This window comes from Puntigrus tetrazona, chromosome 2 (genome assembly GCF_018831695.1).
Source record: "Puntigrus tetrazona isolate hp1 chromosome 2, ASM1883169v1, whole genome shotgun sequence".
Lineage (NCBI taxonomy): Eukaryota > Metazoa > Chordata > Actinopteri > Cypriniformes > Cyprinidae > Puntigrus > Puntigrus tetrazona.
Genome location: NC_056700.1, coordinates 15,691,152 through 15,944,890, shown reverse-complemented (window position 1 = coordinate 15,944,890; position 253,739 = coordinate 15,691,152). Strand labels below are relative to the sequence as shown.

Sequence of the window (253,739 nt, the reverse complement as noted above, 5' to 3'; positions counted from 1 at the left end):
TGACCTCAGTGACACTTTCCTACCGACTCCATATGTCCCTGCCGGAACAGAAATCCTGTGAGGAAACAGGAAGATAAGCGAGTCAGGGAGTTCAAAATATAATCTGACTTCAACACACCACACCGCAGAGCAAATAAATTCTTCCTGATTCTTCTCCAGTGTACGTTTGAGGATTCAAAGGCAGATAAAGAGACACCACAAACAGGTTTAGCACAACAGAGAACAGGAAGAAAGTTAACAAGACAGGTTTCCATGGGCATTGAGGGTGGATACACCGGCCTAGTTTATTTGTTCCATCTAAAACGGAGGTTTTAAAGAAATGAAAAGGTCGACGCTGGTAGAGGAACAGAAGGAATTGGCACGCCAGCTTTCTTAGCTTCAGCAGAGATGTGTGAATCGATAAGATGGTTGGGGGTTGACAGAATGACAGCCACCGGGAGTCCTGAAGGACATCCTGTGAGGGAGAAGAGAAGAGTAGGGTAGAAGAGAATCTGACAGGCCACTTTAATGAATAGTAATTATTTTTCAAAGGAAACCGCTCTGTGGGTTGTAACAGTGAAATCCGTTTCCCACTCGAGGAATGAAGATGTGATTTGTTACTCAGGCCAACAGCAGGTTGACAAAGAGGCACACAATCTTGACAAAGAGGGTTAAAGTCCAGTCATTTTGAAGTAAATCTCTTTTATTGTCAGTGAAATTCTAAATGATCAGAATTTCTAATAGATCTGGTCATTAAAGGGACAGTCCCCAAAAAAAAAAAAAAGAAGAAAGTATTCTGTCATTGAAGGCTTACTTACCCTAAAATTAAAATTGTGTCATTTACCCCCATGTCGTTCCAAATCAGTAAAAGCTTTGTTGGTCTTTGAATAACAATTTATATTTTTGAAGAAAACTGGGAGGCTTGTGATTATCCCAATGAAAACTTTTAGCTTCATAATTTTACAGTTGAACATGATCTCAAGAAAATTCGTATGCATTTGACATAAAATGTGGTTCTATAAAACGTACATTTACTTCAGTTTTTACAGCCACTAAAATCACAATACATAATTACAAAATGAATACATTTTATTAGTACACTATAATGCAAATCTTGCGAATCCGTAAGACTGCGAATAGACCCAGTTCCAGCAAGAATCTGGATTGATGATCAAGGTCCAGAACCATAACAAGGGAAATAATCCATGTGACATCAGGGGTTCAAACTGCATTTTATGAAGTTACGAGAATACATTTTGAGCACAAGTGGATTATTTTACCAATGTTCTTGCTACGTTTTGCATTAAAAATTTCTTAATTTGCATTACAAAGATAAACAGAGGTCTTATGGATTCAGTAATTCATGAAAGAATTTTCATTTTTGGGTGAATTAACCCTTTATCTGTCTTATTACGTTAAAGAAACAATAAAAAAATGAAAACTGTCATCATTTACCTTTTTTGTGCTTAGCCAATCACAGACAATATATATATCTTTTTTTACGCATTTAATACACTATACATTATTATTATTTGACTAAATACATTGACACAATGCTACTCAGCTGTAAAATAAAAATCAACACAATCATGATAATAATAATAAAAGTAAAATTACAAAATTATTTTTTTCATTTATTTGGGTATATAAATTAATTTATTTGGGCGAAAAACTACAAGATACGTTGAAAATTCTTTTTTGACGAAAAGCTTATAAACAATTCTCCTTTTTATTCCACAGAACAAAAAGTCATACAGGTCTGGTGTGACATGAAGATGATTAAATGAAGACCACACTTTTTTATTCCTAAGTTCGGTCTGTCCATTTAATGAGCTTAGCTGTGCTGGTATTATAATTAAGGTTCTCTTACTTGTCTTTGTCCCCTCTTACTTGATAACAAAAGTTATGCAAGATCTACTAGGAGACGACGCTGTAAAAAAACTGTCTAATGTAATCCTAAGGCCAGCAGAAAGTACAAGAACTGTGGATCCCCTCCCAAAAATAATGAAATAAAGGGTCTTTCTTGCAAGAGTCTTTCTTGATCTTCTTCTTTGCGCTCCAGGCTATGTTCAGCTGAGAAAGTGAGCGAGTAGCTCCTTAATGGCTTTGGCTCATTTGAAGCTGTGCAGAAAGACAGCGAAAGCAGCATTGGGGGAAACTCTCATGTGTGTCTGGCCTTGAAATATGTTGTCTTTCACGCATCCAAGTGTTTAATGATGGAACAGAAAACAGAATAATTGCATTTGCTGGTGTGCCATATTGTTTAATAGATGCGTGGTTTGGAATTCAGGGTGTATAGGTAGCGTTTACAGGCATAGGTACGTTTATTTTGACTTTTTCTCACCATAAGTTGACTTTCTGTCCTGCTATGCATTACACACGCATTTTTTTAAATGTACAGAGAATTACAATGTATTTGATCTATACCATAGTTTGGTTGTTTTCTTATTATTGCGCACGACCAGCAGAAAGCTAGACTACACCAAACAGAAAAGCTTTACACAAGCTTTTCAATCAAGCATCTACAACTACAATAGAAATTTTGCATACTTTGAATATACTATTTCTCCCAACATGGGAATGGCACGTTTTCAGCTGTAAATAAATACTTCATGGCACTGTACTGGTTATTATTTTTTGCAGTATAGTCTGCATAATGTTGCTATTAATTTTTTTTTACCTAATGGTACTCTAATAGAACATGTGACCCATAATCCCTAATACAGGTTTTATAAGGAGCTGTATGATACCGTAGTTCATTGTACTGGTTATTAATATTATTTTATTTATTAATATTGAATATTTGTTAGTTCTAATTAGTTAATTTTTCCTAATACATTCAGATTATCTAACAATCAGTTAATATTTGAAAAATCATATCCTTTATTAAAAGTAATGTAATATATAACAAATCAAATATTCAAAAAAAATGTTTTTATATGCTATATCTTGTATCATTCAATGACAGTCATGGGTATTTTTATTCACACACACCAGAATTATTTATTTTATTTATACTGAATACTAAAGCATTTTAATATTTATGGTTAATGTGAACAAATATTGCCAACAACCGGAATTTTAGTATTATGCACAGGCAGTCCTGTGCATATTGTTGGTCACATAAAAATGTAAAGTAACAAATGTAAAGTGTTATTACTTACAAGTAGATCGATAACCAAAAATTAGCATGTTTCTTTACGAATCCGCATATCAAAACACCAAACCTAACATGCGGCATCGAGTTAATGTGTCAATAAATTAATAAGAATAAAATAAAAAGTACTAAAAATAACAACAGTAATGCATGATTCAGTAACATTCCAGATTTGCATTTATTTAAATGAAATAAATAAATAAAATACCCTCTATTAAGGGGACAACTGAAATTCGGATCATTGTGGTCACCATGTGGAGACAGGAAGCATATGATGAACTGGAAGCAGTGAAATAAAGGACATGATCAGCAGTGTGTGAAAACAAATTCTGCTTTTGTTAGTAAGCCTCACACATGCCTGGAGAGACAGCATGTGCTGGAGAGAAGCTCTCACCATCAAGGGCAGGGTGGCCTGTGTGTCGGCCCCAGAATGAAGCGTCCCTGAAGATGTCCAAAGACTGTCTCCCTCTCCAGAGTTGACATGAGAGGGTTCCTCTAATCCAGACTGTCAGAAGGAGAAGCAAGGACACCCAAAATGAGCAGTAGTCAACCGATCCATATCGCTGCTGTCAAAATCCCTGGAGAGGAAGAAGAACAGAATCGAGTGGATCGAGTCAAGCAGAATGTAAATTCAGAAGATGAGGCAGCATGCGTGTGCCGTTATATGTGATCTTATGCATGCGATTCAGGACCTGCTGGAAGAAGAGAACTGCACAAGTGATGGGACGATGTACGTGCTGGTTGTAAATAATACATGTATCTAGAACATACAAATTATGTTTGGTCATTTACTACTGATCATTTATGGCCTCAGAATGCAAATTAAATGGTGACAGTCAAAACATTAGAAAGCACAGGATGTCTCTTCTAGCAGCGAGAGAGCCGTCAGTTTATGTGAGCCGCTGGTACGGTAGAATAATTCACAGTACTGCGGAAAGCATATTGTATAATTGTGAAATCTCGTAGCACTTCGCTCTGCACCGTAGATAACTGTCATTACCATCAGCGTTTCTCGTTTCTCACACTTACATACTTATGAAATATAACCTTCACACAGTTTTGACAAGTTGGTAGTTTTCTCTAGGCATGCGTCTGGTTTCCACAGTAATCTACAATGTAGCACTGCCATCGTAAAAACAACTTCAGCCCGCTCTGATCAGATCACAACACAAGAACTACACAGAGTGACAGAGTTTCCCCCACAAGATCAACAGTATTCACTCTGTTAGATTTCTCCAATAAAGCAGTGCAAAAAAACAAAAAAAAAAAAACAAGTCACACATATCAAAACTTCTGCAGTTCTTAGGTTTCTCCTCCGAGTTTAGAAAATGGATCAAAGGCTTGTTTGTGTTATTTATCTGAAGTTTATGTTTTATTTTGTGTAGTCCCATTTAGACCCACAGTAATATAACTCTTTCAAATTCTTAAAATGAATAATAAATGAAAAAAGATAATTGAGGCGTAAAATATTCCGTTGTCAAAAAATACGATTTTCTAGGTAGATCATTTAATGTTTGGGAAACAGGAGCCAAACCCTTCTATTGGTTAACTAATAGGCTTTTCTAAACTTGGCAACCGCAAGTGCACAAAGTAAGAAACATTAGGAAGTTGGTTTTGTTTAGTGGCAATCTCTTTTCAGATGTTTCAGAAAAACTTTGAAAAAGTGGTCCCTATAAGGACAACCATTTTATAGGACTGTTCTCAGCGTATAATTAGTGTTTATTTCAGCGAATGGTACAATGCGCTCCAGAATCTGATTTCCAAATCGTTTTATCTATCTACTTTCTACCCAGAAGAACATTACATTTTACTGAGCTGATTTTGTGCAGTTCAAGAGTTCTCAATTATGCTTTGTTTATGTATCAGCTTTGTAAGAGAAACTAATAATAATACATACATACATACATACATACATATAAAAATGTATATTTATATATATACACATACACACACACACACACACACAAATATATATATATATATATATATATATATATATATATATATATATATATATATATATATATATATATATATATATATATGCATGGGTGGTTGTGTTTTTTTTTTGTAATTTGTAAGTGTTACTATTTGTTTAAGAACATTCAAATATAACATTCCCATACTTGCTAATTTCTTCTTCACCATTGATGAAGATAATGCGAAGATTGTGGGTAGTTAAACAGTTGTTGGTCCCCACTGACTGAAACAAAATGCTGTGAAAGTAGGGACTAGGGCATTTCCCAAATAAACCTAAAGTACATCGTTGACTCATTAAAACCAATGGAACTATGATCAACTTTAGCTTACAATGCTGTTGGGAAAAGCAGCCCAGAGCCCATTTGGTTACCCCTATTTTTCTGTTTGCAGCAGAAGAAAGAAATTTGTACAGATTTGGAAGAACATGAAGGTGAGTAAATGATAACAGATTTTTATTTTGCCGGCTAATTACCGTCCATGATATTACAGAGATTTTTCACTGGTATCCATTTGCTCTTCATTTAATCCAACTGCTATCTAGAAGAAACAACTGAGATATTTACAGGTAAACCTGTCAAAATTCATGGCTTTCCAAACTGATTCACTTATTGTCATCACACATAAACTGTCTTCATAGCCCATTTTTTAAATGATTTTTAAACCACTTTTTCAGATTGTCAGAACTCTGGTGCACTAACAAGTGAGCAATTATTTGAGGCAATTGTTTATTGGTCACCTTCTTCCCATACAACTGAGAATATCAGATCTCCAACAGAAGAAGGCCAGGCTACAGCAAAAGAGACACCCTGACCAAAAACCGTTGCTGCTAATGCGATGCTGACTCAAGGTGGTGTTGATCTGTGGCTGTGATCAGAATAACGAGGAATCATGTGTTTTAAATCTTCTAGAAGTTTGCTTTATGACATTTGCTTTATGTGGGTGTAAGTTTCCCGAGCTGCAAATCCCACAACGCTTCTCACAGAACAGGAGCAGCTGCTCTGAGTGCATAAACACTGGCCAAACTGCAGAAAGCCACTGAGTAATGTTCTATATTTTTTCACTCGACACCAAGCATCAGTTTCTGGCATTTTTTTCAAGTAGTTGTTTGATGATAGTGGATGGTTTTGCACCGCCCTGTTGTTTTGTGCTTTCCATGCTTTTCTCCCCTGTTAAAATTCTGCACAATGCCTCCACACAGAGCGACAAATGAAAGGCCTGTGCTCTCCCTAACTCTTCTACTAACCTGTTCTTACCTTCCTCTGGCATTTGAGAGAGGGAAAATAATTAAACGTGTCCCTTTGAACTAAGTGAATTAATATGCCTGAAGTCACAAGTATTTAGTGAGATTATTAATTAATGTGCACCTGTTGCTAAGTGGGCTGGAGTCACGGCAGCAATGCCTTCGGCACGTATATGTGATCAATCATTTAATGACTTGCTTGTAATTCCTGTTTTAAAGTAGACCTCTGCTCCAAGAACAAACATCCTCGTGCCCGAGAAATTAAAGGCCATCAGACTGGACCCCTGAATGGCAATTAGATTCATCACATATGTAAGCACTGAAAGGGCACAGCTGCAACCACACTGTGCAATGAATTTCTGAACTTTTCAGAGAAAAAACTACATAAATGTAATGTTAGTGGCCACACTGTCCAAGAGAAAAAAAGGCCTGAAATGACATGAAATCTACTAAAGAAAAAGTGTGTTGCAGAATATGTATATATATATATATATATATATATATATATATATATATATATATATATATATATATATATATATATATATGATCATTAAAATGAACATTTTGTTTAATCTTTAAATACAAAAAATAAATCTTAAAAATAAATCGTTAAGTAATTATTTTTACATTTTATTTTAACACTAAAAAGGCTGCATTTCTTTGTAAACACAATAATATTATGAATATTACGTTTTAACATAGCTTTTCGATTTTTCTATTTAAATTTATTCCCGCACTCTCAGAAATAAAGGTAGAAAAGCTGTCACTGGGGTGGTACCTTTTAAAAAGAAACACTTTTATAACTATTAGGTTCCTATACCGGTTCCTACAGGTTCCTGTACCTTTTATACAAACATGCACAAAAATGTACCATCCCAGTGAGAGTTTAAGTACTTTCTTTCTGAGAGTATATAATGTGGCAAGCTAATATGCTTAAGAAACATTTCTTATTATTATCAAGTAAGCCGTTTTATTATTTATTTATTTATTTGTTTATTTGTTTGTGAAAACTGTGGCACACTTTTTTTGGAATTCTAGAAAATATACAGTATTTATTTGAAATAGAAATATTCAAAAATGCATCCTTGCAGAATAAAAAGTACTAATTTATTAGTTTAAAAAAATATATATTATTATTGCCCATACCAGTTCAACTCAGTCAAACATAAAACTGCAGTTGAGTTATTTTGATTAAATTAACAAAAAAAAAAAACACAACAAAATCATGATAACATAATACAAAACATAAAGTTAGAAATGTTGTGTTTTTGCAAACTGACTCATGTATTTAATTCATATATTCATGCACGTATGTATATAATAAGGATAAGTAAAATAGCCTCCTAATTTGTGGTATTCCTATGCATACTGGGCTGAAATTGGTCATGAATTAACATGAGAGCCTCTGCACGTTCTCTCTTTTACTGCTTCAGCTTATCATCCGAGCTTTCTTTCTAGTGTTAGACACAGATAGAAGTAAAAGAGATAGATCCTGTGGAATTTTTGGCACATGTGTGACAGTGTGAAATCCAAAATCCCTGGAGATCAGATTAAAGATGGAAGGGAAATAAAGCTCCTGCACACTGCGACAGCTCCGTGCCAATGTGGGAGGTCAGAAAGGTGGATATCTGAGAACAGAGTGATATAGTAGTTTTGCGAAGAGAGTGTTGCGGTATTGCTGCCAAACTGACTCCAGGCTGTCACATCATTTAAGAGACAAAAACAAACAGCACCAGGTGAATCTTTAAAAAAATGTATCTGGAGACATTGGTAATAATATTTATTGTTCTCAAAATCTCTTGTCATCTCTATAGATATTAAGAGCTATCTTTTTAATCAAAGCCTAGTTTAGCACGCTGCTAAAATCAACGATGTATAATTCATGCGCCATGTATAAACAAATATTGTAATATTAAAACATAAAAATTATTTACAAACATCTGTAAATTGGAACAAACATTTAATGGCAAAATTATTCTTTCAGTTTTAAATTAACAATGTTCACTAATTAGTCTTCGATATGGGGATGGAAGCAGGCTGTTTATAATACATTATTAAAAATTGCCTTTGAATTAACCTTTCAAGATGCTCTCTTAGACACAAATAGCTTAAATTAACTCAAATGGAAAGGTCATGACTGCACAGCCAGCAAGATGATAAACCCTTTTAGGGTCTGCACTGATGAAGAATGTAATTATGTGGGAGCTGTAAGCTATTGCAATTCAAGTACAGTTGGTTCTAGCAACCTCTTCCCACACAGTCTCACCTCTCACACAAACAGTGACACAGGCGTGATCCTTTCCTCACTGAAACCCACTCAATTGTAAAATAAAATACATAACACACCATTAGATGCACTGAAAAAAAAAAAAACATTGCAGCTATTTCTTAGTAAAAGTTTGAGACTGCAGCATAATTTAAAATGGCATTAGGGCATGTTATGTACACCTGGTTGCAGTTTTTTTCTTTGCACTTTAACCAATACGTGCTGTGACACTTGATGCCCATATCTAAATAATGCTCTGTCATTTTTATATGAGGGAAAACTACTTGACCAGAGGCCTTCAGTTGGTATGGTTTTTAATAATGTTTAATCTATCAACATTCAATATACTAACATGGGCCTATATTATACAAAGTAAAACAGTGGCGTGCGCAGAACTTCTGTGGGGCAGGGACGGAGGGACCGAAAAGAGCACAAAAAATATGTTTTTGTACAGATTTTAAACTTAATTACCAAAGTAATACAATCTTCGTCTTGGTACTGTCTTTTTAAATATTTGAATGACTTTTTCAACCAAAAAGGAGATGATAAAGATATTACTAAATATTATTAACTTGTAAACAAAACGGTGAGAATCGAGAAGTTAATCATCTTGAATTCGTGTTTAGTTTTATTACTGCGAGGTTTATGTTTGTATTGAATGTATGAAAGAGTTAGGTATTATTAAATCAAAGACATGAATGCCTTGCACATTAGAGTTATATGTGGAATTAGATTTAATTTCGGTTCGGTTCCTTGTTTGAACAAATCATTTTAATAAATGAGTCAATGACTCACTCAAAAGACTTGTCGCCACCTATCATGTAACTATGTAACTTGCAGAAAGAATCGCTGATAAATTCCCACAGAGCTGCTGGACTCAAATCAAAATATAACCTCGAACTGTTATATAATTCAAACTTAAGTGAATCCACCAAAAGAAACAAACAGTGGCAAGACAGCTGCAAATACAGTAAAATAAATAAATAAATAAACTTAGCATATTGATCTACATCCTAGTCTCCGCTGAGCATCTGGGTTTCCATCGATAAACAGTTCCGGTGGAATGCCTTGCAACGGTGAACGCCCTGAACCCGGGGGCACACGCTGACAGGAAGTTACTGAGGGGAAGCTGCTGTCTGCCTGGTAAGGACTGAAAAAGGTTATTGGAGTTGCAGGGCCCCAAGGGTAATTATCATTGGCCCACGAGATGGTTTGCAGTGCAGCGTGTGAGGACATGTACCTTAATTGGATCATGCTGCAATCTCTCAAAGCTTTACAGAGACCTGGTTGTCGAGGTAACAGAGCTCAGGAGAATGTAAAAAAGGGCGGATAACACATCCACTAGCCGATCTTTTCTACGGCTGTGACTTTCATAGTATAGAAACTGTTTACTCATTTTTTTTTTTTTTTTTCCTTTTTTTCAAGCAGTATAACTCAGAAATGATGAGAGCTCGGCTATTTCAAGTCAGAAGTGGACTAATTTATTCTGGATCTTTTGCAGTTTGCTGATTTTTAAAAAATCCAATTATTCCAGATATTGGCATGGCATCCGCATATTGTGCACGGTCAGCTATGTGAAATAATAAGCACTGCCACGGATTTCTTCAAGTTTTAAAACGTTGATTCTTGTAAAACTCCGGTTTTGAGAAAACATATCAAGCCAACAACGAGGACAGCCTGAGAATTACATAAGAATGTGTGACAGTTAATCTATAAACACTTGGCTTTTGAGGACGCCTAACAAGCAAAAGAAAATAGAGCATATACGACTGGCAAGTTCGTGAACTTTTTACATAGTCAACAGTTTAGAGATTAGCCAAGAATTGCATTATAAAAATCAGCAGAGCAGCAGCACAGATTTTTAGCCTTGAATTCTACATCCAGAAAGAGTGTTATGAAATTAACATTATAATTTGATTTTTACCCATACATATTTGTATTTTAGATGCATAATGCTTATGCCATAGAGTGCCGTCTTGATAAGAAATTCCAAGGTGAACCCTCAATATATTAAACTTCAGCTTTTTTTTCTCTCCACTTTTTTTCATGTTATGGAAGCGTCCTACATTGCCGAGGTTGCAGGAAGGATTTTTCGGTGCTTTGAATACCAAAGAGCATAGCTCAGAAAAAAAATCTGATATAGGAAGGTAACCAGTGCTTATGAAGTGCTCTAACTGCCTGAGCCATGCAGTCTGAGGGGTAAAATTGTCAAAGACGTGGAGATCAATAAAGTAATCTCACTCATCGCTACAGCTCTGGCCCACGATAACACAGCATGAGGCTGTAGTACAACAGCAAGGAAAGCAATTATAACTCTTCGAGGAAATTGACAAGTCCCATGTGGAGAAATGATGGCCGTTAAAAGAATGAAAAGGGCAAAAGTGTGAGGAGACCGATACCTAGCCACCATTTCCTCCCTCCTCTGCCTACTCTAGTAAGCACTCTTTTCTTTGATGTAAGCCTATTACTGGGATCACAACACTAGGCTCTGTAAGTTTTATTACTTGGACTCCGCTTATGTGCATTAAGGTCTAGAGCTGCATCCATTGACTCTCATTTATAGCAGCCCGTTCCGATCAAATTGGATAGTTTTATTTATCATTCAGAAGAACCCTTTCTGAAGTACACTTCTTAAGACTTAAAAGCTCAAGAAATGCATTCTTTTTTTGTTTTGAGATAATGAATAGAATTCGATAGCGCATGAATTAATGATTTTCAAGAGGCTAAGCTTTTAAGAATGTCTTTTGATTAGAATTTTTTTCATTTATATTTACTTTTGCAATATTATCATGAAAAGACAGTACTTAGTTATATCAGTGTTGGATACAGGAAGCAAATGGAGGAATCTTCTGTTAGTTGTGTACGGTGAATGGGACGTAGTGTGCAATGTAGGCAATAGGGACCTATTCAGGCAGTTTTCGACTGAGGCAAATGGTCTGGTTTTGCGTTGTGTCACGCAAACCCGTAGCAGCGCTCATAGTCATAATGACCGGACTTTGTCTCCTGTCCAGAGATGCAATCGCACGGAGCTAAACATATGTGTCAGCATATATTAGACAATTTTAAAACTACACAGCCTCAACATGATTATGATCACTATTTTTTTTTTCATATTGAAGTAATCTAGGGTGTAATCTATTGTGACTGTGGCTGTGTCAAATGCGGCTTTATGGAGCTCAAAACCTCTAGCCAGAGCAGAATTCAATAAAACGCTACTGGTTATTTTTAAAAGGAGAGGGGCTGCTCGATATGTCCCACCCTGTCTTTGTGTTTCAGTTGAAATTATGTCACCAAATAGAGAAACGCTGCATGTTTCAAGGCACTTCAGGTGACCTTTAACACATTAAACTCTATGGTATTTTGTTGGAAATTAATTTGGTAAAAAGTGAATTTGTAGCCTGAATGTGACTAAAAAGACTGAATTGCAATAATAACAAGAAAAATAAATGTTTTAACTCCATCGATATACCATGTTCTATCATAAAACTTTAGATGGAGCAAGCTGATGGGTTTTTAACGCAAATTGGCACAGGCATTAAAACTGATTGGTTCATGTTGCATATGCAGACGATGAACTTGTTGCTTGCTGGTTAGCATTCACTGGAGCATTTCATAGCGCACTTTCAGAGTTACTTTGAAACCCTTCACCTGTATATATAAACTACAGGTACTTGTGCTGCAGCAGCATGTCTTAAATACTCACAGCAGCGCATCAGCATATACATTTGGAATAACAAATACTTGTACCATCAGCAATAATCTACAACAACAGCAATAACCAGCAGCAATTTTGCAGCAGAGTAGCAAATTTATTCCTCCAAGACCAAATACATTAACAATGCCATATCCATTACCATGAGTTGTCAGAAATATGAATATCTACTGACACGCAAATACAAACATAAGTCATAACCTCATTCACAAGAAAATGAGCTGTTTTCTTTTAATGAAACACTAAAACCATCCAAAAACTCAAGAGTGCCATTTTGAATAATTTTGATAAATCTTTTACAGAATGAATTCACTAAATAAGTTGAGTGGTTAATAAATCATGACGTGACTCACTTACTGAACAACCAGGTTGTCATTGCTTAGTCATGTGTCGCCATTGTAAAATGTGGTTCCTGAAGCAAAAGTATTTACATAAGTACAATATCAATCATTTACATTAAACAGACCCAAAAATAAAAAAGGAAGTTACAATGTAGAAGAATCAAATGTTACAAGAGTACACCCCTTATTGGGAAATCACTACAAAAGAGAAACTTTTCACTCTTTTTTTTTTCTTCTGAAATAGTAGAAAACTACAAAGACTCTTCACTTTGAGTTGACTGGAACTCAATTTTATCTGTTCGATAGATCGGCCTAAACCACATCGTCATGCCTTCAATGGCATTTAGTGCTAACTGTAAGTGGGTTATTATTTAAGCTGTACGCAGAGAGGTACTAACGGAATTCATACCTCATGAATAATACAATACAGGGTTTTCCTCTTATTGAGAAATTGGAAAGAACAAAATGAATACACCGTGACTGATTTGGGTGAGAGTCGGAGCTGAGAACCAGGAGCCCCTGCAGCAGAAGAAGAGAGAGCCAGGCAGCCACAAAACATGTCAATCTGTGAATTATTGATTAACCTGGGGAGTTATGACAAGGCAGCAAACAGAAGTTTTGAGCAACTGAGGTATCAGATGACATCCCCTTTACCTGCCACCCCCACCCATCCACACACAACACAACACCACAAACAAAATTCCACTTATGCAGCTGCGCTATTCGCCTGAATTACCAGCTCTTCAGCACCTACACTGCATTAGCATTTGAATGAGTACATCAGAAATGGCAGCAGAACAGAGCATTCACTGACACGGGACAAAAGAACTCATTCATAACAAACACATTTCCAGTTGGAGTCATGCCAGCTGACCTGTTCTCTACTTCTTTTGATCTTTTGGTCACTAAGGAGAGCCAAGATGTGTCTCTCATGCAAAGTCGGAAGTTCTTGGTCTGAGGTCTGAAGAAACACCTAGACTTCTGAAAGTGTATTAAAATGAAGTATCTTACAGTTCTTCATAGCAACATATGGCAAATAGAATGGAAATAGTCGCCTTGGAATTATAAGGTTCTATCTAACATTTTTGTCAAAATTGAGTTTTTCACATACATTCTTTGACAACTTATTTACATTATATGATGTTTTTTTTGTTGTTATTTACATTTTAGGACTTTTTATTTAGAAAACAAAAAGGTTCTATCTACAAAATGGATCTCAAACTTGGTTTTTGAGATGTCTTTACTGCAGAGCAATTACTTTTGTTTTTGAAGATGCTAAAAACGATAGTTATGAGAATATATTGAATAGTTCCCTATTGCAGAAGTTCCATCCATGTTGGATATAAGTCTGGCACTACATACCTGAATAATGATTTACGAAATATTCAAGCAGTTTAAATTTTTAAACATTAAGCCTTAATCAACAATTTAGTAGTCAACAACTTAAATGATAGGTTTTAATTACAATAATAAATGTCGGCATACTGATCTATATGCCAAAGTGATCTAAAGAGAATGACATTTTCCCTGTCTCGCTTTTTGAGACATATGGATGGATTAGAGTAATGTTAGCTGCAACTGTTCCTGCAATTACCTAAAATTAACATTAGCACTGGACGAAATATTTAAATTGCCTTTTGTGTCTAACTTAACCAAGAAAAAATCATTTGTCTTAAATATGGAATAAATGTAGTAAAGAAAGCATTAAATTGACCTTTTTCATATGTTGACACATTGTTACAATACCAATATTAATGTTTTAAAACAAATTATCAAGATATAACCTTGTAGTTTCAAGCAGAAAATGACTTTTAAGAATTAGAAGGTTCTATCTGCATTTGACCTGTTTCAAAAATCCCTATTTAAATTTGATTTTAGAATACATTTAGGTCTCTGTGATTTTAATGTAGGAAAGAGACTTGTTCCCTGTATCACTTTTGCTATGCAAAATGCAAAAACTTTGAAGCTCAATATCTCAAAACCACTCAGAACGCAGATAGAACCTCATAATTCCAAGGCGATGAAATATTATGATGATTTTCAGGAAATGTATTTTGATGGAATTTCTGCACTTTACACTTTAAATGTCTGCAAAGTCAGCATGAAATGAACATTTTCTATATGCATGTTCTTGATTCCTATTTGACCGTTTTTAATAAAGATGTCTTTTTAATAACTTGTTTCACCATAATTTTGCATACAAAATAAAATGTTTTTTAGTATGTAAACTTAAAATAGCTCTAAATAAAATGGTGCATTATTCGTCATGCCTTACCAACATTTTTCTTTTTTTTCTTTTTTTCATTTTTCTTCACAGGTGCTCCAAACGATATTTCAAAAAAACACTATGAATTTCTTTTGTTCTGTAGAATAAAAAGGAGATATTTATAGCACGTACAAAATCCTGCTGTTATCCAAAAAAAAAAAAAAAAAAAAAAAAGGCATTTCATTCACTTTTCTCTGTCAGCATTCACTTTCGATGTATGAAAAAGAACAGATGTCAGGCAAGTTTTTCATTGAATCACACATTTCATTCTGTTCGTCACATAATAATTGTATGACTTTAGATTACTTGGAGTACAATGTATAAATAGTACATGACTTCACAAAGTTGTCTTACTCCTTGTAGCTGACTTTGGTACCCATTTACTTTTATTTAAAGACACAGAGTGGTTGAACATTTTCAAACAAAACCTCTCCTTTTGTGTTACTCAGAGGAAAGTTCATCATGGGTTTGAAACTACGTGAGGGTGAACAATTGCTTAATGTACAAGTTTCAATATTATGGGTGTAGATACCAATAAACTTTAAACTACGTTTGATAGGAACTCTACTAAAGTCAGCATTTGTCTCATTAGACAGCCACATATAAGCACGTCTAAACTGATACCGAAGAAGAAGAAAAGTGTGCATGCAAAGTAATCTATTGGGAATAATGGAGGCATTTTCTATCACTTAGTGCATTCAAAAGCACCTCTAGTCTTCAATTTCCCTCCGTTCATTGCTAAAGACATGGCTAAGCAAGACAGATATATCGGGGAGTTTGAGTGTATTACATTAACACATCACACCAGAAATATTCCTGATGCACTCCATCCCTCCCTAGTCACCATCAAAAATTTATCATGGACGGTCTCTTCTTCTCTCTTTCAGGCTCATCTACAGTAGTTTTTCATTTTCGTCAAAAAAAGAACATGGCAGCACCCAAGGTGCACCACAGTATGTTGGACCTCTATAAGCCTGCAGTGATTTCAGCTCGATGACAGAATCATAAATGGAAGAGAAATCTGCCTGAATACACTAATCAATTATACTGCTCTAAGAGAGAGCAGTTTATTACTTTATTGGACTAGGATTTCTAAGTGTGCTCCACAAAAGCTTTGATTCAAGAAGAAATGGGACAGAATAATAAACAGGAAAAAAAATGAACAAGCTATTAAAAAAACATGAATTTGGGGTTGTTGAAAATACAGTTTTTGAGAGAAACACCAAGTTGAGCATTACCAAATTTTACAACAGCTTTCCTGGTTTCAACATCATTTTAATCTATTAGGTTACAGAATGACCTAATGAATAAAGTGCATTTTCCCCATTGATGCATATGGCAAGTCCAACCTTTACTTTTTACTTTGTATCCAAATTCGATTTACAGGAACAGTGCACATTAATAAACATTCCTGTAAACGTGCCAGATTGGCAATTACAGCTAATTCACAACAACTGCAGTTAAAGCTAAACTGTAGACCTTGGGCAGGTTTTACAGACACAATGTATTCATTTAGCAGCTGCTTTTATTCAGAGCATCCAACATATTACCAAAATCATAAGCAAAACACAGTGGAATACAACAGTGGAATAAACAGTATTGAAGGTGATTAAAAACAAGCTTGTCCCATACTGATGTGCACGTTACTTGCAATAGTTTTGCATTTGTTAATGGTGTAGTATTGGATTCGGTGTAGGGCATATTTTCAACAATGATAGAACATCAACTTTTAGCAGCAGTCCACGGATATTTCAATTCTGAATGTGACAGGGTTCACGTATTAAACCTGTGTTTTAGCAACCAATAAGGTATGTATAAATGGTGTTACACAAGAAAGAGTGTGTTATCGGTTATTCTGTGCACTGTATGCAAACAAACACGTAAAAATGGACAAAAGTTTGTGGGGCCCTGGTTTTTCCCAGTGTTATGTTAATCAGTCTGTCCCTTATTAGCTCTTGTCTGCTCTATTATGTGCCTATGTGTGCTCCTTCCTGTTTGTGAATTACCCTGTGTGGATTATATTAAGTATTATTTGACTTCATCTTCTTCTTTGTGCTCTCATTATTGATATACTACAACAGTAGTGTTTCTTAATAATAAATGTGGGGTTCACTTATGACTAGATTAATGTTGTCCATGCTGTATAAAAGTTCCTTTAGAAAAAAAATGCTTACCCCAAACTTTTGAATGCTATAATGTATATGAACAGACAGCAAATTATATTTCACTGGACTATGAATATTGTACTAACGGACTTAATATGGATTCGGGACTGAACACAATTACATCAAATTCACACGGCTACAATTTCAGCCTCAAGATATGACATCTTTCAATATTGAAAAATCTGAGCAGAAATGAATGTAGCCATTCAATTGAAATTCAGTCAGAATGATAAAAGCAGTCAGAACATGTAGAGGACGTGTTCCGATTAGCTTTCTAATTAGTTGTATAATTGACCATAACATATTAAAATTGAACATCAGCAAAATAATTGGATTTCCACTCTAACAATTACTGTTCCATGTTTAGAGCAGAGATCCCGTTTTCTGGAATATAACTGAATAGGACTCTTGCATTTGCAGCAATACTTGTGTTATCCAGTGTTATCAGTGATTCTTCCAGTCCGGTAATAAATCTTATCATTCATCAATATAGCTAAAACATAAACATTTGCATTTACTGCCGATCAAAGGTCCAATCAAACGGCTTTCTAAATGCATGTGCACTGCAAATACCAGAAGATACAGATTGCAAAAGTCCTGGCATTCATTTCCATTATACCGTTCAGTCCATTGATTTAGAGCATTTCGTTGCAATTATAATTAAGATCGTATCGTACATTTCCAGTCTGATTAATTTCATTGCATGTCTCTGCAGTGCTTCACATCTTCAGACTTGATCCCTCTTATTATCCCACAGTACTATGGGCTTTGTCAGGCCTTTTTAAGAACATAAGCCTTTTTTGTGTCTGGTCAAAGTAAAAGACTGTTTAAATCAAATTGCCTCACAGTTCTCTCTCTCTCTCTCTCTCTTTCTCTTCCATACATCAAATGGATGTGGCAAGCTTGGCTCCCCCTTCTTTGAGGTGTTAATAGTAAGCAGCCTCTGGCGAGAAGGAGAGAAATGAGCATTCACAGATGATGTGGAGAATGAAAACACCCAAGGTCACGCCAAAACATGTTGATTCGAACAGCATCGACAAGCAAATAGTGAACAGGATGTTGTACTGACTGAATCTCTATGCAGACGGTTTGCCTTCCAGGGAGATATATGACATATGACAAAATACTTTAAGGAGCTGATTACACACGATTACAGCACTGCATGTTCACTGTCCTGATGTGCCTGATGTTTTTTAGTACATCTGTCTGTAGTAGCCTACTTGAGAAACTGGCTCTGGATTCAATTTTAAAATATGTAACTTTCAGAATCACCCTTGTATTATGCTAACCATATAGCTGCCAGAATATGATATCTATTAGCTATTGCTGCTGAAATACTTTTGGTGTTGCTCTGTGCAAGTAGCTACCAGTGTTGGGGAGCAGCTAACTAAAAATAGCTATGTGACTAATTTAAAGAAATAGTTCACCCAAAAATGAAAAGAATTATTCATATTCATGCCGAGGATACTGCACTGGAAGTCACTTTGCATAATAGTGTGTGTCACAATGATGCTTATATCTCTGTGACTAGTAGTCTGTAGTACACTGCTAATGAAAACCAATAATTCATGCTTAGACAGTGTATGCTTTTCTGATAATATGCACAGTTGCACTATTAAGAACAATGGGTGTTTTCTTCCTCATCGACAAAGACAAATTAGCATGATTTTACCCTGGAGGACAAAATGGCAAATGAATCTACATAAACTTGCAGAATGCTTGTTAGGCAAGTATTAAAGATATTTAGGACATAAAATTGCAAATTTAGGCTGCACAATTCATTTTTATACAACCATGAAAGTTTACAATAGTATTCACTCAGCTGATTCATAAAAAATGCTGATTCGTTCAGGAACGAAACACCTACTACAAGAAAAACTACCTCTGCGTGTTGCACAGAGATGCAATAATAATCCTGCTGATGTAATAATTGTGTTGTAGCTTTTATTTTTTTACTTATACTTTGATTAAAGTCCTACATGCTCAAATGAAAATAATTCACAGCAGTTTATCCTCCACCATTACAGTAAAGTGCACCATGCATTTTTCTACAGCAACACTTTGACATCCTTATTAGACTTATTAATAAAACATTTTTTTTTAATTCAAACCAAGCAGGTCTGTGAGCATACTCTAGTCACATTTGTATAAATGCCTTCCTTTAATAGCACTAACATTTAAGGCTCGCATTCTGATTTAATCACTTAGCCCTGAGGATCAAGGTTCCTTTTGGCTGTATGGTTAAATTGTAACGTTTTCTCCAAAACTATCAAATATACAATATTTAAAAAACATCAAGCCTCCACACCGCCGGCTGTTTTCTCCTATTTCCATAATGCTATAAAGATAATGAAATCTGCTTTTGCAACATAGCCTATTTCATTCATTGCATCAGGCTCTCATCTGCTTGGAGATGCTTCAAGGTCATTTCAAGACTGAATAAAAGAGCATTCAAAAAAGGCAAACAGTTGCCCATTACGTTAATCAGTTTGAGGAGATGTGGCGTGAGGCTTTGCCAGATCTCCATCCATTTTCTGTAGTGTCCACTCAGAGCATATGCTCATGCTCAGCACATCGAACAAACACTGTGTGTCAATAAAGGGGTAAGAGGCCCCCTTAAGCAATGAATTAAGCTGTAAATTACTCCGGCCGAGAAAGCGGCCGATTCTGTTACACTTAAATGTGCACTGTCAGATGTACTTAAATACTGCTCAGTGTTGATGACCTCTCTCACACACAGAGACACACCACTTGAATGATTTTTGTCACATTATTTAACTCGGGCTGATGTAGAACAGACTAGCGATATAAGATTTGCTAGACCCTATTTTATTTATCTCCTCTAAAAATGTGCAATTATGCTGTCATCCACTTTAAAAACACATAATTATGTGATTTCTCTTCATATTTGTTTCCCGAAAATAGCAGCTGACATATGATGAATAGCAGTGTCATTATCATTATAGAAAACTAAAAAGGAAAATGAATGAATTTTTTTTGATAAATTAAAATTAAATGTAAAGGAAATAATGTACCATTACCACGAGAAACTGAAATAAAAAAATTATATATATATATATATATATATATATATATATATATATATATATATATATATATATATATATATATATATATATATATATATATATATATATACACACACACACATTATAATTTTGGGGTTTTTTTTACATTTTTTATTAAAAGCTAAGAAGCTTTAATACAAAATATTATATTTTGTTACAAAGTAAGGTTTTCCTAAGGTTTTAAGAATCACTAAATAAAAGCATAATTGTAATTTTTAATGAAATAAGTAAAAGTCTCACTAGCAAAACATAAGAATTTTAAATTATAAAACATACATTACAAAACAAAATTATTCAAAAGAAATTAAAAAAAAAAAAAAATGAAAGAATGACATAAAGGGGGAAAAAAGCATGCAAATGCCTTCTAAAACATTAAGTTAAGCAGCATTCAAACTCTTGACTTCTCACTCCTGTTCCTCAGAGCCACAGCAGCTCTTATTTAACCCTGTTATGGCTTATCATCACTTCGGCTATAGTGACATGTACATGATAAACATGTTGTCACTTTTCACACTTAAAAACTGGCTTCTAATTGGTGATAGAAAGTAGATAGAGAGATAACTACAGACAGGTCACAGGGCAGACGGCACAGAGCAAAACCCTGGGGAGAGCACAGCTTGTTGGGGGCAGGTGGCCGTTTGCAGGCAGATGGAACACATGAAGATGCTGCGTTTCCACAGGATGCACAGAACATGTAAACAAACACCAGATCCAAGAAAACTCCTATACGCACGTCATCTGGTTTTTCCCTAGCAGATAAATTTACACTGCTTTTTGGGGGTGTCATCATTTGAGATGTATGTATCAATTACCGAAGTTGCGGGTGTTGTATTTGGCAAGAAAGAGAACAGAGAGACTGTCTGACATGGACCATAGAACTCGGGTTCCCCATTTCTCTCTTTTACTGTCTCTGTCTGTCATTTCCTCTTGCTCGGAGGCAGCCAATTTCAGAAGCTGAAGTCAGCCATGCAATACAGTAAATATCACAATCGCAGTGTATACGGATTCAAGCATAATTTCCTATCTGAAATCCATTAGCCACTCTCTCTGGTTAAATTAATCTTTCCCTCAAGCATGAAAAAAAAAGGAAAACAGAGAAGGAAAGAAGTAAGCCCGGGCTGCAAAGTCTCATTCATAACAGGACCGGCTGGCTGATAAAGAAAGTCGGGCTGATTTGGAGAATACGGACTGTTTTTGCTAGCGGATATTTTTGTGGAACGTTACAATTCCATTAGAGATTCCTGTCTGAGGGGATGGATGAAATTCCAGGGCCACATATCCACACGGTAATAACCGGACTGAGGAAACATTAGTCTTGAATCAGTCGGCTCTGATTCTCTGTACACAGGAATGCAGGGCTGGGTGACGGAGTGTAACGTGACAGAGCAAAGAATGATAGACTGTCAAAGTCACGCTGAGCCCTTCTGCGGTAAAGCAATGAAGCAAAGTGTAGATTGATTAGAAAACAGAGCTGACGGATGGGTTTGTTGAGCGTTGTTCAGACAATCCACAGACATGCTAAATTAAACTTGTCATAGTCGAGTGAACGAATCTTATTGAACGGGGCTAAGTAAACAAAAGACATTGATTCCTCGATTTTCATCGATTCTCATTTTTACAGAACCATATTGATTCTTAAGTCCCAAGAATCAATTAGAATAGCCAGTTAATTTCAGTTAATGGATGTAACGTGTAGGGCGCTTCTCATCCAATAAAATCGCAAAAAGCTTTGTTTACGTCCGATATGAAACGAAGTCTCAGATTCTGTCCATTTAATTACGATATTCAAACAATGAAATTAAGTTAAAGTTACATTTTTATTATTAATTTTATTTTATTTTTTTCTAGAAATATATAATTGTGTAATTTAAAGCAAAATTTAGTAACTTTAACGTTATAAAAACATTATAAAAAATATTGTTTTGAAAACATGCAATATTATAGAAATGCAGTACCGACCAACTACAGCTTATATATTTTACAGCATTAGTTGAAAGATTTGTTTTGCCTTGAGAAAAACAATCAATACTGAATCAAATTAAATTAAAATGAAAGAGCGTGAAGCAAAATCTAATTAAATCAAAACCCAGCCCTTGTATTGAACTTAAAGGGACAGTTCGTATGTCATTAATTAATCACCTTCATATTGTGTGTTTTTTTCACTAACGTCCAGCGTTACTCTCATCTATAATGACATTCATTTAATGGACGAAAACAGTTCAAACATTCTTTAAAATAAATGATTTATTTTCCCTTTAAAATGTAAGAACTTCTTCTGCAAATGATTTAGCTTTTTGTCATTTTGGAAATTATATCTATGGATAATAATGATATGCATCTATATAATGACACGAAAAAGCAATGAGATCATAAATTAATATCAAATTGAGCTAATAGAGTAGAAATTACCCATTAGCAGTTTCTGGCTCGTATGAACCCTGTGTTCAAATCATTTGACGTAAATAAACATTATTATAAACAAAGAGTTGGTCGACAATGTACAGTGGATGGAAAACAACATGCACATGGTTGCCATGACAACAGAGGGCCACTTCTGAGCCACTTCTTATTTTTTTCTCAATTTACAATAAACATTACTGAAATATACATTTCTTGGTCATATTTACCTGTGTAAGGAACGGACCTCTTGGAATATTAATTGCACGTCCCTGTAATAAAGCCAGCGTCAGCCCTGAATTAAATGATAAGCATCACCAGTTGCATTGGCACCTTTTAGAAAGTAGTCATGAACATAAATAAAGTTTAATTGATATTACAACTTGAATGAGAAGCTACAGACACATAATGATACAGCATTAGGGAGCAGAAACGTGCATTACTAAAGGTCGCTGTGACAATAGCAGTGATTAAACTCATCTGCGTCACCAGATGGCTTGCTGAAATAGCCTCTATAATTGCTCACATGATGATGATTACAATTTCACTGAAATGATAACTTCTATATTCTATTACCTGATCCAAGAACTGGATCATATTTGCGTTTAATTGTAGCATCCAGTGTCATTGAAACCAGGCTACCTGCTAAATACTTTTGAACGCATATGTTAGCCCGTATTGAAATATTAAACCTCAGTGTGGTCAAACCAATCAAATTTTTGTGTATTTTTGCGTTGGCCAGTTGTATCTTAACTGTAGAAATTGTATAATGCAAAACACGGCACAAAATGTGTGTGTGTGTGTTAGAAATATATATATATATACATACATTTTATAACTTTTCTTTGATCCACTGGGATATCCTCCTCTCCACTAAAGTTTAACAAAAATATGTTTGACTATTTTGACTATATAATATTATGTTTTATTTTTTATTATTTTAATAATAACAATAGGAGATTATAAAGAAACTATCCAACATGTATCCAAATATCTGCAAAAGCATGATACTGTAGATGACAAAGGATTTTGGTCTTTTGAAGGTCTCTTATTCGGTACATTTTTACTAAAATAAGCCAGCAGTGAAAAAAAAAAATATTGTGAAGTTAGAATTGTGCCAGAACTCTACCCTCCTAATTCTATATATCTGCATGGTAAAACACAAACATATCACAGTGACCTGATGTTTTGTTTTTGTTAGTTTGGTTTTGTTTTTAGTTACTACAACATTACGGTTGTAAAACCATGCTTTAGTGCATTTATACATGATAAGCTCTATTCAGAAAGTCTACTTGTGCCATAACCAAAACCAGGATGAAATCAAGATATAAATAAATAACGATAAATATCATATCATTTCACCTTAAAAATGAAAAAATAAAAGATTTTGAAATGTGACTCATTTTCAAGAGAACGGTGACAACCATATATGCCACATGCATCACAGAATTGTGGGTGGCAAGTGTTTCTGACATGTTACATCCTCATAATTAATTCCACCTGAATTATGATTCCTGCTATGAGTAATCAGCACTGATCGCAGAGCTCACTGCACAAACACATTTCAGCCCATTACTACATTAAATAGGCTGTGTGGGCTGAAATTCAGTTTAATGTAACCTGCCCACTTTACAGAGATGTGATGAGGAAGGACGGAAGCTTGATGTTGTCACATGGGGAATGTGTCACAAGGGTTATATGACAGTAACTAGTCCAATTACACTAATGTGTGTTTTCTCTAGCAGTGTTTGATTTTTTATGTTGGCTTCAAACATTATTCAGAACTCTCTTCATATTTTTGAATGAAAAATTGGAATATCAACTAAAACCTATAAGCATGCCAAAATGTCTCAACGCTGGGTCAATGTGCGCTGTAAAAATTAAGGTAAAAATTTATAGAGAGAATTTGATTGTAAAAATTACAGTAACAACATTTTAGTTTTAGCAGTTTTAAGATAAATCTACAGTTAAATACTGTAATTTTATTAACTGATATAAATGTTAATATACCAAACTATTAAATTGCTGAAATCTGTTTTGTACCTTTGAAACACACTGATAGCCACCAAATGGTGGTGATGAGAAAGTCACGTTATGAACCAAAGCCCAATCGCAAACAGGTTTTAAACATGACCATATATAGAAGGCGCTCGGTGTCGGTTACAGAAACACTAAACACCATCATGGTAAGAATATGCAATAAACATTAACTTAACAACATTGCATGTAACATACAACCGTAAGAAACAAAACTGATAATAAAAACTTATTTCAAAGAAGAAAAACATCAAATTTAAATAAAATGCAATGCAGGGAATTCTGGGAATGTCAGTTTATGATTTTTCCCATGTACATTTAAATGAACTGTATAATTTTTTACAAAGGCCTTGATATATCTGCCAATAAAGATATAAGAATTTACCATCCAAAAGTTCATGCACAGTTTATTTAAAAATGTTTACTGCATCCTTGCTGAACAAGAGTATTAAAGGGTTTTTTTTATTTCAAATAAATTCTGTACTTTTGAACTTTTATCAAATAATTCTAAACAAACACACACACACACACTTTTTAACACTGATGATAATATGAAATGTTCTTGAGAACCAAATATTACAATAATTTCTAAAAGGTTCATGTGACACTGAATACTGGAATAAAAACTGCACAAATAGGAGGAAAACAAATATCATTGATTAATAAATGCTTTAGAAGTATTTTAGAAGAAATTTAGTTCAACTAATGCAGTTAACTAATGTTTACAATTAAATTCTTATTAGAAATTGTAACAAGACTTCTTTCAAAAATGAATGTAGAACATGTGACAACCAGCCCCATGACTCCTCTATATAATGCTGCATTAGCAATAACAAATATGCTTTCCCCAAGACAGGAGGAATTAATAAACATTGGCTTTTATGGTGTGATCTCGGCTCAGTGTGACTTCAGCGCTTCCCTCTCCGCAGGATGCTTTCCAGCATACCCTTACTACCATCCAGGACCCCTGTAAGCACTGGGATCCAGCCAGCAATTCAGAGACGCAAAACCAAGTCAAAATAAGTGAGGCATCATTCTGTGTTGTGGACGGTCTCCCAAGAGGACAACATGTGGAGGAAAATCAATATGCACTGGTTAATATGCATAAATATGTTTTTTTTTTACCAGCTGTGGAGGTGTTTTCACATTATTATGATTGAAAAAAATATATTTTTTTTAAATAATTTGCTGTTTTTTGTTTGCAAGAAGTTCATGCAAAAAGCACAGGTCAACCGGCCAGCCAGTCAGAAACACTAAATCAATTTTGTTACTTAGATTTGGTTCCCAGCAAGTGTTTTTGGCATTTTGAACCCTGCACACACACATCAGCGCAAAACGATAGCTGTATCACAGCTGTTAAAACACTTGAAATGGATATAAAAATCACACTTGACCTACTGTGTAGGCGGGGGGGATGACATCTTATTAACGGATGATCCGTTATTAAGCATTCAGTCTGCTAAGTTGCAAATAAGACTGAGATTGTAGAGCTCTTAAGGCCTGGGGTCAATAAACAGACACTAATAAAGGACGAAGGTTCTCCCCAGTATGCAGATCAGCTGGCATGTATATTTCAAGCAGGATTGCACATCCTGAAATTGGCCCAAAAGTAAGAAGGAAGACTTTAATCAAGGTCCTAAACTCGGAACAGTGTGTGTCAAGATCTAAGAGTGAAATCCCGCTCGCACCATCACCCCGGAGCGTGTCAAAAATCTTCTTCTCCAAAAGCTCTGAAAACAAGTAATAAGGTCTGTGATTGAGTCATTCATCCCTTTCAAAAAGAAATATTCAAACCCTTAAATAAAAAAAGAGCCCCGTTTCAACACAGTAGTAAAGAAAGATGGAGAAATGCAATGCCTTTGGGCAATTTCAATTAATCTCTTGATTTAAAGAAGAGGCTGGAGGGAAGGAATAAAACTCTTTAGAGCTTTTCAGCCTGGCCTCTTATCAAAGTGCAGTTTGAATATTCCTGCAAAAAAGAGACAGACATGGACAGCTACACAGTCTCTTCTTAATAAGTAGTTACATTATGATCTTCAGTTAAATAATGTCCTGGTTTGATTCTTCTGATTTCCTCAAGCAATCAGAATGTATAATGGGTCCACTTTGTTGTTGTAGTTTTAGGAGAAAGGATAACGTTTAGTTCAGCATTTTGTTGTCAGACAGCATTGTTTCCCTTCATACCAAACACAGTGCAAATCAGTGTTTTGTTTTGTTTTTAATTTGCTTTACTAAGACATATTCAATTGTTTTTGTTGTTGTTTTTTTTTCTTGACCATTCAGATTTAAGGATTTTAACAAATTGAAAATTCTGATTGTAAGGGAAAAAAAAAAAGAGTTGAACTGGCTGTAATTAAGGATTGGAACCGCAATCAAAACAACATTTAACTTTTTTCTTCAAAGAGGCAGAATTATTCTTACAGAACCAACTGATATTTATGTATCATTAAATTAAATTAGAACAAACTCAAGCCAATCACAACTATAAAAAGCAAAAACGACTTTCAATATTTCCCACTTTTGTGCACCGTGGTGAAGCAAAGATGGCAGATGTGAAATCTCATACTTCTGAGGTGGTCTTGCACCAGCTGAGCAACTGCCATTGAGATGAATGGGAATCAGCCCAGTCTGGGCCGTCCGCCTCTCTGGGGGATTTATAGAGGCTTCAGGGCACTTGACCACAAGCCCCATCTTAACTGCCTTCTGACTCAGGTCATTCTTTTCCTTCCAGTGTGCAGTTCAGTTGATGGGTTCCAGTCCATGCGATCATGATCCTTAAATGGATCTGGAGAAGATGAAAAAGTGTATGTCAAATGCTCACTCCTCTCCTCAGGCAATGTCTTTTTTTATTCACTGAGGAACTTGGACGCACAAAATCGCAGATGGGCTTCCTTACAAAAAAAAAAGAACTGCGTCTGATAGTGTAGGACGTAAATACTTTCGAAATGTTAACACTTTTGAAATGTCACATTGATCTAGAGAGTTATTATTTTAGGTTTAGAAAAAGAAAGAAGCAATAGACATACTAGATCAATATAGAAAGAATCAAATGAACAATAATACATAAGGATCAAAATAATATGATCTTCCTGTCATCTGCAAACACAATGTTTAAAACAAACTGACACATCATCCTGCTAGAATAAAAAAGTGCTGGCCTTCAGTTTCTTTAGAAGTTGTTTTTTTTTTTTTTTTCTCCAATGACAGTGGCATATGGTGAGTCATTTTTATCCATATGTTGCATTTCAGATCAGCTATTGGTTTTGAGAGCAAGTGGTGTTCACAGTCGGTGGTGATATCATTCGTCCTTTGATCTTGCAACCCACCTCACCTGGATACTACTGTACCTCAGTATAGTGTGCCATCAAAGCTCCCTCTCATTTCATCAAAGCAAAACTCCTCCAAAACCAGGTGATACTCAATAAAGGTTTATGTGACACTTATGAGGGACATTTATTACAAAATCTCAGACTTAAAATGTCTATCATACCCAACTAATCAAACTAATGGATTTAGAGACCTTCATAAGGATGTATGAAATCATCAAATTAGATTTCTGTCCGTGCGGAGCACCAATCATATTAAGACTTTATAAGTTGCTAAATAAGTCCTTAATTTTATGCAAAAATGGTGCAGTTTAAGCATTTAACATTTATGATGTTCTATACAGTACGCATGTAATCTGGACTTACTATTAGCCATGTTGCTGGCCGCATGAGATCGTATGCACACACTTCAGAATCATTCAGAAAGTATATCACAGGTCATCTGGGTACTCTTTTGTGAATACTGTGAATTCAGACTTGTCACATACTGTTGTTCGCCTACTACAGAGAAGTATGCAATATTACACGGAGCCAATGTCACTATACTCCAGGCTTGGATCCTAAAACAAATAGAACAATGTTTTAAAAAGAACAGGATGTAAAAAGTATTCTAAAAATGACACTTATTCGGTAGTCTTATATTACAGCTATCGCTTTATTATTCAGATATATTTTCAAAGTATATACTGATTAACCCTATAATATCTAAATTATTTAAAAGTTATATTTGTAGCTTTTCTATATCAAAATACATTTTCTTAATGCATTTTGACCTCAAGCGTGTCATTTTGATGAATTCAGAAATATATAGCAGCGCACATTCATCTTTAAAGGCAATTTGATGCGATGATGACTTATTTCGAACCTTATTTGGTTGGAGGCTTTCAGCTTGTATTGTAGCTATAGAGTTAAATGATCTCAGAGGTATATCTCAAAATGATGTTGTGTTTCTGCGTGAGAGCGAGTGCAAATTCAAACTCATTAAAAGTTAAGAATACCTACACACCTCCTCTTTTATCTCCACCAAAGCACTCCCTAGTGGGATTAAGTGTGGATAGCAAAACAGCAGACTTAATAAAGATATGGGTTTTATAATACGTTTATCATATATTCGAATAATATAATTTGTAAATTAAACGGAAACTGCTTGAATGCATCGCTAAACTGTGTCCAATAGTCATGCTCTGTCAAACACATTCAAAAAGTTTGACAGGCAGCAGATTTTGTGAGAGTGACAGACTTTATTTCAGCAGGTCCAGCTGGATATGTCGATGAACAATGCAGAATATGAGAATAAAGCAGCTGTAAAAAAATATATATATATTTTAGGCATTGCTCCTATGGAGTATCACGATAAAATGAAAACAGCACAGCTTTGAGAACATAATATCTATTCTGTTTTACTTAAAAGGCAATTTCTTTGTATATTGTCAAACTGTTTGAAATGTGGAAATTAGGTACAAAAATGGTGCAATTTCATGATAGTTTGCAATCGTTTTATTGTTATGGTTATACAAATATGTATCATTATTTTTTATTGATAGTCTGCTTTTAACTTGGAGGGTTTATACTTTTGCTGGTTTATAATGGTTATATAGTAAAACATAAACATGGTAATATTGTAAACCTACATCTAATAAAAGAGAACGCTGTTTAAACGGTGGTTTTCCACTGAGAACATTTGAACAAATTGCAAAACGAATAGGTTTTTGGTAATGTTATTTGGTGTTTGCCATTTGGCGGAACAGTGCAATCATTTCAGTGACTTTTAAGAAATAATTCAAGGTCAATGTGAACAAAATTGAGAATGACATTTAATATCGCAGGATAACCAGCTCTCAATATGACTGTCACAGTTTCAGGCTGAGGATGCTGAGGAAGTAACCAAAGCAATATGAACTTGAAACCTGTGTAAATGCAATATTTGTGAGCTCGGGAGGAGCGACAGGCTGACCATGACACGGGTGCCACATTCTTTATGGGTTTGCAATGCTTAAGAAACATGTTTCACAAAAGCATTTTGCACAATTGTAAACAAACACTGGTCGATTAAACCAGGGGAATCACACAGAATCAAAAAATTCAATTAAAATGAAATGAAAAGATATTACGTTTTCATTAATTTCTTCACCACTTTGTGATTGAGAGCTAGCCAGAAAGAATATCATTATTATATTATAAACTCCTTCGAATGCACATTTAAATAAGCAGAGAGAGAGTGAGGGATTAGCAAGAAATCTCTTCAAAGGAGGTAAACAAAAAGTAGTTTTTGCAGAAAATTACAGCACTGTCCAGACCCCTCGCAGAGCTGAAGGGATGGAGGTTAATTGACTCCTAGAATAGCCACTGAGAGCTTGTGTATAGGTAGGCTCTGGTCCAGGCTCCATCTGGACTCAGCCAGCTTTAGCAACGCTGCCTGTTACCAGCCTTCATTTGCTACTTAAATGGGCCCTAGATGATGCTTCAGTATAGAAGTGGCCATGTTGGAGTCTAATGTTGAAGTATCAGCTGTGCTATCAAACAGAAACAAAGAACAACCAAATAGTGCCCGCATCAAAAGGAAATCAGGCACTTACGAATATTACCATTTCCTCACGTCGTCTATACCCACGAGAAAGAGAACATCTTGATCCCATCACATTTGGAATGAGGAACACAGAATGCAGATCAGAGCTTTCTGGCTGCATGTTTACTTTAGTTGTGAGCAGCAAGGGTTTTTAATCCAATCCAATTCAATTCTATTGAAGGACGTTCGATCCCTCGTGGAGAATGTGATGACAACTTCATCTCAATATAATCGTGTCACGTCATCCATCATAACAGGGTCACCGAAGAACAATGCAAGAAGCACTTCTGACATGTGAAATCTTCTTTCTATTAGGATATTTCGCACTGCCAAAAGGCCCATGTGTATCAGCTCTTTAAAAAACATTCAATGGGATTTAATAATGTCAGATGGACAGCAGTCATAAAAACAGGCTGCATGCCAAAGCTAAAGAAAAAAATGCAGGTTGAATTCCAGGTGCTAGTGGAATGCAGATTAATAAAGTTATTGGTATTCCACATGCAAATTTGCACATGCTTTACATTCCTTACAAACAAACAAACAAACAAACAGAGGATGAACAAAGTTATACAGATGAATCCATGAACACATGGATCTCTTATCAAAGTTAAATTTTTTATACTGTGACCTGCCCTTTAATTCACATGTTTGACTCAAATATTCTTAGGTTGAGAGATTAAAAAAGTCATATCAAATCAATGAAAATTCAACTCAGGAGCCATTTTCTTAGCTGAAATGTTAGTGTAGTTACTGTCTTTCACCTTTCTAGAGCAGTGTTTTAGGTTTCTTGTTAACGGAGTGAAAATGGGTCATTAATTATATGGAAATTCCCATCCAAAACTAATTCCTATTAGAAAGTAAAAATAATCCAAGACGTGAATTTCTAAACAGATTCACTGATGAAAAGAAAAGCACCTGATGAAACCTATTTTAATGAATTTTGCAAAGCTCAGATTAGAATGTCTGGTGAGTTATACTGAATGAATTTCCCTTGGTGAATTAAATTAAAGTTTAATCTTACTCATCTTATTTCACTTTTATTTTTAAAACCACACACGCACAGTAACTACATTGCAACAAACAGAAGAAAACAAATCTTTTAGTTTATGTATAGAATAGAACTTTTCTATTAATAATAATAATAATATAGTGTCTGCCAGTTCAATTATTCAAGTGCAAAAGGTATGGGTATTCCATCAGTCTAGGACCTCATAATGCAGTATAATGTAGCTAGCTATTTGTTTTTACACGTAGCTAGCTATTTATTTTTTGACGATTTTCTGAAGATATCACACCACATCCGGCACCTGCAGAGAAAAGCCCTCAGATTTGCATATTGTCTACTAATGGAACTGTTTGATTAATTTGCATCTCATTTACATTCTGCTTCTTGCCATTAAAGCTTCTCAAGAGCCTGTCTGTGTCGGATTGTCCTTGAATGACTTGAAAATGATGTCAGTTCTTTTCTTAGGATCTAAACGGAAGGAGTAGGATGTAATTAATTATAAAGTGGTTCGCTTATCCTCAGCACATCTAAATGCAACAAAATAAACAAGTTTACCATTTAAACAAATGTTTACTGTACATGCATGCATGTCTGGGGACCAGAGGCCAACGTAATGAATGCAAAAAGTGATAACGGTTAAAAAAAATAAATAAAATTTAGATATCCCATAGGCAGACATAGTTAAAGATTTAAGTCTGTTGTATGTGTTATGAGCTATTAAAGTTTTGGAGCCTCTCAGCCTCTTAAAACCAGACAGCTGCACTTATTCATATACATTGCAGTGAAGATCCGGAGGAGGATCGTACGAAATTCATAAATACAGGAAAGACCCCTGCAGTCAAATCTAACATGAGTGAGCTCAGGACAGTCACAAATTTTTTTGCTGAATCTATGCACTGAATCTTGTCAGAATGAATTACGTCTGAATATACCGATGGCATTCTTTGTGTCTGAAGATTGCTCGAGTGCGAAACAGTAATAAACTTGAGAATATTTTCTGCAACATCCTGAAGTGCCTCTCACAGTCTTGATGTGCTGCAAGTTCTCAAAGTCTTTCTCCACATCATAAGTGTGCTTTCACCGCAGACAGTAGATTTCATCATCTACTCTATCTTGCTTTTCATGAAAGCGCCACGCTCATCAAATCTGAATGATGCCAACATGGTTTGAAGAGTCCAAACATCACTGTATAAGGTCTGCCTGACACCAAAATAAACTAAAGAAAAAGAAACGGTAACTCTAGAGGAGCTGAACTCTATTTTCCCACTTTGTTCTCATGATAATTCGTAGGCAAATGTTGTTTTATAAAACATTTACTTATGTTTTTACAGGCACTAAAAACATACAAAACTGATGTATTGACTACAACTAAAAATGGATCCTTATGAATATTAATATGAAGTGATACATCTGTGCTGCGAAAAAAAGACCTTTATAAATGTTAAACAAGACTTACGTTTTAAACCCTTAAAATAACATTTCTGCACTAGTTTAACCATTACTTGTCACTTAACGTCTAACTTACGGGCTACAAATGTGTTTTCTGTAACATACTGTCAACAGAACTATAAAATACACCAAAACCACAACAATTTTCAAACCGCAACATGCACTGTATTTCAAATCCTCTAGGTTCATACGACTGAAGGCACACCTTTATTCTGAGATCCTCATCTCTGACAATTAAGCAGATATACTTTAACCATATATTCCTTATGGGCAATTTTTTTTTTTTTATTAAAATACTAATAAAACGTGAGACACCGGAGACAACTCGGACTTCAAGAGAAACACAAGAGGTGAGCCATTTCCCCAATACTTCATAGAAACAAGGCAGAGCGTCCACTTCATTCATACAAGGCCAGACACTGACTGAACTGTCATGTGTGCTTATATAGTGCTCTTGATGAACGTGCTGATGAGGTGCAGGTGTGGCTAATTAGAACTCAGGTGATTGGGTGAACCTGGCAGATCTGTGACACCCTCATGTCGGTCCAACCCTGTAAAAGTTTTTTTTTTTTTTTTTTTTTAGAACACAAATTAAGATATTTTCGATGGAATCCAAGACCTTTCTCACCCTACATATACAGCAAGGGAACTACCCTAAAGAGTTGCTCCACCCCAAAATCAAGTTATATAAAATCCAAATATAAATATTTTATTCTTCAATTTCTTGTCAGACTTCAATGCACATTTTGTTTTCTGGTTTGAACCAGTGAATGAAGAGAACAGGAGTGAACTGGGGTAAGGAGTGCAGGGTCAGAGTAGCTGTAGAGATCTGGAGGGGTGAAGACTAAGTCTGCTGAGGAAACACAGAGAATAGGTTAGTCAGGCTTGATCCAACCAAGGTTAGTTTCATAAACGATAACTAAAACTAAGACGAAAATTGATATTTTTTTAAATAAAAATAAAATAAAAATAACTAAATATTTGGAAAACTAAAATGAAATGAAACTAACAACAATTACTGAAAAATGAATTTAAATGAAATGATAATTATCAAAAATAAATCGTAATCATTACGTTCTCACCCCTTTGTGGAAGCTGTGCTCATCACGCACATGGTGTCCTGCACGGGTCCTGTTTGGTAAATATCTTCTTAAATGTCTTCTTAAAATAAAAACTAAACTAAAACTAACAAACATATTAATGAAACAAAAAATATATATATTGTGTGAATTTGGGTGCATGGTAATTGTGTTGCTGTCTATAGAGAATCAGAAAGAGCTCAGATTTCATCAGAACTTTCATAATTTGTGCTCTGAATAAGAAATAAGATCTTACAGGTTCGGAAGGACATGGGGGTGAGTAATTAATGACAGAATATTAATTTTTAGATGAACTATCCCTTTAACTTTTTAGGCTTTTTAGACAAATTTCTTGACTTTTTACATGCTGTATTTATTTATTTCAGATTAACGAAACACGTCAGGTTACAAGCTCAAGCTGTTTGTACAGTATCCCTTGGGAACATCCGGTTCTATTGAGATGTCGAGCTAACACACAAATTTGACAGCCTCATTCCTGTATGTAAATTTAGTACAGGGCACCCTGAGACCTGTGATCTTGTTGTTCTTGTAACAGTGGTAGTGATTTCAGAAGAAGCAATCATTACTACAAAAGGTGCTCTAGCATGCATGTCAAGTGAAGAGCTACTTGTGTTCCTGTATCATTATTATTGAAAGGTTTTCATTGACATTTCAGGTGCCAGCACTGCAAGAGTTGCCATCTTGTCAGTCCGTCACAGAATGCAAATTGTTTCTGACAGACACGCTCTAACACAGCACCACTAGATCGACAGCAAGCCGGGGCCAAATGCTATAGTGCACAGCATGGGCGCTCACACAGCACAGGCACACGGTTTCAAGAAAACCAAAGCCGGAAAATAGATTCGAAAACAGCTTGGTCCTTCTTTCTAGGGCAGATGGTTTCTCTTTTAAGTGTCGTAATCACATTAGACCACTTGTGGACTGCATCGTCTGTCATACTGCATGTGAAAACAACACACTTTCATAAAGAAACGTTGCTTGAGCTACTTTTACACTATACTGCAGGAAGTGCACCGCCAAATCTTCGCTCTGTTTCTTTAATGTGTGCTTTCAGAGGATTCCGTTACTTCAAGATCAATTTTTTTTTTTTATTTTCATGATTTCTATGATTTCATAACCTTAAATTAACAACGTTGTTATTATTGTTGCTTTTGTTGTTTCAGGATATCAAAAAGTATCAGTAATCATAGTAATCATTTTAACAATTTTTTAATAATATGACTACTAATAAGAATAATGAACTATAATAATATTTGTTATTTTATAGTATGAAATAATAATTAAAAAAATAATAATAATTCTTATTTATAGTAGTAGTAGTAGTAGTACTAGAAGTGGTAGTAATAATTTATACTTTCATGTTTCATCATTACATAATCAATTTATCAATATAATAATAATATTTTACATTATTCTTGGCATTTTTGTTTTGTTTTACAATATAAATACAATACTACAATATAATCACTTTATAGTAAAGTTCCAATTGTTAACTTGTTTGCTTAAAACTTTTCACATTTATGAAATGCATTTAAGTATATGCTGTTAAAATACTGTTAAAACAAAAGGTACATGTTAATATTATTTAATATACTTGAACTAACATAGACTAACAAATAGCTGTTTTATATTGACTAATGTTAAAGGTCAATAAACTAAAGATAAATACTGTAATAATGTAATACATTTAACTCACGTAATCTAATGAGACCGTATGCAAAGTCTACATAACAGAAAATACAATCCAGACTGTATAATAAATACAATATAAAATATATAATAATATATTTGTACTACAATAATGATATCTAATATAATATAATATAATATATCTTTTTTTTTTGGTTTGTTTTACCAGTTTTTTTGTGGTCATTAAAAGTCAAGGTATTTGTTCTGACAATCTTGTTTTTTTAAAAAATACAATGTTTACACATATTGTATGCATTACTCTTCTTATATGCACAAAAAATGCATGCGTGCTGGATCCTCTAACTTAACTTACATGGAAACAACTGAAGTTTCATTAAAATATACGTCACAGAGCAGATGTTATTTAAGGAAGATAAACAAAATGCAAGCTGGTAATTACACTGAGATGAAAGATTATGCTGTTTTAAATTATTAATTATATATCGTCTTTCCAACCCATCCATTCCTTCATCACATCACAGCTCCTGTAATTATAACTCATAAATGAGACATGGGGATGTTTGTACTCTACACAAGATAGACCACAGATCACCACCGATGCATCTGCTTAGCTTGTGAAATCATCAGTTCTCTCTCCGTCAGAAATCTTTGAACTCAGACTCCAGGAAAAGATAAGTCACTATCAATGCATGCATGGCTGACTCCTTCTTTTAAGGGAAGAAAACATCAGTCTACTGTGGAGAATGAAATACTTCCAGACTTAGATAGTGAGAATGATGTGTGATCCTGACAGAACTTGCACAGTGAGCTCTGATCCTGCCTTTTGATTTTGTAGGGCACAGCTTTCCATGTATGAGAAACAGTTAGAAAAATAAACTATTTATCTTTCCTTTTATGAATCATGTATATGCATGACTGAACAGCACTCAAAGAAGTGTTCATAGCGTGGCAAGAACAAAAGATAGGAGCTATTTTTGTCAATCCAAATGACTCAGCAGGAAACTGTACATGAAGTACAGTAACCTCTCTCTTATTCTAACAAATCCATTAACTTCTGAATGCATGCATTAAAACAATTACAGGTCATGTTATTATGCTTTCTGTGGCATTGCGAGCTGTGCTAAATAATCGGAAACTTTCCAGTGTTATGAACAGGTACTTGTCAAGAACTTGTCAGCTATATGGCAGGATATAGTATAATCAGATCTCCTACATGAACACTGGAGGACAGATAATTCCCATTAGTAGAGTCATTTTTCATGGCCAATGTCATTACAGTGTAAAAAAAATGTTACCTGAATCATTGTGAAGAATACGTTGAATCACATTTAATATGCTACATAATAACATACATAATCATATAATTCAATAATAAATGTACTGACAATGTCAGAATTAATGTAATATGTTGATTTTATTGAAATAATGATACTGTTTTAACACACATTTTAAATTTGTATACAATATATGGATAAAAGTACTGGGACACCTACACCAAGAAGGACTTAAATGATTATAATTAAATGACATAAATGATGATAATATAAATGCATAGACATCAAGGCCTTCCCCAAAAGTTAGAGACATAGCATTGCCTAAATTGTCTTGATATGCTGAACCATTAAAATTTACTTTACTATCCCTCCTTCACCAAACCTTATGCCTGACATTTGTTTTTATACCAGTCCATCTGATGCTAGGTGTTGTGAGGCTTGCATGTAGCTGCCCACAGGAAGTTTGGTTTGCTTCACTTTATTCTGCAGCAGAAAGATCTGTTTTGATTGGTAACAGTCCTATAGAGTCTCATTATATTAACTGTAATTATTAGTAAAATCTGAGAGCTATTTCACATGAAAAATGATGCATACATTTAATAAAGTTAGTAGAAAAAGAAAAAGAAAGACTGCTTTTTACAGGAATGACAAAAATGACCTGGAAGTCGAATCCTAAAATGCTAATAATTTTGGAAAACCACTACATCCTATCTATCACAATATAATGCCTAAATTCATTGAGCTCTTCAGAACAACCCATGTTTTTTCACAAATGTTCATCAAGTGTGTACATCTAATCTACATCTAATATGATTCAATATGATTCATTCATTTTTGCTTTTGCGCATCATGCATCAACATTAACAGTGTTTCACAAGTATTTCATACCTTGTTGGAGTTTAATGATAATTTAATTCAGTCATACAAGTGCAAATTACTGTTATTAGTGCCATCTGGATTTCATTTCCATTTCTAAATAAATTTGCAGTTCAAGCAGGTCTTTCTCAATCAAAGTTTCAAGATAAATGAAAAATGCAAATGTCTTGTCTATATAGCACATACACTATTGTATTGTATAGTTTTTTTTATTTAATCCATTTTTTTTTTCCTTGCATTTAATTGATCAAATGTTACCTAAATTCCATAAATACATCATCTCTAAGTTTTGACCTATTTTATATTCTTTAAGAATCCCTAAAATGTATCGCAGCTTTATTAAACAGATGTTTTCAACAGTGTTAATATCTTGGTGCTTTTTCTGAGCACCCAATTTTGCTAATTTGCCATTCTTGGCATGCTCCTGAGTGCTACACGAACATCTGACTTGAAAATCTATATTCATATCTCCATATTCACATTTTTATACCAATTTCTCACCCTCATAAAAATGAACTGCAAATCCCCACTGAGTAACAGATTCAATTAAACGCTTTATTTCCAGCCTGTTCATTTTCCCGCCACTGTGTAAATAATCTAGCTAAAGTGCATATGTCTGAAAATCTGCTAAATCCTTTTTACGGAAATACTCCTTTAAATGACAAAAGTACACTCGTCTTTAAAGGGTATAGCGTTTACAGGAATGACCCATATGTAGGCTTCTGCTAAATTACATCTAGCAGCTCGGATTAATTAAGCCACCGATATTCCAATGAAAGTTTTGCTAAAGAATCCATCCGGTGGATCTTCGAGACTGTAGTGGCCGAGGCTTGCCAGCGTGACTGGCTCAGATATAAAGGAGGCCGAGTGGAAAGGGTCCATCAGTGGTCTCCTGTCTCTGTAGGTTGGCTTTCCTGCTGAGGAGACAGCACAGCATGAGGCATCACAGGCTTGGGAAGGATCGATGGAGCAACGTGAGAAAAGCTTTAAATAAAAGTTTCTTCAGGCGGCTGTAACGTCGAGCCAGCTGCTTGATCTTCGACCCAGTGGAAACTGCAGTGTTGGATACAACAGCTTCTCCATATGGCCGTGAGGGCGTACGTTGCATCAGGGAGAAAACAAATGTCTGGTTTGTTCGCTATTGTTCTGACAGCTGATTGCTGGTACAGTAGAGTTTACTGTATTTATCATCTAGGCTTCTGTGTCGTATCGGGTTTCTGCGGTAATAATAATAATAATACACTTTTTAAAATGAATGAAAAGACAAGATTAAACTATTGTAAAATATATACTTTTAAATGTGTAACATGTAATTTTGTGACACTATAAGTAGAATATTATACAATATTTTTTTCCGCACATAATGAGCCATTTATAACACAGTTGCTGATATACAATACTATGAGTAAGATTTTTTATGTTTTTTTAAAGAAGCCTTTTCTGCTCACCAAGCCTGCATTTATTTATTTACCATTTAAAATATTTCCTATTTGAATAGATTTTAAAATGGAATTTATTGTTGTGATTTTAAAGTTGGAGTTAGCAATATTATTACAGTCTCATGATCCTTGAGAAAAATAATTATAGTATTCTGTTTCGCTGCTCAAAAAACATGTATTATTATTATTATTATACATTTGAAAACAGCTGTATAGAATGTTTTCAGGTTTCTTGCTTTGAGTGGCGTATAGTCTATAATATTACAAAGGCTTTTGATTTCAGATAAATGCCGATCTTTGGTTCTTTCTTCTCATCAAAAAAATCCTGACAAAAAAAAATGTACTCAACTGTTATAAATATATTGCAGTGTTACTGCTTTTTCTGTTTGGATCAAATAAATGCAGGCTTGGTGAGCAGAACATAATAAAATATAAATCAATCAAACAAAAGAATAACAAGTTAAATATTTTTTGTATATATTTTCACTTATAATATTTGAAAATGTTTAAATATTATTATAATATTAAGGTTATTGTTGTACATTTTATTATATTTTTACAAATCTTTCAATTTTGGCAAGAGAACTGACTAAAAATCATCCTCGGTCTTCCACCTAAATCCCTCACAATCCTCTAAAATGGCCCCTTCTCTATGCTTCAGTATTTCTGCTTCATGTTTGTTTGTTTTTTTTTATCAGGGTCTCCACACTCTTGCTGGCCTGGGGCGTGATGGCGTTTGACTTGAACGGCCGGCTGATAGTATACCAGAACCCTCTGCTCCTCCGGATGACCAGCCCTCTGTCCTGGCTGAGCTCTGCGCTGCTCACAAATGTCACTCGTACACAGAGCCTGCCAACTCTTTCATTAGCAAACATGACCTGGCTTCCATCACATGACAAACAACCCTGCGGGTCAGCGACCCCTTGCTAAAGATCTCCCACCTGCTCTGCCGTAAACAGGCCTGCTGTGTGCACAAGTAATGACTATATGAATCAAGCTGTTGTGTACGTCTACGTCATCTTTATACTGTCATTTTTGTTCTTTGTAAACAACTGATGTGAAATCACATTACAGTGTCCAGATTTAAAGACTTCACATAATTCTATAAAATATTTTGAGAGTGTAGTTTTCTTTAAGTTAATGTATTACCCCAAGAAACAGGAAGGTTGAGACATATTGTTTATTTAAAAAATAAAGAAAACATTATGTACAATCGTTTTGCATCAAGAGTTACTTCCAGAATTTATGGGAGAAGCCTTTTATTTTTATATTCAGAATCAGAGCATGAGTCAGCAATATTATGTCAACTGCTTTTTGCAAATGCATTTATATATATATATATATATATATATATACACACACACACACACACGCACACACACCTACAGGTGCATCTTAATAAATTAAAATGTCGTGGAAAGGTTCGTTTATTTAGTAATTCAGCTCAGATTGTGAAACTCGCGTACCAAATAAATTCAATGCACACAGACTGAAGCAGTTGGTTCTTTGAATGATGATGATTTTGGCTCACATTTAAAAAAAATTAATTTAACAAATAATTCATAAGTCTAATAAAAAACATTTAAGTGAATTGTTGGCCTAATTTACTTTATTCGATTCTCTGTGGGGTTTGCTGGCTAGTTAAGCACACCAACACCATGATCATTTAACTTTCAGTGCTTTTGGCAGTGTGGGCAGGTGCTAAATACTGCTGGAAAATGAAATCAGCATCTTCAAAAAGCTGGTCAGCAGAAGGAAGCATGAGGTGCTCCAAAATGTATTGGTAAACAGGGACAGTGACGTTGGTTTTCAAAAAAAAACACAATGCACACCAGCAGATGACATTGCAGCCCAAATCATCACAGACTGTGGAAACTTAACACTGGACTTTAAGCAACTTGGGCTATAAGTCTCTGCACACACTTCCTCCAGGACCTTGGATTCCAAATGTAATACAAAACTTGTTCTCATCTGAAAAGAGGACTTTGGACCACTGGGCAACAGTCCATTTCTTCTTCTCCCTAGCCCAAGTAAGACGCCTCTGACGTTGTCTGTGGTTCAGGAGTGGCTTAACAAGCCTTGACCACAGCCTTAGTCCATTCCTTCTAAAGTTCACTCAAATTCTTGAATCAATATTTGCTGGACAATCCTCATAAGGTTGCGGTTCTTTCGATTGGTTGTGCATCTTTTGCTTCCACACTTTTTCCTTCTACTCAACTTTCTGTTAACATGCTTGGATAGAGCACTCAGTGAACAGCCAGCTTCTTTGGCAATGAACGTTTGTGGCTTACCCTCCCTTCTGAAGGGTGTCAATGAGTGTCTTCTGGACAACTGTCAGATCGGCAGTTTTCCCCATGATTGTGTAGCCTTGTGAACCAAACTGAGAGACCATTTTGAAAGCTCAGGAAACCCTTTCAGGTGTTATGGGTTTGATTAGCTTATTGGCATGCCACCATATTCTAATTTGTTGAGATAACAAAATACGCACTTTGCACCATATTCTAAAACGACCATCTAAAACTCACACAAACATTTTTAACAAGCGATTCAAGGACAAATTATCTACTAAACATTTTCATGCACTTTCCAGTCACAATTCATCAGATATCTGAGGTTGAGGTTCAATGAGGTTCATGTTAGTTCATGATTTCGTTTCAAAAATATTTTTTTATGCGCAAATTTGCGAGATACATAAAAATACATAGGCCGCGCATAGGCCTTAAAAGCTAGGCCTATATAGAAAAGCAGTATTTTATGTAGCACTCGGTATGCCAGAGATTTAAATGATTTTAAAATCAACAACAAAACACTTTCTATAGCTACAAGCTTTTACTTTTTTCTCCAATTACAAACATCTGCTAAAATCTCTGTGAATTTATGACTGTTTTTGCCTTCACTCCCATAATAAACAGTAAACGTGTGAAAGGATCATTCATTTTAATTAGCGAAAGTTTACATGCAGCATGATTTATGTTTCGGAGTTTAACATCACCATCAACTGCACTCTTGACTGTTTGCTGTTTCAAATTACCAGAGCTGGCAGGCAGTTCAGAGCAGCTGTGTGTGTGTCTATGACTAATACCACAGATACAAACAGCGGTGCGGCGGAAGCATTTTTCTTCCGCGCTCCCCGCATTATGAGGCCTCTTCACCAATTCAAGAGTCTAATCTAATTTCCCTCAGACTTGTAGAGCGTGAACAAGCCGCTGTGAAGCTTGGCATCTGAAGACGGTCTGCGACAAAGGCTCTGAGAATAAACATGAACGAGCGTGTCTGCATGTCTTGTGATCAGCGGCCATTGATCTATGTGTTCCTGGTACGAAAGCGGCTGAAAGTTTCCTTGAAAAGTTTTCTTCTAGTGGAGATCAATACACAGGAGGAGTCTAGCGGCCTCTAGAGGTCAAGCAAATCACTACAACATTCAGAAGAAACCACCAAATATACCTATTTCTCTATGCTGCGTTTTAAATCGTGGGAGGCACATCCGGTTTTGGGAAAAAAGAATGCGCTACTAATAATCCCTATCCATCATTTTAATAAAATGGCCTGTATTTTCAGAAATATGTGATATAACAATATCTATAGAATAGCTGCATTATTTTCCTCCTGATTTTTTATTTTGTTGTAGGTAAATGAAAAAAGACAAAATATACTGTAAATGTGTGGTCTGCTCTCCCTAATTAAATTAACGATATAAACCATAAATAATTCCCTAATAATATTTCATTTTTCTATCCAAATCCTCATGTAGCCTATCCAGAGTATTTTTCGCACGGATGCTGTAAAATTTAATTGTCATGAAATATAGATATGCATTAGCCTGATCTGTTAAAAGCATTTTGTTCGTGCTTTTGCACTTTTATTTTAATGATCAGTAGTAAAATAATGTCACCTCATGTGCCTAGTTTTTAAAAATGCTTATTATCATATTCATCGATCGAACCTTTGCTGATTGTTTACAGTTACTTCCATAATTTGCTCAAAGCATCATGGAGGGTAGGAAAAAGGTGGATAGAAAAGAAATGTTTTTTGGGGGGGGTGACCAGATATGCACATTTTTATTCTTTGCATTCAATTTACCCGAAATTCGTTTCCAACATGGATTCTGTATAGATGCTGCAAGACCATATAAATACAACAGCAGGATGAAAGAATACTCTGATCAATTTCTCAGATGCCCACAAGCTGTTTTCCTTGTTTTATCGTGATAGATCCGTGTACAAGCGCACCTGAGACCCTGGCAGATGATATTCCATGCCACAGCATCCAATATTCCCTTTTAAGTTAAAAAGGAATATAGTTTTTCTCATATGACACGATTTGATATTTGCTCGGAACATGCAACTTAGCCCTGAACTTCTTGTGCCGGGTCTCCACAGGCTGGAGATTTAACAGAGATCCCTTCTGCACCCATTGCCATAGTAACAAAATCTACCCCAATTACAGCTCAAACACTCCCCCGCTTAGAAAGGGTTTACACTTAGATATCCTCTAATAAGGTCGGATGTGGAGAATAAGAATATTTGCTTTCATATTTCTCATATTTCTCTACGGCAGGGCCCCCGTTTTGTAAGTGCGACAGGCCTGTGACTGGGGACCGAATCAGTCCAGTAATAGATGAAGTGCAGCTGGAAAAAAAGATCCTTTAGGGCCCGGTATGTTTCATCACTGCTAATGGCTTCTGCCCTGATGGCAAACGAAATTAAGAGTACATTAATTAGGTGCATTCATTAAATGAACTGTAGTCTGCTCAAAGAAGTACAATTCGACCAGTCATTAATTCAGACGCAGTCACTTTAATGTCTAAATCATGTATTTAATCAGTGTTCCTATCACAAGTCTGAACATACATGAATTTCTTTATTACAAAATCAAAATCAAATTTGCGTGGAGACAAACCTCAGGTACTTGAGTCCCAAAAGAATGAATTTTAATGACTCATTAAATGCCGTGTTTGCATAAGAACCGTGACTCCTGGCTCAAAAACACTGAGGATTCAGAGTATTACTGCAAACAAAAATAAGAAGATAAAGCTACAAAAGCAAACAATGCCTCTGCATGCAGAGCAAATCTTTTCCTAGTAAAATATTTATATATTTAATAACAAAAGAAATGTACATCAGTGGAAGCGATTAAAGATTACATGCAGAATATCAAAGAACTTTGTTTTTTAACTCATTTTACATGAGGCTATTATGCAAAACAATACAGAGTCGCAAATCTTTCTACATCTCTAGGGGCTGACAACACCAGGCAAGCATCCCAAGTTTTGTCCTAACTGCCAAAGTATTATTAAGTATTCGGAAATGTATGCAGAGAGTACATGCAGAAGCTTTCCTGAATAGCAGGGTAGCAGTTGAGTATCTGGATAAAAATGCAAAGGGTTTGCAACTAAGGATAAATCTTAGACTTTGTGAACATAGCATGTTAAAAAGATGAGGGAGCTCTGGGACTTTTCACTGTTCACTGCATTAGTGGTTGGGATTTTTCACTGGTGTTTTATATGTTACATACGAAGGCCAGTAAGTGGTGACGAGCTACTTTGCGAGCAAATCTTTGAATCATTCATGCATTGGATATGTCAAAACATTGATCCAGGAAAGAAACAAGAGACTGAGTCAGTGAATCGTTCACTCATTCGACTCAGTCCCAGATGAAAGCATCATTAAATTATTCAGTCAAGTGTTTTGCTCGTAACAGATTTATTCAAGTACGAAATTTTAAACTTTTATGTATAATTTATTGTTAAGGGACTTTAAAGGGTGTAATGAATTATGAATATTCATAATATGAATTGTAATACATTATAACTTGTAAATAATTGTAACCAAATTTAAAATGCATTTATTTCAAAGTTACTTTAAAGTGTTTTTGTCATTAGCTTTTTTAGGATTTGTGTGGGGGGGTTTATATTATTTTTTATTTTAGTGCTATTTCAGTACGTCAAGTTAAACTAAAGTGATACATGTTTCCTTGGCCATTATAGCTGAAAATAAACTGAAGAGTTTTTATATTGTATTATAGTTCAAATAATTCAAATTCAAGTAATGCTAATTTCATTTGACAGCCAACTGTCCAAATGCTGTCTTTATTTTTTAATTGACTTTTAATCTACTGTAAAAACAACCTTTCCCTTTTCTTGCAAAGTTTGTGCTGTGTTTCTTTATAATAAATGACACTTCATAGACAACAATATTTTCATATGTTTTTAAGTGTGGCTTAAGTGCGGAAAGGCTTCATAATGCTTATTTGTGAAAACTATTCATTATGCATTATCTTTACTTGAAAAGGGTACTTTTCCATTACAATACTGACATTTGTTTTGGTATTTCTACAACAATAGAATTTCAAGTGTGGCATAAGTGTTCGAATTCTTATTGGCGTTGCTGTATATCGGAAATGGGGATAAATAGATTAACAGCACTCAACAACAGCTTAATTATTGAGGTTAGAAAGGTTGAAAGAAAGGATATGGATGGCATCTGTTTGGTTAAATGATTTGTCCTCCCAATCACGCTCATCTTAAGCGATGAGCGCAGGAATATTCATGGCAGGGAGGCAATGAAGGGCCCTTCTGTCTTTCATTACATGCACAACAATGAATTTATTGGAATTATCATGGAAGCATGACCTTCGCTTTCACCCCTGTGTTCATTACTGGCAGCGGCAGGGCCCATGCTCTGAGATTATTTCACACTGTATAAGAGAGTAAGCCAGAGTGGAGCGCACAGACCCCATCAAGAGGTGGCGGGCTGGGGAAAATGAATATGAAATGCAAAGGCAATTTCTTTTTGGCCAGATGGGTGACTTGGTATTCCTGACGAACGTTAGGAGATCAAGAAGTCCTATTAGCGCACTCTGATAACAGCCTGGTTCATGAGAAGGAGTGGTTGACATTCTGCCGAAGTTCATTTTACAAAGAAGAGCCTTGCAACGGTATACATTTGCTCTAAATGTTTGTTTATCAGTTTCCTCGTGGAAAGGTACAACCAGCATTTTAGCGAAAAAAGAGAGCTTTTTCCAGGATATTGACAATAAAATTCTTGTCTGAAAAAAGACTGACTTGAGAGTCGATATTCATTTAGTACGGCATTGGTTGGTTGCTTGAGTTGGGCTTCTTTGAGCCAAGGTGATATCTATCAAATGCCAAAAAGAGTATAAATTGTAGGAAGGGAGGGGGCAGAATGAGGGACATGGGCAACAGAGGACCTTTCATGGACAGACTCCCAGACGGAAGCTATTCCCCATCTCTTTAGAAAGTGTAATGAAGGGAGACTGAATCAAAGAGGTCCAATATTATGCCTGACCAAATGGATTGCCTTTGCAATGAACAAACTGGGGACGAAGACAGGGTGTGCTTGGAAATACTGCGTTTTCTCTTTTGTCTTCTCAAGATTTTGGCAGCACTGCTTCTCAGATTTTGGCCCTGGGCCCCTCAGTGAATAATCATAATCATTGCCTGTCCACCTAATTGTTGCTGAAGCTTAATTTAACATTGATCTGTTCTTACTGTTGAGAGTATACCGTAATATGTGCTACAATGGAAGCAGAATAATAAGACCAAATTCACACTACTAGACAAAAATTCTGTTGAAATTTATGTGACTTGTCATAATGTGCACACACTGTAAGCTCACTGCGATCTGTTTTTGTTGGTGTTGTTGTTGCAGACTTAAAGGGATAGTTCATACAAAAATGAGTCAATAATCACTCACCCTCATGACATTCCAAACCTGTAAGATAGAACCCAATTAAGATATTTTTTGATGGAATCTGAGAGCTTTCTGACCCTGCAGCAACAGAACTGCCACATTGTTCAAGGTCTAGAGAGGTAGCAGTTACATAGTAGTCCGTTATTAAGGTTGAACTAGATGTCATATGGACTATTTTAATGATGTCCTTTTTGTATTGAACATTTTCATTTCTATCTAATTTTTATCTTACAGTTCCACATTTTTTATTTTATTTTTAAAAATTGTTTACATACTGGGGGTACTTGGAAAAATTGTGAGATATAAACTTAAAATTGCAAAAAAAAACAATAATAAATATTATGGCATGCTATGATGTTTAGGTGAAGTCTTGACATATGTCGTCCTTTATATATACTCGCTGAGAAACAAAGAATTGTCATACTGATGAAACAGATAGCTGAAACATTTCGTAAATTTTATCTCCCGGTTTAACTAATAAAAAAATGATAGTGCAGACAAATCTTTGTAATGTTAATCGTATGGCAAAAACAAGTTTACATATTGAATCAACATTCTATATTCTTCAAAATTCTTCTTGTGTGTTAAATGGGCTAAATGATGACTGGATTTTCATTTAAACTCTTTCTTTAAATTATAAAAGTCAAACCAGCGTTAGTCTTTGTAGTGTGTGCTTGGTATAATAAAACAAGAGGATGTGTTTTAGGGTGGGTGTGGCCACCTTAGTGAACCTGCTAATAAACTAACATCCATAATGACATTAATTGGTAATATATTGTGCTCTACAGGCTGATAGCAGCAGTATATACTTCTCTCATAGACACATATTGATTCTCACAGAGGAGAGGATGCGTCACTGCAGGAGAGAAGGAGGCTGATGAAGTTGTCCTGGATTATCCCGGTCTGCCCCTGTCGTCTGGTGAAGACAAAGTGCACAGACATACTGGCAAGTGATAAACAGCATGGCTGTTTGCAAAAGTCTCAAGTAGTGTGATCATCTGCATTACCAGATAAACTAAGGCAGCAAGCTGTGAATGCCTCCAGGCAAACAGTGGCAGTGCTAGACTGAAAGACAATTCAGATTCGTTTTGTGCACATAATCAATGCTCTTATGCAACTGACTGATATGGGTCATTTTATACAACGGTCCTTCTGCATGCTTGATAAGATGCTATTAAAGTACATTTTAAAAAGATGACACTTGTCCTCGAGTTTAATTATCTTCTCATTATTTATTTATTTATTTATTCATTATCAATGCGTGGTAAAAGCAAGTAATTATAAATGCAACTTTTAATTCACATTGATTTTATTTATTTATTTTTAATAAACAATGAACACCCGTGTGATAAAAGAAATAGAAAATTCAGCTTTGTCATCACAGATATTGAATTTTAAAATATATGTTTAAAATTAAAATCTAATTTATGGCACCTTTTTGTTGAGTGGTCCTGTACTTATTTAGGTAATGTAATCTGCTGGATTATGTGGATTCTTTGCTTGAAACCATATGGGTGCAAAGGTACATTCTACTCATACCAAACATTTTCAGTATTTTAAAAAAACCCACGTTTAACCCAACCACGACTTCATTTATAAGGTACATACCAAACTGTCAGTTTACTGTACCGTTACACCACTAAATTATATGCAATTAAATTTCTTCATATCCCTAAAGTATTACAGCAATATGAGTTTAAGACTGATACTGTGCATTGATTTAGTCCCTCTAACAGTCTCTTTGTGAGAAACAAACACTTCCCTTGTTGGAGGTGGTAATGAAAGTGCTAACGACAAACTTTTATAACATGACATGTAAGCGAAGCCGCTGAGGAGTACACGTTGCCGTCAGTATTTTTAGGTGTTTTAGGCATTTCCTAGTGCTAATTGCAATTTTTGCAACTCCGCGTGCAGTAAAATTTCCCTCAAGACCCACAGAGTTACCGCTTTAAAGATACAGTAAATGGCATCCAATTAAAACTCCAGCACAATAAGGCAGACATTACAGAACCGTTTTAAAAGGAAGTCATTAAATTAAATCTGGTAAATGTCACTTTATGTACGCTAAAGCGTAAATCTCTGAATCAGTCATATTCTAATGGCATTGTGGTGAAGTGCTCTGAGGCAAAACGAGATTTTAAAAACATGTAAATCAGGATTATGAGATAACCGTGTTTTCTCATTTTCTGTGGAAAGGAATAAGAGTTACAGTCAACAATGTCATATGACGTGGTGATTCAATGAAAATCTGCCGAATTACCATAAAGTGTCAAAGCGATCCCAATCACATTATCTCCCTCATATTACATTCATGACATACAAAAGCGGTGAACCCAGGGGCAGTCATTAACCATTATGCGCCCATTCATCACTCTGATTTTGCATTGACCAAACCGGTTACAAATGTTCTCTCTCTGTATGCATGCAAAGCGTTAACCTTCTCCTTGGCTCCTTCCTCATCCTCAACGGCCTTAGTAAAATGGCAACTTCACAAGTCGTAATGATGTCACTGAAGTATCACTTGTCATCTGTAAGTGACGGGAAGCAGAGTCCCCACACAGTTCAAAAAAGAGTGATGATTTCAGAGCTACTGTAGCAATGCTAAAGGTCACAACGAAACTGTCTGCACCGTGAGACTGGCACCTCAACAGCTCTGTGTGCCACTTTCCACAAATAAAGCACTGCAAAATAAACAGGTTCATTTTCAGCAAGTTGGGATTGGTGCTTCTAATGCTGTTTTAAAAAAGGAACAACTAACTTATTAAGTAAATATCTAACTTAAAGTAATGCATATGTGTGTGTACTGTATGAGTGTGTGTGTGTAAATTTTTACCTGCTGTATGCAGATTATGTCACTGTGGACCAATCTCTTTGAGATTTATATATCATCTGAAAGCTGAATAACTAAGCTTTCCATTGATGTATGTATTGTTAGGATATGAGATAGAAGTTATTCAAATAAAGTTCTTATCAATGCATATTACTAGTCATTACTCCAGTCTTCAGGGCCATATGATCCTTAAGATATTCTTCTCATTTTTTTAGGTGCTCAAGAAACATTTGTTATTGCAATTAATATATATGCGCCCTGTTTATGGAAAGAAGCATATTGATTTAATCCATGATGAAATGCATAAAGAATGAGTTTTCGAAAGAGTGCTATTTTGTCTCAAAGATATCAGACACTTATCTGAGGTCGACAGAATCAAGTATTTGCATTTTGTTGAAAAAAAAAATTAATGCAGCTAGAACTAACTCTGAAAAAGCACTTAAAGCACAGATAGCCAAAGAGAGCAGCTCATGGCTCTTTCTTGTCTTAGTAAGAAGTGTCTCTTCACCCTCTACAGAGGTTTAAAGCAGTAACCTTAATCCATGTGTGCTGTCTGGGACTCATAATGGTTAAAGCACATGTCTTCCAGCCATTGGTCCATCTGTCCTTGCTTCATTACCTCTGTCTAAGCCGCATTTCATCTCAAATATCTCCATTTTGACACTGCATTGCAAAAATAGCCAGGGCTCGAAGAGTTGGGACACTTTCAGCTCTAATCGGAAGCGAGACACCAAACACAATCCAAGGCAGATGGTAATGTCACGTTAACCATCTGGCTAACACTTGCCTTCATGATTTTTATTATATGATATGTTGCATAGTTCAGGAACAAAATAAAAAGGTGTCTTGTTAACCTCATGTAAGCAATGAAAAAGTTAATATACTGTGCCACTAAAAAAAAAATACTGTTTAAAACCGACTAATGATATTCGAATGACATCACTGGTAAATAGTAAAGAAATTAATTAAAATGCATTACAAAAATTGTACTCGTCAGTAAGCATCAAAGATATCTTAGTTACCATGAGCATGTGAGTAACTGTACTAGAGTCATGGGAATTATTTCTATCAGCTTCATATAAATTCTATCAGGTACAATAAATGAGAAGGTGCAGTCAATCAATGGAGGGAATCTCATCAGATATAAAAAGCAATTAAAAGTACCTGAGTCGTTTCGAGTGAGTGAATGTTCCTGAATTTTAATGCCTCTTCTTTATCATCATGGATACCCCTAATAATATCTGCACAATACAACAAAAGCGGGGTGCAATCATCTTTCTTTTCCCCCCAATATAATTTAGCTTTGTCATCCCTTCCCTGACACAGATTGTGCCATTTATGTTTACTCAGTGGCTTTCATTCTAAAACTTAATCTGCGTGAACTCTATCCAAATGTACAGTTCATATTAAGAAATTTATCTTCCGCCTTTGTTGTTGGTCCCAATGCTCCTTGGCTTTTCAATTCAGAATTAATTGTGTGGGCTCAGAGGAATTACACGTCTCTAAAACTGTTTCATTCTTCCAGAGAAATGTGTTAACACCATTTGCAAACACAGCAATAAACTTCCTCGCTGCAATAATATTGTATCCACAAAGCATAGTAAAGACGGATTACACCAGGATAAAGCCACCCTGAAGTTTTGAAGACTGCTGTTATACTTTCCCTCAAATCGGTACATAAAACAGAAAACGAGCACTCAAATCATCCAACAAGGACCACGGTTGCCTGATTGGAATGCGGTTGAATTGAGCAAATAAAAGAAACCTGATGCGCATTATTTGCGGTAGAATGAAAAGGCGCCACACAGACACAGATGAGGTTTATGTGAACGCTCAAGGGTTTTATGAGGTTAAAAAACAATTACACCCTCGGTGATCCTGATGATAGTCTGCGCTGCCTGAGACAAATATATTTGGATGTCATTTTAAGCTAAAAGAGTCATCATTCGTAGCAATAGCATCACAAAGGTTTTCCTCCCTGCACAATATGCAAAAAGCAGCTTGTCAAATGAATACGATATTTATTATTCATTGATTTTTAAAAGTTAAATCTCATCAATTTTCCCAGGTTATAGACTTATTGGACTTATTCGCCTATGCAGTATATTAATTGTGACTAATTATATTCCAAGAAGATGCTTTTTTTGCGTATTACAGGAAAAGGAAAATACATAAGTTGAGGTGTCTGAGCAGCATTAAAGAATATCAACAAGGCCAAATTTCAACTGGAGTCAGACTGTATTTCTTTGTATTGGATTTATTTATATATTTTCTGTGCAGGAAACATGCCGTTTAATGGTCAGGATTTTGGACCGTCGAAATTTCACACAGGGGCAGGGCACACAAAATATTATCACAATCATTTTATCTTCTGTGAGCAGAAACAGAATTTTTGTATTGCATAAAAAATGAGGAAAACACATAATCTGGGGTGTTTATGAGCTTTAAAGAATATCAACGAGGTCTATATTTAGTCTGTGTTTCTTTTAGTCTGAAATGACAAAACAAATTCATCTGGAACTCTCTCTGCCCTCATTATTTACCTCAGCATGAAAATCAGCATTGCTAGAGGCTATTCTCATGAAGCTCAGTCATAGCAAAGAAACCATTTCAGCATTTCTTGACTGCAGTTCTTGTCTGAGTGATGTAACTCTTTTTTATCAACCCAAGTTCTCCCTACTTTTGTTTTTTTATTATTACTTTCCACAGGCATTGAGGTAAAAATCTACCAATAAGCCTGAAAACGTACCAACGTAAGGCAGAAACTTATTCTAGGTGTTGGTTTAAAGCTATCTGTTGATGTCACGCAATTCTTCTCTTTATGCAGTAGCTGTTGATGTGTAGATAAGCATGAAAAATGAATCTTCACTTTACCAAAAGTGTTTTGAAAAATATGTTTGCGAACAATTTTATCCTCCTGACTATTTAAGCAACGCACGTTTTCAAAACTCATTATTACAGCACTCTTGAAAACCTGATACTGATTTGTGAGACTCTGCATTCTGAGGTTAATACTGGACCATGATGCTAAACTCTAGTTTAACAGTCTGCTGTTGTTTAACTTTTAAAACTTTTAACACCAGTAATTCCTGCACTGATTTTCACCAACAATTCTGAAGAATCCCATTTTACCTCAGCTACAAATATATCAAAAATGCAAATTTATGGTAAGAAACATTTTTTTTTCTCGCGAAAACAATGGTATTCCAGTTCATGAACAAAATCATCAACGTAAGGTCGTTCTTTAAATGACGTTAGAATGGCAAAGCGCAAATAAATATAGACTTGTACATGTGCATATCTAACTGTGTCCTCCTGTCCGGTTCATACCACTTTCTTACTTGCTAAATAGATAAATAAACACACATTATCCTTTCATATAATACTGGTACATGAAAAACTGTCAACATTCATGAAATGTCCACAAAATTATATCCAGTCATCACAAGCTATCAGTTGACCGCCATCCAATAAACACGCTGTTTATACAAGATTTGTTTTCAAGGAAGGATTACTGTAGATGTTTGCTCGTCAGCATCATTTGCACATTCCTTACACATTGAAATTCAGACACTGAGCACAGATAAGCCCAGTCAGTCTATTAGTGAAACCTCAATACTAGTCAATCCGACGGATGCGTATGTAATCCATTACGCAGATAATAAAGGAAGTGCCATGGCATATTTGCTAGGGTCTAGCTAAGAACCCAGAGTCTAATGTCCAACATTTCAGTAGCAGGACCTCTATTTAAATTCAGAGAAATGGAAGCAAATGCAACCAGCGGGATTATTAATGATGTCAGTTTACCCCTGGTGCAGCAGTGCACAATAAATGATATCCCTCCTTCCTAATTTATTCAGCCTAGGCTCCACAGCGGCCCGCTGTTTAACACAACATGGATGGATCTCCCCTGGCTTACTTACAGCCCTCTAATAAAGGTCATTTTTACCTGCTGTACGCGGATTGAATTTGACTTGCCATTTTCCGCTCGCAACTCTCTGTGTCGGCGCGCTACTGGGGGCACTAAGTGAAAATCGATAGCGCAGGCTAAATAAGGTTTAAATCAAGCCGTAATATCTGTAATAATTCACCACACCAGTCCAAATTATCCAGCAGAGATTGTAACAGGGTGAAATATGCTGAGAGTCGGATTTGAAATGGTCTCCCAGTCAGCAAGTGATTGGAATAAAATGGCATGGGAAGATGTTCGCACTGTTCAAACACTATGTGAGATGAGAGCAGACTTCTCTGAGTGAATGCTGCCTCAAAGTCAGGGGACAGTATGCTTCAAAGCTCTTTATTTCGAAATTGCATCCTATCCGCTCTACGGTATAGAAAAATTCTGAATCTTGGCACCCACAATTACCCAGAAAGTGAATTATGCAACGTTTGATGGAGGTAGAATAGACGTGTCTCCGAAGTAATAATGGCTGGGTGGTGTTTTATATTCAAAATTATCGCTCTTGCAGATGTCTGTCCAAATCTTTAAAAGTATTTTCGTGAACTACAGCGTAAGAAAAACGAGTCATGTGCGAACTAGTATTTCATACATGAAAATGCTGTGAAATAAATCTGAATCGATTGAAAGACTTTTGACGTTTAATGAGGCAAAGGACTTGATGATATGGCCCAAAAAATAACAAAATAAATAATTACCACTGTGTTTTTTTCCATAAACTCAACATTGATATTTATTCATACAATTAATGGGGCAGAAAACGCGTGTTTACACCCCAAGAATGAAATGTAAACCTAAATGGTCATTGTTTGCTTTCTGTTCAGTTCAGGGTGCTCTGTTTGATCATTTAATACAAATTAAAATGGTGTCTAATGAAATTAATTAATAAAACGTAATAATTTGTTTTAAATGTAATGAAACATATTTATTTGATGACAAAACGCTGAATTTGGATGAATATTGGATGAATTGAAATATGGATGAAAAATATATTGTTTTATAATTATCGTTAATCTCTTAACTGCCACCCCCATTTCTGAACACGTCTCAACTTTAATTGGTAAAACATTCATGAATGGATAAATACTATAATTTGATTTTGAGATACCATTTCCATTGTAATGCAATGTCTGTGATTTTAAAATGGGTTTCACAGCATGGATTGTGAGGTTTTAAACTTTCTAAAACTTGGAAAAAGCTTTCTAAAACTTTCTCTATAACTAAAACATGAAAAAAGGCATTGAAATGAAAAAGGTCAGAACTCCCGATGTGATATAGATAACAAGACAAAAAATGCTGTAAAGTATCTATTTAGGAGAGTTAGACCTTTCCAGTGATATATAGTTGGTCATGAATAGATTAGGATTTAATTTTAGCATGGTGAAGTAAACTTAGGCATCCCTCCGAGGGGACTGTGGCAGTTAAGAGGATATATAATAAGAAGAAAAGAAAGAAGAAGAAACTTTTTTGTGTGTCAAAAGTTTTTTTGTCTGTTTATGTGTGTGTGTGTGTGTGTGTGTGTGTGTGTGTGTGTGTGTGTGTGTGTGTGTCAGAACTTTTTAAAATAATTATCATTTAACACCCAGCCATAAAAAGCAGTACAACAAAACTATAGAGACTGACTAAATGTCCTTGTCGCTTCTGATTAGGACCTGGTGAAAAAGGCCAGCTGCGGTTCCATCAACACTGAAAGCAACACCGTGTGTGTTCATTCTTGTAAGGTCTGACATGGCCATTTTACACTTTACTAAACCTATAAAATGCAGTCTGCTTAAAATGAGCTGCACTCCGACTCTCCATTATATACCCCACAGAGCCAATTAAAATGCTCGGACTCTGATGGAAAGAGAAATGACGAGAAAAGAAAGAGTGTTAGCACACCTCAGGTTTTCATCGTCAAGAAAATACGTGACTAATTTTCACAAACAGGCCACATCTTTTTGCTCCATCAAACACTGGCCAGACCTCAATAGGAAAGAACAGCCATGATGGATGGTTGCGTCTCGTGTTGAGACGGAGGGCAAAAAAAAAAAACAGAAATCCTTCTGAAAACAAGTTTGTCAACAATAGCGCAGGCCTTCGCGGCTAACCAGTCCTCACCTCATAGGCCCACTGAGATCCCTAAACCCTCTCCGATCTGATCCCTAAGCAGTCAAAGAAAAAGCAGACGTCGTCTTTGATATTCAGTCTTGGAAGGCTCCTACTCCCCTTCGCTCATACCTGTCTGTCTCGGGTTGGACTGAAGGGATGTGAAGTTGATGGGAGGGGAAGCGAGCTCTGAAGTAAATGCCTAATGAGTTTAAAGCTCACTTTGTAGTGCTTTTTTTTTTGCTTAAAGCCTCGCTAACAGATGCCAGCGGGAACCGCAGTCGCTCTGCAACGGACTCCTGCGTAAATAACAGCTTAAACAGAGGAATGTGACTCAACCGAGCAGAATAAACACTCGCGATTATAAAAGATAACGATAATGAGTTCGTTATAAGCCTTCCAATAAACTGCGCTGCTGAAAAAACGTCAAGTGAAGAGAGGGACATCGTTTGTAAGATTTGTTAGATGTCATTGAAGGCATTGCAACGGGAAAGGTTGATTAAGCTTATCGGTACACATCTAAATATTGAAACAGTTGTCATGAAATGTGTTTGAGCAGCTTAGCGATGCTTGAGTGATTGTAGGAAAAAGGACTCGGAGTGAAAAGGAAAAAAAGAAGGAGATTTAATTGGCTACAAACCCATTGCACAATTTACGGCTACTTCAATTGGACGAAACGACTCTGCTTTTGTAATTTTGATGTGTTCTGAATGTGCTTAGGAATGGTTGCAAAGTCTTTTACATTGTATAGATTTTCGTATTACAGGGTTTCCTCTGAGTCTCAAATTGCCAAAGCTCTAATGAATGCTTTCTTTAAGCCGCAGCTCATTTAAAATGAGTAACCTCACCTTTACAGCATCCAATTAATGCAGTGATGTCAGGGAATTATTTACAGCGTTGATATAGTTTTAATGTAAGCAGAATTAACCTATTAGAAATCCCTAAATGAGAGATTTGTCTATGCAGCCAGATAATTATCTCAGTCATGAGGAGATATAAGGCCTTTGGACCTCATTACTCTCTCTGCTCTTACTGTTTGCCCTTTTACTCTCTAGACTTTATTCCCATATCGGTCTTCCTTGTATCTGCAACAATAAATTCAGCTTTAATTCTTTTGGAATGACAGAACGTATAAAACAAAATGTTCGCGTTTGATCTGAAAACTTTACATTCATAAACACTTTTTTAATATTATTATTATTAAAAGTCACTTTCTGCAAACAAACAAAATAATAACAAAGGTACTGAAATATACAAATAACGCTAATATAAAAATCTAAATTATTGAGCCTGTTGTCTGTGAAAACAGTATTTCAATGTATATGCTAATGCTTGTATCATTTCATTTCGAGCTCTCTCTCTCTCTCTCCCTCTCTTTAGCCTTAAGCCTAGTATATGACTTGTTTTCATATCTACCTGTCCTGGATTTGTCACTTACGCAAGCTGTTTTGGTGATAAAGCCTTTGCTAACAATATAAATATTAACATAAAAATGAGTGGAATAATAATAAACAAAAACTATAACCAATGCGTTGTTTACAACAGGAAACCATTGATATTTAGCTGTCAATAACCACTAACAGGATGTGGATGTGTGGTGCTTTAGATGGCGTAGGGAAGGCTTTGTTGGAGGTCATTGAAAGCTCCCAAGATACCCATCAGTGGACCACATGGCCTTGAAATGCGTCTGACAGTACCCAAGCTCTCTATTAGCAGTCCAAGCACCTGTCATCACAAACTAGAAAAGCACTCCTCTACATTGTTATCCACAGCACTGTTAAGTCACTGCAAAAAGAAAAAAAAATCTCTTTTTTGTTGTTGTTGCTTTCCAGTTAGAGAAATTTTTTGAGAAGCAAAACCGCATAAAGGAATAGACTTGTTTTCAGAGGTTTTTTTTGTTTGGTTATGTTTATATTTGTATTTATAAATATACACATTACTTTTCAAAACATTCGTATCAGCAATATTATTTAATGTTTTTTGATAAGAAGCCAAGAAGGTTCTTGTCTAGCCTGCATTTGTTTGATCAAAAATGCAGTAAAAAAGTAATATTATTGCTGTTGTTATTCCAATGCAAAATAACATATTTGTATTTTAGATTAATGTATTTAAAAATATTTTATTAATTTAATAAAATGTATTTATTTGATGGAAAGATATTACTCTTTACTTACAATTTTTAGTTTAATTTGATACTTAAAAAAATTATAATTCTGATCAATGTTAAAAAAAACTATTGTGCTGCTTAAATTTTTTGTGGAGAGGATGGTACATTTTTGCAGTTTTTTTGAAAAATGAAAAGAAAAACATTTAATTGAAACACGTACATTTTTTTAAAGATCATAAATCTTAATAAACATAGACATTTCATGTACAATTACAAATGCATTTAGACTACATTAATTATGTTTTATTATTGCAACTTCCTTCACTTTAAGCTTTCCATGGCAGCACTGGATCATATAGTAAGATATAGGCTACAACGGCTTGTGACAATTCATTACACGTGACCTTACCGAATAACACCAACAGACTGCATGCTTAATGACAAAAGCTGTCTCACTGTCTCAACTACTGCGCAATGTGTCAGTGATTGATTAGCTCAATTAGCACTTCGGACATTGTCACTGGGAGTTGTGGTGGTTCTGCTTTATGATGCAAGTCCATGCATTATTGAAAGCCCATTAAGTCGCAGATTCCCCCGTAAGATCTTAAACCGTATAAGGTAAAAAAAGAATAAGCCACTAAGGGAACCACTGAATGGCGGAAAACCTATTGCTTTGTGCTTGGTTAGCCTAAGACCATACGACTGACTGAACGTCATTATTTGTGGTGTCAGTTCTGTTTCCATTACTATCTGATTCTGTTATTTTACTATAGCGCTGTCACCGTAATTTCAGTCCTTTCATTGCTGACAATGCGCAGAGTACAAATTTCATTGCTCATTGCGCCACTTACAATCCTTCTTTCAATGGTTGTCACCAGGTCAATACTGCCCTCTATAGATAACAAATCGCTCCCCTGAGACCTCCATCTCCGGCTCATCTGGTAAATGTGAACACTTGAATACTGTGTTCCACAGGTCAGGGTTCACTGTCTGACAAAATGCAGTTAAAAGAGAGAGTTTATCAGGCTGGGCTCAGGACTATTAATGAGGAAAGGAAAAGCAGGTGGTCCCTTTATCTGTGATAGAGGTCAACTCTACCAGAGAAAATGGCAGGAGGATTAGATATGGGGATTAGGTTGTCTAGTAATTGCAGCTCATTGGAAGAAAAAAATATGCATATGCAAAATCCCTATTAAACAATATATGAGGTGCAAATAATTAACTGTGGGTTGCATGATACTGAAAATTATTCTATATTCATTTTAAAATAGTAATGACCACGGTTTAGGTCTCTAAAGAAAGATGATGAGTCATTATACATATGTAAAGAATTTTAGGCAATTTTCTTTTTACTCTCTATAAAAAAAAGGGTGATAAAGAAAGCATTTTTGTAAATTATGAATAAAAAATTATGTAAAATAAAAAAATATTTTATATATGAAATATAGTATACACTTACTTAAAGATTTTAAGTTATAGTATATATATTATGTATATGTGTGTGTGTGCGTGTGTGTGTTATTTTGAATGCGATTCATTGAAATATATAATATATTGCTACATATTAAAATGTTTAATAACTGTTTTGATGTATTTTTTACACAAACTGTTAAAAATGATAAAGAAATACATGTAAATTAGAAACAGAATGAATGTGACAAATGTGACAAATGTGACAATGTGGCACGTTCACAATTTAGCCCTCAGTTGAACAGTTTTCATTAACGGCAACCAGAACGATGAAGAAGATGACACAAGCTCAAGGTTAACCTAGATAAGGTGTGACGGCTTCAGCAGTGTTTTAATATCGTCTGCCACACCATTCCCTCCACCAGATTTATAGTGCAAATAGAAATCCAGCATGTCCCTGGGACCATCGCTCTTTCTTTTTTTCTTTTTTTTTTTATGTAGATTGTCATTCTATTGTAAATCTCAATGAATTAATGCGTCTTCCACAAACAAATCAGACCAATGTGAAAAATGTCCACTTATTACAGTGAAATAGAAGAGGATGGAATCTCATTGAACTCTGTATAACGGATGTCTGGGGTGTTTTCAAGTCTCTGGATGAATCAGTCATCCATCATCCGGAGACGGAGAGTGTTGCGTATGGTGGTAAAGGACTTTAGTAATAATTCTAGTTAATCACTGTCAGTGAATGGCAGAAATATTAACTATTCATTACCCCTCTTCACACCTCAGAAATGAAGTATTGATGTATCTTAAAACAAAAACATTGCTGCAGGACATGGTCTTGATGGTGGCAGAGCAGTGGAGCTGTATTCGACTCTTCTAGATGCACATCTTTTGGCCTCGTCACGCCACGCGACTCTCGCACAGAAATACAGCGCCTGATGAAAATGCATTGGATGTATTATTTATGCAACTTCTCACAGTAGCACAAGAGCCGTCGAGATTGAAAATGCATGTTGTCAGCTTCTGGCTTGCCTAGGTTGAAATCAATAGAGAGAAGCACTAACCTGCCACCAGCCCTGATGACTGATTGAATTCAGAGAGGCTGTGAGGCTTAACGCACTTCAGAAAGGAAACTGCAGTCTATTGGAGGCATGCAGCGGAATAATATTCCAATTCTGGTGTGGATGGTTTTCCTTCCCAGAGTGCACTGCTCTTACCCTTCACTGCTCAGGGACCGCTATCGATGAATAGTCATCGGGATTCTGAAGCAGGGCCCACTTCAGTGAAGGCACCCTTCGCAATCTCCGTCTCTTCCCTGGAGCGCTTTACTTGCTCATTCTGTTCGTGAGCGAGCAATCGCGCAAAAGACTAATTAAATTACCTCAAACTGTTGTAGCTCTATGAAGCCTGTTACATTTATAATAATTCGTGAGGGAATACACACATCATGGAACATGGAGCTATTTACCATTTTTCAGAAACTTCATTGATCTGGAATGCTCTTCGCAGATTGATCGCACTATATGAAAACTCTCCTCAACATCAAAGCAACTTGTTGGGAAAATTGTTTTCAAAAGACTTCACATGATATCTTTATGGCTATGTTTGCACTTGAGATGTTCGGTTCGATTAAAGCAAACCGATGTGATTGTTCCGTTATAGCGGTTTATTTGAATGAACGGATGCTGCTGCCATTTGAACCTTGGGGAGCACCACCAAGCGACTTAGAACAGCTTTTTTAGAGACGTCTCAGTCCTAGAACGAACTCTACTGTATTTTGGCTAATATATGAAGGCAGCATAACCCAAAAACATCTAAACGAACCACAAGATGTGACCCTATAAAGGACAGAATGATTCTACATGACTTTCAGAACAAAGTCATCCTTTTTGATTTAGTCACCCAGTCGGACTCTTGGCACAAATTAAAGTGGTTTTACTCTAGGCGTAATTGTGCATGCAAAACCATACCAGCCAGAGCTTATAGCCTCTAATCAAATATCCAGTAGATGTCCATGATAAGCCTGTGTTACCTTAGGCTGGAAACGCTCTCACATATTTAATGCCGGATAACCCATCTGACCTGAATTTACTGCAAACAGCGTTTGATCATTTTGTCATGTGCTGCATTATAAGACATGGATGTTGATGGGGTGTCAAGCGTGATTGACAGTGCCTGATTCTCTCAGGGGTTCATTTAGAGCTAGTAGATGACTAAAGTTGACTGAAAGTACATTTGATATGTCAGTTACGGTGACATAAAAGCAGTGGATCATGGATTCCTATCATCACTGTAAAAGGGTCAGCCACACATTTGCAAAAGGTCAAATGTAAATAATGTCAATATATAATAGTGAGTAAATGTAGGCTACCACTACTACGCTATACTCGAGTGACATATAAAATTATGGCAGTACTATTCAGTTACATGTGATACGTGGATTTTAAAATACTTTTGACCTTCAAAACACAAAGGACATATTCACAGGTCATCATGACGAAAGCACTTCTTTTAATGTCCATGCGTTACCGAGCTTGTTTAATTCACATTGTTACTATTTGACCATCACGAGAAAGAAAAACTGGGGTCTATAAACAAATTTCACTGTTGAAACAAATCCCGTTGCCATTTTAAATTGCCAAATTAACAATGTTTACAATAATAACATATTGGTGCCTGTATATTGCGCAAATTAAAAGCGTATGCTACATTAAGTGATATGATGCTAATAAATGTCAAATTGTAAACTGAAAGATTTACAATTTTTCATTGGTCTGACGATCCGATAGTCCAGAACCCAAACACACACCATTACTTAAAAGAACAATTCATAAAAAATGTATTCAACCTCAGGCCATCCAAGAAGTAGGTGGCTTTGTTTCTTTATGAGATTTAAAGAAATGTTGAATTTTGCCTCTTCTTCAGCAATGCAGTGAATTGGTACCATCAGAATGAGAGTACAACCAGCTGAAAAAAGCATCACAATAATCCAATCGACATGACTCAAGCTGGTCGATTAAGTGAAAAGTGAAGTGAAAGTGTGAAGTGAAAAGCTGCTTGTTTTCAAGAAAAAATCCATCATTAAACAATGCTTAACTTCAAATCTTTGCTTTCAGTCACTTCAGAGTACATATTGATTTCTCCCTTGAAACAGATATTTGTCTCAGTCAGAAGAGAAATATCATTTGCAAGAAGCAAATTTTCACAACATTTTTATTTTAGGGTGAACATTTGATGTTGTTTTGTCCGGATGGTGATAGCAGTACGGTATTTACAGTTCAGGGGAAATCAAACTAGGACAGGAGAGCAGAAAGTTTTTAATATCATAAAAAATTCACACCGTAGCTTTAAGGGCACCATCAAAACCTAAGCTTGTATATGGCTTGAAAATAACAACAGCCGCAGTTCCTCACCTAAGAGACAACATCTAGTAGTTACAGCTCCATCTCATCACAAAGTTTGACTTTTAAGATGAATGCCTTTGGTTGCTGACTCAATGCCCAAAAAAAATCTTTTTCTAAAATTAAACGTAGCATGACGAGACCACCAGCTGTGAATGGAGTAACTGATAGCAGCGAGCTTGTTCTCTGATTCTTGGGAACTACTGCGGGTGGGTGGGGACACTGCAGTCCCTAAAGCTTTTAACAAATAACTCAAATGTCTTTTGTCACCAGGTCTAGCACTGAAATGAATGACACACCGGAGGACTATTAAATGTTCTGCACTCTCATTTTTCACAGTTCAGTGTGGCCTTTACTCAGTTTCATATTTCAATTGCTTCCTGAGAACTTTCATAGTTCCTTTCTACCCGAGTTATATTTGGCCTATAGGAGACATACTAAATTAGAAATTATAAAGCTTTTATTGATCATTTAAAATGATTATTTTAAAAGAGTAACTTCATTTACAGTTTTGAGCGACTTAAAATAAATACAAAATTAAATGTTCCATTTATTTCAATCTTCCATTTTTTTTAAAATCGATTTTAACAATATGAGATGAGTAAAAAAACACATTGAGGATTCTACAAGGGGTAAAATTAAGTGTGGAACTGACAGAGCTCTAAAATGTTCCTCCTTGCTAGTTTCAGCGCACTAGACTTTTGGGACTGTGACTGAGAAAAACGACAAAACAGCTGTAGGTGTTATCAGTTTAAATTTACAAGCAAAATTTCACATATAGCAGGAGGGAATAAACTTAACATGCACTTAAAATGGATGTTGCCCATGAGGTTAGGTTTTCAGTCTCTCTCGGTTTTTTTTTCTCCTTACATTTTGTACAAATGGAAAGTGGCTGGTTTCTGTCTGGTATGGCTAGAGAACAAGCTCTTAAGCTAGAGTACTTGTTTACAAGCATTCAAGGTCTTGTGACCTTCACCATGCGCATCAATCAAATGAAAATCATCAAGAAATACAAGGCAAACGTCTATTTGTCTCTTTTTGATATATTCAAACTGTACCAGAAAACTGCGCGGCTTCAGTAAGCAAACATTGCTTGCTTTATTGATCCCTTTTCTATTTTAGTAAAACAGCTCCCATTGATCAACATTCATGCTTCCTTACAAAATCAGCCAGCATGCCTCCAAATTAGACATTTTGGATGTGTTTATCTTTGTGCTCAGAATAATTCAGCAGGCATGCACTGAGCAGCAAGTCCCATAGCGTACCACGACACACAAGCTACTTCAATATTGACAAAAAAATGACATCAGGAGGCTTGACAGACAATATATTATTCAAGTCACAATACAATTTGATGGATTTAAGGACAGAGGACAAATACTCAATCTCTTTTGCCAGAAAGAAACGCAGCTGACATCCCTGACTCCATGTCAACAACAGAGCGGCTAGACTTGTTACAGTGTCAAGTATCGCTTGGAAAACCCAATTATAAATGCAGATATTCATGCCTATATTTTTAAGGGTACATTTCCATATGTGCTTCTTAATCAACCAATTGTATGGTTCACCTCAAAATTCTAGTGGACTAAAGCTAATTCGGTTGTGCAAGACCGTACAGACTACAGTTTGCTTCCTGAGACATCATTAAAGCAATCTTCTTCAAACCTTAGGGAATTTACCAGCAAGCCTTTCTTAATGAGTTTTAATAAATACTGGATGGCTTGACACTGCGATGTACCTTTAAATAATTCTCTCCTATTGCCTTTTTGAACCCTCCTGATTCACTTTCTTTTCCCAAAGGATATAAACAATACAAGATCTTCTATAGCATCGTAGCATCATAAAGCATACCATTCAATACAAAATCTTACTGAATATTCCCTGTACTTCCATAATGCAGCGTAGCACTAGAAAGCTTTTTATGCTTTTGGAGATTAAATCGTGTGATTTTTTTTTTTTTTGTGTGTGTGTGTGTGATTGTCAGGCACTTGATTACAGCCTGATATATCAGTAGTACACTTCCCCTGCTCTGAAATACTAAAGTGATTTCAGCTACAAGTCACTATGTACTGTAAAAACTCTGAATCAATATTCAGAGCCACTGAGAAATATAAATTTATTTCATCTTCTTGGTTTTTAATGTTTATATAAATATCCATAGGGATGCTGTTTTGAAGTAGCGAGGAGCCTCAAGTCTTCACAAGATCACATTTTGAGTTAAAAAAATATGATGTTTCATTATGTTTTGTAGTTGCAATATCATAAATCGATATGGTAACACTATATATATATATATATATATATATATATATATATATATATATATATATATATATATATATATTTCTTATCTTCACAAGATATGCTTTTGAAATACATTAGGAATTATACCGATCAGATTTTATTGTGTTACCTGGCACAACACTGTACTTCATCTTGGTTGGTCGGTCACAGTTACATATTAGTTGAACTAGTAATTTATTGTTTTTATTCCATAACAATGCCTATGAACAATTCCATTTATAGTGCAAACCAAAACATGAAAATCACTAAATGTTTTTTGATTAAAAAGCGAACAAAAACAGCTAAAAACACCAATAAGATCTGTGAGTCACACCTTTAAAGAAATAAACTCAATGTTGAATCACACTGGCAATGCAACACTAAATTCCTTTATTGATGAAGAGAAACAAGAACTAGCCAATTATTTCCTTAGTGTGAGTGCTTTAAAAAAGCAGTTTAAAACAAAAGGTATAAAGCCAGTGAGCTCATTATCCCCCACTATGTTTGCAAGTTACCTAAAGGGTCTTCCCGTCAAATCGCTCGGTTTATTCTCCACAGAGCGTGGTCCCACGAGATTACAAAATAGGCAGAATTAAAAAGAAACAAATTAGGGAGGCCTAAAAGTGTCTCATGGTGGAATACATTATAATTACCTTTCCGTCACTGAAAGTCATGTACTGCAAAACAACACGGTTTATCCAGAGGAAATTTTCATTGTCCTTTATGTGACTTTTATGTTTGCTGTGAAAAACCATGGGCCATTTTGAATATGTAGGCCAATTAGAGACAAAGCAGACAAGTGGATGTGTTACACAGCAGAAAGAATGATGAGAATGGAGGTGACCGGAGATGCCCGGTCAATCCTGTTGATAGTTATCTTATCGGGCAGGTTTCTTTAAATTCCCTGCAGCATAGCTTAGGCCGGCCACCAAAAGAGCAGGGCTGAAGTACAGGTCTGCTTGAACCCAAGAGGATGCTGATGGGAAAACTATCCTTTCAGATTCAGACATCGTAAACGCAAAATATATGGTTACTACTCACCAGGTGGTGGACAGTTGAAAAGTTACAATAAAAATGTGTTTTTATGACTATATGGATTTTAACGCAACTTGGTCTCATAAAAATAGTCCTTCCATTTTTTTACGTGCCTTACTGCACATTTCGCAGCAGTTTCCAAAAAAAAATTAATTCCACTCAGTGGCACTACTTTCATCACACAGGACCCTCGCAGCTGTTTTTCCACTTAGCATCCATGAAATACAACTTCTGCTATCTCTAATGTAATCAAGGCCACATTAAAAAAAAAAAAAAACAACTGAAAATTATTATTATTTTCTGATTTTCAATATTGGACTCCGCCTGCTCGCTCCACTTGTGCACGTCTGCGAAGAAGAGAAAAAAATATTGGGCGCTGAGTTGAGAGCGTGGCCGATTTCGTAGACATAAGTCGGGGGGTAAGAAAAGGAAATTCATTAAAAACAAAGAAGAATTTCAGAAGTCACTGCAAGGATGGCTGGATAAATCTATTAGAACTAGCGGTTGTGAAAATGCCAATATTGCGAATGCAGCACAGCCACTATCACAGCAAGTCAGGTTACTGGGTCGCAGCAAGCGTGGGGGCTGACTTTTTGATTTGGGAGCCCTAAGTAAATTTCAGGTATGGGGCCCAACACAGCTACCTACTTAATTTACCCTTCACAACTTAAAAATATTGGGGCATAGCGCCTTGGTATGCAGGTGCATGTAGGCCTGGGCAGATTGGGTGAACTTTCAATTGAAACAAGCGAAAAAATATAGAGGCCTGCATGGGCCCGGACCTTGTCTGACAGCTTATCAGAATTTTCCACTCAAGCCCATGACTTTTTTTCTTTCTCTCTCTCTTCCCCATTACACAGCTGCTGCCTCGCACCCCTCTTGCAAAAGCCCCGTCAGCCCTGGCACATTTTTATTACATTGATATAGGTACGTATTGATGTGTTTTATGACGTTAAATATCCAGGGACCGTCGCTAAAAGTTAATGCTCTATCATGTTGGAAATGCCCTACACCAAATTAAACCCTGACCCTTCCCAATAGTGTTAACGAATGAAAAACTGATATTAAAAGGCATTTGTTGGTGCCATTTACGCAGATTTTTGTTGAACCATATTACCCAGGATTCAAACCGGAGCTCCTCGAGTACTCCATGAGCTACAGAACAAATGGAATATTGTAATATTCTTCAAGCAATTGTTTGAAAATAAGGCTTTATTAATCGAAACTCTGTAAATTTGTGTGAAAGGAATAAAATGCGTCAGTTTAACTGCCTCTGGTGTTCATTTCTTTTTATAAACTGCAGTGATATGTACGTCTCGGTACGAATTTTGTGCATCGCTAAAAATTGCACCCAGGTACGTTTATGTCATGAGACCAGGTAGCTTTAACTATATACAGTTAATGACGCGTGGTTAGACGTTTTCGGAGTTGAGCAGCTCATCTCAGCCTCGACTGCACTGCATGCTGAGAGGAATAATGACACCTAAGATTGTATTCCCTGAGAACTGCAATTTTCTTCTTACTGATCATGTAGGCAGCATCTCCATTAAGAGAACAGAAAACATCACGCTTGCTTCGACGTAACGGTCAGACGTTATTTAAACATAAAAGGACTAAAACACACAGCAATCAATTCACACATGATATTTGTAAATCATTTTATTTCAAACGGCAAAATAAAACGGCTAGCTGCAGGGTTGTGGAAAACAGAAATAGGCTGGCAGTCAATTTAACCAAAAAAGACTGCAGCTTTATGCTTATATTATGCACTTATTATGTAAAAATATAAAATGAAAAGATATCAAACTAACGTTAAAAAAGTGAAACCCATTTAAAAATACAGACCTTCCAAAGGTGCTTGCTATTATGTTGCTCCAAACCTGAATATTAGCGAAGCAATTCAATTATTTTATTTCAAAACCCAAAACTCAAATGAAAGATTTCATTTATCAAAAAAACCCTGAAAATAACCTTTCAGTAATTAAACTTCCATAACTGCACTCAACCTTGGTAAAGTTCTTCTGCAGTTCTATCCAAGCTAACAGGGAACATTCTTAGAAACTCACTTTCTGATATTATTCCAGCAACATGATTAGAATGTTTGCTCGATTATATGATCTCTATTAACGTTCTCAAAATAATCACTTATGCACAATGTACTTTAGAAGTTTTTAACATTAAAGGGTCACTCCACCCCAAAATTAACATTTTGTTATTAGTCAGTTACATCCAAGACTCGTTCATCTTCGGAACACAGTTTAAATAAAGAAAGCTAGGGGGCTTGTGGGTTGTGCCTCTGACCACTGTCAAGGTCCAGAAAAGTATGAAAGACACCATCAAAAATAGTCAGTGGAAACATATTTTATTTGTACAAAAACAAAATAAAAATAATGACTTTATTCAACAGTTCGTCTCTTCTGTGTCTCTCTTCATCGCAGCAGAGAGACACAGAGGAGACAAACTGCTAAATAGTTGTTTTTATTTTCGTTGTGTATTCTTGTCGCTTCATAACATTCAGATTGAACCACTGATGGCAGATGGACTATTTTTGACTATGTCTTTTCTGGTCCTTGGCAGGGTAATTCTCTTGGCAGTCAATGGGACAGTCACAAGCCTCCCGAATTTCATCCAAAAATATATTCAATTGTGTTCTGAAGACAAACAAAGTTTTTATAGGATTGGAAAGAATAGGGCGGGTAAGCGATCAATGCAAACATTTTTATTTTGGATTTAAAAAATCTTTAATACTAGTTACATGTTTTTACATGTAACTTTCCTATAAATGTTATCAAAATGTTATTTCACCCAAACAATCTTTTGGCCCTAGCCTCGCATTTAGGCACAGCTAGTACACACTTCTGACACGTACCTATCCTAAGTAAGGCACAGTGTGTATATAAAACGCTGACGCTGTCAGAACATGCAACCGTAAATGTGATAAATAAACGTTATGGTTTTGGTCAATGATTTCAACCATCTGAAACTGGAAAAAAAATCTTTATTGTGGATTTTCAGTGTTTTTTGCATATATATAAATAAGAGGGTACAATTCTCTTGACAAAAAGAGAAAATGTTATTTTGTGCTCCACCTGAAGAAAATAATGGCAGTCTGGAATTTAATTTCATGTTTAGATGAACTATGCCTTTTTTAAGATGCATAAGAACATTCTAAAGCCCAAACCAGAATTAGAAAATTGACTTTTTATAAACTATTTATAAACTATTAATGAAAAGCTCTATATCAATCAGCCATGGTTCAGTTCTGCAATTGTCCCTAAAGCACTAGTGGAAACATCTACCAAATGTAGGCAGGTACTTCTTAGTAGACACAGTCATGTAAATAAGCAATGAGTGGGTACTTAAGGAAAAGTCATTGGAAGAACAGCAAAAACAGCATGTCTTACAAAAAACTGTGTTCACAGCTTGGCGGCCAACTCGCAGGTCTGCTTTAAAACAACACTGGCTGTAATGAGTAGCTGTACCTGGGCATGAAAAATGAGCATCTGCTTTTGCAGATAAGGCATCGCTGAGAAAAACTGAAATGTAGCTTTATTTGGTATGTCTGGTGGTGGAAAAAAAAAAAAAAAAAAAAAAAGTAGGATATGGTGCATGCTGACTTCACCGCAGGGCATGTGAGGAGTGGGGCGGGGGTGGGAAAGCGACGTAAACAGCTGCAGTGGAACAACGCTGCCCCCTAATGGAATAATCGGCTACGCTCTCAATCCAACGCAGTTTTTCACTGAAACTAATGTAATTGAAAATTTGCCATTGAAAAACACTGATTACAGATCATGCGCATGATGAGATGGTACATAACTGGTCTGTTGAAACAGGCAGAAGAACGTGTTTGTTAATGTGGGAGACGCAGACGTCGCCATCAGACGGAGTTCAATTCTCCCAGGACGGTAAGTGATCCTGCTGCTTCTGCTCTGAAGTCCATCACAAGGCGTGGACACAGATGGCGACCGTACGGTGCCGATGGAAATCACAGACTGTCTTGCATGCAAACGGAACGTCATACGCATATTAACACAGATTCTAAAGTTTACATTGAGCTGTCCGGCTTACTCTCTGTATCTGCGCCAGGCCAGACTACAGAAATATGGTACGGCTTGAGGTCTTCTTCCGAGACGAAGTCTGGAGCGCGGCTCATGAGGTCGTGACCTCTGAAGGATTTTGGAAAAGCTATTACATCTCTGATACTGGGAGCTCCTACAATGATGGACACTAGTCGATCTAGTCCTGTCGAGGGGGAGGGGAAAGCAATTCAATAATAATTAGGAATTCAGAATAAACTGTTTCCATATTTATTATGTGGAATCACTTTTTATCTGTAATGATTCTTTTTTTTTTTTTGAAAGCGGTGCATTTTGGAAAATATTTTTTTGGAAAGCATGGTAATTTTCAGATTTCTTTGATGAAAGTTTTTTTCTTTTTTGAACAGTTTGTTAAATTACCAAGGCCACTTTTGATCAGTTTAATATATCCGTGCCATAGTAGTATTTTTTTTTCGATGAATTCATTGAAAAACAATCAAGCTTTTGAACTGCAGTGTACTTAAATTGAAATATATATTCATATACATCCAAAATATTTAATCATGCATGCCTATTTAAATTGCCTGTCATGGTCAAGTTAATTCTCAAGTTAAATATCAAAATGAATACGTTTTTCATATTATAATGTTGTGGTGATTTAAAACAACTATTATACGTTTTTAGTTTATGATTTTTCATTATATATAGAAAATGATATAGAATCAGGCGTCAAATTTGAATAAAACGGTGCATCCCTGATCAAAACACACATTTAAGTTGAATTTGTTTACTCTTTAGCTGTTGTAATGTAAACAAGAACATGGCAAATTTGAATATCACAGTTTAAGCAAGCTGTAAAAACAGCTCTAGTGCTGCCACACACAAAAAATAAACCCAAACAGAGGTTCTCGAATGATCAAGGGCACTTCATGCTTCAGTTTACAGTCTAAAAACTGAAACAAAGCTGCCAAAAATTCTTGGCTAGCAAGCAATTTGAGTTTTTGAGCATGACCGTTCCACTTTAGCCAACAGGAGAATGTAATCAACAGGGCCTTTCGTCACAGTGGTACCCCAACAACCTTGCAAAAGTACAAGGTAGCATGTGTTGAATGCTCACTCACCTAGTGCAATTCCACCATGAGGAGGGGCCCCGGAGTCCAGAGCCTCCAATAAATGAGAAAGAAGCGACGGGTCCTCCTACAAACACAAGCAAGATGGAGAAAAATGACAAAGTGGACCTTGTAATTCACAGCCTTTTCAGCTTGAAAGAGAATTGCTCATAGTCTCGGCATGTATAAATCATACAGATCCGTGCAACTGCTTTAGTGTCAACAGAGTAAATAGACCTTCAAAAAGATTTCCTTTGTAGACACAAATCTCAAGATCGACCTGAGTAAAAACCCCCTAATGTGGTGTTTCTTCTCCCTGGCTCTTAAGATCCAAAGCATTTGTTTTCTTTAAAGGCAGTTAAATATAGCTTAATGGGTTGCCACAGCGACCGGTAGTGGGTAGTTGGTGCGGGGGTGTTAAGTAAGAGTCGCAAATAAGAAAATGGTGCAGTCGGGTATCTGGACACGTCCATTACAAGTGCTTTAACTCGCTGTCAGAGTAGCATTAAATGATGCTCTTTGCGCGCCGTGTAATTTTTCACTCTTGTTCCATTACCTTGAGAATTGTGTCCAGGACGTACAGCTGCTGAGAGGCATTGTGGATGCGAATCGAACCTCCTCCAATCTCGCAGCCATTCAGTACCAAGTCATAATGCTGGCCACGCACCTGAGAGAGCAGATAAACAGGTGGGGGAAATGTGTGGAATTTAAAGCAAGATCATAAATTTCCTCTATGAAATACTCAGATCATGACTGTAGACTTACAAAGTGATAAAACCACAGACTGTGTCTGGGTATCACCAAATATCTCAAGGTATGCGAATGTTTAAATACATAGTGGGGTCAAAATGCTTGAGACCACCAGTGATCTTGCATTCCTATCAAAGATTACATATACATATACATATATATACATATATATATATATATATATATATATATATATATATATATATATATATATATATATATATATATGTGTGTGTGTGTGTGTGTGTGTGTGTGTGTGTGTGTGTGTGTGTGTGTGTGTGTGCGTGTAAAAGCTCAATAAAATGACTCCAAAGAACAATTTACTGATAAATCATTAGGACAAAATATTACAGCAAAAATATACATTATTGTTCCACAGTTCTGGGGTCAGAAATGATTTTATTTTAAGCAAGAATGCTTTATGTTTATTGACCTTTTACATTGTAACAAACAAATTCATATAAATGTCAAACAAAAGAATTATATATAAAAATAATTTAAAATTATTAATATAAAAACTATATAAATGCTGTTCCTTTTTTTAATTAATTTAGCAGCAAAGCTATTTTCAACATTAATAATAATAACAAGAAGAAATAATAATTTAGCACCAAATTACCATTAGAATAATTTATAATGAATCAAGTGAGATAAGTCTGGGGTAATAGCTGCTAAAAAAAAAAATCATCTTTTCCATCACAAAATAGTTATTTTATTGTGAAATATTTTTTCTGTTTATTACAGATTTTACTTTTTTAATCAACTAAATGCAGCCTTGGTGATTGTCAAAAACAAAGGAAAAGAAGCCTATCCTGTAAGATTTTCCATTAAATTGCAAAACTATGACTGTAAGGTTAAAATAGATCATTTGTGTTGTACCTGTACCTGTTGTACCATTAGTGTATGTACCTTGTGGGGTTGCGTATAGAGCAGATGGGCATCCTCGGGGACCGGGCAGTGAAAGGATGGTGGGCAGACTCAAGCATTTCTGGATCATCCTCTTTGGGTAAGAAAAGGGGAAAGTCCACCACCCACAAGAAGTGAAAGACAGATGGGTCACGGACAGGCACACCATAGCGCTCAAGCAGCTCAGCGCACTGCAGTCTCAGCTTCCCCAACAGAGGGCACTAAAACATGACACACACTATAATTATATTGAGAAATAATGAAGCACTACAAGAACTCATTAGGACAGAAAGAGTAAATGGCTCAAATAGCTGAATTGGCTTAAATGAACCTCTATCTTTTGAAGAGAATTTTATGTGATTATCATTTTTTTAAATATATTTTTAGAACTTATTTATAACATATTATTTATTATATTTTTTAACTTACATTTAATTTAAAATGTATCTAATTTTATTTTAGCGCTTCAACTTATACTTATTTCATTGCCACGGCAACATTTCACATTTGGTTGTTTTATCTATAAAATCACCTATATCTATTGTTTTCCATCTGTATATTTCAGATAAATTTTTTGGCTAAAACATCTTTAGGTAATGACAGCATTTTATTTTCTTTTTGTATATTAGTACTTCTAAAGCATACATTAATGCAGTATTCTGTAGGACCATATTTGAAATCCCTTAAACCAACCCCTTACCTAAACTTCACAACTACCTCACTAATAAGCAGCAAACTAGGAGTTTATTGAAAAAGTTGCACTTAATGTATTAATTCGGTCACCAAACTAAAGTTTGTTTTTTGTCAAAGGGATTCAATGTTTTTTTGCTGACTTTCATTGCAAGTACAAAAACAGTTGGTGCATTCTACAAAATATCGTCCTTTTTGTTCCCCATAAGAAAAAAAGTGATACAGGTTTGGAACAACATGAGGAAATGATGAAAGACGAGGAAAAGATGAAAGAATTTTCCTTTTTGTTTGAACTATCCCTTTAGCACCATGTTTCAGGATGTTCAGGACTGCAGAAAGGACACATTCTGAGAATCTACAGATCACTGGAGAATGGCTACTAACCTCAGATTAGTCATTTCAAAAATTATAAAAATCTGAACTGCAACTCTGTTTTTTGTTAATGCATGAAACGGCTAAGAATGAGGCCACGAGAGGCCTTTATTTGAGGGCAGGAACATGCAAACGAATTCCTAAGTATCTAAAACTATATTTGAGGAGAAAGATCTCCCCCAGCTCTCATTTCTCCCACTTTCTGCACTAGCAACATCACCATTCATCCCACAACTTCAGCTTACAAAGCTCGCCAGTTATCCCTAGCCATCTCCCACATCTCTGCTTTGTGACTAAACAGCCGTCTCACTTTGTGCCAAGCTCACCATCTGCACCAGCCCCGAGCGAGAGCTGAGGCACGGAAAAGATGAATATTCTTTTAAAAGTGATTAGATCACGTCAGCATTCTTCTGAAGCCACATTTTCCAAAAACCCTTAGTTATCAATCACTGCAGTGCATAAAAACGGATGGGAAGGTACTTGAGGACTTTAAAGAGGGACGCCGGGCACTGAATTATTTACTCAAACTCAAAAATGGCATAATGTACCTGTGGTCTAACTGTAGTTTTATGTAGATGTTTGTTCGCTGAGCTCTCATGATGCGTTTATGAGATTGAATCAGCGTGGCTCTGCGAATCTGCGAGGATGCGGAACAAAATGCAGGAGGATACGCACCACGTTCTCCCGGGGTCCGGCTGTGATGAAGATCAGGTCTCCAGCATTGGCCTGGGCCATCTGGAGCAGCTGCTGTTTGGCCGTGTCCGAAAGCAGCCGGCTGAGAGGGGATTTCAGTGAACCATCTGCCCTTACTGGAGCCACGCTCACCTCCTGTACGACACACGGTGCAAACACAGCAATGATCATCCATTTCCTCCACCGGCCCGTATTCAATTTCCATTGACAGCATAGGGCACAAACTCTTGAGCAATCATCAGTCTCGAGAACACTGCGGGCTGGTTTCCCAGACGCAAACGAAGCCAAGACAGGACTTAAAATGGATAGCAATGGAGAATCACCTTTGACGGTTCCATTTAGTTCAAGCCAAAAACCTTAGCTCAAAGTTCACTTTCCATTTATAAATACTACTGATAGAAGACAAAATAAAGTGTTTGGAGAGGGGAAAACTAAGCAGAACAGTCAGAAGTGTTGAAGAGCGTTTGTAGAGACTTAACAGAATGGAATGAGATGGACACCAGAACTTAAATTTGGGTTGCCCAATGCAGGCTACAGGCACAGACAAAAGTATTTAGGATTATGTTCTTGACATTTAGAAGAAACTACTATTAAAACAATGTTTCCCTTTTGAAATGAATAAGTACAAAATAGCAAAATAAGCTGTGATTTTATTAACTAAAAAGAACCAGCTCATAAGGGTCATTCTTTATGAGGTTTGACTACACTGGTCATGCCATCTGTTTTTTTTTTTTTTTTGATTTACCAAAAACAAACAATGCATAATAATCAGTTGTTTAGGAGTTGGACTACACTGATCCATCAATATCCATCAAGTTTTTATTCATGACAAAGAAATGATTCCTAAGAGTTACTTGTTGGGGAATCAACTGGACTATACTGGTTATGTTACATGTTACATGCACTCAAAAAATTATTTTAGTTCTTTGCTCAGTTTACTTGAACAAAATATGCTAAAACAACACAAATCTTAATTTTTACTCAGTTGTCATTTGCACTCAATTTTGTTATGTTGAATGAAATCAAATTAGTAAAATATGAAGTTGACTTAAACCATTTGTGTTGGGCGTGCACAAATCATTTATGTTGCACTGATTGAAACTGGGCAATGGATTTATAGTTCCCAGCATGCTTTGCATATGAATAGATCAGGAGAATAAATGTTGAAATTAAATGCTGTTAATGCATTTTTAGTAAAGGTAAAGACCCTTTAATGTTTGTTGTTCATTTATATTGACATTTAAAAGAGTTTATGTTTATGTTGTTACCCCTATGGTGAAGTGTAGACCTTGCTGTTAAGCTATGGCTACATTAGCTGTAAATGTGCAAATGCCAGTGAATCAGGCGAGTATGTGACTGTGACAGTCTACATGGTCAGCATTTCTACCCTTCACAGTCAAACAATCGTGTGTGTGTGTGCATGACAGCTACTGACATCCCAAGCACAAGCTCAACTCTTCACCACAAAAAGCCAAACAAAAATGATGTTATATGGAATAAACTCTTTTTTAAAATGTTCAAAATAAACATTAAAAGCTTTGACTCTACCAGGCCTTTCCTTTTTCATAAAAATGCAAAAACTGTAACCAGTGTTTTATTAAGTTAGATCAAGAAGGTATTTTTTTTGAGCGTGGTTCTGATTCACCTAAAAGATTTAAAATATTTTTTTTTCAGGAACCAGGCCACACTGCTTATAGTGCATGGCAAACAAATTACTTAAAAGAGCCATTCATTTTGGGAGTTGAGCTACACGGGTGATGCTACAAGTTTCAAAAATGAAATCTCAACTTACAGACTTACCGTATTGAGTAAAACACAAAGGAAGATATTTTCTGGTAGGATTATCAGTTTTTTGTCCATATATGGAAAGCCAACTTTTTCAAAATATGTTCCATAACAGAAAGTAAGTCATACAAATTTTAAATGACATTAAACGACAACAATTACAATTTTGGGGTAAACCGTCCCAATATTTAGGAATAGTTCCCTCGTATAATAGTAACGTGCATATTTTTGACCTTAGCAGCACAACTAACAAGAGCATAATGAGACAAGATGCTAATTAGTATTAGTATCTCAGGACCGAGCAACTAACGTGAATTAACATGAAAAATGAGTAAAACTATTTTATATGACATGAATCATTACAATTTATAAATTAGAAATCTACTTTATATGGTGTGGCGAAAAAACACATATAACATTCCCTTTAGAAGACTCTATGGATGGTCTACAACACAAATAGGGAGCTGTGTCCCTCCAGTGAGGTTGATCTTGCCTCAGGGTAAGTATGCTGTGTGTTACATTTGACTGTTTTACCACCAAATCATCCTGACTTATTGATCACTTTTCAGATGAATATTTCAGGAGACTTCCAGTGATGTTCACACACTGACTGCTGGTAGCGATTCATCAGCAAACAGAGGGAGAAAGTCACACAACTCACCTGACCATATTGCGTCTTGGCAGTTTGTTTCAGGAACTCCAAGTCTTTGCCCTTCAGGTGTTTCTGTGAAAGAAACGCCACACACAGTTACCCTTAACTGCTCCAGGGACAGTAAAAAAGGGAGATGTATGAATGGGAGAAATTGTAATGCTGAGCACATTAACTTACTTTTATTAAAAAGTGACTAATAGAATGAAGATCACACGAATTATAGCTTTGATTGCCTTCTCGAAAGACAAGAACATGAATTGTAAGGAATATAAAAAGTATTTTATTCCTCTAATCAATACTATTTTGTTCTTGTTCTTGTATTTAACACTGAATTTACTGAAATTATTTAACTGATTGATACATTAATTCAGATTATAATTAATACGTGTTTGAAAACCAAGCTACATTGATTGTGTTGTCAGTGTTAAATTGCTTACAAGAACTGACTGAAAAGATTAATTCATTTGTTAAATCTGACTACACCGATTAAGCTGTAGATTCAGCCGTGGTGTCGGGATGTAAGAATCAAAACCTATAGATTCTGTCCTTACCGTTCCTTCTGGGACGCAGATGGCCTGAATGCAGCCACGTGGTTTAAGAAGGGCATCTTTGATAAACTCAATCTGTGTTCCCTGGAATGCTGTGGTGACATCAACAAGCTAAAAAGGAAAAAAAAACACATCAAACCACAAAAGAAATACGATATAACTAATTATTACAATTATTATTGCAATTTTAACTATTTTCTATTTTCAAGTAATGTATTCCTGTGATAATTTCATATATTGCAAAACGTCTGAATTTTCAGCAATCATTATTCTAGTTTTCAGTGTGACACGAGCAAATGTTTTTATATACTGTATATTTGGGTGTTTCCTTGGAAACCGGTACTTTTTTTGGAAACTTTTTTTCAGGATTGATGAATAGGAAATTCAAAAGAACAGCATTTATTTGAAATACACAATTATTTGTGCCATTATAAATGTTTTCCTATAAGAATTAAATTTACCGATGTAATTTTACAAATTATGAATTCCTTTAAAAACAAAATCTTACTGACCCCAAAGTTGTGTATTTAACATTTATCTATTACTTATCTAAATGCCAAAATATCCCAGATTCGGGAAAAAGGTTCGGTAAATCCACGGACAAAACTGTATGCATTCAGGACAAACAACGGTGCAAGAAAAAGTATCGCAAGAGATTCCTTTTTAATTGTTGAGCACCGCATGAAAATCTGTGATGTGTAGAGAAACAGGATGCCAGCACAGCGTGACGCCAAGGACGGCCAGCATGCAAACAACCTCATTGATGTCTTACGTCCAATCTAGGATGATCTGTGCAAAGAAAGAACGTGCGGTCACCTTCATCCCAAATCTAGTGTCTGGTTTGTCAACTCCGTAGTCTCTCATGGCTTCCTCATAAGTCATGGAGGGAAAAGGAACATTAATCTGTCCTTTGTCCTCTGGCCAGGAGTAATGGACCAAGCCTTCAATCAAACTCATGACTCCCGCCTGGTCTACAAAAGATATTTCAATATCCACCTAGGAGATGTGTCAACAAAAAAGAGAGAGAGAGAGAAATGAGCGAGACTGTTTTGTTCACGTTGCACATTTGTTTTTCAAATCTGATCCTTTTGCTCAGATGGTGCATAAAATGTGATTTTAATTGGATTTCAAATGACTTGAATGCAATTTGGATCAGGTTTCAGAAACTTGGTGTGTTTTGTTTGCAAATCAGGACATCGAGGACGCAAATCAGGACTCAAAAGCACAAAAAAAGCCGCTCGTCTGAACAAAAGCATAATGGTCTTTTGGGGTTCGTGATTTTTAGTCTGACGGAGAAGCCGGCAAAGCCTATTAGCAGCTCTCACCCTCGTGAGTGGAAGTTGGAGCTAGCCACATCATTAAAACACTCAATATTCATCTGCATCAGAACTGAGCCCCAGTTTCGCAGATATTGTTAGACGTGCTACGGCATGTTCCCCCTCAACCTTTAGCACATCATTACCTGTGTGAATTCAGGCTGTCTGTCAGGCTTGGAGCCCTCATCCCTGTAGCAGCGAGCGAGCTGAAAATACCTGAGATTGTGGGAGATAACCAGCAAGTAAGTGACTGTGGGCCAATACTGACTGACATTTTTAAATCATGCATAGCATATCATTTTCTTTTGACAGACTTTTCATAAAACTAGCCTGCAGTCCTGGCTTAGAGCAGCTACTAATTCAAAGAGACTTGCTGCCAAAATTGAAATGAAAATGAGACTATTGTGGTCATTATCATTTTTCAAAATCTAATAGAAACTAGACTTTTGCGCTTTCTGAACTGAAATGAGAGAGGTGCTGCCTGTGCAAAAACGTCAACATAATACTAGTGTGTTCTGGGTGGTTGCCCACACTTTCTCTCGCACTTCTGTTCAGCTGCTTTTGCTTCACAAAAAAAAAAAAAAAAAAAAAAACTAATTTTAAGTATTTAAAGGTGCAGTCAGAAAAATACTATAATATTTATAATAAATAAATAAATAATATGCGGTACCATTCAAACATATGGGCTCAGTAAGATTCTTCATGAATTTTAAAAGACAACTCTTATGCTCAACTTTCATTCATTAAAGAAAACATTTAAAGCATAAATACTGTGAATGTTTATGTTATTACAACTGAAAATACCTTTCTATTTCAGTAGAATATAATGTATAGCATTCTAATATGCAATTGATCACATTCAAAATACATTTTTATTCACATAACTGGAGAACCATAATGATTTTTGGTCTATATATATTGATTTTGAATATTTAATTGTGCATGTTTATTCAATCTACGTGTACATGTATTTTCATATTAGATCTGCCATCATTTCAAACTCACATAAAAATTATAATTTACTCTTATTATATACTCTTTAGTATATCAGATGCATTGTAACATTTCAAATGACTGATTTTAGTTTTTAACATTTTATCTTATTTAGTATTGTTTATCGCATAGGACAGAATCACTGCAGATTGATTCCAAAAATGCTTAGATGCTCAAATATTTTAGTAAAATTCTAGAGCTCCAATATTTTTTTATAGTGTCATTCTATTGAGACCTAAGTGTCTTCATCATTTTAGACTGAAACAATCTTATATTGGGTCCTGTGAAATCTTACAATTCTTTAATGTTAATTGCTATTATTATTATTATAACTATTAATGTTTACTACCTACATGAGCCCTAGACCCCTTCAGTACACAAACGTTGTAAACAAAGCTAAACGTGTCGGCAGTAACCCACACAGTGACCGATGAGTTAATACCACCTCAACATTTTTTGCTTTGAATTCCAAATTAGAAAAAAAAATCTTCAGAAAGCAGTTAGAATTCAAAGCAGCATTCTAATCCGTACCGGCAGTACACTCCACATACATGTCACTGTTTTGGCATTTCACACTGCATTGGAATGAATGCGGTTCTGCATAATTCAGAGCTGCTAACAGCTAAGAATAAGACTCCAAAAGCATGTTGGCCAACAAGATGTAGTTTTGTTGTCAAGGTGCTGTCAGTCAGTGAAGGCAGAGTTTAGTGAACGTGCCAAGCATCTGACAACAATCTGTGAATAAGAAGGAAACAGAAAATGCGAGAAAATATGACTTTTACCGGTCTATGCCAGCCACCATGAGAAGCTGTTTGAACTGCTGTGGGCTCTGTGGAAGAGAGTAGAACTTCCCAGGGTCTCCAGATGGCACCACAAACTCTTTGGCACCCTGAGAAACACAGTTACACTTGAATAAACGCTGTGTATCCCTGCCTCTCACTGAGAACCGAATCCGTCAGCATATCTCAAGCCAATCTGATAAATGAAAGTCACATTATTAAATAAAAAAAGAAAACCAAAATAAATTAGCACAGTGCAAGTAGAAAAATAGAGTGGAAAAATTTGCTAAATATAAAAGAATAGACTGACTTCTAATGATCTATCTATCTATCTACCCACACATCTATCCATCTTTCTTTTGAAACATAGAGGGGTTTTGTATACAGAGAAGTCCTCCTACATAGGAAAGAAAGGTTATTCAACACATCCAACTGTACAAATGTGGTTTTACATATGTAAGCTATTTAGAAGACACTGTAACATTCTAGATGAACATCTGCCCCCTACAGACCACTTTGTCGCAACTGCCCGGCCTCGTTGTGTAATGTCACAAAGTAGACTCTTCCTCAACTGTACTTTTACTATTTATAAGGCTCTAGCGATGCACCAAAATGAATTTATTTAGCCAAAACTACTGAATTGTTTAGGAAATAAATGGCAAATAGTATAATTCTGAAGTGATTTCAAAAACGTTTTAATTTGTGTGACTTCACAAAAACTTGTTTAAATAAAGTGACAATGGTATAGGAAAACACCGTAGGTATGAATACATCAAATGCAATTTTTTTAAAAGTGACAATCACACATTGTGAATGACTGCAAAAGAGAAATAAATAAATAAAAAGCTTTCAGTTATCAATACCATTACATACATTCGCTGTTCTCACTCAGCCTTGATTAATTTCTTTTGGAAACTGAAGTGTCCAGTGGGGTTATCGAGATAAAAATGAGTAGCATTCAGACGCTCTGACTTCTGTTTCAAAGCTTTAAAAGCTTTAAAAGTCCATTCGCTAAAAACAGATGTAAAAGTTCTTACAACAACAAAGCAAGAGGGAAGAAAACAGAGGGATGTTTTCACACATATTTTTGGGTAATGATCTGGCAATGTTTTGCACCAGCTGTATTTTGTTGATGTTTGGGCAAGCCTTACAGGGGTGTCTTGCAAGAGACAAGAAAGAGAAGCTCTCGTAAATTCAACTTTTCCGCAATTATAAAATGTTTTTATGCTTATTAATGTCGAGTTACATTCTGCATTCGCATTCTTTGGATTTGGCTCAGTAGGTATTATCTTTGCATTATCTTTGCGTTTTATGAATGCAATTTACAATGTTGGACATTTAATTACATTAACAAATAAATAAATGCTCATGGCAAATTCATTTGGAGTGAATTTAAATTGCAAGCACATATTATGCATGCATATATTTTTCTTAACAATTCCATATTGATTAAAGGGGTGATTGATAGCGATATCCCTTTTTTATGTTAATTAGAGTGCGATATTGCTGTTTGAGCATAAACTATATCTATATAAACTATATAGATTCACAAGTTTAACATCAATGTTCTAAACCAGTGGTTCTCATCCTGTTCCTCGCATCTCTCCCTCTCTCTCTCTCATTCAGGTCAACTCAGCTGTCCCATTTATACACTTATTTTCACATAGCTCTGAGAAATGTTATACTTGCCATACTGTATAACCACCCCTTTAAATGTGCAGAGTTTTCTCTGGAACAAAAGTAGCGTGTATCTGAATTAGCGCCTTGCCTTATACTGCACTTATAAAAATGACACGAGTTATACAGAAAAAACATTTAAAAATATATTTACCCCTGGTGTTCTTTTAAACAGTGTTGGTGTTTCCACATCCACAAATCCTTGGGAAAAGACAGGTAATGTACAGTAAGTATTTTAGTATGTGTAATTATGAAAATACCACTTTAAATCCTCACCATGCAAACTGCAAAGGTACTCCCTCATTTTCATCACCATTTGTGACCTCAGTCTTAAATTGTACTGCATGGTGGGCGACCGAAGATCAAGATACCGATACTGCATCCGGAGGGCTTCGGATTTCTTCAAGGCAATAATAAGAATTATAATTAAACATATCAGGAAACAACATCCATCCGGAATGAAACTCATTGGCTATTCCACAGTAAATGACATAGGATGAATAACACAAACACTAGTGAAAACCACTTCAAGGTCAGTTTTTACAATTATTCATTGTGATATAATTTCCATGACACTGAAACAAAGGTCTTGTCCTTGTCCTTGTTCATTCAAGATAACTGATAAGTTACAGCAAATAGTTAAAAAGTTTTACATTTATAAAATAATGAATAAATACTGTTCTTTTGAAAATTTCTTCCCTTTTGATGTTGTAGGGAAATATGGCCTTGTTATGTTCTTTGTAAGATTCACTCCAGATCTACTGTATGCAAAACTAGTACTACTTCATAACGCATTTCAAAATTTCATGCATGCAACATGCTAAATATTTTTACTCACTTTGACAAATTCTTTCATTTCAAACGGCAGCTTTCGGCAGGCACTGAACACTTCCATGCTCTCAGCACAGACCTCAATATCTCCTGTGGACATTTTCTGATATTGAATAAAATGTTTAATTATATACACGGCACACTGAGCAGAGTGTCATACTTTTCTCTTTATTTTGCATATAAACAGACCTTATTCTCCTGTCCCTCTGGTCTACGCCTGACCCTTCCTTTAACCGTGATGACAGACTCCACAGTGAGGCCAAGAAAAGCATTCTTCAAGTCAGATTTGGACTAAAGAAATAAATTGTTAAATAAAAAATATACAGTAATGGTAAAACATGCAGCAATTGAACCAACATATGTCGGCAGCAGCACCGAAATTAAATGATCAGACACAAAATAAGCAATAAAAGCGTATTGCTACCTCATCCTGTGGGATAAGAATTTGCACCAATCCACTGAAGTCTCTTAAGATCACGAAAAGATCTTGCCTGAAAAGCCAAGTACACATGTCTGTCTGATATAGTGATGTGGATCAGTACATTTTTGAAAGAATAAGCATTGCATCTCATACCTCAAATACTGAACCCATCCACATAGAGTAACCTCTTCATCTATATGACCGGAACACAATTCTCCACATGTGTGGCTTCTCAATGAAAAACTACTTTGACCTACAAGACATAAAACGTATTAGAAATGCTACACTAAAAATACTGAAAAAAGGCTATTAAAAATACACTGTCTAGTTTAACGAAGGTCACATTACCCGAGTAAGAAGAGCAGTTTCTGGAGAAGTTATGAGCCCGTGCTAACGAATTTGGAGGCAGAGATGGTTTTGTGAAATAAATATAATTAATGGGAGGTATTGATCTTCTGCTGTATAGACATCTTGACACCTGCTGAGTGGATCTAGGAAAAAATAACCTGCATCTGTTTGCCATCGTCCTGTGTGCGAGGTCGTTTTGTCTCTGGCTGAATTTATTCGGTATTGTTTTTATCAAATGAAAAGATACATGTCAGAGCATAAATAATTAGTTTGTGTCTTCTTTGTGTACACGAGTTTATATCTATAAATGCAGTTACATCATTGCAATGAATGTATCACTGACGGTCACCTTTGTTTTCCTTTCATTTCCTTAATCTTAAGTCGGTTTATAGGATACAAACACCTATAGCGCTTGCCTCACATAGCGTAGAAAATATCTGAAAAGAAATTAAAATCTTAATCCATATGACTTTTCACTGACTTTCCGAAGCATGACAGTTGTGAACTGTATCCGTGTGCTACAACCCGGCGAATGTAATGCTTTGACATAACTAATCAAATTTGAACTAATCGATGTATGCTTTTGTAACGTGGCAATGAATACCTTTTATTGCAAGAATGTACAATAATTTTAAGTATATAAACACAATTTATGTATTCTGGTAAATATGATATACAGCTGACTAAATGTAGAAATATTTAATGCATATTACTCTTAGTAGCAGCAATCGATTAGTATTCCTGTTTTACCCCGTTGCATGATGGGAAAGCGGGATGTTCAAATCCTCTTCCTGCTTTTTTTTTTGGCTCGGTGTGTTTTTGGTCATCATGGAGGGGAGAGGCAGGTATGACAGATATGAGATTTTAAACTTATTTCAAAACATTTTGTAGCGCAGAATGTTGATTTGAAACACAACACGTACGCGCGTCTCCCTTAATACAACGAAAACGGATCGCTCAGTGGTTTAGCGAAATGCTAATAGAAACTTAGCGGTTTTCTGAACTGTTGCCTTTTGTTTTCTGTTGTTTGATAAGCTGTTTAAAAACCATAGCGTATTTTAAACGTGCACTTACAACAAATAACACGTTTTTGTCATTAAAGCAGAAGTTGTTCATTGTATGTTTCAGTAGTAGTAGAGTCGTTAATAATAATCACATCTGTTTCTTGTATTACCCGTGCAGTGCCTTCAATACTCCCACCAGCAGACCTGTAACTCGTAGAAGCAAAAGTTATGGTCGGAGCTGTGTAGAAGCACCCTCATATTTCTGGCAAACGCCAGGGCATTTAACAGTCTTGAAGATCCCAACCAGTAGAGGAGCTGCCAAATCACAACTCATCACCGTAAGAGATGATCACGGACGGTATCTCAATATGCTACAGAGGGGCTTGAGTGTCAAATGTCTTTATTTGTTTCTACAGGATAAGGTTGACCCCGAGCACATCGCTCTTCTGGTGAAACATGAGTGGAAGCTGTCCTACGTCACCCCTTTGCATCACTTCAGACATACACAGCTGAAAGCATATTCCAAACATCTCGCAGCCTTCATCGTAGCAGAGAAACAGCAAGGAGTTGCGGTTGAAGTCGGGCTAGAAGCGGGATTTAAGGTCACATTTACTGCAGTTCTTGGACTGGCCGAAACCGATGAGGATGCTGAGACTGTTTTCATTCAGGTAAGCCTGCCTGATAAATGAGTTCATTTTTGTTTCACGTGTTTATTCAGCAAGGTAGCATTAAATTGATCAAAAGTAACAAATTTATGATATAACAAGATATTAAATAGACACTTTCAAAATAATAATATTAAGCAGCAAACCGGTTTTAAACGATAATGAATATTTATCACCAAATGAGCATGTTAGAAAAATTAGCAAAGGGTCATGTAAAAAAAAAGTTGGGGTTCAAAAACATATTTCAATCCCTACAGTGCATTACATTGATGTCACAACAGATACATTGACATTGTTACAAAAACTTTTAATTCAAAAAAGAGTCTTGAAAAAACATGAATAATTTTTACTATAAATACTATTAGGCAACTGTTTTTAACATTAAAAATAATAAGAATTGTTTCTTGAGCACTAATGCAACATATTAGAATAATTTCTGAAAGATCATGTGACATTGCTACATAAACTTTTGATTCAAAGAATTCTGAAAAAGTAGCAGTTTCTACACTACTATCAGGAGCACAACCGTTTTTAACATTTTATAATAATTCTTGTGCACCAAATCAGCATATTAGAGTTATTTCTGAAAAAACACTGGAGTAATGGCTTCTGAAAATTAAGCTTTGCCATCGCAGGATTAAATTAGAATTAAAAAAAAAAAAAACATTAAAATAAAGATATTCTTAATACAAATATTTCACTCTATTTACTGTATTTTGTATTAAATAAATGCAGCCTTGGCAAACATAAAAGACTTTTTCATATGAGACCACTTTCTGTATAATAATAGCATATAAATATGCCACATTCATGTAAATGTTTCCCTTACTACCTCAGATCCAGTCCAAACCGGTATTTGCTGCAGCTGCGGACGCTTCTAAAGTGGTGTGGCGCGGTTGGCTCACGTGCGTGAACGGTGATCCGGAGTACCTGAGGTCACTGCCTTCTGATTTTGTCAGCTTACCTCTGTTTTGCACAAGCGGACCGGAATCTCTCACAATGCTTGTCAAATCCTGGTTCGAGAGGGCTTTTGATTGCAACTTCGGTTGCTTGGCTTTAAACTCCACCACTCTGAACTGGCTGGCTGCTCTCTGGACTGGTTGCCATCCCACCTGCAATATCAGGCATCTGAAACTGGCCTGGAGCCTTCCCACGCAGCCGCCCCTGGATGTCTCGTATACAGTCAACCCACAGGACGCGTGGGAGCTCTGGAACAGCATTCACCCAGAGGAGAGTCCAGACGACAAGATTGATATTAAAGAGGTCCGGTCTTTCATCAACGGGCTGGAGACTCATTTTTTCAGACACTTTAAGATCTACCTGTCTGCTGGTACACTGGTAAAAGTATCTACCGCTCTGGGATCAGCACATCTTGACGGAAAAATCAAGGTAATTGTCGTATTTATTCACTGTATATACAGCGCGAGTTGCGTTCATATTTGTTACAATCTGATTTTTCTTTCTTTCAGATCGGAAACAGTGACTACATCACCACCTTACTTACCCTTCTGACAGAATCCGCTCTTTCCAAAATGCCAACCTAAAATATGCTTTTTATTCAGACTTGTAAATACACTTTTTTTTTTCTATACTTTTTCGTGTTTTAAAGCTCATTGTCTCGTATTTATTTTTTTGTGCTGTAAAATGTCTGTTTGTTTTTCAGCTTTTGAAACTGAACTTTTTATTCTGCTTTTTTTTTTAATAGTAGTTTTATAAAGACAAATAACATCTGTCTTAGGCTTATGTTATTGTGATACAACTCATTTATCACAAATAAACCTGATTATCAACTATGTGTAAATTTATCACTACTATATGTATAATTCAATAGTTCACACAAATAGGCATTATTGTGTCTATTTGTATATTGTAACGTCTATATTTTATACAAACATATTTTAAATTGTGTAAATAACTTTAGGGGTGTTTGTTATATTTGCATAATGAATAGTGGCTTAATTTTGGTTGTTAAGATGCGTTTTGACTCAAGGCCTCTGTAATCATACGATTTCGTTTTGCTAGCAGCGCAATGTCAGAATCGAACGATCTAAATGTATTACTTTACAAAGCCTACATGTAGCAAAAGTTTGTTCTATTAGTAGTTCTGAAACAAGTTTGGAACTGATTTAACTGTGTTGTTGCATATTACTTTGATTCGTTCTTTAATTTGCACTCAAAGCAGCCATCATTTAAGCATTTACATCACAAAAGCACCTAAGATGTGAATAACAAAATGTATTCGAACAGAGTACCAGTACCATTTGTCTCAATAAAGCAAAAAACTAAATTGAATTCCGTTTTTTCCAAGATCTCCAAATTCATGTCAGGACATTTAAATTTAAGCAGTCTAAATCAGTGGTTCTCACCAGTTTATCAACAATTAACAATTTCAATGACTGCAAACATTTGCATTATTTTGCTTTGGATATTTTATTTCCACTTTCAAAGATCTGAAATGTATAGACAGTTGTACATCTTTAAAATTAAATAAGATCATGGAAGATATACTTTATGTAACCGTATTTCAACACCAAGATTAGAACACATAACTGTCCTGTGGGAAAACAAGTGTTGATTTAAAAAAGAAAAAAAAGGGCAGTTGTAACAATTCAAAGAGATTCATCTCATATTCAGTAACAAGCTATACATTAAGTTTTTTGAGCATACGTGCAGGCTACTACTGCAAACCTGTTTGTTCTAAAAATGTCAGATTATGAAATCTTTTTTTTTTTTTTTTTTTCTTTTTTTTTTTTTTTTTTTTACCTTGGGTCCTTATACTTGCATAAAACAATACATCCAACAATCTTTAAAAAAAAAAAAAAAAAAAACAAACTTTAATAGAAAAACTCTTAGTGGATTAAAGTGCATGGACTGGTTCAATGATGCATTCGGTTGTATAAAAGTAAACAAATTGATAATACATCAAACCTGTTTTTGACTGCTTCAAAAATAACTTATTTTTCTTCTTTTACAGCCTTCATTAGATTGCAATGTTTCAGGAGGGACTGCATTTTCAGCACACCAAAGAAACAGAAAGAAGAGAGAACAAATCTTCTTACATCTGGTAAAATGCAGAGGAACAGTTAATGCTCAGTGTAGAACTCATTAAAACCTAAACTTAAAGAAATAGTAAAGATATCACAGTGCATCCAATTCAGACTAGAACATTATTCAGGGAAACATCTGCTTCCAAGAACGAGCGTCATTCACACCAATCCCTAGCGACGTGCGTTTCAGGTTACTGTAGTTATTCTTCAATGCAGTCAAATAGACCGGCGGAAGGCTGGTTCCTTCCAGAAAAACATACGCTCTGGCTTGATGCTTTTTCCGGCTGCTGCTTCTCTCTTCAAAACATTGCCTTTGGCTATTCTCAAGTACGACCAAATGTAAAAACGAAATGGAGTGATGCTCTATGGCCAGGTGAGTCTCCTCAGAGCAGCTTCAGGAGATGGTACGTTTGCCATCTCAGTAACTGGAGACAATACTCAGTTTTGTTTTGTTTTTTCCTCTTGCATGATGTACAATGTCTCTATGAGGCACGAGCTATGGTGAGGCATCTGAGAGATGGATACTGTAGGTGTTACCATATATGTGATTCACAGTGAGTCATTTTTATTACACCGACGCCACCTCCCAACCTCCTGTAGTTCATTCCTCCATAGAGCCTTTGGGAAAAGAAAAATCAGCGATTACCTATGATTTCAAAAGCTTGAGGTAATAGGATTTTTTTTTTTTTTTTTTTTTTATAATTACCAAGGCTGCATTTATTTGATCGAAATACACTAAAAACAGTACAATTTAAGGCATTTTAAAATGTAAAATGCAAACGTTATTTCCCAGTATTTTTCAAACATTTCATATTATATTTTTTGGTGGAAACCATGATGCAAAAAGCGGTGTACATACCTCCATGTGTTGGCATCAGGATCATAGACTTCTATAGTTTTTAAGTATGTGGTACCGTCAAATCCTCCAACTGCCATCAACTGGCCGTTTACTACTGCTAAACCCACCTAGGACAAAAGAGAGAATTGACTTGCTGGGCAGTTCTTTTCTTTTTAAGAGGCTGAAACAAGTTTAAAGATTTGCATACCCCGCTTCTTCTGGACGTCATCGCAACTACAGGTGACCACTGATTGGTTCTGGGATTGTACCGCTCTGCGCTGCTCAGTTCCGTGGTGTCGTCTCTGCCGCCCACAGAGTAGATCATATCCTGGTATACTGCACAGCCCAGGTGTTTCCGACGGGTACCCATGGGTGCCACTGTGTGCCAGCGGTTCTCTTGAGGGTTATACCGCTCCACTGCCAACAAAAATCACGGTATTTAAAATTCAGCATTTTCCGCATAATATCTGAAATACAGCAATTAGCACTACATGAAAACATTTGTCAGTTAGATTTTGTAAATGTTTTTGTGCGTCTTATGATCTCCAAGGCTGATATGATTAAAAATGCTATAAAAACAGCAACATTACTATTTATTTATATATATTTTTTTATTGATCTGACTCGAGGCATTTCTTATGTTGAACATTTATCTTATATTTTTGTGGAAAAATACGTGATTATTAAAATTATTATTTAATAAACAGAAGGTTCAAAAGAAAAAAATCTTTTGTAACGTAACTAATTTCACAGTCACTTTTGATTAATTTGATGCATACCTGCTCAAAAAAAAAAATATATATATATATATATTTCTGACTTTTGAACAGTCTTGAATAAAGCTTTAGGTATGTTAAAAATACTAATACTTTGAAACCAATTTGACAAAAAAATAAATTAAAAATAGTTCCACATAAGTGCTCGCATACAAATTGTGTATTGGCAAGCTATTAAAATGTAAATACTGTCAGTTATGAATCTGTTCATTGACTAAAACTAATAAAACTCTTAATTTCTTGGACAATGAGAATTTTAAATGAGCCTTTTAAATTGATTCAGTTCAAAAATTAACTTACGGAAGCAAACAAAGCTTTTTTTGCTGTAGCACGGAGAAATTCTACAAAAGGTTCCAACATTTGTTTGTATTTACTACAACCGACGATTTCAAAGCTCCAATGCCAATACGTGTTCTTTTATTGAATAATATCATCAACACTTCAATCATAAAACACTTCTCAGCCGCATTTATTCTTGGAAAAACAGAAGAAGCTCTGCCTCTACATCTTCCAGTATTTACCTGTGTTTAGTGGGGATGTTCCATCTGAACCTCCTACTGCGTAAAGAAAACCTCCTAATACAGCTACAGCTACACCCAACCTCCTGGTACTCATCGAGGCAACACGGGTCCACTTATTCTCTTTCGGATCATACCTACAGAATAGCAAATATCTCATTAAACGCCCTCTTAAAGGAAACTTCAAGCCATGCCCATTTAGATGTTTAGATAACCACTGTGTGATCATCTTAATACTAACCTTTCTACAATGTTGAGACAGGAAACACCATCCTGACCTCCCACAGCATACAGATACCCTCCTAATACAGCAACACCCACACTGGTCCTGCAGGTGCTCGTAGGGGCGACGTCACTGCTCCACTGGTTAGTCTTAGGATCATACCTGACACAGCCAGCAGAGGGCAGACACGTTGAGTTACATTACCCATCCGTTATTCATTTCATTTCAAGAATGCGGGGATTCGTTCGATTCTGCAAGCATGCTAAACACGGCTAATTCATCTGTATTAATCGAGCGGCACCTCTCCACACTGTTGAGATAAGACGAGCCGTCGTGTCCGCCGACCGCATACAACAGATCATCCAGAACACTGACACCAACTCCACAGCGGCGTTTGCTCATGGACGCCACCATCCTCCACTCATTGGTCTGAGGGTCGTAGCGCTCAACGCTTGAGATAGCGTCACCACTGCACCAACCTCCCACTGAGTCACACAAACACACAAATCAGATGGGCAAAAGGAGAAAAAAAAACTAGACAACAGAACTAAGATATGGCTGCTAAAACACCCACCAGCAAACAGTACTTCTCCACATCGGATTGGCTTTCTGGGCCGGGTTCGAGGTCCTTGCATCAGGGGGCGCTCTTGGGGTAGCAGGAGGTAGTTTTTGGCTTCATCAACCAAGTCTCTATAGGAGAGGGGAGAAAAAAAATAAAAATAAAATAAAAGTATTGATTCATCCGTCACAGTTTAGAGATTGAAATTTATTCATATTTAAATTTAGATGTCAATAGAGAAATAAAAACATTTTAATCATACAGAATGATTGATTGTAAATGGCAGCCAAGTAGGGCAAGACAAAAATTAAGGTGACATAAATATGAATCGAAGCACAAATATGTCAAAATACACTACTGTATAGCACTTAGTCAGCTGTTATAGTAGATTCAAAACAGGAGACAAATGAAAAAATAAATAATAATAATAATAATAATAATAATAATAATAATAATAAAAAAATGCATACAATTTTTTTTTTTTTTTTTCATAAACTAAGTTTGGACTCACTGTAAAAATGTAAATTCACAAAAAATATCTGAAAGTAAAGAGACCTACAGTAGCTATACACATCAGAGTCTATTAAAATGTGCTTCAGGGATACTGGACTCTGGAAAAGGGGCATAGGAAGGAGATCTTCACCCCCCCCTTAACAAAAACTTAAGTTTTTACAAAATTAGACACTTTTAAAAGTGACTGTAAACAACGTACCTACACTCCTCATCGCTCTTGATCAGAGGATCTGAACCCACCGTCCCAACCAGAAACTTGGGGCTCAAAAGGGGAAGACGCACATGTTGCAGAACCTGTTGCCATGACAAAACAGATGAGCGGGCTTATGAATTATTCATCTCATTCGACTCTTTGAAGCAAGTCTGATAATAACATTATTTACATGTCATTTATAAAAGAGCTCTTTTTAATCCTGCTGACACACACCACCATTTAAAGCCTGTCAGCTAGTCATAATTAAAAAGATATATTATAAAAATATAATGTGGAAAGCTACATTTATTCGGCAGGAAAGCTATAAATGTATCAAAAGTGACAGTAAAGATATGCAAAACGTTATTTCAAATAAATGCTGTTCTTTTGAACTATTCATTAACTGATGTATCCTCTGTTTTGATACACTGCATTTTGTTTTATTAAACATTATGAGCATCTACCACAAGCCGTATGTTTTTAGTGTGTTATACGCTTATATCTGACCTGCGGCAGCTGAGGCCTGCGCTCCTGGATGCTGTATTTAACCCAGGCCATTACAGCGTTAAACACCTGTTCCTCACTTCGAACATTGAGCTCATCACTGGAGATGATGTCTATCAGCTGGTTGGCTGGCAGCAGCATGAACTCTTCACTCTCCATCACCTAAAAAGCAGAAATCATCAAATAAAATGTTAAAAATAATGCGATATCTATACATTTTTCACTTCACCAAACACAGTCAAAGCCACGGTGCTACATATGACCCTTTTAAAAGTAAATAAAGAAATACGGGATTGTTCATTTGATACCAGGAGTGGGGGTTCTTCCATGAGTCAAAAATAACAGGGTTGCACGGTCATCAGGGAAACCCTAAACTAGCTGACGGAAAAGTTGAGTGCACGGCTAAAATTAGACACAGAGAAGTCACAACCGAGTCTTCTACAGGGTTCCCACACTTTGCGTAGAGTCTTTTTTTTTTTTTTTTCAGAGTAATACTGCATTTAACACAACTACAAACATTTATATTGACTATATGAATTGTCTGAAATGTACAGGATTTCCAGGAATCAGTCCTGAATTTAATATTAAGATATTAAGCATACCCTTTTGTTTAAAGATTTGTCATCATTAACATTCTGTAATGTCTCAAACATCTCTTGAAGCACTAAAGCTGTATTTATTTGGTCAAACCTTCTGTAAAAAAAAGAATTGTGAAGTACTATTACAATTGCATTTTGTTAATAAATGTTAAAATGCAATTTTTGGTAGTTTTTTCTGATAGTTCAGAATGATCTAAAATACTGTTTTGGTGTTCAATAGCAATATCTTTTATCCTTACAGTTGAAAACAGTTTAGTAAAAAAATGCTTACTATTTTGTAGGACCTTTATAAAAATAAAAAAATAAAAAAGCATTTAAGAAAAAAATTCTTATAAATGTCTTTAATTTTGGACAAAATAGTTCTTAATTCTTGTTATGTTGTTCAATGCAATTCTTTGTTCATTTTGCCTAACCTATTAACAAATTACTTGCTGTAAAATGTTACCTAATTTGTAGACTAACAAGAATAAAGAGAATATATTATGACCTGTGCAACACAAAGACAAGCAAAACGAGTAAGGAATGGAAACAAAAGTTCAAGTTCAAAGTCATGGTACATTCTTTGTCGACACAATAGAGGGTGTGTGGAGGTCAGCTATTACCTCCTGAAAGTTATGCTGGGTGAACTTATCAGCGATACGCAGCAGCTCTCTGCAGGAGTGAGTGTCGGCGAAGGCCCTGATGCCTAAGCAGTTCGAGGGGTCCAATTGCCGCTTCAGGAATTCACAGCAAGCTTCCTGAATCTCGGCCAGTTGCAACAAGCAGGCAGCAGGCAGCAGAGTCTGCACATTTCCCTCCTCCACAGTCACCTGCAGGCCACCACACAACTTATATCAGCCGGTTCGAAGTTTAATACTGAACTTCAAAACAAACCATCAACATTCACAGCAGTCCAACATTCAATGCGACTTTAATATTGAGCATAAAGCAATGGGAATGCACACCTGCGAGGTATAAGCGAAGTCGATGAGCAGCTCCATGGCTCGTTCATCAATATCACGGATCACAACTTCTGTCTGTCGGCTCTCTGCCAGTTCCCCCGTGAACATGGCTCTGAAATAGGGGCTGCAGGCGGACAAGATCACACGGTGTGCATAAATCTTCTTGGCTCCCACCACCAAAACCACGTCGCACAGCTCTCGGTGCTTGCGGAGCAGGTTGATGACCTCCAGGGTCTGCCGAGGGTGCTTGTCTGAGATGTAGGGCATCCTGGCAGGCTGAGGAACTCCCTCTGGGAGCTTGTTGGGGTCACCAAGGGTGCAGCGACTTGTGATATCCATTCCTGTGGTATCCGGGCGTGCACTGGTACCCCTTAGGAAAAAAATAAATAAAAATCAAGTAGTCAAAAATCAATAGCTTATGCAGTGTTTATAACTGAACTCATTTCATTATTAATAAACTTTACAGTAAATGAACTGAATTATCAACTTACTTGACCTCAGTAACACCACTACTGTCTTTGACTGTCTTCTGAACAATGTGCAAATGGTGACTTAAAAAATAATAATAATTACCTAGAGATCAAGCAGTTTAAACTCTATGCAAACTAGATTGAAAAACAGCATGACTAGCAAATATGAGATGAACACACGCCCATAGCAAACATCACAAATGACTTCACTCACTCTATTAGAATGTGAAGTACGTTACAAATATATACGCCTAGACTTATATACTGATATCCAACTCCATTACGTTCTACTTAATACATGTTTAGTGAAGGTTAGTATTAATATAACTTGTACTCCTGTGCGGTAAGTCATGTGGTTGTCCGGCGAATTGAAATATGGCAATGCAGCGAAACAGAAATGCGAGACAAATATATACGTTACACAAATCAGCAAAATAATGTTACGGACGCTGGAAATGTATTGAAGATTGGACGTGCGACGTTAATCAGTTTGACGGGGCCCAGAGTATTCTTAATGCAAACCTTACGCGCTGGCAAAAGCGATATCCTTTAGGCAGAGCTATTAAAATAACCGCGTGATTTTAATACACATTAGAAGAAGGTTTATACTATATCCATGAGCGAGACTTGCTGGTTACACACTGGCTAACGGAGTGTCAATTAGCCCAAGCTTAGCTTGAACGAAGTATCGGATTTGTTCTGTTTTAGCAGTTTCTCAAAGGTGGCGTTACGCTTGGTAAAGACTATGAGAGAAGAGGTGTGAATTCCTCACCTTATTTGTCCATTAAATCGGTCCAGATTGAATTTTAAGTCGTCGAGATTTAGCCAGATAATATCAAGACAACCGCTGGGTTTACGGGACACCGTCAACTTTTATTTTTAATTTTTTATATTAGTTTCCTGACGGTCACAGGAAATAGGCATTTTAGAATAAAAGTCCTGCGTCTTTTTACGCGCCGTAATGACAGAAAAGGTGCATTTGGAGACAATAAATTTGTCATCTATATGATCAAGGGAGCATCAAATGCAAAAGTAGTTACCAATAATGATTAAATGAACTTAATAAAATTTAATCAATAAAAGCATTCCTTAATAATGAAACAAATTAACAAACAAACAGGTTTTCACATGTTACATCTGAACATAACATATTGTTTTATTACTTTTAATTTATTTTATTTGTCATGTTGGGGTTTTTTAAGGGTTTTTTCCAGCTTGCTCTTTATCCTAATATACTTTTTTTGCCTTGTGGGCGCACCTGTCTCTCTTTAAAGGTGTGTTTTTTTCTAACAAAGACTCCAAATGAGACTTAAATAAGCCTACATTCTTCTACTGTTTATTGGAATGCTTTCAGACAGGTTTACAAGTCTCTCTCTCTCTCTCTCTCTCTCTCATTTGCTCACTCAGTACTCCCCCTCCCCTTCCCTTTCTCTCTCTCTCTCTCTCTCTCTCTCTCTCTCTCTCTCTTTCTCTCCCATTTCTGTTCTGTGGCGTGTTTTATTATACTCTTTTGAAGAGTGTTTTACTTTGTGCATTGGTGGCCTCCAAATTGAACCATAGGAGGCAGTGCTTTGGAGCCTGATGTGGGGGGAAACAACACCCCTAATAGAGGTAAACAAGACCTTCTCAATAGACACTGATTAATCAGCCTGAACTCCTCGAATACCATAAATGATCAGAACAGATTTAGCGCTTATTGTGCATGCAAATGAGGTAGCATTATCAAATCTTGTAAACTCTTTACTATACAGATATTCTCGGCAGTATTAAAGTTTATAAAACAAACAAAGTATTACAATACAATACTTTTAATGTAATCACTTTAAATTTTTGTATTGCAAAAGAGGTTTAACCTTCTAAGGGCCTTTAGTTTCTACTGCTAAAAAGAAAAAAATACAAAGAGAAGCTTTTATATCAGTGTTATTTTCTTACACAGTTTAAACACCATTTTGGATGCAAAAGGGAACCTCCCCTTCCCCAGAGATCCAAACTTACTTTGCTCCCAGCACCCAATACCTGGATGTTAGTTCTGAGGAGAGAGGAAGGCAGAAAGGACCAGGAGCCGTGTACAAAATCAGGTGAATAACAGAATCAACTAGCCAAAGACGAATCTGATAGCAATGACTTCACTTCTGCTTTTGTCCCGGCTTTTTTTTTTTTTTTTTTTTGTCGTACAACCACACACATAAAACATGTGTCATTCCACATAGGCAAAACACTGGACGTCAAGCACATCAGAAAAAGAGCTCTCAGCTACTCTGAGATTGATATCACAGGGTCTGTTTCTCCCTAAATGTGTCCCCCCTCCTTTCCCCCCCTCCTGGGAAAACAGCGACAACAAATTAGCCTTCTTTTATGTCAGAGCCTAAGGACGACACTTGGACAGCCCTGAGATTGTCCGCCCGAGTTCCCATGAACCTCACTAACCTTCTCTTTCAGTGCAGAAGGAAGCAGCCATTGTGCCAGCACCTGTTTCTGTGGAAATTGGTGAAATGATGGCTTTGTTAGGCATTGCCCAGGCAACCAGGAGAAAAGAGCATGAGGGTGAGAGGGAGGAGGAGGTGGGGCAGCTGAGGGTTGGGTGGGGGGGAGGGGCCAATGGACCTGGAGGGCCCGCTCTTGAGGAGAGGACTGGAGGGGACGGAAGGGCTGAGTTGTAATTAGGCATTGGGCTCATTCTTACCGGGTTGTTCCTCTGTGCTCCGGCCCTAACTACATTATAACAAGTGGAGCATAAGAGGTATCAAAGAAATCAGAGATTTACTATTCAAAAGATTGGGGTTAGTAAGATTTTAAAAAACAATATTGCTTTTATCTAGAGAGGACGCATTCATTTCTTTCTAAGGTTGCATGAAAATATTTTTAGAATGTAACAAAAGGTTTCAATTTCAAATAAATGCCCTCCTTTTTAACTTTACATTCAGGAAAGAATCCTAAAAACTGCATTACAGTTTCCGGAAAAATATTAAGCAGCACAACTGTTTTTAGCAATGATAATGAAGACAAATTAAAGCGTTTATTTAAGACACACATCTGCATATTAGAGTAAGCATCATGTGACACAGAAGATTGGTGTAATGGCTGCTGAAAATTCAGTTTGCCATAAAAGGAATAAATGACATTTTAAAATAGAAAACCATGTTAAAATATTAAGAATATATTCAAATATTCAAATATTACAGTTTTTATTTTATTGTTTTATGCCTTCCTTCCATCAAAAACACGAAAAAACATCTTACAGATCTCCAAAATTTGAACAGATATGTGTGTTTATAAATTATTTATTGTTAAAACACATTTTGGTGCAATCAATCAAACAATACTGTTGGGAAAACTTCATTTCTGCTGGCTAGGTTTTACATCAAAGTCACAGTTCAAATAAATACTAATTAATAAATTATTTAAAATAAATAATAATAGTAGATAAAATAATAATAATATTATTAATAGGTAATAATATATCTGAATTATATATATATATATATATATATATATATATATATATATATATATATATATATATATATATATATATATATATATATATATATATATATATATATACACCTTAGTCCACATTTGAAGTGGATAGAACAATACGAACACATTTTGGTTTTAGGACAAATTTGATGAAAGATTTTCATTAACTTCAAATGCTGACTAGTATAAAGGCATATATATATATATATATATATATATATATATATATATATATATATATATATATATAGAGAGAGAGAGAGAGAGAGAGAGAGAGAGAGAGAGAGAGAGAGAGAGAGAGAGAGAGAGAGAGATCACTTTATCAACGTTACAAGGTCAACTAACAAAGCACAGTTCACAGAGAAAGAGCTGTAGAGTAATATTCAGAGAAAGAGAATCACAGAAGTGAGAAGACACCCTATGAGTGGAGTTATGGAGGCATCGCCTGAGTCTCCCACCAGAGGGCAATCATTAATCAGGAGTCATTGCAACAAATGGAGAAGTTGCTGGAGTTCAAAACAAGTGTCCATTGATATGAAACCAGACACATGTATTCATATGCTGAATGCCAAAGAAGTTTCATAGCTGCTTTAGTGTCAGAACAGAAACCATCAACCAAAAAATATTCAGCTTATAATACATATAGACACGCACGCATATATGCGTATACACAAAGAAAGGCAATGACTGTTACCAGTAAACACTGTTCACATATTTTAAAACAAAAAATTATGTGTAATATGGCCTCACGTGATTAACTGGGTTGTAGAAACACAGCAAAATAACTTTCAAAACGTTTAATTCTGCATAAAATGATGTTCAATAAGCCAAAGACATGGTCAGGTCTGGAAAGTGCAGTGTACAGTCAGGTCTGGAAAGTCCCGGCCGCTTCACTCCATCAGAGCAAATCCACCTTCCTGAACTGACCGCATTTGAGCCATTGATTGGTTGACCATTTCCACTAATGATAGCCTTCAGTCTGAGCTTAATCAGCAAAAGCTCTATCTGTTGCGCCAGTTTGAAAAGGGAAACTGGTCATGATTCGTTTGATTTTCAGGATCCGTTTAGTAAACCACAAAAAGTATATTTGACTTGTACAAAAATATAAACACAGTCCTAGGTGGATAGTAACAGACATATATAATGCCTCCTATCTCTCTCATGGGGACGATTTGTGAATCGTAAATGTGGTCAGTTAAAGCAAATAATATATTTTACAGACTTACTCTGGTGTTTATACTGCCTAAAACTTGGCATTTCTCAACTGAGCAAATATTCAAATAAAAGTCCTTGAGGTCTGTACGCTAATCAAAGAAAGAAAGAGGAAGCTGAAGAGCAACTAATGCAATGATTTACGGTCACTTGTTTACTTATTAATAAGCTATGATCCCAATTTTAGTTTTCTTTTATTGTTGTAAGAAGTTATTTCCATTCCTCACAACCCCTGTCTATATCAGTAATTTCAGTTTCATTCTTTTTTTGTACATTGTGTTTTATTTGAATGCATTTTAAAATGTTTTCATTATTAATATCTTCAGTGTTACCTGTCCTTTAAAACATATTAGCACATATTTTTCCATTTATTTAATCGTGCATTGTTAATATATTTTAAAACGTGTTTTCATTACTCCAATCTTCCGTGTTACGTGTGCTTTAAAACATATTTGCAGGTCTTTTTCAGTTGAATTATTTAATTGTACTTTTTTTTTATTTTATTTGAATATATTTGAAAATATTGTTTCATTACTCCAGTCTTCAGTGTTACGTGTCCTTCAGAAATATTCTAAAATGCTAATTTGGTATTATTGTGTGTTGATGAGCATGGCACGGGGGGCTGATACACTGCATTGGGGTGGTCTTTGTGTCGCTCCCACTGGCTTTAAGTCAGAGAGGTGATGGGAGTGCTGTTGGCATGCCAGCTGCCAAGCAAACCCACTGCACCCTGCTCTTTTCTCATTCCCATGCATCCGTTCAAGAAAGAGAGAGAGAAACAGAGCAAGGCAGGGAAGGACATATGCAGTGGCCTGCAATTCCGTTGCATTTATGTTCTTGTTATTATGTTTTTGTAATTATACAAATAACACAAAAGAAATGAAACCGTTCATCATTCATTTTGGACTACGACAGGATGCTGTTGTTTAAACAGACGGTAAGATCGTAACAAGCTAAAAGATTAAAGAGATAGTTTACTTAAAAATGAAAGTTCTGTCATCATTTCTGATCCAAACCTTTTTGATATTATTTTATCTAGCAATAGCCAAAAGTACATTGTATGGGTCAAAATGATAGATTTTAATAGGATATTAAGCAAAGATAATGCTCCATGGAGATATTTTGGAGAACTTCTGAAAGCTTATTTATTCAGCTATCAGATTCTGCTTAAATCTCAGTTTCGGATTTCTGACACTTAGGCTTAAGGTCACAAATGTTTTAAGAAATGTCTCACTGCTTTTTTTTCTCCATACAATGAAAGTAAATGATAACCAGAACTCTTTGGTCACTTACTCGTTCAAAATGTCTTCTTTTTATGTTTGTCAGAAGAAAGTCATGCAGATATGGAAAGATATGAGGGCGAGTAAATATTTTGGAAGAACTATCCATTTTGCTAACCTTAGGTACATCGGTTATAATATCGTACAATCTTAAAGTCACATGAGGCCCTACATGTCTATGTGTGTTTCTCATTGACTGAATGACTTTTAAATACTACTCTGCAGGAACTTTGTGAATGGCCACATGCTTATGAAAGCTATTAAAAGTGTCCTCACCACTTGTCATGCATGTGTTATTTATAAAGTATGGTGCTCTACCTTCTTTTAAGCCCAAGACAGATGGAAAAAGACAGTATGGGGTAGACACTGTAAGACATACAGTAGACTGTCGTTTGCACAGAGTCTTTATTCAGAGACAGCGTAAAGCACCCCATGCGTAGGAGAGGAACATTATTCCAGGGAGTGGAATAAAAGACAGATCCAGCTGCGTACACACACCTACACTCACAGACACTGCTAGACCCAACACATATGTGCACACACACACCAAGAGGGCTGAAACACATGCCTAAATTTTGTGCCTCAGTATGGTGTGTGAGGGGGCTAGTTAAGAATGATTTATTTCCGCGTGGGGATTCACAGGATGACTTCAGTTCAACCGATTTCCCAGAGAGAGCGGAAGCTGCTACCAGCCATAGCAAGCAGGAATTCTCATCCACGGACCCCCCCTCTCTCCGGGCCGGAGGACCCCTCGCCCCTGTGCGAGCAGACCCTTGAACCTGGGTGGAAATCACAACCCGTTTGCTTCTCACGCGATGCTCAAACCGGCCACCAAGCGGCGCTGTGCAAACAGAAAACCATCAAAATCCCCACAGAAGCGGAGCAGTACAAGATGCTTCATTGGAACTTGGCAGTTTTTCTTCTTTCTATAATAAAAGTCTCCTAATTCACACAATTGCTTCCACACATTTTATGGTGCTGCTTTTACGGCCTCGGTGGAACCTTCTTACTTTTCCATACATGCAAGCAATCTGTTTATATAAACAGCCACAATGTTGAAAATGTATTCTTGCGAAGATTAAACATAACAAGGTTCTCAATTATTAAGCAGTGTGTATGCGACCCTTCGGTTTTTGCTTTCTTTCTTGTAAAACCGAACATTTACAATAAAAGAATGCAAGTGTGCACAATTGTACAGTAAGTGCTAAAACAGATGTTTTGTCCCCCTTTTTTTTAATTGCTTGTGCGTGTGTGTGTGTGTGTGTGTGTGTGTGTGTGTGTGTGTCTGTGTATAAACTTTGGTTACAAAGTTATGGGACTCACACATGTGCAGACATCCTCCCACACACATAGACTCAGACATAGTTCTCTCTCTCCCAAATACACACGCGTAACCACACACAGGTAAAACAAGCAGGCGCACAGAAACACACCTTTACAAGACATCACCTCTCACTAGGTGCCGACAGGACCACACATACTGTCTCTCACGCAAAATGTTTGGAATGCTGTAAACATTTATTTCAACAGAAACTTAAATGGTTCCATCTCAAATAGTCTTCCGGGGACATCGCACTGCACCTGAACACAATAATAAACATGAAGGTGAACGACCACAGTGAAAACATGAAAACATTGCTTGGGTGGCTTTACTACAGTTTGGGGATGATTATTTTAAGATGAGCTTCATCCTGAGATGCTTTTCAAACATCACTCTGTGCGTTTACACTCAAGAAGTCTCATAAAAATAGGCTCTAATATTTGCTCAGGTATATGTATAGTAAAGAGCTGTAAACTATAAAAAATGTAAGTTTATGGACTGCATTGCTCTTTCGAATAGTACTACTTTGCATGAAGCTGATGTGAAACATCATTCAAAACTCATTTTACCTAGACTTTTTAATCGGAATTATTGACAAACCATAGAGGACTGCAGTGCCTACGATGAATTACTGTAATACCTGACTAATTAGAAAAGAATCAGTAAGCTTATTGGGAAAATAATTGTTAAATTAATCGACTGATCAAAACATAAACAAAACATTGATTCATTGTACAGTGACACATTAGAATTACTTTGGAGAACAGAGACAGAAATTAATAAACAGCTATTTGGCTCATCAACATTTCATATCATAAAGTCATTTCAGTTTATTAATATAAGCAGTAGCAATAGCAAGAAGAAGAAAGGAAGAGCAAGTTACATTTTGACTAATGATTACAAAGACTTTTTGATTGGGCTTGGTGCTAACTGCTAACAACACTGAAGTCACTTGTTTTGATTCGCAAGGAATGCAAAAAAAAAAAAAAAAAAGATCAAATATATACTTTAAATGTTTGATAAATAGGAATCTAAATGACCGGTTTCAATAAATTAGGGATTATGCCTTAATCATTTTTAGTTAATTCATTATTATTATCTGACTTATGTTTAAACATGATCCTTATGTAACCATATGTAACCATAAAATGCATAATCCATAACTAATGGAAGGGTTGAACACACGTTCCATAGAAGAGTGTTTGGTTCACGGCAGAGCATAGACAGTTTAGCTATGACTCAGTCAGAGCCCTGGCCTCATTAGCCTAGTAAATGAAATCCTAAAGTGCGATTTGAGAAAGCCTCTGTGTGTGTGTGTGTGTGTGTGTGTGTGTGTGTGTGTGTGTGTGGCAAGAAGTCCCACCCATATTTGTTCTGCCAGCAGACTGCTCGCACAGTGAAGGTGGACCTCACACAGCGCTCAGCCAAAGCCGCAGCGTTTCCGACAGCGTTCCGAGCCTGGCAGCCGCTGCAGGGAGAATGAGGAATTCTCTGAGAATGAAGGAGATGCTGCCAGATATCAGCCCAGAGGCCGCCGAGTAAATTTCTCAGGACAGCCAGCTGGGTGTCTGAGTCTGACAGCTCGCTCACAGTGCCCGCACAAGAAATCTCCATCAAACCACAATGAGACACAGAGGACTTGTCTGACACTCATCGGTCTAATTACGACGAGAGAGAATCAAAAGCCCTTCAGTGAGCTTGGGACAAAATACCAGCTTTTTGCCCGGAGGCCCTAGACATTCAAAAATACAGAACGGCAAATCCATAATTATTGTCGATGAGGGGCGTCATTATACCTGTCATCATTACATAGTGTCTTCCTCATTCATCTTCCACGTTCAGATCCAAGCATGTTGAGTAATTCATTACAGACGCATTAGAGTATTATCCGGGCAGGTGAAAGATGCTCTATTGATGCAACAAAACTCAAACCACACACAGAAAATTCATCACAAAACCACACTAGTATTAAGTCCGTTGTGTTTGGCGTCGCAATCTGCAAGCTATTCCCTGTCTTGTCATCCACGGATAAATCAAACCTTTATAAATCTATACTCAAAGCTTTCTTTTTTCTCCCAGATTTAGCTCTGTCTAAAAGATGGACCGAGTCCAGCTGGATAAAAAGGGGCACGTTAGACACCACTGAACGGCGACTGCCTCCTCAGCCGCTGCGGGAGGAAGATATCGCAGGATGCCTCAACTATGACAAGTTGGCCATAAAATAGCGATTAAACACCACTTAGATGTGCCTCGATCATAATTAACAGAAAATTCCCCCCACAGTAACGAGCCACTGCGAGATATACAACGCTCGTTTTTCTCAAGAAAGTCCCGGTGTTCGGTGCCTGGAGGCAGGCTCCCCACGCGCAGGGAGATAGTGCGGGCACGGAGCTGGAGACAGCGGGGACGTTTGAAGCGGCGTGGGGAGCACGTGTGGTCACGGACCTCACAGACCGATGGGTTTGGGGTGGACACAGGCAGAGCAGACTCACACAGAGATCACAGGAACCGGGCGGACTGATGTGTGCAGTCAGAGAGGGGTTTTAGATCAAGCGAATCGCGGTGAAAAAAGTAAAAACGATCTTTTTGTATTTGGGATTTTTATTTCCGCCTCACGTGGGATTTAGAACTTTAGGTGACGTAGCATAACTGGCCCGATTCAAACTGCGTTTTCGCGCGTCTGCTTGTCATATTATCACAACTGCATAATGCATATTTTAAGTTTTAATCATTTAAATACAGAGGCGTACTAGTAACACAATACATTTAGAGCTTGTAAAATAAACACAGGCGTCTATGGAAGCAACGATTTATTCAAATTTAATTTGCTGATGTGTTTTATATGCATCAGATACACATAAAGTTAGCTAAAATAACTATAAAATCACTTGCCTACATGTATTTTGGAAGAAACCGGCGGGTTTATGTGCTGTAAATCTCACTGACAGGATGACAGAACACACTCATTTACACATATTTGTGAATCGGAATATCGGATTGTTCATGACATGGTAAGCAAGAAATAATATTTTAAATAAAAAATGAAAAGAAAAGCGATCCATCTGTCATACAGCGTCATTGTGATCGCGGTGTGTCACGTGACAATACTTATTACATATTAATTAGGGTATCTTTGTAATCTGTAACCTATTAGGCTACACTTCCAAAGTAACCTTCCCAACAGAAGTGCAGTATAATGTAAAATAAACTGTTTTGGCCTCGTGAAGTTTCATGTGATGTTTTTAAGCATAAGGAAAAAATACGAAAGACAATATTGAACAATTTAAAGTAAAGAAAAATTATTGATAAAATACTAATATAATTTTTTATATATGCAATAATGAAGTAAACAAAGGGTATTCATTTATTATTTATTAATGCTGTCAAACGATGAATAACATCAAACATAAAGTTTTTTGTTTACATAATATATGTATATACTGTGTATATTTATTATTTATACATAAATCCAGATGCATGCATTGTTAAATTAAATACATTTTGTTAAATTTATATATATATTTTTTTGATGAATATAAATATATACATGTAAATATTTCTAAACTATATATATATGTATGATATATATATATATATATATATATATATATATATATATATATATATATATATATATATATATATGACAAATAGACATAGTACATACACACATATTATTTAAACAAAAACATGTTAATTAAAAAAAAAAGATTAATTTGTACAAAATTGCAGTTAATTATTAATAATACAGTATATCGTAGTTTAAATGTGTATATTATATCTACAGATCTGATAATATTATGTTGTATAGGAGCCCTGTATGCCTGTTTGATGTTAATTCCATGGTTTGTTCTCTCCCCAAAAAACAGCCACAAAGCAACGGAAAAATGGGAACGATAGGAACCATTTTAAAATGGATTACAACCCAATTAGTCTTTACAAAAGTAAAACTCATAACATTATTCTAATTTGCATTATTTACAGCAACCTGAAGATTAAGTACCCATAATCTGTTTTTTAATTTTATCTCTTTTTTTCCTTCCATTTCTCCCTATGCCCTCCTCCCTTTCATTTTCCAGGGCTGGCCTGTTACTTTCAGCCTGAATGTTGGCCACAATTAGGAGTTATAGCAACCATTAACCAAATATATGAGGCAAACCAAGCCCAGACAGCATGTAAAACAGTCAAAACCCTGCCACAGACACTCACCTAGCGAAGGGAGCATGGCATTGAAGGGGCCCCAGCTCCGGAAAGGAGCGGCCCTCCAGACCGACCTACAGCTTGGGACAAATAGGATGTGCCTCACCTCTACCACCCTACAGCCTGGACCTATGTCAGAGCGGAGAATGGCCTGCATGAGCTTTACAAGGAATCTGAAGGTTTTTATGAAGTGTCACCCTGCAAATCCTGTGTTTAAAGCCAGCGAGTTAATGATGACTGTCGGTGCAGTTATCACAAATTACAAATCTCTGGGGAGCACAGTCTTTCAGGATGCGTTACCAGCATTAATGAAGTCATTTAAGAGCAATATAACCACTATACAGAGCTACTGGACTCAGTTAAACAAATAAACCGTTTAAAATCCTGGAGTACAGTTTCGACACTCACAACTGAGCATTTGCAAGTCTCACAACCATATTTTCTGGGATGTTTAGATCCAGATCCACTGTCTTTCACCGGAGCTGATCCCACCAGTTTAAAGTGCGGTCACATTTGTAAAATTTTGCTGGCAAAAAAGGCTCATTATCTACAGTAAATAGCAATGAATGAAGCATAGCTCACAGAGAAATCACTTTTATAAACCAAACAGCCTTCTGTGGCAATTGCGCGTGAGACTGGCATCGGTTATTCCTTCTTTCAACTCAAACAGCTAATAGAATACCGCATGTAAAACTGGAGATGCTTACGCTGACAAACATATAGTGTATGTATTTGCTGACACTAAAATAAAATATCAGAATCAGAATAAAATGATGACCGAAGAATCCATCTCCACTGACAAAAAATATTAACCTGGTGCCAATTTCCATTATTTAAGCAATATGCGCACATGTATGCCTACTCTTAGTGCTTTAAAGGTGAAAAAAACTATTATAGATGACCACTGCAAAAAAATATTATCTTGGTTATGTGTTTGTTCTCCCAAATTCAACACAGGAATTATTTCCCTCATGATGTAATCATTTGTTCTCTGATTTTATATAAATCATGGCTGTGATTTTACTAAAACAATGGAACAAATGAATAAGACGTAGGAACAAAATTGTTGCCACAACATTAACCATTTTTTTCCCCCGTGCATGTCATGTGTAAAACACTCCAGAACAGTTTACAAACATTGTGTTTGAAGAGGTGTTGAATCTTTCACGAGCTTCGCTGGCTCATTTAATCGCAAGGTAGATCTTTAATTCCAACGGCCGCCATATAAAGCACTACCCATTCATTTCCAGCTCTTGTTATCACCATCGGTCATCGTAAAATATGTAAATATTGCACTGTTGTGATCAAAACAGCTAGAATTTAGTAGACGTTTTTTAAAAAGCTTTTTTTTGATACCTTCAGGCAACAATAAAAAAACTCCCAACAATGAAAGATTAGATCATGCCTTTTAAAACGGTTTCTTAATCATTTTGGAGCTGGGAGGAAAGCTGTTATGTGAAACATATACACACACAAACACCAATGAGCACATGATAATATAATGAACACATTTTTGCACTTAAAATAAAAGTACCAAAGGAGTATTCTCTGAAAAGCTCATTTCCCAAAGAGATTTTCAGAGAACGCTTTTTAAAACAACCATTTTTTTTTCCTTTCCGAAAAACATCTATTGTAAATATATCTTTTCTGCGATCAGGAACCTGTTATGCAATAGAAAGATTCCATAGACGTACTTCATGGAACCATAGACGCGAATAAATATCTATTTTGTTTGATGTTTTTACGCATTTTGTGCTTGCATCCAAACCGGATTTGTAATATCACAAACACATCAACGTCATTTAGACCTATAAGCCTTTTTGCTCATCATCATTTAAAAACAAGCAACCATGAATACCTTCACCACTAGACAGTGCTGCAGTTCGGCGCGAAGCTGACCGAACGGTTGTGTGGTCGTGATTTATGCGCCATTATCAGTTGCTAATGGGACTGTGAATGTGTATTCTCACAGTTCAACCTCCATGTCAACTAGCACTCACTGGGAGACCTGCTACAGCAGAGTCCAATTGTGCATTAATGAAAACCATGTGCCCAGACTCTGTCAAACTCTAGGCTAATTCCTCAGGTCTTTTAACCCAATACTTTGAGTGGAGCAATGCCTCACTTGGACACCATACTCGAGACCACACCATAGTAATCCTTAATCTCTCAAGTAAACAACACAAAATGTTTTTCTGTTCCTTCACTTGTCATAACAAGAATCCTTTTCTGTTTCCACATGCATTATTATGTCTGTGAAGCCATCCTGTAAAGCCTTGTGAATGGCAGATCTCTCTCTTTTTTTTTTTTCACAGGAGCAGTGAATGAAAAAGGGCTTTCTGAGACGCACAGGACAGAGGAGTGTGGAGCCCGTGGAGCCCAGTGTGTTTATCTATGTCACAGTCTATCGGTGGCTGACCGTGAATAAGTTGGTGATGGGGGTGTTTTGTTTCCTGGGCAGATGGGGCCCTCTCTCTCTCTCTCTCTCTCTCTCTCTCTCTCTCTCTCTCTCTCTCTCTCTCTCTCTCTCTCTCTCTCTCTCTCTCTCTCTCTCTCTCTCTCTCTCTCTCTCTCTCCTCTCTCTCTCTCTCTCTCCCTCTCTCTCTCCCTCTCTCTCTCTCTGTCCAGGAAGTGCCGCAAACACAAACCACACTGAGCGTGTTGTGCTTTCGGCCTGGCCGTGGCTTGCAGCGAGGCAGCGGTCAGGCCTGAGTCTCACTCCCTGGGTGGTCTGGCCCTGCAAATGTTTATGATCTAAACCAACCTAATCCAACTGGCTTGTTTAAGGGAATTGAGAATGATTTACAAGAGCTGCGATGGCCAGGAATAGGAAATCAGAGGAAATCGAGGCAGAGCTTCAAGTCTGTGGTAGCCTCATGACTCTGCTTTGCTTCTATCTATCTGGACTCATTATCTTGTGCTGGAAAGTCTTTATGTTGACTGCTCCGATGGCAAATTGTCAGGATCAGTTATCTTAATAACATAAGACTCAGAGGATTTGTCACAATTTTTTACAATTTTACACCTCAATGCATACTGAAATCATATAATCAACAGGACATCTAGTTTTATTAGATGCATTTTAGCCATAGAAAATATATAATATATATAATATATATATATATATATATATATATATATATATATATATTATATATATATATATATATATATACTCACATATATATATAGGTATAGGTATGTTTTGTAATTTGAAATGTATATGTTACTATTTGAACGTTTTAAAATATTATATGTGTGGTGTGTTATTCATATTATTTTGGATTAGATAGCATCTTAAAGGTTTTATGAAAGTTTTTGTCCTTGTTCATCTCAAATATCACTCATCAAGGACTGTGCTTTAATGCAACACCTGTGCCACATTTCCTCTCTGCGTTCCATCCCTCCATGCCATCATTAGCACAATCATGTCTGCCTTTAGTCTTAAGCCCTCCGGAGTTTGTCATGGTCACAGGTTAGTGCTGTAAAAGAGCAGATAATTTACTAGAGAAGTGTCAGTGGTCTGGATTGACTTTTATTACCGTCTTTTCTTGAACCAGAGCCTGCTGCTGTAATGACAAAAATATTGCCATCTGCATGTAGTGAACAGCTTGTAAATAAAGATGAATCAGAAGTATCAGAAGTGAACATTAAAACCCTTATGGGCTGGATTTCAGAGATGATGGTTGCCAGATTGCATGGATGTTAAAAAGGTCCTCCTGACCTTCATTTTAAAATGTAACAGTAAAATCTGAAACAAAACAAGCAAAAAAAAAAAAAACAACTGTCTTTTTTAGCCTTAATCTGAATATATTTAATAGTTCAATGTTAAACCAATATTGCATTTGCATGACTAATTTAAGATGCTTGTAAAGTCTTACCTATCTTTAACTGTTTTATTTGTTCTTCTTCACATTATTGCTGCCATAACAGAGATAATCCATTTAAGGTTTTATTGACTCCACAAAACAGCATGTGGACATGTTTCAGCCGAATTCAATGTATGAGCTTAATTTGTATTGTGCGCATCTGTTTTAACCAATTTACTTTCAATGATGCACATCACCAACATTTAGCATCATTTGCCTCACGCAGACCAAACCAAAAGCAGATTTGCTTGCTTAGCTGGACATAAAAATGTAAATGAGAATGCTTGTTTTTGCTCTCTGTTTGTGATCATTTAACATGACCCCCACAGAAATTGCAGCGGTCCGTTCAGGCATCACACCAGATGTTAAACTTGGGTCATGTAATCCATATGAGATTTCTCGGGTTATCCTTTAAAAACGTTGCTTCACTTTACTAAAGAAGAAAAGATAAGGTGGCCAAAGTTTTTGGAGAGGTTTGGCGTTAGGAAACATAGCAGAGGTGTGAATTCAGCACGCAAACAGTTAGAGCTTTAGCATCAATATTTCCTTTGCTTTAACTTTTCTTTCTGCTTTTTTTTTTATGGAGGCAGCCTGCCCTGTTATTCCAATGTTTCTTCTGCAGGCAGCGACCAATGAAGCTCATCTCCTGTCCAGAGAAAACAAAGCTAAGCCACATTCCCAGAGTTCAATTTGCTGTTACATCGGAGGTCTGTGAATTGGGGTTTGGGCCATGCCTGTTGACTGAGGGGATATGGGTGGAGGGAACTGGGCTTGAGAGAAGACTTGAAACTGGACGTATTCTTAATACACTCAGCTTCCAAGTGAACTTTACAAAAAGATAGAATTGTTGACACGGGAAGGAAAAATCAAGTGCAATATTGTAACTTGGTAACTACTCTGCCAAAATAGTTACAGACTACAGTTGTTGGTGATTTGAAACCATAATATATTAATATTGGACATTCAAACACTTTGAGAAACATTCAATATTTTCTGTCAGTTTAGGTCATTTATTTCTTGATGACAGCGGTGAGTAATACCACATTACAGCAATTTATTATGGGTATTATATTTTTTAAGGGATGTTGGGCGCTATGGGACTGGAAAATAAATTGGTCAATGTAATGTAAACTATATTAAAGATTTCATAAAGTGTAAAATTATTGGCTATGCTGTATTGTTATGAACCATATTTTTTTAAGCTTCAGTAGAACACTTAGCATGTCATATTCGTATTACTTTTAATTAATGTAATAATTAAAATAATAACGAAGAAAAAAATCGCAAATTATACAAACAATGAAATGAAATTAAAAATCTATTTGTACATTTGCACATTTTAAACATATAGTATATGTAATAATGAAAAAGAAAATCGACGCGTTCTCATTCTGCTTCAAATATGGGAACAGATTTTCTGTGCGGAACCAAAGTTACTGGTCATGATTTCCGCACGAATCATTTACAAGTAGCGGTCTTATGTCATCTCGAAATATCTGGTCAGTTATTGTAGACTACTCCAGATAAAGCATTTCGATGGGTTTTATTTGTTTGTATTCTTTGTGTTTAAATAGATTGTACAGGTTTTAGCAGTAATAGTTAAAGATAGCGAGTCTAGTGACAGACTCACATGAGCGTCTGCTACAGTGCTGCGGATTTTCACGTGCACGTACTCAATACTTTACAAATCAGAAACATTTGGATTAGCAATACAGGTAAGACGAGTGTGTGTTTCTTTACTTCTAAAAACGAGTCAGATGCGGTTATGTTTCACAGTGCGTCTCGGGAGACGCTGTGTAGATGATGTAATAAAGGTCCTGTCGGGAGTAATGTTTTGAAAAGCAAGCTAAGTCAAGGAGTATTCAACGTAAGGTTCTGTTTGACAGTCTAGTGCTATATTGTGATGTGAGAGTTGTTGTAGTTCGACTGAATGTGTTGTTTGTTTTGTCCTGCAGGTGTTAGGGATGGAGCTGCAGGCGGTGCTGATGGCAGCAGGTGGAGGTTCCAGGATGATGGATCTCACCTATAACACCCCCAAACCTCTGCTGCCTGTGGGCAACAGACCCCTCATCTGGTACCCCCTCAACCTCCTGGAGAGAGTGGGCTTTGAAGGTAAGCATACTGTCATGTGAGAAAACAAATGGTCTTTAAACGTAACATTGTGTCACGTGAGAAATGTTGGTGTTTTTGTTTTCAGATGTTTAGTGTTTTCTGATATAAAGGAATATGGGTAACTTATTGTTCTTTTATTTACTACAAATCACTTAAGTGTTTGGCTGTTTCTAACATTGCTTAGCTTTGTGGTAATATTTGGTAATAGTTATATTTTTTTAATATTAGCAGAGTGCCAAAGAGGATTAGGAATTGGCTCTTCCTGTTTAGAACACAAAAAGTGATTTAATTAAAAATGCAATTCAATAGCATACATACCTGCTAGTGTGTGTGTGTGTGTGTGTGTGTGTGTGTGTGTGTATATGTGTATGTGTGTATGTGTATGTATAACTTTCTCATTTAAATGTATTTTGTACTTGATATACTTAACTAAAATGTAAATAAAGATTAAAACTACAGATATATAAAAAAAATCCAGTGTTATTATTGTATTTATTATTATTATTATTATTATTATTATTTACATTTCTTCTTATAGATTGCATGTGTATATATATTTTTTAAACGTTGTTTATATTATTTTATTTGCATTTAAAATGGATTTTATGTGTGATCTTTTTTTATAGTATGGTATTTTACTAGGGGTTTTGTACTTATTGTAATGTTTCTGTAAATATCGTAAAGCACTTTAAGCTGCTTTTCTTGTGAGATTTTATTTTAAAATAATCTTTAAATTAATAATTATGACTGGTATACTGTTAAAGAATTGCATGCTTCCTGTAATATACTTGTATGCTTACCATAGTTGAATCAAGATAATAAGGAAAAGAACTGATGCAGTAACTAGGAGAAAATCACTGAAATGGCTGACCAGGAAACATTTCTCTCTGGCAGTCTTGGTCTGTAAACAACAAACCGAAAACAGTTGAGGCCAAACTCATGATTTTAGAGCCAATCAGAAACTGTCTGTCTGTGAATCATTTTGCATGGTTTTGGATGACATGTCTTTTGGGAGTGGGTTTTGGAAAGTGGGTGTGCGTGGTGGAAGTTAACAAAACAGCTGAAATTGCTTACAGCACATTTAAGCTGCAGGTGGTAATCATTTGCGCAGGCTGCTTAAATTGTACTAATAAAGTCCTTATTTCCTAAATAGGAAAGGTAGAGCCGTTTTTACAACTGACATACTCTAATGCCATGGTTTCCATGTTAAAAGCCACCCGCACAGACCAGCAGTTATGTTGCTTCTCGTTTTTTAGTGTCAGGACTCTTTTAGTCAGGGAGTAGGAGCTGGATAAAAACAACTAGATTTTGCTGTTTGGATATTTTGACAGCGTATTATGCTTTATAAGGCTGTACATCATCAGTACATATAAATAAAGATGAGGGATGACTAAGTGTCCTAAATTTATACATTCAAATTGCAGAGGTGAATGTATTGCCTGGTTGACAGACTGGACTGGTAAAAGACAAATGTAATAAAGCCAAGATACAATTACATAGAGTCAAATGCACCCCAGACAACTAATTTTGGATCGTTTCAACTCCGTAATAAATCAACTGCAGTCTAGTACTTGGGGATAAATGGCGGAGTGCCTTATGTGTTAGGCCAGCTTTCCTCCACATAGCTCAGAAGTAGGAGACCTTCATCAGGGCCACTCTTAAAAACTAGCATAGCATGGAACAATATGCAATTTTATATATAAATGTGCATCTAAAATGACTAATTGACTGTATTTAAATAATAAATTATTAGACATATTAAATGTCTTAATGTCTACATATAAAAATAATTTTACATGTCAGTCCTAATCCTAGGCTAAATATATTTATATTTATATAGATTTAATCCTAGAATACAGAAAATACATCCATACCTTTTAAAAAAAATTAATCCAAACCGTTCAATTAGAGCCCTGTGTTCACTTCGTTGCTTTACCACATTTAAGAGCCAGTAGGGCACGTGTACCTTTTTGAGTATTTGTGTTTAATGCCTTCACGATAATGAAATGTTTATTGTTCACACCTAGCTGTATTGACTAACCATGCGATCCAGCTGGTGTGGAGTTTGTGGGTATGGCCCTTTGCCTGCCTAGCAGTACAGTATGCACCTTTATGTGTGGCACAGTCTGTCCTGTTAACAGCCAGAGTGCCAGCCAGCAAGACCCTGCAATTAGCTTTTACAAGTCTTAGCACAAACTATGGTAGGTAAGCTGCTTCGTTAGAAAATATTTACGCAGTGAAGCAGAATTCTGGGGCAAACTTCTTCCAGTTGGCTGAAAGTTTCTGACATTGGGCACATGACAAATAACTCACAAAGACTCAATTGAAGGTGTTTTGTCTAATATATATATATTTTTACAAGTCTGAGGTATCACAGGTAAAGAGTGTGCTGTGCTTAACTAGTGGTGTAGTGAAACAAAACCACCTCCTGTTTTCCCACAAAAAAACAAATCTTATCTAAACTGCCTCACTGCATAATTTTATAAATTACCATTAAAAAATGTTGGGCAGTGCGATTTTTATTTAGTAAGGGTGCGTTAAATTGATTAAACATGATGGTAAAGATATTGATAATGTTACAAATTAATTCTATTACAAATAATAATCTTCTCTATTTTGTATTAATCAAAGAATCCTGAAAAAAATAAGTTTCACAGTTTCCACAAAAAATTATTCCTCAGTGAATGACTGAAAAGTATTCAGCTTTGCCATCACAGGAATAGATACCTTAATTTTTTAAGTCAAAAGCACTTCTTTTAAAATGTAATAATGTTTTACAGATATTTTTGATCAAATACATGCTGCTTTGGTAAGCACAGGGTATTATGCTTTTGGTTAAATCCTTGATTCATCTTGATGTTATCATTATGTTCTTTTTCCAGAGGTGATTGTCATAACCACTAAAGAGGTTCAGAAGGCCCTGAGCACTGATCAGCGCCTGAAGTCAGATGTAAAGATGAGGTTGGATGTTGTATGTATTCAGGAGGAAGCTGACATGGGCACCGCAGATGCCCTTCGACACATACAGCAGAAGATCAAGGTGCGTCAGGTGTCCGTATCATAGGAGAAATTACAAAAACCAGACTTGTTTATAGTTGAATGGTCAAGAAGACCTCTTGCTTTTTTTAATAAGGGAGGGCGATGCAAATTTTATGTTTGAAACAAGCTGATTTCATGCTTTAATATTAATAATATTATGAAACCGAATATTTTCATATACAGTTGTTGTAGCAACAAAAATATTTTTTTACCTCTACTGCTAGCAATGTGTAAGACTTTTTTAAGCTTTACAGTAACATGTGAAGTGCTTCAATGCAAAATTCCAAAATTGTGACTGATTTTGAATAGGATCAAAATCTTGGTCGTGAAACAACATTCCTCTTAAAGGAAATATCCTTGACCACAACCCAAACCATAAACTTCCTAAAATGAGAGGGAAATCTGAAAGATTCTGAAAGATTATTCTACCATCCCAGAACAGTTTGTGTTAAAGTTCCAGGAGGCTAATTCATGCTTTGTTGGAATCACAAAGTCGACCTTATTCACCTTTTTTAACACAAAAATGCCATGGAATTATTTTAAATGGCATAATGGTATTATCTAATGATGGATTTCAGCATTTTGCCGTTTCATAAATATTTCCTAAATAATGTTTGTGGACTGGTGTGTAGCCAGTAATGATGTATTAACTGATTTGACATGTAAGGAGTGCTCAGTGATGAAGGAGGGTCATAAAAGAGTTAGTAACACAATGATGTGATGAATTTTCGTCACTCTAAATCATTCCTCTTGGAGTTAACCATAGCATGGTGACTAAATGGAAGAAATATAATAACAGCGTGAGCATGCACGTCCATGTAAGCGTGAGCGTGTGCCCAGAGGCGTGTAAAAGCCTGGCAGGCATACACAGCCTCACCTGTCTCCCATGTGAGCTGGCCTGGGGTCAGTGGAATGATGTGAGGGGCAGATCCTGTGTGCCACAGGGGGATCTTTGATCCGTGCAGCCCCCGCGCCGATGGGTCCAACTCCACAGAGTGCCTCATTTCACCTGTTGAAAGCCCAGCAGCCAGAGACGGCTAACTCCACAAACACATGATGTCAGAACCCTTCCTCAAGCCTTGCTGGCGTTCATGGGCCTGCAGGACATGTGTAAGAGTTGTTGTGTAGATGGAATTGGGCAGTAAGGAAACGTCCCGGTGGGCTTTTAGGGTCACTGTTGGATTCAAGGTTGTTTAAAACTAGTCACAGAAACAGTATTTTTCTGTTCCTTGGGTGTGGTGTAATTTAGTGGTTAAAGATCTGGGCTAGTAACCAAAGGGTTGTAGGTTCAAATCCCACAAGCGATGATCCATGAGCTTTCAGCATCGTATCCTTGAGCAAGACATGTCTGTTTAAATAGTACAGTGGGGAATGAAAATGTCTGAAACCACATTGAAAATCTTACATTTCTGGGGAAAAAAAAAACCTTTTTGGAATTTGAGTCATTTTGGACAAAGAAGCACAAATGCCAAATAAAGATGTTTTTATTTTATTTTTTACAATTACCCCCAATCTTTCCATGAATAAAATGTCTAGAAAGACAGTCTTTCTTTCTATATATATATATATATATATATATATATATATATATATATATATATATATATATATATATATATATATATATATATATATATATATATATATATATATATATATATATATATATATCAATATAGCAGCTGCGAGAAGGTGAAATAGTTTCTTCCAGAAAGGTGAAAATATTTTGTCTATCAGACGCATTAGTGCATTTGTTCATGTGTATCATACCTTTGCACACAACACTTATGAAAGTGTAAAATCTCTGAGAGAGGGATGTCTTGAACATGTGCGAACGCTTATCACAAGAGATTAACTGACAAGAAATATCAATGCAGTGGAAAGGGAATGTTGAGGAGGAGGGCTTGCTGGAGCACGCTAACAGCACAGATGCGTTTATTTCTAATCCTAGAGAGAAATGAGAGATTAAAAGCATTGAGTTGCAGAGCCCTCCAGTGCACGAACAGCCCCACTACGTGTTGAGAGATGAGCGCTGGCAATAGGGGCCCTAAATCCCCATTTATTGTATGGTCTAAACACATAGTCTACTCCCTTGCTTCAGCAAACAACATGGACATAATGGAAGCATCTGACAGAGTGCCTGACTCTTAAAACTCTCTTTCATTAACCTGTGTTTGAGTTCATACTGATGCATTGAGTCAATGTTTGTACAGAAACTGAATAATGTTCGTGTTGTGTAGCGTTCTGCTGGCTTTTGTTAGTAATAAGGCTCCGAGTTCACTGGGATCAAGTCGTTCTCGGATCAACTTGTGTACTTATTTTTCCTGAAAAATGCACTTATACAGTACATCTTTGTTTGCACTAGCGTTTTTCTTCAGCAGTTTTCAGAATGCAGTTTCTTTTCCTTTCTTTTTTGCTTTATTTTTGGCTTCTATTGTCACATACGTGTGTGTGTGTGTGTGTGTGTGTATGTTTATATGTTTGTATGTATATATGTATATGTGTATGTGTGTGTGTGTATATATATATATATATATATATATATATATATATATATATATATATATATATATATATATATATATATATATATATATATATATATATATATTATATTTATTTATTTCAAAATTAATATAATGTGTATACTTTCATATTTTTTTATTTGTTTATATATTTTAGATTTCATTTTTTTTCTAACTCTGTAATTTCTAAATTTCATAATGTAATTTTTAAAAGAAATTAATACATTTCTTTTTATGCAGTGTTAAACAAGTGTTAAATATTGTTTAGAGGTTTGTTGTCTAAAAAAATACAATTGTCTGAGTATACTTTAGTTTTTTGTGAAATTAACACACACACAGATATAAAAAAAGTTTATTTGAAAAGTTTTAATTGCCACCAGTTTCTCAAAACTATCTAGAATTTTTTTTTTTTTCTAGCACCCATATTTCAATTTTACTTTCAGGACAGCCGTCTTTTTTGTTCTTTTTTGTTTTCCTGTTCACATTCAAAAATTTGAGTTAAATGTGTGTATTGTTTTTTTTAATACAACCTAGCACAGTCATGACAGGCATATCTGCAGTGGCATACTAGTGTGAGCACCATTTCTACTTCCCTTCCTTTTTTATTCCCTCTTATCCTGTCCTCCTCTCTCCACCCTCTTTTTCCCGTCTCTTCCTCTGCTCTGCTCTTGGGTGGTCTCACCTGGCTGGCCCAGGGGGCAGCCAAGCAGAACTGGAAGTGTCTGTGGGTGGCCTGACCTCCCTGTGCCTCTCCTCCAGTGCAGCGCAACACCAAGGCCTACTGAAAGACCCAGCGTCAGCGGCGCTCAGATGATCCAACAGCTGACGCCCACTCCAGACCTTCAGAGGCTCTGTGACTAAGGCAGGCCGCTGATCCAGCCTTCCTAACTCCCTCCCCTCCCAGCGGCCAAGAGGGCACTGCCGTTGTCAGGCCTCAGGCATTTGGCCACTTGTTGGGTCCCCTCAAAAATAGAAACCCCAGCTATGAAATGTTAAGTGGTTAGAGCTGTAGCGACAGATCGATTTACTTGGGTGGTTTACGATGGGTGGGCTGGCATTGGTCGCATTTTTTACGTTTCATCAGTGGACATTCTTGGTCGACTGTGAAGTCATGGTAAATGTTTCAATGTTCAACATTAGCCGTTATGTGGTTGCTTTTCCTTCGCTCTGTTCTTTTTGTGTACTCTCCGACTGAAGTACACCATTCCAGACATTGCCTGTGTATTGGCAGCAGTGACCTGATCAGTCTCAAAGAAATAGTTCACCCAAGAATAAAAAAAGGTTTGTTGAATCATTCCAAATCCGAATGCCTTTCTTATTCTTTTTGCATGACAAATATCACATTTTCAAAAATGACTCAAAAACTAAATATTTGTTTGAACTACCCTTTTAATTCAACGAATGGCAGAACCGTAAAATGTGTGTACAACTAAAGTGTTTTCATTTTCAACTTCTCTATTTTTGGAAGATGGATTTTGGCTTTTTAGGGTCAACAAAATCTACCATTTGCCACCAAAGGGTCTTCACTTCAGTTGGACAGGTGGTTTATTCCCCTTACCAAACACTTCCTATTATGACGCTTTCAACTTGCTAGAGTTGCACAAAATGTGTACCCACAGAAAAGAGGGATTTGCAGAATTCATAGACAAAATAAAGCAAGAAGTCATGACAGACTAGTGGCTCTCAAGCTGGGGACCCAAACCTCCAAGGGGGTCTCAAGATGACTTTGATCCCCTAAGAAACAAAAACATGTTTTGATGAGCCAAGATTTTCATGGTGTTGGAAAGTAGGTAAAATATGTAGCCTACGTTTAAAAGAGTGAAACACTAAACATTAGCTCATTTTATTAGGTAGATATTGTATTGTGGCATTCCTATAATTCATTATCATGAAAATCTGAAAAAATAGTCCTGAAAACCTGAAAAAGAGGCTTAAACATATTTCAACTTTCCTTTATTTCATGGCGATATTTCTACATATTCGATATCTCAGTACCCTCAACATATTCATGGCAAAATTATATTTTTAATTAAGTTTACTACTTGCTGATCTGAAATAACAAACTGAAAAAAGTTCTAAAACTAATACAATATTAATAAAACCAAAAATTGGATGATAAAACCATTCAAAGTCTTGAGAACCTCTGGGATAGACATTGCTGAAAGGCACAGCCCCTTGGGTCTGATTACTTTAATTGAACACTGGCAACTGTATTATGATATGCTCAATATAAATAATTAGAATAAACAATTCTGCTGCCAAGTAATGTAGTTCATTAGTCTAACTCTAGACAGTTTACGCTTGGCAAGCAATGTAGTAATTTAAGTAGATGTGTGATCAGAGGACCGCGTGTGTATCAGCTATCGTACAACTGCTTTGAACACGGCTCATCAGGTTTTTACAATCTAATGTTATATTAATCTTTGTTTATTATATTAATTGCATTATGAGCATTTAAAATAAGTTATTCTAAAATTCAGGTGTCCCTTTTGTTTTTCAAGTAATTATTTTTTAAATAAAATTTTGAGCATTTCGAATAATAATAAATGCAGACCCCTCCCCCCCAATTCGGTATAGAATATGTTCACTATAGGCTCTGACTTTGCTGTCAGGTTTCATATGTGCATTAGCTCCAAGTCGTCCTTTCTGAGTTTGCAGTGGTCAGTAGGAAGGGATTGTTCTCCTTCCTTTTAGTAGCACATTTAGCTCATTCTAAACAGACAGCGCTGTGCACCCTGTTATCTTTTGAGCATGTGTGCTCCGGTGGCTCCTGGGCCTTCTGCTCCAGGACCAGTACAAGAGAACCGGAACTGTATCGGAGCAGAGCACAGCGTCACGGCAGGGCCTCTCCCTGGGCCTCCCCAATGAGGCATGCAGCTCTCCCTGAGCCAGGCACGCTCTAACGGGCTGTTCACCACTCCTGCTCCCATGTTTATTTATCCACAGGCCTGAGATGGACAGACCAGATGGGAACCAGACAACTCAAACAGAAACAATGGCAAAGGAGAGCAGGATTTATCGCTGGGTTCCCCTCCATGCCTGCGCTCACTCATAGACGCACTCACGCAAACTGTGGCAGATAACAGTGCTTTTTTTTTTTTAAAGATTGGGTCTCTCGTGTTCTTACACTGCTCTCATTTCTTTTATCTATCGTCAAGAGTTTTCATACGTGAAGTGGAGAACCTTAGGCCATTGACATGTCATCAGGCATTGTTGCATTGTTTTGTGAGCCAAAACCCCCTTTTCTTCAGGATATGTGAAAACCAGGTTGTTGTTGGTTTTATTTAATGAACCAGCCAGTTTTAGGAGATCATTGTGCTAGTAGCTAGTTTGTACATGGGGTTTAAATAATAGCCTAATAACAAGCTGGGGTAATATGTCTGAGGTGTGAAATATTGACCTTAGCCATAGCAAGATAGCCCAACGTGATGGTTATGTGCTATTCTAATTGTATCAGATAAAACAGATCCATAAATATAACCATACCAAGCTTAATTTGACCATTCAGCACAAGTTGTGCTCCAGGAACGCTGGAATTTGTTGGATGTTGTCCTATTTTATTTTTTTATTTATTTTTTTTTGGCTTTTTTGGTTTCCAAGCTTGGTACGCATCTTCCATTTCCTAGAACAATGCTAACTTATTTAATATGAAAAGTTTGGTTCCAGAGTGCTATAAATCCATTTTGATTAATTTGAGTAAAAATGTGTTTTCTTTGGCAGGAAAGTGGCAAGATGAAAACAGCTATTTTCTTTTTCAAAATTTCACATAGCTTGTTTAGGTTATAATAACATTAAAATTTCAAATCCTTATTTTGTTTTTCAAAGATTTATTATTTTCTAAAATGAAATAAATCCATTTTGTTTTCTTCAATCTCTCGCTCTCTCTCTCTCGCTCTCTCTCTCTCTCTCTCTCTCTCTCTCTCTCTCTCTCTCTCTCTCTCTCTCTGTGTAATAAATTAAGGAATATTTCTGTATAGCATTTCTGACTTCTATTCCACAAGAACAAAGAAGATGCTAAATGTCTGTAGCGAATACTTGAAAAACATTCCCATTGGCACAAAAGAAAAATGTTTATTTAAGTGTTTCAACCAAAGTGGTGATTTGAAAACCTGAAAGTAATCATTCTAATTATGTGTAGGGAACACATCGCCTTTCCAGTGGATATTATAATCAAATTGTGGGTGGAAAAGCTGGATTGTTCTGTCTTGATGCTGGTTTAAATAGGATTTGTTGTCTTTTTTTCTCTCCCACAGACAGACATCTTGGTGGTGAGCTGTGATTTGATAACCGATGTGGCTCTACATGAGGTTGTGGACCTCTTTCGTGCACACAACGCCACCCTGTCGATGCTCATGAGCAAAGTGCATGAATTCACAGAGACTGTCCCTGGCCAAAAGGGCAAGAAGAAAGCAGGTACTATTACTCACACAAACGTGATTGAGCAGGAAAAAGATGTTGTGGTTTCGAACGGAGTGCTGCTGTTGCCCCGTCTCCAAAAACAATTTATTGACCATTTTCTCTCTTCCCAATATAAACAACAAAAAAAAAAACGCATCCCAGCTGACTGTATTATTTTGCATTCTTGTGGATCATCAAGGTTGTTGACTGACCATCTGTCTTAAGCCAAAATACAGTTTGACTGTACAATATCTCACTGTCATATTTTACGAGTTTGCTGTGACAGAATGGAATTGTGCCTTGTGGCAGGAGAGCAGCGGGACTTCGTAGGCGTGGATGTCACGGGAAAGAGGCTTCTGTTCATGGCCAATGAGGCAGACCTGGAGGAAGGCCTTATTCTCCGGAAGTCAATCATGCGCAAGTAAGTGTCTAGCCAGGACTATTTTATTTCATTTATTTATTGTTATTTTGAAAACCCAAATATGTTGATCTGGCCTTTTTTTTTTTTTTTTTTTAATTAAAGCAGATATGTCATTGTTGTACAATACTTTGGACTTAGAGTTGAGGGGATGTGCATTGGTCTAAATAGAATTTAAACACTTCCTTCAGTGTGGTGCTGTTTTCTCAGAACAATGGTGGCCTCACGGGGCGATGACCTGCTGTTTATGTGGGCTGGCTAATAAAACTGGGGCCTCGTCCGCACAGGCCTGTTATAAGTGCTGCCTGTCAAATCTGTTTTAGCGGGCTGCCGTCTTTCCTAACTGTTGATCCTAACTCTTTTTCAGCTTTCTTTCCTTTCCGTCCCACTTCTACGTTTCTGCTCTGTCTTTCTTTTACCGTTTTCTCATTTATTTTCTCTTTTCTTTGGATTTTCTCTGTGTCTGAGGTTTTGGATCTGTGTGTATTCTTTCCCAGAACTATGAGAAAATACATTTTATTAGACTGTTTTATCTGATGAGTGTTTAATGTACGAGTACTTAATTTCAGAAGCCATTTTCTCCTCATCTGTGGACGGTTTACCCATGCTTAAGTGCAGATGTATTTTTTTTTTTTAAACAGCATAATTTAATAGTTTATACTTTGCTAATGATGCATAATACACTGCTGACTAGATTGCATGATATCTACACATTGGGGAATGTTGAGGTATTTGAAAGAAGTCTGTTATGCTCATGAAGGCTGCGTTGATTTGATCAAATTTAGTAATAATTATAATAATGATGTTGTCAAATATTAATATAACTGATATAATGTAACTGTTTTTATTTTAATATATTTTATGTAAATTTACGAGACGTATGTGCTTACGTGATTTATTTTTTTTTTCCCAAGATTCTCTAACTGTAAGAATCTTTTGATGACTAGAATTCAAATGCAACAGCTTTTAATAATGCATGAATAAAAGTATTATTTGCCAAACTGTTGTTAATGAAATATGCATTTTGTAACCAAAATGGAAACTTAGATCAGGGTAAACTCCATATTTAAAAAAAAAAATAAATAAATGGTTTAGCTCAAACTGCCCTAGAAACTCCTTCTGTCTTTCCTCTCAGCACTTTTAATTTTATCTGAAGCTGTCATTTTTGTGTTTAAGGCCTGATGTTGGAAATGCAGCTCAGATTGTCAGCACCTTGCGTGGGGCCTGTGCTTTGGGCCCTAGGGGCAAAAGGTCCTGCCTTTTCTGGTTGCGTGGGGGTGATCAGGGTCTGGGTGTAGGAGAAATGTGTGATAGGGCTCCATATGCGGCTGTGTTGGGAGCTCATAAATAATTCGGGGAGTCGTTGCCACTGTAAATCCTCCTCAGTAATAGAAGGGTTGCAGCAGCTGTTAGCATGCTGTCTGGTGAGTGGGAGAATGAACACACACTGCCTAATCTGATGTTTGGTAATGTACTGCACTAGCCTAATGCAAATATATTCTCACAATATAAACATGCATTCAAAGTATAAACAGTTTTGAAAAAGTAATAATGATTTTGAGTCAAATCTCAAATCCAAAATAAAAAGTAAATTACTTTATATAAAATAAAGCCAGACGCTTTTGTTTTTTTTTTACTGTAGCAAAAATGAATGGCGTTTAAATATGACAAACGAATGAAAAAGTTTTGAAAATAATCTTTTTCCAGATATAAACTAGATAAAAAGATAAAATGTAAAAATTTTGAAATGGCTTTCTAATTTTATTTTATCGCAAAAAAGAGGCTTCTATAATAATGTCAACAAAAAATGTTGTTTTTGATGTTGTATGTGACCTGGCCATTTCTTTCTAGGGCTGTTCTGAAGGACAAAGGAATTCTCGGTGCAGTTTGAGAGATGTCTGCTAATGTTTAACAGTACTTCAGATACTGCTCTGTTTGTCTGAGTTGTCTCTGAGCCTTGGCATTGTCTGGATGTGTGTTTATACAGGCACAGCGGAGCCTATATGTGCAGTCCACATGTGTTAAGCCAGTCCTCATTATTTATAAGACCTGTAAAAACACTGTCTTCTGTCTGTTATTATGGCTTAACAGGATAGTTCACCCAAAATTTAGTGCTGTTACACCTATATTTTTCTTTCTTTCTGTGGAATACAAGATACTTGCAGTGACAGTCAATGGGGTCCAATTTTATTTGGCCCTAGTGTTCTTTATTTTTATTTGTGTGTGTGTCATGACATTTCGAAATAATGTGAAGGTAAATGATGTAAATTTATGCATAAATTATGACAGATTTATCCTTTTCTTTTATGTTTACCTAATGCATATTTTAATCGAATATGTTGTTAATTTCTATGTCTGTTTGGCAAACATGCACACACGTTTTGAAGTTAGACATGTAGTTTTGTTCAGAATTGTTTCGATATGAAAATGTACGCTTAGGGGTTGTTTAAATAACAATGTTTTCAGCCACAAATGGGAAGCTTTTTGTTTGTTTTGCTTGTCCGTTTTTCATCACAATGGCATTTTGGGGACCGAAAACGCATAGTTTTTGAAAACGGCACCATTTACTGTTTCGGTGTAAACACCAGATAAGGGAATCTTTGAAAAGGGTGAAGTCATGTGCGTACATAATTCATGTTAAGTATGTTAGTGTTGCTGCTGTTCAAGAGTTAGCTAAAGCTGCTATCGCTATGAATGAGCAGAGCAGCAGTTGGTGTGGTGTTTTTAGCGACACAGTTCCCGCCCACAAAAAGCTAATCATCACTTTCCTACAGGTACTGTTTCCTAACAAGGTGACGGTGCCTGCTGCTGGCCTGGCATGCATTATACAATGTTTTTGATAGTTTTCGCGAATGTGTGCAAACATGAATGGTCTTGAAAACATTGTACGCATGAAACCTTTTAAAAATGCAAGGGTAAAAACTTTTTGTAAACGTAGCCCAGGTTATGCATTGGTGAAAGCATTTCTTAATTGCTTTAAAATGTAGACAGCCCTACGCTATAAGTTGCTCAAATTTGCTCAAAAGTGGCTCTATTAATGTCTCTTTTAGAAGCTCATTTCTCAGTGTTTTTTATTTTATGGCCACTGCCATTTTTTCAATTCATATTTTATCATATAAAATATACACATTCCCCTAATACACAACAAAACGATCTCCTGCCTGGTCTGTGACTCTGCAAAATTCACCAGCTGAATAGAAAGCTTCGTTAACACAAACACTCTTCATGTTCTCCATCCGGCTGTTGACAGCTAGCTATGTAATAGTCACTTTGCCAGCCTTGGAAGAGATTTGATTTATGCAGAATCCTTACTCTTTAGACCAGTCCAATTTATAATATCTGGGTTAGACAAAACATGTCCTGCACTGGTCGGAAAATCCTTCAAGCAGATTTAGCAATTTACTTTGCGCCGTCTTGTAATTTGGCATAAGATTTAGTTGGATGGTGTGATAGCTTGTAATGCTAGAAATGTCATTGCAGAGGTGCCAACTCTGCCAGCTCGCTTTCATCATCAAAAAAGAAGCACTAGCAGTGTTGAAGTACATCTTACTGATGGCCCTTTTGTGTTTCTAGGGTTGCTGTAACGTTGATCTTTTATTTTTTTTCACTTAAAATTGTCTCTCAAATTGTGCTAGTGATTTAGTAATATTTATATTCTATTATAGCATTTTTACCATTTATAAATGAACATTTTATTTTTCAGTTTAGTATAAGTTACATTTAATTCCGTTTGTTTTTGTCATTAATTTCAATACTATAAAACTTTTTGGTAACACTTTATTTTACTGTGTCTATAATACCTAGTAATTACCTAGTTATGGAACAGTTTGTACATACAGTTTATTATTATATAGACATAATAGACTGCCACTGTTACATATTTGTAACAGCTACTTGTGTAACCAAATATTGTCACATATGTGCTTAAATACATGAAATACCTTTCTAATTATATAAAAATTACATAATATTACACGGGCATAAGGTACTAAAATAAATTGTATCAAGTTTGTACTTGTATAACAGATCAACAGATGTAACAGTATCTGCATAATTACATAATCTACATAATTGCAAACTGAAAATACAGGCCGTTTATTTAAGTACAATGGCTACTACTAAGTACCTAATTAGGTAATTACTCTGTATTATGTCACCTTAAAATAAAGCGTTACCAATTAGTTTTTTACTAAAACTTTTTAAACGTTTTAGTTGTGATGGCAGGATTTCTTCATCAGATTATTTGCAGATTATATAATAATTGAACTTTGGTTACCAACGTTTTTCCAAATATCCTCTTTTGTTTTCAGCTGAAAGAAAGAAACTCTCTTAAATTTAAGTGATAACACTTTTAAATGTTTATTTTTTTGAGCTATCTATTCTTGTAAAGTGCGACACATACTTTCTGAAGTATTTGGACAGCAAATAATATTCATCGACTCCTGGTTCACAATTTTCCAGCACTTACGCACTATAACACACTAGATTTAAAAGACACAAATCCAGAAAGACTAGATAGGACAGGAAGCATGCATGTATCTCAGTCTGACAGCCATGGAAGCAGTAAACTTTCTCAGACAGCTCAGAGAAAAGGCATGTTAACACTGTTAAACACTCGCAGCTTTAACAAAGCGAACGAGGAGCAGTGTTTAACATTGCGCGTGATCCAGCTCCCCCTCTTAAACACGCTGCTCAAACTTTACACTCTCCAGATCGACTGAGGATGTTTGAGGAGAAGGTGTGAGCCATATGTCCTGTGCTAAGATTTACTAACCCATCAGATCCAAAGTCAGCTCCTGTCTTTCTCTTCCACTGTCAGTCTTGTTAGTTATTTACTCCGCCGATTCAGATGCGCGAGCGCAGAACAAAAGGCCTCGCGTCTTGCAGGGCACCCGGGTTTAAAGAGGCCTGGATAAATTTGCTTGGGGAGATTCGATGGCGCACTTTGTAACATATGACCTCACTGCGCTGTAATGCTGCTCTTTGTGCTGGGCTTTATAGTAGTAAGCCATTAAAACTAATAGTGTGAGTCACTCACAACCCTGGAGGCCTTTTCCAGATTTTTGTCATCCTTGTCAGCTTGAGTAGGAAGCAGACAGCGAGGGAATGTGATTGATGGAAACTGTTGCAGACATTTGGTTTTACAGCAGAGTTTTAACTTGGAGCACTGCAGTAAATGGCATTTCATGACAGTTGCTTCAAGATTACAATAATTTAAGCAAAGTCTGTTTTTTTTTTTTTTTTTTTTGTGTCCATGTTGTCACGCAGACTAGAGACCTTAAGTATTGGAAAGTGGGGGAAACTGGATTGCACAGTGTTCATTTTGTTTCTTTTTATCTGTTTTTTTTTTTTTTATTATTTATTTAGAGTATTCAGAACAGTTTTTCAATAAAAACTGTAGGTTAAGAAAATGAAAAGGAAAAAAAAGTTATATTCCATATTCCAGAACTGTATGTTTAAAAAAAAAAAAAAAAAAGGCAAAATCAAAAGAAATATGATATTCAAATATTCAGATTAGAATTAGGATATTTTAATATCAAGTTATGTTCCGTATTCCAGAAATGTGTGTTGTTGTTGTTTTTTTCAAAGGAAAGAAACAAACAAAATCAAAACAAATAACTTAATTTTTTTCTTTCAATTTAAAATGCTAGAAAAAAGTATTTTAATATAAGTATTTTAATATAATTATTATTTTTTGAATTCCTGAATAGGTCCTTCAATAAAAGCATTAGTTGAGGTAAAGAAAAATTTAAATAAAAATAAAGTTTTCATCTTCATTATAGCTTGTTCATTTACATTAAAGTTAGATTGAATGATAATAATAATTAATAATAAAAAATTCAAATACTTTTAAATTATTCTGTTTCCTACTTTGAAAGTTTTCTCAGGCCCACAGATTAAGAACCACTACCCCACTACATTTTCGTTTAAGGAGTATCTTGAGCTATTTCAGGGGTTTTAAATCTCAATACATAGCAATATATTTTTTTTAACCCCTCACTTAATTTTTATAACTTCCAATACAAGTGAGTAGTTTGACCGAGAAGTTGATTCGTAGTAATGTTTTCCACTGTGATCCTTGTAGTGTCTGCACTTCATAAACGGCACCTGTTCCTCATTGTTTGGCAGTCTGATCTTTCTCCTGACCTTCTATTCCCCGGTCTTTAACACTCATTCCTTCTCCAAAACCGCAAGGATCTGTATCTGTTACTCATCACTCCTTCATTCGACTCATCGTTCTCTCTGATTCACTCATTCTCCTGCCCGCAGGTGCCAGACCATGATGTCACATGTTGGGTGTTCCCATAAATCAGTGTGTCATGCCTTTGTTCGTTCCTCACCTCCTCTGGATCTCTCCCTGCAGTCTGCGTGTGTGAGCCGAGCACATTGGTGCCATATGTAGTAGAAAACATCTGAACGTTCCTCTGTCTCCGCACGCACTTTTCCTGCTTTTCAGGAATCCAGCCACCGCTGGCTAACGGAAAAGCCTAGTGTCATCGTAATTTATTTCTAATGTATCCACACGCACACACACTCTGATTTACACACATCCAGTCTGTTTTTGAGATTTGGGTGAACTGCAGCGTTTCAGGCTCTCTGTGCGTTATCCGCTGGAGGGAAACGGTAAAGCTCTAGGGATGAGAGATGGTTCTCTTACCTTCTCGCTTCGTAAATGTCACCGGGGGTGGATGGAGGGGGGGTCCTCCTGTTCTGTGTTTACAACAGGTCGTCCGGCATGAAGCCTGCATGCGGTGCGTTACTATAGGTGGGAGTGTACAGTGAGCTTCAAAAGTCTGAGTAGTCAGTAATCAGAAGTCTATATAAATTTATATGTGCTGTCAAACGCATCCAAAATAAAAGATTTGGTTTATATTATACATGTGTGCTCTAAATATTTATTATGTGAATATACAATTACACACACATACAGTATATAACGATTATTTATCAAATATATACATGCATGTGTTTGTATTTATAATGTCTTATTTAAAAAAAACGATTATTTTGTATGCGATTAATCATTTGACAGCAAAAACACACACACACACACACACACATCATTCCTTTGTATATCTTTTTTTACCTTTTGTAACTTTTTTTTTTATCCATTTCTTAAAATGCTTTTCAATTTATGTTTTGCGTTCTAGCAATTGTGCCGCTTGATAGCCTTGAATCATTATGAATTGAGGCCACTGAGCAAAACCTTGACCCGGTAATCTTGATGTAAAGACTATTCTCCCCAAACATGTGACTGGAAGTCCTCACATACATCTGACAGCTTAACTTGCGTTTCTGTCTAGTCTGCTTTACCTTTAGTAACACTTTGTGTAGTTCGTCAGGATGCACTGGACTCTTTCTCCATGTGAATCACTCTGGCCCCCGGGGGCAGCCATTTTGTGGGCCTCTCGTGACACTGTGGAGGGGCTCTGGGAGCATTTTCATGTCAAAGGCAGGCTATAAAACAGTCTGGGGGGTCCGATGGTGCTTCTGACATCTCACTACTCACAAGCTGTGGCAGCAAACGTAATCCGGCTGAGATTGCCGCGGCCGTGATGTAAATGTATGTTTAAAAAAAAAATGGAAACGGTTCTATTTATTTCAATGTTATCCAAGATTAAATGGATATACAACTTCAATTTCTTCTCTTTCGTGTCACTTCACTTGTGTTTCACTTGTTATTCTTATTTTGGGGGTCATTATAGTTCTCAGTGCCTCAAAGAGACCAATTAGAGTGGGAGTGAGACAGGAAAATGAAAGACTGCATGGGACGTAAAGGCAAGCTATATAGTCTAATTATAAAACATCTGAGGAAACCAGGGTAGCAGGGTGCCTTACAGTGTTTTTGTCAGAGCTGTTATGTATTTACTTTGTTTCACCATCAAGCATGTTCCCCGTTTACCCTGCGTTTTGTTCTGGAGCAGCCGCAGCCTCCTTACTCACATTTACTGTCATTATTTTTTATTTGCACTCCAAAGATTCCCGTCTTCACTGCCTTCCCTTTCTCTAACTTTTTTTTTTTTTTTTTTTTTATATGTATATCACACTTCTAGACATCCCAGAATGCTCATCAAGACCGGCCTGCTGGATGCCCACCTGTACTGCCTGAAGAGATCTGTGGTCGATTTCCTAGTACATAACAAGTAAGTCAAGATTTCCCAATGAAGGAAGAATTTCACAGCTTTCTGTGTCCGTTCCTGCCAGTTGTATGTTGCGCCAAAAAATTCACATGCACTTTATTGGGATTATTTTGATAAGCCAAAAAAAGAAGAAAGTTGTAGAATTTAGAACAAAGAATAGTTACTACCTAAAAAGAAGAAATAATAAGGTCTGTAAATTTATGACACTGACCGCATGAGCTCCTTTTGAACGCAAGGTCAAATGCTGCATTCATTGAATCAATTTGCCGAAATCGTGCTGGATAACATCCAGATCATCAGGTTTTACACAAACTTGTGGAGGCCATTCTGCTTGAGAGCTGCTTTTATTAAAGCTAAACACTTAAACAAAATGTTTATTTTTCAATTTTACTTTCTTTTAAAACCGTTATGAGTTTAAGTTTTAAGCTTGTATTCAATCAAAGAAAAATCTGTAAAAAAAATCTGTAAAAGTTGTTTTAAAATGTACAATTTAAAAGCACAATCTGCGTTTGAACCGCATGTGAATTTTGAACTCATCACCTACTATTAAAAATAGTTTCAGTATCTGACAAACTGAAGGTCATTAAAATCTTTTCCAATTTCATTTTCTTTTCCCCACATAAAGACAACATGATGGCATTCGCATTGGCAATCACATCCATAAAGTCTATGAACACAATAACGCATTTGTCAGGCCGTCTAGACTGTCAGGAGGTTAAAAAGATGTGTGTTTTTATTTTTTTATTTTTTTACTCTAAAGCACGAAATGTTATTTTTGCAGAAAACAAACTTTCAGTGAACTTTAATTTTGTAATTTAAGTTATTATTACTTAATCAAAAATGATCCAAATGTAATTTGATTGATATTTGCGGGGGAAAAAGTGCTTTCTGAGAGAAAAAAGTTATCAGTTTTGCAAATTAACTCTTCACTTCAATTTGATTAGTTAATATGTGAAAGTTGATGTTGTTTTACTCGAAAAGCCTAAATTAAAAAAGAAAAATTGCTCTTTGCACTTCATGGCAAGCATCTTATCAGCACCCCTTTCACATAACTAGTCGTTTCGCAGTGTCTCTAATCCTGGAGTGGGCCTGTGTCCTCTACAGTCCACCCCTCCATTCCTCCCTCAGCTCTCCATTCATCCTCTCCAATAGCCCTCCGTTCCCCTGCCCCTCCAGTCCCCTTTGTGCTCCTGTAACTGACATTGTGAGGCCAGGCAGCCCGCTGTAAAGTGGTGCGGTGCATGGCCTCTCTTAGGTCCTCTCCCTCTCACAGACTTCAAAAAAAGCGTGAGGCTTCTCTCCGCTTTGACATTTTAATTCACTCTCCCCCTGATATAAATATCATTTCATCTAATCTGCCCCCCCAGCTCTCACCAACTCCCCACTTTCCCTCATCAAAGTAGTTTGACTTTTTTATGCTGCCTTTTCTCTCTCTCGTTCGCATTCTTTTTTCCCCATCCATCCCTCCCTCCCTCCCTCCGTCTCGCTCGCTCGCTCTCTCTCTCTCTCTCTCTCTCTCTCTCCATCGCCCTTGAGCCTGCAGTGCCATGGAGTACTGAAGGAGAAAATGGACATAGTAACTGTTGTTTCTCTCTCTGCATTCAGATGGAAATTCTAATCTTGCCTAAAAGAAAATAAAGAGAGAGAGAAAGAGGGACAGAGTGTGTGAGAGAGAGAGAGAGAGAGAGAGAGAGAGAGAGAGAGAGAGAGAGAGAGAGAGAGAGAGAGAGAGAGAGAGAGAGAGAGAGAGAGAGAGAGAGAGAGAGAGAGAGAGAGAGAGAGAGAGAGAGAGAGAGAGAGAGAGAGAGAGAGAGAGAGAGAGAGAGAGAGAGAGAGAGACTGAGAAAGAGTGATGTAGATTTTAAATTGCTCCAAGTATTCATGATTTTTTTTTTTTTTTTTTTTTTCTCCAAACCGTGATTCAACACTTTATATCTTCTCTATATAAGACACCATACATTCAAGAATCTTCCTCTTGATTTTACTTCTCTTGCATTGATTTTAAATTAAAAAAAAATTTTCAACCCACATGCACATATTCTATTATGAATGTCTTGACATGCTGATGAAGCAATTGTAATGTGTCATTATGGAATCAATGGGATTTATGAATAGTGCTGCTACATTTGTTATTACTATTATTACATTTATGCAGCTATTCCTCCATTTTCCCAAAGCATATTTATCCTTATTTTGTCATACACTTCCATTTGAAAGTATGCAGATAAAATGAAATGCCATTATTACAGCTTTAACAGAGGGTGCTATTGATTTAATTAGCACTATCTAGCACCCCCGTAGAACTCTGCCTGATTTTAACCAAACCAATGTAGTATAAAATAAAAAAAATGACCAGATCTTGAAATTGTGTTGATTGACAACCTTTTATGTCATTTCTATTCATTACTTTATGCTCCTCTGCCATAATAATCCCTTTGAATTAGTTAAATGATTAATCAGTTTGATAGAATAATAACAGATACACTAGAAAATATTTTTTGTCTTAAATGAATGACATCCCTGTTTTAAGTACAAGCTCAAACCTGTGTTGTTACCATATGCTTTTATTTACAGGTCTGTCACCTCAATCAGGGGGGAATTAGTGCCGTATTTAGTGCGCAAGCAATTCTCCAAGTCTTTAAACTCCAAAGACGCAACAGAGGATACAGAAAAGAATCAAAAACAACAGGATGCTCACCACAATTTGGGTAAGCTTCCTCTTGTAATGACTCGCATTTGCACAGTTCATATTTGTCATCCTTTGAAGAGAATGTTTGCTGCACATAATAAATGGTGACCTTTCAAAAACCGCATGCATGCCTTCACAGAGCTCCTCAGCACTAGCAAAGATGAGGCGCTGCTCCAGCTTGCCCGGGAGAGGTCATGTTGGAACGATCATCGTGGAGACATGAGCGAGGCCTACCATGGTGGAAAGCTACGTTGCTATGTTCACATCATGGAAGATGGCATGTGTTACCGCGTCAACACGCTTGCCGCTTATATAGAGGCCAATCGTGTGGTGAGAACAAACCGAAATAACCGTTTCCGTTGGCTTTTTTTCTTTACAGTGAACTGCAATGGATGCAATAAATTCTGGGATGTTTCCTTTGTCCCCTTAGGTTCCAAAGCTGTTTGAGGACCCTCCAATACATCCGAGCGCTGCTGTCTCAGAACGCTCTTTGGTGAGTCCCATACATGTCACAAATACGATGCTGTATGTGATTAAAAATGCATATCGTCAATGTATATTGAAATATATCAATCCTCAAATAAAGTAATGCTGTCTTTTTTGTTTAGATTGGAAGTGACAGCATTATTGGGCCATCTTGTCAGATATCAGACAAGACATCCATCAAGCGTTCAAATGTTGGCACATCATCCGTAATCAAGGAGAAGGTGAAGATCACCAACTCCATCATCATGAATGGAGTCACTATTGAAGAAGGGTAAGTGATCTTACTGAATGTTTTTGTGGGTAATTAAGATGTTTGACCAAAATAACGTCATTTGCATCCTTTAAATGGTTAAATTGAATAATATTTAAAAACTGTTACTAATTAACAGCAGTGTTTAACTAAAAGGTTTAAATGAATAACTATAACAGGTTGCTGCAATAGATCAAATAAATCCAAATGCTTTGCAGACGTTTGGGATCACTTTTCAGCATAGATTGTCAGAAAAATATTGTAGCAGCTTTCAAGTGGTCACAGACAACCTAGAAATATTTTGGAAATTTAAAATGGTGATTTTCAGAGCTATAGAAGTCTTTCAAAATGTCATGCAAATGCCAATATTGATTCTAATATTCTATATTATTATATTCATTATATAATAATATATAAATATTAGAATATATTATATTTATATTCAATTTGATCAAATACATCTGATCTTGTAAAATGTCATGTATTCTTGTGATCTAGATTTTTAGCAGCCATTACTCTTCAGTGTCACAAATCATTGTTATTTGTTAGTTTCTTACTGCTATATGCGCTGCTTAACATTCTTGTGCAAACCATGAACATTTAAGGATTATTTCATAAAAGCATCTTTGAAATATTAAAACGTTTACTTTTTAAAGAATCAAGTGTACAACATAGTGTACAAAGCCTTTGCAATTTCATTATGTCATCCTGTACCGTCATTTTTCTTCAGAGTATTAGATTAGATGTTCAGCATGTAGAAACAAAAGTTCAGATTTTTGCTTGTTAGGTTAAAAGTGGGCCTGAAGCAAACATAATGCACAGAGAGACTGACCTGCTTCTGCCTGCGGGTGGTGTTGGGGTGGATGCTGCTGCTTTTTGTTGTGTTGAGAAAAAGCAGAAACTTGCGTTGTCAGTCCCCTAAAGGTGTTCGCTGACCCTGAACAGGCCCCCAGTGCAACAAATTAACAGAAAAGTGATGAATGTAGATGTAATGATTCCCAAAGAAACAAGTGTCTCACTACAAGTGTTACACGCACGAGTAAAAGAAGCCTCAGCAAACATTCACATCTCTCTAAACTTACATTCTTCTTTTCTGAGATCATAGACTTGTGAATGAACAAAGTTTTTGTTTTTTCTTCTTCTTTTTTCCCACCCAAAACGGTTTAGATTTAAGCTGATTTGGGTTAATAGCAACCTTGCTTGCCATTGAACACAAACTGTCCCAAATCAGCTCTGGGTGGTAAAGAAAAAGGACCCTGTTAGGTGGAGACGGCTTTGGTTTAAACCAGTTTTTCCCTTCAAGAAAACAAGCTTGGAGCCAACGTGGCGACCCTCGTGTACGAATTAGCCTGTGCATGAAGAGCGGAGTGAAAGAAAGGATAGAGGAAGGAAAGAAAGGAACAGCTACTCTTTCAAAACATAAAAAAGTAAGAAGGGATTAGGAAATCCCTGGCATTTAAAAGCGCCACTTGCATTTTTCGGCCCTTTGTTTGCATGTAGGAGTGGTTGTTTACAAAGCTCTGGAGGTTCGGGGTTGATGGGAAGACGGGGGCATGATGGTGGCTTGTGGGGTGGAGGGTGAGGAGGGGGTCACAGCGAGGAGGAGCATAGTGTCAGTAATTAGTGGTATTTCAGCAACTGCATCTTTGGTGGTCTCTCTGTTTAAAACTCCAATCCTTGTAATCTCCCATCTAACCCCCTCTGTCTTACCCGCTCCCTCTCTTTCTTCAAACCTCGCTCGCTCGCTCTCTCTCTTGTACACACCCGTGCACCTGAATAGAGCGCCCTGTGTAGCTGCCAATAGAAACCTGCCTCCGTCAGCTACAACACGGGCCGCGTTGGCCGACGCTGCTTGATCTTGAAGACGGAAAGCCCAGTCCGCTGTCCCTGTTCCGTGAGCTGAAAAACGTTCATTAAAAATTGTGGGTTTTAAAATTTGCATCGCTATATGGCAGGGGAAAGTGTGAAATGGTACTTCCTGTAAGTCCGGTGACATCCGGACACTAAACCGCAGCAAAAGCGCTCCTGTACGTCATAAGGCGATGTTGTTTTTAATATATATGCTAATGTCGCCAATAGGAAAATAAAACAAGCCTGGGGAAAACATTGAGATATCGGGTTTCAGATTGGCGTGGTGGTGACGGGAAGGAGGGGGTTGGGGGTTTTGGGTAATAGGGTCGGGTGAGGAAAGGACAAGACCCTCAGCTGTGCAATTAGCAAAAAGACATGAAAGCCGAACACTCGTGGTAAATATGTTTCACCGCAAGAGAGTGCAGAAAAAGTTAAGAGTTGGCCCAGGCAAACCAAGTAAACATTAAACTGTGCAAATAAAGTTTTATGGTGCCAAAGCGATCCCAGGAAAATATTATTCTTTGTATGGTGTAAACAGACATCAGCACAGGGGTGTGTGTGTGCGCATGTGTGTGTGTGTGTGTGTGTGTGTGTGTCAAGTGCACACAGTTCAAAGCCAGGCTCCCGAGCACTTCACTGCAACTCGCATACACGCATATCAGCCTTTCATTATGCTAATAGGCTCAAAGGTTCCAGACGTAAACTACTTTTTTCGAAAAGAAGTCATGTTGCATATAAGCACTGTCAGTGGTTCTTTACTTATATACTGTATTTTTTTATGTAGCAAGGTATTTACTGCTTGATATCTAGTGTTCAGGATAGAGTGCTAGTTCAAAAACTGCTGGTTGGGGGGCAGTGCAATTGATTCTGTTTGAAATACTTTTGAAACAATGTCTTATAAGACATCTGGTATGATGAGTGTATGCAGAAACCAACGGTTAAATGCAGGGTTGACTATTTGCTTTCTATGTCTGATTTGATTTAATGGTCTGTGTTATTCCAAAGAAATCATTGTAATATTCAATCATGTTGCAATAGCTTCCTCTGAGATGACATTCATTTTGATCAGTTAGCTATCTGAGCATTGTTTTAGGAAATTCTCACGAAGCTTGGCTTTACTCTGTTATGTTTCTTGCTGAATATTCTTTTTCACACAGACATGACAGATTATGAAAGTAAAGTGGGTTATTAATAGTCAAGTGCTGGAGATCAAATTGTGTGAACAGAGCTATAAAAATGGTTTGCTTAGGACTAGTGGTCAAACAATACGGCCCTTGCAAAATCCCCAAAAAACTCTGAATATTAAATTATAGCCAAAGAGTTATTTAAAACAATACGTGATCCTGGATCACAAAAACATGAGGGTTAGTTCTTAGAAATGTAAGATTTATACATCATCTAATAGCTGAATATGAATTAGCCTTTCATCTATGTATGGTTTGTTAGGATAAGATAATATTTGGCCAAGATACAGCTGTTTGAAAATATGGAAACTGAGGGGGCTAGATAAATAAATATGGAGAATATCACTTTTAAAATTAAGTTCCCAAATGAAGTTCTTACCAATGCATATTCCTTTTAAAAATATTGATTGAGCTAAGATATAGTCAAGATTTTTGTTGCCAGCACTACTAGCTAAATAGACATAAGTGTCTCAAAATGTCTTTAAAATACTGAAACAACTCAGTATTTTGGGCATAACAAGTGTTGTTTACACTGCCGTTCAAAAATTTGTGGTCAATATGATTTTTGTTTTTAAAGGAAATGAAAACGGTTAATCAAGATTGCAGTAAATGAATCAAAAGTCACAGCAAATACATGTATAATGCTACAAATAATTTTGCTATGAAATAAATGCTGCTGTTCTTTGAACTTTATATTCATCCTGAAATAGTTTTTTTTTTAAATATTAAACAGCACAAAGGAATTATTTGCATTTTAAAACCTATTAAAACAGAACATGTATTTTAAAATGAAATAATATTTTATATTATTACTATATTTAGTGTATTTTCATTCAAATAAATGCATCGTTGGCGAGACTGCTTACAGACCCCGAATTTTTGATTCCATCTGTTTGTTTTATGCGCTTTGTAAACAACGCTTCTGTCTTCCTCCAGGTGTAACATTCAAGGCAGCGTGATCTGCAACAACGCAGTGATTGGACGTGGAGCCGACATGAAGTACTGTCTCGTGGGGAGCGGCCAGCGCGTAGAGCCAGAGGGTGAGAACGCTGCAGGTTACACTACACACACACACACACACACACACACACAAAAACACACACTCTACACTTCTGTAGTTCCGCAGTGTTCGTATTAAATCCAGCCTTTTGTGTTTGTGTTTATGTGTGCACCCTCACGCCCATGTCTGCCTTTTCGTGTGTGTGATCTTGTGTGTGTATGTGCGTTTTAATCTGTTTTAATAGCGTATTAAAACCTAAGCTTGTGTGTACAATTGAGCTTTATTATTTAATATGCTTAATCCTTGCGGTCTTAGATCACCGCGAGGTTTGTGTGCGTCTATTTGCGTGTGTGTGGCTTCAGGCTCTTGTATTCCGGGTGGTCCGCGCCTGGTCTCTAACCTCTCCATCAATGACAGTGCCTTAAGGCGGCCCTAAGATGTCCAGAGGCTGCACAGTCTAATTGACTGAACAACAGGGTGTTGCTGCCTCGACTGACCCACCAGACCCCCCCACCCCACCGTAACTTTTCTCCGTCTCCACCCCCCACCTCTCCATCATCACTCTCGAGCTGGACTCGATTAGTTGGCCATAACCTCTAAAAATGCTTAGGCTTATTGAAGTGCTCCCAGAAATCCCAAATTACAAGCTAGACCCCCTGTACTTCCCCCGACGCACACCCGCCCTCCGGCTTCGGCGCTTTAAGCGCAGCGCGAAACCACGATTCAGAGTTATCCCAGAAAAACCCGGAGCAGAGGTTAATGTAACCTATTATTTAAAAAGCATTGCTTATAATAACTGCAATAAATCCCCTTCGGTAGCCTTGAGGTTGACACTCGCTCCTTTGTACGCAGATGCACAAATTTAATGTCAAGTCAAAGAGAGAAATTAAGTTCATTAAAGAGTCGCTGCTCGGTTTTGATGTGTCTACCCTCCTGAAATAAAAAGGCTGATTTTTCCTTTGAGGTTGTGCTAGAAAATTGAAAGATTCCCTCTGATGGTTATGTAGCTGAGTGTAGCTTAAATGTAATGGTGGATAAGAATTTGTGCACCATTATAGAGGGTAATGTGACTTGAGAGACTAAAGAGAGTAAGAGAGATGATGTTTTTATGGATGCATGATTTATTGGTCACAACATATCAGACGGTATCTGGCTGACTAGGCCAATACTGGAAGCAGACAGTTATGCTTTTCATTCAATTTAAACAATGGGATAAAAAAGTGCTAACTGTCAAGAAACATCTGTCACATGGAAAATGCTTGTATACTAATAGTGTAACAATCAAAAAAGTCTTGAATTATATATATTATGACTATTTTATTTCCTTGGGTTTTATTAACATCTTATATGATTTTATTCATTTTACACTTAGTCAAGTTACTCATATATTTGACAAAATATATATATGATGAAAGAGTAAACAGCTGCTTAACATTTTTGCAGAAACATCTGTTTGAAGTTAAAATCTTTATTGTAGACGTTTTTGCTGTTACTTTTTATCTATCTATCTATCTATCTATCTATCTATCTATCTATCTATCTATCGTTTCTTGGGAGAAATTTTTCCATTTTTGTCGCATCAATTTGACACTATTTGAAGATGTATGAATTAGACGTATGAAATACACTACAAACTGCTATATGCTGTCAGAGTTGGATTCGTCTATTTCTTTGGCCTAATCAAAACAAAGCAAAAAAGATAACAATTGGTCAGCATCCGGACATATTTTCCATTTTCTTCTGCTAGTTTCCTTTTGATGCCTGGTTTTTGAGTAAAACGTGTATACATTTAATTTAAAATATAAGCGTGTATTGTCGGCTGTAGCATAGAATATATGGGAAAAATGTCAATATTGGCCCCAATCGGCGCATGCCAAGATTAGTGTTCATTTGCAGTTTATATATTACCCCACGTTGCACTGTGGTACACTTGTAATCTCTTTAAACAGCTGCTGAGTGATTAGACAACTCTTAGTAGACTTTATAGCCGTTCCACTATGGTGGTCTAATACAGTCAACTCCACACACACTCTCTTTCTCCGTCGTCTCAGTGTCTTTCTCTCATTCACTCTCACTCTTTCTATTCCCAGCTTGTTTACTGCTACTGGCTGTTGGCGTGTGTTGGCCACAAAGGAGTGATAGACATCTCATAAACTCTAGCCGAATGCTTTCTCTATAAGGTTCTGTGTTCCCAGCATCCTTGTCCTCAGGGGATTGAGTGTGTTGGGTTATGGCTGCTAAAAGCGTCCCAGGCCCTGGAGACGGGGTTGTACGTCCAGGACCACCCGGCCTGCCGCTCGGCACGCTGTTGTAAGGTGCAGTAGTTTTGCAGGTGTTTCGGGAGGCTGATGACATGTACCTTTCCTCAGACTGTTTAGACTCTTGTTCCAGCCTTCTCTCTTTGTGTTCGTCCCTCTCGCTCTCTTTCTCTCTCTCTCTCTCTCTCTCTCTCTCTCTCTCTCTCTCTCTGGCATAGCACGCTCTATTTGTCTTTCCCCAAACTCAGAACACAAAAACAGTCTTTTGTGCGGATTCCTTCACACTAAAATATGTCTTTATGTGGATCATTAATCTCGCTCTCAAACGTTTAGTTTGGAGTGGTCACATTCGGCAAGAGGATATCATCCTTCCTAAGCGAGTGTGTATAAGCCTGACACGTTTGTAAACTGTTTGCTTGTCACTGCGTGATGGAACGGCCCACAAAGGTAAACTCCAGATTTAATAAATAAAAGGGCTTTCCTGTCTTTGAGTTCTAGAAACGGTCATTTCCACTTAAGTGACTCATTTGAGTGTTGAATGCTAACAGAACGCACAGCTCACGTCCTTTGAGGCACGACAGATGCCTGACAGCTCTTTCTGAGAGTCTTGTTTTCTCTCCTCACAGCTGAAAGAACCAATGAGGTCATCGTTGGATCAGACCAACTCATGGAGATCTAGAACCGTGTTGGAGATGGATCGCAGACCCCGAGACGCCCGCATCAACCTGCTTCCATGTGCATAACCCTGCACAGGATCCATTTTTTATGTGTCCAAATAAAAATGGATTTATTTATCTCGAGACTTCTGTGGGGGTTTTTTTGCATTTCATCAGTTTGGTGGATTTTGTAGTACACAGAAAGAAATGCTACTAAATAAGTGTTTATTTAAATAAATGTACTTATTTATTTTATAATAAATTAACTGCAATTAACTGTTACCTTTAAAAAATATTTTTTTTCAGTGTACAGTGGTGTTTTTACCTTTAAAGTGTTGAAATAAATACAGGTAGTTCAATCAGTTAAATGTGTTCTTTAAACAAATTATTATTATTATTAATATTGACTATTAATATTAAGGTTGTTGTTGTTTATTAGTAATAGTAGTAGTAGTTATGAGTATTTATAATATTAAAATAGTTCATATGGTTATTATGCTTAATATTAAAATGTGTATATGTAATTATTAGCATGAATGTAAAGAATATTCAATATTATTCATGCAAATAATTAAACTTAATTTAGTAGTTTTGTTACTATGTAATTTTAATAATGTTCATTTTAATGAATAATGTTTACACTTAATTTAGTATTATTAAAATATTAACATATTATAAAAAAAGTGTATGAATATAAATGTATGGATATGCCCTTTTAAAAAAAATATTTAGCACTAGAATTTATTTATTCGATAATTCTAATATTAATATGAAAGATCCATACTTTATCAATCTTAAACTTTAAATAAAATGTTTAAAATTTATATAAATGTAAATAACTTAATTGTGAATTGATTTTCAGGCCTAAAAGTATACCTATAAAAGCGTTGAACGGATTGTGACACTGCATGCACATTGATGCATCACTTCCTCATTTATATTAGGCGCTATCGTGTGGCATACATGGGTATAAAGCGTTTGATGCATTGAGGCCGAGATCATAAAGTGTGTTTGGTTGGAGGTGTTGATCTTGGTGGGTGTCTGTGTAGTTTGCAGTTTGGTTGTTTGTCCAGTGGATATCCTATCACCCATCTGCGTGACCACCGTGACTGGGACTGCATGCTCTGCTGCTGAAAGGAACAGATAACCACAATGGGGATAAGTTTATTTGTACACAAAAAGACTGAAAGAAACGGACCACCCAGTCAGACAGCGACTACTAACAGTCTCTTTTTCTCTCCCATACTTGCAGGCTTTCAAAAAAAAATGCCTAAAAGGAATACTTCCTAAAGATTTTCCTCTTCGCTGTCAACGATTTATAGCATTCCAGCACTTGTGCGTCTCTTAAATTACAGGTCCCCGGTTCCCTGGTGACGATGGATTCAGAGCCTGAGGAAGATGCTCTGTGTGATTTATGACTATTCTAACTTCTTGTTTTTAGGGCCAATCCAAGTCATTTAGTGTCAGAGGTGGAATGATTGCGCGTTCAGTGTCTTCAAACGCAAGCTTAGTTTTTTGGGCGTGATGAAATATTTTACAGTGACATCTCTTTCGTGTTTCCTCTCGTTGTCTTTGAATCCATAAAATAATTTGTGTATTTATGGGATTGTCACAGCTCCATTCGGCCTCCCTTTTTTCTTTATTATGATTCAAGAGTTTTGGCAGATTGAGCTCCGCAGTAGTTCTGGGATTTCTCCCCGAATGCCTTAATAATAACTTTTTAAAATAATGAATTGTTCCCACGAGATGGATAATGTTTGTTAAATAGTTTGGTGCTATGATGCATTGCGCACGTTAAGTAAAAAAAATGAAATAATTAAAATCCCCGAATGCCTCGGGACCTTACTAAATGGCCGTCGCGTACTAATGCGAAACACGTGTCCTCCATTTTGTCAGTGTGATAACTAATCAGATGTCGTGGCCTTTGCCCCCTCTCGCCGCAGTGTCCGTGCTCGGACCACCAGACCTGGCTCAGGAGATGTGGCAGCCGTTGTTTTTCAAAGGATTGTATATTTAGACAAAGCCTCTCGGAGTTGGAGTCCCCATGGCTGTGTTGGTTTGGAGCTGTGCGGAGCTGTGTTCAGTGTCATTCCCCAGCCTTTGGGCCAAATGTGACAGATGCTTGTGTTTTCCTGGGCCTGGGATCAGATGTCAACTGGCAGATCGTATATCAGGCCCACCTCGCTGTCTCTGTGTAGCTTCCAGCCCGGTTTTCTAGGCCTTGCTCGTAAGTGAGATGTGCCAACCAACCTGATTATTAAACAGATATTCTAATAATATCTATTTAGCAAAGATGCTGCTTTTAAACTTTCTGTTCATCAAGCTAATCCTTTAAAACACTTGATTAGAATTGATTTTACTATTAGAATGATTTTTGAAGGATCATGTGACACTGAGGACTGGAGTAATGGCTGCTGAAAATTCAGCTTCGCCATCACATAAATCAATAACATTTTAAAATATATTATAGATAAATAGATTTCAATAAATGTATTACTTTTTCTGTATTTATGATCAAGTAAATGCAAACTTGTGCAGTATAAGGATTTACAGACCCCAAACTTTATATAGCACATATATATATATATATATATATATATATATATATATATATATATATATATATATATATATATATATATATATATTAAACCTATTCATAAATTAATCATGCTGTTGTTGTTTTTTTTTTTTTTTTACTTTTTCACATTTTCTTCAAAAACATGATGTTATAAAAACTTTTTTTAATATAAATATTAAGCAATTGTTTTTAATATTGAAATTTAGCATATTACACTGATTTCTGAAGAATCATGTGACACTGAAGACTGGAGTAATGGCTGCTGGAAATTCAGTTTGCATCATAATATTAAATTACATTCAAAAGTTTTTTACAGTAGTGTATATTTTAAAACATTTCCAAAAAAAGTAACATGCATTTTGACTAATGTTTATATATATATGTGTGTGTGTGTGTGTGTGTGTGTGTGTGTGTGTATATGTGACGGACAGATAGATAGACCGTTAGATGGATGGATGGAAAATAAGCTGGACAGGTCTATTGGCTTAAGTTGCATGAGATAACAATAGTGTTGAAGTTCTCAGGAAATATATTGACACTATGCCAGAGATATGCGAAAAGATGGACATATCAAATATTACAGTTAAAAGTGGATAAAAACAGTAGGACTCACTTTCTTTTGCTCATGAACATTATGAAATCAAATCATGTTTTGGAGGCAAAAAGGGCTTTGAAAATGTAAGGTATTCTAACAATTTTGGCCACTACCGTAAATGGATGGATGTAAGGATGCAGTTACAGCGATGCTTGTGAGTCATCATGAATCATATGCAGCTTGTTACAGTCTTCAGTTAGAATAGTGTAGAGACGAGAGAGCCGGTGACCTGATTGACCAAATGACAGGCACGGTCTGAAGGACTGTATGAATGTATGTGTGTGTGTGTGTGTGTGTGTGTGTGTGTGTGTGTGGTTTGGGTTTTGAGGGTGGGCGGGGTGTGTGTGTGTGTGTGTGTGTGTAGTTGGTGGGGAGGGGTGGAGAGATGCGAGGTTGAAGTCCTAAGCATGGTGGAGGGTGGTGAGAGGCTCGCTGGCCACCCAAGTGGCAGAAAACCTGCGTGTTTTCTGCTGACCCCTACACATTAACAGAACACTTCCTCAATTTGTCTTCAGTGTTCTTGAGGCACAAACGAAATTTCCTCTCTTTTTCGCCTCCTTTTAAGACGCCGCATCCCCCACAAGCCTCCTGCAAACCCTCACGCCCACCTTCAGTGCACACACACTTAACAATTAGTACTTTCTTACTGCTGAACAAAGACAGTATGGAAGCTGTGTGGCCTGTAAAGGCCAATAACCTCTATGACATGTGAGGGACTGCGCACTCTTTGAAACAAACATGCTGGCTGCTTTACAACACTCCCCGGGACACTCGCTAAATAACGTCCGAGCTTGTTTATCTCGCACGACCCCGGCGAAGTTACAGCCCTTTGACTGGTGGCTCTGTTCCTTATGTGAGAAATAAGGCCAAGCACTTATCAGATTCTCAAAGATCTGTACAAGCGAGAGAAGATGGATGGGTGGTATCAGAACCATTGCACGTGTTGAATCAATATGATTGTTGTTATGTCGTGCACCTGTGCTCAACATTTTGTGCGCAATTTCTTCTTTGAATTCATCCGTCAAGTGCGTAGTTTTAGACCAGGCTCGACGAATGATATCAGATACATACAGAATATATACATACACTCCAACAGGGATTAAAAAAGTAGAGAGAGATAAGTAAGAAAACAAAGGGGTCTGATTTCATCTTGCCACCTGCTAGTTTTGTCCCAACAATACCCCTGTTAAAGGGCCACAAACAAAGACGGCTGAAAAAGTTTTTTAAGCGAGCCATTCATTACGGTGACAAAGGCCAAAGAAATACATTATCATAATTAATCTTATCTGTGGCTGTGGGTGGCGGGTCCTTCCCTTTTGAGACTGACGGACCCTTACAATGCCAACATGTACACATCAGTGTGTCACAAAGCACTTTGGGGGCTAAGAATATTTTAAGCTTTGTAAACATTCGCTAAACAAGTCCTGAATGTTAGCTGGAAGCTAGTGTCTCCCCATGCCTTTATCCACATCAAAACAGTCAGCCACTGCCAATTTGAATACAAATTTTGACTTCCTTTCTTAAGGATATTTCTATGGCACAATGACACAGGTTTCTAGTTTGTGAAAATTCCACATTGATGATTTTATGTTAATGGCTGGGCCAGAAAAGCATTGTTGTCAAACATTAATATTCATGCTTTACAATTATATATATATATATATATATATATATATATATATATATATATATATATATATATATATATATATATATATATATTATATTCTTTTTCTTTTTACTTTTAAATTTTAATTAATTTAATTAATTTTTCTATGTAATACAAATTAATGATATATTTATATAGTGCTGTCAAATGAATAATCGCGATCAATCTCATCACATATTTTTATATTATATTTATATTTAATATAAATTATATAAAGATATACATACAAATACTTTCAGTCTATATATTGTATGAATATGTATTTATTTATATAAAATATTGTGTATTATATTGTATGTGTATATATATATATATATATATATATATATATATATATATATATATATATATATATATATATATATATATATATATATATATATATATATATATATATATATATATATATATATATATATATATATATATATATATATATATATATATATATATATATATATATATATATATATATATATATATATATATATATATATATATATATATATATATATATATATATATATATATATATATATATATATATATATATATATATATATATATATATATATATATATATTGTGTGTATATATATATATATATATATATATATATATATATATATATATATATATATATATATATATATATATATATATATATATATATATATATATATATATATATATATATATATACACACAAAGCATATGTTGTATTGGCAGTAATATATTTAACCCTGTTACATATTAATAGAATAATAATAAATATTTACCTGCCAATACATATATGTGTGTGTGTAGCATATATCACTATATAGTGTGATGTGTGGACCAGGGATGGTATAAGATGTAATAAACACCCAAGTACATGCTTACTGATGCACTCAGTCGTGAGGTACCATTAAAGCTTACTTGGCTGGTGATTTCAAAGCAATTCGTTCATGGTGCCGATGCCTTCAGAAGATAAATAAATTCTGCCCTGAAGCTTTTGGGGAAAATAAACACGTCTTCGTCTGCGGAGCCTCTCAGCTGTCGTTTGATATCCGTGCTTCGTTCTTTTGGAGCTTACCTTTACATAAGCAGTGACGGGCTGTGGCCGTTTATGTTTAGGGGCTGTGTGATGGCAGATTTCTGGACAGCGCATGGTCATCTCCCTAGTTTATTTATCCAAGGCCTCTAGACCTCGGCTCGGACCTCCCTCAGTTTGTTAGGCTTAAAGGGGCCCCCTACTGCATGGAGCAATTCCTCAGATTCCACATTAGCTCCCATTCCCAGCTGCCCATACCCTCATCAAATTAAACAATTTCGAGAAATGCGCTCAGTGTTACCGTAGTATACAGACATGCATGCCCTTGTGCTCTCCCAATAGTTCTATAAGCTGAGAAACCTGTATTTGTGTATTAAAGTTAATAATCATCGAATGGAAGGTGGAATGGTTTGATCAATGTTATATGTAGAGTTTGAACTCTACTGTACTGTACTGTAACTTCATATCGAACTCTGTAAAACATGTTTGAATTCTCTGTATATAATGTACATTTTGAGCTTTTGTATGTTTACTTTTATGTAAATTTTTTTAATAGAACTGAAATGCAATGAATTGCGTCGGTGTGTTTAGGTCAACAACATCTATGAATTGCTGTACAATGACTGAATTAAATTAATAGCATCTGACCCATTTATAACCGGAACAATCATCACGGACAATCTTGACAAGTATATCACTAGGAGTAGCCTTGAAATGGACTTGACCCTGCCATTATGGGATATCTAAAACCCATTGCCCTAAACCTGGGGTTATCTACTAATTTTAGATGTATCAAGGAGTAACAAGTTTAATTTTTGAGGTAGCACTTTATTTTGCGTTGTCCTTATGTTACGTTACATGCACTATTATACTATTATAATACAATAACTTATGCATAATTACATGCAAACCCTAAACATAACCATATAGTAAGCAATGTAGTTAATTCATACAAATCGGTATTTAAATGTGTAATTACGTTGTAACAAGGACATCTTAAAATAAAGTCATAAACCATAAGATGTGTTAAGTAAAATAAAAGCGGTTCCCATGCAAATCACATGCTATGTTTTTGATAAGCCCAACAAAGCATAACTATTTATACACAAAGCTTTTTAATCCATTTTGTTGGTTTGAAATCATGAAATCAGCACACTTTTTTATCACTGTGTATTTATTGTTGCTGTTTTTAAAAAAAAAAGTATGCTTTTTTTGTCATTTGTAATTATTTTATTGTTTTTATTAAGTTTTTATGAGGCCAGAGCAGATTAATTTGTGAAGTCTCCCTCCGCATCCGACTGTCAGCATAAAAGAAATGTGTGGCTGTAGTATCAATAGATGGCCTGTGTGATAGCGTGTTAAAATACGAGCCGAGGCTATTGGGAATGTGCAGAGCGGAGCAGCAGTGCAGTGAAAGAGCTCCTCTAGCACTTCCCCCTCCCGGCGCTGATGTGAGGGGCTGCCTGCCTGGGTGGTCTCCCTCTCTCTCCACTTTGGTGAGCTGTTGCTTAGCAGCTAATAATAGGAGATGTTTGCAAAGTAATTTGCCTCTTCCTCGGCCAATGAGAACTAGAGCACTTTTCCATCAAACCACCCTTTTCAGGGTTTGCAAAGGGGCTACCTCTCCAAATGTTACTGCAACAGGATCAGAGGTAGACTGGCGGAATCCGCTCGCCACTTTCTTCTGCTTTAAAACGAGTTACGCGCTATAGCTGGACGAATGAAGACCGAGGGATCTATACGGATTCGAGCACATAATGTTGGGATGGAGTTGGAAGACTTTGGCTCAAGGAAAGACTAGAGAATATTTCTTAAAGTTGAACCCGGTGGATGCGCGTGTCGCGAATCTTGGATTATTACTATTATCGCCTCTGCCTAACGCGCCGCGTTTGCGTTTAACTTTCTTCAGCGCTTCTTCTGCCTCCCGTTTGGACTATGGCCTCGGATCCCAGAGACCCGGGACCGGCCGGTGGTGTTTTTGGAGATTTACCCCCAAGTTACACGCGCTCTCCGCCGCCTGTGAACTCAGATCTTCTCCGGAGACCCAGTTACTGCCACGCCGCTTTTGCGTTAAAACAGATTTCTAAGGTGACAAACGCTTTTCCGCTGGAATACACACACACACACACACACACACACACACACACACACACACACTAGGCTACGTTGTTGTTCTCCGCGTTCGTGGTAACTTATTTCAGGGAGCCAGGGAACTGTTAAGGGCTTTCTTTAGCCTAGTTTTAGAAGTGTTGGAGGGAATTTGCTATTTTAAAGTTAGTGCGAAGGAGCCGTTCAACGGGCTACACGTACATCTCAAAACCTAGTCGTTGGAAATTTGGAAATGGAGAGTTAACTTCGCTAAATATAAAAGTAGAAGCGCGGACAGCGACTTCTATGAATGAAAGCTCGGTCTTCATTCATCTGGCTCTTCTGTCCGCGCGTTTTGAGTCTTTTTCACGTTTAATTCGGCCCTAATGCCGCCTCGGTGTTCAATCTGGTCGGTCTAGATACAATATAGCGTGTTTGTTTGACAATGCGCGCGTCCTGCTGAGGAATTCACTGATTAAGTTTGATCTGACAAAGCATCAGTGAAGCGCATGAACGCTTGGCTATGTGTCAAAACTCCCATGAGTGAAACCAAAACATGTCCAGTTATACTGCAGCTAGGACTGCCAGTTACAGGGAACTTGTGAGGTAGTTGCTAAGCCGTGAATCTACATTTTTGATCAAATTGCTCATGAAAGTGTTTGCTTTTCTGTTTTAGCTTGTCAGAACCGCTTACAAACGCATTTTCTTGTAACACGCTGCTGTGTGATAACAGACTAACCAAGTATCTCGAAAGATATGTTGACAGCGTTTATTCGAGGGTACGTGATTCAATGTTTTAACGTTCTACAAGCTTATAAGGAGTTTTTGTCAAGCTACAAGATAGATTGTTAACTTTTATCATTTGAATTAACCATCTTCAGCAAATCCAGATAAGGTGAAAATCCTCAGGCCCGTGAGATGTTTGGAGCAAGTCCTTTAGTACAGATGAAACCAAAACTTTAAAACAACAAATCCTTTGAATCTCTGTTTAAACCCGAGTTTAATTAAATTTACAAAAATCTGCAACTATTTAAATGGATGTAGACAAACATATATCAAAATAAAAACAGTTTAACAGGCATTTTAAATTCTCTAAGTAATAACAAGTTAACTACATTAACTATGTTAACCCGCATGGAATTGGTTGGATTTTAGAGTTTAGAGGTGGATTAATAAGGAAACAGTTCTGAAATTGTCACAGTGATATTTGAACGAAATCTTTAAAATGGTTATCATATTATTTTCATCTGGTTTGCTGAGCTTTTGTTTTCAAACGCCTTTAACATTCTCAGCTTTGCAACAAGCAGACAGTGTCACGTTTAGAAATGAAAATAACCAGACCTGTAAATGTTGATTCATGTGTTGTCAGGACAGTTCACTATCCTGGCAGGGCACCGTGTGTTACAACTGATCTGAAATAGCATCACTGTACATGTGAATAAGTGTTCCTCTCTTGTGTCTCAGGGGAAAGCTGTGGGACAGAAAGCACCACTGTGGATTCGGGCGAGGTTCCAGGCTTTTCTCTTTTCTCTGGGCTGTCACATCCAGCGACACTGTGGAAAAGTCCTTTTCATTGGACTTCTTGTGTTCGGAGCCCTGTCTGTTGGTTTGCGGGTCGCTGCCATTGAAACGGACATTGAAAAACTATGGGTGGAAGGTGAGTCCGAGCTTTCATGTTTTGCTTACGTGCTGAGTGGGTTTATTTGTGGGGCTGATGTGAAGGAACGAGTAATTTGTGAGCTGTATGCTGTGACGTAACTTTGGATAGGTTCAGAATAGACATGGACCTTTTTATTGCGACTCAATAAAGAACTCTCTCCCAAGCAGTATGACTTTCTTTGCATAGCTTAACTAAGCTTAGCTACCTAAACTGATTGAAAATGTGATTGCGGTGCAGTTGTTGGGCGATATAGACCCAGACCTTGTGTGGGCTTCTGATATGAAGTCTCAGGATCTTTGAGCGGACATAGACCGTGGCCTCTGGAATTCCATATCTCCTGTCACGCACACGTAGCATTCTTTTTCCCAGCGCGTGCAAGCCTTCTCTTGTTCTCTCCCCATCAGCCTATATTGTTTGTGGTGGGTGCTGCGCTTGATGTTTTTCTTTTTCTCCCTTTCCCGTTTGACGTCCTTTCCATGCACCTCACTTATCTGTGCATTTTCAGGCAGCTTTATTTGGTTTTCACACTGCCAAATTCCTTCTAAGCCCCCTAGGCTTTCGCCACACTGCTGATCCCCTGCACAGATGGGCTGTGTGTGAATCGTTAGCCATCTTTGAGGTGCTGACCCTCCCCCTCGTGCTCGCTGTGTGGTCCTTCACTATTCTTGGATTCCATTCAACAATAAAGGCACCCCCCTTTACCAAAAAAAGTGAATACAGCTGAAGTTTACCCACCTGTTTCACACACACAACGTGCACACGTTCATGCGCAAGTATATTAGGCATCGGTATTTTGTGCTTTTCTAGTTTTGTACTTAAAAATTAAACACGCTATTCACGGTAGCTTAGCATTGGTTTGTTTCAGGAAAACAAAATGCAGAGACATCTTAGATGTAATTGCATATGCTTTTTTCACAATATCATAGTCAAAAAATACACTTTTTGACTTGCGTAAAAGCATTTTTTTTGGCTATGGTATTGAAACAAGTTTATAATTCTGAAATATTTAGTGCTTCAAAAGAGGTGATAGATGAACAAATGCTCACTGGTGGGAACGTTAGCTGGAGTTAAGCAAAGGGAGTTGTCAGATGTTGTCAGTGAAATTTGTGTTTTAATGTAAAGCAGGCATAAAGCATGGGGCTCCTGGAGTGAAACGCCAAAGTGCTGAAAAGGAACGCTGTGCCTTTAAGAGGCAGTGCCTGTGTTTCTAAAGTTTCTGCCTGCGTTGTTTCCCCCAATAGCCCATTGACAAAGCTGCTCTGGGCTGAATGGGGAGTAAGTGGTATGGTAACAAGGAGAGGTTAGTTCTCACACACAGGCACACACATTCACTTCTGCACACATACACATAAAAAGTCACAGGGACAAACAAAAGAGTTTTATAATGGGTCTTGTGATTTGGAATTGAATTTAAAAAGATCCCTGGTGCTGTTAGCAATTACTAAATAGTTGCATATATTTAGAGGGCTTTCCAAAACTTGTTATTACAAAATGAATGTGGCATAAACATTACTCAATTTCCGTGAATTTTAATGACAGGTCAGCTAGGCTACATTTTAAATGTTGCAACCTATTTGTCACAAAAATTCAAATCTGTTGTGTGCGGGGGAGCTGTAAAGAATAACAAAACAGTCAAGGCCTGTGGATCTCACACTTGCCCAGCTGTGCATTTTGAAGCATATGCCTCCTCATTACCCCTGAGGCGGTGACTATCCCTTCTTCACCTCTGCTCTAGCCCCCACCCAAATGTCACCCAGGCCACCAAGTGTCCATGTCCTCAAGGACCACCCGGGCCACCCGTAATTGCTTCCGCCATCCATGAAATGATGTGCGAAAATCAGCAACCTTGTGTTTAGATGCCTTATAAAAACGAACCAACAGTTTAGTAATCGGATTTAGGCACCCTGTCAGGAATACTGTGTGTTTTGTGATAAACAGTAGGATCCATCACAGATATTTATCTGACATGGCCTAAATTAATCAGCATGTTTATATCAGAATGTGTAAGTTGTATGTTATGTTTTCTAGAGATTCTAGAATGTGATGATTTGCTGTTTAAAAAGTATAGTTGAAGTATTAAGTGTTAGTTTATTCAAACATTTAAAATTGCCATTTTGACATTCCAAACCTGCATGACTTGTGTTCTGAATATTTTGTCCATACAATGAAAGTCAGTGGGGTCCAATTTTGTTTTAGACTAGACTCAAATTTCATTGACTAGACACAGTTGAAACATTTTTCAAAATATCTTATTTTGTGTTGCAATTAAGAATGTCACAGGTTTAAGACAGCACAAGGTCAAGTAGAGATGGCAAAATATTCATTTTTAGCTGAACTACGTCTTTAAGTCTTAAGGGTTAATTTTCAGGAAAGTGTGATTTTTAGCAGGAGAAAGAGGTGATAAAATGAAATGTAGGATGACGGGCTGGTGAGCGAAAAAACATTCTAACATCTACACCTTTAAATTGCTTTGGATTTCATGTTTGCTCCTTATGTGCAGTGTCGGATTGCAGAGGGGAATTTGTTTGGAGAATTAAGAGAGGGGGAGAAAAGATTGAGAAAGTGTTTTCAAAGGAGCTCAAGTTATTTCATCTGGTTTCTGACACCAAACCGAGCAGTACCACATCTTGTTTTAATTGCGTGGATTTTAATATTTGATTGAGCTTCTTTAGAGTGAAGGATGAGGAAAGATTTGTCAGTGACGAGTTGCCTATCTGTGTGGGGCAAAAAAGCAGACTTTGATATGTGATTATATGCTTGAGTAATGCTGGCCTCCCAAAAGGATTGTTGGCATTTAACGGTCATTGCAAAAATGTGTGCCGGGCTAAACAAACGGCAAACTTTTTCAAACAGACGGACATGTTTATGTACTCATATACAGTCGTAACTTAATTTTTCTCATCCGTTTTGACACGATTTTGGTGTGCCTGACAGACTTGTACACACAGACAAGCTGTACAAACATTACTCAAATGTGTGCGGGGATATCTGGGTAGCAGACCCGCTTGAGTTGTATGAAGCCACCAGGCAGCAGAAGAGTGGAATAAAGAACATATACACATTGCATGACTGACCATGTCCACATGCATGTAGACTGAGTGAACCTGTACAAGTCCAGGATTTACACAGACACATGTGGACCTTTCAGTGTTAGGAGCAGTTATCTAAACAAAAATGAAATGCAAGGTAAATGCAATAATTCATTAGAAAATACACAGTCTTCCAGTCCTGGTGCTGGATTCGAGAGAAAGCAAGCTCTATGAAGCATTATTGGAGGTGAATGGCAAGCCGCAGTACCCCAGCTACATAAATAAACTCTTAACTGCTGGGACTTAGACCTCACCAGTAGAAAGTACAAACAAGGCCAGAGTCAACCTGGGTCAGTTGAAAATGTTTATTTCAACCCCCCGTTTCCACCCCCCACCCCACACACGCTGGCCTTCCAGCCCCCATTACTCAAGAACGGCCATATGAACTGAAAGCATCCCTTCTCAAAGTTTAGCAACTTTCTAATCCAAATCAGAGCATTGCCAATTAAGGCCAGGGTTTTCATTCTCTATACCTAATCAGTTTGTTTGGCATTGAACTTGGCTTTTGGTTAAGAGCATGATGCAGTTCCAGAGGTTGTCGAGTGCAGCAACAGAACATGTTTTATATCTAGGTTGTAAATGCTTCTCATTGACAGTGGTGACAAACTGAGGTCTAACTCCATGGCAGAAGTGCTAGGGTACACCTTTCTGTTTATATTTTTAAGCTAATGTTACTAGAACAACGCCAGCGGAGGCAAGAGGAGACCAGACCCCCAAGAAGCTGCCCCTCTTGCTGCCCAATTCAGACAGTATTTCTTACATTCAGTCCAATGAGGGTCATTTTCTTTGATCCATGCTTTAAAAAAAAAAAACTGAAACCGGTCACTTTTTTTTAAAAAAAAAAGAGTCTCCTTTTTGTCCTTCTCAACAGTTTGTCCTTTTGGTCAGGGTAAAAAAAAACATTTTCTTGGTACGTGGTGGAAAAGAAATGGTTTCTGGGCTCAATAAATTCATTTCCAGTTTGAATGAAACCAGCAACGTGGAAAAATTTTGCCTTTCACCATGGGATGAATGTATGTTTCAACCACACATTAAGCTGCATTAGCAGCCAGTGGAGTGCCTAATGTGGGTATTTTTCACAGCAGCCAACACTAGGGCTGATTAGCATAATTAGTACAGGGAAGGCTATACATATGGAAATGGCCAGGACCTAAATGCCAGAACCGGTGGAAATTTATGTCAATGCTGACAGAAGTATCAGGTCTGAATAGGTGCTAGCTGAAGCATAGTTTTAGCCATCTTGATTTGTTTTTAATTTGATTTATTTTATTTTACCTGCCACCATGAGTGTTACAATGCATGATACATATGTTTAGTTTTTTCAACAAGGCTGTCAGTTACCTCAGAAAGATGTACAGGAGGACATGCATGTGTGTGCATGCATTTCAGACACAAAGATAAGCTAGCCCTTCCTCCCTCTCACATTGTTTTATCCGCTGGGAAAAAATCCAAATCCAATTGCTTTTGTAGTGAGTTTCTCTCTTTATTTTTTTTCCTGTTTGTTGGGAAACAACTGAAAGTGACTGAAAATGAGGGTGACAAAGACCTGCATTGAGTCTCTTGGTGGCCTTGAGTTAGCGCTCATAGAGGCAGAGGTGGAGCAGTCTCCATCTGCCACTGTATTCGTGGGAGATGGGGTGGTTCTCTCAGTCATGGTCAAGCCATTGAGACTACTTGTGATTGAGAGTTGCAGTGAAGCTGAAATGTTTAAAAAGATTTGCACTTGAGCCAAATCTATCCTTCTTGTCTACATAATGTGTCTGGAAAGAAGAGGAAGAAAAAATCAAACAAAGAACTTGGAATGGACATTATGGGGTCTTGACGGACCCAAGGCAAAAGAGCTGGACCAGCTTGTTTTGTTCTTGGTGGTTTCATATACTAATGTGTGTGGGAGAAAAAGGGAAACAGAAAAAGAGAGTGAAAGCTCATATGGGAGAGTGTGTGCGTGGGCACGCACTGGCACCCGACTGTGCATCTGAGCTCTTGGGTTTACTTGGGTGGTGAAAACAGGTAAAAATGTCTCTTTCAGCACTCTTCCTTGTGGGACTTCCTCCAGAACAGCGTGAGTCCTTTCAGAAGCCTCTTAATCCCTCTAATCTGGCCCACAACACTTTGAAGGTGGCCTGTCCTAATGGAGAAAGCACTGGGTTTCAGAATTTGTTGCTCATTGCTACTGCGCCACATGCAAATGCTAAATTCATAGACAGCGGTGGCGTTTTTTTTCCATAATCTTTAAATTAGGTTAATTTAGCATGATCCTTGTTGTAATTAGTTCTTATTACCTTTATTGTGCAATTTTTTCCCCCCTTCACATTCAAATTTTCCTTGCTTCCCTTCGTGCATCAAAATGGTAATCGTATATATTTTTCAGGTCAGGAAGTTATGGCCAGTGTGTTGTGAAGCATTGCAAAGGCCAAGCCAGGGTGGACATGAGCGAGATTGGAGCTGACAGGGTCCACTGGCGGGGTGACACTGGGGAGCAGGGGGCTTCTTCTTCATAGTTAATTACATGTCACTTTCCATACTGCCTACTGGGAGGGAACCCCCTCACACCAGCTCATTTTGCTGGTCTGCTCCTGGGTGGGACCTTGAGACAGGCTTGCTACCATTGTGTTCTAGCCAGTGAGAGCAGACTGTAGATTAGCTTCAGCTTTTACCATTTGATGTGCTTTACAGTTGCAGAACTATCTAATCTGTGAGACACTGAGGCTGGATCTCTTTCCTGCTATGTTGGGGAACATTGGTCAGACCCTCCTCGTGGATAATTGGCCCGTGATGGTGATGTCACCCCCAAGGCTGTGAAAAATGAAGCACAACAAAGGAAGGGGGGTCTCCACTTGGGAGAGAGTAAGATCTGTATGGCAGTATTGCTGGATCGATATCACAAAACACCTTTAGGCTGCCCTAGTTTTGAGTTTTTTTAAAAAACATAATCACAAACCCCTCTACCCTGTTCCAGTCTCAGCAACTCAAAGCAAAGATTAGTGCTTTGGAAATCCCCCTAGGCCTCTGTGTTTGACAGTTCTAGCTGTTTGAATCTAAAATGTACATCCCAGATCACTCTTGTGCATCACAGACCCCCAACCCCTTCTGTGGTGCGTTTCTGGCTGTGAAAGTATTTGCGTGCCTGTCTCTTTAAGTGTACGGCAGCAGCGAGCTGAGAGAACAGAGCAAAGCTCCCATCTGGAGGGTGGCTGAGTGGAGCGGTGACTGAGCGGCGGGGCCCACTCGGGCCTCTAGCTGGGTGGTCCAGATGGGAGGAACCAGACACAAATAGCTATAATTTACTTCAGGAGCCCCTGTAATTACAGGCCCAAGGATTGGAGCTCAATTCCTGCAGATGCCTGAATGCATTAAATATGAACATGCTGTCTGTAGATCGACACAAATACGTGTTTGCATTTGCAAATGGAAACGGCCTTCAGATTCAGCCCGCCACATTTTTTGAAGTAATGTGTTTACGTAACCTGCATGTCAGATAGCTGTGTGAATGGAAGCAGGAGGTTGAATGTTTGCATGCATCAAGTTGTAAGCTTCAGGGCAAGTCACATGGCATTTATATTTGCGGTGCATTTTTTGTGTGTTTCTGCTCAGCTTTTTCTTTCATTAAACAAAACCTTTCATGTGTGTTAAAGGATTCTTCTTAAAGGATCTCTAAGCCACTTACAAAGCTGTGGGCTACCCCTGACAGAAACAGTACCCCTCTCTCTTTCTGTATTTCTCTCTTTCTGTTTCTCTGTGTCTCTTTCTCTTCCACTCCCTCTCTCAATTAACTGAGGCAGGCAGCGAGATGTGCCGGGGAGAAAAAGTGGCTCGGTGGGCTCAGCCAGCCACTACAGGCTTGTCATCATGTATTGGGATGTGGAGGGGCAGACGGGCAGGCTCTGATCTGGGCCGGTGCGTTTCATGTGCATTTGGCATGGCCGCAGATACCCCGCGTTCTCTTTTCACCACTGCCTCCGTTAATTAGGGGGCTGGACTACGGAGTTTCCTCTGTGCTCTTTGATGCTTTTCATCCCGACTCAACATACCACATGAACAGCATTTCTGCCTCTGCTCTTCTGCTTTGCTATCTTCTTCAATTTACTGCTCACATCTTTGGTCAGACATAGTGACCTGTAGATCGAGACCCAACGTCTAGAGTGACCTTACTTTCAGGAACCAGAGTCTGTCATAAACTGGTGGTGTCAAGATTAGGCTGGGAAAGTGCTTCTGTCAGTTTTAAGTCAAACACACTGGAGAATTTATGGAGGATTTTGTGCAAAAGCCTGTTTGTTAGCCTTGTGTGGAAGTGTGGGTCATGTCATGGTTATTTTTACTCTCCAGTGTGTTAAAGACACAAATGTGATCCACACATCTGTTTCTGGGCTTAGCTGGAATATACACAGGGGAATGAGAACTATAGTGCATTTAATTTGGGTTTAATTACAACATTAACCTCTCAGTGAGGACCGTGATTTTTGTTTTGTTGCAGTGTGACAATTAGCGCAAAAAACATATTGTTCCTCTGACTTCTTGTGTCTTTGACATATAAATAATCCTTTCTGAACATTTGAAAATAATAAATCACAATGTCTCTCTTTCTCAGCTGGCAGTCGGGTGAGCAAGGAGCTACGCTACACAAAAGAGAAGCAGGGAGAGGAGTCAGTGTTCACCTCACAGATGCTCATACAGACACCCAAACAGGAAGGAAACAATATTCTTACCCAGGAGGCTTTGCTGCTCCACCTGGAGGCTGCTTTGTCAGCCAGCAAAGTTCAAGTGTCTCTTTATGGAAAGTGAGTACAACCCCCAGAAGGATTACAGGGAATTTCAAACACTTATAAACACGAGGGCCTGCCTTCTAATATGTGGTTGTACAATTTCTACCCACAGATCTTGGGATCTTAATAAAATTTGCTTCAAATCCGGAGTCCCAATTATAGAAAATGTCATGATTGAGAGGGTAAGCATGTTTTTATTATGCAATTTTTGGCCTGCTTCATAATAATTTTCTTATTACCATTTACTTAGTGCTTTACACAACTAGTATAGTGTTTATTCAACTTAGCTATTTTTGTTCTGTGCCATGAAGTCTGTCTTACTGAAGATTATACTCTATTTCTTTGCAGATGATTGACAAGCTTTTCCCCTGTATGATCGTGACTCCTTTGGACTGCTTTTGGGAAGGCTCTAAGCTGCAGGGAGGCTCTGCCTATTTACCGTAAGCATTCTGCTTATTCTTATGTAATATATAACTACCAATCTCTGATGAAGCCACATATAGCTTCACTGGACTATTTTAAATCTATCTAAACTAAAAAGACCAGAATTAAACAAAGTACTATGCCTGAACTACAGCTCTGAAACTTTTGACCCCCCTCCTTGTTATAACACACGCTCCTATAACAATTGGCCTTTACCTTCAACCAAAACGGTGCTGGCTGCGACAAACTCTGACATCAAGCCCCTAGCAAAAGCTCTATTTAGTCTGTTGATAAGCTGAAGCCTGGTTCCGTCGTCAGTGTGGCTTGAGCTGTCAACAGTGTGTTGAGGGGGCTTTACAGGACAATCTCTAATCCTGCACCCCTGTCCCACCACCCAATCCCCCAGCCAGAAGAAGCCCTTACGGAAAGGGGACAGAGAGAGAGAGGGAGGGAGAGAGATGACTGCTACTGGGTGGGTAGGAGGGAAGGGTGGGGGGGGCAGGGGAGCCTTTGGGTCAGACAATGGTAAGCATTCTTTCAGTTTACGAGTGAGTGTCCATCAGTGAGGGGGCCCTAGAGGGGGCCCGGCTTTGTCAGCACTGGGTAACACTGTGCATTCTCATGGTAATCGCCCAGGCTTGGAGCTGTAAGTTGTCCAACAAATAAAATGGGCATTATTCAAGTCGTGGGCCCAGAGAGAGAAAGAGGGAGGAAAAAGTAGGGAAAATTAACTGTGGATGTTGAACAATGTAGTTTACACTATCATCCCTAATATTTTGTTGGGGGAAAATTGACAGCCATGTTGTATTCTTTACCATGTAAGACTGACTCAGTCAATTCTCATTGGCTTTTTTTCTCTTTCATCAGCCTAGTTTGATCATCATCAGTTTGACTAATTCCCAAGTTTTCTGAGAAGCATGAGTTGCATTTAAAATTTCTGTTACTTATTCTCTGTTTGGACATGTATGATGAGGGCCTGCGTTAGCCACTGAGGCTAATGTCCTCTCAGGCTTCCGCTTCAGTTCAGCTGTTTTTTTTTTCATCTAAAGGGAAGAGAGCGAAAGAGAGACAGAGAGAGAAAGGGAGGGAGAGAGTGAGTGAGGGAGAAAAAAACTTGAGGGAACAAAGAGCAGCAATCTATGGAAAAACAAAAGGGCCCAGGCCGGTTCACTCAAGCAAAAAATAGGAGATAAAGGAGACTCTCTTTGCAAGCAGGAGCAAAGGCGCTTGGTATGTGGGAATGGGAGAGGACCAGCTTTATTTGAAGCTGCTCTTCATGAGTTATTAGAGTGAGATTGGGCCTGGAGTTAGGACACTATTCACTTTTATTCTTCTTTACCCACAAATACTCATCACGGTGAAAGGCCCCTCTTTCACTCAGGGGGTATGGGTTCTTTGGCATTACAACTTGGGGAATTTTTTTAGCTACATAGGTGTTGATTTGGAATGTTTTTCCCTTGTGATATATAATCATTTTCAGTGCCATAATAATGAAATAATGTTACAATTTAGAGGTTGTTTGTGTTCTCAGAATCACCCTTCCATTGTAAATCAGAATGTTAAAAATAATCCAACTGAAACTACACTACACCTAGAGAATTAATCTTGGGCTTTAATAACCAACAGTCCACTTTCTCAATGATCATTGAGTGAGAGAAGATAGATTAAAACCTGCAGGCTAAGGCATTGAGAACACTGGGCTCAAAGCAACATTCAAGACAGTCGGCACAGCCCTTCCCAGCATTACCCCTGCCCGCCTTCATCCTTATCAAGATGTTTTAGAGGCAGAGGTAATCGTTATGACTCGATGCACAAAGTTAAGAGACAGCAGCCTGTAGACCGCCAGCACATTATGCCCCTCCGTGTAACAGGATAATAAACGCTACTTTATGCGGCATCTGTAGTCCGCCACCACCAGGGAGGGACTGGTGCCGGTAAGCTTGGAGAAGCAGCAGCAGGAAAGGGGTTTGTTTAAAAAAAGTGTGCCATTGTTTGAAAAAAGTCATACAACTGACACATTTGGTCTGCTAACTTAATTGAAATGTCTCAATTGTGTTTATTGTGTTTCTTCTTGTAGGGGAATGCCTGATATTCAGTGGATGAATCTAGACCCCCTCAAGCTAATGGAGGAGTTGAGCCAGTTTACATCTCTAGAGGGTTTTCGAGAGATGCTAGATAAGGCTCAGGTGGGCCATGCCTATATGAACCGCCCATGCTTGGATCCCAATGACACAGATTGCCCTCACAGTGCCCCTAATAATGACCCACGGCAGGTGGGTACAGTTTTGTAATGCAGATGGCTGTGTCTTATTAATATAAGTCTGTAGAATTGATAAGTTTGCATCAATTGTGTGGTCTGTGTTTTATTTAGGTCCCTGACATTGCTGCTGAACTTCAGGGTGGTTGCCATGGTTTCTCCAAGAAGTTCATGCACTGGCAGGAGGAGTTGATCCTGGGTGAAAGAGTAAAGGACTCCCAGAATGCCTTGCAGAGGTGAGAAAGAAGGGGAAAGAAAGAAGGAGAGGCAAGAGGAGGGGGTATGTGGGTGGGCCTCTCTTAGGAGGCCCTGACAAGAGAAAGTAAGAGAGAAAACCAGAAAGAGACAGAGATGGAGAGAGGGAGGAATCTTTCTGACTCCTAATAACCTCACACATCCAAGGAATTCCTTACATGAAGAGGGATCAGTTTCCACCTCTGACCCCAGTATAGGAAAGACCAATTAAACATGATGGACAGCCACATAACCTATGAGCAGATCTGAAATGCAGAGTGGAGGAAAATGAAAACACACTGAACAGAAAAAAAGAACATATGATACAAAGTAAACAAACTATAGGTAAACTTAAAGCAAGAGCTCAAGTATTTGACACCTGTAATTTAATCTCATATGTGTGTATTTTCATTGCAGAGTTTAATCTGCAATAAATGAAAGCCTCTGCAGAGAGCTGTATATTGGCCTTATCCGCAGTACTTGAACATTGTTCTAATCTCACTGGAAATGTTAGAGTGATTTATAGAAGCCCAAGAGGGACCATGCGCATCATTTTCATTATTTATTATAATGTGTCTCCCTATTAACATCTTCTTATTATCACTTTGCAACACAGTGTGTTTGAATGTTCTGGTCTCACTCAGCCTTCTGTATTTTCCTGTATAGTGCGGAGGCTCTTCAGACCATGTTCCTCCTTATGAGTCCCAAACAGCTCTATGAGCACTTTAAAGATGACTATGAGATCCATGACATCAACTGGAACGAGGACAAGGCCACTGCCATCTTGGAGTCCTGGCAGAGGAAATTTGTTGAGGTAATTTCCTGTTTTCAAACACACCCACACATCAGTTTGTGAGGTCTAAATGGTTTCAGCCCAGCTGGGGTGGAAAGGTAAAAAGAGCACAGGAGGTCACAAGTGGTGCAAGAGGGTTGTTTTCCTTAGACCAGAGGATGGCAATGTCTGCCTGAATTCCATCAATCCTCAGCTGCCTAGTAAACGGAGTCCTCCTAGGAGGCCACTGACAGACTCCCAGTTATAGGAACAAGCTGTTTTTGTGATAACTGACACCCAGCATGCTCACTAAAAGAGAGAAAGGGAATTACAGAGTGAGAAGAGCATCCAATAATGTCTGCTGCCTCAAAGAGAGAGCAAGAGTGAGGGAAGTGGAGTCAGGGGTGGTTGGGGGGATAGGGCACTGTAAAAACAAAGTGCAGAGGTATTCCTTTCCCCTTAAGGTTGTCGGCCATTCATGGTGCTGATGGAGTAGCCTGAGAGACCATGTGATCTCATCTGATCCATCTGACCTCTGCCCTCTGGCATCTGTGCTCATTATTTCTTGCTTGTCAAGCTTCATAGGGTCTCGTGCTATCTTGTTTGTGTGTTATTAGGATAAAATCTGAGGTTGATGAGGGTACGGCTCCCAGAAGAATGAATGTTTGTGTGGCTTGTCAGAAAAAATAATTCAAGATTTGTTCTGTTCCGCAATGAGTGCACAAGTTCATTCAAAACACACAATGTTAGGTTAAGCAACTTTGCTCATAACGAAATTTATTAAATTGCAGCCAGTCATAAGCCTTTTTATTTTGACCTATGGACATATGCTCTTTCCAATCCAAATACTACATTCTCTGGTTTGCTGTTTAAAACTGTGATTTTGTGTCTAGGTTGTCCATGGGAGCATTCCTCAGAACTCTTCCTCCAACGTTTATGCCTTCTCTACCACTACTCTTAATGACATAATGAAGTCCTTCTCGGACGTCAGTGTAATCAGGGTGGCAGGTGGTTATCTGCTCATGGTAAGACATCCATTACTGTGGCAACTCTAGTTAAGGCTAATGGAAATGTGATGAGCTTGTCTCCATATGTGTGGAGCTATTCCATTACATGTGTTTCTCTCTGTACACAGCTGGCATACGCATGCGTGACCATGCTGCGCTGGGACTGTGCTAAGTCTCAGGGTGCTGTAGGGCTAGCCGGAGTGCTTCTAGTTGCTCTCTCTGTGGCTGCAGGACTTGGTCTGTGCTCGCTGCTGGGGCTGTCCTTCAATGCTGCCACCACACAGGTAAATACACACCTAAATGTCTTAAATTCATACTCAGCCTCAGGGCTTGGCTGTAACTCAGAGTTGTGTGTTCCTCCACAGGTGCTGCCATTCCTGGCCCTGGGCATTGGAGTGGATGACATGTTTTTGCTAGCTCATTCCTTCACTGAGACCAGATCCAACATCCCGTTCAAGGCACGTATCTCATAAATATGCTTCTGGGGGATGAAAATGTTGCTTCTGTTTTTTAAAGATCACAGCTCATTATTTGCCATATTTCTCCATAGGAGAGGACAGGCGACTGCCTAAGAAGAACTGGCACCAGTGTGGCTCTCACCTCCATCAATAACATGATTGCTTTTTTCATGGCTGCCCTAGTGCCTATTCCTGCACTCCGGGCCTTCTCACTTCAGGTAGGAGTTTGTATTTTGTGTGTCAGTACATGTCATCAACCACTGCACCCTGTGATGCCCATTGAGAAAGACTGGCAGGGGCGTTGACTATCTGAAAAGGGCAGTGAAAGTTGGCTTTAAAAAACGAGCTGTCAAAGTTAATTCAAAGTGAGGATGGCCTTTGTTGTTGCTCTTTCTTGCATTCTCTCTTTATTTTATGGCCAAACCCCCTCATTCAACTAAAGTCACGGCCTGGTTTTCAGGTGGGGAGTGGATACCAAGAGAGAGAGAGGTAATGAGATGAGTGAATATATCAGTATATCACCCAGCCATCAGACTGTGCTTCTCTGATCTCCCCAGGCTAACCCTGGGTGGTCTGCACTGTAATGATACAGAATATAATGTCTGTCTGAGGCTGGCGGAGTTAAGGGGTTCTGCTCAGACTCGCTGTGACCTTGGGAGTCCCCTTTCCTTGGATTGTTGACTATTTGTGGAGTGATGGGGAAGGGGGTTGCTGGTTGATTTAGGGTGCATATTTTACTTTCTGGGATTCAATCCGAGGCACTAAAACAGCGAGGGATCCTGAATGCAGAGTGTTTTTTCTCAAGTTCAGACAGCAGCTGTGGAGTCGGGTGGCAGCGTAGAACTCATGAACGAAAAGACTTGGACTTTATCCTGAAGTCTCTCTTTCTCTCTTACTCTTTATTTCAGGCAGCTATTGTGGTTGTCTTTAACTTTGCCATGGTTCTGCTGATCTTCCCTGCCATTCTGAGCTTGGACCTGCACCGGAGGGAAGACAAAAGACTGGACATCCTGTGCTGTTTCTACAGGTAACTAAGATGCGCTGCCCTTACTTAATATCAGCCATTTTTATTATGACATAGCCTTTGGTACTTAAAATGCTGATTTATGTTTCTTTTCTTCCAGCCCCTGTTCATCCCGGGTGATCCAGATCCAGCCTCAGGAGTTCTCAGATGCTAACGACAACCTCCAGCATGCTCCGGCCACCCCCACCTACACTGGCTCCACTATAACCACCAGCACCCACATCACCACTACGGTGCAGGCATTCACCCAGTGTGATGCAGCTGGTCAGCATATTGTCACCATTCTGCCACCCACTTCCCAGATCTCCACAAGTCCTCCATCCATGGTCTTGTCCACACCCACTCCGACAGCTGACCCTTATGGCTCCCAGCTGTTCACCACCTCCAGCTCCACCCGAGACCTTCTAGCCCAGGTGGAGGAGCCTAAAGAGGGCCGCGAGTGTGTGCCTTTGCCGTTCTGCCGCTGGAATCTGTCAAACTTTGCACGGGAAAAGTATGCCCCTCTGTTGTTAAAGCCAGAAACTAAGACTGTAGTGGTTGTCGTTTTTGTGGCTCTTCTTAGCCTCAGCCTCTATGGTACCACAATGGTCCATGATGGACTCTACTTGACTGATATTGTCCCCAGAGACACAAAGGAGTATGACTTCATCACTGCCCAGTTTAAATACTTCTCTTTCTATAACATGTACCTGGTTACCATGGACGGTTTTGACTATGCCCGCTCTCAGAGACAGCTTCTTCAGCTTCACAATGCCTTCAACTCTGTAAAATATGTAGTTAAGGATAGCGATCACAAACTTCCCAGAATGTGGCTGCACTACTTCCAGGACTGGCTCAAAGGTAAGTTATTTTTTTATCAGTTCTTGCTAAGGCTACCATTTTTACTATTATGACTATTTTCACTATGTCTGCAAAAATCAGCCCATAACTTGTCTTGTACCATATTGCTGTTTATTGATACGGATATATAAGTATCTACAAAATATCAGTAAATATGAAACTATGGTAAGAAAATGTCACAAACTATTTTAGCAGTGCACATTTATTGTGTAGAAAATGCTCTTATCTCTAAAGGTGAGACTGACAGTTCAGTGTAAGTTCACTTCTGTCATCTGCTTTTGTGTTTTACCCACCTGGGCATAGAGAAGATTACGAGAGGGTCAGGGGTTATCTCGGACTGTTTGTGACCTCTCTGCTCACATTAGTTTCTATTGAGAGCTTAACTATGAGGTGAATCCACAATAACTAAAAGCCAGCGAATTGAAAAGAAGCTATTTATTTTGAAAGGCTGTGGAAACTGGAGGTAGTTGAAAGACTCTCTTTCTCCCCTATGCTATTTCCTTTTCTTGTGAGGAGATCTCTGTAATTACAGAATGGTTGTGGAAACTGTTTTTCAGCTGTTGCCAGACTTTGTAATTTGGAGAGCACGAAAGGCTTTCTCTGGTTAGTTTATTCAGCCCACACACATTTATTCAGCACCAGGCAAAAAGATGGAGAATCCAGCAAGGGAAGGGGGACTTTTGGTTTATATGTCTGTTTGTGTGTGTGGATTGGCATTAAATCTGACCCACGTTTTTACCCCCCTTTCTTAAGGGAGGAGCGATTTTAACAATCCTCTGTCATAGCTTACTGGATTGTGAAAAGTAGAAAGGTTTGAACAGCTTTTTTCACAGAAGGTCTAATTGTACGCATCCATGCACTATGTAGGTCTGCAGGCTACATTTGATGCTGACTGGGAAGCTGGCAGAATCACCTATGACAGCTATCGCAATGGCACAGAGGATGGAGCGCTGGCTTACAAGCTCCTCATTCAAACTGGCTCTAAAAAAGAACCTTTTAACTACAGCCAGGTGTGTGGTCAACTACTGGAGCATTCAGTTAAATACAAATCCAAAACTTTGCATCTATCCCAAAATTTACATTTGTTTCTTTTAAAGCTCACTTCCCGTCGCCTGGTAGACGAGGATGGTCTCATTCCACCAGAGGTTTTTTACATCTACCTGACAGTATGGGTCAGTAATGATCCATTAGGATATGCTGCCTCCCAAGCCAACTTTTACCCCCATCCTCGGGAGTGGATCCATGATAAGTACGACACCACTGGGGAAAACCTTCGCAGTAAGTAAACCAAAGACAATGACATTAGAAAAGTTGTCATACTTATGGATGCATGTTTCAAAAGCAGTACCTCTTCTCTATTTCAGTCCCTGCGGCAGAACCTCTAGAGTTCGCTCAGTTTCCTTTTTACCTAAATGGCCTCAGACAAGCTTCAGACTTCATTGAAGCCATTGAGAGTGTGCGCACAGTTTGCGAGGAATTTATGCGTCAGGGAATTCAGAACTATCCCAATGGCTACCCCTTTTTGTTCTGGGAACAGTACATTGGTCTGCGTCACTGGTTCTTGCTGTCCATCAGCGTAGTCCTTGCCTGCACTTTCCTGGTGTGCGCCATCCTCCTGCTCAACCCCTGGACCGCAGGCGTCATTGTAAGTCTGCCTTCTTCTCACCCTAATCCATTTCTAACTCCTTTTTTTCTAGCTCCTTCCCCTGTTCTCTTATTTCTCTTGCTCCCCCTGATCCCCTCAACACAGCTCAATAACTTTGCCACCAGGGCAGTTTTCTGGGGAGGGCCTTTGCGGGTTGTCTAGAGGGTGCTGCTTGCATACACACATATATACACACAGTCACACACATACGGACTCTCCCCCTCATCTCTTTTGTCATTCAAATGGGTGTAGCAAAACTTTCTAAAGAAGAAATGCAAAGCTCTCCTGAAGGCTTTTACCTCCAACTGCCTTTGTCCAGAAATTTGGGGACAGGACAGATCTGCCCAGTCACGACCTTGGCCTGCTAAACCCATCCATCAGCGACTGGGTGTAGTGGGGGTAGTGGGTGGTTGAGTTAGTTCATGGACTAGGAGGTGCTGGCTGGTGGGGTCCATAGCTTACCATGAAAAAGCAAGGAACTAGAAGTGGCCATTGGCCTTAGTTGACATTTAGCTATAATATGGTGCATTTGTTTGTGTGTAAAAGCCTTTTATTAAAAAAAAAATAATAATAAAATATAATTTCTTTAAATGATAAAGTAAAGTTTACTGCACTTGCTTTTTTTAAACTTAAAACCAGCTCTGTCCTCTTCAGTTTCACAGCCTATATGTGGCCGCAGTAAAATGGGTTTTACCATCTCCAATTTAAGCATGACCAAATTGGAACCCCTGCCAACATCAAAGGTTTTCAAGGCAAAGACTTAACCAAGTGCTCTATTTAATTTATAGAAAAACTGATTCTCCTGAGTAGGAAAGCACTACACTGCACCAGGAAAGTGGGAGCAGAATGATCTTTATGCTCTTTTATCGTATTCTCACTCATTTCCCTTTCCCTGAAATTGACGAAACATGGGGAGGGGTCAGGATATAGTCATTATGTAATCTGATATTCAGGGTAGATGACCTGAAATGTAGAGGATATTGGTCCAGTGAGGCCTTTTTGCAGTGTGATTCTTATAGTGCTATTTCCATATACACAATTCATTGTGATGTAACTGGTAACATGCTTTTGTCTTCTGCATGACAGGTTTTTATTTTGGCCATGATGACAGTGGAACTTTTTGGCATCATGGGCCTAATTGGTATCAAACTGAGTGCCATTCCTGTCGTCATCCTTATAGCCTCCGTTGGTATTGGAGTGGAGTTTACTGTGCATATTGCACTGGTAAGGCCATCTTGCACAGTAATTCATCAGTATTTGTATTTCTGCCAATAAAATCAGATAGACCAGTTTCATTCTCTCTATTTTCCACATTGTAGGGTTTCCTGACTGCCATTGGGGACAGGAACACTCGTTCAGCCGTGGCTATGGAGCATATGTTCGCTCCTGTGATTGACGGCGCCATCTCTACTCTGCTGGGAGTGCTCATGCTTGCCGGCTCAGAGTTTGACTTCATCATGAGGTGAGTGATTGACACTTCTCCAGGCGGGTCTCTGAGGTCAGCCCATATGCTGACTTTCAAACTGGTGGTGGGCCTTAGGCAGGGAGACAGTTGTCCATGTAGCTGTAGGTTACAGGTGGTAATGTTTGCCTCCCCATCACCTGGTGTTGTCAGTCTGGATGTTAACTCCCCTTAGACCACCACAACACTCTTACAAACATCCTTGAACCGCTTGAATGCACAACAAATGGAGGAAACATCAAGGGACTGCAGCAGCTGCTTGTAAACATGTAAATATACAACCCACTGCGCAGTGACTCAACATGAACACACTTGCTCACAGTTTTTCCCACCCTGATTGCAGGGAGGATGTCAACTGTCCAATCATTTGGTTGTGAACTCCATCTATCTGCTGCATTTGAGCAGCTTTTCTGCTTGGTTTAATGCCTGCTTCACCAAAAAGAAAATATCAAAAAGCTTCTTTTTTTTTTCTTTTTTTTACTAGGCTCTGCTGAAAGCAAACCACAACCTTGAGATCCGCCTCAAACAGACCCATGCCGAAAAAATGGCTTAGAGATTCCAGTATAACATAGCTGCATGTTGAAAATGAAAAATATGCTTTTAACCTTTTTTCAAGCACCCACATTTGCACCAAAGAATAATTTGGAAATGAGGATGAGCAGTGTGGTTTGGGTCTCCAGGAAACTGCAGGGGGTTGTTATAGCAGATTGGGGATTGGAGCAAACCATTTGGTGCAAGCGGTGTGCCAGCATTGGGGCATTCATGGTGGGAGGTCCTGTTTAGAAGTAGAGAGAAAGAGAGAGAGGTCTGGCCCTCTAGCTGGGGAGTAGCATAAATACATTGCTGTAAACATCTCCTGGCTGTGGGACACTGAATAAACAGGAGAACAAGCTCAGCGGCCCCTCTTAGAACGAGCCACCCTTTCCAACCCCTGACTTGGAATGGAAAAGATTACAGTTTATATAAACAACAGAATTCCTAACACTAGGTCTACTCTGGAGGTCTAACCCAGGCGGGGCCCATGGATGGTTTAGTCTTTTTTTTCCCCCCTTTTTTCTTCTTTTTTTTTTTTTTTACTCCTTAAATAAATCACGCTCCACTTTCGGAATGTTGACTTAGTAAAATAAACATGCGCCCTTTTTCCAATCTTTTCATGTATACAGGACCGTCAGACAGAAAGAGCGCTTTTAACTAACAAAAGGTGGACATAAGTGCAGCCAGAGATGGTTGGCTCCTTTGTCTTTGTTTTTTTCCCATTCTTAAATAGCCTTCATGTTTTCACTGAACATTACAAACTGTGTTGAAAAGCATGATTGTGCCTTTCTTGAACACCTATCAAAGAGTCACTCAAACTATGTTATTCTTCTAAATGTTTCTAGCCATTGCTATAGAGAGATGATTGAAAATGAAAATGGTTCACACTTAAGCTGTCTGATTCATCTATGTTAATGAAATAGACATGAGATAAGTGGAAGGCAGGAGTGGAGGGAATGCTTGTCTCCGTCTGAGAAACCCATAGCATAGTCTCTGGTCTAAATGTGGCATATAATTCTCACCAGAGTCTCCAGTAGTGCTGCGTTTTATGCACAGACCCCGAAAGGCCACCTTGGAAATTTGGGTTTTAGAGGTCAATTTAAATATTACCTCTCCCTGACTGTGCATAATGACTGAAATAGGTAATTATAGTGTTTTAAAACCAGAGGTTCTGTGATACAGTACAGGTCTTGGTTCCTCAGGGAGCTGCGATAGAGACGAAACCAAAATAGATCCAAAATGGAGGCTCAGTGGTGCGATGACCGACAGACCTGTAATCTTTTTAACAGGGTTTTTTGATTCATTTGTTTGATGGTTCTCAGAGAGCCAAAGTAAACACATGGCCTCATTGGAGGAGACGGGTCAATGGACAGCAGTTTCCACTGTACGTTCTAAGCAGATATGCTAAAGATGAACCTTTTACCCTCTGTCTTTGTTTCTTAAACCCAAGGTTCTTGTAGATGTGACAGAAGCAAAAATGGTCAGAGGGTGGGAGGTTAAAAGAACATTCCAGACTTTTTTTTTCCAGATTCTGTTCCTTTTTCTTACCTCCAGAAGTCTGAACCACAGCTGAATTGTCTCTTTTTAGTGTAACCATTTAACTAGAGTGCTCTCTAATTTTCTCATGCACTGTCTTTCTTGTGGTGAATCAGAGCCCTCCCTCAATGCTCTGAGCTAAAGCACAGAGGCGCAGACACCCTCATAGCCCTGCAGCCTATTAGCGTGCACTGCATGTTAACACGCAAGTCAGTATACAGGGCAAAACTACTACAGCTCTTCTACGCCTTATATCTCTAGCCTTTACTGTTAGTGCTCACCCGTGAGCTAAAGCCTGGGAAACCTCATTCACCACTCTTTCCCTTGGCCCCTTCATTCAAACATACGTTTTCGGCGCTGCTTCCAGCCTTAAGCAACTCTGCACCACTTCACACTGCTCCACCAGACCCGCTAGCGCCTTTGCCAACCAGACCTCCATGTTCTTGGCAATGAGGGTGGAGGGCGGTGTTTCCTGCTAGTCTTCAGCACTGGATTGAGGTTCCTGCTTTAGTCACCTCCACTGAGAAAATAGCTGGTCTTAGTCTGGTTTTAATCAGACTGGTTTCAGAGATTTTTATCAGAAATTTTTTTTGTATATTCTATACTTGTTGACCTTAGAAAGTGTTGTTGATGTAGTTTTAAGGTTTTGTAAATACAAGTTTTTTTGCACCTTTCAGCAGATCTCCACACTACTGATTTGTTCTTGAGCCAGTATGGCTGTTGAGGGCCAGGAGGAGGGAGAGAGAATAGAAGGAAGAAAAAGATAGAAAGCAAAGGTCTGGCATGACCTGCTCTGCGTAAACATAAAGGTGCCATGCCCTCGCCAGGGTGAAACAGGATCTCAATAAGAGGGGGTATAAAGTTTCTGAAGAGAAAATTACATTAACAGAAGTGGCAGCTTTTAGGAGAGAGGGAGGGAAGAAAGCAGAGGGAAAAAAGAGCAATGGAGAGGGGTGAGTGTTTCTGACGCATAGAATCTGTTCACTAATGTAAACACATCTCCTCAGGAAGTGGCAGGGCAGTGGTGATAGATGAGGACTCCCAGAGGGAGCTAGTACTCACTACGAAGATGGAACCCAGGAATTTCTCTCCAGATTTGTTAGGTCAGCAGGAGAGAGGAAATGTAGGGAAAGAAATGATGGATAAGAGGGGAAGCAACATCCTACAGGAACTCTTGAATATTACCTTCCTCTCAGATGATGAGCCTATTGTCTCATATCTTGTTTGAACATGCTGTGGAAGTTTGGTGGCTGCTTTATCTTTAACATTTTGTTCATTTGTGCTCTTCCCTGCAGATACTTCTTTGCAGTTTTGGCCATACTGACACTACTGGGGATCCTTAATGGTTTGGTGCTACTTCCAGTACTGCTTTCACTCATAGGCCCCCCAGCTGAGGTTGTACCCGCTAATAATGGCAATCATTTGCAAAGTCCCTCTCCTGAGCCCATGCCTCCTCCTATGAACCACCATGGGTATTATGCTGGGCACATCCCCAAGGGACCACGTCACGCATTCTCTGAGACCTCTGACTCTGAATACTATTCTGAAACCACAACCACCTCTGGCATCGGCGAGGAGGAGTATAAGTACTGTGACAGGAGCACATACATCACGTCTCCAGCTCAAGGACCAACCTCTCATATCCTGCTTGAAGCCAGCAAGAACCCCAGTTTCCCTAAGCTCACGGTGAGTCGACCTGACAGGAAAAATATTAATTGAAATGTCTGCGATGTAGTGCTTGAACTCTTTTGTAATGTGTTTGTGCTTGTTCTTGCTTCCAAGGTGGTGAAACCTTTTAATGAAAGCTCTAAAGGACAGAACAGTGAGTCCAAGCAGAATGCAGTCAACTCGGTCAGTTCACAGATCACACGGTGGGACAACAAACAGGAGTACCAAGGGCAGAGAAGACAACATTTACCTAGCGACAGGACCCACTGTCCTCGGAGGACTACTCAGTGTGGCCAAGGGCCACAACCAGGCAGAGGGCAGCAGCAAAACAGGACTACAGCCCCAGCTCACAGCCCTGGGGCATTGCAGAGCCCTAACAATGCAATCACCATGGTTACAGCAACAGCCTCTGTTACAGTGGCATTGCACCCCAGTTTGCCGGGGTCGTACCAGGGTTACATGCATGAGGGGTTTGAGGATAACGAGTCAGACTCTTTTGACGACTCTAAGAGGACTTCTCAAATGTATGGGAAAGCTACACATTATAAGAGGAACTCTTTGGAACTTCAAGACCTGGAATCCACAGAGAAAAACCAGCATCAAGCTAACCAGGCGCTAGGTAAAGACTCTTAACTTTTCATAGCTTTCAAATCCCAATACTAGAGAGTTACGTAGTATAGATTGCTATGAGAATCCAGACAGCTGTCTGTACCGATCATAATGATGTTCTATCTTTTGCATGTGTTACAGGTGGTGCATGGATCCAAGCAGCCAAAGATTGCTAGACTGCTCCCAGCCCCCACATCCCTTTTGTCTGGAATCTCTGGCTGTTTTGGGAACTTCCCAACCCCAGCCCGGTGTCTTTTATCTCTTTGAACTGTACATAGACCTCACACAGACAAGAGGATTTATTTTAAAATTATTAAAAAGGTCTTTCTTAGACATTTATAAATATATATATTTTAATACTAAAAAGAGGGAAACTATTTTAAAATGTGTTGTATAACTTGTGTATTCTCTTGTGTAAAAGTAAGATGTATAAGAGGATTTGGAGGCCTTGTTCCCTCCATTGTATAGATTATAAAATGTGCTATATGTAAAATAAGTGAAATGATATTAGGTTATTGAAATGCAAGGTCAGTGTTCTCTTTTTTTTTCCTTTTTTTTTTTGCTGCTACACTTCAAATTTGAGATGACGTGTCTTGAAAATATGCAGTACCCCTTTCCCCAACATAAGCCAAGATTTAACTTTATATTAACAAGTTCTTAAACTGCAGCCAATAAGAAGCTTATCTGTATTGTTCAAAGATGTAGACTTTATCTTTGATTGCACTGTACAAAATCAAGACCTGTATAGATAGGTTTTTCTCAGTTAAAATTTCCTCAGTTTTTTTTTCCTTTAGCCTATTTATTTTACTTTTTACTGACAGCAACCATTGTGCCTTCTTAATTTTTATTTTCTTAAAAATTAATTTGTCAAACTGTAGTACATCACTATAATGTTATGGGGTCAACATTGTCACTGACATGGACTATCAGTGTAATATTATCATCTGTTTTATGACTTCTCATAGTTATACACACCCTTGTAAGTGTGTGATGGTCTAAGTCTAGTACGATTTGCAGTGAACAGCAAGAATATGGGTCTAGTGTTTCCTGTTACATTGTTACATTATATATTCATTTGCAGTCTACATTTATATACTTGAAGGGGTGGTTAAATGACACTTTTTTAATTATCTTTTATGGTTATTTTAGCCATACACGAGTAAGCTTCAGTTTGTCACTATTTATGTCCCAGCTAAAATTTGGGAGACATCAGGCAAACATGTTGTTTACCCAAATACCATTCAGAAAGGGAATTTTGCATGAGTGCAAAAGGAGATTTTTGTTTGCTTGTTTGTATTCTCCTTTATTGCCATCTCGCTGGCTGCTTTGTAAATAACAAAAGCCCTGCGCAATTGTTTACCTGGTAGTTGCCCTCTGGGCTTCTCCCACAAGGCCAGTGTAGGGACAGATAAACAGCTCTGGTGCTAGTCTTCCTAGTATTCTGTCTGCAATTCAATTCTCTTTCTTAGGTCCAATTTCTGCTGAAAGCTCACTCATTCAGTATTGGTCATGTCACTGCCAGATAAAATGCAGGGAAAAAAGTGTTAATGTAAGTGGCAGCTTCTCTCACTCTCCTTTTCTTTCTTTCTTTCTCTCTCTTTTTTTTAACAAACTGTTTTTTTAAACGAAAACAAACCAAGTAGCTACTGTATCTGGAAAACAAAGCAACACAAAATAAGCAATCTAAAGCACATGTACAGCTTAAGGACAGAAGTAGCTTGGGCAGACAGGAGTCAAGGGTAGGGGATGGGGGTCCTGCATAGGGGTTTTGTTTCAAATGTATGTCATGCCATATAAATTATTTATATTAAATTTTTATTTTTGTAGTTTGTACAGATGTTAGTCACTAGACTGAAGTTATATTTTTAAAGAGTAAATATATTATAAATATAAATATATAATTATATCTATTTGTCTCTGAGATTTTGTTTTGTTTTATTTTGGGGGTGGGGGGAGATTGGGTGGAGAGGGCTTTGAAATCTTCATTTTGCTGTTGGAAATAATGAAGGAAAGGGGTGGCTACGATTGTCCGCCTTGTGTAGACTCTTTGCCTTTCCTTCTTTGTGTAAAGATATGAAGAGTTTCTGCTTTTGTTGTTGTCTAAAACACTGTGACTTCAGAAAACCTTGAGGAAAAAAGAAAAGAAAAACCATTTGTGACCATCATTTCCTTCACCCTTTATAGGAATTCAACTAACAAAATAAAATTGAAAAAAAAAAAAATCTTCTCGACTCTTATCGTTTTTCTTTGATGGCTGCTTTTTGTTTGAAACATTATCATATTATGATGTTTGTATTGGTTATCCCAAACAATTTTTGTCACTTAAAACAAAAACCCACTCTATTTTTGGGTGACTAAATACTAAAAAGATGTGAGAGGTGATTAGGTGAGGGGAGGGAAGGTAGTTTAGATGTATCAGCTCCACACTTCCTGTTTTATTGTTGTGACTCCCCAGGCTAGTGTCCTCAGTACAATAAGCCCACCAATGAAGATGAAAGGCGTGTGCTGTAAATTCCTCGGCTTCCCACAACACAGGCTCATCTGTCAGCTACCTCGGGCCTGTCTGAATCTGATACACCTCTGGCTTTTGAAGTTACTGTCGAGGCCCCTTAGTATCAGGAAAGACAGAGAGCGGGTCAAGGGTTTTGCCTCGTGGAGCCGGAGAGCAGCTATTGAGGCTGTGGGGCACGATCACGTTCTGCTTGTTAGAGTTTCAGTTTCTCAAAAGGAACAAGCTGAAAGCTGTCAAAACTGCTGATGTAAAACTACAATACCTTGCACTTGCAATGCATTTACGATAGCAACCAAATGGCAAACCTACAATAGCAGGTTTCACCACCTTGGAAGCGAGCACCCAAAAAATCGTAATGAAGGCGCAGTCACGAATAAAAAAGCCTTCACGTAAACATCTAAATGATCGGATTTCATCACAAGTGCATTGCAGTTATGTTTATGTTTATCTATAAGATCTTTGATGTTCACATACATTTTACTTATTTCTGTGTTTATTTTTAATGACTGTAAACTCTTCCGACATATTTTTGCAGTTCTGGTGAGAAATGCTTTTACAATAGAAGTTTATGGGCCAACAAGCAAATCAAAGTTTAAAGACACTATTAGTTATTATTCAAACGTTAGGTTTAGGCAGCATCTGCATTAATAACAGGATTTAGTGAACAGATTTAATGTGACTTTAAACTGTATCCTCTGGCATTTAACAGGTTATAAACACCAAAGCAAGGTAGGAAAATTCTTGATGTGCGTGCCAAGATGCAAGAACATCTTGTGACTATAAAAAAATGCAACGTTTTAAAAAAAGAGCAGCATGTAGATAATCTCCTAAAAATATGCTAAATATCTTCACTGGAGGTCCGGAGCTTTCAACAGCTTCCGTTGGGAAGCACTGAGATTAGGAGAGCTGACGTAGTTTAACTACATCTTCCTGAGGAGCTCTGTGACGTACTGAACATGCACCGATTGAGGAAACTAGAGAGAGAGAGAGCTGATCGCAGGACAGATAGGGCTGTCTCTCATTCATGTCTGGTTTTGGCAGCGTATCGTGAGCTGCGGAGCCAAACGGCACTCGCACCGTGTGATTCAAAATGGGGGGTCCGACTCTCTCTCCCTCCCATTCCGTTCTATAAACTCTATCAGAGCAGATTGAGACTAAGATTTGAGTGTGTGTGTGTGTGTGTGTGTGAGAGAAAACAACTGTTTGAGCGCTTTCGAGAGAGCCGTGCTGCAGCAATGGAGGGCAGCAGCTGGCACAAACTGAAAGAATCTTTTAAATAGTCTGTAATGTACGGGTGAGATAACAGCTGACACCTTTAACAACAGATTGCTGGGTCTGGATGGCAACAATCGGAGCAAAGCTGCGTCTATATGGGGCAGGCAAAAAGGGGAGGAAAAAAATTGGGTGAGAACAAAAGAAGGAACACATGATCTGCTGTGCTGCTTGGGTGGCCAGAGGATGAGCGCCCATTGTTGGTTGAATTCAATAGGGCTGATTAGTTAGAAGTGTGTGTGTGTGTGTGTGTGTGCGCTTTACATTTATGGTGACTGGCACGGGTCTCTCTCTCTCTCAGCATGACTGAAAATGGGTAAAAACATTACATTTATATTCACTGTTTATCTGCTTTAACCAGTATTATGGTTTTTGGATGGCTGGAATGGGGTGGTGGTGCTGACAATTTCACAAAAAGGCTGTGCTTTTTATTTATATATGAGATGAACATTGAAATTAGAGATGATCAAAATACTGTTTAAAAGTTTTGAGTAATGAAATGTTTTTTTGAACTTGTTATTTAAGCACCAAAGCACCAACCAAGCATGTTATTGACGACTGAATAATCGCATGAATGAGTTACATTTTAAAATGTATTAAAATAGGAAAACGTAATGTATCTGTAATGTATATAACGCAGTAGTATTTTTTTTAATAATTAAATATTTTTGGCATTCATAATCACACGTCATTATGATCACACTAATCAATGTTTTAAGATATTTTCATCACATTTATGAAAGCATATAGAACGAGGCAATATCCCAGACGGCCCTCATCCTGAAGGTGCTCATTTCTTATTTTACCTCATGCATCAGTTAGACAACATTTACGTATCCGTTAAGTAACACTGGTAGTGGTGAGTTTCAACATTTTTTCTGCTCTTAATTTCTCTCTTTAATTTCACTCTTAAAATAACTCTTATAGTAGCTAGTGAGACCAGAAAACCAACATGGCAATTGTAGTTATAACATATTCATAATGACAGTAAACTAATATTGTCAACACTGCCATTTGTTTTGTTCTGGTACTACTCAAGAAGCATTTCAATATTATTATGTCTAAACAAGTCAAAAGAATTTCTGGGTATTAAAGAACCTAAACCAAAGCCCTTCATATAATGATGCCACAGGAAGTGCTCTGAAGTTTTTCAGCCTGTGTCCATCTATAGGTCTTGTTTATAGGTCTTGATAGTCTATCATCATTAGTTCACTGACCTCATTATACAGAACACAGATCAATATTTACAGAAATTGCTTCAAACTAACAAATGTGTTTGCAATTTCTAGGTCCTGTTCCAACACAGGAACAATATGAATTTTCAAGTCGGCCCCTGCAGTGTAAACATGTTTTAAATAAACAGGAACTAACGTAATGCTCTTTTAATTGATTCATTCTGCCCAGCAATGTTTACAGAAGGGCCTAAATATGAACTTGTAATGCAAATCCAGCGTTTAGAAGTGGTTTGTTTGGTTAAAACAATAACAGTTTGAATGCCAGCCATGTTAGAGTTGCATTGTGTGCTTCAAGGGCTTTATTTGGGGATGTAAATCTTTCTAGACTGCTCTCTACAAATTGTACTGCTATTCGCAGGGCAGAGCTGTCTACGTTCGAAATAGGAGAGGGAATAATCATAAAGCGGTTGTGCGCACTATGGCACTCTGGGTAAAAGACCATCAGATTATAATTAAACACATGTGAGAGGCAATAAAACGTAATGAACGTAGTGAGGAGACTGGCAGAGCCATTTTATGTGGCCAGCGCAACATGTTGTGTAGCGCTGAAAGCCGCGCCATATGTGTCCTCGGGTGCTCTGGGTTTAAACGTCTGTCCATATATGGTAGCTGTAGCACTTTTTTGAAACGCATTCACAGTACTGACATGGAAGTGGCCTTGTGGGTAATGAAGACAATCCAAAGAAGTGTGCTCAAGCTTTTTCGCAGGGCAAGTTGCAAAAAATAATATGAAATATTAGGGTTACGCGTCATGTTTGCAACATTGAGAGAGCGACCGTTCATATATTACCAAGATTTACATGTAAAAAGTTTACTTTAAATGACAGGCTTGGACTTTTTTAAAAAATACGATCGCAAAACGGACGGTTTTGGCAAATTTGACATTCCTTGTAGCCGCTTACAGCTTGACTCGAGGTCAAGCAAAAACCAAAAAGCTTCATTCAAAAGCATTTTTTTTTTTTTACCAGTAAACAGAATGAGTATTAGTAATTGCAGTAAAGCTTTGAAGTGTAATGTTTATGAGAGTTAAAAATAGTTCATGTTTTAGTGCAAAAGCTGCAAGAATTTACAAGCACATGCATCGACTTGGAAGTAGAAGTTTCGAATCTCGAGTTATGAAGGTGTTTAATCACTAGGAGGTGCTGTTCAGACTATAATAAAGACTAAAATATGAAAAACAGCAAGCCACAACAGTCCAATTCAGCTTTCGTGCCATTTAAAAAAGTGAACTGTCTGTTTTAAACTTTAATTATAGACGTAGACACTTGTAAATGAACATAGTAAGACACTTTAAATGGTGTTCTCGTAGGCTACAAGGGAGCTTTCGCCCTCATTGCTATGTATTCAGTCTGGCATGTTCGGCCCAAAGGGACGGGCCAAGGCACAAGGAGGCCCAATATTCCAAACAAAATGCCTCTCATCGCCTAAATCCATCACTGCAGCGGAGACAGGCGAGTCCCTCTTTCTCTGGATGTTTAAATGAGAGAGTGTAAGTATGTATGTGTTGACTGGTCCTGAGCGGGCTTTCTGGCCTCTGGGACGATCCACAGAGAACCAGTTAGTTTTTCGTTAACGATATAATTAGAATGAAGTATTTCAGAGAGAATGTGTATTATTACACACTGACCACAGAACTACAAAACTGTAAAGCGGGAAGCATATGTCCCATCCAGATTACAGAACCCCCCCGTTTCACAAGCAAAATCTAATAACAATGTTACAATTTCTATTCATCGCAGAGAGTATTTATATAAAGGTCTAAAAAAAATGAACGTCTGCATGAATTTTAATAATACACCCTCTTTGTTAGACTCTGTGGTTAGCACACCTGTGTTGACGCGCAACGCTGTCCTCTAGCCGCCTTGAAATGGAAGCATAAACAAGCATATCCAGCTGGGGAAACCCAGACTCACCACAACCCCGCAGACAGGCCTGCCGCCAGGGCCTGTATCTTTTCACAGACGCGCGCATTTGATCATTCCATCTGGAAGAGAATAGCATAAGGATCTCAAAAGACATAGGAAACATTCTGAATTAGCATTAGGAATATTCAACAATTCCTAGAAAACAGTGAGGCATTCATGAACAAAATCAAATATTAAAACACCTCTGTGAATACATTAAATTCTGATGCCCAGTGCTGGTGCCAACGAGCGTGCCAGGCGATGCCAAACTGCATGAAACATAAGCAAGCTGACTCTGAAACTATCCTGATGCTTTTGGGCCAAATAAGATGCTGGGAATTTCCTAGTGTGCCACGTTGATTTTTAAACGAGTAAACACGCTAAAGCAAATAAATAAAAATGCAAATGAACGCCACGGCGTTATTACAACAGCAGGAAATTAGATTTTTAATGCAATATTCATGGGTGAGTTCTGTGTGCATAGTTTGACTGCCCTCTATTGGTAACTACATCTTATGTGCCTGACAAGGGGGTTAGCATCGAAACACTGCACCCTTGTGACATCCATGAATGGAGCTAAATCCAGAAGAGTTCATGATAATAACCATAACATCTGTTTATACAATTTATCAACTTTTGAAGCTGACTAAAAAAATACGGTCTTTAAACACAAGTTTTCCAGTCAATTTAATTGCACGTGGGTCAATGAAAATGAAGGACGTTCAAGAAAAAAAAAAAACGATTCTTATTTCAATACCTCATATCGTGACAAACCCACATACTCTTAATTTTATTTTATTTTTGAAGAATCATCGTGCAGGTCTTTTATTCTGCCCGTGTGGCATAAACTGCAAATAAAGAAATGAATAAATTGTGTCTATTTATTATTTTAAGCAGTCGTTAAACCATTATTCACTGATTATTTTAAGGTAGCTGAAAAATCATCGCCTGAACTAAAACCGAGAACTGTGTTCGTGGATGAAATGAATCACTTCAGAACCGCTTCTTTGTATTAAACCTAATGTAATCTGAACGATTCACGAATCAGTATCAACTGAAGCATTGTTCAGACTGCAAATGTTTTCAAATAAATGGCTATGACCAATTTATCAGTAGTGTTAAAAGAAATTGAAAATTGTATGCTGTTTAAACGAATGCTAATAGCAACGCTTTGAACCGTTCAGCATTAAACGTTGTAGCAACATAGTTTCAACGTTGAAACAATACTTGTTTTAACCACATTCGTGTTGAAGGTGGTCATATGCCAACTAGGTACTGTATGTATTTAAAACCGCATGTCTCTATATGTGTGACTGTTATTTTTTTTCTTTTGTTTTCTCTCCACAGCTCCCATGGTATTAACGCGTATATGGCTGTGATGCTTTTCGTTTAAAGCATAATACAACTTCATCCTCTAATCCATCGTTTTACAAAGAAAGCTTTTTAATGTTTAGAGAAACTGATATATATGCATTGTAAAATACAGTAAATCACATAGACTGCGTATTTGAAAAAAAGCAACAAAGCAATAATAATTGGAGTGATGTGTGGCATGTGTTTATAGAAAGGCTCTTTTCCAAATACCATTTAGGCAGGCCTGCCACAGGTTTGGCATTGACGGACACTTTCCCCTTCCAGATACATTCACAGACAATCCAGAGCCGCAGAATGACAGAGAAGAAAGAAAGGGGTCAGAAGGAAAAGAAAAACAGAGGTTGTTCTGCATGCTCCTCCGATGGGCTCTCTGGGTGGTTTGTCTGTTTATTTAGTCTGTGAAGGTGATGGGAACTGAGCATCGGCCACTGCCAATTTTCTCCACACTGAGAAAATATTCATGCGGACAGCTGGAATCTAGAGAGCGGAGTCAAACAGACTCGGGGCCAACAGATACAAGACCCGGCTCGCGTGAAACACATTTCCAAATCAAAAAGCCCAGCAAAAGCTCCTTCAGCTCTCGCCTTCTTTAAAATGCATGGAGGATAACTGAACTGAAGAAACCATGTCTGTAACAAGCCAGCAGTCCTTTTTAGCCATTCTAAGGCCGTTGTTTCCAAAGCGAAGCTGGGTAGTTACGTCACAAGAAGATACCGAAAGCACAATGCGACACTGAACCAAAATGATTTCAGTCACTTAAAACCACTGATAGATTCAATTTAAAATCAACACTTGAGGTCACAGGAAGTTTATTAACGTTTGTTTGAGGTGAACCTCCAAATCCCTAATCATACGAGCGAGGATCATTTTAAATCAGACTAAATAAAGTTTCAACAAACCGTTTATTTAACAGAAAATGTTAATCAGTTCACCACAACATGATTGCATGTTAAAACATACACGGCAAACAATTATTTTACATTGAAACATGTTTAACGACGCGTGAACACAACCGACTATACACTGAATTATATTTCACAAATGGCAATTTACCAAGGATTAAACAAAGTTTTATAAAAAGAATAGAGCAGTATGAAATGTAGTGATAGAACAAGATACATGTTCCCAATTTTAGTGCAATATATGTAGCACAGCTATATGCATTTAGAGTAGGGGTGAATAGCTGGAGGGGGTGGGAAATGCCACCCAAAGAGCTCAGAGGAAGCAGTTAGGCCTCACACGGAGATGTGGGGCCACCCACTCACAGCCCGATTTTGTTTATTTTCATCCTTTGAGGTAAACTGTTCAGTGTGAGCTGTTTATTAGGCCTTTGATTTGTCATGTGTCAGCTTGTGCTTGCAGGGCAAGTGTATACACTGGTTGTGGCTTGTATATAGTGGCGGTTTGGAGGTCAAGGCTGGGGGGGGGTGATGGGAAGGGTGGGTGATTTGAAGCGGTGGGCTCAAACCGCCTCTCATTTTGGAGTCATCAGGATTAAAAAAAAAAAAAAAAAAAAAAAAACAATGCAGTTCCAATGAGATATGAAAGGAGTAATGCATGTAAATTAAGCATGATTCATGAAAACGGCCTTGAATAACCAGGACACAGCACTCAAAATGTGATTTACAAAAGATTCAAGATGAGGGAACCTTTATTCAGTAAACAAAAACAATTAAAACAGACACAAAAAAAAACAGACACAAACAAACACTTGATATATCTCTAGCCAGATAGGAGATAAGATTATTAAAAGAACAAATTGAAATTGCATTAGCTTTTGTAAGAGGTTTCTTTGCGGTTGTTCGCAGCTGAATCTCATCTTAGATTAGTTGGGTGACATCCTGACCCTCTGTTCTGCTTCAATAGCCGATCTCAAAGCCTGGTAAGACTCTACAACAAGGAGTAGAAAAACAATTTCAATGCTCAGCAGGAAATAGCAAGGTTTTCCTGAGCAACCTCTCAAACCACACAATTTGTCTCACTTCAACGTGTACTGAAACTCAACCAAGTTATTACATAAACAGAGGTGTATGAGGAGAGGGAGTAGTAATATTGAGGCAAATATGTCGGTTACATATTCTGTGAGAAGGTGGAAAATGCTCTGCGGACTTTCAGAGCAAATCCATTTTTCCTAAATAAAATGCACATTTCCGTCCTTAAGTCTTTTTTTATATTATGAATGAGTGGTATGAATACTACTCAGCAAAGATTCATTATTCTGATTTAAAATAAATAAATAAATAAATAAAACATACAACATTTTTGACCCCATACTTTTGAATGGTGATGTATGTGTCTATTTGTATTACACTGAAATACCTTGCAGTTTCCTCATGAATGTGTCGATCTCTGGTAAATTGGCTACAATATCAAACGAGGGAAATTCCATAGATCTTGCAAACTCACTGCAACCCTGGAAAAAGGAATGAGATACAAAGATGAACATAAAATCCATTTATCCTTTGACTCAAACCGAAGTCTCTTAAGCAGGGTGAAAAAAAAAAAAAAAGCTTGTCTGAAGAAATGCATTTAGGGGTAAACAAATAGCAAAAAGCGTTTTGTAACTTGATTGCTACAGGGAGTTTTGTAACTTTGAGTAATAGAGAGGTTTAAAACAAAGCCACCCACTCAGAGCAGGTGTGTTTACACAAACCTCAGGAAAGGCAGAATACTACAAACCTTCAGTTCTTCATAAAACCTCTCCTCCATCTCAGACACTTGGGATATAGCCTCAAATGCTGGGAGAACAGACTCCTTAAAAAAAAAAAATCCCCCCCCAAAAAAAATACATTTTAGCGGTTTTGTACCATATTTCTGTACATAAATGAAAACGTACACAATCTCAATAATGCCATTTAAATTGATTTCTTTTATAAACACATTGACATTATAATATGTGACATTACATATGTGATATAATAAGTGACATTACATTATAATAAATTGCTATACATTCATAACTCATTTCATTCAGAAATAAAAAGAAACAGGTTCAAATTTGTCTAATTCAGTAATTGCCATTCAAATCAAAGCTCTATTTAACCACGTATAAATAATACAAAAACATTAATTTATTTACTTGTTTTCACATGAGACCTTAATCTAGTCCCAGACTAAAACTTATTTCTGAGGTGTTTCAACAGAAAAATTAGCACTGACAGATTTTAGAACGGTGCCTTTGTTTCGTCTTTATTTTGCAGAACCTGATTCACTCACCTCTTCTGAAGAGTTTCCTTCCTCAGAAAGCTCTAGTTGTGCACCATTCTCCGCTGAAGCTCCCTTAGACAATCCATTCAGTTCTTTTACCCTGCCACACAAATGATTACAATACCTAAATAGCACCACCAGAGGGCCTTCTCAGCTAAGCAGAGCGACATTAGTTTAAATCGAGGAAGATAAAAAGCACCTGTTTGCATAACGTAGTGTATTCAGAGTGTATTCACAAGAGTTCATACCCGGCGAGATCATTGCGATCTGAAAAAGTCATAACGCAGATGGACATTAATTATACAATGAATATTATTATTTAATTCAAGCCCTAAAATAGCTTATTGAAATACACAGGTGAAAATTTATAATTCGCCCTAGCTCTCTCTTACCATACAGGTCCTAGAGTTCTCTCCAATGAAGGAATCCCGAAGCACCTGGGTGAGTTTGCTCATCCTGAACGGGATGTGCTCGCTGTTCTGACCCAGAGACCGGATACATTCCTGAGGAATCAGGACAGACGTTAAACATCCAATTAGCTTGTTGCTGACTATTAGAGGGTCAGAGAGCTCTCAGAATGCAACGAAAATATCTTAATGTGTGTTCCAAAGATGAACGGAGGTCTTACAATTTTGGAACGACATAAGGGTGAGTAATTAATGACAATTTACACTTTTAGGTAAACAATCCCTTAAAGCTAAATTTAAACATCACTTTATAGAATTTGGAAAAACAAATGTGCATTTAAAACAACAACAACTATATGAGCTATTTTGTGCAGTAGACAGTAGACAAATAACCTTCAAAGCCAGCAGGCTGCGGTTGATCTCTGCGGTCTCCACTATGGTGTGCCGATCGTTACTGCTGACATCAGTGCCACGCTCATTCCCAGCAAGGTCCACCAGAGAGAACTTCCCATGGAGGAAATTCCGACGCCTTAGAATCACTTGCAAAACCGCATGTGAACGAGACGAGCTGGCATTGGCAAATGTTTGTCCAGACGTTCTGTTACAAGGTGAAATACAGTTGTTATTTTTAATTAAAACCATTTGAAATGTTTTGGCTAAACGAACTGAGGTTAAAATAAAACTTATATAAATATTATTACTTGTATATAATTTTTATTTACCTGCACGCACTTCCCCTCTCAATCATCCTGATGACATCATCAACCGATGACACCGGCACTTCCTGCAGGCCAACAACATTGACCTGCTGCTTTTCATCCTCCAAAACACGCAGCTTTGCTTTCTTATTCAGCAAGTCAAACACCTGCAGCACACAAACAGTTCACCATCGTGCCTGAACAAGCACTTAACGCTTGCAACCACAATTTAACAAAAATCAAAACCAAAAAAAAAAAAAAAAAAAAAGCATGAATACTAATACCACAGATGTTTAATTGAGCATAATACACTAAGCTAAGCATTTGGAAATTTGAGGTTTATTTGAATTTCAAAAACTCATCCGTTCAAGACACAAAATCGTTTTGGAAACATGCAATACAATATTTGCAAACCTTGCCATTGTAGATCTCAAAAAAAGTTACATAAGGGCAAAGGTCCATATCGGCATATCTCTTTTGCCTTAGGAGGGTAAATACATCCTGTGCTGTGAGGTATGGAGAGAGATGAATGCATAAGTGAACGCATAAACATAACAGACCACTATTTAAAGTACATTTGACAGTTACAATCACCTGCCAGGGCGTAAATCCCTTTAGAGCTGTTTTGGCTCTTCCCAGAAAAGTCTCCACCCATAGTCTGCAAATAACGCCTCAGATGAACAACATAGAACATAATATGGAATTTTGTTTTGGAGGCACAAACGAAACGACTTACATGGGTCTTTCCACTGCCTGTTTGGCCATATGCGAAACACGTTGCCATACCACCTTCGAAAATGGTCTTAACCAAAGGTTTAGCCGTGAACCTAAAAATTCAATTCATAACCATTTGAACATACTGTGTATAAAACAAATACTGAATGAACTGCCATGTTTATAACAAATAAAGATCACCCAAAAATGTAATTTGCATTATCAGTTACTATTCCACGCAAATAATAAAGCATATTGTTTACCGTTTTGACAGTGAACTCACCCTTATATAAACAACACTTGCCAAGTTCATGCACGGTAATTAATATTATAAAATCATAATAAATGCCTAACAGAAACTAGAAATAAGCAGCTACCTGTAAACCAAGTCATTAGTGGCGTCTTCATCAAATGAGTAATCAAAATGGAAGGTCTGATTCTCTAGGTACTTGGTTAGATCCACTTTCTGCTTGGGCTCATGCAACAGTAGGGTTCCATTACCAGGAATTGTTACCACATCAATCTCTTTCTTCGCCAACTCTAAACACAAATAAATGAGAACTGCGTTAGAAACTCACAAAGAATCAATTTGATTAAAGTAGATGAGCAACCTACCTTTTTTATTCAGCGGACGTTTACGAACACAGACACATATTCGGTGAGGTTTGACCTAAAAGACACAGCTTGTGTCAAAATCTGAAATTAATACATGATGATATTATTATTATGCACATTAACTCACAGGATCAGACAAGGACATGGGTACTTTCTCCAGGGTCTCTCTGTATTCCTCAATCATCTGGTAAAACTGCTTATTAGGTCGACTTGCATCTCCAAACTAGGAATAAAAATAGAATTGGACAGAAAAAGGTTTTTTATACATATTTACATACACTTCAAGACTGTAAGAACAAACATGACCATACAGAAAAAAAGTAAATAATTATTCATTATAAAATAATACAGACATTTTTGTAATACAATCATTGTTGTGTAAATGTGCTTGATTGGTTCAGTTATCGAACAGTAAAAACAAATTTAAATAATTTTACCTTTCCTTTTTTTTGTGCTTCAGGATTTTTTGCTAGCGACAACCGTTTGTTTGCCATCTTGTTTGTTTCTGAGACCTGAGACATGCGATGGCCTATAAGCAAAAAAACACAAGTCAAGTCAAGTGTTGTAGATGTTACTAACCACCACATCAATAAATGTTAAACCATGCGTAACAAAACCAAAACAGTACATACTTGTTGGGCCCATGGGGGCACATTTGGAAGCTTCACTCTCACAAATAGCCTCAATAGTTGGCAGCAGAGGAGAAGCTGGCTTCGAAACAAGTCTCTTCTGGTAACCTAGAAATCCAGATAGCAACTTTATGAAATATGTAAGATGTTTTGACAATGACTTTCCAAAGTCTCCAAGCTGACAGTCCATTCACTTCAAACAGGTTACCAATCAGTTAGTTAATTCCAATACAAAACATCATGCTGATGTACAAACAGACCTGAAGCTTTGGGGATTGTAGATGATGGAAGATTGTGAGAGAGAACTTCCTCTGCAGCTACTGCCGAGACCACAGGTGGAGGGGCAGGCTGACGGAACAAGCAAGTCTGACGTGTGGTCATCCTTCTAGAAGCTGAAAGGGGATGAAACGTGAACTCTGCAATACGGTGTCTATAGACATGACAGTAATCTCCGAAAAGACTATTTCAATCAGCAATATAATTGGATGACAGTTATGATCTCCTCATCCTTATAATATCTGACAGTGTGCAGAAACATAGTACAGAAAGTAACATCTAAATAGATGAAAAGAACAATTATTGCTACATACAACCAAAAGTGAGAAACCATCATCTATAGTGATTTGATCAGTGCTAGAACTAATGACCATCTCTGTCATACGAAAACTCTCTTGGCTGACAGAAATGGTAGTGTGACTACTTTGATTTCTACAAGCAGATAATTTGTAGAAAAGATCATGTGGACAGAAGTGGGAACACAAGACAGCCTGATTAAGTGTTATAATTCAACCATAATATCTGTGATTGGAGAACATGAAGAAAGCATGCACTTCATGCAAACCTGGCTCTTCAGAAGAACAATGTAGAGGAGCAGCTTCAAATGAGAGACACAATGTAAGTTTATACAGGCGCATGTCAGGAGACCAACTATGAACTGGTACAACAAATATAACTTACGTTCTGAAGTAGTAGGTATTCTTGACGACCTTAAAGGAAGCACTGATGCTCTGACGTTCTGAAACAAAGAACTTTATGAATGACTAAGTAGTCATAATTACAAAACATTATTGGAGGAGTGTTGTACGTTATATGATAATAAACAAGGGAGTGATTTCAGACACAAAATGCTTGGAAAAAAGTGCTACTTGATTTTTCATATGCTTTTGGCATTCAGCACAACTGGTCTTCCTCTTTCCATATTGACAGCCTCACTCAATTTTTGTAGAAGAATGTGTCTAGACATTGTGCTGATGCCTATAGCATTACCATGGTAACTGACATGCACGTACCAGATATTGACAACACTGTCTGAACAAATAGATCCAACTAAATCCTTTACAAAACGACAGTGTGGTTAGTCAATACTTGAATCAAATTTTAAAAAACAAATGTGAAAGGTAACAAATCTAAATTTTAGGGGGAAAAAAAACAACCCAAACAGCTCACTTTTGCTGGTTTTGACACAGGTGCGGCGAAATGGCCAGGGGAGGACTCAGAATCCTCTTGACGGCTTGGTTGAACGTGTTGCATAAGGTCAGAATTGAGTTGCTTAAGCTCATCCATGTCGACCTAGGGGAGAATAGTTTAATTTATCTAGTTAAACATAACACTCAAGAGCTCTGGCTGTACAACTTGAAATACCAACAAAACCTGCAGTGAACATCTAGTAACTGCTTTATGTAAAGGGGGAAAAAGTCATATTACAACAAATTTAATACCAACCTCTTTTCCTTTCGTGATGTCCTTCTCAGACCATTCCACATTCACTGTACCTTTAGTGACATTGACAGTTTTCACAGTGGCACTGTGGATCCTTCCTGCATTGACAAGAAACGGTGGCATGAACAAAACGGCATACTCTTGGTTGAACTTCTGAGACAATTCATGACTAACTTCTTCCCTGTTATTCCCCATTATTTCACATTTTTTTCTTACACTAAACTGTGGATGTCATTCAGCCTAATATCTATTTTGTTTTTAAAGAAGATTTTATTTATTTGGTAAATTATCCTTTCAAAACGACCCCTGCCAACTAACATTAGGTCGTTTAGGAATCACAAGGGGAAAATGACAGGTTGTTTTTTTTTTGCATTATTTATACATTTTCACATATATATTGTTCACATTTAGATACACACAAATATGACTTTCTCTTTGAGTGGCTTTCTTTTAATGCAGTGTTGAAACTTTAGACACCTTCCATTGCCAGCACTCGCTACTATGTGCTGTATTGGTACGTGTTAAGTTTAATTTGAGACAATCTATTTGATTTTTAACAATAACTGGCTTCATGATGCAGTGCGTGTCTGTAAAAGATTAGCAGCTAGCAAACAAGCATCTTACCATCACTACGAATTATATTGACAGCGAGCCCGATAAGAAGCTTCGACAACGCAGGATCCATCTCAGATTATAGTCTGTAAACTGCAAGATTTTTTGCCAACGTTTCTATCTCAAAACTGAGAGTAGTATTTTTCTTCTACTTTGTCCCTATGAGTCGTAAACCAACATTAACCGCTCTGCATTCAAAAATCGTCAGCGGAAGTTATTGGATTATTTAAGTAGGTGGTGCTTCATTTGAACCAATCAGAGAACTGAAAAAAATGACTGGCATTTCAATACACAAATAGGATCTTACAGCCGTCTTTCGTCACACGCTCAGGTACCACATTGCGAGTCGTCTTCACGAAACGTCAAACTAACAGCTAACTTAATTTACTGATAAACGTGGAAATAATACTTTTCGAGTCAGTGTCAAAGAAGGAAAATTATGCCAAGTAAGTAATAAAAATCCTGTAACTTCACTGAGAAAAGACATTGATGAAAAAAAAATAACAAACCCAGTTTCACCGCGGGCCAGTGATACATAGCAACAATTCAAAACAACATTTTGTAAACCCAAGAAATACTTGCCTATTTTTGCTATCAATAAAATGCTAAAATACAACACGAAGCATATATGGATCAACTGTTCTGAAATATTTGTAAACGTATGCATCCCTGCCTGAATTATTTTTAATGATTATATTTATGATATTTTTATTCCCGTTTTGAATCAAATGATTAGCGAAATTCGCTTTGAAGTCCCTATATATATATATATATATATATATACATACATATATATATATATATATATATATATATATATAGGACTATTTTACACACACACACACACACACACCACACACACACACACTGCTTTTTTTTTCACAAATCACATCCTGTATGTATGTGTTTAATAAGTTATAAATGTAATAAAACTAAATCTGGCTACTTAATTTTAAATAATAATTTAAACATTGTGATTTCACTGCTTACAGGGGATAGAATAGATGGAAAACACAAAGTCAAGTCATTGTTGCCGAACCACCGTGAGTATTTTCACCATTACATTAATATATGCCTAATAAATTCAATTGATATTCTCTCTTCGTGGCTAAGGCTAGCAATAGATTTGTAAATACATTCTGGCTGTTAGAGTTCATAAAAGATTTTGTGCCTCACAAAGACCTAGGACACAGAAGTGCATGAACAAACACAATATGTGCCAGGAAAGGTTTACGAGAGACACATTAATCATATATATGAAAAGAAAATGTTACAAATGATCAAACAGAGTGTTTTACTATAACGCCATCCAATTTTTTTTTTATATTGTGGTATAGGCCTTTTCACTTTTTTACCCTCTGTAAAGCCTTGGCTTTATATGAAAGAATATTCAGTCCTTAAGAAACGTAAACTGTTATTTCTGCACTACCTTCTTTGTTGTGCCTGCTAACCTTTCCATTATTTTTAAAATGTACATGCAGTATGTGTTTAACCAAGTATACATGTCTTTACATTTTTAAACAGCACACAGATCAGAAACATTGTGATATAATTATAATCAATATGTATTTTCAGTCATCCACATTTGCATTCGAATTACTAGAAAATTAAACTAATTCACTGCAATAACATTTTGGGAGGTCAACTCATAGTAAAGGACATATAAGAATAGATTATTAAATTATGTATTTGTGACTTAAACTGTTAAAATGAGACCGATCAGACAGTTGTTCAATATAAAGAATATTATTCAGATAATTTTTTTAATTAACAAATTAGGAGAAAAAAAATTATGTTTTAGTTTTTTATAAATATATTTTTATTGTAAATTTTAATGTAAATAATCATATTAACAGAATAAATAAAAACAAATATATTAAAAAAGCATATAAATTTAAAAAAATGGAGTGTAAGTCTCTTTGCCAATATTTGTGTAGATTTTGATAGGCGTTCATTCACAGGTAAATTGGTAATCACATCCATTCAGTTATTGAGCATATCTTTTTTTTTTATAACCAATAAAAACCACTAGAGGGACTATTGAGCTAAACAGAGCTAATTTATCCCTAGTGACTGGTAAACCACCTCCTGTCATGGTGGTATACCTTTCCTGAAAATTCCCGGACTGGGAGGGAAAACGGTGTTATAACCAGGCACAAAAGAATAAGGATCTGTACCTCTTGAATTTGCATATGTATTCAGGGTGTACTCAGAGCCCATCCCTGATGAGATCATGGCAAACACTCAAAATGATTTATCCTTCCCGTATTCCTGTGATCACAGTTTCAAGCCCGCTTGTGTTAAATGCTATGCGGCAGGGATAAAAGCCTGGCTGTGCCCTTTCGTATTATCCCAAGCCACGGAGAAAATCAGGTTGTTGTTTCATGTGACTTTCACCTCATCACAAGAGGTTTTTTTTTTATCTGGTATAATAGTGAAATGACTGCACTTGTCTTGGCACACACCCTCTGCTTAGCTGTTCACTTCCATATAAGTCTGTCCTTTCATGTAGACAATCAGTAATTTCCTTAAATTATAAGTTTGTTCCGGCATCGTGTATTCAGTTCCCTTTATGCCGTCTCTTTTATTTCCTTGCACATTCAGTCTTTAGGTAAGTTGTTCCTCTCTTCTGTTCATGTTGCCAGAATCTCTATGCTTGAGTTTAGCATTTTAAAGTTATTAGTTTTGTGTGTGTTTTGGGAAATCTCAAAACATATCACCTAGCGTCACGAAAAAGCTGCACCCACCTGCTCAAAACAAGCATTGTGCGAAATTGTAGTATTTACGCCTATGCACAAAAGCTGCAAGCATTTTAATCCCTTGGATAATTTGAAGCTGGATAATTTGATCCTGCTGTTTGGAATATTATCCTGAGAGAGCTGTCAGCACATTGCACATTTAATATTTCCAAAACGACAGCATTGTTAACAATTGTAGTAAAAACAAGCACAAGGGAGACTTGGCGGATTTTGACATTTGTGTACTGTGCTAGTCAAATAAAATCAATGAAGAATCGAAAATCGTGCAGGAACCTGGCATCAGCATTGTGTAAGGGGTCCGAAATTCACACCCATTGTGATAGTAAAACAAACATGTTTAATCACAGAGGATGTGTAGCTGCATAAAACATCAAGGTTACCTTTTCAAAGAAAAGTACTCTTTTCATTAGTAGTTTCTGTTGTCGAGCTATTGAAATGTAACAGAGGGTTACAATATCAGAAGAGCAGTTTATTTTAGAATGCAGATGTACTGACCCCTCAACACAGAATATGGCTCTTACATCATATAGCAGATATTTTTTGACTGATAGCTTCTGTATTCTGCGTCATCCTGCTTCTAGACAGAAGGGTGGCTCCCAGAGGATAAAACTCATAGCTCATTTTGGAATATGCGCCTCAGACGTGATTTGTTTTAGAAGGAATTTCCAGTTCAGCAGCACAGTTTGACGGATATGTGAACAAAATCATTTGCAGTAGATCAAAAAGTTACAGTGACATCTGTTTATTTTTTTTTTTATAAGAAAAAATCTCATTCAGTTCTTGACATTTATACTTAGCTTCTAGTTTTACGTTATGTTTATGTGTAAAGAAACTAAAAGGAATCAATTAATGAAAAGTTTTAGCTTCGGTGCAAAGTCATTTTCACTTTTCTCTTGTTAAAAAAAAAAAAGGAAACATCAGGGTTACAGTGTGGTTTCTATAATGGAAGTTAATAGGGTCAGTGTAAAAAGGTTAAAATGCTTATTATTTTAATAGCGTAACCATGAGATTTATGTGTGTTCACATGATTTTAGTTTGAAACTAAAAGTTATGTCCGATTTTACAACAGTTGCCATAACAATGAAAGACCCTAAACAGCTATAAAAAGTATGGTTTTAATAAACACATTAGTGGAATAACTTGTGTACAAATTAATGTGATTGTAAGCTTCTCGTTTCTGCTTTTAAATCCTCCAGAAATCGTTTTTTGTGGTTTTATGCCTCAAAAGCCGTCTTTTGAGCTTATCTTGAAGTTAATTTTCCTTTAAATGCACATTGCGCTCTACAGAATATCCTCAGTATGAAAGAAATCCTTTAATAGCAGTTCACATTTCATAATTGCTCTACATATGTCTGTCACTGGAAGCACATTTATGTGACTAAACGAATAGGAACATTTCGAAAAACATGTACTTTGCAGACATTTCCAAAACATCATGAAAACTAGCCCGCGTCCACAGAAGAGCCATTTGCTCACATAGATGAGAAACAGATGAACATTTTTCAACATTTGCAAGTAGAGGCAGTGAATGCAATAAAGATACCAAAGATAGAACAGACGTTTGGAGACAAGGGTGAGGGCCTTGATATAATAACACCAATGTAGCATAACTATCATGGAATCAGAGAATGAGTAAGAGATATGTTTTATTGCAGTTGCCAACATGAATCTTTCTTAGTTTTTCCATTTGTGGGGTGGGCGGTTACATGACCATATGCTGCTCATATTACATCAGGACGGTGGCACAGGATAAGGAGTGGTGGGCCCCTGTGGGGATTGCATGTGAACATTGATGAAAAGAGAACATACGCTCATGAAAACTAAATAAACCAATGCATAAATTACTAACACAGACTGATGGATCTCCATAATCAGCAAAGCAAACGCCTTTGAAGTAATTTCAGTGCTTATAGTGGCTGTTTCTCACAATCTTACCATAAATAAAAAGGGGGAACATTTATATTCCTTCCCTCCTTCCTTCATTAAGAGATGCCTGGCTCCGAAAGTCGGTGTCAGTGGAGTCAAAAAGTCTGAGATTTTGAATGCATTTTTTTTATTACACAGAGTATCATGTCAACATAACAGTTAGAGTGGAAAGTCGAATTGAAATGTTAGTGTAAATATCGTAGTATTTGGTTTGGCTCCGTTTTGTTTTAATGACAGCAAACTTCGAGAAGCATGAATTGTGTAAAACGCGAATGATAATCAAGTTTTTCACCATGATTCAAGAATGATTTAAAGAGCATCTTGTGCTTCAATGGAAGGAGGTCTGACCTGTTTTACAAAGGGGTTTGATTAGTGGCCTTAAAATAATAGGAAAAAAAATTTACATTATGTTTATTTCCCTAAATACATTTCTCAGACCCCGGTGTATATATAAACTGTCTTTAAATGTATATCTTCTGCTGTGTTCACAGGCCGGCTGTACATTTTCACGATTCATAAATCAGAGTAAAAATAACAGGCAAGCTCCGAGCTTGGAAAAAGTTCATCTCCAAACTCGAACGAAACAGCATCTTGTTATTTGAGGTTCCACCTCTGCGATTGCCCATCCGCCGTGCTCGCCTATTTTGAGATGACAATGAGGTAACTTAAAACGTAGACGTACCGCCTGATTACAAGGCAACATTTGAGCCGTCCCACCCTCTTTCACCACAGAATGCGTGCATGCCGGATAATTACCCTCCCCTCTCACACACAATAACATCACATACACTCACACGCTGTGTGCCGATGCAAACACACTGAGCTTGGGATGTGCATGGTTTTCATTACAGTGCCTGTGATTCCTGTTGCTTATTCAGAAGTCTCACTCAATGGCAAAGCATAGCTCCTTTCAAGAAAACGGTTAAGGTTTTCTGTATTTGGTAATAATGTGTCAAGCATCGAGTTTATGTTAATGTAACTAGATGAATGTGGGAGAAAGCCAGCAATAGTTTTATAGCATTATAGAATAATCATTTACTCACCCTCATCATTCCAAAAACTCTTTTATTTTCATTCTGTAGAAAAAAGCAAAACATTCTGATTGACAATGGTGAGTAAATAATTGTAAAATATTCACATTTCTGTAAAATATATATATTTTTTTTATACAGTTACTTTATCCTAATTAGTTATTTACAGGCTATTAATGCCTGTATTTGAAAGACTCAATTACTAAAATACTTTAAAAGCATCTACATCTGTCTATCTACATTGTCTAGTCTAAGTCATCATGTATATTTAACTTGTAATGTATAGCTGTAATATGAAGTCATTTGTTTTACAAAATGGCACATTGGTGTAATCTTAGCAGGAGGCCTGGAGTTTTTTGTGGTGTGTTTGGTGGTTATCCATCTGAGTTTTGTCAAATCAAACATTGTTCATGAGATGACATTGCCGTCTCCTCCACCCACTCATCAGTCTGAGTTCAGTGAAAATCACTGGGGCTTGAGCCAGAGCTGCTCATGAACATAGACATACACAGAGAGGAACTCTCCTTAACTGCTGGACTGAATCGAGTGATGTAATGCATCTTAATCTCATCTTAGTCCCTTTCTGTAATCATGAAAGGCCACAATTGTTCTGAGATTTCTTTTTGGAAAAAATGGGAACCACACTGACAGACGAAACAGAAGTTCTGTCGCAGTTTAGTTTGAAACATTCACAAAAAACACTATGTGAAGACGGTTGGTGGGTGGCAAAGAGGAAAAGTTGGCAAAAAAGAAGTTCAAGCTGGTCATTTTGTTAATGTAACTGAATCATTTTTAACTGCCCACTTTATGCTTGATCTACATAAATGTGAGTTTGTGATTTGTTGCATTCATAATTGCATATTGTTGGTATGACTCAATATGGGAGAGATCATAGATGTAGTCATTGCGTGTTTGAGGGATTTTTATTATTATTATTTTTTGAGGTACTCATTCTTTGGATTAAGTTTCATTACTTCATCAGCAGATATTATGGTTTCCTGTACTTAAAGATGAAGTGTGTCATTTTTGCGCGACCAACTGCAATAATAATCAGTTGCATCAAGCTGAGACTGAATGTTTCAAGCTGTAAAAAAAGCTTTAATGCTGTCTTTACACACACGCACAATAATGATAATAATTACTATTATTAATATAATTGTTAATAATCTGGTGGAGTGATTTAAGCAGTCCTATGTCAATATGTTTGTTTGACGAAGACGAGTGTTTTTTTTCTAATAAAATTGAACATCACTTCTCATAATGTCACGTTCTCCGGACTTTGTTTATGTTTTCGTCTCGTGCCATGTGCTCCCTGTGCCCTGCCTTCCCTCAATGTTAATTATATCATTGTCATCAGCTGTGTCGTGTTAAGTTAGTTAATTTCCCTGTGTACTTAAGTCCTGTGTTTTCAGTTCCGTGTGTCCGATCTCGTCCGTATGTGCGTGTGATTATGTCCTGTCATTCTGCCCGTCTGCCTGCCTGTATATTGTTTATTTCATCCCGAGTGGATTAAAGCCTTTTTGTTTTCGTTCAATCTCGTTGTTTGCTAGCCTGCCTATCACACGCGTGACAGAAGATCGGACCGTACAAAAGTACAGTTTTAGCGGCGATTATTTCTTTTATTTTGTGGTCATGTATTCCCCGTACAACGACCCCAACTTCTCATCCTCCTGCTGGAGCAGGAGGATCGCTCTCGAGGGTTATCACGAAGGACTTCCTCGCCCTCGCGAACGACTCGCTACCCGGACAGCTTCCTCTGCTCGATCCACTGCCGAGGATTAAACACCACCACACGAGCGAAGCTGTCCGGAGACGGCCCTCGAGAGAGCGTCGCCGCTTACATCGAGTGGGTGCTGGTGTCCTGCAATTCACCAATGACTGTTGCGCTGGAGGACACCGACACCAGCCCCACTCAGGATCCAGAGCCCAGCTCATCCCTTCACCGTGTGGTCGAGCCCCAGCCTGAGCCCACCGCTGACACGGGGGCGGAGTCGAGCGTGTCCACGGACCCATCGCCAGAGAGAGCGACCGAGCCGTGGAGCGTAACAGGACCCGAGCCGAATACGTCAGACCAGGTGCGCGAGCCAGCAACAGAGCTCACCACGGTGGAGCGAGCCGACTGCAACAAGAGCGCGGAGTGGAGCTCCGCCCAGTGCACATCGGCTGAGGGTGAGCTGATTCCCCACCTAGGGCTGCTGGATCCCCAAAAACTCCCTCCATTGCCCGCGCCTGTGCGCTCCGCCCGTCCCGTGCCCGCGCGCTTGCGCTCCGTCCGCTTCCGTCCCGTGCCCGCGCCTGCGCGCGCTCCGTCCGATGCCCGGCGCCTGCGTGCGCTCCGTCCGTGCCCGCGCCGCGTGCGCTCCGTCCGATGCCCGCGCCGCGTGCGCTCCGTCCCGTGCCCCGCCACGTGCGCTCTCCTCCGTGCCGCGCCACGTGCGCTCCCTCCGTGCCGCGCGCCACGTGCGCTTCCTCCGTGCCGCGCCACGCGTGCGCCCTCCCGTGCCGCGCCACGTGCGCTCCTCCAGCGCCGCGCCTCGTGCGCTCCTCCAGCGCCCGCGCCTCGTGCGCTCCCTTTTTCCTCCTCCCACCCTTGTCACACAACGACGATGGATCCCAGCAGCCCCTGCGCTCACCTCAGCTCTCCAACTGGAGCTCGCCACGGTCTGCCGGTCTCCGTCGCCGTCGAGGTGAAGGATCCTCGCCTCGCCGTCCTGCCTCCGAGACCCAGACTCCTCCTCGGCTCGTAGACCCGTGGCTTGGGCTCCTAGCTCCTCCTCTCTCCACCGTGGTCCGTCAGTCCACCAGCTCCACCAGGCTCCATCGTCCCCCCGGCTCCGCCTTGGTCTGTCGTCGACCATCCGTCGCCTCATAAGATTCCTCTCCTCCGGCTTCACCTCGTCCCTCCATCCCACCGGCTCTGTCAGGCTCCTCCTTCCTCTCGGCTTCACCTCAGTCCTCAGTCGCTCTGGCTCCGCCGCGTCCTTCCCGTCCCCCGTCTCCGTGTCAGTCGCCGAAGCCTGCGGCGTCGCCTCGGACCTCCAGCGCCTCGACGTCACCCTGGCTCTTCGGCTCTCCGTCTCTGCCTCAGTCTCCTCCGCCAACTGCTCCACCGCCGTCGGTCGGCCCCATGGAGTCGATGGTCACTTCCTCCATGGCTCCTCCCTCCGTCGACTCCACCGTGGACCACCATAGCTGGGCTCTGGATCTCCTCCTGCTCCGGACTCCTCCTTTCTTCTCCCTGGCTCCTCCCTCCGTCTGTTCCTCCCTGGACTGTCTGTTTACCCCCTCCTGGGGGCCGTCCTCCACCAGAACCTCCTCCCAAGATCCTGTACCTCCAGTTCCCAGACATTTTGTTTTTGTTGTTCCTCTTTAGGTGCGAGGACGCACCTTCCGGGAGGGGGGTGTAATGTCACGTTCTCCGGACTTTGTTTATGTTTTCGTCTCGTGCCATGTGCTCCCTGTGCCCTGCCTTCCCTCAATGTTAATTATATCATTGTCATCAGCTGTGTCGTGTTAAGTTAGTTAATTTCCCTGTGTACTTAAGTCCTGTGTTTTCAGTTCCGTGTGTCCGATCTCGTCCGTATGTGCGTGTGATTATGTCCTGTCATTCTGCCCGTCTGCCTGCCTGTATATTGTTTATTTCATCCCGAGTGGATTAAAGCCTTTTTGTTTTCGTTCAATCTCGTTGTTTGCTAGCCTGCCTATCACACGCGTGACACATGTCTTCTCATTGCACAGTTCTCTGTGCTATTTTAGTGTTAGTTTTAGTCCTTTTTACTCAACTGTGTGCAGTCCACTCATTATTCAATTGGAAAAAACAAATGAGTCTCTGGGTTGTGAATTGATCCAAAAGTTAATTAAACGATGGCTATAGTTCAGTTCAGCTCCATACAAAAGTCGTTTTCATAAATACAACATGCATCATGATTTCTTGTTCTTCTTTCTATCTACTTTTAGTGCCGTAAGGCAGTTGAGGAGTTAGAAGTTTGGCCAAGTTTGAGTGGGCTGGAGTACTCCAAATATATTACACATACCACCCACCACCAAAACCACCTGAAGGAAACCCAGCATGAAAACAGCATTTAATGGATCGTTCATAATGACTTACAAAAGATCACAAAATTCTAGACGCTTATAAATTTGTTCAGTAAAGTCTACTGCCTCAGACTTTTTTCTGGGTAATCTTAAATGATTTGACACAATACTATAGTTGTTCAGCTTTTTTGTTTGATATGCCTGATATAAAAATAGCATGGGAGTTTAAATTATTCTTAAAAGCTTCTGAAATATGAAAAGAATGTATATGAATTCTTGTTATCTTTTAGGTTATTCTGACATCCTGACATAATGCTAATAATTTTTTTTTTAATCCAGCATACTAGTGTATTGGTTGCTCATTTTTAGTTTTTTTAAATTGCATTAGATTGCATTGAGTCATGCTGATGTTTTCCAAAATGTTTTATTAATTTGGTCTACATAACATTTTCTAAGTAAAAGGAGTGGGGTTTTTTTTGCAATCGCATGCTCTGGAAGTTTTTAATTTACCAGCTAAGAAACTAAGCAATAAGAGAATCACCAGATGTTTTCATTTCACTTCTTGGTGAAACCTGAAAACCGTAGAGTTAGTAATTCACAAGTTAAAGAACATTCACCTCAAAATTTGAACTGGCATTATTTATTCTGCCTCAAATCATTGAATACCCTTTTTTAGGAACTCAAAAGCTTTTATTCACATTCATTAAATTAGTTATTCATTGATAATTGTACCCTACAGTGAGCTGTTAACCTCAGAGCGCCTGCAGCCTGATTAGTGAGTCAGCGAGTTGAACTTGTTCTTTTGGTTTAAGCAGTTGATCTGATTCATGCAGTATATCAGGCTGATTTATTCACAATTCAGTGACTCATCTTTTCACACAGCAGTCCTTGTGGTAACAACTCACTGAAGAGGGAGGTTGTCTATAAATACCAAATCTGGATCTGTTCTTCATATCTGTGTGAAATATTTGTTTAATGTTTTTGACATTGCTAAAGATATTGGACTGACCCAGTGTTTAGCCTATAATATTAGAACTTTCATTCAACAAGGATGCATTAAATCAATAGAAAAAACAACTTTGAACTAATTTGAACTTCCTTTCATCTAACAGTCATGAAACAAATGTATTTACAAAGATCGTTGATGATGATAATAGTAATACATGTTTCTTGAGAACCAAATAAGCTGATTTGAATGACTTTTGAAGGGTCGTGTAACACTGAAAACTAAGAGTAATGATGCTGAATATTTAGCGTTGCTATAATAGGAATAAATTACATTTTAATATATATAAAACTGTATTACACTGCAATAGTATATATTTTTAAATGGTATAGACATATATGTGTATTGTTGGGTTGCTTGTTAACAGGTCTCAGCTGATGCATATTAATGTTGAGAAACTACACAGATTTATTTCTTTATCTCATTTAGTCCACACCATGAGGATTACAGCATGTCATTGCTATTAAATTATACAGGGCCTCTGGTTTTTGTTTTCTGCATTATTCAGCAGGACCATGTTAGCAGCCAGATAATCTCATGGCTAATAGAACACGAACATTTCACTTTTAGTAAAACAGGAAGACAAACAAAAATTTTTTTTTGCTTTCATTAAGGAAAATAGCATCCCTGCGCGCTGGATATAGCATAACAAGTACAGCTTCGCAGTGTGAATACACACTTTCCACCTTCCCCCAGATCTGTCTATCGAGTCTGCACTATATCTGAATCCAATTTCATCCGGTTACACGCCGCACAGTCTACCGCAGCCCCTCGACAGCCGGTTAATTGACTTCAGGCTGGTGAGATGCTTAGAGCAGGGAAAAAGCAACAAATAGATTTACATTTCAGAGTTCAGCTACGGATAGTTGTGACAGCCTTTTACCTCTTCCTGACACAAAGTTTGGCTTAAGCTCACAAACTATATATCTCTAACAAAGAGGCATCTGTCGCTGCTCCCTCTCTGAGCGTGAGAGGATGAAGAGAAGACGATCTCGTCACACGCGAGCCGCTGAAACGCTTATTATGTAACTGTGGAGGGTCCACAGCTGCAATGAATCTGTGTGCTCTGTAAACCTGAATGTCTTCCTTCAAGTCTCATCAATCGATCTGTTGTGAAACTTTGGAAACGGAGCCTTTCCGAAATGCCAAAGTGTGGTGCTTTTCTTATTTAACACCTTCTGAATTAATTCATGCAAGAAATAAATGGAAGCGAAAGGCAGTTTAAAATGTCATTTTATTATTTCTGTTCTTTTTTTTCCATCTTCCAGTTCACGATACTCACTCCCTTGTGGAATTGAAACATGATGGAGTTCTTGAGCAGAGTAAGATTGACATATTAGGAGTCAATTAGCTGAATTATTACATTTGGCCTGGCGCAGATGATCCAGTTGGAAATGTATCTGGAAAACCTCTGCTCCTATTATTTGTTTAAAGCTCAAATTACAGGAGCAGCTTTCCTCCATACTCTTTAGATCTTGCCAGATAACGAAAATCGTTCTTAGGAGTATGATCCGTACAGATGACTGCATTTTCTGTAAGCCGCAGAGTCTTCGAAAGCGCTCTTGGTCTTAAGGGGCTTAACTCCGGTTCCTGCTGAACTGAGCCAGTGCTAAATACATCAACTGTTATCAGCTCAGTAGGCACAGGAGGTTGAACCCAGTGCTGTATCTCACACTGGCCTCTGCCAGTTACAAGGGTCTCTACAAAGCTCCGTGTTTAGCTTCGGATTGATTGTAAGTCTGCATCGTGATCAGAGCTGGATAGCAGGTTTATTTAGGATATACAATATAGAAAGTTTTGCATCCGAGTCAAGTATTAGCTCAATACATGATGAAAAAAACAATGTGCTTGGATCTGCAGCTGTTTGGTCACAAATTTGTGCATATTTTCATATTAGAAATTCAGATATCATTTGATTTATTAAAAATACTCAAACACACACACACACACACATTAAATAAAATCCCAAAAGAACCAAAGTGGAAGGTTAGTTCCGAAAGTCTGAGCATAGTTAATATGCTTCTATTACTTAATAGTTTTTGATATTATTGATGTTATTCAATTCTAGTTAAAAAGTTACATCTTACAAAATACACCATAGTTGCATTTGTAAGTTTATTTATCTATTTGCTAAAAGTTATTTATTAAAAATATCGGCCAAGTTGTTCTATATTTGGAATATAAACCTTTTTAAACTTAGATTTTAGTGTTGCCCAGACTTTTGGAGTTTGTTTATATACTATGAGAAATCTGTGCACAGGGCACACTGTACTGCATTAAAATTAATAAAACAAATGCTTCCATGTAGTTTTTTGGTAACACTTTACAAATAGATAACATTAGTTAAAAACATTAGTTAGCATGAACAAAGAATAAACAATGCTTCTACAGCTTTTAGTAATACTAATTTTAGCGTTTACTAAAAAGTTGTGTTTGTTAACATTAGTTACATTAGCACTGTGAGCTAACATAAACTAACAATGGATAATTGCATTTTTATGAATTAATGTTAACAACAATGAATAACTAATAAATGTATTGTTTATTGTTTGTTCATATCAGTTAATACATTAATGTTAATAAATGACACCTTATTGTAAATTGTTACCGATTTTATAGGTGTTTTACCTATATTTAAAATTTTGCACTTGCGTTTTAAGGTTAACAGAAGTATTCATCAAATGAATGTTTAATATTTCTGGCATAAATTAACCAGTACATTCTTTATAGCATATATAATACATCGACTGACAGAAACATAAAGGGGCTTCAGGGAAGTTCAGCACTGCCTATGTTCCATTCATGTATGTTGAATAGTGCTCTGGCTTATCGCCAACTTGACCAGACCACCCTGTCTGACCAGGCGGGTGGGACGAAGGATTGCTCTGTGACTTCTTTCCCTGTCGGGTCATTTCCCGTAGTTCCTCTGGATCAGGTTTGTGTCCTTTTTCCGGTTTGCTATAGCATGGCCAGCCTTCATGTTTGTGTTCTCACCTCTTGGCTGATTTTGAGTGTGGGCCTCAGAGGAGCGGAACTTAGCCACTGTGAACATAGGATATCCGAGATCTGTTCACAGAGTGAGCTAAGTCCTGCACCTCACGAAACTTCATCAGACATAAAATCCAGATGTTCACCAAATCATTAAACAAATGATAATTAAATGTAAAAAATCTGTTTAAACATTACAGCATTAAACTAAAAAGAGTTTATCTTCTTTTTTTAATATGTACTGACATGTATTGTATTTTCAACACACACAAACATATTTAGATGTTTCTTAATCTTTGGGCACTTTTATATCCATGTGTTAGGTTTTTTTTAAAACGTGTTGCTGCTTTTTAAATGTTGTGTATAGATTTTAGGTTTAACTTTCATGCAATAATGATTTTACATGCTTAAACATTTTAAAAAGTTATTTCTCCCTAATTATGCTATTAAATATTTCAATAAAGGTAAAATTGTTTCTGTAAAATTGTTTGTAAATATAAAAACAAAATATAATTTGTTGTGATGTGAAATTGACACGAAAATATTTGTGATCTTCTGAAACAAACAAACAAACAAAAAAAACATTTTAATAGAGTATTTAAATTCCATTTTGAAAATATATTTTTGATTGTAAAAAATATTTTTCAAAGGCAACCATAGTCAAAGTGCCCATAGATGAAGAAACACCTCTAATTTTTGGCCTTTTGAAATGAATGAATGAATAAATCAATTATATAATGTAAAAAAAAATTATAAAATCTAAATCCATTTTAGTTAATCTATTAAAATAGTTGTAGTGAAGTAAACTTTTCAGTTCTAAGACGTTCAAAATACTCAATGTTTCCTAAATAATTTTTTTTCATCTCCGATAAATGCACATATAAAAAACGCTACATCCTCTGCTTAATGAATCCATTATCACATTTTTCCTCACACATCCAGTTATTTAACAAAACACTGTGGCACCATTTCCAGAACCTACCGCTTACACCACCCATTTCTAAGACGGCCTCAGCTGCCGAAGCCACAGCTTTTTATATTACCATTACGTCGGGTCACATACGTCTGTGCGGCACGATACCCTAGTATCACATTTCCAGTTTCCCAAAACCACAGTCTTAGGACGAAAGCCAGTGTTTATGTAAAGAACAAAAGGCGGCAAACAAAACATATGTGGAGCCTACAGATACGAACTTTCTATTTCGGTGCTCTTCGGTCCTCAGCTATGGTTCATTCTGAGGGTAGATTATTTAGTCCTCGGGCCGTGGCGAGAAAAAAAAGGTTTGATCCGTTCTCTTTGATTTGGATTTGACGGCCTCATCCATCAGGGTGTAAGCAGGGTCGACTCGACGGAGACTTTCCTGGAGTAAACAGTTCACAGCTGGTTGGAAATCCCTGGCAATGTGATTTTATGATACAATCCCAAATCACTCTGCCAGGAATCCCTCCAGCTGGCCCATTGATGAGATGACCAGGAGAAAGTGAGGAAGAAAACCAGCAGCTAACGTAATAGGCTGCCAGTAAGCTCCGGTGACACACGCCGTTCCTGACCGCTGTGGTATCGCACGTCTCTTGTTTCACACTCTGCTCACGGGGATAATTTGCCCACACTCTTGAGAAAACAGACTTTGAATGGAGCCATAGTGTCTTCTGTTTACACGACCCTGGGTCTTCCGTGAGTGTGTGTGTGTGTGTGTGTGCACCTTGCCATTAGATCCTGTTGACAAGATTTGTCTTCTCTCTAGCAAATTGTTACCATCTTTAGCCAAGTATGATCCACACATCAAAGGGTTTACCATGTTAAATGGTGCTCATCATGTGGAATGAGTGTATCATATCAAGTGACTGACATAATGAGAAACACAGAAAATTGTCAGGGTCAGTGCAACGGCTACATAATAGACTTCATTTTCCGCATGAATCATCGAGCTGTTGTTTTGTGCGGTGGCTCACGACATGGGGCCGTGATTGCGATCGGCCTCTGCTCCTCCTCTCATGTCCGTGGAGATGTTGCTATTTTTCATCCCGGCGACTCTAGCCAGAAACTAATTGCATTAGAGGCCACATTAAAAGCCAGAAGCTTGTTGTCTGAGCTAAATGCAAATGGATGTTTTTACAAAGAGCTGTTTTCTCTTGTAGTGCTTAGCTCGAGCCTTTATTACTGGGTTATGGGTTTCTATTATGAGGGCGCGTGTCATATTGGTGACTGCGTGTGAAATTCACTGGGTGACTTAAAATGAAAGAGGACGCGTTGCTCTGTCCCTAGACAATTGCCTTTTGATATTTCTTTACATGGGCATGTCTGTGAATCTTTGTGAGCATGACGTTTTCTTATGATGGCAAACTCACCCATGTCTGCTTGTTTGAGATTATCTCCAGACAGCCATTATGGAAAGGGTCTGAAAAAAAAAAGAGGGAGAGAGACTTTTTGTTCAGTTTGAATGTCTTTCATTATCTCTTAATGATACGTAGATGTTATGAAGCAGGCTGTGAAAAACGTCTCTTGTGCGACGTGCAAGGAACCCTTTCCAAAAGGTCTTTTTTTATAAAACCATCTTAGCGCCTTTTATCACATTATTAGAGTCTAAACAGCTATATTATATTTTTTGTTTAAGTTATAAAGCATATTTCTAGCAAATTTTTTTTTAAAAACAATTACAGCGGATAAACATGACAATAATTAAACTGAGATGTTGCTCTTAATATGCTCAAAGTATCCTATATTGAGTGCATAATTAATAGGATATTTCAGAATATATTTAAAGCATCATTATTTTTTTTATAATGCCTTTTTTTTTGATTTCTGCAAAGAAAAAACACTTTCTGTTTTACAATCCATGGTGTTATTTCATTTGTTAAACACCAGCTCTGGTGCAAAATATGACTCAGCTTGTCTCCACTTCATTTCATTTCATTAAATTTTTTTATAAAAAAGTCAAACGTGTCAAAGATTTAAAACTGGCTTTATATCTACCTAATTCCAAGCTCGGGTGGATTTATTTTTAATAAAGCATGCTGAATTGCTTACTGTACTTATTTATGGAGAATGTGTATGTATTAGTTTTTATTAGTATTTTAACATCAAAATCGGCACGCAAACATTCATACCTTTCTGTTTGTTATCTTTATTCTTTATTAAAAAAGAAATATGCAGAATGCAGTTTCGTTTTCTACGTGAATTCTTCATCTTTAGCGATCCATTCCTTTAATGAAACACTTAGCGTCAAGATGACATCCGCAGGTCTTGTAATTGTCTTATTTGTCAATCAAGTGCGAGCTATTAGTCAGACTAAGTTTACTTGAGCCCGGTTACTGAGCAGTCATTCAGAAAGCTCAATGGTTTCAAGTGGGGAAAGGGTGTTTTCCATTTCTCCCTGACAGCTTAATATGTATTACTTAGTTCAGTTCCATGAAGAAAGCTCACTGAAACCAAATAATTGTCACATCACTTGTGAAACTGCTAAAGCACCTTTCAGAAGTCTCATCAGTTCGACACAATTAAGGCATTGTTCAATTCAAGTCAAAAAGAGTAAATGCTATTAGATGAAAGCACATGAATAAAACTCTGTTAAGCAATAAAACGTAAATATTTCAAAATGATAAATGTATGTAAAAGCTTTAACCTGTTTTTTTTTATATAAAACGCTGAAAGCTGTCTTGTCTGATACAATGACTCATAATATAATGGAGTTTCATCAATAGCCATGTGAACTAAAAGTCACATTGCAGAGAGTTTGGAAAAATCAAGAAACCTTTGGCATGCTTTTTGCTCTTTCAATTTATTGTTCTCTTATTGCAAGATTAATGCACTTATAAGTGTCCAAAAAAAACAACAACATTATTTTGCTATCTTTTTTCCATTACCCCCGAGGAGCATGAATTAAGATATCAATTTCCAACAATGTTGTTGAAAAAACATACTTTAGGCTTTTAGTGACAGGTTCGCTCGATGTCGTGATGTCTATCATCTACTCGCCTTGAGCTGCTGCAGCATGCCTCGAAAATTATGGCAATTGAGACCAGCTCTGGCACCTTGTATTTTATTTTCTGCCTGCATCTAGTATTTGACACTCTGTTATGCCCCTGGCAGACAATCACAGGACTTGTGCTGCATGTCTGAAATAACGCCAGCGCCCCTCTCCCCATGATTACACATGATTTTCACAGTCTCAGCTGTTATGGCTAGACGGCCTCAGGGGCAGCCCAGGACACACGTGATTGGTTTGGCTGCTCTGACGCCATTGCCTTGTCCTGGCAGGGAGGAAACACTTATGTGGACAAAGGGAGGCATTGCATGCTGGGAAGCGGGTGGGCGGGCTTCCCAAGCTGATGCTTCAGATAAAGTTGACTGCGTGCCCAGTGCGTATGGAAAAGGCCCTTTGGCAGCGGGCTGGGGTTTAGAGAAGGGAACCGTGATGCAGATCTGAGCCTGAGAAAACGAAGGCAAAGGTGCGGGACTCGCGATAACAACGGCTTATTGCATGATAATCAATAAAGCACACAAGAGAGCACGCATAGTAAGCGTTCAGTAAGAGATTAAATGTCCCCTGAAGCTTTGGACGTCAAATCTGTTATTGAATTCTTCGGTAAATGTGGCTCTAGGTTCAGCTGATGAACACTTTCTGGAAATAATCAGGGATATCAGTGATTACGCATCCAAAATGAGATTTGCTGGTTTCTAGAGGGTCACCTCCCTCCCAGGATTTTGTTACCACAGATATCGCACATTGCAATTACTTTAAGTGTACTTGAAGTACTTGTTTGTGACTTCAAGCAAACTGAAACTGATTTGTGGTATCATTAACCATCATTTTAATATGAAACAGAAAAGGTCAAGGTTTTAATTTACTGTCTATAAAACCATGTGATTTTGTGTTGCAGTTTTGTAATCAAGTATTTAAATAGTAATATTATTGAATTGCTAACGAGAACAATATTCTTCTTTACATTTTTTATGCTATTACAAATCTTGAGAAACACTTTATTTTCATTTAATTACGTTTATTTAAAAGGTCAAAGTTGTGATTTACAGTATTAAAAAAACTAGTTGTTTTTCGTTTTCCAGGTTTTTAAAATCAAGTATTTGGTTAATACAAATATCATTGTGGATGATTGAAATATTAACGAGAACAATATTCGTCCAAGTCTTCCTGCTTAATCACATCAAATAAAAAGGTCAAGGTTTTGATTTATAATAAACAAAACCACGTGTTATGTTTATTTTTCATTTTTTAAATACAGTTTTTATGTATAACAAAAAAATCACTTTTTTTGGTAATTGTAAATCTTGAAAACTACTTATCCAGTTTATTTAATCATGTTGAATCAAACGGTAATTCTAGAAACATGGAATAACACACTCAGAGGAATTTATCACAGTCTGTCACGGATGGTTTACATTTTCCTGAGGAAGGACCACATCAAAAAAAAAAAAAAAAATCACACCGAGGTTGAACCACATTTACCAAAGTACTTTCAAAGACACTCTTCATTAACTAAATATCTAACAGGCCCTCAGCTGGAAGAGCTGTCTGGGGGCATAATAACTTTGACAATTATTTACTACGCAGCAGAGAGTGTATGATGCATAACTTCAAAAAACGCTTTCTGAGGACACGTGAGGAAGAGCTTAATCAGACTCAGACTAAATGAAAGCTTGGTTGCAGAAATTTAGTGCGGCCCTTAAATAAATGTACAATGTCCTGTGAAAGAACAGCAAAACACTGAAGGTTTCAATAGACTGCCTCGACACTACAATAGACCGTGAGATTCTGCTTTGAGCCTAATGCGTTCCATGATATGGCTCTTAAAATGTACAGAATATTCTAGAATACGGTATCCCGGTGTACTGAAAGGAACACTGGGGGACAGATTATTGAAATAATAGATAACTGCTGATTTTGGCTAAGTGAGCAATGTTACTATTGCCAGCCGTATTCTCTGATCAGCAGTGCTGAGACAAGTAGCTTCTGCACCGCTTTCCCACGCATAAATGAAGGTAGGGAAAATTTGGGGACTTTATTGGACTTGGAAAAATGCAATAAAATCTCTCTCTCTGAATGCACCCATCTGTTGGACCTTAGAAGACTTCCTGTAAACAAGTCGTAGAGAACAAAACCTCTCACACCAGGTCTTTGCTCATAATTACCCTTTCATCTTTATTTTCCTCTTTTCTTTTCAGCCTGCTGTCTGCCCGCTGTCTTCTGCTCTTACTCACATTATCACTGTGACACTCAACAGGGCCCTTGACATGCTGAAGATTTATTATCTCATTTCACGGATTTATCTCGAATACTGATATTTTACTTGTCGAATTTTATACTCGAAGCAATTAGCCACATCGTATCTGGGACGGGTCTGAAAAGACGGGGCTCATGTTATAATATGACTACTTAAGAATTTCCTCACTGTGATTGTTTCTCACTTGAACAATGACATTATTGTGATGCTTTTTTTTTTTTCATTTTAACGTCTGTGGGGTTTTTTTTTTCTTACATTTTGTTACTAATTAACATTGTTACTTTCTTAGGCTGCCATTGTAGAGGAAATTAGTAATGAATCCTAACCTGATTTGTTCAGATATGGGCCGTTATGATGTAATTTCCCTTCCCCCTCCTCATAATTTGTTTTCGTGCATCATGTGCCATTTCCTTTCCCCCTGCTCTCGTCTAGTAGTCTTTCAGCTGCCAGGAATGGACATTTTTATACAGCTACCCATTTACTGGTAGCAACACCACACAGACAGTTTTGTGTAGCTTGAATTCGTCCAGATTAACCCCGTTGCTTGTAATTTACCTCAGAGAGATGAGGTAGCTGCAGGATTACAGGGTCTACATCCTAATTTGATTTGACGTTCTGTTAGGTTTAATTATTCTGAAAATGAAGAATATGACACAGTTGTTCAAGTGCATGACTCAAGCTGTTTTGCTAGGCACGCTCAGATTGTTTAGTCAATCGAAAACAAGGAAGATCTCATTAGAACACAGATGAATTGTGGCGTGAATGTGGCTTTTTTAATTGTAGTGAGCGTGGTATTAAAATCAAACTAAGCTCTCACAGTCAGAACACTTCATTTTTATACATAATGTAATTGTAATCATTTGTAAGCTCGCAAAGCTTTAAAAATCTTTGTACTGGAGTCATTCATTTTTCCTTTAATTTTTTTTTTTTTGATTTTAAGCTTGCAATCATTATTTCGAAAAATAAATATTGTCAAAATATATATATATACGTTTGAATAAATGTTTGCATTAAATAGCTATATCTGTTGAGAAACAGGAAATGCAATTAATATGAATTAGAGTAAAATGTAATTGAAAACACGTTTGAGTTGTAAACACATTTAGTGAACAAATTATATATTATATTATTATTATATATAATTAATAATATATATTATTATATTATATCTTGTTACACATTACATGTACTTATTTTTATAATAACAATAAAATATGCATAATTACATTCAAGTTACCCTAATCCAAAGTACATGTAGTCAATTAATATTTCTTAAATGTATAATTAAACTGCAACAAGGACACCTTTAAATAAAGTGCAATCGAATAACGTTCTGCACATTTACAGCCTTTGAATATATAGCACGTCTTTTTAAAATCCTAGTCAACCAAAGCGCAGAAATACTGTAATCTTGTTTGTTAATTATTCCTTTAAGATTAGACACTTTGCAGTATTTATGGATTTAATCCTGACTGTACTTCGAGGCTCATTGACGTATGTGAGTGCTGCTAAAGGCCCAGCGCACAGAACCTCGGCCACGCTGTTGTTCTAATCACGTCAGCGATGTCAGGTGGAAAAGATGGCTTACTTCCTCTCTGTCTTCCAGGACCCAATTGAGAGAGGCAAAGTAGCAAGACAAAGCACATGCTCAAGGTCTCTTAATCACGCAAGTCCTGGAATTAAATTACACATGCATTTCTTCCGCTGCACTTCTTTTTTCTTTAAACACAATCACATTTTTTTATCGGCTGTCGCTATGTGTTTCTTTATAAATTGTTTACTTCAAATAACTGTTTTTAGATATAGTCTCGTTAATAATATGTCCCTTTTTAGGGGCAAAATGAAACAGCTAGATGGTTTCATTAAACCATCCAGCCTAAACAAATTGTTAGGAGTATCAACAGAATCTGGCGGCTATTAAACCCAATATAAATCCAGTTTCCCATGCACTGAGCGTCTAAATGGAGACGTATAAATGCATTGCTAAACTATGAAGTGTTTTACTGCATATTACATTTTTGCTCTTGTTTTATGCCTAAAGCTTGTTTGATGTCTGTTTACAGTGAAACTTTATGTCGGAACTGCGGTTTCAAGCAATATGTGAGGTTAAATACAGGTTCCAGCATTAAAATCTCATTCCAAGCTCGATACACAGGCCCATAAAATCTCCCGCCACATTATAATGAGCAACAATTTCTGATATTTAAACAGCCATTTATGAGGGGGGGAAATGCCAAATTTGCACTTATTCTCTTTGAATATGAAAACATTTAAAAGCTATAATGTAAAAATATTTGTTATATTAATAAAATTGTAATTTGTATCATTTGGAATGATACTATCACTTTATGTTTCTTCCTCTTTTTTTGGATCGGTTCATAAATATACGCTAGAGATTTCAATCAGCAATTTTCATATCCGACATTGAATGCCATTGTTTGTGATTTTTCAAGAATACTGATCTGCTATTTCAAAATTGCTGATCTTTGAAACTGTATTATATTATATTCCGTTATTTTATTTTTACATATAGCAGGAGTTAACATCAAAAAATACGAACAGGTGAATTATCGCAGAAACGATACCGTATGCAGACAAAAGGGATAAGCCTCGAGGTTCAAGCCCGTAGCATATAATCCAAAAGTTCAGGTCAAGCAAATCCAGAGGCAGCTGAATGTTATTTTAGCAAAGCATTAATGCAGCGGCTTTGTTGAAAGCTACCACATTGCTGCATCCCAAAATGAAAGAAATATAAAACCCAATTTTTTTTTTTTTTTTTTTTTACTCACAATTAAATCCGGGTGACTCGCACTCTCCAAGTTGAAATAAACCAATGCTGGCTCTGTTGTGGCCATGGCCGTGGTGATCCTCACAGCCAAGCGTTCACCAGGGCCGTACAGAGCGTCCATACATGCGGAGACTGATCTCCACTGTAAGAGTCCCGAGCAAGGCTCTGCTCTACACTCCTCCTCTAGTCAGACTCAGGAACTGAAAACGGAGGCGTACACATCATTCAGAAGTTTGTCTTTGAAAACCACACCCATCCCAGAGCAGCGAGAGGAGGGGAGAGGCTGCCTTTTCCTTAAATAACACCAGAAAGGGGAGGAAACTTATGTTTTCAGCCTCAAAGGATCAGGCAGGAGGCTGTGTTTGGAAAATAAAAAGGAAACAGAAAGTTAGTGATATCTGAGGTCACGCAGGAAGTTTCTTTTCATGAGAGGAAGGCCCCTCTAAGATGAGGCTGCGTTGGACGATTCACTCGTTTTACTTAATCACGCATCACATGTCATAGGTTTTATTGTCATTTGTGTGCAAAAGTTCTCAAGCTATAAATCTTCCATGGTTATGATCATCTCTAATTATTCTGTCTTAAATCATATCTTGTTATCATCCAAAACAAGAGCACGGTTTTAGACACGCTCGAGCGATGTTCTTTACGTTTGATGACCGACTTGTGTTTACAGCACAACTGTTTGTGTTGCTAGGTAACTGGCTTCTACGTTATCATCTTAATCCAATCAGTCTCAATCACAGCCCACTTGCACTGAAACTAGATACCACGTATCCACATCCATCAATACTTGTTGCTTAGCTGTGTAAATGATGGCTCGAGTCATCTATAGCAGCGGTTCACAACTGGACCCAGATTTTTACATCGGACATCATGTGGAGACCCAACAATTTACCAAAATTAAATTTCAGAGTTTTATACTCTTGGCAGGCATTTATTGATTGCATAAAACGCATTGTGGTTGGCACAAAACCGTGCCGTCGTTGCAGACTAACCCACGCTTTATGCATTCTGGGTTATATGTTCTTTCACCGAGTTTTGTTCACTGTTTAAGGATGAGGATGTCACGCAACCTGTCCATGTGCTTAATTTGCCTGTAGTGAAAGATGAATTTGTAGGAAAACACAGTAGTTTGATTAGATACTCAACAACAAGGGAAACTTTTTATCCTCTGTTAAAAGCTGATAAGCTTATTGTACAATTTGCATCTATCTCTGCTTTTCTCAGAACAGTCCTGAGACTGCAGTGAACCTCTCATAATGTATGTATTGAAATGCAAATCCTTTCTAGTGCATATCGACCATCATTTGGCTATAGTGGATGTCAGAGCAAGGTTAAACATATAGTAACATTTTGAAAAAAATTACAGAATTGGCAGATAAAGATGGCTGTTCACATGTTTCCATAATGCTCTTGTTGTTTTTATTGTATTGTATCTGAGCCTGATTGTGTGTATGTAGTCAATCTGTTTGTAAAAAGTCAGACATTGTGTTGATCAACAATTTTTACCAAGAAAGTTTGCAGTTGATTGGACCTTACATAGCAAACAATGTGTTTGGTCACACTTTATTTTCTACTAACATCACCTAACAACAACAAACCAATAACTATGACCTCAATAAGCTACTAATTTGCTATTTTTCATTAGTTTTTAAGTTTAAATATTGGATATAGATGTAAAATACAGTCATGTTCTTTATACTAATAGTATGTTAATAGTAGCCATGCTATTAAGCATCTAGTTAATAGCGAGACTTGGTCCTTATACTAAAGTGTTACCATATATTTTTTTTTTTTGTGACAGAACACGGTTCATTAAGGGAATAATTTGCAAACTTAGTAATTCTAATTCTAATTTCAACTGATTAAACTTCTAAATACAAAACTAACTGATTCATGAATCTTTTGGGCGAACTTTGAATTAAAAAGAGCTACGTTTTTAAAAATAACTTATGCCTCATTCTGTAATCTGTAGCTGCATTAAAGAAGCAATAGTGCCTATTCTCGTCTTTTTTCACAAGATGTCAAAGTTATTCCAACTAGAATATTTTTATTTATTTATTCATTGTTTTTTGTGCATGTTTGACCATCGGAAAAACTGTCTGGACTGTTTAGTTACCATGGGCTTCTTGAGGCAGCCTTCAGAGACGGTCCTGCGGGTTATGGCTTTGACTAATCAGAGCACTATACTGTGGAAGAGGAAATGACACAATTAACAGCCCTGTGAGGACCTGCTTACAAAGGAGAGGTCTAGAAACAAAGTATAAAAGTTCTATTTTGTCTGGCCCGTTGCCCGGACAGCAAGTGAAAACAAAGTTTGCTCACACACTCACTATCGGGGACTTCAGACAGCCAGACAGCCAGACCTTCATGAACACTTTCACCTGTAACTCCCAGAAAAGGAAATCCACTGTAGGGGGAAACTGTGAACGTTTGTGTGTGTGTGTGAGTGCATGCATGTATTAAGTTTGCGTATGTATGAGTCATACTGTATGGGAGACTCCACCCTTGCGTAGGAGGGCAATTGAGCTTGTCACTTACTCTGTCCTGGGAAGAACTGCCCAGACAACAGCTCTCTTTGTTCAAATGTCAGTTAAACTTGGGTAATGATGAGATCTTTCCAGCTGTCCAATCCCAAAGCTATTCCGCTTGCTTTATACAAATTGACCAATGGCGTAAAAGTATACAGTAGTACACTCAGAAAATTGAATGCGTGTTTCGTATTCTTCTTCTCCTTTTTTAATAAATTAGAATAACCGAAACAAATTTGTCAAGTAAAAAAAAACAACAAAACAATCGAGATATATTTTGAAACCGTTTTTTAAAATGTCGCTTTAATTTTTACCTGTAGATTCTTAATTTTAGCACATTTATAGCTTCCCTTGCTGTCCCGCAGCCTTAAATTACAGAAACATAATTATATTGGTTTGTGAATATGTGTTTATGTGTGCTGCCTAATTGTGGAGTAGAAGGGAATCCAGGACATGGAAAGTTTCTGGGATCACCATCCTGTTTGATTGGGTCTATGAGCAAGGCAAAGTTTAGCAGAGCACAACTTCACTAACCAAATGTAAGCAAATATGTGACATTGCCCATGTTAATTCCTTTGCACAAAATGTCAGGTGTTCTTGCTTTCAATGAAGCTCCAAAATTCCTTGAGATGGGAACCTGAGATGAATTAAAGATCAAATAAGCCCCAGATTAGACTACTTTTGATTTGTTAGTGTGTGATAGTTTAATAAATAAAATAGGCTATTTATATTAAAATGTACTGTTTAAGATATAATTCAAACAAATATTTCATAAAAAGGAATCAAAACCAATTTTCATTTTTAGTCATTTGTAAATGGGACACTTTTTCGCGCTTTCTGCATGCATTGCTGATCTGCGGGCTACTATAGACTGTATCTAAACAAAGTCAGTGTTATGATTTAATTAGTCTTACAGAAGTAAATCAAAAAGCAACAAATTGAGTGATGCAAAAGTGGTTAATAATGCATTCGATTTGTTGGTTTATTTTAGTTCCACATTTCAAGCTGTCAAATATAATCTAAAAGTAGTTATATGAATGATGTTCTACTATTATGACCAAAAACAGCTATTTAAGTTCTTATGCTATTATAAGAAATGAATGTGCCAGCTCACTATTCCAATTTATAATGTCAGAGTCATGCCACAGAATTTCATAAATGAATAATTCTTTTGAAAAAATCTGCGTGTAATATTTTTTTAGGATTTTTGTGAGAGTCATGATTGATATGCTGCTCTGAATCATTTTTTACATTTCTTGTGATTGAAAGTTATTTTCCTTTCAAGTTTTTTGAGTGTATTTCTCCTCTTTGTATTTACAGTAAAAAGGTTTATATATCACGTCAATTATATTTCTTGTGAGTTTACCTCTGGAATTTCTGACTTTTTAATCTGAATTATGAATTGACCTTTTACGGTTACGAATTCTTTGCGAATTCTGGGTTTGCATCTTGCCATTTTATATCTCACAGCTCTTTAGTTTATATATTAATAATTTTTAAATAAACCCCAAATGTGTCATTTTCAACCCTGCTACTTTCAAAATGTTGCCTCTGTCGCTAAATGACACCTGTTCCTCTCAGTTCTTGTAGATCTGTTGACCGCACAAATCAAAATTGATCCTGTTCTCAATTTAAAATGAATCTGAGGGAAATAATATTCTGATATTTGCTTTGAAGTCTCTGAACACTAGGTAACTTTAGGCCTGAGCTTGCGCAAAAGAAAATAAGACCCATGTGGTCATGTGTGCCACTTAATAAGGGACATTGGGTTTTGCTCTGAAGTAATCTGCCAGCTGGCTGGAGAGCCAAAATCAAATATTTTGTTTGCTTGCCACTCGGTCCAAATAAAGCATGTCTTCGCCTTGCCGCCTGCATTGGCTTCCCACAGCGACGGGTTTGTTTGCACCAATTAAGAATCATTCATGTTGAAGTCTGCTCGCCATTTCATCCAATGTGGCTCTTGGGTTTTTCGTTCATGTTACGATACAGTAAATTTCGAAACATAATACATACGTATAACATGCAAACAGACTATTTATACATTACCTTTCTTAATCACTGATTGACATTTCACCTTGTTGATGTAGTCTAGCTGGGTGTGGGAACAAGAGGGTTTTGTTTTGAAGGGAACTGTAAAGTAGGAATGGCGTCTGGAAGCACTTATCCGGGGGCCTGACTGATTATGCTGGGGAGAGACTGCATGTGCGCTCTGTAGTTTTATTTAGCAGACTGCACGGCAATTAACTAATCACTCCGGCCTAGAAGCAGGTGATTATGCTACATTTCATTCATACGTCCACCCGCCCGCCGTTCACAATGTTGTCTTGCAACCTTTGTCTTATTTAACCGTGTGCACTGAAATGGCAATTTTCTTTGCTTTATGATTCCTGAAGACCAGTCATTATTGTATAACTACTGAAGAGTGATTAATTCTTCCTATTGGTCGGTTGGAAGTAGGTTAACTATTACCTAAAGCTTGCCTATCACCACACCACATATTAGTGAATAAATCAACCCGCTTTATAGAGCAGTTTTGCCCTTGTACATGCAAAACTAGCACCTAGAGGCATCCATTAAAAGATTTTATTCGTCATTTAACAAGATCTGACTGTACTACTTCATATAATAGGCATGTACGTTTCTATCTCTGGCAAGTTCTGACAGTCTGACAATGAAATGTAGGTTCAGATGGATTTGGACACACCCAGTAAATCTCTTTATCTGTTCAGTGGCTGGTGTTTGTTTCATTCAGCGGGAGAAGAAAAACTGCTTCGGAAAAGTGCAAACAGTATATGTCAAGCTGTCGAAGAAAAAAAAAAAAAAAAAAAAAAAGCTAAGTCAAATGAACTCCACAAAGGTCATCAGCAGTGAGCCATTTGGTCTTGTCTAGTTGATAAAATGCCTGCATTGTAATTTAATATTTACGTTAGTAGTGCATGAAAGACAGCATCCAGAGGAAGGGACTTAGAGAGCAACAAGACGTGTGCAAGTGTATGTAAAAAAAGGGTGTTTTCATAGTGATGCCATAGAAGAACTATTTTGGGGTCCCCAAACAATTCCTAAAGCCTATTCACACCAAGAAAGATAACTATATTCGCATATTCACTATTGAACAGCAACGGTCTCTTCATAAAAGGCATGTTACTTAAGTGTAATGGATGGCGATTGGCTGTCAATGTTTAAAAGTGATTCTTAAAGTGGCTCCTGCGATTTCGTTCTTTTGTGCAGTTATTGCTGTAGTCATGGTGTAGATGTTTAGAGCCAGATTCACTAACAGCTTGCATCAGCGGAAACCATTATTTTGGAGTTAAAATAATACTACCATGTACTAAAGACATGCAGTGAAGAATTAGCACTGAAAAGCGTTGAATTAGCATTGACAAAGTTATTATTATGCTTTTATATTGCTGGTATTTGCGCCTATATTTAACGCCCCCCCAAAAAACATGTCTTAAAGCAGGCGGTAATTTGCTGTTTTTGGTAGATTGCACCGGTCATTATGGAAATGTTCTGTGTTCTTTAATGTGCACATTGTCAGTAAATCACACACAGAATTTTCCCCTCCCAAAGATAATTTGCCCTGTTTAGTGAAGCCGTCCACTGGAATGATTTTTAAAACTATGACTTCTTTAAAAACATCATCATCATGTGAACAGGCCTTTAAAATAACCATTTTGATTTAGAATTCTATAAGGAACCTTATATGCACTGAAAGGTTTCCACGGATGTTAAAAGTTCTTTGTGGAAATACAGATGCTAATTAAGAACCTTTAGTGTAGCGTACCTTCTCTTCACATTGTCTGGCGCTCACTGCATCTCTGTTTGTGTTGTTGTGTCATATCGATTGCAATATATATATATATATATATATATATATATATATATATATATATATATATATATATATATATACTACAACTGCTGTAACGTGTTTGGTCCTTTGACCTAAAGGGTTTAACCACCTTGCACACATGCCTCTGGTCACAGTTACACCCAGAAAAGTGTGCATCATAATTAAAACCATAAGACTTGAAGGATGAGATACTCTGGCATTTTTTTGTGCATATTTGTGGCTGATTGGGAAAGCGGCAGACAGAATCATCTGCTTTTCTCAGCGCCGTGCGTCCTCAGTCCTCTTATCATCACGACCTCACTGATCGAAGACTTGAAGACTAAAATACCTGCTGTGGCTGGAACAAAAAAAACATTGCAGAGCTATAGAAGTTGCGGTTTTAAATTAGTTTATTTGTAATTAATTCATTTTATTCATTCTTTTTGTCATGTTTTTCTTTTTATATGTCTGCAGTATATATGACACTTTGCACAACAAAGAAGAAGAAAAATGCTACAGTCTGAGACTGATAGTCAGCCTAATATTGTGACTAGACCTGTTTGTTTTCATTTGTATTAAATCATATTTCAGTGCTCCGTAATCAGTTTAGCTCTGATCTCCAGATGAACTTCTAACGAGATCCACTGGTTCTCATTTCAGGGCAAAAGGCAAAGAATGTTAGAGCACATTTTATTTATAATGCATTTTCTTTAGTCTGAACACTGTAACAGTCTGAACAGTGCCAATTAAAACATGTGCTATGTGTGCTACTGATAATATCACAAGAAAAATAAGGTGTGCATGCATGACAAATATTTTTGCTAAACTTCAATTTACAAATTCGGTTTACAAATGAAATGATTAAATCTGTTATTATAATTAATGTTTATCAGGCAGTCTTCCTTTATGAGCATGTTCAAGTACATTAAAAAAAAAAAAAAAAAAAAAATATATATATATATATATATATATATATATATATATATATATATATATATATATACAAAAGCTAGAATCATTGTGTATTTTTATAGATTATATAAATAGCTATTTGTATGATTTTTTTCTTTAAATCATCAACAAAGAAATGGCATTAAATACGTACTTGGTTCATGACATATAATGTTTATAAAATTTAACCATTTTCATGATGACTTAACTTTACTTTTCCCCAGATTATAACGATCTACATTTAAATATTGTGGTGAGCGTCATTTATCACTGGATATGAGTATTAATTTTGCTGTTTTTTGAAAAATCTTTGGGCGAAATTAAATTTAGATTTGAATTTGCTTCAGCCTCATTTTGTGCTAAACAGTAGACATGCTTAAAAGCAATAACAAAAGCATCTCCGTTAACTTTGTCCTTATTGGCTGCAGATGTTCAGTGTTTTATTTTGTCTAAATTGTTATTTGTTTTGCTGGAAAGCCATGCTGTCCTATTTAATTCTAACATGCGTTTGCTGTGTTTTACCAGTGAGGGCATGTCACATAGCTGCAGTATTAGAGAGCCTCTTGATGAAATATGCCTTTAACCTTAGTACAAGAACACCTTGTGTTCTCGACAACACTGCACTGCTTTTACATGATGACATGTTTTTTTTTTTTTGTCTCATAATGACAAGTCTTTTGTGACTTACTTTTAGGGTTCTTGCTCTTTCTTTCTTGTTTCTGTATCGTACAGTATTTTATGTTTTCTCTCTTTAGCCTTAGCATTCTGACCTGAAGAAAACCTAATTATTAAGCAATCCAACATGGTTTGAGGAAATCAAAGAGCGTCTTGTGCATCAATGAAAAGAAACCCAACCTTTTATACAAATAAGTTCATGGTCAATGTCACAAGACTTTGTTTATTTGCTTAGTAAGCAGGAAAAATAGTGCTAAATATCTGTTATTCATATTTTCATTGACATCTGAAAAACCTTTACGAAGGGTTGTTACGAAGAAAAGGTGCTCATTGGCTTTCAAAACACAAGGATGTAGATTGCTTTTCTTGTTCTCACAGTTCTTTTTCAGCGACTGTAAAAAGAGGAAATTATTTGCATATTTATTTCATCACTGAGCATTTGTTGTGTTTTTATTTTGTTGATGTTCCAGCAGGTTTTTCAGGACCGTTTAAGCGAATCAAGTAATCACAGGTCGACACTTCGAAATTCAATACAAATGGGTTTGTCTGGGTCAGACCCTGATGGGGGAACAGTCAACACGAGTGCCATCAAACCATGTGTTTCTGGCTATCTTGCGGCATCTGGATCCAATTTCCGCCTTTCGTTCGGTCGCAAAAAGCGAAGGGAAGCTTATGCCATGAGTCACTGCCCTGAGGCATTTTGTTCGGTGGCTAGCCGTGTACACGGGAACCAGTTGTAAAGCCAGCCATTGTAATCTCCTCTACTCTGAACACAAACCCAAGAACTGGCCTGAGGTTGGGGCCGTGTTTTTTTCCCACACTTGAACCACCATGAGACTCCTCAGTCTGGCTTGGGTGAGACAGACAGCTGGAGCTTACTGTTAACAGGCCTCTCTCTCTCTCTCTCTCTCTCTCTCTCTCGTGCGCTGATAATCACCAGATGGTCGATAGTGAGTCTAGGTCTTTACCTCATTTGTCCTCTCCAGAGGTGCTCTGATGTATTTTAAGGAGCACTGAGAACACTTTTTAGATGCCAGTTACATAGAGTGGAAAGCATTTATTGAGCTGCCTTGCCTTCATAAGGAAGGTCATTCACATAGCTTCAAATAATAATGGTAATGACAATTTTGATATTATAACTCATACTGAGCATATTGTTTTATGTGTCACAGAAGAAAATAAAAAATAAAAAAAGGCTAAATTGTGGCTAAATTATGCCACAGAATATTTAAATGAAATGAAATGAAATTCTATGTTTTATTTATTTTGTGTGTGTGTTAGAGTGAGCTATTTGGTGAGCTATCCATATTCATTATGTAATTATTATTTGTAATTATAATTAATTATAATTATAAATTAAACAGTAACTTGCAAATTAACTTAGAAGTTAATGTAAACTAAACAAGACCTTTTCCAATGAAAAATAACAAAAGAAGAATTTTAATTAATATCTGTGCACTGTAAAAAATGACCATGATTTTAACTGTAAAAAAACTGAAATTGAATTTTTGCAATGTTGTTAAATTCATATTTATTGCATATTTCAGTTTAATGAGTCTCACTATGATGGTGTTCATTCTTGTGTGAATGACACAGAGCACCTTTATATGTTCATATTTAAAAGCTAGATGGGCTTTGTGTCTTTCACATCACCACTAGTATTTAGTTGTTATTTTAAAGGTACAAAACATTTAAGTACTGTACTGGGTTGGTATATTAACATTATATAAGAAATTATGGTATTTAACTGTAAATTTAACATAAAACCGTAAAACCTAAAATGTTGTTACCATATTTTTTGCACTTCAGTTTTTTTTACCGTATATTTTACATATTTTTTTTTACAGTGTGATGACACTGATGTTCCTTGCTAATTTTAAATGATCTGTCTTTGATAACTGAGTTTCAACATTTCTGTACATTAAAACTGTTTGTCTGTAATGCTGTTGCAAAAATTTCCACCTATTTCACACTCATTGACATGTCTAAGTCCTTCCGCAGCTCGTTTGCTTCAAACTGACAATTCTGTCAACATTTACCCTCCCTTATATTGAGTGAAACTTGCATTTTCCCATGGAACACAAAAGGAGTCAACGTGCTCATATTTTCCATATAATGAAAAAGTATTGTTATCACTGACTGTCAGGTTCAGTGCCAATTTAATTAGTTTTTTTTTTTTTTTCATTTATTTATGAATTATTTAATTAAAAGCATTTAAAGATTAACTACTCATTTATCTAAAATGAGTCTTATTAAATCCATTTGTATACTCAAATAATTGTAGTAAATTCATATATATATATATATATATATATATATATATATATATATATATATATATATATATATATATATATATATATATATATATAAATAATACACAAAGTGTATTAACATTTATTTATTTGTGTGTTTAAAATGTTTATTACTCCTTTCATATATATATATATATATATATATATATATATATATATATATATATATATATATATATATATATATATATATATATATACACAAAGAATAAAAATCACGTCTAAACATGTTGGAAATGGTTTGAGCATCATTTTAATTTAACATTCTCCATTTACCGCTTTTAAATGAGATTGTGAAATTGTGAGTGACATGACTTGTTGTAATTTAAAACAAGAGAGTGTGTGTGTGTGTGTGTGGTGTGTGTGGGTGGGTGTGTGGGTGTGTGATCCAAGTTCAAATCCTGTTGGCTTATTCTCTTTTTCATTGCATAACTAAATACGTTCAAATTAGAAGACCAATTACAACAAATCAGTTCAAACTAATTATTTTTGTTAAAAAGGCTTAATTTAATTGTGCAAAAATAGTTCCATTTAATCTCATTTTTGTCTTTCATTAAAAAAGAAGCAATGAACACCATCAGGGTGTAAACGATTACATAATTTGTATTTCTGGGGCACCTATCCCAGTTCATTCAATTTTTGTAAAATCACTCCACCTGTTTTAGATAATGGCTTCCACGTTTAAAACTGCATTTGAAAAGCATTTCTTGAATTGAACTAATTCCAATTATTATCATTTCAGTCTTTGACATTTAACAACAACATTTGTTTGAACAAGATCCTGGTGCGTTTGCTGTTATGTTTCAGATGTGTTTGGGTTCTCTCTCTCTCTCTTACCACAGTAGCGATGTGCTGAGGGACTAAATGTAGCTTTAGGACCTAAGTGTGAAAACAGCTCCGTTTTCATTGCCTGTCTGTTTTCCTCTCTTTCTTTTGTAATAATGGCTGCCTCACTGGTGTTGAAAACTTCTGGTGTGTTGAGAGTAACTGTGTGTTCAGGCCTTAGACCGGCTCTGTCCACAGCTCTGGAAATGACCTCATTAGTTTTCACATCCTATGCATTGTGAGTGATGGAGAGGGTAGTGATTGAGACTATGGATTTAGCTCGCATGGTGGGTGATGTGGTTCCTCCATTTCCTGTTTGGTTGTTTAGCGATGTGGGGTTTTGATAGTTGCTAATAACAATGAGTCATTTCAAAATAAACCTAAAGTCTTTCAATTTGAAAAAATCTGCGATGCCCTGCGTGCCACAGAGGTGCCTGTTAGTCTGAGGACTGCAAAACCTGTATATCTTTTATACTGATGTTAGTATATATTTATTAAATAGTGTGGTTCGGATAATTTTATACAAAGTTATATCCGTTTTTTTTTTTTTTGTATCCGACTTTATTGAAAAAATGTTGATTAAAATTAATAAGTAAAAAAAAATTTGGTCAGTTAGAAGTACATATTTCAGTCAGAAGTAAATTTGCTGTAATATATGTTGATTTATAACTTTGCAGACATTTCCATAACCTATAAAAAAGCAGTGAAGATATGAAGATATACCTGTCAATATATAGGTAAAACACCTGGAAAATAAATAATTAAAAAAATAAATATATATATTACAGTGTGTCTTTGTATGTAAAAGTTTATATGTAAAGAAAGAACATTTTTATGGAAGAATATCTTTTTTTATGGAAGAACTCTCTTTTTTTTGAAGAATATCTCTTTTTAATTAAAAAAAGCCCCATACACAAGCAGTTTTGCACTGAAATGATCACTTGTTTGAAATACACAGTAAAATGTACTAATTTAATGTTACTTTAATAGTGCTTTACCATGCAGCTTTAAAGCATGACAGCGTCTATTCGCATTAACTTTCATTATATTGAAAAGAGTCGCAAGGATATTCTTCAACAAAAGAAGAAAAGTCGAACGAGCTTTGGGTCGATAAGTAAAGTGAGTAAATACCGACGGGATTAGAATTTCTGGGTGAACTTTTCCTTTAAGCAATGGGAAAAAACAACATTAAAAAGACAAGTTCAGTCAGACCACCGTGCGCATTTGACAACGGTGCATGGTTTATTATTTTAGGCTGCTTAAGTCTTTCTGATTCCCTCCTCCCTTCACTTCATTTGGGTTAATGTCCTCCTCTGATTTCCATATGAGTCATTTTGTGGTTTTGGAAACAGGTCAGTATCTGACTGTAGCTCCCACTAGAGAGTGGAAATAGAGTTAGGGTAAAGACTGGCGTGTTATGGGTGGGCAGAGGGGAGTACACACAGTAGCCTTGATGCATCTGCGCTCACGGTTGAACTCAGGGGTGGTTTCCGCAGGTTCCCGGTTGGGGTGCTGGGGGGTGGATGTGATGATAGATAGCATAAAACAAGAGAGCCCGTTTCAGGTGAATGATAGCCTCATTTGCCCTTTTGCTGAGAGCTGGATTTATCGAGCTCGGCTTTTCCAGTCGCTGCTCTCCTCTAAGAAGCTTTTGTTGTTCTAAAACACGATCGTTAATCTTTGATCATCTAAGAAAACAATTCTAAGAAAAAAAATCCACTGCAGATGGACATCAGGTATTCGTTTTCTTTATTCGCAAACCCTTAAATGACTTAAAGAGAAGATGAAATGAAAATAGCAAAGAGACATTCATACAAAAGTAATATAAATAGTAGCATTAATGTTTATAAATAAACTAAATATAATAACAATATATTATTATAATGAATACGAAATAAGGGATTTTCTTTTTTGGTTTTCAAAAGTGCCTTTTTTTTTTCTTCCTACCTTCAGGCAGAGTGGTATACGGAGGTCTAGTAAGCTGCTTTATCTGGGATGGATCACTGTCATCATTACCATGCAATCTTGGCAGCCACCGCACTCAGGCGGCTCATTCATTTACTCCTAATTGGGGATCCAAGGTGGGTGCCAGCTGTGGAGATGCAGAGTACTGGGGGTTTTTTTTGATGTGCATCAATAAACACTCCCTCATACAATATTGCAAACTAACAGAAACCAGAACGTGATGCTGCTTTCTATGCCAGTGATCATTACTGTAAGTTCACTAGAGCCTCTCCAGACTCCCCTTGCAACTGCATTCTTGTTTTACACAGAAATACATAGCATGATGACATTTTTTTGATGGTAGAAACCATGAATTACAGATTTTTTAGAATATGATAATGTCAGATTAAAAAGTTTTCATTAAAAGCAGATTAAAATCTGTACTTGTCACAATTTCTTTTCTTTTCTTTTATTACATTAGAATTTTTTTAATAAATATAATGTTTTTAAAATAAAATTTTACCAAATAATTGTTTACAATATTATACTTTTTTGTTTATTTAGTTTTACCTTTATTGTATTTAATTGTATTTAATTATAATAATAATAATGAAATATAAAAAAATATGTCATTTAAAGTAACACTTTGTTTTGTTTTGTTTTGTTTCTTTTTGTTTTGTTTTTGTTTTTGCCCAGTACTGCTGCATGGTTGTGGTAACCACTTCAAACAGGTGTCACTGACGCATATGGGACATTCTGTCCCCATTTAAACCTCGGAAACGGTAATTGTTCCCAGAACATTAGGGAATAACTGTGTGTCAGTGCGTGCAAGGAAGAGAGGAAAGTTGGAATCAGCCCTCAATATTAGACTTTGGCAACGTTCTCTCTCTCTCTCTCTCTCTCTCTTTCTTTTTCTCTTCCTGCACTTCTCTCTGGCCTATGTGGAATAAATTATGTTCAGCTTTGGTATGGGTTACCCAGTCCTGATGAATCATAAGCTTGTGATTTCAAAATGTAAAAATATCACAAAGAGCTACATTGTTACAACAGGCAACCCCCACTTCACGGACAGCAAGTTTTTTTTTCTTTATTTTGTCTATTATTTCCCTTTCCATGCAGTAAATCAATGCTAGTGAATGTAAACCAGTTTAGAAGTCGCATGTTATGAAACCCATGAAAATGTCATATTATTCCACGCGGATTTACGACAGCTGTAAATCCTGTTGTATGAACGGCCGTTAAATAATCAGTTGACCAGTGTACGGAGTTCTGAACTCTTTACGATTTCACTACGTAATCAGAAGCGCGATTAACCAAATGAAATCAACTCATTTGTCAGGCGCATTCCGCACCCATAGTTTCTTCATCGCTTGGCCATTTCCCCGCACAGCTCTCTAGATGGCAATGAGACTGGGATGCCAGGCCGGGCTGGAAAAGCCATCAGGCTGAATGTTTGATCCAGACTGGCGTAAGTTTCATTTTTTTTTAATGGCCAATTGAACGGAGATTGAAGCGAACAACCCGCTGTACATTTTTAGGGTTTGCAAACACAACCGAGTTTAGCATTCCCATTCCCAGACCTTTCAGGCATTATGGGATACTTGAAGCCGGGGGATGATCAAGGCGACTCTGCATCATGTTGCAGGCATGGCTTCCTTCTCTGAGAACCTTTGATATTAGTCACTGACCGGATGAATGTGTCTCTGGAGAAAAATAGTTTTAGTTTCCCAGATTTTACGGGTGTTTATTGACAAAAGTTTGTATTTGTTTAAAAATGACTTTGTTTAGAGCATGAAATGTAATGCTTTGGGAATGGGTTTTTATCAACGTGACGCTAAAGTGATGTTGAATCACATGATTAGATGCGCTGTTTATTCAGAATTTAGATTTAGATGTGTATTCCTCTGTTTGCGGAAAGTTTAAATTAGAACAAGGATGAAGAGCATGTGATATTTGTTTTTTACCCTTTGTTGTTATTTTTTTTTACTTCCCTTGTCATTGTTACAGGTTTCTGAGAATCATTACAATCAAATGCTGTTTGCATTACGTTACTAAACAGAGAAAGCAGAACTTTATACATAGCATTATAACTAAACAAATGCAGTTAAAAAATGTCTTTCAAGTGTTAAAAAACCCCCAAAACACACTCACACACATATATAAATATATATATATAATATGTATTTCTTTAATAAAAATAACAGAACTGTTATATATTATAATAACATATTTTATTCATGCAGTTCCTGCGATGGCAGAGGCTGAGAGACTAGCTGTCTACAGTATTTCACAACTAGGTTATTAGTCAACCATCGTGACCACATTTCTCTAACTATCCGTCTTTTCCTGCAAAGCCATGTAACTCAGCACCTGCAAAGTCTTCACAGACATGTAATTGCAAACAATTAACTGATTATTTATATCACCAGGTCTTGGGAAACTTAATTTATCCATCAATGATTGCATTAAAAGGCATCATCTTTCTTTTAATGACTCCTCTTTTAGAGCACAGAAAAATTAGGTTTGGCATCATATGCATAATGTGCGTCTACACCCGGACTAAAAGCATTATCAGTGGGATCAGGAAGAGAAGGACAAGAGGGTGTTTTCAAAAGCATGTTTTTGGTGATTCACACCGCTGAATCTCTCGCCGAGGTACGGGGATGATGAGCGCTATTTTCTCTCATGGCCATTTCCCCTCAAAATCTTGCTGCTTTCAGCAAAATAGCCCTTTATCTTAGAGCGTCAGGAGGATGTCTTGTATTAGGCGACGTTCGTTCTTGAAACAGTGTGCTTGTGGGCAAAAGCAGCAAGTGAGTTGAAACTACTTTTAGCTCGACCAGTTTTCATTGTGTACAGAACTAACAGGATTTGGCGTTTCATTTTCTAAATGTTGTTTTTATTCCCTGAGAAAATAGGTTCTAGAGAAAAAGATAGTTTGGGTGTGGAAATCGTAGTGGCAGCAGCATCAGACTGCTGCAGAGAAACTGGTTGAGTTAGTGTTGCCGAGGGTGCAATCTTGATGACTTGTCAAGGGGTGTAACCTCAGTGACTCAGATGTGAAGTATGTTCCCATTCAAGGTGAATGAGTCACTGGGTAACAAGAATACTGCTCCTTAAGTGAGCACGGCTCATATTCTCCCATGCTTTTTTACTCTAACGAGAACGTTCAAAGGAGAACTAATTATTTATGAAGGAGCTTTGGGCCAAAATATTGCAGTATAGATTTGTTTTTTAATTTATTTATGAATAAGTTTTCATCTGGAGGTCTAAACAAGTATGAATGATGCGTGTAAGAATATAGTGTGCAGCTGTGAAGCTGAAATGATTACATATTAAACAATGTGTGCAGCTGCATGAGTGATGAAACTATCAGAGCAGTAAATAGAAAGCAAGGCATTCAGGGTTTTTTTTTTATTTATTTTTTTTTAAAGCACAGCACTGCTTCTGAAAAGGTGCGTATTTTTGCATTTCATACACTGAAAAAATATTAGGACAGAAATTGCACAAAACATTGAATTAATGGGGAGTATAACGACTGGAATACACTGAAGCAATGGTGCAGAAAAAAGCAAATGTCATAAAGTACAAAGAAACTCAGAAAGTCATATATATATATATATATATATATATATATATATATATATATATATATATATATATATATATATATATATATATATATATATGATATTTGTGCTGTCAAACAATTAATCACTTCCAAAATGAATGTTTTTCTTTGACACATGCAAACTCATCAAACATATGCATGTATATATTTAAAAACATATTTTGTTTATATATTACATTTTATCTTTAATCTAATTATATAAATACATTAATGTATACACATGTAAATAATTTCAAGACACTGCAAGTGTGTGTATTTATATATATATATATATATATATATATATATATATATATATATATATATATATATATATATATATATATATACTTCAATATTCTTTGTTTGATTTGTACATTTTAAAAAAGCATTTTTAAGCACCTCATGTGGTCCAGCACTACAAAACACAATAAATGAATCTTAATGTCTGCAAATAGCGCATTTCTGCAGTGCCTTGGCATATGAAAACCTTGCCTTGTGCACGATGCCTAAAGTGCAATTCAGTCCGCTCCATACAAATAAAAATTGAATGCTTGGTGGGAAACTAAATAATGCATCAACTGGGCAAAAATGATTGTGATTCACTTAATCCAGAGGGCACAAGTCACGCAGCTCATAATGAGACGCCGTAGTGAAGTACAATAATGACTCACACAGGAAGGAACAAACAATGATCCGTGAAGTATGACTCCCCTCCATTCCACAGCACGAATTCAACCAGCAAATACATAAAAACAACAATCTCTAGATTATCATGCAAAAAGGAAGAAGCAGCGGTAGCTCTGATTTCACCGGGCTCGGTAGGAGGCCGTGCAAAAAAAAAAAAAAAAATCTTATATAAAGTTATACATGAATTTGATCTCCACTGTCATAAGAAACTCAATTACATGAAAATGTGTCTGTGCGTGTGCGAGAGCTCAGGCAGCGGTCGTTATTGATGTGAAGAGGAGTGTCGTTTTCAGCGATACGAGACATGCCTTTCTTAAGACTGCCTGACAAACATTATTAATCATTCCCTGCATTTAAAACCTATTGTCCTTAGTATGTGAAACAGTTGGAGGCTGTTAAATGTCAGCCGCTGTGGCACCTTTAAATAGTCTGCTTAAGACTTACTAGAATAATTAGGAGGATATGCACTGGCTGAATAAATAGGTTTTATGTGCACATCAGGCAGCTATCTCTGTTCTGCAGTTTAGGTGCCTGACTTCGCCCCGCTTTTCTACCGCGTGTACAGAAGTCTAAAGCACATTTAATGAACGAGCGCTGATATCTGTATGCACACTGTAGGAGCTAATATTATCTACTTGAGAGCCATATGAAATGATATGAAGTGTGTAAATAGATAAAAAAAAAGGTGTTTTAATCCCTACTCAAGCACAGAAATTGGCTTTATTTGCAGGCAGTTATTTGCCAAGAAAACGTTTGTCTGAAATTCTATTATAAATCAGAAGTTTGGGTTTAGATTATTGTTGTTTTTCATTCGTTCGTTTTTCTTTTAATTCAGTCAGTTCTTTAGAAATGTTTATATCCTGCAAAACCGTACACTTATCAAAATATGTCATATTTAAATGAGCCTTGAAATGTCAACAGCAATTTTAGAGCGGACTTTCATCGAGGCAAACAGGTAAAATTTCTGTTGTTGGCTTAACCTCGATTTGAGTTTACTGAATTTATCGCTTCTCTGTGTTTAATGAGTCATAAGCGCACAAAAGTTGCTTTTATTCCATGCTGCTCCTGCAAGAGAGGCTGTTTTGAAAATACATTTGGCCTATTTTTGAAATTATATTAATTAGATTTCTTGGAAGAGGATGATAGAAAAAGGACCCTCATAACATCTGTTTATTACTGAAATATAAAGACAGCCAATCTCTTAATTCAGGCCATAACTAAAACCCAATTTAAGAAAATTCTGGTCGCTGGATTGTTTTTCAAATATATTGTTCTGATATTTTATTTTATTTTTGGTTTCATACAATAAAAATAACATACAATTAATTAATTTCCTACATTAAATTAATTCCGTACAATTAAAATGACTAAACTTTACGAAATGTAATATATATTTGTTTTAATCGAGAAGCCTTCAGTCTTTACTCATTTAAAGCTTTCTTAGTTGTAAACCCTTTCGATATGAAATGCCAGAAATTCATTAAAAAAAACATTTTGCATCTCATTTTTTCTCTGGTAAATTCTTTAAGACTAACATAAATTTAAGTCCAGAAAAACAGGTGTGTGCCGTTCTTCTCAGTACACCCAGATGGAAACCTGGAGTAATTATTATACTATCAAAAATAATGGCTGAAGTGCCGCGGTGCTATTTATCATCTCAACGAGCAATCGAACACTGTAATTTATTTGCTGTGATTATGTCGCTTTGTTCTTTTATAAATGGTAGCCGGTGTCCGTTTAGTGACTTTAACCACAGCATAAAGCTTTTATTAGAAATTTCGCTACCTGGGCCGTAGCCATAGCAGAGCGCTTGTTTCCACGCACTGCCCGTATTCCAAAGCCGTGTTTGTTTTTACTGGAGATGATGGTGGCGTTGTTCTGAAAAGGCAGTCAGGCACATTTTAAGCCGAATGGAAGGGGTCACTGAAGAACATCTCTCCAGCTTTGAGAGGAAATCCACTGCCATGGTAAATCTGTTCACCATTCCTCGCTACGAGTCCAGCTGCTTTGTCACATCTTTTAGAGCGCTGTTTAATTTCACGACTCAAAAAACTTCTGTGGAGAAAATTCAGCTGGCAAGGAAATGTGAAATTTGCAGCAGACTACTATAATTACTCGACTCCTACAGATGCTTGGCAACGAGTGTGAGATTTGCTTTTGTGAATTAGCATCCAAGGTTAACTTCTGTCGATTGTGATAGACAGCCATTTTTATGTCATCTTTTTCAAAGGGAGTGTCGTAAAGGATGATAACTAGAAAATCCAACGCCCACTCGACAGCCTCATCCATCCCCCATTCTTTTCCGTGGCAGGCAGTTGTCCGTGTCTGACGAGCGCCTAGACGAGCGTGTTTGTGCTAGACTGAACGGCTGCATTTTAAGTGTCTCTTGGCAGACACACTGCAAATACCTGCGCCAGGTGGATCGGTAACCCCGACACACACACACATACACACACACACACAGATCAGGTGCCACTGCAAGCACTAGAATTCCTAACACGGTCAGTATGGAAAGGGAATAATAGCCTAGGTTTAGAGTAGGGTTGCAACTAATGATTGTTTTGCACTGAAGCACTAAATATTTTAGAAGGAATGATCGTGCTCTCTTTATTTTATGCTCAATCTGAGTGACGGGCATGTCTGTTATTACAGCCTCATGCTTGTTTGGTGTTAAGACACTACCTTCTTAAAAAAAACAGAAAGATTCCAGAAGGAATTTTGGTGAAGCAATGATATAGAAAACATTTTTTTCCTGTATGGATTACTCCACACCAACATTTTTGTAATTAATTACTTACCCGTAAGATCCAAACCTGTAAAAGCTTTGTTAGTCGCACTGCAATTTAAGATATTTTGGGTGAAAACCAGGAGGCTTGTGACTGTCCTATCGCTATGTTATGAAACTATGAGAATATACGTTTTGTACGGAAAGATAGCAAAAAGAAGGATTTTATTCAACAATTTGTTACTGTGGTGTCACCGTAGCACCATTTTGGAGAGTATCGAATCGTTGAATAAAATCATTATTTTTCTTTTCTTTCCATACAAAACATTCCATACAATTTTCTCACAGGAAAGTTTTCATTTCGGGATGGAGTAACCCTTTAATGTAACAAAAATGTTAGTATTTTAAAGAAACTTTCTCCACTATAAATGCTAGTATGTATTTATTATATTGCATTATATTGCGTGTTATTATATTGCATTAAAGTATTTTTACATTTAATTATTTATTATTGTTATTATTATTATTATTATTATTATTATTATTAATAATTTTTTTTTTACTGTAAGTGATGTGATGGACATTTTCCATGCACAGCAGACAAACCTAATTGTTGATAATGATGTTTGTCACTTTTTTTATTATTATTGATGAACTCTATGCATAATTAATTTAAAGTTTAGCTGGTGTGTCTATTGCAAGCATAGTATAGGAAAATCGTGAGAAGCAGTTTTCCACGGTAGGAAAAAGGGCAATACTGCTTCTGGAGCTCATTACTAAAACATTACACGTAATATACTGTAGTTGATTTAAGTTCAGTTAGCAGTGTATTCATTATATTAAAAACTCACTATAAAACTATGGCTCCAAGTACTGTGTTAATATGAACCAATTTTCGTACTGAAATAGTTTTAACTGTTTTTTGTGTGAGTGATGTGTTTAAAGGTTACAGGAAATGTCTGTAAACTGGAAGCAGGAAACTGATCGATACCTTATCCGTTCTTCTACAGAATTTTAGTTTACGTTTTATTTCTCATGCAGGTAAATGCGCATCCTCTAGCAACATTTTAATGTACTTATAACAACAAAGAAAGTGTTTAATACCTAAGTTAGACAGTAGTAATGGAGTAATGTGCCTTCAGGGGGCGCACTATTAATTTTACCTCAAATAAACCTGCAGAAAGAAAAACAAACCTCCTTCTTGCCATATGTACATACTGTTGTGTTTGGGACCATATGGGCGAGTTTATTTTTAGTTGGGTGAACTATTGGGTTTCATTAAGGCTGCTGTGAGGGTCCCAGACGGCCCGCCTCGGTAAAGACCACGCAGTGCCAGAGGCCGAGAGTGGTTTCCTGCTCGTGTTGTGACGCAGAGCGGTGGAGCACACATGCTTACATACACACCATCTCTCACACACAAAGAGCGCGTAGAATGGGTTCTTTGTGCTGCTGTGGTGCCATGTCTCTGTGCTGACAACATTTTTCCCCTTCAAAGACCAAATCCAACACGACTCCAGCTGCCCCAGTTCTCTCCGTCTGTCTGTTCGGGCGGGCGAAGAAAAGGGTCTGGAGTCAGGGAGACGCTTAGCTTTAAACACTTTACTTCAAATTGTCTGCTCTGCCAAAACGGTAGCTGTGATTAGACACTGCAGGGTGTTCTAATACACACGAGTCCCCCACAGGTGTCAGCTATACGGGTTAGAGGTTTTCCAGACCAGCCGCGTCCTGCGTCTCTGATTGCTGCTCAAAGCTTGGAAAATTAGACATCTTAAACGTTCTTGCCCTTTAACACCATTTGAAAAATATTCCCTACTGGGTGAAAGCAATGATATAAATAAAGATGGAAAAGCTCCTCCATGTAGATGTTTGTTCTCATTTACCTCCCCCAGTATTGCTTGCGTCTTATTTTTAGGCGTCTCTGACTCTCTGCTTCCCTCTTAGGGCACAGAATGGAATTGCAGAGCTGGTTCTTCAATGTATTTGCAAAAAATTATTGCTGCTGACAAATCTCTGCCAGTGAATAAAATGCCGTAATGCTTGCTAATAGAGCAAATAGTCAAATAGATTGAAATAGAATGTAAACGCTCACAGAATTTGAAATGCGGTATACATACATACATACATACATACATATATATATATATATATATATATATATATATATATATATATAATAAATGTACTACTATTTAAGTTATTTTCAACCAGAGAGAGTTTTATTGTGCTCATATACAGAGGTAATTTCTATTATTCCTTTTTATAAGTTTAGATTTATGATATTTATTAGATTATGTATCTATTGCATGTATCTCTTATCGCTTCAAACGTTTGTTATATTCGAACGTGAGTGCCCTGTTAATTGTGAATCAGAGCTGCGACACGCTGTAATCTCGCCGGCGTGCTGTCACGTGGTTCATGGAGCTCTCAATAGTTTCAAACAGCTTCGCACTTTCTTATGTTTGAGTGGGCTTAAGTAAGAAAGACAGCAGCCTCATTATGTTTGCAGCAATTTCTAGTGATTGTTAACCAATCATGTGCATTGATTGTATTGATAACTAGGCTGACGTTTCATTTTGTGATTGGAGGTGATAAAGAGACAGCAATAATAATATTATTTTAATATATTTTAATATGTTTATTATATTACAATTAGCAGATAAATAAACTCTTTCTTGTATACCTTTAGGTATACCTTGTATACCTTCACTGAATCTCATTCAACTTCCTACAAGGAGGGAAAAATTGCAGAAAGACTCAAAATGTAATAATATTATAACTAACTGGTTATGATCGCTATCAATGTGTTTCTCACGTTATCTAATTCTAAATTATAGCAACTACCTGCTGTCTAAAAATAAAACAGTAACTATAACGTGTTTCATAAAATAGCTACAGGTACTTGCTAGATTTCCGAGAGGTAAACTAACGCGTTAAAATGCCCAAAACTGCTGTATTTTCCTCAACTTTCTGATTCGTGTGCTTGACTGAAATGAATAGACTTCAATAGACTGGAACTATTGGCTGCTCCATGACACTATTTACTGCTGCATTCCTCAGTTCCTATGGAAGCCTATGGGAGTGTCGCAACCCGTTCTCAACGGCTCCGGACATCGGGATATTCTGCCAGAATTCCAGTTTGAAGCGAACTTATACGTTCCATTAAAAGTGTATTGAAGAGTGCAAAACATGAATTTAAATTGGATTTAGTGAAGTAAACATCGGAACATCTTTTGTGTGGTACAAAATCAAAATCCTCTAGTTTATTTCTATGTAACTGATTACTGCAATAGCTGATTACTGACCCGTTTTCTGAATAATACAAACTCAATTATATTACAATGTTTCTATGTATAGAGTTGTGTGCTAAAAAGAATAATAATTATATTCACAATGTAGAGTAGAAGTAAAAGGGAGATTTCAGCATCAAACAAGATATAAAAAGATGTTGGATATCACGCAGATGGTTTAGTAAATGTCTCAAATTAATTTACATATTTCACAGGAAATGAATGTGTTATACTGTCAAGAAACCTTAGCGGGGACCGTAACTGTTCGTAAAAGAGATTGCATGACCAAAAACGGTCGACAGGAAAGAGATGATTTTGCCTGCCGTGTTCTCACTCTGGAAGTGAACAGGGACAGGCAGGGGAGCACTAATGATCTTTTTTCTCAGTCGTCTTGGCTGTCTGTTGTAGCCTATTTTTGTCTGATTCGGTCGCTGAGACAAACGAGACAGCTATAGACGTGCACAGACTCAGTGCCTGCTGAGCAGAACTGCATCAGAAGCTCCTGCGGTAGGTTTAACTTCCTCAGCTGCTGAAGGAAGTACACGCTATGTTGAAGCTTTTTACATCAATATAAGTCTCCCACAGGCTCCGGGAGATTGAATCCAGAAACCTGAAGGACACTGCTGACAGTGATGTTGAGTGTGTCGAGGAGTTACCGTTGGAGCGCTGAAATCTAGTACTAACCATTCAGTAATAATAATTTATGATTTAGAAATAAAAATGTTATTGCTCTTCATAAATTCTGCAAGAATATGGTGTACAAAAGTGAAAAAAAACAACTTTTTCTTAGCATAACCATATTTTCCTCTGCAAGCGGTATGTTTTAATTTTTACTGCAATGTAAATGTATCAACATCAAATTCCAAGCACGCTCAAACACTTCAGTGGCAAGGGAGTGCACTGGAGAGTGATTACAGAGGCAGTCTCTCTGTGCCCATCGAGATGTCTAACCTCTCAATATATGCTTTGAAAAGAAAAAATTCTGATAAGTGTTTACCCCAATACAAGTGGACAACCTCATCGTGTCTGACATAAAAAACTTTTTTAGAAGAGAGCAGGAATAAGTGCGGCATTCAATAAATGTGAAATCTAGGTAATGCATAGTTTTCTTCTGAAGAAAAATTTTCTTTGTTTTTGGCAATAAATCATATCTTACATAAATGTAAACCTTTTGTTTAATTTAGAGGTACAGATTAGCATTTCAAAGATACAAATGTTTTATTACTTTTGCTATGTCGGTGAAGTGTTGGTTTAAAATTACTGCGATATTTGTCGCAATATTTTTACCCATTTACAAAGTTTATTAAATTGTGTATTCCATGTGTTCTCTTATGTGAATATTATTATATTATATTATATATAATAAAACATTTTCACTGATTATTGCATTTATGTGGCACCGCTGTCAGTTTTACAGAATCTGTGTTAGGAACGTAACATCAACCTTTACCTAGTTTATATGTTTTTGGCATGAATAAATTATAAAAGACACTGAAAACTGCCGGTGACATTTTAAAGATGTCTGAGGCGAAATTTCAATGGTTTGGGCTAATTATTTTCTGAATAAATTAGCTAGATAGCTTCTTTATGAGTGTAATAGAATGACTCATTGCGTCTCACAGTTTTCAAGTGAATTAAACTATTGCAGTGCCTCTGCTCTGTTTACTGACCTTAGACCAATGAGAGGACAGATGCTAGTTTAGCACTTTGAAATAGCAGGACTGATTACGCACTTCCTGCCCCTTTTCCCACTGATCAAGATAATAATTGGCTGCCTGTGTAGGTGGCACCATGGGGTTATTTCCATGCTATTAGTCCATCAGTCCAACTGCTTGATTTTGCCTTGCCATTTCTCAAAGCAATACACTCTACATGGTAATTAAAGACGCATTATGCAGCGAATATTAAATATCTGTTTGATGTCACCGGAACAAGCCAAAGAATTATTAATAGATTTGGCAAATTTATTTATGCAAATTCGCGTTCGCTTAATAAAGTTCAGTGATAATCCATTTGAAAACTCATTTGTAGATACCAAAAAAAATCTAAATGCACGCTGTATTGATTATAAGATCTTTTAATAGACAGGACATTTAGACACAAAACGGTTCAGTCTCTTTTACATGTATCCTACAAATCCATAACTGAATAAATCCTTCCTAAACAACCGAGGAATATGGAAATAAAACGGGCAAAATAGGAAGAAGACAAACAAAGCTACTCAAGTCCAGTCAGATTTGAATTCATTAAGGCATTTATAGAGCTAACAGGACCATGCTTGTAGGATACTGAATAATTTATTAATGCCAAGGTTAAACCGACAGCACTTCAAGAAAAGCTTTTAGCTACTTAGCTCTGCTTGTCAAAACATTTCACAAATGCTAATGATAAGACATCTATTTCTGCTTTAGACAAAAGTAATTAAGCAAGCTTTGCTTTAGCGCACGCTAACAAAACAAAATCACACTTAATTCCCCTTTGAATTCGTTCTCACTTAGCATGGTAAATAAATCTACCCTGTAGACACGTTGTATTGCCATTTGTGAATGAAAGACCCATTTTACCTCAATTATTACATCAAAATGATGGGCACATTCGGAAAGCTTTGGAGGATGGTATTCATTTAATAAATCCAGAACACTGAATATGTAAATGACAGTTCATGCAGAATGCATTTCGCTCTTCACGTTCTTTTTAATCGTTTTCGATGTAAACATATGCTAGACTAAAGCCTTTGACCGTTGTTTTTGTGTTTCATTTAGATGTCCTCAAGGGTCAAGGTACAGAAAACTTAGAGCCATTTTAACAGAACGCATTTTGCAATTCACTGTGCTACTTTTCAACTGCTTTTCTATGCAAACATGCACCAGAGAGATCTGTTTAGCCATTGTGCTTTTGCACTGTCTAGCAGACGCTTGAAAGCATTTTAAAAGCAAGTTAAAAGAGCTTCAAAAAAACGCATTCACAGATCTTGTTTTTTTTTTTTTCTTTTCAAATTTGACTGCTTGCGTCTAACAATTTTCAACACAAAAACCTGTTCTTTTTGAAAGTCTTTTAGATTTTTATTTTTTTAAGATACTGAGAATTTAGGGGCCATTGAAACAGAAAGCATTTTTGCATTTCACTTTTCTAAAGTCCTTTGTTTACTTGTAATCTTGTTCGTACATATTTCACTTTTTTTCTCATCTAAAATAAAAAGTGAAATTTAAAAAAAATGTGCCTCTAGACCTTGTGTGTTTAATGTATTTCAACACACACACACACAAATATGCTTTCTGTTTAAATTGCCTCTCAGCTTTGCTTTGCTTTTTCAGCATCTTGCACATGAGTGTTAACATATCAAGTGGCTGTTCAGTGTTCACACAGAAAATGTTATTCCAGTGCACTTCAAAATATAGTCAAAAGTCAAAATTTACTACTCTAGAGAAAAATAAATGCACTGAAATCAATCAAAAATACATTTATTTATACCAAGTATAATGCAAGGAAATTTATATATTTATGTAATAAAAATACCCTGCAATTGTACTTCTACTATACTAATCTGGCAGACTTAAAGTCTGCTGAATTGGAACAACATATTTTCTACTTAATTGTGCAAAAGTAGTGCTGAAGTCCAACTAAAAGATACTATACTTGATTGTGCTCAAATGGGACTATTGCAAGTATCACTTCAGGTACACTTTGAATACCTTGCATTTAAACACCGATATTATTCAAAGATCACACAGTGCTCATCAATTGACATTAAAATACATTTTAGGCTTAATATTAAGAAATATGTAATGTACTTGCCAAATAAAGTCGAGCAATATGTCAGTATATATGATAATAGATTTAAACAATACTTAGTATGAAATAAATGTATTTTAATTTTTTAGATAGACGTTTCTCACCGTCGTGCCCCCAGCCAACATTTTTGCAGCAGCTTGTGCTTACTATACATTTGCTAACATTGCTCATCGAAAAGCTCCTTGTTATTGAAGAATTACGCTGCATCCGTTTCTTTAAATAAAATAAATCTCACATCTATCGCATCAATGACATTTTCTTTATCATCTTCAGTTCCATTCACGCGTGTTTGTTAACCCTCGGCGTCTATGCTAGTATAATCTCAATTGCCTTGCTGTCAGGTGTGGCATAATGTATTCTGTGCTTTGATCAACATTCGTTCAATCTTGAGAAGTGGTGTGCTTTCAGAGAGTCTATACCTTGTGAGTATACCTCTTCAGGTCGAGCCGTGTCATATAGAAATGCAACGGACGAAGGGCAGTTCGGAGTGGTTCTTCACGAGGAAGTGTGCGCAGGGAGGTGTCGTGTGTATGTCAAACACAATAGATGAGTCAACAGTTGCCATGTTTGATTTAGTCAACATCCTCTCAGGCAAGCTCCTACACATCTCCGCTGCTTGGCAGAACATCCGTTCGGTTCCCCGTCCGTGAACTTACGCCCTGTAAAATCAGCTTTCCATACAGCTTTTAAAAACGCACGCTCTCGTAACACAGCAGGGCCAATCACGAGAGCTGTTCGATGTCAGTATCAAATAATACTACTTAACTCCAGCTGTAATTATTTATGTGCACTTCAGCAGTTCTTTGCCTCCTAAATGGCCTTTTGCACCACATTAACATTTTTTCACAACTCAGCGAACTGAATATAACCCTTATATACGAGGGAAGTCTGCGCTTCGGCGACTAGACAGTTGGCACGGATTCGTGGTTGAGGTGTCATCTGCTCTCATTTCCTCTCCGTGTTGCTCTCCTCCGTGGCTACGAACTTTATTTCTGCATTGGCTGTGCGGGAGGCGACGCTGCTGTCTCTCACTTTGTGTCTGAAGAGGAAGGGAAAGGTCTTCCTGAAGGACTTGCGGAAGCTGGCGCCCATAAAACCGTAGACAATAGGGTTGATGGAGGAGTTGGCATAGGACATGCAGTTGGCCCATGTCTTGATCTTATATGTTGCGTAGTTGGCTTTGAAGTTGGGATAGAAAGATTGGAACAGGACAAAGATCTGAATGGGACCCCAGCAGATGGTGAAGAGAACAACAATGACCACCACCATTTTGGAAATCTTACTCCTAATGGAAATCGTTCTCTCTGAGAGCAGGTGGACCTGAAATAAACAAGGTTTTGATAAGATTTTAGCAGGCATGGGTCTGATATATGATTTAAAAAAAAAATAATAATAATAAAACTGACAAGTGCACGTATTTTTGCACATATTAGTATGCAGAATTTCAGTTATTCTAACGAAATACATTTCTTTGTTAATCTATTGTACTGAAATCTGAAACAGAAACTTATCTGTTTGGATGTTAAGAAATATATATTTTAAAAATACCATGCATTAAATAGAATAGAATGCACCTCTTTTTGAATTTTCTTTTTTTCAGTTTCATATTTCAAATGAACTTGTGACAGTTTTCGTACGGTTTAAAGTAAAACAAAAAAAAGCGAAGCGATTAAAAGTGTAATAAAAAGTAATGTTGATATAAGTAGTTTGCATAATTCTTCATTCATATTTACACATTTAAAATAAATACAATTTAGTTTTAAAATATGAACAGTGTTGTACAATCTGATGTACTAGATAAGTGACAGGCAAGAACGTTTTGTGTATGACATTTGATATTGTTAGTTTTTTGGGTTTTTTTTTTTTTTTATAAAAAAATAATAAGTAATGCTAAGAAAACTTGAAATTTCATATCCCCTGATAATCATAATTTAAAAAAATGCAAGGTATTTGTTTCTAGATATTAAAATAAATTTTATTTTATGATTTTTTTTTAATAATGTATAGGGAAAGTATTTTTTATTTTAACTAGTTAAAATACTATTTACCTTAACACTATTAATCTGTTGTTAATATGTTTTAAAAAGGTATGAAAGCAACATGAATACAATGACTATATTTCATCATTTTAGACATCCTTATTAATCACTGACCCTTAAATATTCCAAACCGCAATATGCTGTTGTAACTATACCCAGATAAATAAAGCACTCACAATTTCTGTTATAAAACCAGTTGAGTTTGATCTCTGAATTACTAAATATTTTCTGGATTAAGATCCCACAGCAGAATCATTATTCATGATGAAGATGAACAGTATAGACCATCGCAAAGAAGATAAAACAGCAAAGAAAATAATATGAAACAAAAGCATTCATTAGGAAAATGGTACAATACAAAATCCAAATGTGATTCCACAGCACAGCTTAAATTATATCTAACTCCATAGGAACTTCAGAGTTTTGTTCCTGAAAACTCACTAAAAAGACATTTAAGCTCGTGTAAACATCTGCTGGCCAAAAAGCAGTATATGATGACTCAGGAGTGAGCGAGAGGTCACTCGGCTGTAATGTGGGAGATTTTTTCTCAGATAAGATAGAGCTTTTAGCAGCTTTTAGTCTGGAATTCAAAGAGAAAGTGTGGGAAAGATATATTCCCCATGTCTCAAAAAGTCTCTGTATTGATAGAGAGGTATGCTGGTGGCAGCATCAAGCTGTGAGGTGGCTTTTCATTATCACAGACTGGTTTTCTTGTCAAAGAGAAAACACTGCAAATCTCAGTCTGGTAAAGAATTTTGTGACACTGCTTGAAAAACTGTGAAGCATAGGTGTGAACCCTATCGCCAAGCTTCAGGAAAAAAAAGGGCCCGAATCAAATGTGAATGTTTCAGCTGTCTGATGTGTCCAAGGCACGTCTCAGCCCAGTAATATCATTACTTTTTGTAGTTTTTGTAGTTCAGCAGCCGTGAAAGTATATCTAGAGTAAAATAGTTTAATAGTTATCTGTTTCAACAATTATTCTGTAAAAAAAAAAAATAATAATTAAATGTATGCTTGTTTTTCATCAAAGCTTATACCTTGTTTTCTTCAGATTTTAGTTTTTTAGTCTTTTTCCAGAAAAGTTAACATTATTGCATTATTAAAACGTGAATCATTTTTTGTGGCTTTCTGTATATGGATTCTTTTTTTGTATTTTTTTATTAGAAAGTAATTATCTTACTGGGGAACCTTCATACACAAAATGCTGCCTGTAAAGTCATGACTTTAGGTTTCGGACACCGCCTATGTGAAACTGTACCACACCTAAACCAGATGACTTAATGCTTTGCAAAATATTTAATACGTCAGGAACACTCTTTTATTTAATTGAAAATATTTTATATTAATATAGCTAATTTTATAAATATTTAAGTGCAGCATGTACAAAGCTCTGTATAGCTATTTATGAATTTATTTTTGCACCTAACTAATTTTTATTTTACCTTGTTAAATAAAGGTTACCACTACAACTCCTCTTTTTCTTTACTTTTGAAGAGAAGAAAAGAAACCAAGATGTTTCACAGCCTCTCGGGAGGATATACACCTGAATAATAGATTAAAGCGCATATAGCCTTTCATATCCATTCAGTGGAGTGTCATCACTGATGGTTGTTACCCACGATCGTACCTGATGGTTGTTATCCACAGGTTCCACGGAGGCTTGTCCCACTCTCTTCAGCATGAAGGAATAACAGAAGGAGATGGTAATGACAGGCAGTAGATATACGGCTATGAACTGATAGAGGATGAAAGCTTTCTCGTGGGTCTTTGATGGAAACCTCTCCATGCAGTATTTTCTTGGTCCGTACCAATAGCCGTCCTCAAGCCTCTGGTACAGGAAGATTGGTATGGAAAGGATGAACGAACCTTGTTGCATAATAAAAACCAACGATGAGAATTTTAGTGCTTTTTCATTTTTAAATATTTAATTGGAGTATTCTGGGTTAAATGCAGTTAGGTGGCGTCATGCATTTACAAAGTGGTTAATTGTTTAAAAGAAGAAAAGTCAAGTAACGTCTAAACCCTGTGGGACTACTTCTGATAATTGCATGTTTTGGTCTGTACAGTATAGCAAAGTAGATGCATTGCATGTATATAAATACAATACATAAAATTAGTTCATATATATTACTATTATATATACATATATGCTATATTTATATTTAATCCCATTTTATGTGGCCTTAACTATGTACTTACGTCAAAAAAATAAGTTCCATTATTTTGTTCATATTTTCTTGCAAAATACTACTAAGGTCGGATACGAGTGAGGTTAGGGAGAGATTTGGTGGTAGGGGTAGGTTTGAAGGTGGGGTAAGTTGAAAGGAATGGGTCAACGGTGTAATTCTAATTATGGAAATGAATTATAGATTATTGCATGCAGGTATCTGTGATATAAAAGTGCAATGTGAATGTATGTACACAATAAATGCATTGTCTCAACTGATTAATGTTAGTTCATAGTAGCAAAGGCCACCTAATATAACGTGTGTTTAATTGCTGTGTATGAATACTAATGAGATCGGGCTGAGATAACAGACGAACAACGTTGGAAAGAATAAAGAGATTGTCTGGACCGATTCACACATAATGCATTTCTGCAGTCTTGTTCCTCTGTTTTTAAATTTTTTCGTAAACAAACATCCAGACCGTTGACAGTTATGTCATGTCTGATTGCATCTTGTGCATGAGTCAAAAAATCTTTGAAAAACCTGTCTCGAGACAAAGCATTCTTTTTCGCTGCTTTTGTCTCACGCAGAGAGCGTGTTCTATATCAATGGCTCCATCACCCATGTGCATCACTGGTGGGCTGAACACATTTTGCATTTAAAAACATAAAACAATTAAATGAAAAATTGAGATGCTGAGTCCATCTAGTGCAAGTTTACACAAACAAACAAAAAAAATAACAGAATGTACGTCATACGCTGAAATGTTAGCGGTTGTGATTTTGAAGCTATAGAGATTGCGGTTAAAACGTTTTCTCCACTTTAGAAGGCTTTTGTTAACTCCTGGGCTGTGCGAAGTACTTTTATGAGTACTGACCCCTATTCCCTGCCATTATAAAGCTCGGAAGAGCCTGGACATTTTTTTAAAGATGTATAGTTCATCCGAAACTGAAAATGATCCCATAATTGACTCAACTCAAGCCATTCTAGGTGCATATGACTTTCTTCTACACAAATCCATATGAAGCTATATTTGGTGGGTGTTATTTTTTAATAGTTTTTTTAAAAGTTCAATAAAATGCATCGATCTATAATAAAAAAATGACCCGCATGGCTCTTGGGGAGGTGAATACAGACCTCCTAAAACAAATTGATCCATTTTTGTAAGAAAAATATCCCTGTTTGAAATGTATTAAGGGTAATCTGGCGCATATGCAATTTCACAATACCATTCTAGCAGATGAAGCAGGACACTGGTGTAGTGTACTGTAGATCTGATTGTATTTGTCTGAAAAAAAGAAAGTCAAATATACTCTTAAAAATAAAGGTGCTTCATGCTGTCATAGAACAGGGGGCCGGATTCGACAAAGTGGACACACTGAATATATATATATACATATGACAATAGTTTGAGTTGGCAGTAGCAGTAGCAGAGTTTCGTTGAGGACGTAAAAATCTTTAAATACTCCTACCTTTTTTAACGTATAATAATTATAACATAGATGTTCATTAAAACATTTATGTTCTGCCACGTTACCACAGTTACTGTTACTAAAGTCAATCCCTTGTAAATGTGGGTGGTTTATTAAAACGTATTCTTAGTGTTTTGTTGTCACACAACGTTTCTCCTATTTTTTCTGTCTGTGTTGTTAAGAATGTCTTTAAACTACTATAAATCAAAGAATCTGTGGTTTGTACGGAAAACTCTGCTCCAAACTCAAACGCTTCTCACAGCGAGAAATTCTCGTGTAACAAAAGATGCGAGCTATCGAATTGTTATTGCTCGCTTTTCACTGTTACGTCTGGTCTAAAATTTGGTGCTGTCATCTTGTGGTGACATTGTGAAACTGCACATTTTCTAAATGATGCTAGGTGGCCCATCTCTAATATATTTTAATAGACATGCTGCTGGCTGCTTAAAATTCATCCGCGGGCCGCAGTATTGAAACCACTGCCATAGAATAACCCATCTGTCTAATTGGTCCCATAAAGAAACTTTAACATCTGACGAACTTTTCATCGACGTGAAGAACCTTTTGAAGCACCAAGTGTACACCTAGGATGTCTTAAGGGTGAGTAAATCATGGAGTAATTACCTTTTTTGGGTAAACTACTCATTAATTAAATTATTTATATTTTTCACGTTTTGCGTGTGTGATATATAATTGTAACAAAATGACTTACCGATCCAGATGCAGACGCTAACAATCATAGCGACACGAGGGGTTCGATGGTGCAAGGATTTCAGAGGGTACACAGTCACATAGCAACGGTCTCCGCTCATCGCCGTAAGAGTGATACACGTCGCTTGTACGGTCACCTACGCATTGCCAAATCCTTTGTTATCTTGTGTTCATATCATTATGAGGTCATGCAAGACAGACACGCTCCAATGCATCAGAGTAAACACGAAAAATTGGATTTAACTAATCTAAAATCTAACACATCAAAGACACATCCGCACAATGCTTTCAGTGCAGGCCAGTCTTTAGCTCATCGCCTTTTGAATTAATTCTAGACACACAAAAAATAGCCCCATTCACTTGTGGTTTTGTCTGGTGAATTAATTGAACTGAAGTGCCTGATTGCTCATCTTAAATGAAAAGAATCAGGTAGGAGGAGAGGCTTTAGAGAATAAAGTCAATCATTGTGCCGGGTGTTTTTATGCAAGCTTAACTATCCTTTAGCTCTTTGATGCAACAGGTGTGAACAAAGAGCTGTTCCATCCCATCGTCTTTTGTGCAAGGTATCTAATGATTAAACAAAATATGCGTGCTTGGCCTCAATCTGAGGAGGCCCGTGTGTCCGACAAGATAAGATTCACAGCGCTTTTGGAACAAACCTGTACGAAAAACCCAGCAAGAGCAAAAAAAAAAAAAAAAACCTGCTAAATTATGCAGTTTTCCTCCCACAGCGATTGTTTGGTGTTCGCGCAAGCTGTAATTAAATATAACTAAAAAGGAATGCTGGTATTATTCAAGTCAATTTTTATTTAGATCCAATTGCCCCGAAACATTGCTTCTTAAGTGAATTTACTTCAAAGTATAGCTGAAAAGAGTGTCTAAGTTTGGCGGGCTGACATATCCCTTTGGTCACATAGGCAGTTTTCTTTTCCTATGTTTGTAATGCTAGCTTTTATAAACACACTGTGTCCTACTTTTTTTGTTCGGCCGATGCAGTCTCTCACAAGGCAGCGGATAAAGATTGACTCACATCTTCCATTATCTACATGAAATGAGGGATGAATCATAATGTCGAACTGCCATACTAAAAGAATCCTTCCTTCATGTGCACACAAATGTAAAGTAAAAAAACAAACATAAAAACATGTCCTTAGTGTGTTTCTGTTCAGTGGTGGTTTTCTGTTTTGATGTATATTTTGTATAGTTGTTTTAAATGGAACTGTTTGAGTTCTCAGATGACTTTTTTTATGTGCTGTTGTTGAGAGAACACTGTTATTGGGAACTCTTTGAAGTGTCAAGCTACAAGTTACAGTTTTAAAGTAAGGATGATAAGTGTTTTGGTAGCTAAAAGGTAGCTTGTTATCATTTAATTACAGCGAAACTTTTCTGAGCCAAAACCGAGGACTTGTAAATGAGTCTCAATTACTATTTATTAATATTACTTATAACTAATACTATACTGTAACTAATGTACTGTAAAAACACTATAAAAAGGTTAACAGTATGTTTAAATACTATACAAGGAAAACTGTAAAAATTAATTTAATGTAATCATTTTAAAGTAAAATGCTGTTAATTGTAGTTTTCAGAAGTCACAAATAAATAAGTAAAAACCCTCTAATCTGCTAAACTGTAGACTGATATTTCCACAGTTATTGTTTGTAAATTACAGTTTTGTACTATAAAATTGTCTTTACAGTTTTCGATTACAGCTGCCATTTAAAAAAAACAAATTTTATTACAGTATAGAATATCTTCTGTTTATGTATTCATTGTTTGACTTTTACTTGACATTTCACTGTAAAAATATGGTAAACAATGCTATACCTAGTAACTATTGTAAAGCTACTAAAAAATGTAGTTCAGTAATTTTGCTTCTTTTAGTTACTTACCTTAAACACTGGGGGCACTAGCACTTTTAGCCCATAATGTTTAAAAAAAAGGGTTTAATGCATTAAAATGTAGTACTAATAAGCACAAGCCATATGTATGGAGCTTGTTATGTGCTATGTCAATTAACACATAAATAAATCTTTTTTAATCAATAATCTGGCAGTGAAATCATAATTTGCGAAAGGAATATATCTGAAAACTACAGACTGGAATTATACGTATATGCAATTTTTAATTTTATTTATTTATTTATTTTTGGGGATTTTAAATGTAGACAAATGCACGTTTTTTTTTCAGTGCACCTAGCTTGCTTTTTTACCTTTTTTTTTCTCATCACAGTTCCAGAAGCAGCATTGTCTCTGCCAGACAGTCAGAACGTGCTTGTCCAGAGAGGAACATTGCTTTTGATATAGGCGTTGAAATGGAATCTTTATGCACCTCTCATACTAAAGCAGCTACACTGGTTTTGAATTTCTATCTATAATTTGTAATGTATGTATATAATTTGTTTCTCTATTCAAACTAAGTGTAATAATCATTTTTATTTGCATTATTAACAGTAATTATTGGATATTTAATAAACGTACGCAAGGCAATACAACCCAAGTAGGCTACTTGTAACCAGGAAAAGTCAAACATTTGGTCATGAATATGAATTAGGTGACACGACTTTCATTTAATGGCCATATAGCGATGTCACAATGAGTTCATCTTGAGCTGCCCCTGACTCTAAAACTCATCCTGTCTGTCTCAAAACGGACTATATTATAGATCTTAATTAGTGAACAAATCCATTTACTGTTACTGGGGGACACTGCCGAGTGCTAGACTGAAGTCCAGAATCCTATCAGCATCGATCTTTAAACATTTATTTTCTCTTACTTTTCATTTCACAGTGACTTTGATGGTATGGCCATTGTCCTCAAAACAATCTGAGATGGCACATTTACACTACACAAAAGAAAAAAAATAGCATATTTTTAACGATGCCTCTTTGTGCAGTGTTGTTCCCTGAAGTGCTCTGCTTACCTGTTGGAGAAAAGCAACAAATTTGCACATGAAGTCCCCAAATATCCAGCCAGGCAGAGGATAAAGGGTTGCAGTGAACGGCACGCAGCACAGCAGGAAAATGATGTCGGTGGCAGCCAAGTTAGCTGAGGAATTAAATATATGTGAAATGAATGATCAGTTTCATTCGATTGTGAGGTGTGGGAAAAGTGAGGTGAATGCGAATGTGAGGTGACACTGTTCGTATTACTGTTATCTTCAAGGGGTACAGGGATTCTGGCAGTGCTTGAAATATTGTGTAGTCGAAAATAATTGGAGACAGAAATGGTGGAAATGTGAGGTGAAAATGCAGTGAATTAAATGCAAGCTCGGACAGCGACACTGAAAATCAATTTGAGACACTGTAGATGATCTGACTTTATTTTCTTCCATGCACAGTTTGATAAAACTCAAATACAGTTGCACTGCTAAAATGCATTTATCGTAACTATGACTTTTTTGATTGAGGATTTAATACAGATCCCATCAATTTTAAGGCATTTCCTAAACTCACAGTCTTGCTCAAGAGGTTTTTGAGGAAATGCAATAATTCTTCTAGCTAGATCATACATCATTCTGTGACTAATAAATAATTCACCGACACAGCCAACAAGAGGTTAAACTCCAGTTTGCTTCCTGTTACTGCAGTTCCTGTGCAAAATTATTTGTGAAATTACTTAACATTCAACTGCTAAGACATGTTTTGGGAGGTTGTCTAATGAGATAAAGGTCGCAAAGCTTTTGTGCAGAAAAAAAGTCAATTGGCTGCAACTCACCAATGTAAAAGTTAGTGGCGGTCCTCATCTGTCTGTGTTTGGAGATGACATAGATCACCAGCGAGTTTCCGATCAGCCCCACTAGCATGATGAGAGAGAAGAAAAGGGGCACCAGCCAAGCGTCCGTCAGGAAGGGATGCTCCTCGTCCTCCGTGTCCTCCGTCGAGGAGTTTCCAATGGAGCTGTTAAGCAGCTCACTTGAGTTCCAGTCTTCACTTGGAAACATAATTTTAGACTCGAGAAAGACCTTGAAACAGGATGAAAAAAGTAAAGTTTCTTCTTTCCGGCAGTGACAAAATCCTCATGCCCATCAATCCAATTAACCTTCAGAAAAATGCCGTTAGAATCTGGTGTCTTTTCCTAAACTTCAAGCTAGTCACTGAAGCAGTTTTTTTAGCTAGGCGGTTGTTTGAAGGACCCGTTTCTCTTTAGACGCAAGGACGCAATTTTTCTTCACCTCTTTGAAAAAGGAGCCCTGCGAGCAGTATCCACTCAAAGGCAGAGTGGATTCACTCCCATTGGCTTTATACGCAGCCTGCACACACGTGGGCAACCGAATGATTGTAGAATGAAGTACTGATGTCAGGTCGCCTAGCAACAATTTTAGGGCTCTCTCGCTCTCTCATTCCACCGCTCTGTGTGTGCAGAGAGAGCGAAATATAAATGTGGTATTTACCCTGCAATATTCACATAGCCTAAAGATACGCAAACCTGCGCAAAGAGATCAATGCATTTCAATTTGTTCTACTATCACATCTCATTTTTCTAACCTAGAAATTACTGACCACAACATGGAAAAACACAATTACTGCTTCTCGGGACTGCACTTCTCATCCTGCCAAATTGCCATATGGGATCTCCTTTGTTGAGTCCGGGTTACTTTTTTCTTACTGAAGGCTATATATGCACTCTTGGAGCAAATCGAACCAAATTCCGACTATGAATGAGCAATTCAATCAGACCTAAGGTCTGGGAGAATGAGCTCACAATCATGGTTGAATCACACACGGACTGCTCTGATAAGAGCACAGTGGTCTCGCAGAACACTGATGAAGACACGGAGACCGAACACTCACACAATTTCTATTCAGTAAAATTCAGTGCTTCAGTTTGTCTGCTTTTTATTGTGTTCTTTGGCCCCTGCGCATTAAAGCATTTATTTCCACACACTTAATGCACACAAATGGTTGCAATAAATCAGCGTTCTGTTTGTTTGGAAAAGTTTAGCATCTGTTTTTCTCATTAAATGTATATGTTAATAGTGCATTAAAGGAATGGTTCACCCAAAAATGTTTATTCTGTCATCATGTACTCTCCCTCAAGAAGTACTCGCCCCAAATCTGTACGAATTTCTTTGTTCTGCCGAACACAAAGGAAGATATTTTGAAGAAAGTTCGTAACCAGGATGTTTTGGGTCACCATTGACTGAGTAGAAAAAAAATACTATGGAAGTCAATGGTGACCCAAAACAGCCTGGTTACAAACTTTCTTTAGTTTTTTTTTTTTGGTGGATTGCCGCTATACTGTCACCATCGTTGAGCTAGGTGCTCGTGGTTTCATCAACCAGCTCCTGCCTCTTTGCCCATTTTCGATTATCAAAGAGTGACGTGCGATGCTGGCTCCGCCCCCGAGCTTCAAAACCCACAGACATAGGCCGTTCCTCAAACAGAAGACTACATCCTCCAGAGGTCGCATTTGTAGGCTACATACGCCATAAAGAAGATCTTATTATATAATATTAACAGTTATAAATTTGACTGTTACACTTAATTAAGTGTAAATCATTGTGTTATAATTCGCGAAAATAATGCTCACTTAACTGAAGTGTCTTGATGACGTATGCAGTCTACAAATGAATCCTCCGTAGGACGCAGCCTTCCATTTGAGAAATGGCCATCTATATACGTATAAATGTCTATGTTCAAAACATATGTATTGTATTTAACAAAAACAGCAAACATGAAATGTGAGTGATTAAATTTGGTTTGTAGATAGGGCCATAGTATTGAAAATAGGGCACTGGAAATTTTTACAACTTCATTCATGCAAAATCATTCATATCTCTTTAAACACGCCCATGTTTGTGTTTGACTTGTTCGCCTGCTTCACGTTGTCAGGACTCATCCATCACATTTTTGCATCTGCTGATCTGCAGAATCCAAGAATTAAAAAAAACCAAAAACAAAACAAACAAAGAATCAAAAGTTCAGTCAGATTAGATGTAGCTCATAGCGATTGTGTTTTACAGCACATTTTTTTCTGAAACCTTTACTACACACTCTCAGACTAACAATGAAAATCAAATGAATCATTAATGTTATTATAGCCTTTATCATTCAGTTAATACTTTAATCACTTATGAACTGAACATGACAGAATGTTACACCTTTCAGCACTAGAGGTTTCGTTGAACATTCAAGCTTAAAAACTTAGTATGCCTGTCTGGTGGTTTTGAAGGTTGTAGGAAACCATAAATTTGTATTCTGCCGCTGGCATTCTTCGAGTCTCTGGAGACCAAGGCCTGGTTCAGCTCAGCATTCAGATGTACCGGACAGCTCAGATTCAAATGTGTCATGTCGACGGGCCGTGTTCACAAAGCTCCTGGGAGTCCAACCTTCAACATGGCACGGTGGACATCATCTCCGTTTCTCCGCAGAGATTGAGTGTATTATTTGTAAGTACTTGACCATAGAAATAATTGGCAATGTCTCGGCTGCATCGATACAGTTTTTAGCTATCCAGTCATGAAATATGTATGCCCTGCAGCAAACAAGACAATCAAAAATATCAAAGATTTCATACAGATTACATTCAGAGCAGAGCCTAAGGCTGGAAATGTGCCCCAAGCACATTTTAAAATCTAATTATCTTGCACAGGGGCAATATATTGTAGATTTTTTTTTTGCTTTTATTTTTTAACCTTTGTGGGAAAGAGCATTGCTCTGACCTTTTCTCAGTCAATAGTCACATCCTGCCAGTGGAATCTAATCTCAAATGTGCCAGGGGATATAACAGCTGTGGAAATACAGAAACTCTCCGTTCCGCTAAGCGCCACTGCATAAACACTATATTTCATTTCTCCATCCTGCAGATCGCCTGGCATGGCACAGATGCTGGGAAAAAAAAGTCACTTAGCTAAGACTTTGCTTTGGATTGGTTTGCTTTTAATTTGTCATTCAGAGAAGCCTGTGGTTATGGTTCATGGGACAAAACAATTAAGAAAACTGAGAGGGAAAGTAATTGATGCTCCGCAACTTTTTCATTTTATAACAGCCTTATGTGTTGGCACTGATAGGCTGACAAATATTTGCATAGTGGTAACTGAAGCGAACGAATCGAATTCCTAAAGGCTATTTAAAATGTTAATTTTAAAAGCGAATATCTGCAAAAAATGAATTTTGTCATTTTTTTTTGTAGGCATAGGCAGATGACCTCAAAGGTAAAACACAGGAACTAAAAGAACGAAATATATTTTGATGAAGCGATTTACCGGCTTGAAGAAATATAGTTCCCACAACATTGCTAATAAATGTACGAATAAATGTGTTTGCTATGTGTGCTG

The 253,739-nt window shown here is 37.2% G+C and overlaps 7 protein-coding genes and 2 long non-coding RNA genes across 11 annotated transcripts; 4 read left to right on the top strand and 5 right to left on the bottom strand.

Moving 5' to 3' along the window:
• Positions 1 to 69,126: 69,126 nt before the first annotated feature.
• On the bottom strand, positions 69,127 to 84,712 carry dars2 (aspartyl-tRNA synthetase 2, mitochondrial). Its single transcript, XM_043217526.1, is given in 18 exon segments — positions 69,127 to 70,390; positions 71,307 to 71,382; positions 71,851 to 71,961; positions 72,954 to 73,000; positions 73,003 to 73,171; positions 74,688 to 74,840; positions 77,152 to 77,214; positions 77,694 to 77,801; positions 78,507 to 78,686; positions 79,153 to 79,222; positions 80,782 to 80,888; positions 82,610 to 82,656; positions 82,732 to 82,855; positions 83,294 to 83,389; positions 83,476 to 83,577; positions 83,711 to 83,777; positions 83,861 to 83,960; positions 84,056 to 84,712. Coding segments are annotated over 18 exon segments (1,992 nt in total). The 5' UTR covers positions 84,231 to 84,712; the 3' UTR covers positions 69,127 to 70,193.
• Positions 84,713 to 84,799: 87 nt separating this feature from the next.
• cenpl (centromere protein L) lies at positions 84,800 to 88,652 on the top strand. Its single transcript, XM_043217552.1, has 5 exons — positions 84,800 to 84,900; positions 85,238 to 85,397; positions 85,476 to 85,727; positions 86,562 to 87,113; positions 87,194 to 88,652. The coding sequence occupies exons 1-5, from the start codon at positions 84,830 to 84,832 to the stop codon at positions 87,266 to 87,268; spliced, it is 1,110 nt and encodes a 369-aa protein (XP_043073487.1). The 5' UTR covers positions 84,800 to 84,829; the 3' UTR covers positions 87,269 to 88,652.
• On the bottom strand, positions 88,136 to 95,807 carry klhl20 (kelch-like family member 20). Its single transcript, XM_043217539.1, has 12 exons — positions 95,678 to 95,807; positions 94,439 to 94,805; positions 94,097 to 94,303; positions 92,899 to 93,057; positions 92,398 to 92,492; positions 91,701 to 91,816; positions 91,428 to 91,611; positions 91,145 to 91,288; positions 90,907 to 91,040; positions 89,818 to 90,026; positions 89,631 to 89,737; positions 88,136 to 89,389 (listed from the first exon to the last, which is right to left on the bottom strand). The coding sequence occupies exons 2-12, from the start codon at positions 94,772 to 94,774 to the stop codon at positions 89,305 to 89,307; spliced, it is 1,776 nt and encodes a 591-aa protein (XP_043073474.1). The 5' UTR covers positions 94,775 to 94,805; positions 95,678 to 95,807; the 3' UTR covers positions 88,136 to 89,304.
• A 15,910-nt stretch (positions 95,808 to 111,717) lies between these two features.
• On the top strand, positions 111,718 to 141,412 carry eif2b3 (eukaryotic translation initiation factor 2B, subunit 3 gamma). Of its 2 annotated transcripts, XM_043220432.1 has the most exons (12): positions 111,718 to 111,982; positions 112,223 to 112,379; positions 115,262 to 115,419; positions 122,197 to 122,356; positions 122,651 to 122,762; positions 130,814 to 130,903; positions 133,475 to 133,608; positions 133,729 to 133,919; positions 134,020 to 134,082; positions 134,198 to 134,346; positions 138,297 to 138,400; positions 141,245 to 141,412. In XM_043220432.1, the coding sequence occupies exons 2-12, from the start codon at positions 112,232 to 112,234 to the stop codon at positions 141,295 to 141,297; spliced, it is 1,362 nt and encodes a 453-aa protein (XP_043076367.1). In that variant the 5' UTR covers positions 111,718 to 111,982; positions 112,223 to 112,231; the 3' UTR covers positions 141,298 to 141,412. The 2 variants fall into 2 exon arrangements, with proteins under 2 accessions (XP_043076367.1, XP_043076360.1); XM_043220425.1 differs by having other exon boundaries at positions 138,297 to 141,412.
• Positions 141,413 to 148,593: 7,181 nt separating this feature from the next.
• On the top strand, positions 148,594 to 175,126 carry ptch2 (patched 2). Its single transcript, XM_043221337.1, has 22 exons — positions 148,594 to 149,239; positions 150,704 to 150,896; positions 158,577 to 158,766; positions 158,864 to 158,933; positions 159,100 to 159,191; positions 161,252 to 161,447; positions 161,546 to 161,667; positions 162,332 to 162,479; positions 163,331 to 163,462; positions 163,573 to 163,728; positions 163,810 to 163,902; positions 163,995 to 164,120; positions 164,811 to 164,929; positions 165,027 to 165,766; positions 166,634 to 166,776; positions 166,864 to 167,044; positions 167,131 to 167,411; positions 168,498 to 168,635; positions 168,731 to 168,873; positions 172,239 to 172,629; positions 172,726 to 173,230; positions 173,362 to 175,126. Exons 1-22 carry the CDS (start codon positions 149,087 to 149,089, stop codon positions 173,394 to 173,396), a joined length of 4,347 nt encoding a protein of 1,448 aa, XP_043077272.1. The 5' UTR covers positions 148,594 to 149,086; the 3' UTR covers positions 173,397 to 175,126.
• Positions 175,127 to 183,136: 8,010 nt separating this feature from the next.
• On the bottom strand, positions 183,137 to 190,316 carry kif2c (kinesin family member 2C). Of its 2 annotated transcripts, XM_043254489.1 has the most exons (22): positions 190,131 to 190,316; positions 189,510 to 189,604; positions 189,234 to 189,356; positions 188,745 to 188,802; positions 188,629 to 188,661; positions 188,048 to 188,179; positions 187,791 to 187,895; positions 187,596 to 187,687; positions 187,286 to 187,381; positions 187,159 to 187,213; positions 186,921 to 187,083; positions 186,566 to 186,656; positions 186,424 to 186,487; positions 186,244 to 186,335; positions 185,854 to 185,996; positions 185,525 to 185,729; positions 185,117 to 185,227; positions 184,924 to 184,991; positions 184,734 to 184,824; positions 184,197 to 184,271; positions 183,837 to 183,930; positions 183,137 to 183,407 (listed from the first exon to the last, which is right to left on the bottom strand). In XM_043254489.1, the coding sequence occupies exons 1-22, from the start codon at positions 190,189 to 190,191 to the stop codon at positions 183,343 to 183,345; spliced, it is 2,112 nt and encodes a 703-aa protein (XP_043110424.1). In that variant the 5' UTR covers positions 190,192 to 190,316; the 3' UTR covers positions 183,137 to 183,342. The 2 variants fall into 2 exon arrangements, with proteins under 2 accessions (XP_043110424.1, XP_043110425.1); XM_043254490.1 differs by lacking the exon at positions 188,629 to 188,661.
• A 152-nt stretch (positions 190,317 to 190,468) lies between these two features.
• On the top strand, positions 190,469 to 226,263 carry LOC122356097. Its single transcript, XR_006252281.1, has 3 exons — positions 190,469 to 190,564; positions 191,111 to 191,161; positions 225,977 to 226,263. It is a non-coding gene; the product is annotated as an uncharacterized LOC122356097 (long non-coding RNA).
• LOC122356092 lies at positions 202,093 to 213,061 on the bottom strand. The gene is made up of 2 exons (XR_006252280.1): positions 212,893 to 213,061; positions 202,093 to 206,262 (listed from the first exon to the last, which is right to left on the bottom strand). It is a non-coding gene; the product is annotated as an uncharacterized LOC122356092 (long non-coding RNA).
• Positions 226,264 to 239,319: 13,056 nt separating the features above from the next.
• Positions 239,320 to 250,683, bottom strand: kiss1ra (KISS1 receptor a). The gene is made up of 5 exons (XM_043254165.1): positions 250,178 to 250,683; positions 249,384 to 249,508; positions 246,463 to 246,598; positions 243,738 to 243,976; positions 239,320 to 241,391 (listed from the first exon to the last, which is right to left on the bottom strand). Exons 1-5 carry the CDS (start codon positions 250,401 to 250,403, stop codon positions 241,017 to 241,019), a joined length of 1,101 nt encoding a protein of 366 aa, XP_043110100.1. The 5' UTR covers positions 250,404 to 250,683; the 3' UTR covers positions 239,320 to 241,016.
• Between the last annotated feature and the right edge of the window lie 3,056 nt (positions 250,684 to 253,739).

Bases quoted from the DNA above. Each gene is read 5' to 3' on its own strand.
- ptch2 (XM_043221337.1), top strand. From the start codon at position 149,087: ATGGCCTCGGATCCCAGAGACCCGGGACCGGCCGGTGGTGTTTTTGGA. The intron at 161,448-161,545 runs GTGGGTACAGTT...TGTTTTATTTAG, and splicing joins CTAATAATGACCCACGGCAG to GTCCCTGACATTGCTGCTGA. The intron at 161,668-162,331 runs GTGAGAAAGAAG...TTTCCTGTATAG, and splicing joins TCCCAGAATGCCTTGCAGAG to TGCGGAGGCTCTTCAGACCA.
- eif2b3 (XM_043220425.1), top strand. From the start codon at position 112,232: ATGGAGCTGCAGGCGGTGCTGATGGCAGCAGGTGGAGGTTCCAGGATG. The intron at 130,904-133,474 runs GTAAGTCAAGAT...TTTTATTTACAG, and splicing joins GATTTCCTAGTACATAACAA to GTCTGTCACCTCAATCAGGG. The intron at 134,347-138,296 runs GTAAGTGATCTT...GTCTTCCTCCAG, and splicing joins GGAGTCACTATTGAAGAAGG to GTGTAACATTCAAGGCAGCG.
- kiss1ra (XM_043254165.1), bottom strand. From the start codon at position 250,403: ATGTTTCCAAGTGAAGACTGGAACTCAAGTGAGCTGCTTAACAGCTCC. The intron at 246,599-249,383 runs GTAAGCAGAGCA...GGCAATGCGTAG, and splicing joins TTGTTGCTTTTCTCCAACAG to GTGACCGTACAAGCGACGTG. The intron at 243,977-246,462 runs GTAAGTCATTTT...TTATGCAACAAG, and splicing joins TAGCGTCTGCATCTGGATCG to GTTCGTTCATCCTTTCCATA.
- cenpl (XM_043217552.1), top strand. From the start codon at position 84,830: ATGTTCAAATCCTCTTCCTGCTTTTTTTTTTGGCTCGGTGTGTTTTTG. The intron at 85,398-85,475 runs GTAAGAGATGAT...TTGTTTCTACAG, and splicing joins CCAAATCACAACTCATCACC to GATAAGGTTGACCCCGAGCA. The intron at 87,114-87,193 runs GTAATTGTCGTA...TCTTTCTTTCAG, and splicing joins ATCTTGACGGAAAAATCAAG to ATCGGAAACAGTGACTACAT.
- kif2c (XM_043254489.1), bottom strand. From the start codon at position 190,191: ATGGATCCTGCGTTGTCGAAGCTTCTTATCGGGCTCGCTGTCAATATA. The intron at 188,803-189,233 runs GTGAGCTGTTTG...TCTTTGTTTCAG, and splicing joins CTGTGTCAAAACCAGCAAAA to AACGTCAGAGCATCAGTGCT. The intron at 185,228-185,524 runs GTTATTTGTCTA...CTGATTCCTCAG, and splicing joins GCAGCCTGCTGGCTTTGAAG to GAATGTATCCGGTCTCTGGG.
- klhl20 (XM_043217539.1), bottom strand. From the start codon at position 94,774: ATGGATATCACAAGTCGCTGCACCCTTGGTGACCCCAACAAGCTCCCA. The intron at 92,493-92,898 runs GTCAGATATAAG...TCATGGCAACAG, and splicing joins GCAGGCCTCAGCTGCCGCAG to GTTCTGCAACATGTGCGTCT. The intron at 91,289-91,427 runs GTGCCGCTCGAT...TGGCTGTGTCAG, and splicing joins TATCTCAACAGTGTGGAGAG to GTATGATCCTAAGACTAACC.